Source organism: Pan troglodytes, chromosome 9 (genome assembly GCF_028858775.2).
Source record: "Pan troglodytes isolate AG18354 chromosome 9, NHGRI_mPanTro3-v2.0_pri, whole genome shotgun sequence".
NCBI classification, from domain to species: domain Eukaryota; kingdom Metazoa; phylum Chordata; class Mammalia; order Primates; family Hominidae; genus Pan; species Pan troglodytes.
Genome location: NC_072407.2, coordinates 116019352 through 116307709, shown reverse-complemented (window position 1 = coordinate 116307709; position 288358 = coordinate 116019352). Strand labels below are relative to the sequence as shown.

General features: G+C 46.2%; 2 protein-coding genes across 8 annotated transcripts; both read right to left on the bottom strand.

The window, feature by feature from the left end:
• Window positions 1–28062: 28062 nt before the first annotated feature.
• Window positions 28063–41136, bottom strand: NNMT (nicotinamide N-methyltransferase). Its single transcript, XM_001150091.5, has 3 exons — window positions 39973–41136; window positions 38529–38736; window positions 28063–28534 (listed from the first exon to the last, which is right to left on the bottom strand). The coding sequence occupies exons 1-3, from the start codon at window positions 40124–40126 to the stop codon at window positions 28102–28104; spliced, it is 795 nt and encodes a 264-aa protein (XP_001150091.1). The 5' UTR covers window positions 40127–41136; the 3' UTR covers window positions 28063–28101.
• Window positions 41137–81032: 39896 nt separating this feature from the next.
• On the bottom strand, window positions 81033–276676 carry ZBTB16 (zinc finger and BTB domain containing 16). 7 transcript variants are annotated; one of them, XM_016922016.4, is made up of 7 exons: window positions 276335–276676; window positions 271640–272997; window positions 180088–180185; window positions 149458–149544; window positions 94392–94562; window positions 89345–89512; window positions 81033–86694 (listed from the first exon to the last, which is right to left on the bottom strand). In XM_016922016.4, exons 2-7 carry the CDS (start codon window positions 272905–272907, stop codon window positions 86465–86467), a joined length of 2022 nt encoding a protein of 673 aa, XP_016777505.1. In that variant the 5' UTR covers window positions 272908–272997; window positions 276335–276676; the 3' UTR covers window positions 81033–86464. The 7 variants fall into 7 exon arrangements, 6 of the variants coding, with proteins under 6 accessions (XP_016777505.1, XP_016777507.1, XP_016777506.1 ...); XM_016922018.4 differs by having other exon boundaries at window positions 276075–276636; XM_016922017.4 differs by lacking the exon at window positions 276335–276676 and adding an exon at window positions 275923–275997.
• Between the last annotated feature and the right edge of the window lie 11682 nt (window positions 276677–288358).

The window sequence follows — 288358 nt, the reverse complement described above, 5'->3', positions numbered from 1 at the left end:
TGACTTAAGGCTATCGACACGGCCACCCCACCCCACGAGTGGCCAGGGATGGACATAGAACCTAATTAGTGTTACTCAAAGACAAAGGCACATTTCCTTGAGGATCCTGGAGAAAACGACTACATTCTTCCTTAGAAGCTACTTGAGGGACATTCTCGTCTCTTTGGATGTGAGCAAGGACATCGCAGCGCTGAAAGCTACTTGCAGCCATCTCGTGGCCACTTGGAGAAAATACATGTTGTGTAACGCAGAGAGGAGAAATGAAAAGCCTCCGGGGTCTTTGCTGCCCTTGAGTTGCTGAATCAAGTCTTGACTGAAGCCTGATATCTTTAGGCTTTTCAGGTTTGTAAATCAATAAATTTTCTTTAACGTTCAAGCCAGTTTGAGTGACATTTTTGGTAGTTGCAGATTTCCAATTAACATGCACTGTAACACATAAGCATATTAGTTTAGAGATGCCACAGTTTCCCCTAACCATGCTAGAGTTTTCTGATAATGGCCAGAGTACAAAGTCAGATTTTCCTGTGTCAGCCTCATGGAAGGGAAGAAAAAACCAAGTTTAAAAAAACTAAAAGGTCTTTGATGTCATTCCCCCAACACACACATATCCAAAGAAAAAAGTAAGGGGTCAAATATATAATATCATGTTCAAAATAAATTACTGTTATTATTGTTATTACTTTGTAAGTAGATTTTATTTTTTAGACAGTTTTAGGTTCACAGAAAAATTGAGTGGAAGTTTCTGAGACTTCCCATACACCCTCTGCTCCCCATATGCAAGGCATCCACCATTATCAACATCCCCCACCAGAGTGGTGCATTTGTTGTCATTGCTGGACCTACATTGACACTCACCATCAGTCATTATCACTCAGCGTCCAAAGCTTACCTTAGGGTTTATGCTTGGTATTGTACATTTTATGGGTTTAAACAAATGTATAATGACATGTATCCACCATTATAGAATCATACAGAGTATTTTTACTGCCCTAAAAATCATCTGTGCTCCACCTGTTCATTCCTTCTTCCTCCCAACCCCTAGCAAGCATGGATCTTTTTACTGTCTTACTGTCTTCCAAAGTGTCTATAGCATTTTGCATTTCCACCAGCAATAAAGGAGAGTTCCTGTCGCTTCACAGCCTCACCAGCATTTGGTGTTTTCAATGTTCTGAATTTTGGCCACTCTGATAGGTGTGTAGTGGTATCTCATTGTTGTTTTAATTTGCATCTCTCTGATGACATATGATGTGGGGCATCTTTTTATGTGTTTATTTGCCATTACATGTCTTCTTTGGGGAGGTATTTGTTAAGTTCTTTGGCCCATTTTTTAATTGGGTTCTTTGTCTTCTTATTGTTGAGTTTCAAGAGTTCTTTGCATATTTTGGGTACCAGTCCTTTGTCAGATGTGTTTTTAACAAATATCTTCTCTCTCTCTCAGTCTGCAGCTTGTCTTTTCATTTTCTTGACAGTGTCTTTGGCAGAGCAGAAATCTTTAATTTTAAAGAAGTCCAGCATATCAATTATTTTTTTCATGGATTGTGGTTTCGGTATTATATCTAAAAAGTCATTGACAAACCCAAGGGCATCTAGATTTTCTCCTATGTTATCTTCTAGTTTTACAGTTTGATATTTTGGTCTGTGGGGTATTTTGAATTAATTTTTGTGATGGGTGGAAAGTCTGTGTCGAGATTCACTTCTCTGCATGTGAATGTTCAGTTGTTCCAGCACCACTTATTATAAAGCCTATCTTTTCTCCATTGTATTGCCTTTGCCCCCTTTTCAAAGATTAGTTGATTGTGTTTATGTAGGTCTATTTCTGGGCTTTCTATTCTATCCTATTGATCCTCTGTCAATTTTTTCACCAATACCACACCGTCTTTATCACTGTGGCTTTAGGGTAGTTTTAGTAATATAATAAGTCTTGATGTCAGTCCTCCAATTTTGTTCTTTTCTTTCAATATTGTGGTGGTTATTGACTGTCTTTTGACTCTTCATATAAACATTGGAATCAGATTATTGATAGCCACAAAATATCTTACTAGGATTTTGATTTTGATTGCATTGAATCTATAGATCAAGTTGTGAAGAACTAATATCTTGACTAATACTGAGTTTTTCTATCTATGAACATGGAATATTTCTCTATTTATTTAGTTTTTCATTGTTTTCTTTCATCAGTTTTATGGCCTTCCTTATATAGACCGTGTACATGTTTTGTTAGATTTATACCCAAGTATTTTATTTTGAGGCACTGTTAATATAAATGACAATTTCTTTTTAATATCAAATTCCACTTGTTCATTGTTGCTATGCAGAAAAATGATTGACTTTTGTATATTAACCTTGCATCCTGAAACCTTGTTATAATTGTTTATTAGTTCCAGGAGCTTTTTTTCTTGATTTTTCAGATTTTCTTTCTTTTTTTATTTTGAGATGGAGTCTCACTCTGTTGTTCGGGCTGGAGTGCAGTGGTGTGATCTTGGCTCACTGCAACCTCCGCCTCCTGGGTTCAAGCGATCCTCCTGCCTCAGCCTCTTGAGTAGCTGGGATTACAGGCACGCACCACCACACCTGGCTAATTTTTGTATTTTTAGTAGAGATGGGGTTTCACCATGTTGGTAAGGCTGGTCTTGAACTCCTGACCTTGTGATCCACCCACCTCGGCCTCCCAAAGTGCTGGGATTACAGGCGTGAGCTACCGCACCCGGCCTGATTCTTTCAGATTTTCTATTAGACAATCATGTCTTTTGTGAACAAGAGAGTTTTATTTCTTCCTTCTCAGTCAGTATACATTTTCTTTACTTATCTCATTGCCTTAGCTAGGATTTCTAGCATAATGTTGAAAAGCTGTGGTGAGAGAGTATGTGTTTGCCTTGTTCCTGATCTTAATGAGAAAGCTTCTAATTTCTCACCATTAAATATGACGTTATCTGTATATTTTTTGTAGCTATTATTTATCAAGTTGAGGAAGTTCCCCTCTATTTCTCATTTACTGAGGAGTTTTTTTTTTTCTTTTTCTTTTTTTTTTATCATGAGCAAGTGTTAGATTTTGTCAAAGGCTTTTTCTACATCTATTGATGTAATCATCTGTATTTTGTTCTTTAGCCTGTTGATATGATGGATAGCCTTAATTAGTTGTCAAATGTTGAAACAGCCTTTCATTCCTGGGATAAATCCCCCTTGGTGTGGCACACAATTCTTTTTATACTTTGATGGATTCAATTTGTTAATATTTCGTTGAGAATTTTTGCATCTATGTTAATGAGAGATACTGAACTGTGGATTTTTTTTTTTTTTTTTGGAGACAGAGTCTCGCTCTGGAGTACAGTGACGTGATCTTGGCTCACTGCAATCTCTGCCTCCCGGGTTCAAGCGATTCTCCTTTCTCAGCCTCCCGAGTAGTAGCCGGGATCACAGGCATGCACCACCACACCGGGCTAATTTTTGTATTTTTAGTAGAGACAGGGTTTTGCCATATTGGCCAGGCTGGTCTCGAACTCCTGACCTCAGGTGATCCTCCCGCTTCGGCCTCCCAAAGTGCTGGGATTACAGGCATGAGCCACTGCACCCAGCCAAGATATATTGAACTGCGGATTTATTTTCTTCCAATGTGTTTGCCTGGTTTTGGTATGAAGGTGATGTTGACTTCATAGAATGAGTTAGGAAGTATTCCTTGTGCTTCTATCTTCTGAAAGAGGTTGTAGAAAATTGGTGTGCTTTTTTCCTTAAACGTTTGGTAGAATTCACCAGCGAACCCATTTTGACCTGATGCTTTCTGCTTTAGGAGGCTATTAATTATTGATTCATTTTCAGTTGAATAGATATACCCTTATTCAGTGTGTATTACTTCTTATGTGAGTTTTGGCAGATTGCGTCTTTCAAGAAATTGGTCTATTTTAGCTAGGTTATCAAATTTGTAAGCATAAAGTTGTTCATAGTATTCCTTTATTATCCTTTTAATGTACATGACTTTTGTAATGATGTCCCCTCTTTCATCTCTGATATTACTAATTTATGTTCTTTCTCTCTCTCTTTTTTCTAAGTTAGCCTGGCTATGGGCTTATCAATTTTATTGATCTTTTCAAAGAACCAGCTTTTGGTTTTATTGATTTTTCTCTGTTAATTTTCTGTTTCAATTTCATTGATTTCTGCTCTAATTTTTATTGTTTCTCTTCTTCTGTTCAGTATGGATTTAGATCACTCTTGTTTTTCTAGTTTCTGAAGATGAAAGCTTAGGTGATTTCTTTTAAATCTTTCCTATTTTCTAATATATGCACTCCATGCTATCAATTTCCCCCTTAGCACTACTTTTATTGCACTGCACAGTTTTTGATAACTTGTGTTTTTATTTTCATTTAGTTCAAAGTACTTTTTAATTTCTCCTGAGATTTCTGCTTTGACCCTTGTATTATTTAGACACATGTTGTGTTTGTATCTCCAAGTATTGGGGGATTTTTCAGCTATCCTTCTATTATAAATTTCTAGTTTAATTCCATTGTGGTCTGAGAGCAGACACTACGATTTCTACTTTTTTTTACATTTGTTAAGGTATATTAAGTGGTCTAGAATGTGGTCTATCTTGATGAATATTCCATGTGAGCTTGAGAAGAATGTACAGTGAATTCTGCTATTGCTGGATGAACTAGTTTATAGCTGTCCATTATTTACAGTTTATAGATGATGTTTTTGAATTTGATTATGTTCTTAATGATTTTCTGCCTGCTGAATCTGTCCATTTCTGATAGAGGGATGTTGAACTCTCCCACTATACTAGTGGACTCATCTATTTCTCCTCACAGTTCTATCAGTTTTTGCTTCATGTATTTTGATGCTGTGTTATTAGGTCCACACACATTAAGGATTGCTATGTCTTCTTAGAGAACTGACCCCTTTATCATTCGGCAATGCTCCTCTTTATCCCTAATAACTTTACTTGCTGTGAAGTGTTCTGTGTCTGAAATTGTTATAGTTTCTTCCACTTTCTTTTGATTAGTTTTAGCATAGTATACCTTTCTCCATCCATTTACTTTCAATTGATATGAGTCTTTATATTTAAAGGAGGTTTCTTATAGACAACCTGTAACTGAGTCTTGTTTCTTGATCCATTCTAACATTCTCTGTCTTTTAATTGTTGTGCTTAAGACCACTCATATTCAAAGTGATTATTGATATAATTGGGTTAATATCTATCATATTTGTTACTGTTTTTGTTACCCTTGTTCTTCGTTTCTATTTTTGTCTTTCACTCTTGTTCTGTCTTTAGTTATTTTAATTTAGCAACTTTATATGATTCGATTTTCTCTCCTTTCTTATCATATCAGTTATACTTTTTACTTTTTTTAGTGGTTGCCCTAGAGTGTGCAATATACATTTACAATTAATCCAAGTCCATTTTCGCCAAACATTATACTGCTTCTTGGTTAGTGCTTATTATAACAAAATGATCCTAATTCCCCCTCCCTTGTATCATTCTGTCATTCATTTTACTTATACATAAGCATGTGTAATAAAATACATTGTTGCTATTTTATTTTGAATAAACTCTTATTTGTTAGATAAATTAAGAATATGAAAAATAATTTTAAATTTTACTTTCATTTATTTCTTCTTCAGTATTTTTCTTTATTGACGTAGAGCTGAATTTCTGACCTATAATTTTTAGTCTCTCTAAATAATTTTTTTCAACATTTCTTGCAAGTCAAGTCACTGGTAACAAATTTTTCAATTTTTGTTTGTCTGAGAATGTCTTTATTTCTCCTTCACTTTTGAAAGATAAATTTGCTGTATACAGAATTGTAGGCTGGTGGGTCTTTTTCCTCTCAACGCTTTAAATATTTCACTTTATTGTCTTCTCGCTTGTATGGTTTCTGAGAAGTCAGGTGTAATTTTTATCTTTGCTCCCTTGTAGGCAAGGTATTTTTTCTCTTTCACTGCTTTCAAGATATTTTCTTTATCTTTGATTTTCTATAATTTGAATATGATACAGCTAGGTGTAGTTTTTTGACATTTATCCTGCTTGATGTTCTCTAAGCCTTCTGGATCTGTGGTTTGGTATCTGACATTCACTTTGGGAAATTCTCAGTCATTATTGCTTCAAATATTTCTTCCGGTATTTCTATGACCTGTATATTACACCTTTTATAGTTGTCCCAAAGTTCCTGGATATTATGTTTTGGGTTCTTTTCAGTCTTTTTTTTTCCCTTTGTTTTCAGTTTTTGCAGTTTCTACTGAAGTATCCTCAAGGTCAGAGATTCTTTCCTCAACCATGTCCAGTCTATTAGTGAGCTCATCTAAGGCATTCTTCATTTCTGTTACAGTGTTTTTTATCTCTAACCTTTCCTTTTGGTTCTTTCTTAGACTTGCCATCTTGCTGCTTACATTGTCCATCTGTTCTTGCATTCTGTCTGCTTCATCCAGCCCTATTACAGCCCTTAGCATCTTAATCATACTTATTTTAACATCCAGTCTGATTACTTCCAAGATCCCTGCCATATCTGAGTCTGATTCTGATGCTCACTGTGTCTCTTCAAACTGTGTCTTTTCTGCCTTTTAGTATGCCTTGTAATTTTTTCCTTGATAGCCAGACATAGTGTACTGGGTAAAAGAAACTGCTCTAAATAGGCCTTTAGTAATGTGTTGGTGAGGTATGAATGGAGCGGAAGCATTCTATAGCGTTATGATTAGGTCTCAGTCTTTTAGTGAACCTGTACCTCTGGACTACAAACATCACAAGTGTTTCTCAGTCTCCCACACCTGCCCCTTTAAGTGGAAGAAGTGGTGAGAGTGGGTTGGAGTTGGGTATTTTCTTTTCCCTGGTCAGTTAGGCTTTGATAAAACCCCAGCAGATTAGGCTCTGGTTGGTTAGTTTCTCCTTAAGACAGACTGTGTTAAGAAGAACAAAATGCTTTGGCATATTTCAAAATGATTGTTTTCCCTTCCAACATGAGGGGATTTTATCCAATATTCAATGCAAGAATCAAGTAGAGCTCCTGGGGGTAAAACTCAGAAGGTGTAGTCCCCTGCCCCCATAGTTGGGTCCCCCTGGAGCGTTTAACTCTCAGAGTTGTCCATACTGAGCCTCCAGCAATTTGTCAACTATGGTTCAGGTTTTCCCACTCAAGCACTGGTTTCTGCCGAGATTTCTGCTTGTGGGTTTCTGCACCATAAGTTATGATTCTCTGTATTTGCTCATTTTTCCCTTTGATTTTGGGGAGAAGTTTGCCCTCTGACCTCACTTTTCTTATGGATCTAAGATGAGTTGATTTTTTAGTTTGTTCAGTTTTTTTACTCGTTCAGATGGAGTGGTGATTTCTGAACTTCTTACATGCTGGACTAGTTATTATTATTTCTTTAACACCTCTCACAGACTGTTCCATTACCTGCTGTGATGGTTCCATATGTGTCTTTGCAAACTTCATTTTAACCTAGTTTTGCTGCTCAGGGGAATGGACAAACTTTCAACTACGCTCATAAATTAGAGCTCTACCACATCATAGCATCTGAAAAACTGCTCATTTTCTGAATCTTGAAAATGAAACCAATGTGAAAACTCCTATACAAGAAATCTTCAAATTCTAAAACTAGTGGGGATGACTCTTCAATTTCCTTTTAAACAGAAGTAGCCATCATAAGCTTGCCAGGTTTGAGGAGGAGGCAGTAGGAATAGATAAACATAGTAGTGACCCATTGCAAAGAAGGTCTGGGGGTCTCTCCTCTTGTAATCAGTGATTTTTCTTACCCTAATTAAACCCAGATGCTTCCGATAAAAAGAATGGCTGGCATTCAAGCCATTTGCAAATTCTGCCTAGAGGTAGAAAGAAAAAAAAAAAAGCTGTGCCCCACATCATTAATTTTAAATATCCTATTTTGTTTTATTTTCAGAATGAAATGGTATGGAACAGTGTAATGAGCAATAGAAATATGGAACCAAGAAGCAATTATATCTTCAAAGGAGCAAAATGAGAGCAAATAAAAGGCCTTGCACAAGTTAGCATACAAACAGGCAGATCAGAACATCATTTACAGGGTCCAAATACATGCCTGTTGGTTATGTCTGTAAATTATCTTTCACAAACATCATGTTATATCTCTGGAGACTCATTTCTGGGTTATAATAAAAATCAGATTTCTCAAGAGGCCCTAAAACATCTCAAATTCAGTTTTGACACTATTGAGTACCTCTAATCTGTAGTCATTGTGCCGGGCACTAGGGAAGCAAGATAAATTGGGCATAGTGTCTACCTTCTAATTGCTTACAGTCTAGTTAAGAAGACAGAGCTATGCGCAAATAACTATAATGTAATATGTGCTGGGTAACAGAAAATGGCACATTTAATTCTAATAAATTCACATTTATTTGAAATGATAGGAGAAAGTTTTACAAGGAGATAGAACCGAAGCCATGCAGTGCAAGAAAAACTGGGACCAGCTAGACTGTATGGAGGCTAAGTCTTCAAACATTCTCTGAGAAAAGTGCCCAAGAGCTCCTTCAGGGTAGATGGGAATCAGAATTCAGCTCCCTGCCTGAAACTTGGGACGGAGCCAAAGGTCTCCACAAGTGAACTGGGGCTAAGACAGCTCTAAGTTGTCAGAATCTTTCTACTTGGAGGAATAGAGAGCAATGATTCTTTTTTTTTTTTTTTTTTTTTTTTTTTTTTTTTTTTTTGAGATGGAGTCTAACTCTGTTGCCCAGGCTGGAGTGCAGTGGCATGATCTGGCTCACTGTAACCTCTGCCTCCCGGGTTCAAACAATTCTCCTGCCTCAGCCTCTTGAGTAGCTGGGATTACAGGTGCCTGCCACCACACCCAGCTAATTTCTTTCTTTCTTTTCTTTTCTTTTTTTTTTTTTTTGTAGTTTTAGTAGAGATGGGGTTTAATCATGTTGGCCAGGCTTGTCTTAAACTCCTGACCTCAGGTGACCCACCTGCCTCAGCCTCCCAAAGTGCTGGAATTACAGGTGTGAGCCCAGCATACCTGGCCAGAAAGCAATGATTCTCATATAAAAACAGGAATTGGACCTTTGCTGTGCATAAGTATTATATCCAAAAATGGTGCTATATAATAGAGTAAAATGCCTAAATCCTTATTTGAAGATCTGGTTCAAAACTGTACATCTCAGACAACCAGACTGAGGTAACAATGAAACCATGCAACAGGAAGGGGAAAACATGAAAAAAATTCCTATTCATGATCAGTTTTCATACAAAAATTACAAAGCACATAATGACATACATAATAATGAGAGCTGATTGGCAAATCCAATAAATAGAATAAATCACACCTAAGGAAATAGAAATAATGGAGAACGTACCAAGGTGTTTAACACAAGTTTGTTTACAATCCTCAAAGAGATAAAGAAATAGCATTCCTTTTTGGCATGAGGGGTCTGTCTCTCCATTTATTTCTAATAATGTTTAGTTCATATATCTGGGTAGAATTGCATTCTTACAATAAACTGACAATAAGTCATTAATGAAGGCATACATAAAAACTGAACTAAAAATTATTGAAATTACAAAATTGAGTAAAAAACTTAGTATATATAATTAAATAGGCAAGATAAGGTAAAAGAAAATCAGCATATTGGAAAAGAAAACTAAATAAATTTGATGGAAGCTGAGTAAATACCAATTCAATTTTCTCTTCTTGGGCACATAAGAAAATCATATTTTCTGGATGTCCTTGTAATGAGATTGGGGTCATGTGATTGGAATATGGATGAAAGTAATGCATATAGCTTTTAGTTCTGGCCACAAAACATCCTGGGTGATCATCTCCTTCTTTGGAGGTCATGAAGACCACAGGTTGATGATGGTAGCATCACAAGGTGAAAGGAAGTTAAATCTCTGAGCCATGAGAGGAAACGTTTCCAAAGAGCCCCCAGTCTGCGTCAAACTGTGGCATAGGCAAGAAATAAACTTTGAATGTTGTAAAACAAGATAACTACATAGAAAAATGAAAATGAAGTTATAGAAGATCAACTGAGAAGCTCCAACATATGTATAATTGTTGCTCCAGATAGAAAGGATAGTTAAAATGGGGAGAGAAAATACTACAAGGGATAAGAGACTGAGAAACTTCCAGAAATAAAAAAAGACATAAATCCCTAGATTTTTTTTAAAGTCATTCAGTAATCTGGTTTACTTGAAGTAGTAAAATTTCACCAAAATTATTCTAACAAACAAATTGACCAAAATTTAGAAATACATTGTAATTTTTTATAACCATTCATTCATTCATTCATACAAAATATATTTTTAAGAACTCACTATGCATCATGTGTCTTCTTAGAAACTTAGAGTTTATAATCTAGTGGGAAATCAGAAAGTCACTGGCAATTAGTATGGAGAGCATAATATAGAGAAAGGAGAGATTGAGGGCATTATGACATAAAATGACATAATACAGTCAAAAAGATATTAATAATCAATTAGGGTTAGAGTGAAGGAGTGAAGGAAACACGTGAGCAAGTAACTGGAGGTAATACTAGAATAGTAGGCAAGGGACAGATTCTGAACTGACAAATTTGAAAAATAGCTTGAAACCTTAGAAGCAACATGCTAACTGGATGATTTTAAGCATAGGATTTTTTTTTTTTTTTTGGTGAGGGGATGGAGTCTCGCTCTGTTGCCCAGACTGGAGTGCAATGGTGCAATCTCAGCTCACTGCAACCTCTGCCCCACAGGTACAAGCGATTCTCCTGCCTCAGCCTCCCAAGTGGCTAGAATTACAGGCATGTACCACTAGGCCCAGCTAATTTTTGTATTTTTAGTAGAGACAGGGTTTCACCATGTTGGCGAGGCTGGTTTTGAACTCCTGACCTCAAGTGATCCACCTGCCTTGGCCTCTCAAAGTGCTGGGATTACAGGCGTGAGTCACTGTGTCTGTCCACAGGAAAATATTTTTATTTTTGTTTTTGTTTCTAAATTTTTTATTTCCATAGTTTTTGGGGGGAACAAGTGGTATTTGGTTACATGAATAAGTTCTTTAGGGGTGATTTGTGAGAATTTGGTGCACGCATCACCCAAGCAGTATACACTGAACCCAGTTTCAGGTCTTTTATCCCTCACCCCCTTCCCACCCTTTTGCCCTGAGTCCCTTAAGTCCACTGTATCATTTTTATGTCTTTGCATCCTCATAGCTTAGCTCCCACTTATGAGTGAGAACATGTGATGTTTGGTTTTCCATTCCTGAGTTACTTGACTTAGAATAATAGCCTCCAATCCCATCCAGGTTGCTGCAAATGTCATTAATTCATTCCTGAAAAAGGTTTTTCTAAAAACAAATCTCTGTCCCACTCACCTATCAGAAATACCAGCACAACTCTAAGGAGCCCTGGATTTTGACTTGGACAAAGCATTTTGCATACCTCTCCTAAGTGCACACACAAGAGAAGAAGCATCTTAGCCAGGTAGCACCATTGCTGTGATTCATTTCTCTTATTCATGACATACTGCCTTCCTTACCAGCTCAGAACTTCTCTTGCTGTTGCTCTACGACCAGGCTTTTATTGAGACAAGTAGAAAAATGCATAAAATGCAAAACTGAAAAAGAAAAATGGAGAGAAATGGGCCAAAAAATGGGGCAGAGTATAGAGCTATGGTGGGAAGAATATCTAAGAGACAGGAAAAGGGGTTAGGTCTAGGGTGGCTGGGCCATGAGGAGTCAGAGACAGTCAGGTACTTGCGGAAGAAAAGTTTTAAAGAGAGAAAAAAAAATCTTCTGTTGTGAGGAATGGGACTGCAGAGAGATTTTAAAAGTGAATTTATTTTTAGAGATAAAGTCTTGGTATGTTGCTCCAGCTGGTCTTGAACTCCTGGGCTCAAGCAATCCTCCCACCCTGGCCTCCCAAAGTGCTGGAATTACAGGTGTGAGCCACTGCATCTGGCCTAAAAAGTGAATGCTTAGGAAATCTTTCTCTGAGTTGTACAACATGACACATTACTGCCACACGACACCTCAGAAAAAACCAGTGTTACCTTTCAATGCTTTTGGATTCAGATTTTTATTTCATTTGAAAGTAATATTGGCCACAAGAGAGCCTAGTTTTACTTGGGTTACATATTCATACACTGTTTCCTAATAGTGAAAGTCCCAGGCACACAATCTCCATGATTGGAAAAGAAGCCTATTGCTGCGTGAGGAAGGAGAATGAGCAGCCAGCAGCCGCTCACAAGCAGTCAGTACCTAAAGAAGGAAGAGCACTGGGTGGTGTGGGGTTAATGGAGACAAATTTCAGCCACTTCATCATTTTGACCAGATCCATTCTTGTTGTACAAATGGCCACAAGGCCTTGGAGAAATTAGATGACACCTGCATGATATAAATCGTGGCCAAGGGAGAATTTGTTAAATGGTGAAAATGTTACCAACCATGCTGGGCTGTACTAAGACTGTAATTCTCCTTAGCTGCATCCTTGGAACATGGAGGGAGTGGAGGAATGGCCCTTGGGGAGGGTAAGTTACTTTAGAAGTTCTGAGGGTGGGGAAGGAGGTTGGTTTTTCAGATGAAATAATCGGAGCAATGCCAGGCAGGTAGGCCAGGAGGGAAAAGTGTGCAGAGCTGGTTCTTTATTCATCTTGCATGGGGGGGTTGAGACAAATGGCAAGCATTCCCTCTGGCAGAAAGAGAATTTGTATATAGGCAGCAGTCGTACCTTCTCCAGAGATGTTGTCCTTTCTGTTTCTGGAAAGATCTGACAAGTTGCTCTGAAGTATGGAAATGGCTCTCACTGGAGACATTCCAGAGTCTCCTTCCAGCCACAGACATTCTAAGCTGGCTCCCCTAATCTCCTGTGACCATTTGAAGGACTCAGGTGAGGATTGTAAGCAGCTCAAGATGTGAATGGCGACAGTGTTTTTTGAGAACCAAGTGCAGTTTTATTCAGAATCAAAATATATAGGCCACAAAGAGGGCTTTGATTCTCAGTTCCCTAGGAGCGGGAAGGAGCTCTCTGGTTGGAGGAATTATGGATGTCCTTGTACCTAACGTGATATTTCTTTTTATGCTCATTCATTCCCTGAGCACACAGCCATTTCCACCAGGTTGAGCAGCCCGGCACACTGTCAGCAGGATAATGGTAGAAAACTCAATGGCTAGAGCTTTGGCCTTTTCCAAGTACCCAACATTGACCTCAAAGAATGTGAGGAATGATGATTGAGGTGTATTCCCCATAGAGAATTCTCTCATGCTACACAGGACCTTCTAGATCCTGGGTGGTTGAGGCACAATGGTACTCTTCCTGACATCACCAGATACCAGGCTGCTACCTGACAGGCCCTCACACTCCAAAGCCAAGTCTGGATCCTCCCTGGGTCCCAGCCTTGTCACTCTACTGCTGGGGAGCTTCTGCCAAGGCTCTGCAGTGCCTCTGCCATGCCCTGCACATAGGTCCAATTTGGACAACTCACTTGCCAAGCCCAAATGCCAACCTTCCTTGTTTCACCCACAAACAGAAAATCCCTCCTTCCTCACAATCGCTTTGACCATTCGCCTTTTCAAACTAATGAGGAAATTCAGTCCTCTAGGGGATATGCATAAGAGGTCTTGCCAGCAACTCTGCCTCCTCCTAGAAGCCACTCCTCCTTCCTCTCTCACCAGCTGGGCCAATTGTCACTCTCAGTGGTTGATTGGTCCATTATGCTGAGGTCTTGTGGTTTTTTTTTTTCTAGACATTTCTCCAAAAGGGCTTAAATCCACAGGCAGAATAACACAGCAATTAAGCATGTGGACTTCTAGGCTATGTGAAAATCTTGCTACCACTACTAGCTATGTTACTATAGGCAAGTTTTATGCTATCACTGCTAAGCCTTGGTTTCCCCATCCATAAAGCAGGAGTAATAATAACAGCACATAATTCAGAGAATTCTTGTGAGCACTGAATGAGAAAATTGCACGTGGAAAACTGCATGGTAAGATCTCCATGTTCATCTGCTGTTGGCATTATTTCTTGTTGTATGCCAACTCCTCAAGGACCCCACACTGTAGTCACCAGACTCTGGTGGAAGAAGACATAAATTACCAACTGTCATTCAGGGTAATAAATGCTATAATAGAAATACAGTCAATTTTCATTATTCATGGATTCTGGATTTGCTGATCTGCCTGCTTACTAAAATTTGTAACCTCCAAATCGACACTTGCATCACGTTTGTGATCACTTATGGGCATGTGGAGTGGTGAAACATCTGAGTTGCCCAGCACGCATATTCTCAGCTGAGGTCGAACAAGGCAATGCTCTGTCTTTCTGTTTCAGTTCTCATACTATAAACAAATGTCCCTTTCATGGTCTGTTTGGTGCCATGTTTTTTTGTTTGTTTGTTTTTAATTTTTGTGCTTTTGATTGGTTGTTTCACTGTTTAAAATGACCCCAAAGCATAGTGAAATGCCGTCTTCTGTTCCTAAGCACAAGATGGCTGTGATGTGCCTTAGAGGGAAAATATGCGTGTTAGACAAGCGTCATGCAGGGTAAGTCATAATGCTGTTGGCCAAGAGTTCAAAATCAATGAATAACAATATATAGTAAATAAGGTGTTTTTAAAACAGAAAACAAAGTTATGCATTGGTCAGTTGATGAAAATGTAACCAGAAGCTGGCAGGAAACTGACCCTGCAATTTTCCTAGGAGCAGCGGATCCATATTTACTAATTCAGTATTGTGATTATTTTATAGAATGTAATGACCACAATAACAAGAAACAATTATACATGGAAAGAACCCCCAGGAGGGTCTATCAGCTCTGCCAGAGGCAGGGACTTCTCAGCAGAGGGACTTCTGAATTGACTTGGCAAAGGACCCCAAGGCCAGGGCTGGGTCCCCTCTGGGTGCCAGCCTTGTCCCTCTGCTGCTGGGGAGCCTCCACCAAGGCCCTGCAGTGCCTCTGCCACTGCCTCAGGCAGTTAGGTCCAAGTAGAAAAATTCATTTGCCAAGGCTAAGTACACACCTTACTTGTTTCATCTGTAAACAGAAAATCCTTCCTCCCATACAATGGTTTTGACCATTTACCTTCCTGGTGGATCCAGGACAGGGGTGACATGTGCAAAGCCCGAAGGCCTGGGGGGCACATTTGTCAACCACTGAGATAGATGCCCAAAGACAGCCCATGGTTCTTTCATTTAACAAGTATTTACTGAACACATTCTAAGTGTCAGGCATGTATGAATGAGGGCTGAGAGTGAGGGGCAGAAGTAGGTGGGGCCATTGAGACAGGCCCTGTACGCCATGCTAAGGGTCTGAACTTGATCCCATGTGCCACGAAGAGTCACCAAAGGCTTACAGGCAGGAGTATGGAATGAGCAAATGTGGCCAGGGAACAAAAGGCTTGGGTAAAACTAAACATTTTCTTTTTTTCATTTCTTCTAAAAAAAAAAAAAAATGAGCATACATGTGCAGAACGTGGAGGTGTGTTACATAGGTATATATGCGTGTGCCATGGTGGTTTGCTGCACCTATTGACCCATCCTCTAAGTTCCCTCCCCTCACCCTCCCACCCCCCAACAGGCCCTGGTGTGTGTTGCTCCCCTTTCTGTGTCCATGTTAAACATTTTCTTTCAGGACACAAACAGACACTTTTCAAAAGAAGACAGACATGCGGCCAACAAGCATATGAAAAAAAAAAGCTCAATGTTATCGATCATTAAAGAAATGCAAGTCGAAACCACAATGAGATACCATCTCACACCAGTCAGAATAGCTATTACTATAAAGTCAAAAAATAACAGATGCTGGCGAGGTTGCAAAGAAAAGGGGACACTTATGCACTGTTGGTGGGAGTGTAAATTAGTTCAGCCATTGTAGAAGGCAGTGTTGCAATTCCTCAAAGAGCTAAAAACAGAAATACTGCTTGACCCAGAAATTCCATTACTAGGTATATACCCAAAGGAATATAAATCATTCTACCATAAAGACACATGCATGAGAATGTTCATTGCAGCAGTATTCACAATAGCAAAGACAGGGAACCAACCTAAATGCCCATCAATGACAAATTGGATAAAGAAAACGTGGTACATATACACCATGGAATACTATGCAGCCATAAAAAAGAATAAGATCATATCCCTTGCACGAACATGGAAGGAGCTGGAGAACATTATCCTTAGCAAGCTAACACAAGAACAGAAAACCAAATACCGCAAGTTCTCACTTATAAGTGGGAGTTAAATGATGAGAACACACGGACACAATGAGAGGAACAACACACACTGGGGCCTACTTGAAGGTGGAGGGTGGGAGGAGGGAGAGGATCAGAAAAAATAACTTTTTTTTTCTTTAGAGACCAAGTTTTGCTCTTGTAACCCAAGCTGAGTGCAATGGAGCGATTTCAGCTCACTGCAACCTCCGCCTCCCGGGTTCAAGCGATTCTCCTGCCTCAGCCTCCCAATTAGCTGGAATTACAGGCATGTGCCACCACACAGAACTAATTTTTGTATTTTTAGTAGAGACAGGGTTTCGCCATGTTGGTCAGGCTGGTCTCAAACTCTTGACCTCAAGTGACCCACCTGCCTCAGCCTCCCAAAGTGCTGGGATTACAGGCATAAGCCACCGTACCTGGCCAGAAAAAAATAACTATTTAGTACTAGGCTTAGTACCTGGGTAACAAAATAATCTGTACAACAAATCCTTGTGACATGAGTTTACCTAAATAATAAACCTGCACATCAGAAAAAATAACTATTGGGTACCAGGCTTATTACCTAGGTGATGAAATAATCTGTACAACAAATCCCTATGACATGGGTTTACCTAAATAACAAACCTGCACATATACCACTGAACCTAAAATAAAAGTTTAAAAAAATGTTTTTTAAAAAACATTTTCTTTCAGTTAACCGTTAGAATAAGCAACCCAAAGAAGCTATGTGTTCCCTCCCTGAAACTACTGAAGGACAATAGAGGTCTCTGTTTCTCAAGGCCAGAATTTGTTACATCTCTCCTTAACCACCTTCAAGGGCCTTTCATTGTGCTTGGAATTAAGTACAAACAGCTTCAGTCTTTCTGATTCAGCTTTTGTTTCTCTCTTTAGTCCACCTGTAGCCAGTCATCTCCTCACTAGCCTCTGTAGACCAGCCACATGGAACTTCCTTCGTGTCTTCAAATGAGCCATGCTCTCTCTTGTCCCCAAGTCTTTGTTGCATTTTGTCTGGAATATAGATCCCCCTCTCCCAACCCTTACCTGCAACATGCACCTTGCTAATTCTTCATCCTCTAGTTCTCAGCTTGAAACTCGCTTTCTCCAGGAAATCATACCTACATGTGTTTCTATATGACCCTTTTCATACTGAATTGTTTTGCTTGATTTTATTGTCCATCTTTGCTGTGGTAGTCAGTTCCAGCTGCTCTAATATAACACCATAGACTGTGTGGTTTAAACAACAGACTTATTTCTTAGAGTTCTGGAGCCTGGGAAGTCTGAGATCAAGGTCCCAGCAGATCTGGTGCCTCTTGAAGTTCCTCTTCCTGGTTTGCAGATGACCCTCTTCCCCATATGTCCTCACATGGCACAGAGCTGAGCACAAGAGCAAGCTCTTGTGTCTCCTTTTGTAAGAGCGCTAATCGCATTTATGTGGGCCCCACCTTCATAACCCAGTTACCTCCCAAAGTCCCCACCCCCTAACACCATCACATTGGGGACTAGAAGGGGGGACTTTGGGAGGTAATAGGGTTATGAATTTATGAATATATATGAATTTGGAGGGACACAAACACTCAGTCCCTAGCACTTGGCAATCGACCATAAACTTGGAAAGCGCAGGAACCACGTATGTCCAACTTACTGTTTCTCTCCCTAGTACTTAGTGCCTGACAGTAGGTGCCTCTGAGCCCAAACAGAGGGAAACAAACAAGTTCACCTCGAGAGAATTGGGCATTTAGCTCCCCTAGCCTAGGAATTAGTGGAGTTTTCCATTATGTTAAAGGTTAAATGTTCCATTCTCCACTATGGGGACTGTACTGTTCCCTGAGATCAGGGTTTCCTCGAGCCCCACTCTTCTAATGATTATAAAGTTGCTAAGGGTGCTGAGTTTGCCCTCCAGCCGGCAGGGTCTTTTTTGAACTGTGAAACAATCAATTCTTCTCAAATGCACAAAGTACACTTAAATGTCTACAATTATAGTTGCATTTTCTAAAAGGACACTAATTATCTTTAATTCATGGATTATACTTACTGCCTGGGAGCAAGGAACTAAAAAGCACCTTGCATTTGTGGGGAGGCGTTCTGCTTCTTTGCCTCCCAGTGGGTCTTACTGGAGTTATTTCTAGTCTCCCTTCAAGTTCCAGCTCCCATCCTGCCCCGCTATGGGAGGTCATTTACCCTGATCTCTAGGAAATTAAAGAGAGGGATGAAAACATTTGACTAGTGCAGGTTAAGTCTCAGAAAACGTCAGTGTCTTATTTCAGCGTCTGGTCTTGTAGGTTAAGAAACATGATTTTTTATTACATCTGTGGCTGGTCTGGTTACTCACTTATGCAAGTCAGACTCATAAGAGAGTGAATCAGCACCAGAGTGGACTATTTTTACTTGGTATGAGGAGTTTGCATTTCCAGAATTTGGAATTTTGGAAGTTGTGAATCAGGGCATTTCTGTCCTCATATCCCAGAAGGTCAAAGAACATTAGATTCTCTCTCTCTCTCTTTTTCTTAGAGATGGGGTCACACCCTGTTAACAGCCTGGGCTGGTTTCAAACTCTTGGGCTCAAGCGATCCTCCTGCCTCAGCCTCCCAAACTTCTGGGACTACAGGCATGTGGCACCGTGCCCAGTCGTCTCTTGAGGAACGTTTTATGCTAGCTGTACACTGATAAAGCAGAGAGAACATGGATTACTATTCCCTCTTTGTAAAGAGACTGAGGTTTTACCTGAATGTCATGATTTATTGGGCCTTGGAGTCCTTATTTACAATTTAGGAGGCTGGAGTAAGTCAGAGTTAACATTAATTTACTGTATTCCTAATAATCCAATTTAAATGGATGCATCACATAAGAATTTTCACTGAAAATGGTCGTAATTTAAGTTAGTAAAGCCTTAACCTGTTCATGGTTGGGGCTCAAATTTGGACCTAGTGCATAGGTCCAAACTTCAATCTCAACTTTTTTCCTTTGTCATTGTCTCAGCCAGGGTTCCAAGTGGAGTGTTGCTACTCACAGCTCACAGCTCACAGCTGCTCCAGAGTCCAAGATAGGGATTTGGGAACATGTAATTCATTGAGGGAGTGCTCTTTAGGGAGAACTGGTTAGAGAGGGAGAAGGAGCCAGTCAGGGATGTGGTCTCAGGAAAAATCCAATCTTGGCCCGATCCACAAGGGAAGAGGTGCAGAAACAGAAACTGCATTGATGAATGTCCCCCAGTGCAGGAGGGGGACAACGCTTTTGAATCCCCCTATCAGTCAGTCATGGCTATGGGTGAGGGAGGGGACGGTGCCTGTAACTTACTGTGTCTATCACTCTCACCTACCTGCCCCTGCTGTACTTGGCTTTGCTCAATTACTGACTATTACTTGATGTTTTTCAAGTTTAAATCCTTTAGAAGAGCACTGTGTAATCCTGTATGCAAAAAAAACATGTATTGAGTACATTTATTGAGGAGGTGGCTCTGATTAGCTAAGAGCAGTTCTCCTGAGAAGGAGCAGCTGTGAGCTGTGAGCTGTGAGCAGCAACACTCCACTTGGAGCAGCTGGGGGCTGGGTGTGCTGACCTGGAGAAGGGGGCCCAGGTGTAGCACCGCAGCATCTATGAGGGTCACCAATCCTGTGTACCATCCCTCTCACCGCTGGGCATTCCCATACATGCTCTTCTCTCTGTCTAGAACTTGCTTTCTTCCCTTTTTCTCAGATAAATCTTATTCATTTTAGACACCGCCTCCTCCAAGACACCTTTGCCAACCTTTCATGACTAGACTCGACTCTCCTGTGTTTTTGCATCTACTTGGCATTCCATATTAGAGCTTATCTGGGCCCATCTTAACTGTGAGCTCCAGGAAGTCAGGGACCACATCTGTCTTGGGTTCCTTTCTATATAACAGTCGGACTCATTTCTGGCACTCAATAAATGCTTTTTGCATACAGGATTTCATAATGCTCTTCTAAAGGATTCAGACTTGGGAAACATGAAGTTACAATCAGTAACTGAGCGAAGCCAGGTACAGCACAGTAGAGGCAGGTAGGAGAGAGTGATACACACACTATGCCCCTATCATCATGAACTGTGAGTGAGTTTTCAGGGGAAAGTCGTGCCTGCATTGAACAGCATTGTTTTGCACTGATGAACGCTGAAGCTTGTAACCGATACTTCTCCTCTTTGCCTTGGAGGCTAGCAAGCTCAGAGCCCGAGCCCTTGATTAGGTAAAGGGGGAGAACTTTCTAATTTTAAATACGGGCACTTAAGTTCCTTTCAAAGAAAACACCTTGAAGGCTTCAAGGAAGTGAAGCCCCAGGGGTGTGGTCTCGACTTGAAGAAGCAAGTGAAATGAAGAGATCAGTACAGGAATTCAGGAGGGGAGGCAAACAGCCCAAGAGGAGTGGGCTGGGGACCAGAGAAGGGAGGACAGATGCCAGAGCAACATGGCCAGGGTCAACTGAAGAAGTTGAGTCACTGAGAAATTCCCCATGAGATTAACAGCAAGGATGCCAAGTATTTTAAGTTGATAGGGTCCTAAGCATGAACCCCTTCTGTTGTCTTGAGGCTTTAGCAAAGGCTGCTACTTATATATTTGAGGGCCAGGGGAATTTTAGCAAATGAAGGGATCAGGATGGGTCTGGTTAGGGGTCATGTGCTGCAGAGAAGAATCAGCCCATGCTAGGAGTGAGTGATTCACACACTGGAACACAGACCGAGTGGAAGCTCCACTCCAGGGGTCACCAGGAGAAATACAAGTCACCGCCCCCGACAGTTCCCTGCAAGACGAGAGGAAATTATGGGCTGTATGAAGGACGGGGTTTGAGCCAATTTCACTTGAATCTTAAAGGATGGGATTAACCCAAGTGGTCCTTTAGTTAGAACTCTATTTTAACAAGCATTGTTCTCTAATTCATAAATCATAAAACACTGGACTTCACAGATATGTAATTCAACTTTTCAATTTACAGTAGACTAAGGCACAGAAAGGCAAAGCTCCTTGCCCCCTTAGAGTCTCCATATCTTCACCTCTAAAATAAAAGGATTTGATTGGTAATTTTGTAAATGTTAACTCACAAGCAAGATTATAAATTCTGCAAGGGCAAAGGTCATATTAAACAAATGAGGTTTCTTTTTTTTTTTTTTTTTTAATATTTTTGTAGAGACGGGGGTCTTGCTCTGTTGCCCAGGCTGGTCTCGAACTCCTGGATTCAAGTGATCCTCCTGCCATGGCTTCCCAAAGTGCTGAGCCACTGTGCCTGACCAACGACTGGGATTTCTATAGCATTTAACAAATATTAGACAGCAGTGAGAAGGGGCCAGAAATGGACCCTCGAGAGGTAAAGGAGCAATAAACTAACTGCTTACCCTCCCCTTTCTAGAAACCTCTTTCTCCTCCTCATGCAAATGAAGTGTTTACATACCTGCTCTTAAGAAAAATACCAGTCGCTTAGGTGGAAGGCTTCAAAGTGAGTTGTTATTACTGATGCTTTTTTTTTTTTTTTTCCTTTTGAGACAGAGTCTTGCTCTGTCTCCCAGGCTGGAGTACAGTGGTGTGATCTTGGCTCGCTGCAACCTCCATCTCCTGGGTTCAAGCAGTTTTCCTGCCTCAGCCTCCCAAGTAGCTGGGATTACAGGCATGCAACACCACACCCAGCTAATTTTTTTGTATTTTTAGTAGAGACGGGGTTTCACCATGTTGGTCAGGCTGGTCTCCAACACCTGACCTCAAATGATCCACCCACCACGGCCTCCCAAAGTGCTGGGATTACACGGGTGAGCCACTGCACCTGGTCGCTATTACAGATCTTTCTAAAGAGCAGCCTAACTGGTGTTTACAATTCTTTAACTCCTCTTCTGTTTAAACATTCAAAAGCTTTTCTCTGAAAGGAAGAGAGACAATAACCTACCAGGAAAGAAACTACTTCCTGGCTTTCAATACTGAAGTCCAAACAAAGGCAATAATAACTCACAATTATTTGTTGAGAGTTTGAAATTCAACCTCAACCCTTCCCCTAAATTCATCAGACACTATTAAAGTACAAATTAAAGTGATAAGCATAGAGGTTTGGCCGGCAACCACAGCCATAGAAAGACTTCTTCATTTTCTAAATATTAAAAAACTAGGGTTTGAAAAAGCACAAAAACCTTCTTTCTCTTCTTTGAATAAACAGCAAATAGAAGGTGATGGTGAGTTAACTGCATAATCTAATAGTTATCATTTCTCATGCTATTCTGGCCAAGATCCTCTCTACAGTTTATTAAAATTTGCATTTTGTGTGTAGACCTAAAAGGGAAATTTTTAAATGTGTGTATCCATAAAAATAATTATCCATATTTTTTGTTAAAGAAAAATATGCTGGATTCCTCTTTCTCTTTTCCTAGCAGCCTCATAAGTAGACTGTGAAAAAGGAGACACTGCAGAGAAGCATCTTGTTTGGGAAGGTTTAACTCAATTCAAATTCCTTCATGTGTAAATGGTCAAATTCAGGAATGAAGGGCTTCAACAAGAGCCACGTGCACCCTCTGCTGGTGATCAGAGGGCCAAGGAAAGCGTTTGAAAGGCCAAGGAAAGCATCTCCTTTCAGTGTGAAACTGGCCAGCAAGGGAGACGAGAGGGCTAGACTCAGAAAGTTTAAATCCCTGCTTTCATTGGAAGATATGAAACAGAAAGCTTCAGTGACTTTACTCACAATGGTGTTTTTCTTTGTGATAATATTCCTTAAACACATAATCCTAGCTCAACATTTTTTTTGAGTGAAGCTGATCTATACATGAGAAGGTACAGCTGTAAGAAGGGCCTGGTTTGTCTCATTTGGGTGGGCAAAAGGTCCTGCCTAGCTGACTTCAGTACCAAAAAAAAAAATCTAGCATTTCTGCTCAGGCTGTGTCAGAGTGCATTTCTTTCTGGTCTTCCTTGCAGGGAAATAAGTCCCACGAGGCCAGAGACTGCGTCATCTTCAGTGTAGGATCCTCATCTCAGGCCCAATGCCTAGCACACAACAGGGATGCAAGAAACATCTTCTGAATGAATGAGCAACTATGAAGAAGGCTCTGGATTCAAGGTGCCTATGGTGCTGACTTGCATAGAAAGTGTATGCAAGACAGGTTTTGAAGGCCATACTCAGTTCATTAAGAAAGTTTTTTCAGTGTTAAGATTTTTTTTTCTTTCAATTTTAATTTTAGATTCAGGGGATATGTGTGCAGGCTTTTTAAATGGATATATCGTGTGATGCTGAGGTTTGGGGTGTGATTGAACCCATCACCCGGGTAGTGAACACAGTACAATAGGTAGTTTTTCAACCTTTGCCCCTCTCCCTCGTCCCCCCTTTTGTAGTCCCCACTGTCTATTGTTCCCATCTTTGTGTCCATGTTGACCCCATGTTTAGCTTCCACTTATACATGAGAACATGCGGTATTTGGCTTTCTGTTTCTGGCTACTGCACTGAGGAGAATGACCTCCAGCTGCATCCATGTTGGTGCAAAGGACATGATTTCATTTTTTATGGCCATATAGTATTCCATGGTATAAATGTACCACATTTCCTTTATCCGATCCACCATTGATAGTAGGTAGATGGAATCCACCTACTGGATTCCATGTCTTGCTACTGTGAGTAGTGCTGTGATGAACATGTGGGTGCATATGTCTTTTTGGTAGAATGATTTATTTTCTTACTAAGGAACTGTTCATGAATGCAGCAACATGTGGCTTAATGGCTGTCCTAGAATGGGTTAATACTATCAGAGTTATCTAATATTTGTCACTTAACAGGTTACAAAATGCCTTCACAGGTACCTCACTTGATCTCAATGCAGTCCTGAGAAATGATGATTATCCCTGTTTTCCAGAAGGGTCCCAAGCCTGAGAAAGCTGGAATGATGCTCTTACAACAATCAAGTGATCAAGCTAAGATTCACACATGTTTTCTGTCCCTTAGTCCTGTGTTTGTTCCATGTTCTCTGAGCCTCCATAAGATTTATTGGTTGCCTCGTATTCTCTGAGTTGGCTGAGACTAAAATTAGAGGGGGCAGTTATAGCTTTTAAAGCTCAGCCCAGTAAGTTGTACCATGGACATCTTTTATTACTTTTGACAGCCAGATGATGGGAATCACGAAGACTGAGCTGCATGACACCAAATGGGTTAACGACCTTTTTAATAGCTTTCTTCTCTCCACTCTTTCCCCAGGATGTTACACAGAGACTTGCAGCTTCCTGCATCACAAAGGTTTGCTTAAAGTGAGACTGTTGAACATTTCCCCAGAAAGTAGGACCTTAAAAAACCGGAGCTGGGTCAGCGGTCAAAGAGATTTACAAGTTAGGACCAGAATAACCCTAGTCCTTGTTTGCTCATGACTTGGTCGGTCTGTTTGATTTCAAGGAAAGCAAATGAAAAACCAGAAGCCAAATATTTACTTAGGTCCCGGCTTCCGTCGGAGAATAGACCTGTGAGGAGGCTGCTACCAGGAGGAGGAGTCATTTCATGTCTTCGTACACGTTGTTCCCTAGACTGCCCTTTTCCTCTCGGTTGCCAAACACACCCCTATTCAGTCTGCAAGGCCCAGAGCAAATGCCACCTTTCTTCCCATCCTCCCCCTTAGCACCCTGTGCTTACGCATCTCAGAGCCCTTGTCTTGCTGTGTCTTAACTGTTTGCATGTCGATTTCTCCCCACGACTTGCAGTTCTTTAAGAACAGGGGCTATGTCTTTCATCTCCGTGGGAAAGAAAAATGTTGGTTATCAGAGCAGAGTCCCAGAGCCCAAAGAACAGCCCAGTGGCTTTCAAACGTTTTAAAAATCACAAACTAGAGTAACAAATGCATGTTATATCATGATCCAGTAACAAATATGCACATGTGTGCAGATAGACAGATGTCTGTAAAATGGAAACGAAATTTCCCAAAATAATATACCACATGCAGTGCTAATATCTGAGATTCTGTTTTCTAGTTTATTCTCTATTCATTTTTAAAATGTGGATTTGGTGCACCAAATTGATTTTATGATACATTGATGAATGGCAACTTGCAGTTTGAGAAATATTAGTGTAGGTAACACTTCATCTGCCATCCCCCACTACCCTTGTTTTCTGATTTTCTGTTTGTATTTATTGAATGCTTCAAACTAGGGGAGGAAGGAGGAGTTTCTTTTTTTTGTTTTTTGTTTTTTTTCAGATGGAGTCTCGCTTTGTCACCCAGGCCCAGGCTGGAGTGTTGTGGTGCGATCTCGGCTCACTACAAGTTCTGCCTCCCAGGTTCATGCCATTTGGAAGCAGGAGTTTTGATTGGGAGATTGAGCAAGAAAGAGAGTGCTACAGCAGGGATGGAGCACAGAAGAAACCATATTCTGCCTATTTTTTGTCCAGCCCCTTGGACTTGCCTTGAGCTCCTATAAGAAGAAACTGACCAGACTGTTCACAAGAAAATGTATACAGATGGTCCTCGGCAGATGATGAGGTAACAGCCCAATAACCCATCATAAGTTGAGAATATCATAAGTCCAAAATAAATTTAATGCACCTAATGTATCGAACATCATAGTTTAGCCTAGCCTACCTTAAATATGCTCAGAACTCTTTCATTAGCCAAAAACTGGGCAACATCATCAAACACAAAGCCAATTTTGTAACAATAAAAATAAAAGATCAAAATTCAAAATTTGAAGTACAATTTCTACTGAATGCATATAACATTTGCACCATCATAAAGCCCAAACATTGTAAGTCAAACATAAGTTGGGGTTCGGGCACGGTGGCTCACTCCTGTAATCCCAGCACTTTGGGAGGCTGAGGTAGGCAGATCACTTGAGGTCAGGAGGTTGAGGCCAGCCTTGCCAACATGGCTAACATACAAAATACAAAAATTAGCTGGGCATGGTGGCACACGCCTGTAATCCCAGCTACTCAGGAAGCTGAGGCGGGAGAATTACTTGAACCCGGAATGTGGAGGTTGCAGTAAGCCAAGATCTTGCCACTGTACTCCAACCTGGGCTCCAGAGAGAGACTCCATCTCAAAAAAATAAAATAAAAATAAGTTGGGGATCATCTGTAAACTTCAGGCACAAACAAGGCTACTTAAGGGTCTAGATCAGGGGTCTACAAACTACAACCCTTGGGCCTAATCTATCCATCCATCTGTTTTTATAAATAAAGTTTTATTGGAACACAAACACGCACATTTGTTATATACTGCTGTAGCTGCTTCTGCTACAACTGCAGAGTTGAGTAGCTGCAATTAAGACTGTATAACCCACAAAGCCAGAAATATTTACTATCTGGGCCTTGACAGGAAAAGTTTACCAATCCCTGGAATAAATGAAAAGTGTTTCTTACCACTCTGGGAGGAAACCAGGATGGCTCTGAGGCATCTAAAGCAGAGTGTTAGGCATGGGCAGTATCCTTCTCAAAAGAGGGCATATTGGTCCCTTTCCAGCATCCTCAGGCTGGGCTCAGGGGCCCCAGCATCACAGCCTGAGCAGGAGAGCCTCAACAGGGAGATTCTGGATAGGGACTGCTGGTGCAGGTACACTACTGCCCTTGGAAGGACCTGGGAGCACTTAGGGTGTTTCTGGGACTATGAAGATGAGGGCTGTTGAGTCAGCTGACACTGGGATTTCATTTTCATTCTTGTGCCTGGTGCGTGAAAGAAAGATGCTTGGAGAGTGCTAAATGTTTGCTAGAGATTTCTTAAATCAAAAAGGAATTGGCAGCATGTGGTATAGAAACTGAGTTGTATCACAGCCTCTCTCAAAGGCAATGCCAGTAAAGAGTCCAGTGCCTGTAGCCGAGAACAGGAATCCTCTCTCCTGATTGGAGAATAAGCCATCTTTTCTCAGCTGCTTTGGCAACTAATATTGACGATGATGCGTATAATAATAATGATTGTAACTAACATTTACTGAATGTTTATCAAGCACCATGCAATATTCTAGGTCCTTTACATGTAACAATTCACTTTATTTTATTTTATTTATTATTTATTTATTATTTTACTTTTTTCGAGACAGCATCGCACTCTGTCTGGAACACAGTGGTGCGATCTCAGTTCATTGCAACCTCCACCTCCCGGGCTCAAGCCATCCTCCCACTTCAGCCTCCTGAGTAGCTGGGACCACAGGCATATGCCGCCACACCTAGCTAATTTTTTTGTATTTTTAATACAGACAGGGTTTTTGCATGTTACCCAGGCCAGTCTCGAACTCCTGAGCTCAAGCAATCTGTCTGCCTCAGCCTCCCAAAGCGCTGGGATTACAGGCATGAGCCACAGTGCCTGGCCACAATTCACTTTAATTCTCTTAATAAAAAGACTATTTTAATCTCATTTTATAGATGAGGAAAGTGAGGCACTGCAAGGTTATATAACTTGCCTAATGAGAAACAGCTAATAAGTGGCAGAGTCTGAATTTGAAAATGGAGTGATCTTTGTAGCTTAAAAAAATTTTTTTTTGGATTGCTGGGATGAACAGAAATGCTGGACAGCTGTTCTCTGGCCCCTGAGGCCAGAGTGGAGTCTAGCAAACAACTATACCCACAGGGCAGCCTGAACAGCGGCAGAGGCCAGGGTTTGGTAGCCTCTCCAGGGAGAAGGCAAGAGTTAAAGAATAGGAGAAGCCCATTCCTGGGAGAGAAGGAGCCAGCAGTGCCCCCTTAGGAAACTAATAGTGAGTAACTACAGACACTTCTCTGTAGGCAGGTATGGGCTTGAGCCGCCATAACTAGATGTTTAGGGAAGTGAGGTCTTCTTTTGTAAGCACAGGCAATGAAGACTGGAATACTAATTGCTCATCTTTGGGTCCCATAGCACCAACATTTGTGTGCAGCACCAAGTAAGTGGTCAATGGATTGCTTGTAGACTGACCTCTCTAGTCCCATCCTAGATGAACCATTGGGCCCCAACCACTGAGCCTCTACTCAGCACATGACTTGGCAGTTAGAAACAAGGACTAAGTCAACTGGACAGGTCAAAGGAATTGCTTTAATTGAAGTCACAGGCATCACAGGGGTCTGCTCAGCTTCCTCCCCACCAGGGAGAAAAGTCCTTCGTTGTTGGCCATGGTGGAAGAATAACTTTGCGAGATCACCTCAAACCATTCGATTGTGTAGCCAGCCTCTTTCACAGCAGCCTCTACTGCCTCCCGGCCCAGGGGGAGGCTGGAGAACTTCTGCTCACCAATCATGTAGTAGCTGCTCTTCAGCGCATCCATAATCACCAGGAAGCCCCCTGGCTTCAGTAGGCTGCCGAGGTTCCTGAGCGCCCTGCAGTAGGTGGGGAGGTCTGGGCAGGCGGCATCCAGACACAGTGTGCTGAGCACGCAGTCAGCCGGGGGTAAGGGGACGGCCCCCAGTGGCTGGCTCTGAGTCACATCACACTTCAGCACCTGCTTGACCGCCTGTCTCAACTTCTCCTCCTTCTCTGGACCCTTGACTCTGAAAAACACAAACCCACAGACATTGTTTTCCACTCCAGTCATGGGGAACCCAGATCTCTTGGGTCAAGGCTAAAAATGGCCGTATTGTCCCAGATGTGTGTCCTTAGGGCCACCTCTATCGGGAAAGGAGAGAAAGAAGAACTGAGGGGTCATTTTGGCATTTGAATGAGACCATATTACCCTGAGCTATGTTAAATCTCTTCATAAAGTGAATAGTATGTGAAAATGATAATAATACCTAGCAGCCTGCTTCTACCGTGGACTTCCCTCCATGAAATTATTCTTCCTTCACTGCTTAGTATAGTACTCACTTATACTATACTGGCTCATTTATTAGTATTTATATGTTATTATTATTATACTTGATCCATCTGCCAAACTGTAAATTAGCGGCTACTTGACCCATACAGAATAAGTATTAATAATAAGGGGTTTCAAATGCTGAAACATTATCTTTGCAGTAGTTGCTGATCAATAAGAGTGATGAGGTCTTCCATAGATATTTTTAGGAACTATTGATCATTATCCCACAGCTGTGAACAGGGCACTCCTGGAGAGAAGAAAGCTACATTTCCCATTCTCAGATTCCAACAAATATTGCAGATAGTATGTTTTCTGACAGAGATCATGTTTTTGGTAGCCTTGCCAGGAACCCTGTCCTTTTCTGCCAAATCAATGGCATGTTTTGGGTTTTTTGTTTTGTTTTGTTTCTAGAGACAGGGTCCTGTTCTGTTGCACAGGATGGAGCTCAGTGGCGCCATCACAGCTCACTGCAGCCTCAAACTCCTGGGCTCAAGGGATCCTCCCACCTCAGCCTCCCAAAGCACTGGGATTACAGGCTTGCACCACCATACCAGGCTAATTTTTTTATGTTTTATAGAGACAGGGTCTCCCTATGTTGCCAGGCTGGTCTCGAACTTCTGGCCTCAAGTGATCCTCCTGCCTCAGCCTCTCAAACTGCTGGAATTGCAGGCATGAGCCACCACCACACCTGGCCCAGTGGTGATTTCTCAAGAGAAAAATCAGTTAATAAAAGAATGAAAGAAGAGAAGGCAAGGGCAGGAGATGGGACAGAGTGGCTTGTATCCTATTTGAATTTGTTAAAGGAGGAAGAAAGGAACAAACAAACAAATGATCAAAATTAAATAAACAGAGTGCACAAGAGAAACCAGAGAGCAGGGGCAGACAAAGGAGAAAGAAGTAGCAGAAGATCAGATAAGTGAGAAAAGGGGAAGAAACATTGAGTGTGTTAAGGGCCCAGGCCCCAGAGCACTAAGAGTAGGAGTGACCCCTGGGTATTGCACTCTTGGAAGGAGTTAACCAGCAAAGCATTGTGGAGCAGATCCAGTCTCACACTCAGGAAACACACACTCCACCATCTGATGCAGACTCCAGGAGAAAATGGCCACTTGGGCATCAAGGCTTGACAGACAGCAGAGATGGCCCCACATTCCAGCAAGTGAGGGAGACTTTCACTGGGACCATTTCTAGTTATGAGGAAAAGTCAATGGTTTAAATAAAACTTGATTTGAGAGAGTGGACACTAGTCATGGGCATCTTAAATATTCACTTAAAATCTTAATCCTAGCGAATATAATCACTTCGTTGCAAACATGCTTTATGCTTGCTATAATTTTCCATTTAAGGAGCTTAGCAATTAGCAGATGAAAAGATGCTCAACATTGTCAGTCATCAGAGAAATGCAAATCAAAAAAAACCATGAGATACCACTTCACATCACTATGACGGCTATAATAAAAAAGACAGATAATACCAAGTGTCGGCAAGGATATGCAGAAACTGGAACCTACATACGCTGCTGCTGACAATGTAAAATAGTCCAGTTACTTTGGAAAACAGTCTGGCAGTTCCTTAAAAGGTTAAATATAGAGTTACCACATGACCCAGGAAATCTGTCTAGGTATATACCCAAGAGAAATGAAAACATATATCCATACAAAAACTTGTAAAGAATGTTTATAAACAGCTAAAAGGTGCAAACAATGCAACCGTCAACTTCTGAATAGGTAAATAAAATGCGATATATACATACAATGGAATATTATTTGGCAACAAAAAGAAATGAAATTCTGACACATGCTACAACATGGATGGACCTTCTAGACATAGGTTAAATGAAAAAAGCCAGAACCAAAAGGCCACATATTGTATGATTCCATTTATATGAAATGTCCAGAAAAGGCAAAGCTACAGAGACTGAAAGCAGACCAGTGGTTGCCAGGAGCTGAGGGATTTGGAGAGAAATGGGAGTGGCTGCTAATGGGTACACGATTTCTTTTGAGAATTATGAAAATGTTGTAAAATTGATTGTGATGAAGGTTGCACAACTCTGAAAGTATACTAAAAACTACTGAATTTCGCAATTTAAATGGGTGCATTAATTGTGTGGTATGTGAGTTATATCTCAATAAGCTGTTATATTAAAAGAGAGAGAGAGAGAGAGATGAGCTTAGCAAGGTGTTGATTTGGGGGAATTCCTACCAACCACTAAACTGGTATCTACATAGAAAACAAAAAATATCCTTGGTTGGATCTACCTGCTCCTTTATCAAGGCTAGAAATGGTAGCAGGGTGACCACTTTGTCCTGATTTGTCTCAGACTTTTCTAGTTTTAGCACTGAAAAATCCCATATTCTAAGTCCTCCTTGCAGTCCTGGACAAAGCAGACAGTCATTCTAAGGTGGGAAACTATTTACAAAGCTACCACCCAGCCTTGATACAACATGGAAGTTTTCATAGAACACTTTAAGAATAACAACAACAACAAAAAAAACACTGTAGAAGTGTGTGAGAAACATGTATTTGAATAGACAAACTAATCTAGAGCAGAAAAACTTAAGTAACCTATCTGCAGATAGGAATAATAATAAAGTGTATACCAAAAGGTAGAGTAGTGACAACATAGTGTTCTGGGGGATGTGTTTCGGGATGATCCTGTGTAACGGGAATATTGTGTAAATGTGTGTTTGATTCCAACAGAAGCAGAACGAACCTCCGTGCCCTATTGCGTATTAAGCTATTTGAAACACTTGAGTTACCACAGAACTAGAACTTACCAGTCAGATGATGACGCAAATTGTTCCCAAACTGTGAGCCACACTGTGAAGTCTCCAAAGCTCACAGAGAATGTGCCAATTTGAGAGGGAAATTTGCTAGAAACACCCAGTGTCATAGATCCCTGCTTGTCCTTGGACACACAGCAAACATTGGGGAAGTCAGTTGCCAAGGTAGCTGTGTAAAGCCTGCATACACCTCGGGGCAACGCAGGGAAATGGACTCACCGGAGACCCAGCCAATTACTACTTTGCCTCACGTTTAGCTCATGGGGTAGGTAATAAACACACACCGGCAAAGTGCTATGCTGTTTTGCAGAAAGCTAACAGTGGTGTGGCCATTTCTTTAGTTCTAAAGGTCTGCCCTTTCAAATGAATCAATATGCAAAAAAAAGGTAGCCCTGTCCTCTGTAAATATGCATCTATAAAAGCCTGAGGGGTATGGGGAGGAAGGGAGGGAGGCAAGAAAGGATGAAGAGGAGGGCCCCAGGAAGAACCCTTTCTGAGAATGTCTTCCCACATTCCAGGTGAACTATCCTGAGATTTAGAGGTGGTTCCTCCTGCCCTGTCTCAGCAAGGCTGGCAGTGCATCAGAATCTCCCTGACAAGCTGTTTTTCACTGTCCTCACATCCCCAAAGCCCCATCCTCAGAAGTTCCTGCAGGCTCTCCTGAGAAAGAACCATCAAAACAGGTCAAGGAAATCAAGGCTAAGTAAGCTTGGAGGTCACTGTGAGAATTGTACGGGCAAGGAATAATCATTAGTGCATCTTTGATAGAGACCACACCCCACACCCGAATCAGGTGAATGATATTCTAGGAGGAAAAGTCTGAAAAGCAAAATGTGAGTATTCATGTATTTTCCAAATATGTTTTGAACCTCTATTATGTTCAGGAAATAGGCTGGGCACTGGGGACACAAGGATGAACAAATGAGAAACAGATTCTAACCTCATGGAGATTGTAGACGGGTGGGTGGCGGGAGAAAGCATTAACCCAGTGATCACTCATAGAAGTGGAAATTAAAACTGACAAATGCAAGGAAGGAAAGGAGCATGGCACTAATGGGGAGATGTTGGGAGCTCCCCTTGACCTAGAGGATCAGGAAAAGCTCCTCCAAAAAGGAGTCGGGCAAGCAGAGATATAGAGGATAAATATGTAGGAGTTAACCAGACTGAAGCAAGCAGGGAGGGCGGGAGGAAATTCCAGTAAGAGGAAACCGCAAGTGCAAAGGCCACGTGGTGGCAGGAAACACAGGAGGAGAGAGCCAACGTGGCTGGATTGTGGGGAAACAGGTTGGCAGGAGCCAGACTAGGCAGGGCTTTGTGGACCATGACAGGAATTTTGCTTTTCATTCCAAAAGCTCTGGAGAGTCACTAGGGAGCACTAAGGAGGAGAGTGACATGATCAGATTTACATTTTGAGAGGGTCACTTGGGCTGCAGAACAGCAAAGAATTGAGTGGAGGGGCAAGAGTGGAAGTGGGAGGCCAGTCAGGAGGGAGACAGGGGTAGCTGAGACCAGGTGATGGTAAACATGGGAAGAAATGGGTTACAGAGGAAGTCAGGAAGTAAAATGGACAGAGCTTGATGTTAAGTTAGATATGGAACATGACAGAGAGGGAAAGGACAAATTGACTTCCAGGTTCTGGCTTGTCCAATTTATTATATGATGGTGCCATTCAAGGAGCTAAGAATACCAGAAATAAAGCAGATCTGGAGCAGATAGTAGCTCTGTTTTGGACACACTGAGTTTGAAGTGCTCTGAGACCTGTGAGTAGAAATGTTTACAATTGAGGAAATAGCTAGTTGAAGGTTTCTTAACCTGCCCTGTGAATTTTCCTGGGGAGATAAGGTGGCAAGAGCACCTATTTAAGAGAGAGGCATCCTTGTAAAAGGCGGGAATGTTTCCTAGGTATCACTGAAACAATCATCATGATCATCAAGATCCTGGTTTTGAAAAAGCTTATCAATATCCTTTTGCAAGCTGTGAAAGTCCAGAGATGCTTTGGAATAGAAGTGGTTCACTAGTTTGTGGAACACATTTGGCACAACTGTGTCTATTTTTGGACAACATACAAACATCTTTTTAAATAGAAATGGAGGTCTTTGCACAGAGAGCATTTACCTCAGAGAACTGCCACCTCGACAGGGGCCTAAGCTTTCTTCTGTCAGGTATGCTGAGGTTAAGAGGAGCACACTACCTGACTTCAAACTGTACTACAAGGCTACAGTAACCAAAACAGCATGGTACTGGTACCAAAACAGAAATGTAGAACAATGGAACAGAACAGAGCCCTCAGAAATAATACCACACATCTACAACCATCTCATCTTTGACAAACCTGACAAAAACAAGAAATAGGGAAAGGATTCTCTATTTAATAAATGGTGCTGGGAAAACTGGCTAGCCATATGTAGAAAGTTGAAACTGGATCCCTTCCTTACACCTTATGCAAAAATTAATTCAAGATGGATTAAAGACTTAAATGTTAGATCTAAAACCATAAAAACCCTAGAAGAAAACCTAGGGAATACCATTCAGGCCATAGGCATGGGCAAGGACTTCATGACTAAAACAGCAAAAGCAATAGCAACAAAAGCCAAAATTGACAAATGAGATCTAATTAAATTAAAGAGCTTCTGCCAGCAAAAGAAACTAGCATCAGAGTGAACAGGCAACCTACAGAATGGGAGAGAAATTTTACAATCTACCCATCTGACAAAGGGCTAATATCCAGAATCTACAAAGAACTTAAACAAATTTACAAGAAAAAATCAAACAACCCCATCAAAAAGTGGGCAAAGGATATGAACAGACACTTCTCAGAAGAAGACATTTATGCAGCCAACAGACACATGAAAAAATGCTCACCATCACTGGTCATCAGAGAAATGTAAATTAAAACCACAATGAGACACCATCTCACACCACTTTGAATGGTGATCATTAAAAAGTCAGGAAACAACAGGTGCTGGAGAGGATGTGGAGAAATAGGAACACTTTTACATTGTTGGTAGGACTGTAAACTAGTTCAACCATTGTGGAAGTCAGTGTGGTGATTCCTCAGGGATCTAGAACTAGAAATACCATTTGACCCAGCCATCCCATTACTGGGTATATACCCAAAGGATTATAAATTGTGCTGCTATAAAGACACATGCACACATATGTTTATTGTGGCACTATTCACAATAGCAAAGACTTGGAACCAACCCAAATGTCCAACAATGATAGACTGGATTAAGAAAATGTGGCACATCTACACCATGGAATACTATGCAGCCATAAAAAATGATGAGTTCATGTCCTTTGTAGGGACATGGATGAAGCTGGAAACCATCATTCTGAGCAAACTATCGCAAGAAGAGAAAACCAAACACCACACGTTCTCACTCATAGGTGGGAATTGAACAATGAGAACACATGGACACAGGAAGGGGAACATCACACACCGGGGCCTGTCGTGGGGTGGGGGGAGGGGGCATGGATAGCATTGGGAGATATACCTAATGTAAATGATGAGTTAATGGGTGCAGCACACCAACATGGCACATGTATACATAAGTAACAAACCTGCACGTTGTGCACATGTACCCTAGAACTTAAAGTATAATAAAAAATTTAAAAAAAAAAAGGAGGAGCCACTCTCTACAGAAGCAACCAGGAGGTGCTCCATGCCCCACCTGCTGTCAAGAGGGCCAAGGAAAACAGCTTGGACAGCACGCCTGCAACTGATTCCCACCCACCTGTGTGTGTGCCCTGGCATACCTAGAGGGAAGCCCTGCTCCAGACACCAGTGCTTCTTCTACTGTAATGTGCATACCACCCTTAGCAGATCTTACAGTGAAGGTTCTGATTCTGTAGGTAGCTAGTGGGGCCTGACAGCCTGCATTTCTAAAAGCTCCCACGTGTTGTCAAAACTACTAGTCCAGGGACCACAAGCCTAAGCTATGCATTCCAAGTTCCAGGAACCATAGGTTAAGTAATGCAGCTTCTACAATTTCTTAAGGAAAGAGCTCATTTTCCTCTGTTCATTGTATAAGGTTGAGTAGTTGTATCTTAGTGTTTGACTTTCTTACGACTTTTTTGGATAGTTGTAAAAATGAGGGTTATTTATTTTTATTATTATTTTTTATTATTTTTGAGACAGAGTGTCACTCTGCCAGCCAGTCTGGAATGTGACCACAGCTCACTGCAGCCTCGATCTCCCAAGCTCAAGTGATCCTCTCTCCTCAGCCTCCCCAGTAGCTGGGAATACGGGTGTGCACCACTATGGCCAGCTAATTTAAAATGAGTGGTATTTAAATGCAGAGGTAGAAGAACAGGAGACAGTACATACGTCTTTGGCAGCCTTTAGCACAAGAAAAAACTTCAGATAAAGAAGAAATCATCTTGAAGGAAATAGGTTGTAGGTTGATAAAGCTACTTGAAGATGCAGGAAAGACATGAGTTGCATAGGATCATTATCATTCTTAAAATAATTAAAGCCACAGGATCTAGCACAAGGATAAGGATAAGAATGCAGAAATTTACTGCCAAAAATGCAATGTCCAACAGACTGATATTTATAGAAACTATATCTACAACTGAACAATACACACTCTTTTCAATGTAGAAAGCACATAGAACATTTACTGAGATAGACCATATGCAGAGCCACAAAATAAATCTCTGACTACAACAAAATTTAATTTGAAAGCAATAACAATAAGATAGCTAGAAAAATCCCAATACTTTGGAAATTAAGCAATATAATTCTAAATAATTCATGGTCAAAAAAGAAATTACAAAGGAAATGAGACAATATGCTGAATTTGAAAATAATAAAAATACCACATACAAGAATCATGGGACGCAGTTAAAACAGTGCTAAAGGAAATTTGCAGCATTAAATACCTACATTAGAAAAAGAGATATGTGAAATAAATGATATAAGTTTCCAACTTCAGAAGCTAAAAGAAGAATTAAAAACAAGACATTTTAGAAAGCTAGAAAAAAAAAACTAGAAAAGAATTAAAATTAAAATAACTAGAAGAAAGAAAGTGATCAAAAATAAGAGCAGAAAGCAATGAAATAGAAAATGGACAGACAATAGAGAAAAATCAACAAAGCCAAAAGTTGGTTTTTGGAAAAGATTAATAAAATGATCAATCTGTAGCAAGGTTGATCAAGACAACAGAAAGAAAACAAGACAAATTACCAATATCAAGAATGAAAGAGGAGAGATCACTACAGATCCTACAGACATAACAAGGTATTAAAAGGATATTGTAAAAAAAAAAAAAATGCCAATAAAGTTGACAACCAAGATAAAAAGGACAAACTTCTTGAAAAATACCACTTACCAAAACAGACAAAAGAACAAACGGAAAATCCAAGTAACCATTAAAGAAATACTGTTTTTAATAAAGTCTTCTCACGCACAAAAATTTCAGATTCACCTGGCTTCACTGGTAAATGCTATCAATCATTTAAGAAGGAAATTATACTAATAATACTCAAACTCTTTCAGAAAATGGAAGAGGGGATATCACTCCCAACTCATTTTATGACTCCAGCATCATGCTGATATCAAAATTTGTGAAGCACACTAGAAGAAAATTATAGCTCAATTATACTTCATGACCAAGTAGTTTATGCCACTTTGGTGTAACATTCAAAATTTTCCAATGTAATTCACATTTTCAGAATACAGGAGGAAAATCATAAGACCATCTTAATAAATGCAAACAAATTTTGAAAAAATTCAACATTTGATTAAAATTTCAAAAAAGCTAGGAATGCAGAACTTAGTCTGATAAATAATATCTATGAAAAACCAATAGTTAATATACTTAATGATAAATCATTGAACATTTTTTATCCTAGAATATGGAATAAGGCACAGAGGTCTGCTGTCATCATTTCTATTCAATATTGTATTGAAAGTTTTTGTCAACATAATAAGGACAGAAAAATAAATAAAAAGTGTAAAGTTGGAATAGAAGAACAAAACCTATTTTTATTTGCAGATACTATAATTGCATACATTCATCTTTTTATGCAGCTTGCAAAGAAGTCTGTGGGGTCTCAGCAATATGCATAGCAGCAGAGAAATGTTGCTCCAGGAGTGAATGGTCAGTTGGGGAATAGACTGGATATTGTCAGACAATCAGCAGAAGATGGAAGTGCATAAGGATATGAGAAAGACAGTGAATTGCAGGCGTGGCTACCTCTGGCTAATAGGCTATTGCCAATTTCTCGTGTTGGAAGAAATTAAAATTTACATGAACAAATGAGGTTCATTTGCATAAATTTACGTGTAGATGTGGTAGTGTAAGATCTTGACCATTAGTTGTGAGTATACAAAGTCTACTTTCATGGATGGTGATTAATAAATTCTTTTCAAGTAATTCCTTTATGTTTCTTACCTCAGTTTAAAAACCTAGTCAGATTTTGGTTGTATCTGGTGATGTCAGCATTAGCCACACTCACAGCCAAGTTCTATAGGCTTGGATGGCTACAGCAGCATGGCAGTGAGGCGAGGGACAAGCACTGACATCCAAAAGCTGCTGGTGAGAAGCTGGGTTAGCCTTTTACTTGCAGCTGTCCTAAACCTAGGTCCCAAGGTACTTGACTGCACACTGCTCTTGTCCCCACAGGCCTGGAAAATTTGGGGGTTTACTCCTCTTTGCTCAGTATCCATTTCTTCAACCCTCTCCCTGTGTCTTCCATTACTCTGGTGCACACATGCACGTGCACATACACAAATTTACAAACACGCACACACATGGGCCTATCTCATCTCTCTTGCTCTCGCTCTCTCGTTACCACTCATTCTCCATTTGGATTTCTCTTTGGTCCCTATCTGTCTGTTGCTTTTGCCAACCATCACTCAGGTACCTTCAAAAGCCAAGAAGTAGACACCAGTTTCTCTACCTGTTCCCTTCAAGATCACACACATAGGTCACCACTGGGGACCAGTCAAAGGCCTCTGGCTCTTTCTTCAGCCACTTCTCCAGCTCCTGCAGGTTCTGGTCTGAGTAGTCAGTGACGACGATCTCCTTAAAGGATTCACAAGCGGAGAGGAGCTGATAGATAGTGGGGCCAGAGCCGATGTCAATCAGCAGGTCTCCCTTCACACCGTCTGGGTTAGTGGGAGGAACAAAGAGGAGAGGTCAGGCATCTCATGGCAGTGGGCAGAGTCAAATTTACATTGTCTTCCCTGGGACTGTACTGGCGATCCTCAAAGACAGACCACTACTGTTCACAACTTTTCCCTCAAAATGTTTTTTTAAAACATCTTTTCTGGGCCAGGCACAGTGGCTCATGCCTACAGTCCCAATACTCTGGAAGGCCAAGGCAGGAGGATCACTTGAGGCCTGGAGGATGAGACCAGCCTGGACAACATAGTGAGACCTCATCTCTACAAAAAAATTTTAAAATTAGCTAGGCATGGTGGCGTGTGCCTGAAGACCTAGTTATTGGAGAGGCTGAGGCAGAAGGATCCCTTGAGTCCAGGAGTTCGAGACTATGATGAGCTGTGATCACATCCCTGCACTCCATCCAGCCTGGGCAACAGAGTGAGATCTATATCTCCAAAAAAAAAAAAAATCCCATATTTTCCCCAAATCCCTGTAATTTACATCATAGTGACAAAGAAAATATAAATATCAGAAAGACTAAAAATGTCTCACTTGAATTTTAAATAAAGCACATCAGTTTGAAAAACCTCAAACATTAATAAAATTTAAAGTCAAAAAAGAAAAAAAAACTTTTCATTTTTTATTCCCCAATCCAGGGTGGAGGCATGTTGCCAGGAATTTTAAGGTCTAGGAGAAGGTAAAAAAGATCTACATCTGGTGTACAGACTGAACACCAGATCCAGAAAGTCTGTTACATGGAGAATGTAAAAACTATTAAGCAATACTTTCAAGGAAAGTTAATTAAAAAAGAAATTGAGTATATAATGTCTTTCTCCAAAAATCACCCAGTTCTTCATATATTGGGAGGTCTTTATCTCATGCATATTCACAGCATTCCCTTGAGTTAGGATCAGAATAGGTACTGTTTTAGAATTTCCACTTAAGTGGCCCTTTGAGGCTAAAAGTCTCCCTCAAGTCGCCTAGCAAATCAAGGTAGACTCAGGACAGCACTCCGGTCCTCTGGTTTCCTTTTGCTTGATCAAGTGAGACAGTGGATAGAAAAGCACTTTGTAAACTGTGGAATCGCTATACCAATATTCGTTTTTATCCTAGTTAAATAAATGGGTGATGCCAAAAGGGCTGTGAAGCAACGACGAGAGACACAAAACCCAGTCGTGCCCTGAGACTCCATCTATATGACTCACATTAGTGGGGAGACATGCAGACAACAGACTTACCTAGGCAGAATATCTTGAAAAGATTTTTCAGAAGGTGCTTAAGAATCTGGCTTTCTGCAGAGTGCCTAGAACCAAACTTGTAATATTTTTCTAGGTAATCCCGAGGGTTAAAATGGCTTAGATAGGTGTCCTTGGAGGTGAAGCCTGATTCCATTATGTCTCACTTCTGTACCACTGGAGCACTGCCCTCCTTCTCTTTCCTCCAGAAGCCAGGGAGTGACCCTGCAGAAGTTGTCTTCCTGAATCTCAGGCTAACAGCATTCCTTCCATCAGTTCAGCCCTTCTTTTAGAACAGATGGTTGGTTAAACACTAACGAGAAATAGACCACAAATGTTCTGGCTGTTCTAGGAAGTGATGAAATTCCCGGAGAAGGGAGCTTAGGCGAACGGGGGTGGAGGGTATGGTAGAGGGAGGGCCATGAGCTGTATGCAATGCTTGCCCAAGGGATGAAGGCCAGCCGCCAGGGATTGTAGACCAGAGGGAGCACTTGAGCTCGTCAGGAAAATTATTTAATGCATAGGACCCCAAAGTTCAGAGAGACAGGACATCTCCTAACAAGCACCATCATTCTTCTCGTTCTTGCCATGAATCTCCCAAGAAAAGGGGTCACGAAGAATGGTTTAAATTTAAACATGTAAAAGAAAGGGAAAAAAAGAGGGGAAAGATGAGGATAGGAAATGTATTCAGGGCTAAGGAATGTTGGCTGAAAAAGGAGTCTCAGATGAAGTCTGGAAAGAGTAATTTTAAAAGCCTGGATAAGGCTTTCTGTAAAGTCTAGTCCAGCCAAACATCCCGAGACCCTCTCCTCATGCCCAGACTCTCTCTCCATCCTTGCCCTAGGCAACTGCAGCTTCACCGACCACTGCCATGACCCAGTGTCTGGCAAGCACCTCCTCCCTAAGCCTCCCCACTCCTTTCAGTCAATCCAAATCCTGATAGTTCTTTCAAAGTTAACTTTACTTCCTTTAAGAATTATTTAAGGCCGGGGGCGGAGGCTCATGCCTGTAATCCCAGCACTTTGGGAGGCTAAGGCGGGCAGATCACGAGGTCAGGAGATCGAGACCATCCTGGCTAACATGGTGAAACCCCGTCTCTACTAAAAAAAAAAATACAAAAAATTAGCTGGGCTTGGTGGTAGGCACCTGCAGTCCCAGCTACTTGGGAGGCTGAGGCAGGAGAATGGCGTGAACCCGGGGGGCGGAGCTTGCAGTGAGCCAAGATGGCGCCACTGCACTCCAGTCTGGGCGACAGAGCAAGACTCTGTCTCAAAAAAAAAAAAAAAAGAATTCTTTAAATCCCCTTTTCTGAACTCACTTTGAGACAGAGTAGGGATGGGGCTTGGCTTCAGCTCACTCCCTGCTAAAGCATTCTTTCATGCATTCCCACTGGTCACAAAACCCACACCACAAACTCACTGACGACATGTCCATTAGTCATCCTTTCACTTAATTCCAGGAACTGGCCTTAGGAGATAAACAATGTTGCGGGGTGTCCCACCTTGGGAAGGAATGCTGAATAATTGATTTACAGCCTTGTTGCCACTGGCCAGACCACCAGTTGGCCCATTCCTCAAGATAACCATTGCAACCAAGTAATGCTGACCTGCATACCCTACTTCTCATATGCTTTGCCCAGCAGCACATCCTGCCTCTGACGTCAATTCCTGTGCTTTGCCTAATAAAAAAATCCCTACCGGTTTTTTCCAAGGAGTCAGCAAGCCAGAGAATTCGCTCTCTCTTTTGTTGTGGCCCTTATGCCAGGGCGTAAGTTCCAGTAAAGCATGTTTGGGAAGACTATTGGCCTTGTGTCAATTTCTATACACTGAGAGCCAAAAAACCCATGGTCAGTAACATTGTGGCCTTAGAATTTATTCTACCCAGACAGGCACTTGATTTTTTTTTTCTTTTTTCTTTTCTCCCTCTCTTTTTTTTTTCGGTTGCTATTTATTTTTCTTTTTAAAAACTTTTTGTGGGTACAGAGTAGGTGTATATATTTATGGGTTACATGAGATATTCTGATAGAGGCCTGCAATACAAAATAATCACATCAGGGTAAATGGGGTATCCACCACTTCAAGCACTTATTTTTTTGTGTGTTACAAACAACCCAATTATACTTATCTAGTTATTTTTGAAGGTACAAATAAATTATTTTTTACTATATTCACCCTGTTGTGCTAGCAAATATTAGGTCTTATTCAATCTTTCTAACTTTTTTTTTTTTTTTTTTTTGAGGTGGAGTCTCACTCTGTCACCCAGGCTGGAGTGCAGTGACGCGATCTCAGCTGACTGCAACCTTCACCTCTTGGGTTCCAGCGATTCTCCTGCCTCAGCCTCCCAAGCAGCTGGGACTACAGGTGCACACCATCACGCCCAGCTAATTTTTGTATTTTTAGTAGAGACGGGGTTTCATCATATTGGCCAGGCTGGTCTTGAACTCCTCAGGTGTTCCACCCACCTCAGCCTCCCAAAGTGCTGGGATTACAGGCGTGAGCCACTGCGCCTGGCCTCTAACTATTTTTTATACCCATTAATGATCCCCACATCCCCCCTACCCACCTCACTACCCTTCCCATCCTCTCGTAACCATCCTTCTACTCTCTATCTCTGTGAGTTCAGTTATTTTAGTTTTTAGCTCCCATAAATAAGTGAGAACATGCAAAGTTTGTCTTTCTGTGCCTGGTTTATTTCACTCAACATTATGACCTCCAGTTCCATCCATGTTATTGCAAATGACAGGATCTAATTCTTCTTTATGACTGAATAGTACTCCATTATGTGTATGTACCACATTGTCTTTATCCATTCATCTGCTAATGGACACTTAGAGTACTTCCAAATCTTGGCTATTGTGAACAGTGCTACAATAAACATGGGCGTGCTGATAGCTCTTGGATATACTGATTTCCTTTCCTTTGGGTATATACCTGGCAATAGGATTGCTGTGTCATATGGTAGCTCTATTTTTAATTTTTTGAGGAACATCCAAACCGTTCTCCATAGTGGTTGTACTAATTTACATTCCAACCGTGTACAAGGGTCCTCTTTTCTCCATATCCTTGCCAGCATTTGTTATTGTCTGCCTTTTGGATAAAAGCCATTTTAACTGAGGTGAGATAATATCTCGTAGTTGAGAAATGCAAATCAAAACTACAAGATATGATCTCACCTCAGTTAAAATGGCTTTTATCCAAAAGACAGACAATAACAAATGCTGGCAAGGATATGGAGAAAAGGGGACCCTTGTACACTGTTGGTTGGAGTGCACACAGCTCTATTCTAGCAATTCCAAATGGTAACCTCTGCCCTTGAACTTAGATCAGTCATTGATCCTGCTCACCAAGTGTGTTGGGGTGGGGAAAGGGAGTAAAGGAAACCCGTGTGGTATTAAGATTGCCCATTGCAAGATGTTGCATGTGGCAGGCAAATTGTCTCAGATTATTGCAACTGTTGTATCTTCAAATGTCAATTCACAGACCTAGGAGATGTAGAATGGAAGCAGGGTGTCTTTGTGGACTGACCCCAGGCACTGCTGCTGGAGCACAGACACTCCCTGCTTCTGCTGACTGCCCTAGTAATGGAGCACAGCAGGAGGCATCCAGAAAGTCCAAAGACTTAAGTTGTTATCCTGGTTTGCTACTAGCAATTTGTAAAATGGACAGCTGGAAAAACTAACTTTTGAGACTCTTAAGCCTCAGTTTTGGTGAGTAAAATGGCCTTAACAATACGTATTTTACTATTCAATCTGAGGTATTGAGGAATTTCAATGATAGCTTTCCTTACATTGAATCCTTACCTTGGGAAATGTGCCTCATTCCCACTCATGGGTCAATTTACCAGGGAATTTTAGACATAGTGGTGATATAGCATATATGTGGCCTTGATATTGTACCCCTTTCCCCTCACTCCATCATTAATTTTTTTCTACCCTCTCCAGAAATTTCCAAGATTTACAGTCAGAATCAGATTTTTTATTATAGATAGGAATCTGTTTCCTTGTAATGACCCTCTACCCACCCTTAAATAAATGTTTGTTATAAGTAAATGAATGCACATAGAAGGGAAGAAACAAAGGGTGAGAAGGAAGGCAAGAAGAAAGAAAAACATGTTATTTCCATATTGTCTGGGTATTTGGTTCACTGGTGGCTGTTCTTCCCACATGGTCTGCTGGTAAAGAATTTGATTCATCGTCCCAGGCTATGACCTCATGAGAAAATAATGCTACAATACTTAATGCACAAAAAATCAATGTAGTGGGGCATTCTCCTAGAAAATACCTCACTCTAGACTCCAGAGGTGCTACATCAAATCCATTGCTAGAAAATACGATACAAACCAAAAGTGTAAACACCATCACTGCTTATGTTTGCTGGAAGAAAAGATTCCAAATATTGACATATCAGGTTCCAGTAATATGTCTGGCTAACTCTCAAGATACACCCTTTTCCTGAAAGCCTAAAATGCTAAAGAGCTAAACATGCTGATATATAGATATAAAATACCTTGTATATATTAGCAGTAGAGGAGTTTGACAGAATGTTATATGTAATTGAATAGATTTGTAAATAGGAAGATATGCTAAAAAAAAATTATCCAAAATGTAACAGAGGGCAAAAGAGAAATAGAAAAAGTGAAAGAGAAAGCTAAGAGACATCGAGCATAGAGGAGAAAGGTCTGCTCTATGTCAGACTGGAGTTTCTGAGAGATAAGAGAGATCAAATGGACTAGAATAATATTTAAACAGATAAAGACAGAGAATTTTCCAGAACTGATGATAAATACTGTATCAGAATCCAGTCAGGAGACAGAAACCCACCTTAAACTTGAGTCAGAAATTATTAATATAAAATTTAGTATAATTGACTAAGTAAAAAGTGGTTAATGGCTAAGAGAGTAAAGGTGGACTCTGGAGTGTAACAGAGGTGGCAAATGCAGAAACTCACTGGGTTGACAGAACAAGGAAACCAGGAGAAACTTAGAAACTTAGAGGACGAGTCCACAGAACCAAGCATCAAAAAGCTCTGATGAGAAAGCACAGCTGCTGCGGGAATGCTGGACACCTGAGGAACCCAAGGAATGCCACTGCAGAGATGAGCCATGCATTGAGCCAACAGCTGCATGCAGACAACCATCGCCAAGATTGCTCACAGGATCATAAGCCCACAACCAGACCTCAGAAACAAAACAAAACAAAAACCAAACAAACAAAAAAACAGGACATGGTAAGTCCCTTCCTCCTCCTCAAGCCTTGCATGTCCCTCCAGAATCTCTCACTGGTGGAACCAACATAGAGACACTGGCAAAGGAAAGTTGAGTGTGCAAAATCCAATTTGTAAATCTGTCCAATTTGCAATTGGAGGATAGGCTAAAAGAAATTATGCAAAATGTAGCAGAGGGAGAAAGGGAAATGGAAAAAATAAAAGAGAAAGCTAAGAGACATAGACTAGCTCTCATACCACAGAGTACAGAAGGGTGGGTTGGAGCTATGAAGGAATGTATTAAGAACTGACACAGACATCAATACACAGAATCCAAAATAGGTAGTATTTATTGAGCACTTATTTGTGCAAGTACTGTTCTATATGTGCTTTACACATATTAACTCATTTAATCATTGTAACAGTCTAGGAAGGACTATGTTTAGAAGTCCAGTGAATCACAAGCAAAATATTTGAAAAGCAATTCCCTCCTAGACATTTTACTGATAAAAAACTACAACACCAAAGACTACAAAAGATGTTAAAAACATCTAGAGAAAAAACACAAGTGATAGTTACACTAACAGCTGACTTTGCAGGACTAGGAAGCATGCTAGAAGACAAGAGAATGATATTGTAAATGTGCTAAAACAAAGCAATTGTCAACTTAGAATTCTACAACCAGAAAAAGTCTTTGAAGAATTGGGACAAAATAGAGAAAGTAGCAGGCAAAACTAAAAGCTTGCCACTAGTACGTCCTCTCTAAAGGAAGTTCTAAATGATGAATTTCAGACAGAAGGAATGTGAACCCCAGTGGAAGGTCTGAAATGCAAGAAGGAATGAAGAATTAACTGAGAAGGCCAACATGTGGGTGATTCTAATAGACATAAAAAATAATGCCATGTGTGGTTAAAAATAAGAAAGATGGAATTAAAGTGGCTGAGCCCTAGTTTTCCACATTAATCCCCCCTGCATCAGATTGCTTGCTTTCCCTGTCTCACTTCCCCATTCCCTCACTGGTGCTTAGTGGGATCCAAAATAAAATACTTACACTCCAATTTTAGACACCACAAAATAATATAATCAAAGTGTATTAACTTCCAAATTAGTAGAGCAGAAGAATTAGAATGACAAAATACTATCAATTCGAAAGAAGATAAGAATGGAGAGAAAAAGAAACAGCTCTTTAAGGACAAATACAAAGCATAAAATAAGAAGATATTTGGTTGAGGATTAAAAACAGACAAAAGCATCAGTTAAAATATGTATTACATGAACAGCAGGATTAACCAACTTGATTTAATGGACATATACAACATAATGCACCCAAACACCCACTGCTATGATTTGAATGTTTGTTCCCCATCAAATTCATATGTTAAAATCCTAATGCTCAACATAGCAGTATTAGGAGGTGGGGTCTTTTGGGAGGTGGTAGGTCATGAAGGTAGAGGCCTCATGAATGGGATCAGTGCCCTTATGAAATAGGCCCGAGAGAGCTCATTCACCCTTTCACCACATGAGGACACGGTGAGAAAGTGCTATCTACGAAGAAGGAAACAGGCCCTCACCAGACACTGAATCTGCTGGTGCCTCAATCTTGTACTTCCCAGCCTCCAGAACTATGAGAATCAAATCTCTGTTGTTTACAAGCCACCTCGTTTATGGCATTTTGTTAGAGCATCCCAAATGGTCTAAGACACACATTTGTTTCAAGAATACATAGGCCCTTAATAAATTCTTACATACTAGCCCACTAAGCAAGCCTCAACATATTTCAAAGGGCTGAAATGATATAGGGCTTGCTATTTGACCAATGCATTTAAGCTAAAGGTAAAAAATAAAAGATAACTAAAACACCCTTATTTGTTTGGAAATAAAGAAATGAACAACCTATGGGTCAAAGAAGAAATCATAATGGAAATTATAAAATATTTCTAACTGAGTAGTAATAAAAATACTACATATAAAAACTCATGAGTTGCAGCTAAGGCAGGATTTAAAGGGAACTCTAGTCCTCAAATATGCATACTAGTAAAGAAGAAAAACTGAAAGTTAATGAGCTGAGGAAGTTAAGAAAGGAGCAGCAAAATAGACAAAAGTAGAAAGAAGAGAATCCTGCAGAGCACAAAAGCTAAGAATTAATGGGAGAATCAACAGGTCCAAAAGTTGGTTCTCTGAAAAGATAAATACAATTAACAAATTTCTAGCTAGAATGATCAAGGCAAAAAAGAGAGAAGGCTCATATGCCCAGTGTCAGGAATAAAAAGGGGAACCTCATGGCAGATGCTGCAGACATTTAAAAGATAATAACAAGATATTACAAATAACTTTATGCCTATACATTGGAACATTAAATTTAGAGGTTTCCAAATAAATATATAACACATATAAAATCTGAATTGCCTTATAACCATTAAATAATTTAAATGGAAAATTAGTTTCATACAAAATCTTCAGAGCAGATGGCTTTACCAGTGAATTCTACCACATATTCAAGTAATCAATAATTCTAATCTTACACAAACTCAGAGAATAAAAAAAGAGAAAATACCCCTCAACTAACTTTATAAGTCTAGCTAAAGCCTAATATCAAGGTTACTTATGAGAAGAAAAAAATTACAAGCTAAAAATCACCCATGAGCATGAGTATAAAAATCCTAAACAAGTTATTGTCTGGTCAATAAAGTAGCAAATATGTATATGGTGCTTACTATTTTTCAGGAACTGGTTTAAGCATTTTGGACATATTACTAAAATTTACAGAAGTTTTGTGAGTTAAGGGCTATTATTATCCCCATTTCAGCATATGAGAAAATCAAGGCACAAAAATGTAAAGTAAATTGCCCAGGTCACGCTGCTAGACAGTGGTATAGCCAAGTTTTAGACCCAGGCAATCTAACTCAAGAGCCTAATTTTCTAGCAGCTATACAATGGCCAAGGTGAGTGTTTCCCAGGAATACAAAGTGATTTAACATTCAAAATTCAATTAATACAAATCATCACATGTACATGTTAAAGGAAAAATACCTTCTGATCCATTCAACAGACGCAGAAAAAAAAAAAAGAAAAAGCTTAAATTCTATATCCATTCACAACAAAAACAATTCTTGCCAAACTGGGAATAGAATAAGACTTCCTTAATCAGATAAAGATTACCTACAAAAACCTCAACAAACATCACTCTTCCCGATGACCCATTTACAAGCTTTCCTTTCAAGTTGAACAGAGACAAAAATGTTAACAAATACCAATTTCATTCAACATCCTGGACAGTACGGCAGGTTAAAAAAAGGTTAAAAATGTAAGTATTGAGGAGGAAAAAGAAAAAACTGTTATTATTAGCAGATAACATGATGATATAGAGAGAGAATGAAAAATAATCTACAAGTAAATTATTACAATATAAGGGTTTAGCAAAATATCTGGATATGAAATCAATATAAAAATTAAATTCATTTCTAATCAGCAACAGCTATACAATGAAATTTAAAACAGACATTGCCCACAATGGCACTGAAAAATATGAAGTACCTAAGAATAAATCCAGCAAACTATGCATAAGACATTAATGGAGAAAATAATAAAATTTTATTCAAAGACATTAAAGAAGACCTAAATAAATGGAGAAATATGCCACTTCATGGATGGGGGGACTCCACATGGTGAAGATGTCATTTGTCTCCAAATTGATTTATAGACTCAGTAAAATCCCAATTAAAATCCCAATAGTTTTTTGGTGAAACTTGACAAGCTGGCTCTAAAATTTATATGACAGTGCCAAGGGCCAAGAGTAGTTACTCTTAAAGAAGAAAAATAAGGTGGGAGGACTTGCTCTACCAGATATAAATACTTATTATAAAGCTGTAGTAATTAAGACAGAGTAGTATTGGTAGTAGGATTGACAAATAGACCAATAGAACAGAGTAGAGAGCCCATAAACAGACCTGTACTTTTATGAACAGTTGATATATGATTGAGGTGATAGCTTAGATCAGTGGGGAAAAAGATAGACCTTTCAATAAATAGTGCTAAGATAATTGGGTATCTGTAGGGAGGAATAAGGAATTAGAACCCCATCTCACATAATGCACAAAAAACAATTCAGGCAGATTAAAAAACTAAATATGAAGGGCAAAACTCTAAAGATTTAGAAGGTAATGTAGAAGAATATCTTTATGACCTTGGGTGCAGATAACGATTCCTTAAACCAGACACAAAAGCCATGAATCATGAATAAAAGATTTGTAAATGCTAGTATATTACAATTAAGAATGTCTGTTCGACCAAAGACACTTTAAGAGAGTGAAGAGACACTCTACAGAGTGGGAAAAGATACTACAACACATAAAACTGACAAGCAAGAATTTATGAATTCTGACAACAGAATTTACAAAGAACTTCTGTGAATCAATATGAAAATAAAGAAAACAAAAAACTTGAACAGACCCTTTCTGAGAAAGGAAATCCAAGTGACCAATAAACCTAGGAAAAGATCCTTAATCTCATCAGTGGAATGCAAATTAAACCACAATGAGATACAATTATGCAGCCATCAAACTGGCAAAAATCACATCTGACCAGCACCAAAGGCCTTGACCAATAGATGTCCTTGTGTATTTCTAGCAGGCATGTAACTTGGTGCAGCATTATGGAAAACAGTCTGGCATTGACTGGTAGAGTTGAGTTGCTGCGTACCCTATGCCCAGTAATTACAGTCCAGGTACACACCTAGAGAAAAATCTGGCACATAAACATGAATGTTCTTAACAGCATTGTTTGGAACAGCCCCCAACTAGAAACAACCTAAAAGTCCAACAATGGTAGAATAAATTGGAGCATACAGCAATGAAAATGAACCAATTAGAACTACAAGCATCAGCATGGATGATTCTCCAAATGATGTAGGGCGAAAGAAGAAAGTCCCAAGAAAGACTTCCTTTTTATTCAATCTATAAAGTCCAAAAGTCCAAAACAAACAAAAGTAAATTTTATTATTTAGTGATGCACAAGTGGGTGGGAAAACTAAAGAAAAACAATGAGATAATTACATTAGATGCCAGGATAGTGGTTGCCTGTGGGTGACTGGGGAGGATGAAGTTGTGCTCAGGTTACAGAACACAGGGGGAAGAGGGTGCTTCAAAGATCCTGCAATGCTAACCAGTGCTCATGCATTTTATATTAACCTTTATGCTCTATGTAAATGTTCTATGAACTTTTCTGTAGATGCATCTCACAATTTAAAAAACATCCTGCATATCCAGACGCAGAGTCCCTCGAAACATGCACAAATTTAGAGATCAAGTCTACTTGATAATATTGGTCTTCCCAAGTTTCCTCTCTGAGGCAGGACCCAGTGTTTCTTTTTCACTCAATTTTACCCAGTGGGGCTAAATGGTACTCAATGGTACTAAAGGATAAACAATGATCTCTGCAAAAATGGGGCAAGGATGGAGGAGAACATTACAGAAACTGCAGCTGAAGCTTTCCCTCCAAGCTTTTCTTTCCAATGCTGGAAGAAGTCCTTCTGTGCCTCAGATGACATCAAGGCCTACTGTAGATCAGAGGGCCCCAGGATGCTTCAGAGATGACACAGACTTCTGTAGGCAGTGATCTCTCATTTGACACTCCTTGCCTTCTGCTTATCTCCAAGAAAGAAATGTACCCCTGGGTATGCCACAGCAATTAGGAGCCTGCTCCCTTCACCTCTTCCTGCTGCAATTGTGGGTGGGGTATTCCCATATGTTGCAGAGAAGCAACTACTGAGCCTCTTCCTCTTTCGCTGCTCAAACCATACCTTGTGGCAGGCGTGAGTCCCCAGGAAAGAATTCTAAGGCAGAGCCAAATTAAGCAACTCCTGGAGTAAGAGGCATCAGTAATTTGGGAGCATTTCATGTGCTTGGTAATTAATAACAAATAAACAAAATTATCACCAAAACTATAACCCATCAAATTTGATGTGCTCCCGCAGGGCCTGCTCTAGATTTTAGTGGATACATATGGTGAGTCCAGGGCTGATTAATATGAGCCTTAATTGCAGGGAGGTAGGGAACCCTTTCTTGGAGTCCACAACCTGTCAGCTTCTCTCTTTTGTCACTCTTAAGTCATGGCTACCTTTGGGGTAAAAATGAGGCTGCAGACCATAAGGGCGTCACTGTATGTACGCAGAGGGCTGCCTTCTGCCTGGTTCTCACAGTGTGCCCTCTCGTAGAGCTTTGGGTTGAAAATCCATAGCCACAAAGACACTGATTCAGCCAGAAACTCTAGTTATCTAATTATCTGGTTACCAATACTCCAGCATCTCAAATATTTTCACTGGCTTCTAAATCCATTGTTCAGGTTACAGAAAGCTTTGAGAAGGATGCCAAGGAGGGAGGGAGAGGAAGGGTGTAAGGTGGCAAGCTTCTTGGCTAAAGGAAGAAGAAGCGTGATGGGAGAAAAGACATGTTGGGGCCAGGCACAGTCGCTCACACCTGTAATCCCAGCACTTTTGGAGGTTGAGGTGGGCAGATCAGGAGTTCAAGACCAGCCTGGCCAACATGATGAAACTGTCTCTACTGAAAATACAAAAATTAGCCAGGCATGGTGGTATGCACCTGTAATCCCAGCTACTTGGGAGGCTGAGGCAGGAGAATCACTTGAACCCAGAAGGTGGAGGTTGCAGTTAGCAGAGACTACACTACTGCACCCCAGCCTGGGTGACAAAGCAATACTCTGCTCAAAAAAAAAAAAAAAAAAAAAAAAAGATGGCCGGGCGCAGTGGCAAACGCCTGTAATCTCAGCACTTTGGGAGGCCAAGGTGGGCATATCACAAGGTCAGGAGATCAAGACCATCCTGGCTAACACGGTGAAACCCTGTCTCTACTAAAAATACAAAAATTAGTCGGGTGTGGTGGCACGTGCCTGTAGTCCCAGCTACTTGGGAGGCTGAGGCAGGAGAATTGCTTGAACCTGGGAGGCGGAGGTTGCAGTGAGCCAAGATAGCACCACTGCACTCCAGCCTGGGCAAGACTCCATCTCAAGAAAAACAACAGCAACAAAAAACAAAAACAAACAAACAAAAAAAACCATGTTGGGGTGAAGGTGGTTGAGGACTACTTGGAAAGGAAAGCAATTCCTGAGCCTCAGCCAGGACCAGTTTCCATAGTCCAGCCACAAGGTGTCCAGCCCTGACCCACCCCTCCTATACAGTTTGTAAATTGCAGGCAGATGGCATCCGGGGTGATAGGGCCTTTGGCAGAGCCAGGTACCAGCAGTGTTGCTGTGGCAGGTGGCCAGCTTGCTGGAGATCCACATCTGCCTAGCACAGGGAGGCTGGAAATCAGGGTGGAGCCTCCCTAATATCCTGCTGGCAAAAGCTGAAAACCTGAGTGGCTTCTGTGCTATTTGCACTATTTTGCTTTGTTTCCTTTCCTCCTCGGCTTGTTGCTCCTTTGTCACATGCTTACTTACAAAACTTACTGGGACCTGATTTAGGACTATCTGCTCTGTTCCATTGATTTTTCTTTGCTTCCTACTAATTACTGTAATGGTACGATACCTATTTAGGACATCTGTCCTATCACTACTAATGCTATACAAATATCAAGATAATGAAGTTCACTCTTCTCCCTCTGTTTATGACCTATGTAAAAAGCAAATCGTTTTATGTTCAGGGTAAAAGATGTTAGGACTAAGATTGGATCTTGTAATTCTCTTCTTCCTTTATTGTTCTGTTTAGTTTAGTTTTTGAAAAAGCATGAGGTCAGGTGGTTAAAAGAAAATGCTTATTAAATTGAAAAAAAAGCAACAAAGGCAGAATATAAGCTTTTTTTAAAATTGAGGATAGATGTAATAACCTCATGGAAATAAGATTCTGTAAAGAACACTAAGCCTCGGAAATAAAACAGCTGTGATTGTCAGTCTTCAATCTCTTGTCAAAACGCTTTCGGAATGAACTGAGAATCTGTACAGTGGAAGGAAATTCACTCATATGATTATATTTTCTTCCTCCCCTTTTATTTTCCACTCTCATTTCCCTTTCATAGACAACCATCCCAAGGTGTTTGATGTCTATTCTTTATGTGCATTTTGGTAAAATGTGTGCTGCTGTTGTGTATGCATATATTTGTATTTGCATCATTTTCACTATGCATTAAAGCCCTATCACATTACGTGTGTATGTGACCCACTGCTTCATGCCACTGCATCGTTCTTCATGATTTGCACCCCTCATTTATTTATCCATACCCCCAGGAACAGATACGCAGATTGTTTCCAACTCACCAACACAATGATTCCAGAGACATCCATGTCTCCTTCATATAGAGACCTGTGTGAGAATTCCTATGGGGTGCATTCCCAGGAGTAGAACCGGTGAATCCTAAGGTATCCACATATTTAATTTGAGTAAGAACCACCAGATTGCCCCCAGCAAGGCTATACCAGTCTACACCCCCATCAGCAGCGCATGAGGTTCCCTGTATCGCCACACCCACTCCCATCCCTACCATCAATTTTTAGAATGATCTGCTATACTAATTTTTGCTAGTCTAATGAGAATAAGTGAAGTTGTACACTTTCTCTGATGAGTTTGAGCACTTCTAAACATGCATATCAGTATCAGTGAGATAAGCTAAGTGATGTAACAGACCTCAAACCTCAGTGGCTTAACAAAATAAATGTTTGTTTTCACATCACAGACCATGGAGGGGGGCAAGGGAAGGGTACTTCCGCAGTGGTCCTTTGGGCACTCAGACTTCTTCCATTGTGTCGCTCTAGGGCCCCAGAGCCTTCCATTGGATTCTCTGCATCTAGCCCGCAGAGGAGGGGAGAGAGCTCTCGGAGGAGATTGGAACGCGAGGGTTTTGAGGACACAGCCTAAGTAGTGCCATACATTAATCTGTTAATATTCTTTGGGTCAGAATTCCATCACATGGCCTGAGGCAAGGGGGCTGTGAAATACAGCCTGGATGTGTGCTGAAAAAAGGACATGCAAATTGGGGAGGAGTTAGACAATCTCTGTCACAAAATGCTTGCTAGCTTTTGGAGTTTCCTCTTCTATACATTTCCTGGTCATATTCTTGCTCCTTTTTGTCTTTAGACTTTTTCCTATTGTTGATTTGCAGTAGTTCCTTGTATATTCTAGAAAATATCTGTCCCCTGTTGGTTTTATTCACTGTAAATATTTCTTCCAGTCTGTCCACCTGATCACTTTGGCAGGAATCTAATTATCAAGCAGGAATCTAATTTTTTTATTGTTTTTGTATTTGTTTACAATTTTGGGGGATTTGTTTGTTCGTTTGTTGAGACAGGGTCTCACTCTGTGGCCCAGGCTGGAGTGCAGTGGTGCAATCACAACTCCTCACAGCCTTGACCTCCCAGGCTCAAGCGATCCTCCCATCTCAGGCTCCTGAGTAGCTGGGACTTCAGGTGCATGCCACCATGCCTGGCGTTTTTAATTTCTAGTAGAGTGGAGATCTCACTACATTGCCCAGGCTGGGGTTTATGATCTTAACCTCTGGATTCATCTTGAGTGTACTTCGTATCAGGCACAGAAGTCTTTAGTCACTTTACCTTCCTTTGTCAATTTCCTCATCAGTCTCTAGTTCACAGAGGAGTCACTTGTTCAGGCACAGCGAAGAAGACATTCCCCCAGAGAAAAAGGCCTGCCAGAAAGCTAATTTCCCTGCCTCTAACTCTCTTTTTTGGCATCCAATTTCCCCTAATCCTGTAGTCCCTAGCCTAGAAAAACTCAGTTCTCCAAAGCCCCTGTGGAAATGTGCAAACCTGTTCAAGAAGCCCTTTCAACTGGCTGAAGAGGGAGACAAGAGCCAGCTCATGGAGCGTGTATCTATTAAAATGGTTGCAACAGTAAACAGTGCCAAACTGGAACTTTCTCAAACACACTGGAACTTCTAATCCCTCTCATGTTGTGTCTTGACTTTGATTTCTTGCTCACACTGTCTGACCCTTTGCCTGAAAAGCCCTCCCTCCCTTTGCTTGTCTAAATTCTTTTATCTTTAATAGTCAGCTTGGGCATGAATTCCAGGAAGACTTCATTGACCTCCCTCCACCATACCCCCAGGGCTAGGTTAATGGACCTCCTCTATACTCCCCAGTGCTCTGAACATCTCTCTCTCACTAAACTTGCCACATGATGCTGCAATGGCCATTTGTCCACTAGAAGGTAAGCTTTTTGGAAGAGCCTGAATCCCATTCATCTTTGTATTCCTCCCACTTGCATGGGCCCTAAAGCACGGATTGGCCTTAACAGCCATTGAACGGATCTAGTGAGCTAATTGTGCCCCATCTGCTGCAATTGGTCCTACTGCCCCAGCTTCATGGGCTTTAAGGAGGTTTTTACTACAGCAGAGAGAGGCTGGAAGAATTCTCCTCCAGAGGCCAGCTAGTGTGCCTCTCCCTTGGTCTGTCATCCAGGCAGCATATGGGCTAGCCTACGTCCCTAGTGGGACCCTGGGCCAGCAGGCCTGGTTGGCTTTCCTGGGCCTCAGCTTCTGTGGTGGAGGTGAGGCAACATGTAGAATACATGGCCGGGTGGAGGTCAGGGCACTCTGCGCTGACTGCGGCCTTCCTCTTCCTGGTTCCCGCATTCAGTGGTCAGGATCTGGGAGAACAGGAGTGCAGGCTGCAGGCAAATGAGCAGGCCGTGGACAAGCAAAGGAGGGAAGAGCCCTCCCACCCCACTGGCCCTGCAGCCCGCCAAACTCAAGACTTGGCTGCCCTCTTGTGCCCAGAGAGCGAAAGACAAGGGAAATAATCCAAAAACAGGTCTTGGTCAGGTGCCTGCAGCCATCCTGCTGTCCTTGTTCCTCCTTTTCCCAAAGGGCACATCGCAGAGACACACATTCAGCAGGATGACCTGCCTTGTCCCCAAGAATGGACCACCCATCCCAGTCACTGCCTGTACCTTCCCCTGAAGGTCTGAGTACCTAAGACCCTTCTCTGGAAGGGAAAAAGGAAGGGCTTGAAAATGAATAAGGGGATTCTCTGGGGCAGGGTGGGCAGACAGGGTGTGCAACAGGCAGGATCAGCTCCTGTCTGCCTGTAGATTCTACTTTCAGAGGTGTTCTCTGCTCCACCATTGGAGAGCTCTGGTCCAGTGAAAGGGTGACTACTGGGCTTAGCACTCTTGCCCCAGGGGCTCCCGGCTCACACACCACCATCTGGCTGTGTGAGCCCAGCCCAGGTCTGTCTATCCCAGGCACTTGTACTCAGCCCTCCCTCCAGCCCTCTGCCCCAGGTACTCTCCACAGTGCCATGCTTTCTACTTTTAGGGCTTCTCCCATTCTGAAAATCATGTCCTCATCTTTATTTGTTTATTTTTTCATTGTCTGCCTTCCCTTCCCTTCCCAACTAGAATGAGAGCAGGGCCCTCCCTGTCTGACTCATTCTCCATGGCCTCAGAATGCAGAATGGGGCTTGGCACATAGCAGACTCTCAGTACATGTTTCCTGATCGAGGTTTCCCAAACACGCTCAGCATCCTTCCGTGACCCCACCTTTGTCACGTGGCTTCTTCCACCTGAAACACCTTCGACGCCCTAGTCCACCACCACCTTCATCTCACCACCTGCCTGGCAACCTGCTAGTTCCTGTTAGTTCAAAGTCAGTGTGGACATGTTACCTCTTTGTAAAGACTCCATTATCTCCCCCAAATTAGGCATTTCTTTCTGTGCGCTCTCACCTCCTATAAACTGCTGCCACTGCTGTCTGCAAGCCCAGCGAGGGCAAAAATTGTTATCCTCACATTCTTAGTACCTGGCAAATGATATATGAATACTTATTGGTGAAGTCTGATTGCAGGGGCTCCTAGAGCCATGTCTGAGCTATCTTCCTAGCACTGTCTCCTGCTCTGGCATAGGGAGCCCACCCTTGAGCCAAATGAGCCAAATGAAACATCACATCATTCACCCAGCATCTTCCTAAACTCCCCTTGGATGGGGTTAACACTCAGCCTCTAGTCCCATCTGCTGCAAGCTTCTTCTGGTATCCAACTCCTGATCTGACCCCAGCACCATGCTTTTAGCAGTGTTGTTTCCTCTAGCAGGAATGCCTTTCCAACCATCACCCTCCTTTAAGATTCATCTTCGCTGCAGCTTCCTCCATGAAGTCTTCTCCAGTTCCCCAGCAGAAACTAATCCCTTCCTCTTCTGTGCTTCCCATCATCCCCTTGTATTAGAATTAGCAAATTCTGCCTTGTAGTAGAGTCCCATGCCTACTCAGTGGGGACTTAATAAAAGCACGCTGTGTGTTTTTTAATAAATTCAGTGAATTGTAAGCTCTTCACTGCCACTAGCCACGCCTTGTACATGTCAGTATCACCCTCTCTCCCGTGAGGCCAATAGCAATACCTACTCACACTGGGCCCACGTGTATATGGTGACTTGAGGATCAAAGGAGCCAATAGTCTCCCAATGTGAATGTTCACATAACTAACACCAGGTCCTTAGAAGAACCTATCGCAGGACACACACCCTCGTCCTGGGTGGCCCAGGCTGGTCCATCCTACTTTATGCAGCAAGGGGAGCACCAGGCAACCCAGTCTTGCGTAGGGCACCTGCCCTGGAAACCCTGCACATGTGCCTGGCTGCCTTGCTCTTTGCCTTATGCCTTCCCATCCCATAGCAGCTTTCTGGCTGCACACTCCTGTATACACTTGGAGCTCCCCTTAGAAGGAGTTAACACTCAGCCTCTGGTCCCATCTGCTGCAAGCTTCTCCTGGTATCCAACTTCTGATCTGACCCCAGCACCTGGGATACAACCTCATTCATCACCCATGTGGTGACACCACTGACAGATCTAGCCACTCTCCACTACCTGAATCACCACACATACATGTGCACACACTCACATATGCACACATAATACACACACACACACACACACACACACATGAGTATTAGGTCCACCTCCCACCCCTACCAACAGTCACCTCTGGTACTCTCTGCCTGCTTGGAGCACTGGCCTGTTCTATCACACCAGGTGCCCAGAACATTAGTAGTGCCTTCTAGGGACAGTGCCACAACCTTTGTACCTAAGTACAAAGAGAACATTCTTGATGTAGCTGATATAATTTGGATATTTGTCTCCTCCAAATCTCATGTTGAAATGTAATCCTTAATGTGGGAGGTGGGACCTGGTAGTAGGTGTTTGAGTCGTGGGAGCAAATCCCTCATGAATGGCTTAGTGCCATCCTCACAGTAACGACTGGGCTCTTTCACAAGAGAGCAGATCGTTTAAAGAAGCCTGGCACCTCCTCCTCTCTCTCTTGCTCCCTCTCTCGCCATGTGAAATGCCTGCTCCTCCCTTGCCTTCCGCCATGATTGTAAGCTTCCTGAGGCCTCAACAGAAACTGAGCAGATGTTAACGCCATGCTTGTACAGCCTGCAGAACCATGAGCCAAATAAAGCTCTTTTCTTTATAAATTTACCCAGTCTCAGGTATTCCTTTACGGCATTGCAAAATGGACTAACATAGCAGCCAACATATTTCTTCTTTTAGTAATGGGTAAAGGGTAAGGTAAAAACTACCGATGTCAGAACTAACGGAGAGAAAAAGAGGCAGAGTAGGTGCATGAGGCAGAATGTGGTCAAGGGCTTACGTGTTGCAACTATGTTTAGCATGAGGACCAACCCTGGGCAAAGGTTCTGATGCTGAGCTTAGCACTGAGCTTTACAGAGTACTCCACAAATATTTGTTGAATGAATCGATCACTTACCTGCCCACCACCCATGCCTATCAACAGTTACCTCTGGTCCTCTCTGCTGGCTTGGAGCACTGTCCTGTTCTACCACAGCCTTAGTAGTGCCCTCTAGGGATAGTGCCACAATTACATCTAAGGTTCTTTCACTTTTCTTGAAGTTCACCTAACATAGTATGTTATTTCTTCTCCAGGTCTCAGCATGTGGGAATTCCTGCTCTTCACCCCTCAACCCCATTCCTTCACGTGGCTTACCCTCAAATATCCTTTACATCTCACCAATGTGCTGCTACTTCCTTCAGAAAGTCTTTCCCCAAGTGCCTCCTCCCTGCCTCAGACTGGGTTAGATGGTTTGTGTTGGATCAAGAAAGAAGACAGCTTATCCAGCTCTCTTTAGAACCACTCATTTCATGTATATATATAAAGTCAGCCAAAACTCTTACATACCACATCACACACATAATTATTTACTAAGTGCATTCCTATTATATCTTTGGGGTCTTATGATAACCCTGGAGATAGGTATTATTATTTCCATTTCTTTCTTTCTTTTCTTTTTATTTTATTTATTTATTTACTTTTTGAGACAGAGTCTTGCTATGTCGCCCAGGCTGGAGTGCAGTGGCACGATCTCGGCTCACTGCAACCTCCACCTCCCGGGTTCAAGAGATTCTCCTGCTTCAGCCTCCCGAGTAGCTGGGATTACAGGCATGAGCCCCAACGCCAGCTAATTTTTGTGTATTTTGTAGAGATGGGGTTTCACCATGTTGACCAGGCTGGTCTTGAACTCTTGATCTCAGGTGATCCACCGGCCTCAGCCTCTCAAAGTGTTGGGATTACAGGCGTGAGCCACTGCACCTGGCAATTATTTCCATTTCAGAGATGAGGAAACTGAGGCTCTGAGATGTTAGTGACCCACCAAAGGTCACAGAGCAAGTAAGTCAGAGAGCCAAAGAGGAAAAGCCATGTCTCCTGATGCGGAAACCTGTGTTCTTCTCATTTCATGGGGTAGGGCTGCAGTATTCGCAGGGGTGAGGATGGAGGTGCTGAATAGGCTCAGAAGTTGTGTGGTGACAAATGGCCTAAACTAGGAGATCATGGGGGGCTCTCCCCTCTTCTCTCTATGCAACCCTGCAGAGCCCTTGAAACAAGAAGAAGCACAGCTTTATTTCTCTGGTCTAATTCTTTCTCTCCCTCCCTGGGTCATGAGTGGAGCATATTATAAACCTCTCTGTTTGAGATCAACATTCCTATTTACCTGGCAATCATGTATAATAAGAATCTAAAAGCATTTGCTGGTAAGGTTTCTAAATAAAACAGACTAAATGAAGAGGAAAGCAAATGAGGTAGCAGGATGGCAGCTGGAAATCCTGCCCCTGTGCACTCCCAGCTCCTACCAAGTCTGCTGCATCAGTCCCTTCGCCGGGCCACAGAGAACATCTCTGGGTCAACTGGGCAGTCGTGGAAGTGGCTCTCAGCTGCCTGCTGAGCCTTCTCCAACATCTCCAAATCCAAGCCTGTCTCCTGCAGGGGCTCCTGCAGAAATTCCACTCTAGGGGCAGTGTGGAGAACCTCTTGTCCGCCACCAATGTAGACACTGGTCTCAAAGCCTCTGCTTGCAGCATACGGTCCCTGGGTTGAAGCAGGGTCCCAAGTTGGCACAAGGTGTCTTGGCAGGTACCCAGGGTGGGTGGGGGGGGGCAGCCTGAAACCACAGGGAGAAAACGAGGCAGTCGGCCAGGGGCAGGACTGCAGGTTTCAGAGGCCATTCTTTCCAAATGTCACATGTAAGCACATTTGAGTTGTTTTCCTTAAACACTCCTCCTTTTCAGCCCACTTCTCTCTGGAAAGAAGGAAATGGAAAGAGTGGCCAGCTGGGTCAAGCTTACCTCATGGGACATATAGATCACTCCTGGTCATTTTCTGCATCTCATACACACACTTGCAGGATAACAGAATATTCTAACCCTAATCTTAATTGTAACCCTACCCCTAACATATACACAACTCACAGGATATCAGAATATTCAAATCCTAACCCTAACCATAACCATAACCCCTATACACTCACAAGATATCAGAACATTCTAACCCTAACCCTAACCCATACACACACTCGCAAGATATCAGAATATTCTAACACAAAACCTAACCATAACCCTAACCCCAAGCCATACACACACTCACAGAATCTCAGAATATCAGAATCAGGTCACTCCTTTTACAGATGAAGACACTGAGTCCTGGAGATGCAGTCATGACATCAGCTATTGGCACGGGCAAGCCTAGGGCCCGCCAACCCTGCAGTCAGTGCTCTTTCCACTTGCCGGCTATCTCTGCAATGTGCTTCTGACAATCAGCCCATTCTTTCTCTGCCTGGTCCATGACTTAAAACAAGTCAGGCAAGTGCAAAGGGAAATGGAAAATCTGCCTGGAACCAGCAGAGCAAAACTATTAATACAAAGTGAGCTTGGTAGATGTTGTTGAGGACATCCAGTACCTCCATCATCTTTCCCTTCCAGTGGCTCCTGGCTACACACTCCACTCAGTTGTCACATTCTCTTCTTAAATACCTAGTATAGGCTATGAGGCTCATTCATACTGAGGTATGAATAAGGACTAGCACTTAAAGGGTTACACTTTACAGCTCTTCAATAGTGTATTACAAATGTTATTGTCTTAAGCAAAATGAAGAAGGACCTAATGAACAACTTCAACCTTCTTACTTAACTAGGATGTGGGGTATTTTGGGAGTGAAGATGCTATGGAGAACTTTCCTGGTGCCTGAAATTACGCAAGGTAAGTAAATTCTATTCTGCCTCAAAGTTAGATTGGTCTTAATTCCATTCCCAACTCCAATCCCAGCGATGGCCTTCTCTGTGTTTCCCTGTTCCCAGCAGTGAGAGGTCACCTCAGGAGACCCACAGAAAGCTTCCACAGGTTTAGGGTCAAAAGTCTGGAGGTTGCAATTGGAACAACAGGAACACTGACCAGTCAGAACGGTTGCCTGCCATCAAAAGCCAGCTGACTGTCATCCTGCCTGTTATGCATATGCTTGGGCTCAGATCTTGGCATCTGGGACAGTTTCTTTCTGGCTCCAGGCTTGTCTCTAGCCATCTACTTTGGTTCCCTCCTTGGGGCTTTATAGAACTCACTCTTCCTTTCTTCTTCCTGCAGTTCCACTGACATCCTTCTTTCTTAGTCTCCATCTTTCTTGCCATTTCTACATGAGCCCCACAGAAAATTCTTAGTTCAGAGAGCCACGTGAAGCTCTGGCATCCTCAAGGTGCAAAAACAAACACCGAACTCCTTGCCTAATCCCTTCAAGCTCACATACATATTTTACCACTGGAGACCAGTCAAATGACTGCAGCCTCTGTCTCTGCTACCTGTTCAGCTCCAGGACATTCTTGTCCATGTAGTTGGAGGCAATGGTCTCCTAGAAAGACTCACAGGCAGAGAGGAGCTGATAATGGTGGCCTCAGGGCCAATGCCAATTAGTCACTTTCCTATCAGCCCACCTGTTTTAGAACAAGAATATTTCTAAATCGTCAGTATCGAAGCATGGCTCTGAGGTCCACCTTTCCCAAAAGGTTCTGCTTTCTCTAAACTTCTTAGAGAGACACGCTTGTTTGGGGTGTAGAGAGTCAACCACTTGGGAATGCAGACTCTAAGATTTGGAATTTTATCTGCACTAACAGCCTTAGACATGACTGAGCACAGTCCCCAGCACTGAGCAGGGGTAGGAGGGGAGCGTTAGGAGCAGGAAGGCACTGAGGGGTGTGGCAGCAACTAGTAGAGAACAAGTTTTGTCACTTCAACTGCCAATTGACCACTGTAAATTACCTGTTCAGAGATAACTGGTCACATTCATGAGGACACTGGCTTTCCTATTCCAATTGTTCTTCACTGAAGTGCTGTACGGCCCCACCGAGACCATCTGTAACATGGTCTCAAACTTTTTTTTTGAGATAAAGTCTCACTCTGTTGCCCAGGCTGGAGTGCAATGGAGCGATCTCAGCTCACTGCAACCTCCGACTCCTGAGCTCAAGTGATACTCCTGCTTCAGCCTCCCGAGTAGCTGGGATTACAGGCACGTGCCACCATACCCGGCTAATTTTAGTATTTTTAGTAGAGACGGGGTTTCACCATGTTGGCCAGGCTGGACTTGAACTCCTGACCTCAGGTGATCCACCCGCCCGAGCCTCCCAAAGTGTTGGGATTACAGGCGTGAGCCACCGCACCTGGCCTTAAACATTTATTAAGCATCAACTGTGTTCTAAGAATCTTGCTTGGCAGCATGGGGACTAAAATGAGACTATAGGATCTGCGCACAGAACTCTTGGTCTCTTATTCCTATCTTGACCTCTCTCCAGCTAGGGAGAGACTGGGTTGACACAAAATATCAATATCATTTGGACTCTGGCAAGGGGCTTCCAAAATGAACAAGGCAGTGAGGAGAGAAAACAAGCTGAATCTGTTATAATTCCTCCTCTGGCCCAGCCTCCAACCTCTTGTTCAGCAAGAAGCGCCTCTCGCCATCTGCCTAAGCTGGAAGCTTTCACCCTCTTATCCCTGAGCTGTAACTGGTCTTTAAATGTCTTCAGATGGCAGAGCACCTGGAAATCTTGGTCCTTTTTGTAGAACGACAGGAAATAGTCATCTCTTTAATTCTAATACACAAATTATGAACAATTTTGCCAGCAGGAAACATACCACACTACAGTAGTCAGGTCCATAGGCAATATAAAATCAGAGGCACATACGTGCAGATCCAGGAAAACACAGAAACACAGGCTATTGAACTTAGCATGCTCATTCACGCCTGGGTTCTGCTGCTACTCTTCATTTGCTCCCTGCTCATTTGTTTTATCTGTAGGGTACAGTGGCAGGTAGGTTGAGGCAGGCATCAGAGGTTTAAGAAAAGTTTATGGCAGAAAAATTGTAAGTGGGAAAAGTCTATCTAGTGGGTTATGTGATTTTTTCTCCTGTTAATCATGAAAAGATACCTGTTATTTGATTTCAATGGTCTAACCTGGCTAGTACCATTGTTTCCCTAGGAGCAAATCTGGAAGCCATCCACAGTGATGTTTTCATGAGCCACACTAGTGACGGGCAGAACAGTCAAGGCCACCCTGCAGGTGGAGAGAGGCTTCCTACTTTCTGATGCCTTCGCAGCTTCACTCAGGACCATCAAAGATACAACTCTTAGACTTTATGGGGGCAGGAAATCTCGACCTCAGAAACCTCAGAGACTTTGAGGGTCTCCCACCATGGACCATGTATCAAGTGGAACTAAAATTTTCCCTTAGGGCAGTTCCACACACTCTGAAGGTCCAACGTGTCTGTCAGTTACCTGGTGGGTCTCACCCACCTCCCTCTCTAACCCTGCCCCAGGGTTGAAGTAGAGCTGCACCTGATTTAAAGTTTTCACAGCTACCCTGAGCACCCACAGACCTCCTGCAAGGTTGAAGGAGATCAGCATCTGACTTAATCATGTCACTGTAGTCCTTCCACAGGAAATGGAGGAATCCATTTCCCAAAAGATTCCGGCTGGATTTGAAGTAGTCCAGGCAGGCTATGGGCTCACAATCCACCCAAAAGATGTCAGGTGCTGTGGGTTCCTGAAGAGTCATGGAGGGCAGGGAGTTTGTCCAGGAAGGAGCAAACCATTTGATCCCCCGGGCCCTTCTTGACGGAGTTCAGACTCAGTAACCATCCCCCCAAGCCCAGCTCCACCTCTAGACATTTAGGTGAGGAATTGAACAGCCAATGAAGGAAGTTTCCTGGACCTTCCTCTCCCAGGTATTCACCTCTGTCACAACCACCTCTCCCTCCTTCCAGTTCCTTCTCTGCACAGATGCCCCCCTCAACCAGCCCCCAGGCTTTTTAGCAGCTTAGGGTTTCCCGTCTCTTCTGCTCCACTGTACTGCACTCTCTTCTACGGTGGGTTTTTAAGTAGCATACCTAATTAATTTTTAAACAAAATCTCCTGTGAACCCCCAGGAGCTGTGAGATACTAGGATGAAGATGTCTTCATTGGGTTTTAGTCTTTAGTGTTTTCAGCTCCCGAACACAACACCCTAATTTCTGTCCCAGACCACTGAGTGGATGCTGGTAGTTCATAAAGTAGGGAACACAGGAAGAAGAACAGGTTTAGAGGAGGGTGAAGAGGATGACATGATGAGAAATGAGGAGTTGCATTTGGAGCATGCTTGGCTTGAGGCTAAAAAATTGAATGTAACCCAGATGCAGGTCAAAAACTCACAGAGAGACCTGAGCTGGAGCCACACATGTAGTGGGGATAAGTGTGCAAAAAGCACTGGCTCTATAACTGCACTGAATTTCTTCTTCAAGTCCTCATTCAAATGGGTAGTAGACATTAAATCTCAGTCATTTAGAGGCTCCCATCACTGGGGTTGGGGTGGGTGGTACTTAGTGCCAGACACGAGGGCTGACACTTTTCCCTACTGCTGGCACCTACTGAGATTATATTGTATAATTTGGTCGGAGATCACAGATTTTAAAAGGTTGCAACATCCCCTTTACACAGTCTCAATGTCTTTCTCTCTTTTAAAACAAATTTCCCTCTCCCTTCTATTCCCATTCTCTACTTTTATGGACTGAATTGTGCCTGCCTCCCTGCCCACTCCCAAAATTCATATGTTGACCCCCTTGGCCCCAATATGACTACTGCATTTGGAGACAGAGCCTTTACAAAGGTCATTCGGAGCTAAGCATGGTGGTTCATGCCTGTAATCCCAGAACTTTGGAAGGCTGAGGCAGGTGGATCACTTGAGGTTAGGAGTTAAAGACCAGCCTGGCCAACATGGTGAAACCCTGTCTCTACTAAAAAAATACAAAAATCAGCAGGGTGTGGTGGTGCATGCTTTTGATCCCAGCTACTCGGGAGGCTGAGACAGGAGAATTGCTTGAACCTGAGAGGCAAAGGTTGCAGTGAGCTGAGATCGTGCCACTGCACTCCAGCCTGGGCGACAAAGCGAGACGAAAAAAAAAAAAGAACTAAACAAAAAGGTAACTCGGGTTATATGAAGTCATAGAATAGGGCCCTAATCCAGTAGGATTGCTATCCTTCTCAGAAGAGGGAAACACACACAGAGAAAAGGCCATAGGAAGACACAGTGAGAAGGTGGCCATCTGCAAGCCAAGGAGAGAGACCTCACCAGAAACTAACCCTACTGGCACCTTGATCTTGGACTTCCAGCCTCCAGAACAGTGAGAAAATAAATTTCTGCTGTTGAAGCCGCCCAGTCTGTGGTCTTTTTTTATGGCAACACTAGCAAACTCATACACTCACATGGGAGTAAGGGAAATCACTCTCCCTCTGCTTACGATACTCTGGGCTGTGAAACAACCATCAAAGCATTGCTTCTGCTCCAGCACCATGTTGAGAATAGAGATGAGTCTGGAGTCTTGACATTTTCTAGGCTATGCCCAGGGAAAGGGCACAGGTTTCCTCTGTTCACACGTTCCTAAGTAAATGAGAATATAGAAGATATTAAAATGTAATTAATAATTCAAATCTAGTTAATTCACGTATCGAATGCTCAAATCTAAAAATAGAAAAGATACCTTCTTTTCAAGGTACCCATGGAATATTCACAAAAACTGACTATATAAAAAGCCTCAAAGAAATTGTTTAAATTCTCAAAAGGTAGAAATAATACAAAATATTCTCTGATCAAATTGCAACAAAATAAATATTCATTACAAAAACAAAAGACTCTACCACACAGAAATTTTAAATTTTTTTCTAAAACATTTTTGGACCAAAGAAGAAACCAAAAAAATTGAAAATTATCTAGAATTTTTTAAACTCTACACGTAAGAATCTATAGGACACTAAGGAGAGGAAAATCTATGACCTTAATTAATTATATTAATAACAGAAGATAATTAATACATGAATTAAGCATCTAAACCAAGAAGTTAAAAAAAGAATAACAAGTACATTTAAATAACATGCAATGACAAAATTAATAAAGATATAAGCCGACACTAGTAAACGAATAAAGTAATGAGTACAGAAGCCAGAATGCAGTGATGGAGTGAGCTGGAGGTGAGAGGGTGGTGAGGAAGTGCAGACAGAAAATGCAAACAACACCTCTGAAAGCTTGGCTGTGAAAGGGAAGAAAGACAGGGCAGTAGCTAAAAGTGGATGAGCCTCTGATAGAGAAACACTAAATATTTTGACAGTGGAGGAAAGGCAAGGACAGATGCCAAAACAAGTCAGATTTATAAGGGATGAGTAGAAAACTGAGCTGAAAATGATGTTTTTCCTGAAAATAATGAATAGGGAGGTGCAGGTGTTTGAGATTCGGACAAGAACTCTGTGGAAAACAGAAGGCAAAAACTAGGGAAATACAGAATTATTAGGGATTGTTGAGAGCCCAGATAACTTGACAGGAACTCAGTCTGCCCAGAAGTTGGATTTTCTGCAGTGTGCTGAGACGTCTTGGTGCAGAAGAGAACACAATGGATTAAGGTAAGGTTGAGACTTTTCTGGCAAGGAGAACAGAAGTTAAACGGGTAAGAAAGAAGAGAAAGCCTTCACTGCATTCATCCAAAATACATTAATTAAGCAGCTATTATGTAAGATAATAGGTTGATGTATAAGAGCACAGAGTCTGGAGCTAAACTGCCTAGATTCAAAATCTGGCTCTAGCACTTACAAAATGTGTCCATGGACAAGTTATTTAGTCTCGTTTTGCCCCAGCTTTTTTTTTAAATGTGTGAAAACACAAGGATAATAATCTACCTCTTAGAGTTGGTGAAAGGATTAAATGAACTAATTCAAATTTAAAAATCAGAACAGAAATTTTTCTTCTGGCCATGACAGAGTAACAATTACTGGAATTGCCTTTCACCATAAACAACTACAAAACTGGACAAAACCGGACAAAACCTATGACACAGCTGCTTTCAGACTCCCAGGCAGCATGCCCACAAATTCTGATTCAGGAGCTCTAAGGCAGGGAACCAGCTGTTTCAGTATTTTTTTTTTTTTTTTTTTTTTTTTTTGAGACGGAGTCTCGCTCTGTCGTCCAGGCTGGAGTGCAGTGGCGCGATCTCGGCTCACTGCAAGCTCCGCCTCCCAGGTTCACGCCATTCTCCTGCCTCAGCCTCCCGAGTAGCTGGGACTACAGGCGTGTGCCACCACGCCCGGCTAATTTTTTGTATTTTAGTAGAGGCAGGGTTTCACCAACGTTAGCCAGGATGGTCTCGATCTCCTGACCTCATGATCCGCCCACCTCGGCTTCCCAAAGTGCTGGGATTACAGGCGTGAGCCACCGTGCCTGGTCTGTTTCAGTATATTTTTAAGCAATCATAAGCTTGGTTGCACGGCTGGTTTGGGACCCATGGTAAGTCCCATGTATGAAGGCTGACCCTCTCCTAACAAGCTCCAGAGGATGCAAGATAAAGAGGGAACTTTGTGAACAAGTGGGAGGACTGTACAGATGTTCTGCCTAGCTGGGAGAGGCTGGAAAAGGGACTAAAACAAAAAGTACAATTAGCTCATCTGTGAGGTTCCCTTCAGTTGTCACACTAGGGACCCTGTAAGAGGAAACAAGGCCACTGTTGATCTTGTAGCTCCCAAGTGTCTCAGAAAGGTCAGTGATGTCGCCACTCCACTGGCCTAAAGCTGGGTTAACCAGATGACTCTGCTCCATAAGGTCTCTTCAGATCATTTCCTCCTTTTACTCCTACTACCCAGCCCCATTTCAGGCCCTCATCATCTCATAACTGAATAGATAATAATAATCACCCCTTTCTACAACAAGTTAACAGCATGGGGAAAATGAAACTTAAGAGAAATAACAAATCGATGCAGTATGTGGGTATGATTTGGCTCTTAATTCAAATAAATCAACTTTAAAAAGTTATTTTTGAAGCAATCAGGAAAATCTGAATACAGACTGAGTGAGGATATGGAGGAACCATTCCTAATTTTGGAAAGATATAAATGGCACTGAGGTTAAATGAGAAAAATTCATTTTGAAAAATGCATGAATTGGAGTATGTCGTGGTGAAACAACACGATGTCTGGGATTTTCTTTAAAATATTTCAGCAGAAACAAAAGACAGGAAAAAGAAATGAAAGACAGAAAAGGAACAAAAGACGGAAGAATAGGTGAAGCAAGTGTGGCAGAATCTGGATGATGTTGAATCTGGGTGACGGGCATTATGTGGGGTTCATCATATTATTCTATTTTTATGTATATTAGAAATACACATAATTCATTAAAAATATTAAAATATTTTTAACAACGAACTAATATGGTGGCTGGCATACAATGAGTATTATGTAGGTATTGGCATTTGTAGTCATAACAATTGTGTGGCAAGCACAGTTCATAACATCAAGGATATGGTGGCAGACAAGGCCCTGGCTCTCACAGGGTCCACATGCAGGAGACTAGGACATGAACCATGACAAGTAAACAAATAAAGAAGATCATATCAAACAGTGGTAAATGCTAGGAAAAACAAACTTGATTTTTATTTATTTGTTTATTTATTTATTTGAGATGGAGTCTCACTCTGTCACCCAGGCTGGACTGCAGTGACATGATCTTGGTGAACTGTAACCTCTACCACCTGGGTTCAAGCGATTCTCTTGCCTCAGCCTCCTGAGTAGCTGGGATTACAGGTGTGCACCACCACGCCCAGCTAATTTTTGTGTTTTTAGTAGAGATGGAGTTTCACCATGTTGGCCAGGCTGGTCTCGAACTCCTGACCTCAGGTGATTTGCCTACCTTGGCCTCCCAAAGTGCTGGGATTACAAGTGTGAGCCACCGTGCCCAGCTGAAAACAAACTATAGATGGGATGGTTTCTCAGTCTATTTTCTCTTGTTATAACTAAATATCATTTTTCAAAGAATAAAAGTTTATTCAGCTCATGGTTTTGGAGGCTAGGAAGTCCAAGGGCATGGCACCAGCCATCTGGTGTGGGCCTTTATGCCGTGTCATCACATGGTGAAAGAATTGCATGGCAAGACAGAGCAAGCAAGCCAGAGAGAGCTTGTTTTTCTAACAAAGCCACTATCAAGGTAAGAAACCTACTCCCATGATAATATTAATCCATTCATGAGGGCAGAGGAATTAAGTTTCCAACACATAAACTTCTGGGGGACACATTCAAACCATAGCAGATGGTCAGGTAAGACCCCACTGAGAGGCAATATTTGAGCTGAGACCCAAATTATATGTGAAGGAGGCAGCCAGGCAAAGATACGGGGTGGGACTGGGGGTGGGGGTGGGCAAGGAGCTCTTGGCAGTGGGAACAGCACATGCAAAGGCCTGTCCTGTTCTGGAAACAAATGAATCACAGTGAGGCTGGGTATAGAGGTGGGAAAAGAGTAGAAGAAGATGGTCAGAAAGGTAGACAGTGGCAGGTTTATTTAGAGCCTTTGCTGGCAGAAGAAGAGCAAGATAGCTAGTTAGAAAGAGCCCTGTGATAGGCATAAGTAAAACATTTAGGAAAACTCTTGAGTGCAACAACTTAAAAGGTAGACTAAGCCAAGTATATACTAAGCCTATAGCTCTAAGGGAAACAGCAAGGTGGGGTGGGGGACATAATATTAGTACGTGTTGATTGCTCCTCAGTGTTTGTAGCAAGATATTACTATGAAGAGATGTGTTCAGGTAATAACTGACAATTTCCCGAGAAGAAATGAATGTAAGTAGGAGGAATCCAAAAATTTGGGTTTTCTTGGATATAGGAAAGCTAACTGCTTCTGGACCCTAAATTACAGGAATGAAACTGGAAAAGTCTTCAAGCATTAAAGGCTCATTATTAAAAATTCTCTTACAAAGAGACTCAGTACTGTGACAAACATCAGATTAAAGGTGTTGCTTTTCCCACCCAAGCTGACTCTCAGATGACCCCAAGGTAACCACCAGGAAGTTGACAAGGAGACTTGGCGGTGCAAAATAATAATAATAATAATAATAACAGATTGGACAACTAAGTCGAGGAAAGAACTTTAATCGTGGTTAATGGGTTACTGGCGTAAGAAATCGATTGGAAGCAAATACAGCCAAAGGCTATTTTCGGAGAAATTGAATTGCCAAAAGTCCATGAACCTGGCCTGATAATGTCTTTGACTCTCAAAGCTTAAAACCACACTCAGTCTCCCAGATTTGCACAAGCAGGAATTGGGCTGGTCCCGAAAGCCACACTGTCCCAAGGCAGACTCAATCCCAGGACTCACTTCAAACGTGGCCAGGGGAACAGTTAAGGAATAATCTCCCAGAGGTACACCCTAAAAGCAACAGAAATAGATGAGACATCAGGGTGGGGGAGAATGTAGCTAGACAAAGTAAAAGCATCAAGGAACTTTTCAGAGACTGTCTAATAGCCAGAGCTCCAGCAGAAGAAGATGATGGGGTGAGCCAACGAGACTGAGAAGCAGCAGCCAGTGAGGGAAGGGAAACCAGAAGTGTTTCCAAAAGGAGCAAGTCAGTTATGTAGAAAGCTGTTGGGAGATCAAGGAAGATAAAGCCAGCTGTGATATTGTGAAATATATATTTGGTCTTCGTCCCTGTCTCTTGGCGCACAACTCCTAAAATCCTTGAAATCTTCAAAGTGATTTTATGTTAAAAAGTGCCTTTTCATATGAGAATGAGTTTACTGAGGGGTTGGCAGCCCATAGGCAGATTCAGGATGGGGGCTGGTTGCTGGAAAGACCAAGGCAGAATTAGAGGGTTGGGACTTTCAACCCTACCCTGCAACATCCAGGGAGGGGAGAGGGGCTGAAGGTTGAGTTGATTTCCAATGGCCAGTAACTTAATCAATCATGCCTATATAATGAAGCTTCCATAAAAACCCAAAAGGACAGGGTTCAGAGAGCTTCCAGACTGCCACATCCCTGGAAGTTCCTGGAGAGTGGCACACCCAGGGAGGGTATGGAAGTGCCAAGCCCCTTCCCATACTTCGCCCTATGCATCTCTTCAACTGTATCCTTTGTAATATCTTTTATAGTAAATAGGTAAATGTAGATGTTTCCCTGAGTTCAGTGAACCACTCTAGCAAATTAATCAAACCCAATGAGGAGGTTGTGGGAACCCTGATATATAGCTGGTCATCAGAAGCACGGGTCAAACAACCTGGAGCTTGTGATTGGCATTGGAAGTGGGAGGCGCTTTTGTGGGACTGAACCCTTAACCTGTGGGATCTGATGCTATCTCCAGGTAGGTAGTGTTGGAATGGAATTGAGTTAGAGGGCACCCAGCTGGTGTCAGCTACTGGAGGAGTGCTTGCTTGGTGTGTGGGGAGAAGCCCCCTACATTAGGTGTCAGAAGCTGCATGTGACTATGTTGTGAGAGGGTGGCAGGAAGAAACTGAGTTTGTTAATCCTATATTTTCAGATCAGCAAAGAAGCCATTGCATTTTGCATGGTGGAACCACTAGTGAACTTGAAAAGACAATTTTAAAGGAATAACAGAGATAAAACTCAAATTGGAAATTGTTGTAAGAAAAAGGAAGGAAGACAGTGTCTGCAGACAGCTCTCTAGAATTTTGCTCTTCCAAGGAAGAGAGAAATATGGGTGGAAGCTAAAGGGGGATGTGGGCTCAAGGAAAGGTTTGCTAAAATGGGAGGTGTTCTATGCTGATGTGAATAATTAGGAAGAGAGGGGGAAATGGATGTAGCAAAGAGAAGACAAGCACAGGAGCAAAGGGCTTGGAAAGACTGAGAGGATATGATCCAGAGCCCAAGAGGAGAAGCTGACTTTAATAAGAGGATGGACACATAGTCCATTAGAAACAGGAAGCCCACGTCACTCTGGGTCTCACTTTATCAGGCTTGTCAGTGGCAGGGATTAAAGACAGGCCCTGTCTCCTGAAGGCAGGCAGAGAACCAGGCAGGAAGGCATGATATGGGAGCCATGCTGCTGCCTGTGAACCAGATGATCTAATGTTATGCTGTTCTTGGTGTAACCAAAATGGAGGTTCAGTTGCTTGCCACTTGTAGAGTTCAACTAACAAGAGGTCTGGTATAAAGACACTGACTTTATTCCAAAGTTTAGCTTAGGGGAGGAAGTCCAGGCTTCTGCCTTTAAGGCTAGCACTTCACTTTTGGGGCAGAAATTCGGGACTTTTAAAAGGGGACTTGATTTGAACGGCATACAGGGGAGGGAGCGAGCAGCTGTGGGGTCTACGTGGTTTGTGCGTTATCTGCCAGGTGGTTGAGCTGGTGCCATCGTGGGCAGAGCTAGGTTATAAAGTGGCCATGATTTTGAGATACTCTTCAGGTGGGAAAGAGTTTTGTAATGGGCACCCTTCAGGTTGTAAATAATTGACTGCTGTCTCTCGACGCAAGCTCCTGGTAGGAGAGAGCTCGGCTCTGGAGCTGCTAAGTAAGCACACAGTCAGATAAGCTTCCCCAGAAGGGAGTGTCTGGTGAAGGGAAGGTAAAGGTTATAATCATTTCTAAAGAGCTAAGTAGGTAGCAGGGAATAGGAGAAAAGAGAAAAGAGAAAAAATTCATAACTGTAAAAATTAACTTTTTTTCTCTTAGAAACAGGGGGGGTACTCAGTTTCATTGGTGCTTGTTTTCTTTTGCCATCCTTGAGACTTCAGAGAAATCTAATTTAAATATCCCAGGCTGGTCTCAGCTGTGCCAGAGAATTCAGGAAAAGCATTCAGCTGGTGTCAGCTGTGGAGAATTCAGGAAAAGGTCAAGTACCCATGCTTGGGATGGGGGTGAAGGAGGAATGGTAATCGACAGATTTCTGAGAGTAAGGTGAGTATTCCTCAAGTTGAGCTGGTGAGGGCCAGTGTCCCCACCTCCCCTGCCATTTGTGACTCCCTCCTTCCCAAATGGAGAGTTATTAGGGAAGATCTTTCCCTTACCTTGTCCATTGGACGAGCCGTCATGATGCACTTCCTCTTTCCCTCCAGCTCGTGTCACTAGAAGCTCACTCTATGCTGAAGACCACACTGGTCGGCGTGGAGGGGAAAACAAAGTGAAATGCTGCTGCTTTAAAAAGTGCTGACAGGTGATAGGGAGCCAGGGGTATGTGTTTTTCTGAGGATCTTTAGAGTTGGCTCTATAGTAGAGTCCTAGACTCCTAGAATCCTAGAAGTTTCGTGTTGGAGGGGTTTTCCAAACCATTTAGTTGCATCCATTTGAGATGGCTGGAAGCGCACAGAGGCAAGGAGAGTGAAAAAGATGACCTGTCCTAAGATCACTTCCAGTCAAATCATCTGTAGGCCGAGTGCAGGGGTTGGCTGGTCAACTGGTTCTGAGAGCTGAAAGTGGGGTGTGGAGGGTTTAGGACAGGCACCAGTCTCACTCACTGCAATAAAAGGGCAGTTCGACAAAAAAACCAAACACCGCATGTTCTCACTTATAAGTGGGAGCTGAACAATGAGAACACATGGACACGTGGAGGGTAACAACACACACCGGGGCCTGTGTTGGGTTGAGGGGTGAAAGGGAGAGCATGAGGAAGGATAGCTAAGGAATGCTGGGCTTAGTAACTAGGTGATGGGATGATCTGTGCAGCAAACCACCACGGCGCATGTTTGCCTATGGAACAAACCTGCACATCCGGCACATGTACCCCTGAACTTAAAAGCTGAAGATAAAAAATAAAAATAAAATTTAAAAAGGGCAGTTGGATTTAAAGGCAGGAGCTGACTTCAGCGACCCTCCATTATGGGTTTTCTAGGCTTTCGGAAGGTTCAGGACCTCAGGAAGTAAGAGTTTGTCCCATTGCCCTGCAGCCTTTTACTGTCACGTCCCAGGGTCTCAGTGACCCAGCCCTAGGGGCACTCTGGGCTCCTTCTGCAAACCCTTCGAGGCCTGCCTGCTTCTTTCCCAGTCACAAAGCTTTCGAGAAGCTGAATTCCATCTGAGGCTGATCTTCCCTCAGTGCAAGATGAGGCCTCGCATATCCCTGGGGTTAGGGCTGACTGACAGCAGCTTCCCATTCAGCTTTTTAGGGATGGGAGGAGTTGGATTTGATATGGCCAGTTGGTGGATGGGAGAAGAAAAGTCAAGAAAGAACTATTGACTCAGGAAGACTTCTGGAAAGGCCCAGCGGAACACCGTCCCCCAACCCCGAGTAGTTTAAAGCGTTTCTTCTCTGGCACAAATCTGAACCACATTCCCTCCTTACTCAGCCCTACCCTGACCTGGGATAGCAGGGGACCCAAAGGAACCAAGGCAGCTGTTTGTTTGTTTGTTTGTTTTGAGATGGAGTTTCGCTCTTGTCGCCCAGGCTGGTAGTGCAATGGCGCCATCTCGGCTCACTGCAACCTCTATCTCCCGGGTTCAAGCGATTCTCCTGCCTCAGCCTCCCGAGTAGCTGGGATTACAGGCATGAACCACCACACCCGGCTAATTTATTTTTATTTTTAGTAGAGATGGGGTTTCTCCATGTTGGCCAGGCTGGTCTCAAACTCCCGACTTCAGGTGATCCACCCGCCTCGGCCTCCCAAAGTGCTGGGATTACAGGTGTGAGCCTCCGGGCCCGGCGGAACCAAAAGGCAGCTTTTTTTTTTTTTTTTTTTTTTTGAGACGGAGTCTCGCTGTGTCGCCCAGGCTGGAGTGCAGTGGCGCCATCTCGACTCACCGCAAGCTCCGCCTCCCGGGTTCACGCCATTCTCCTGCCTCAGCCTCCCCAGTAGCTGGGACTACAGGCGCCCGCCACCACACCCGGCTAATTTTTTGTATTTTTAGTAGAGACGGGCTTTCACCGTGTTAGCCAGGATGGTCTCCATCTCCTGACCTCGTGATCCACCCGCCTCGGCCTCCCAAAGTGTTGGGATTACAGGCGTGAGCCACCGCGCCCGGCCCCAAGGCAGCTTTTAAGGGGATGTGCAACCCCAGTTGCTTTCCAGGCGGCCTTAGCAGCAGAAGCACCTGCAGTCAGTGCCCACTAGGTGGAGACAGAGTCCCGGAGATGCCGGCAGCAGCTTCACTACTCCAGAATCCCAGGCTCCTGGGTCCCTGGCTCCGTGGGCTCCTGTTCTGGAAATAAATGTCTAGGACCCCAGCTCCCCTTCCAGACCAGCCAGAGCCTGTCCCCACTGATAACTCACGTTTATAGCATCGTGGTGTTTAGAAAGCTGATTCACGTCGTTACTCTAGTTGGCTTCACAATTGTCCTGAGGATGGGTGGGCTAGGTATTTGCTGACCCCAGTCTTAGGGTTGAGGAAGTGAGGCCTTCGGGAGCCTTTGAGATGCAGTGAAGGTCACGCGGTGCACAGCAGAGCTGGCCTCAAACCCAGGTCCCCTGGACTGAATCCTAGATTCTGCCAAATCTCAGCTGCCCCTCTTCCTCTGGGGTGCACCGCACGGCAGCCACCAAGCTATTTGGCATCAGAGTAGAGCCTGGGTGCTTGGTTCCGTGGGTCCGTATGCTGCACCCTGATGGGGCCCATCTGGTCTTCAGAGAGCTGCTGTGCCCCAAGGCCAGGGCCCAGCTCTGCCTCAGGGGATTTGAGGGCACTCAGAGATGCAGGCAAAGACAGTGTTTATGAGCACCTCTGTACCCCAGAATGGGAGAACCAGCGGGGCTTGACCACACGGGAGCCCGGAGCGGGCCTCCTCTCCCCAGACATCCCTGGATGTGTGAGTGCTGGAGGGAAGTGGGGATTGGCATCGAAGGTCTGACTTAGACCTGCTTGGTAAAGGCTGAGAATGAAGGAAAGGCTCTATTCCCAAAGTTGCCAGCAAATTCTGGACAAGCAGGTGAATGAGGCAGAAAAGCTGAGAGCAAAAAAGCAGTTTCAGTTCCACATAGGGAAGGGCTTCCTTTCTCGTGGCAAGGGGTAGAAGTTATGGGAACACACAACAGAAATTGTCAAAGCTGGCTGGGTGGGGACAAGTGGGGCGGCCATCTCCTCGATGGACAGCATGCCTGAGATACCACCTACCAGCTATGGAGCCACAGCCTCAGTTTACCCATCTGTAAAATGAGGCCAGCGCTCAGCATCTCATCCCACAAGTGAAGGCTGAAAGGCAGCATTCTGAGTGTGCTGTGAATAGCAGACCCCTCTGTTTGGTGAGCTGTTGTGTGTTGTATGTTCCCACTCTGTCATAGAGTCAGAATAAGAGGAGCCCCATCGGGTCCCAGAGTAGGTATGGATGAAGTCAATGATTTCTCATGTTGTCTGGCCCTGGAGATTCAGTCAGGGTGGTGGGTAAGGGGGCCTTGTGCCAGGCTGCATCTCTCCACCCTGCCTCCCTGGGAAGACATGAGGGAACGGGTGCAGCCAGCCGGTGTACAGTTGGGAGCGGCTGAACGCAGCGTGGCTTTGCTATTAATGTAGTCAGTAAATAAATAAAGGAGGGCTTAAGCTTAGTGTACAGCAATCAGTTTAGAACTACAGGGTAATTAGCGCTGCAGGGGGCTGCAGGGCGGCAGAGTCAGGTTTAAATGAGCGAGTTCACTTTCACTGAGGCACCCCCTGGGTGCAGAAAACGCAGCCTGGAGAGGAGCCTGCCCTCCTGCCAGCCCACGAGTGGAAGTGGGGATGGCGGCGGGGCTGGGCCTGAAACCACACAGAGAGCTGGGGGGTGGACCTGCCCCCATGGGCCAAGGACCAGGTGTCTACATATGCAACCCCCCAGCCCCTCTCCTGCCCCGCATCCTGCCCAGCAACACCCAGGCAGCTCCCAACTATGAAGCACCACTGCCCTGTTGCCTCCTGCTCCTTCCTCTGGCGTGCGGCAGACACGGGTCAGGTGGTCTATGAATCGACATGAGCACAGGTGTGGGGATGCAGGAGCCCCCCCACCCCCACACTGGGCCTCTGCGTGTGTGTACACGTGTCCTGGGGAGGTGCCCGAGTGGGCATGTGATGTTCCTCCTTCCCTGCTCTCACGTGCCCCTGACAACTGCAACATGAGCCCTGGAGTGCTAATTACCTCTCTGTTTCCCTCCTTCTCCCTCTCTTTCTTTCATCTATTTATACAACAAAGATTTACCGGGTGCCTATCATGTGCCAGGCAGCATGAAGCTCTGGGAACACAAAGATAGACAACACACAATTCCTGACCTCAAGGAACTGACAGTCTGGTAATGGTGACAGTTAAGGAAACAGGTGACTAAATGGTACTATAGAGACTCTATGCCTAATTCAGCTTCAGGGGTCCAGGGAAGGCTTCCCGAGAGAAGGTTTGAACTGAAAAGTGAAAAAGGAGAAGTTAAGAGAGCCAGACAGAAGGGGTGTGTGTGTTTGTGTAGCTCTCAGAAGAGGAAACAGCACACGCACAGGCCCACAGGGGAATGGAGCTCGGTGTGGCCCAGAACACCCGTGGTCCCATCGGCTGGAGCACAGTAGGGGTTGGCCGAGGGGCTCAAGAGTGATCTTAAGACGAAGTTGGGTGCTGAGCAGGGGCTCTGTCACTCAGGGTGTCTTGGAACTTTGTTAAGGAGTTTGAATTCCATCCTCAGAGTACTGAGGAGTCACCAGGGACTCTCATCTAGGGAGCGACATGATGCTATTTGCATTTTTGGAAAATCGCTCTGGGCAGCAAGCAAAGCAGAGGATGGAAGTGAGAGAGGGTCTGGGCTGAAGCAGGGCACTGAGGCCAGTCATCTTCAGATCCCCAATCCCCTCCCTTCCTGGTGCCAGGGGCGTGAGGGGCTCCCACATGGGAAGGCCTGGCCGTGCTGAGTGGAGGGAGGCGGCCTTGGCCTTGGCTTCCCTTATGCCTCTTCTCACGGGCTGCAACTTGCCTGAGTCTTCAGCAAACCTCTGCTGGCGCCGGGCCTCAGCTCTCCACTTTGGTCAGGAGAGGAGTTCCTCAGAGCCACTGGGAGGAGAGCTGCTAAGGCTGAAATGACCCAAACGCCTCCTTGAACCCAGCCAGGACTACAGGGCATGCGGGGAGCTCCTGCTTAAGGTCCCTGGAGAACACCCTGCAGCCCCACGGCGGCATCCTCCCAGCCCCTGCCTCGGTGCCTGTCCCCTCTTCTGACCCCAGCAATGTGCCCTCCTGGTGAGTGTGTTCTGGAGGAGGCTGCCCACAATTGCCAGGGTTGGGGCAGAGGGCAGTGGTAGCCGGGGCTGGCAGGGGGCGGCAGTGGGGCCGCCTGCCCCAGGCAGGGAGGAGAGGGGTTGAGTCAGGCCACGGAGGGAGCATTCTCAGGCTGGCCTGGCCAGGGCCCCTTTCTCTCCATGAGATCATATCTGGGTCAAAGAGCATGTAAAGCTGGCAGAGCTGGCGGTCACACAAAGCCCATTCAGCCCAGCCCCTATTCACTCACCTCCTCTCCCCCAGCGCCCGCGCCACCGCGACCCCAGCACAGCGCCTAAGCCCCAGCTTTGATGTCCAAGAACAGAAAACGGCGATTAAATGTTGTTTTAAAGAGGGAGTGCTCACTGCCCTCCCATCTGTCAAGAGAAAGCTGAGGCCTGAGGGAGGGGAGGGGAGCTGGGGGAGGGGCGAGGAGGCTGTGTGTGTGTGTGTGTGTGTGTGTGTGTGTGTGTGTGTGTGTGTCGGGGAGTTGGAGTAGAGTGTGGGGGTGAGGAAATAGGCAGGGTCCCAAGAAAAGCCAGGATCAGGACGGCTTGGGGGAATGGTGGCAACCGCTCAAAATCAAAACACAGAATTTTGGTTAAGGACTGGTTTCCCAGATGAGAAATATGTGGAGAGGGAAAATAAGGTGGGACAGAGAAACAAAAGCAAAAAGAAAGGAGAAAAGACCACAGATGAGGAAGAGAGGGGAGGAGTGGAAAGGAGAGAAAAAAGATTGGGAGAGAGGAAAAAGATGAGGGGCAGGAGGGTTGAAGAAAGCACAGCAGACGGCAAAGAGGGAGAGGAGAAAGCAAAGACAGAGAAGCAACTTCTAAGGGCTGGAGGCCCCCAGGCTGCACCTGTTCCTCCTCCTGGGAAGATTGTCCGGAGATAGGGGTAGCTCCAGGTGGTTTCTGCTCAGCAACCCCAGGGTCAGACAGACCCGGGCCTTGGCCCCAGGAGAACAGGGCTGAAAGGTAACCCTCCCAGTGCCACCCCTGGCAGGCCAGGCCTTGTTTGGCTCCCCAGGTGGGTGGCGGTGGCGCGTGGGGTGATGGCTCCCTGCGACTCCTGGTGATGCTGGAGGCCAGGCCTGATGCTTGGTGTGGGTTTACCATACCGGAGTGACCCAGCACGACAATCATGGCTGTGTCCCCTGGGTCTTGAGGAGGAGAGAGGTTATTTTGGTCAGAGACAGGCAGTGAGGACGGCCTCAGGCAGAGGTGCTGAAGCACCATGTCTAGGATTGAGTGGCTTTGGTTTTACAGCTAAAGATAGGGCGATGCTTCTATCCCCGATAAGAGGAAGGGGAAAAGGGCCAGGGAAGAGGGCTTGGCCCAGACACAGGGAGATGAGACAGGGAGGGAATCGTACCCATTGAGTGTTGTGGAAATCCTTTATTCCGTCCATGACAATGCAGAGCTTGCACGGCCGCCTCCCACCCATCCCCTCCCCTGCACAAGGCCACCTGCTCCAATCTCCTTTCTTAACAGCTCTTGGCTGCTACAGACGCAGGCAGGGACCTTTGATTGTGTGGAAGCTTCTTGTTGAGAAATTTCTGAAGCTTGCTTAGCCGCTAAGGAGTCAGTTGAAAATGTCTCTCTAAAGACTAAAGAAGATGTGAGACCCCTGCTTTGAGAACTCTGGAGTAAAGGAACCTGGCCTGGTGTCAGGAGGGGTGGATGGAGTTCTGACTGCTGCTCACCAGCCGTGCAATCCTGAGCAAGTTATCCTAACACAGCCACGGATTCCGACTCAGCGGCCCGCTGGCACGGTAGCCCCAGGGCGGCCAGGGTTTGTCTGTTTTGTCCTTTGCTGTAATTCCCAGCGCCGACAACAGTAACTGGTACATGGTGGTCTTGCTGAATAAGTGAACAAGTGCCTACCTAGCACAGTGTACCAAGGATCATACGATATTAACGTATTTAACATTTTTTAACTAAAAAGTATTAGAAAAATGTTATTCAGTGCATATGTGCCTTGTAAATGTGGCATAAAAGTGACACATAGATAAGTCTAAATACGTGTAATACAGAGCTTTCTTTTTCCCAGTCCCCACACAAAAATCTTAATTCCTCTACCATGTTCCCCACACAAGAAAAGGCAAAAACAAAAAACAAAAACAAAAAAACCAAGTACTTCAATAAAAAGGTGGGACGCTTCAAGCGAGAGACAACTGAATTAACTTTATTCTCTTCTAACTGCAGATTCAAGGTATACAACTGAACATTGCTATTTTTCTTATGAGACTTATAAATAAAAATACAAAAAATGTTCACTACAAAAAAATCTACTGTTAGTAGGATGTAAAAAATATTCTCTTTGCTATAGAAGGCACAAACTTCACTTAGTGACACATGGAGAGAGAAAAAAACCTGCAGCAGTAAATTCATTTTTTCTTTTTTTTTCCTTTTTTTTTTTTTTTTAAATCTTGTCAGAAACACTGAAATTACAAAGAAACGCGTCAATCTACACGAAACGAAGGCAGATGCGGAAAGCTGCAACCAGGACTGCACAACTTCGAGTGAAACTGCTTCGGAACTAGAACAGATAAGGAGCGGCAAGCACAACTCTGGGAAGTGGGCTGGGGAGGGGGCAGCAGGAGGCAGGAGAGAGGGAGAGAGGATGGAGCGGACAGAAATGAGACGGGGAGCCAGAGGGAGGAGGGGAGGGCGGGAGCGGGAGATGGAGAGGGCAAGGGTGAGAGGTGGGGAGGAGAGAAAGAGAGAAAGAGATTGATTTGTACAAAAAAGTAACCAGTAAAATTGAAGAAACAAAATTGGGCAACCTCCTAAAATTAGGCTAAGAGGAGGTGCTGAGGTAGACATTAACTAGAACATTGATGAATTAAAAACACTATTCTGTAATACAGAGCAATCCGACTGGCACTTGTGCTGTCACGACATAAGACAAGCCACAAAAACAAACAAATAACAAAACAAAACATAATACCCAAACCAAAAGGCTTAGTTTTGCTTGGTCCAGCAGGGCAGCAGGGCCCTCAGTGCTATAATTTACATACATATATATATATATTTATCTTTATATATACGGGTCGGATGTCATGGTGCACCACCACGGCTTCTTAACCTTACGAAGATCATGCATAACACTATGTGAACAAATCCTATGATACACACCAGGAGGCTGGTACCCTGTCTGCGAAGTTGGATGCCAAGGGCCCGGGGAGGCCGCAGCTGCTGGCTAACCGGCCTGCAGGGCCTGCACCCCTCTTTCTCCCCACCCTTTTCCCCTGACCCAACCTCTCTGGTTTGTCCTGCACCCCTCTCCTGGCCATCTCTGCCTTTTTCCTCTCCCCATCTGTCCCACCGCATAGGGTGAGTCTCGCCTTTCATCCTCCCACTGAAATATCCAGGTAAGTGCCACCATTACAGCCAAGCCGGCAGAGGCTCCAGGAAGGAGGAGGTATGATGGGAGGGGGAAAGATGACCACAGGATGGGCCTAGGAAAAGTCAATGAACAGAGTCTCATCTTCTGCTTTTCTGTCTCACATCCTGGTGCGCCCCCAGTTTTCACCCTAGCTCGGCTTGCCGGGAAACAGGCCCAAAAACTACCCTGACCCTGCCACCCGTCATGGACAGAGCCGAAAGGCTGCCCCACCTCTGCTCTCTCCCCTATAGGGAGGTAAGCTCAATGGCCCTCTTCCATCCACAGCAATTGTACCAATAGCATCCAGAAAGGTACCATACACTTGTGAAAAATTGCAGCAGTTTTTTTTTCTTTTTTTTCTCAACATGGAAAAACTGTTCAGGCACAAAGATTAAACAAGCCCGCGTTGCATCCCTTGGATTGTACTGAATCACTGGGTCCCCCAGCCTCCCTACCTACCCCTGCACCCCAGATCTGCCTTCCCCATATTCATGGCCTCCTCCTCCAAAGCAGCCCAAAGCAGCAATGATATTTACTATTTTATATCAATCTCTTGCTATATATATATATCTATATATCTATATATTTGTCTATCCTATATATACATAGGATTTTAATGCTTTGAATGAGTGAAGGAGTGAATAGGGAAAGAGCACATGAGTGAGGTGTAAATGTCACCAAATGCATTAAGGGACATATTTGTCGGAGCTGGACATGGGAAAGGGACTATTAACCAACATGGCCTTGCCAGGCTGGAGAAGTTTTTCACTGTGCTGGATAAGGCAGTAGCAAGCAGGGTTGTCAGCAGTACCACAGCTAAAGGCAGCCAGGGGGCCGAAGGAGTCAGGTGGCATGAAGAAGAGGGGAGGACAGATATTCAGATCCCACCCGGGGAGAGACCCCTGTGTACCCTCCTCCTCTCCCCTTAACTCCAGACACATATAAAGCCTCCAGACAGCCTCTTAGCTTGCCCCCTGGCCACTAGGCCGTGCAACATTAGAACTGTTCTGTTGTTGTAGGTAGGAAGTTGGAGAAGAGGCATGTTAGACTCTATTCAGGTGTCTTCATGGGGAGAGGAAGGTACAGTAAGTTCAGAGGTGTCCCCAGACAGTAGCCCTCAGAAACCACACTCCCCTGAGCTCTCCCCATACCTCCCTACTGGGGTCTGCAGGGCCCATGGGGTTGGGTGGGGCATCCAGGTGCTGATTTAGTACCATCCAATGCTGCAACACCAGATTACGACAATACTGCATGATTTAACACACAACCACACACACAAAGCACACGCGCACACGCACACACATGTACAAAGGGATATTTTGGTGGTGGTGGATTTTTTTTTGTCTTTTGTCTTCCTATTCACATTACAAAAGGAAAGGGCAAGGTTCTGCAGAACTGACGAAGGAACTAACAGATACTACAAAAATATTACAATTTGTAAAGATTAGCTCAACCCTCTCAGCTTTTATGAATGGAGCGGGGAGGGGCCCAGGCTGAGTGGGAAGGGCACGGGAGTGAGGGGGCCAGCTAGTTCTATGGAATAGTTTGATTTTTTTCTCTTCCTTCCCCACCAATGTTGAATGACATCTTGCTGTTAAAAATACTGTTTTCTGGGATTTACAGATCCCCTGAGGGCCAGCCAGTCCCCGCTTCTTCCCAGACCAGAGGAGGAAGCCATAGTGCATAATGATTTCTTACAGACGGCCCCTCCCCCAAATGATTTCACCCTTTTCACATTATAAACATGACAACTGTTCTAGTCACGTATTTCAAGTTTAACTTCTTTTCCTTTCCAAAACACTAAGTCGTTACTATAGTTGCAAAATAGCATCCTCCCTACTTTACCATCCCTAATCCACAGTCTAGTGACACTGTCCTCCCAATTCACATCCTCCCAACACACAATTTTAAGGCCTTCAGATTTGGTGGATGAGATTGAAGGGGAGGGCAGGAGGGCTGGGGCCGAGGGACGGGGGGGTCGTCGCAGCAGCACCCATCCCTCCGGCTTCCCAACATTCCTCGTGATCCTTCTCCCCAAAACCGCTTCCCTAAACCACTTTGTAAAACCTAAGATCAAAACGCAGCCACAACTTTCTCAGAGAGAGAAAGGAAAGAAAAAAGAATAATAAAAAACTCTTACACATAAAGCATGAGATGAAACGGAGGGTCCGTCCCAAAGCAAACACGAATATTGCAAATGTGCTTTCCAAAATTCAGGAGGGTCGGGGGAGGTTGGGGAAAAGAGGGAGGAAGAGCAGCAGAATGGGAAGCGGGAAAGGAACAAAAGAACAACTGGACAAACATAAGAGGTAGCTTTTAGAAAAACAACACCCCCACCCCAACACAACAAAACAAAGGCTGGATCCCGCCCCCCTCCCCAAAGACCAGCCGTGAAAATAGACCAATTCTGGCAATGAGAATGCATGCACAGAGGTGAGACCACACAGTTGCAAGGATCCAAACACAGGCCCTCAAACCTCAATGGCCCAGCAAATTGTAAGAAAGGTGGGATTCTCTCCAGAGTGTTTTAGGCGGAACGGATGGTGGCCACAGGTGACTTCATGCACCAGCGGAGCCAAAAGTGACTCCCTAGTGCCCTTTGGGGACCATGAGACCCCAATGCAACATCCCCTCCCCACCCACGCTCTTCGCCCTCCTCGGCCCTCACATTCAGATCCTGAGTATCAACTCCTCCTGCACAGTTCCTGCCAGCTGGGAGGCTGGTCTCCAGGGGCACGGGGAGGGTCTTGGCCAGCTGAAGTCTATAAAAACAACTATTAATTTACACAAGAAACAGAAAAGAACACCCTCCCCATTCCTCCAAGCCCCAACCGAAAAAGAGATACAGAGGTTAAAAAAGCTCATGAGGTCACAAAAAACTGAGGTAATTCAAGTACAATGTGCTAACAGGGGACACAGAAAAGAAGCAAAACATAACACAAGGCCAAAGCGCTTTCAACTCCTCCTCCTCCTGCAGCTCCTCCCCCTCCTTCTGCTCCTCCTCCTCCTCCTCTCCACTGTGGACCGAGGGGCGCTGTGAGTCAGGAATTCTGTGCGACTCTCTCTGGACCTGGCTTTTCTTGCTGAGCTCACTACATCTGGGGTCCCCAGTGTGACTCAACAACTTTCTCCCTTGCCCAGCTTCCCTCACCCCACGGGCTGGGTGTCCTCTTTTCCAGGTGTGGGACCCCTCTAGAGAAAGACGTCCACAACCTACCCTTGGAACCTCAGCCCATTCATGGATTCCTTCTCCTGGGACTGAAGTAGGGCTACGTAGGGACTGTGGTTTGTTTGGTAGGATATTAGGTATTTAGTTGTGATGCTTTTCCATTTTGGAAGCAGCGCAGCAGGAATCTTGCTCACGATGGTGCTGGACTAGGGTGGGGTATTGGATTTGTTTTGTGTTCTCAGAAGGCTGAGGGTAGGAGGGGCCCTGAAGTCAGAGGCAGCTATCCCACTAGGGAACCGGAGAAGGATGGAGACACCGCCAGGTCCCTGAGGGGCTGGGACTCCCCTGGGACTTGGAGGACAGGAGTCAAGGGGAGGCTGGGAACAAAGAGCTGGAGGAGGGGCAGGGGTCCTGAGGCTCTCAGAGACCACCAGGGGACACCCAGATGTGGCAAAGCAGAGGAAAGCAGCAGGTGGGCTGAGTGGTGGGAAGAGACACAGAGCCCTTCCCCTCCCCAGTCAGCCGCCAGCAAACTAGAGCTGCCATTTTGAGCAGCTAGTGACCCAGCCCAGACCCATCAGCAGGGGAGCGCCCTTCTGGCTCCCCTCCTCCCTCCCTTCATCTTCTGGGGGTCTTGGTGGAGGAAGGCCGGCACAGACCGTGTGGCTCTGACCAGAGGACCCCTCACCTGCTTTCTAGCCTCCATTTCTGGACACATAGAAGAAGGTCTGGGTGAAGGGAGGAGAAAAATGTGCCACCATTTGAGTGAACAAAATACCCCACCCCATCCCAGAAAATCAGGCAAACCTCCAGCCGGGAGAGGAGGGTGGAGGCCCCCAGAGGAGGGGCAGTGGCTTGGCATCCAGGTCATCTGGAGCCCAGAGAGAATCCAAGGCCAAAAAGCTACCAGGTTTCCTTTTCCTTCTCTTTTTTTTTTTTCTTTTCCTTTTTTATTTGTCATAGTCCTTCCTTCATCTCGCTCCAACTCTTCTTTCCTGGCTCCCCGCTCGGCTCCACCGCCGCGGGCCTCCCTTCACACATAGCACAGGTAGAGGTACGTCTTCTCTATCCTCCAGTCGGGCGGGATCTCCTCGGGCTTGTGGCCCTTCATGTGCTTCTGCATGGAGGAGAGGCTGGGGCAGTACTCTGTGCAGATGGTGCACTGGTAGGGCGAGGCGCCGTTGTGCGTTCTCAGGTGCTTGATCATGGCCGAGTAGTCCCGGGAGCGCTGGTGGCAGAGCTTACACTCAAAGGGCTTCTCACCTGAGGGCGGAGGGACAGGGCAGGAGAAAGTGAGGACAGACAGAAGGCGGTGAGGGCACCATGTCACCCTCAGGCGTGCCAGGGAAGCTGGGTTCCTCCAGCTGGGCTTGCTCCAACAGAACTTTCTGGGACAATGAAGGCACCACCCAAGACGGCAGCCACCAGTCACACATGGCTATGAATGAGGCTGGTGCGACTGCAGCTCTACAGTTTTCTAATTTTATTTCATTGTAACTAATTTAAATAGCTACATGTAGCTAGTTGACTACTGGATTGCCCAGCTCCTTGTCTTACTATTCTTAACTCTCCCAAGGCCACAGTCTTTTCCCTTTCTAATTAAGAAAATGGGTGTCTAGAAAGAGAAAGGCCCCAAAGTCCTCAGGAATGGCTCTTCAAGCCACAGTTCCGTCCAGAGAGCAGGTGAATTGAGACCTTTCAGGGCTACAGATGGTGGGGAGCAGGGGTGGGGGGAAATTGAGGGAACCCAGTCCTTCAAATATGCTGCACCTGGGGACACCTATCCTGCTAAAGCTCTTTTTTTTTTTTTTTTTTTTTGAGATGGAGTCTCACTCTGTTACCCAGGCTGGAATGCAGTGGTGCAATCTCAGCTCACTGCAACCTCTGCCTCCCGGGTTCAAGTGATTGTCCTGCCTCAGCCTCCCAAGTAGCTGGGATCACAGGTGCCGCCACCATGCCCGGCTAATTTTTGTATTTTTAGTACAGACAGGGTTTCACCATGTTGGCCGGGCTGGACTTGAACTCCTGACTTCAAGTGATCTGCCTGCCTCGGCCTCCCAAAGTCCTGGGATTATAGGCATGAGCTCCCCCACCCGGCCTATCCTGCTAAAACCGCTAAGACCTTGCCCTGGACCCTGCCTCCCTCCTGAGGCTGGAATTGGGGGTGGGGTAGGATGGGAGGGATAAAGAACCTGGGAGTACACAGCCACACCCTAGCGTTCTATACCCCAACTTTCCTTCCATAGAGTCCCCTAGAGCTGAGCAGAGGATGTAAGGGAACCTTGTTTCAATACAGTAATTAACTGGCCAGCCATCTCGCTATCAATACTCCCCCGCGCACAGGCCCCAGCAAATAATGAAGTAATGAACAGCCAAAGTGATCTAACTATCGACCAGCTATTTACAATAGTCACTGCCAATACAGTTAATGATCCACCTGCCAGGTCACATCCCTGACAAGGGGCTAAGGAAACCCCAGGGCTCTGGGAAATCCTCTGGGCCACTATAGTTGTCATCAACGGACACCCAACCCTCTCCTTGTGGGCTCAAACTGGGACACGAAAAACGAGCTCTGACAACACATAGCTCTGCTTACTGCTCCTTCTGTCCACCCTTCCCCTCCAAAGGCAACGTGCTCTCCTCTAAGCCAGCAGGACCTGCCTGAAGCCACCTCTCCCCCTTCCTCTGGACAGGACAGCTGTCTCCCCTGATCAGAGGGGGCGTCTTTGTTTTCCAGCTTCCACCACCTCTCACCCTTCTGTAAATCAACCTTCCCCACAACCAGCAGTGTGCTGGTGGTAAATGTTTCATGACTGGCTTTCCAAAAAGCCCTGGTTTGTAGCATCTGCTGATTGCTATGATGTGAATACTCCTACAGTGGCCAATTTTAAGCAACTAAGGTGGTGTCACTGAACTTGAAGTTGTGAAGAAATGTGAAAAATTAGCTTTCACAAGCAAGCTCCAGGACTTCACTGCCCCCAACTTGGGAAACTGTGGAAGACCCTTCACTTGTTTTGTCTTTTGACCTCAGGGAAAACAGTGGCCCACATTTCTTTTTCCAATACAAAAAATAATGTGGATGGGCACGGTGGCTCACGCCTGTAATCCCAGCACTTTGGAGGCCGAGGTGGGTGAATCACTTGAGGTCAGGAGTTCGAGACCAGCCTGACCAACATGGCAAAACCCTGTCTCTACTAAAAAAAATACAAAATTAGCTGGGCGTGGTGGCACATGCCTGTAATCCCAGGTAATTGGGAGGCTGAGGCAGGAGAATCGCTTGAACCCAGGAGGCAGAGATTGCAGTGAACTGAGATCGTGCCACTGCACTCCAGCCTGGCCAATAAGAGCGAAACTCCGTCTAAAAAAAAAAAAAAATGTGAAGGCACTCTGAAATGGTAAAACATCATGTGCATATAGGGATTATTAAATATATCTGCTCTTCTAATCTCAGAACCAAACACAATTTAACTTTACAACTTCCCAACCTTCATAACAACCTAATTCAACGTATCCTAATTCTTACTCTAACCCTTGAGTAACATGAAATTACCCTAACCTTCACTTTCAGCTAATTGGACCAACTTACCCCTAATTCAGGACTCATATACAGACATCATTTTGCATGTCACCTCTGAACTACTGGTATAGCTGCCTGGAGGGCTGATGGAGGCTCACTGGAAAGTGTGCTGGGATTGATTAGTAATGTCTGCCTTGGCCTTGACTGGTGGCCCTCAGGCCACCTTGACTGGGGTGTGGTGGCCCTCAGGCCACCATACCAGCTCTTAATAGAACCTCTTCTACTCTTTGATTCAGCCTGGGATCATCCTCACTTAGGCTTCTCTAGGAGACTATCTGCTTCCCACCTCCGCCCAGGTCCCAGAGCCAGCTCAGGCCCCTCCCTGGCCTTCGGTACCTGTGTGCACCCTATAGTGCGTCTCCAGCTGATGCTTGAGGCTGAACTTCTTGCCACAGCCATTGCACTCGTAGGGTTTCTCACCCGTGTGGATGCGTTTGTGGCTCTTGAGTGTGCTCTCATCCCGGAAGCAGCTGCCACAGAACTCACACTCGTAGGGGTGGTCGCCTGTGGAGACAAGGGGCTGGATCAGGCCTTTGCCTCTCCCTGCCCCCTCTTCAGGGGACAGTAGGGCACATTCAGTGCATGAGAAGGATGAGACGGCCTGTATTCACCACCTACAAAGACAACTTAAGGATCCATGGCCACACTTCCATTGAATAAACAAGCAATACCTGTCTTCACACATGACCATACTTTACTGTGGCCCCATGATCATCTGTGGGGCAAGGGCCACTCCTGGGAAAAGAGAACCCATTTGGTTCAGGGATGGACAGCAGTCCCCAGAAAGCAAGCCCCCTTGTGGATACATGAGACCTCACCATCTTGCTTCTCAGATGACCTCTTCTCCCCTTCCTTTAGGTTAAGGGTGAAAGTCACTCCAGCCTGACTCCCCAACCTTCAAAGAAATCTCTCCAATTTGGGGAACTTCACATTGTCCCCCAAACACCTTCTACAGTCCCCAATTTCCTTCCTCCACAGTCTTACATAGCTGTTTCCTCTGCTCGATTTCTTCTTTTCTCCCTGGTGAACTCCTAATCATCCTTCAAAGCCCAGCTCATATGATACCCCACGTGGACGCTTCCCTTTAGTTCCCCAGGCAGAATGAATCACACTTTCTTCTGTGTCCCCAAAGAAAAGAAATGCCCAGAATTTTGTTCTGTTATTAGTGTGGTATCATTTTTATGGCACTTTCTCATTAAAATGGGCTACATTTCCTGAGCACTCAGATGTGTGATGTGATCGCAACAGATGATCATGGCAACAAACTTAAAGATATTAGTCTCATTTTACAGTTGAGAAAAAAATGAGATGCTTCCACATCATCCCTAAGGTGAAACAGCAAGTAAGGAGCTGAGTTGGGATTCAGGTTTGGGTCTGGCTCTAGAGTCAGGGTACCATATACTTGTCAGCTTGCTGACACACTATGCTGTATCTACTGGCTTGCCCACCATACCTCCAGCATGGAAGCACCACCAGGATAAGAAGCAAGCCTCACCCATCCTTGTAGCCTCAGTGCATCACACAGGGAGGATCCAGAACAGACCCAGGAAATGGTGGGTCTATGAAACTTGGAGAGAACTGCCTTTTCTTTTTTGAGGATCCCACTCTTAAATCTCCAGAGCATGAGAGGTTGGGGTGTGGAGAATAACCATCTTGCCTTTCATATCCAAAGTGGGGGGCTTGGGAGATGAAAGGTGAGGACTCCAGCTACTTATTTATTACAGGAGTGAAGGCGCAGACAATAAAGATAGATTGATCACCCCAGACTTTGTTCATGAATATTTAAATATCGCTGATTCGTCTTGTCACTGTAATTACAATTTCTCTGGGCTGCATCTCCAACAACCACAGTTTATGGTAAAGAATGGCCCACTGTATTTCACTTGTCCCTCTGCAGATGTGCGGGGCTGCCAACCGTGTAATGTCCTCTGCATTTCATACATTTTCTTCAGCTGCTGAAGGTTTAAGTCATCCACAATGACCTACGTTTTTTCATTACCCCCATGTCAAACTGCGCTCGTGCCTGGGCATAAATTGTCCTTCTCGTTATAGACTCGCATGCCTGTGCCTTCACTTCCTTTTTAAAATGATATTTTACTCTCTCCTGTCTCTCCCCTCCTCGGGCCACTAACCAAAGCTCCCCCCTCCCAAAGTTAGGCCCCTGTACCCACATAAATTCTCATCTGTTCTGATGGCTCTGAGGGGTTTTTAGGGCTCTGAGGGGAGCGGATGCTGGGGTCTGATCAGTGACTTTCTCATGGGTGGAAGATTTGCAAGAAGCACCCATGCCATGAGAGGGGCACTTCCATCAGGGAATCAGATGAGAGAAGCTCAAAGAGTGGCATCGTGCCTTGACACCAGTTCACCCCAATCTATGGGGTGTTGCACTGGCTCAGAGACTCGGCCAGTGAGTCCCTCACCTGCAGATCTGGGGATGGGCCAAGGCCCAGGGTTCTCAGTTGGGGAAATTGCTACCTGCCCATCCTCACTGTCAGAGCCATGTGGACTGCCTGGCCCCCAGCCCCATCAAACTCAAGGGAGTGGAGGCCTGTGCAGACCCTGATACTAATTAGTTGTGTGTCTAACACAGTAAGGGCCAGTCTGTGTGTGCACCCGAACCCACTCTCTCCCTGTGTCTGCACTCACAGCCCTGTCTGGTCTGACATCCAACTCCCCCTCCTTACTGAATCGGCAACGATTACGACTTTAATCAAAGATTCAGTATCCTCATTAAGGTATAAATAAATAAATAAAGCCAAGGCCACGTGAGACTTCAGCCGGAGCCGGTAATTAAAACGTACATCGGCAGCCACCCAGCCGGGTGGGGGGGAAGGCGGCGGTGGGGGGGAAGGCGGCGGTGGGGGGGAAGGGGGCGGCTGCCTGTGCCTTTCCCCTCCAGAGGGGTCCCTAACAATTTAAAAAACAAAGGGTTAAGACAGAGGAGTTTGTTTGATCTGATTTTTAGGAATTTAATTATGAAGTGGAGCACATGTTAAATGAGTTTAAATAGGAAATTCTTGAGTCTGCCCAGGGAAAAGAATAAAAAGAACTTAGAAGGAAAAACAAACAACAACAAAAAAAAAAAAGAAAGAAAAAGTCACCAACACACACGTATCCCCATCCCGATTTGGAAGCACGGTGCGCACCTGGCGTGAAATCCTCACCCTGAGAGCTGATTGTGTCAGTGTGGCCATAATGTACACAAAACTGGCTGCAGAACTCAAAATCCAATTTGTGGTATGTTGATTAACTCTGTAGCCTCTTTAATGAGCTTGACATTAAGTGCAGGACAAACGAGACTAATTAGAGCCCCCTCCAGCCTGCCCGGTGCACCTGTGACCCCCCCACCCCCCCAATCTGTCCTTACTTGGTGCTTTCTCTGGCACTGGCCAAGCCCAGTGTCTGTCGTCCTCCCCACCCCAGCCCCATCCTGCTGGCTCCTCAGGCCCCTCCCTCCCAGCCCCTCCCTTCAGCACAGCTGAGAGATTATTATATGATGAGCCGTGTGAATCAGGGATCCATCAATGCCAAGAGCACGGCTGGACTAACCTACCAAACACAGCTGCTGATGCTAAACACCCGGCCCCAGCAGCAAATGGGCCAAGAACAACGGAATATTAATGAGGCATTGTGTGTGGGGTGTGCACAGCCTGTATATGGCTTGTGTGCACAGTGCCTCACTGGTGTGAAAATTGATGGGTGTTTCTCTGTGTGTGCATAAGCAGCACACATGCTCCGTGTTTCCTAGAATAAGCAAGGGCTTCTCCCTAACTCTGGAAACAGCCCCTCCCCGTGGATCTGAGCCATGACTGACACAAGAGCATGTGACATTTTCATATCTGAGCTCTGAGAAGGTGGCATGGTCAGAGCAGGGCATATCCTGGGTGGATTTAGCAGGACTGAGATCATTCAAGTCACATGAAGCCAACTGATTGGACCCAGTGGCATGCTCAGAAGTGGCTGAAAGGTTATCTAGCCATCTTTCATAAGACCGAATGAACCTGGGGACCTGTTGAGGGAGGCGTTCATAGGAAGGTGCATATAGCTGCAGGGGAAATGCTTATGCAATCGCTGTAGAGAAAGTCCTTGTCAACATCCCACTCTCCTGGGCCCTTCTTATTGAGCCCACCCCTCTGGGCCCTACCTCCGTCCTGTCCCAGAAACTTTAAGTAGTTCTGTGCAAATCTGGTGATGCTAAGACAATGTGTTCCCCTGAACAAAATGGCATCCAGAAGTGAGAGCCAGGAAGGCTCCTTAATGAGGATACCTGCTGCGGGCTGGCCAGGCCAGCTCAGTCCATGAGAAGTAAAGCTCTTCCCTTATTTAGCAGAGCCTGCCACCCATGCAAGACCTGGTCTGCATACTCAATCTCTGAGCTGTGACAAGACTCTCAAAATGAGGAGAGGGCCTACTGTTCCTTTACGTGGCATGCAGAGGTTTTTACAAGTATACGCTCTGTTATATACCCAGATAGAGACCTGACCCCAACCCTCCCTACAAACACAGCACACAAAGGCAGACTCAGAAATGGGCATTCCTTTAACCAGGTAGTTTCAGCAGAGCCCCAGTTTTGTCATAGAGAAAATAAGGAATTTAAGCCATCCACTCCCCTGTTAGGGAAGACTGGGAGCTGCTGCAGGAAAGCAAATGCCTCTTGGCCATCAGGGACCAAGTGTCCCCATCCCTGAAGCCCTAGAGGCTGGTGGCAGGGAATGGCCAGCCCCTCAGCACCTGGCCCAGCCTCCTTACCTCGTAACCCCTCCCTTGTCCCATCACCTGGAACTGGCTGAGCAGCGATATTTCATTGCTCATCGTTTAAGTGCCCTCCTTGTCTTCCCTAAACAGGATTAAGGTCCAAGTACAGGCCTTTGTTACTGTGGGGAAAGTAGGATCACTGCTTCAACTTGCCCTCAGAAGCCCGAAGCTGACTTCAGAAATGTGTATGGATAGAGCGGCGGGGCATGAAGGGTGGTGGGAGGCAGGGCTGACAATGTTAAGAGACCCAGCAGGTCAGTTTTTCTCAAAATTCATTTTGGGTCTGCCTACATGAGAATCCCCTGGGAATACGTATTAATAATGCTGAATCTGGGACCCCACCCTGGACCCATGGAATAAAAGGTTCTGAGAGTGGGACCCAAGAGCCTGCCTTTTTAATGAGCATCCTGTGTTGAACACGGAAAGACTTTGAACCGACGGTCCACAGGAGGGGACTGGGAGAACTGTCCACATTTACCTGCACGACAGGCAGCCTCTGCATGTCCAAGCCTTGAGCAGAAGGACTGAGGGCTGACTCAGCCCACCACCTCCACTTTACGTCCTTGGAGGTAAATATAGACGCTGGCTCCCAGAGACCCAGATCCACCCATCAGCTGGACTGACCTACCTGTATGTGAGCGCAGGTGGCGTTTGAGAGCCGTGTGGCTGGGGAAGGTGCGGTTGCACTCACTGCAGATGTAGCTGCGCACGCCCGCGTGGACCTCCATGTGCTGCTGCAGTGCGCTCTGCGCCTGGAAGCGCTTCCCACACAGCAGACAGAAGACGGCCATGTCAGTGCCTGTGGGAGACAGGAGAGGGGGTGCCTCAGAAAGGTGGGAATACAAGGTGCATTCTTTACCCATCTGGAGTGACAGCCAGTGTCGGGACTCACACCTCCAAATCCCCATGCTCAGGGGCAAATCCAGAGTGGGCCCAGGCTATGCAACACTGAGCACCCAGTATGTGGCCCCAGTGATGGGCAAAATCGACGTCGTTCCCGAGCTCTGGAAGCTAAAGCTAAAGGATAGACATTGATCAAATACATCGCAGCAGCAAGGGTAATGGGCAACTGTGTCGGGTGGTATGTAAAAGGCGGCAAGGTACTAAGACAGCATATACCAGATGGACTTCACAGAGTACAGGGCAAAAAGTGGGGGAGGCAAGGTAGACCCTGCGAGAAAAAACAATAACAAAGATACTATGGGCCAGCCATTGTTCTAACATAACTAATATAAATCCAAAACTCAAAAAGCTAGCCTCTGTTATCCTCATCCCTTAGACAAGGAGACTGAGGCACAGAGAGATTAAGTACTTTGGCCAAAATCCCACAGAGCAGTGGTCCCCAACATTTTTGGCACAAGGGACTGGTTTCATGGAAGGCAATTTTTCCACGTATGGTGGGGGGATGGTTTTGGGATGATTCAAGCACATTACATTTATCATTAGACTCTCATAAGGAGTGTGCAACCTGGATCCCTTGAATGCACAGTTCCCAATAGGGTTCATGCTCCTGTGACAATCTAATGTCGCCACTAATGTGACAGGAGGCGGAGCTCAGCTTCACTCGCTCGCCTCCTGCTGTGCAGCCCAGCTCCTCACAGACCATGGCCTGGGGGTTGGGGACTCCTGCCATAGAGTTCGTAAGTGGCAGGCTGGGGTTCACACTCACACACCCTAGATTTTAATGCTTCCCCAAGACTAGCCACAGATCCTGTTTTGTTTTGTTTTTTTAACTACTTCTCCACTCACTAAAGCATGAATCTTAGGTCCATTCACTCAACAAGTATTATTTGGTGCCTTCTACAAGTAAGGCTGTCTTTTTGGCACTGGGGATATAACCAAGGAAGAGCATGCAAAGTCCCTGCTCTCATGACCGACGTTACCCAGAACATCAGGTGAATGGCGGAATCCGGAAGATGGAATAGTGTCTGTGAACACTCTGGGCCAGGAGGAAACATGGCCGGTGGGAGGATCAGACAGAGGAATGGTGCAGTGCAGCTGGGGAAGAAGAGGAGGCTAAAGGGGAAAGGCAAGGGCCAGGCCATGCAGGGTCTTGCAAACCATGTCAAGAGATTTAGTTCCATCCTAAACCCGATGGGCAACTGTCAAAGGATTGAAAGCTAGCGAGTGATGTGAGATTTTCATTTAATTCTAACGGGCTGTTCATCCCCAAAGTACCCCACACATACAGGCTGCCCTTTTCTGTTTGTTACCAATCCCTTTCTGACACTGCTCTGGAGCCATGGCCGAAATTTCCAGCTGCAGCACCACAGGAGGAAGTATCTGACCTTGTATCTGAGTCCTAACTGGCAGCTCAGTGCCCACCCTTTTGGGCTCTGTTTTCCTGAGCACAGGAGCTCCCCGGCAGGCCCATCTGTGTGTCTCTGTGCTGGTGCCTGGGCAATATCACCTGCACTTGGCCCCACACCGCTGTCCCCTGTGTGGGAAGGCACAAGCAGGAAACGTAAGTAGGCCTAGCATCTGTCAGTCCAGTCCAGAGTGGGTGGGGGGAGGCGGTAAAGCTTTGGCTGCTGGAAGCCATGGGCTGCTCAGCATGGAATCGGGAAGTGTCTGGTGGAAGGTAGGGGGAAGAGAAGGGATGGCACGAAGAACCTCCCTGCCTTCCTGGCCATCAATGGAGATAGCAAGTGAGAGGTCTGGTCCTCACCACCTCCGTCCCACTCATGGCTGGGTTAGGATGGACTTGTAGGCAGGCAAGGCCCACCTCTCACTGTCCCCCACACTTCTGTGCCCCTCACACCCACCCTGATATCCCTTCCCTTTGCAGACACTGAAGTCTAAGCACCTGGAGCCATGCCCCATCTCATCAGCAGTCAGGAAGGCTGAGCAGGGAAGGAGAATAACAGCCAGCACTGGATTTTGCTCCTGGCCAACAAAAAGCAGGAAGGAAGGGGAGCGAATCTAGGCGTTATGCTAGGTGCCTTATCTATGTTGTCAGTTCATTTAAAACTTGCAATCCTACGAGGCAGGCATTCTTACCCCCCTTTTTACCAGTGTAAAAGAGAGAGTAAATAACTTGCCTAAGATCACACAGAAAGAGGCAGAGTTGGGATCTGAAAATATCTCGATTTGTCTTTCAGAAACCACGGGGCTGGGCTCAATGCTACCTCTGGAGCTGACTGCCCGCCTGTCTGGGCTTACCCTGGAAGAGGCCCAGTAAGGACAGTACAGAGGACTCCTGCCTCTAGTATAGCTCCAGCAATGGCTAGAGAACCCCTGGCCAGGAGTGGGCAGTAGCTGGGGCTGCGTCACAAGGCATAGCTCTCTGAGGCCTTCCAATCCCACTGGGAGCCACCAAGGTCTCTCAGAAATGCTGAGTAGTCTACTCAGCTCCACTTGTTGGAGGGAGACATAATGAGAGATGTATCTTTCCGGACAGAAGCAATGCCAAGAGTTGACAGTGAGTCTTCAATGTCCCTCCCTGCTTGGCCGACGTACACAGGAGGACAGTGCATCTGCAATGCGTTCTGTGCCCGGTGGCCCCCACTCCTTCAACTTGAGAGCCCCCAGCATCTACCCTCTCTCTGCCCTTAACCCCCACCCCACAGAGAGCCCAAATTAAGCCAGGTGTTCAAACAGCTACCTTAAATCAGTAGGGTTGAGTAGGTTTTGGAGGCCAGCCACGCCCTTTAAGAGCCAAGGCTTCTCCTTATGCATCCTCTGAGATCCCCCGCATGGAAGGAACCTGGGCAGAGGGAACATGAATGACATTCCCAATAGGACATCTCAGCCAGACCCACAGGTGCTCTGAGTGTCAACACCACCCAGCAAGGCAGACCGCAGCACTCTGCCCCCTTGGTCTTCCCAAGGCCCCTCGATGCTGCCCCACTATGCTGTCCCTACTTCTCAGGGTGGCCTGAACCCACTTCATGTCCATTCAGCCAACTCACTGAGCCACTACCAAGTGCAGGCACTGTGCTAGGTGACCAGGGGCAGGTTAAGGCTGAGCAGAGAAACTGGGTCCCAGACTAGTGGGAGATGCCGAGTTAACAACCACCCAGAGGGTAAGGCAGGGCGACTCCAAGAGCTCCTGAGATTTTGAGTTAGGCTTTTAAAAGTTGAGTATCTGAGAAGCAAAGGACAAGAAGTTGGGACACATGTGCCAGGCTAAGGAGAGAGACACCACTGGCAAATGTCAGAGCAGATGGGGCCAAGGTCAGGCCCTGGGGATGGAGACAAGCTGGGAGGGTGATGGGAGTCAGATCAGAGGGCTGCATATGCCAGGCAGGACAGGTTGGACTTTATTGTACAGGCAATGCAGTGCCATGAAAGGACCGAGGGTTGCTATGATCCTAATGTCTGGGTCCCCCTCTGATTCCTTTTTTGAAATCCTAACCCCTAAGGTGATGGTATTAGGAAGTGGGGCCTGGGAGAGATAATTAGGTAATTAAAATGGAATGAGTGTCCTTGTAAAAGAGGGCCCAGAGAGCTAGCTAGCCCCTTCCACCACGTGAGGACACCGAGAAATCAGCAGTCTGCAACCAGGAGGAGGACCCTCACCAGAACCTGAACATGCTGGCACCCCAATCACAGACTTCCCAGCCTCCAGAGCTGTGAGAAATGCATGTCTGCTGTGTATAAGCCACCCAGTCCGTGGCAGTTTGTTATAGCAGCCTGACTTGACTAAGACGAGTGGTGCTAGCACGATCTGACCTGTGTTTGAAGCCAGTGACTCTGGGCACACATGGGGACCAACAGCAGCAGCAAGCGGTTAGAAGCAGCGAGAGGGCTGATGGGCCACTGGAGGAGGGTAGGGACCAGACCAGGGCAGAGGCTGCCAGGGCAAAGGGAGAGAGAAAATCCTAGAAAGGTGGGACAGCAAGGGAGGAGTGGCATGCACAAAATCCCAGATGGCCAGTTCCACAACTGGCCAACAGGCTGGAAGTTATATGGTCACCAGCTGGAAAGGAAACGCTATGATGTCCCTACAGTGGTCTCTCTCCCCTTCCTGGGACATTCCACAAGGTGCAGGGGTGCTCCTTGGTCACGTATCCACCAACCAAGGCTCCCAGGGGAAGAAAGGGGAGCCTCTGAGACTCAGTATCCACTTTCCCCATTTTTCTGCTTAGAAACTAACAGCTATGATGATAGAAAAGAATTTTTTAAAAAATGGAAAAGGGGGGGAGATGTGGATGAGACACAAGAAAAGCTATTGGTGCATGCGAGTTAAAAATCTAGAGACTAGATGTGAGTTATTAAACAATTTGCTGGCGTTTCAGCCTAGCTGATTGTTTGCATGTATGATGAGTCAGGGCAGATTCTATTACACTGGGAGATTAAGCAAATAAATGCTAGCTTTTGGAAACACATTAAAATGTGGGACTATGGAAATAAAATTATCTAGAAAATTGTATTAGCAATTCATTAGCTGCAGTGAGATGTGCGGCGGGGCAGGGGGGCCCAGCAGCACTGGAACGCTCTGCTCCCTTCAACGCCTGGGTTCCGTCCTCTGCTATGGAGAGACGTCAGGCCTGGTACCACTGGGGAGAGGGGAGGTGCTCTGACTGAATAAACGAGACCCTCAGAAGTCAGATGGTCCACATGACACAGGGGAAGGAAAAGCAGCACAGGGGTCCCAGCTCTCCCACATACTTGCCTTGTGGCCCCGAGCAAGTCATTCTTTTCACCAGATCCATTTGCTCCTTATCTGCCACTGTGGTTATCAAGAACATCGAATGAGATATCCACACGAAAAAACTTTATAATGTGGTCACAGAGCCAATGATGGCCAAACAACACCTTCATCTGAATTAGAAAATCACGTCTCCTCCTCTGGCCAGCCCCACAGACCTGGCTGCATATTTATGGTGAGTACAGAGAGGGCAGGGTTTTGGGATCTTCCCTCCTCAGCTGGGCACCCTTGTGCAGTGAACGACCTGGATCATGAGTCATGGCAGCCCTGCACAATACACATGCCTAAGCTGTTTTGTTGTCTTTGGGCTGCTACTTTCTGGGAAGCTGACCCTAGAGAAGGCATCTTTGAGGAGTTACACCACTTAGGATTCAGTGCCAACAACACCATCTTCCTCTGAGCTCTGTTGTATCACGTAAAGCCCTGTATTGCATTTATTTTGGACTTTCAGCTCTGCCTAATAGATTATAAGCCTCCAAAGTAGGAACTATTGTATTCATCTTTATATTCCCCAACACACAGTACACAGCCTGATATAGAGTAGGCACTTAATAACTGCATGTTGAATTAGAAAATAAATAAGGGGTTGTGAGACAATCACAAAGGGTAGAGGAGGAGGTATGAGGAGAGTCATGGTACAGACAGAGGGCTAGGGATGAGGAAAGTTCAGACTACAGTCCACAAATGAAACCACTACTAAGAGCATCCAACAAGACTCTCCTTGGAAATCAGTAATGACAAGTGACCCACAGGCAGCGGATCTCACTGAGGCCCCCCGTGTCTGTCTGGTGGGCTGGACAGGACTCCTTCGTTGTCACTCCATGTCTGAGCTCTGTTGCTCAGAAGCAAAAACCCAGACCATAGAAGGATCAGTTTTGCCATATTATACAGTGAAACAGTCCAAAGATCCCAATTCTGGCCCAGAGGTACAGCCCTTCTTGGATTTGTGATCCTAGTCCAGGCAGCGGTTGTCCTTAACCTTGGTTTCTTCATCTAGGATAAGAGAATTCATAACTAACATGCCCTTTCCAACCCTATCTTCATAGCCCTGTTATGATGCAACTGACAAATGTTTTTGATTACGTAAATCCTAAAAATGTATTGTTTTCTATCAATCTGTACATTTCAATGTAAATCAGATATATAAGTCAGCTTTGACCCAAGAAAATAATTTTTCAGGTCAAGGAATTAGCACCTCTGCTGTTCTGAAGAATGAATGGGACTCAGTCTTAGCCTGGACTCCCAGGGTATCTGCTCAAAGGGAATCTGAAGTAGGAAAAGGGGATGCATGTAGAAAGGATGATGCTATCAAGACTCAAGGAACATGACTCTTAGTAATATGGGCAGGATCCATGCAAATATCTGGGACCACATTTGCATCAATTCTATCTCCAGAGAAGGTGACCCACACCAGACCCCCCAGTGGCAACACTGCCAGTTTTGACTACAGGGCATGTATGACTCAAAGTCTTCCAATTTAAAACAAGCTTAATTTTAGCAAAAAAAAAAAAAAAGGAGAAGGAAGGAAGGAAGGAAAGAAGGAAGGAAGGAAGGAAGGAAGGAAGGAAGGAAGGAAGGAAGGAAGGAAGGAAAGAAAAGAAAAGAAAAAGAAAGAAAGGAAGAAAGAAAAGAAAAAGAAAGAAAGGGAGGGAGGGAGGGAGGGAGGGAGGGAGGGAGGAAGGAAGGAAGGAAGGAAGGAAGGAAGGAAGGAAGGAAGGAAGGAAGGAAGAAAGAAAGAAAGAGAGAGAAAGGGAGAAAGCCAGGCCAGGGTGGAATAGTAGGCAGAAGGGGTGACACAGACCTAGGGTATTTCACCCAGGTGATGACGGGGTCTGAAATTATGAAACACAAAACCCCTCATGTTTACACCTGTGCCATTTCCATACCAATTATCTCTTTAATAGATGGGAAGGAAGAGGATCAGAGGGGTACACAGCTGGAGAAGATGTTCAGGTGCTACACCTTCTTGGAGCAAAGCTCTTATTATCTCCTGCTATAAGCAGTTTCTTAATCAAAGGAGCAGAGGGATCTAAATATACTCCAGCTTTTTTTGGTAAGCAGGCTGGGACTGCTGTGTGTGCATGTGCTGGGGTGGGTGCATGCCCGTGTGTGCTCGTGCATGCACATGTACCCCGGAGGGGCTTCTCACGTCCAATCCTACCCAACCTCACCCAACAAAGGAAGGACTGCCTCCCCTGCCACCCCGAAAGCTTCTTCTCCCCACAGAAAGAAAATATCAAATTTAGGAGGGTGTGAAAACCTTGATTTAAACTAGAAACTTCCCCCTCCCTCCACCCCCAGCCCCCAAATCCTTCAGATATGTCTTTCTGCTCCCTCTGACATCCTGGGGGATTACTCTTTCCTAAGACACCATCTCCAGCATGGGCAACCTTCGTGACCACACACTCAAACCATCATATAAACTGACGCCTTTTCCTTTCGCCCATCTTCTCCTCCCTTTGCCCCCAGGTTGCTGCTGAAAAAGGTAGCAGGGCTGTACCATCCACTCTGCAAGAGAGAAAGAGAGGCAGAGACAAGCAGCACCAGGCTGACTCCCACCCAAGGCAGGAAGGCTCTGTCTGCATCTTAAAAGGATGGAGAAGGCTGGGGTGGGGTGAGGAATAGACAGAAAGGAACAAAGTCCAGCCTTTGAATCTGAGTGGCTCCTCCATTTTGACTTCCCCTGTACTATCATTTAGGGCTCACCTCCTTTTCAAGGAATCTACTGGACAAATGGCCAAGAGCCCTCTCTTTAGTTCTCTGGTTTTCCTCTTGGGCATGAGTTTCAGGATCATTAGGGATGCACTACTGTACTTCTGGCGTTCCTCAGAAGGCTAGCTATGTGGGCAATGAAGGCCAAATCAGCCCACCGAACCCTGGAAACTCCAATCAGCTGCTGGTGAGTGGGAGACAAGTTCCCCAGTTCCTTTTACTGGGGTAGAATACACAAAGATACCATCTTCGAAGACTTGTCTCAAACTCAATTAGCTTTGAGCTCATGCATGGGTGTTTGTCTCCTGCATATAGAGTCACCCACTGCTGAGGCGTTCAGTTACATCTTCCCAAACCAAGCTAAGAGCCAAAAACCTTAGCATCACTTGTCAATTTCGTCCTTGTCAATTTTAGGTCTCTTTATCCAGTCCTCTATGCCCCTTTTTCCTTCCTTTCTTATCTGCGTAGAATCATGGAAGGCATCTATACATCTGTATGACATTCCATTTCCACAAGAGAAAAGGGGAATGTTATGGTTTCAATACCGTCAGTCAAGGGAGCAAAAGCATCTTCATTGCATAACAAAAAAGGGGGGGAGTTTGAGCAGCTGATTCAGATTTGTTTTAAAACTAAGCAATGGATGAGAGAGTGATTACATTTTTCAAAACATATGCACACATACAACTTTCAGTCTCTTGGGGAATGTGGCTGTGTCCTCAGGCAGCAGCAGCTAGCAGAGCTGGCTCCCGGAAAACCGTGTATTTGTTTAGCAGTGAGCTGCAGACACAAGTGCATTTCATTACTCGGCACCTCCAGCTACAGTAAACAAATTTGTCAGCTCACTAGCTCATTAAGGTGCGCCCTGGACATGGGGGATTTATTGAGACCTGCACAATAAAAGTAACATGAATGGATTTACTAATTTTGTCAATCACTCCAACAAACCAGCCCAAGAGGGGGAGAAAATGAGGGAGGGGGACAAGAAAAGGGGTGGATAAAAAAAGGGAAGGAGGTTTTAAAAAAAAAGGAGGAGAGAAGTTTGGTTTGCAAGGAGAGAGAGAATAAACGGGTTAAGAGGGGACAAGATCTGCATTTTCGTACTGGGCTACAAAACCACCTTCACATTCAATCTACCTCCTACGCTGCGTTGCCCTTTCTAGGGTGCAGGGGCCTCTGGCAGGAAGGGGGCATGCTAAGTTGCAAGATGCCAAATCAAGTCCTGGTTCCCTGGCAGTGCCACACTGACAGCAACATCCTCCTCCCTTCCTCCCAGCATCAGATATGGAACTAATGAATCCGAGGATTAAAAACCACATTCCGGGAAGTAGCTGCTTCCAAGCACATCAGCAGAGACTAATATCCTCGGCTGGTACCTCCCACCTGCCCCAGCAGCTCCTTCTTCTTGGTTTCCAGTCCAGTGGCTGGACCCTTCCAGACATTCCAGAATGAATTAAAACTTCTCCAAGAGCAAGCAGAGGAAGAAGGAAAGGGAGTGTGTGTGTGTGTGTGTGTGTGTGTGTGTGTGTGTGTACGCACGCGCACATGCGTGTGTGCAGTAGAGTGGGTGGGGGGGGATGAGTTGGGGTGGAAAGTAAATCCGGAGAGGTATGCAGCCCTCTGGTCTGTAACTTTCAAAATGACAGCAGGACTAGGGCAAAGGTCACGGGGTCCAAGGCCTTAAGCACCTCCGCCAGCTGTGGCAGAGAAGCCTGGAGCCCGCAGGACGCCTGCCCGTATAAATCAGCAGTAAGCAGCACCCGCTGGGGGCGAGGACAATGGGCCCACACGGGGGTGGGAGGCAGAACAATGGGGCCTGGCCAGTGCGCAGGCCCGGAACAAATGTGCCCTGGCACCACGGGGGCCCCCATTTGTGAAACTAATTGGCCCACGATTGAAAAATCGGACCAACTTCAACAACCCAGAGAGGAGAAGGGCAGTTTGCAGTAGCCTAACCTAGCCCAGCTCTGCAGAGCAAGCCTAGCCTAGCCCAGCTCTGCAGAGCAAGCCTAGCCTAGCCCAGCCCAGCCCAACCCAACCCAGCCCAACCCTGGGTGGGGCATCTGATGTGGAAGCCTCTCTCAGGGACTGCCCGTTCTGGCAGAGAGGTGCCTCTGAGATGGGATCAGGCTGGGAGAATGATGGACTGTGGGATGGAGCAAGTAGGCAGGGTGCCGACTTGAGGGCCCCGTGCTCAACAACTTCTCCCAAGATGCAGAGAACTGTTTTCCTCGGTTTCTCTACACTGCTTGTTCTGTAGAAATAAAGTTCGAAGGAGAGAGACAGGCACCTGTTTACTCTCAGGGTTCCTACAGCCAAAGGGCTCCCTACTTCCCGCATTTGGGGGTAGGTGGGTAGCAAATAAACCAAAAGCTACAATCAGTTTCTTCCTAAGTCCATTCCCTGGCATGTATTCTTCCTGTAACCCTCTGCAAGGTTGCATGAGCACTGCAAGAAATATGGGTCCCTTGGTCTCGAATTCAGCTGATCTTAGAGGCTTCCAGGAAAAGAAGCCCCAAAGCGGGTGGGGGAACATCGGGACGGAGCATGAAAGGGCAGGCCAGGATCTTCACATCCCAGCCATCCTCTTGCCCTCACGTGGCTTTTTACTGCAGACTCCCAACTGAACAGGAACAAGAGTAGAAAACCTGGCCTCAAGTCCTGGCTCAGTGACTAACTCGCTGTGCACTCCTGGGTGGGTTACTAGACCTTTCTGGGCCTCAGTTTCCTCAACAGTAAAATGAAGAGGGATATAAGTGATCCTTAAAGGGTTTTTCTCCACTCTAATATTCAACAATTCTATTGAAGAAGGTGCTGGCAGGTTGAATGGTCCTTTCTCCCACTGAGATGGACGTCAGCATTTTCTCTTTCCAAGTCAGACTTCACAGCCTTCTTTTAGCTAAAGAGAATCCCTTTAACTAAAAGGAACCACATTCTTAGGCTGACAGAGGGACAGTCACAGACAAGGCAAAGAAAGGATCCAACATTGACTGGGCACCTGCTGGGTGCCAATCGAGGTTCAGCCTCTCTCAAGCAGCACTGTGAGATGGGGATTTTTAGGAAGATGGGAAAATTTCACAGGACTTGAGAGAACCTCTAGGTCCCTTTTCTAGGGGACTACCAGTTAGCAGCTTAAGACCTCCTAGAACTGGCTGAACACTCACAGAGGCAATTATTGAGCAGCTGGGTCTGAGAGTACCTGAAGCCTCTCTGTGCCAGGTGAGGGCTGAGCAGTTGGGGTGGGGAGTATGGAGGGGGAGCTTTCTCTCCCAAGCCCCCAGCAGCAGAATGACAGAGAAGACCCCCAAGAAAGCCCATATAGAGAGCAAGTCAGAGAACCAGACCCTCTGAATCTAGCAGTTTCATTACAAGAGCACAGTGTCCAACACATAGTAGGCATTTACATTCTGGCTGTGTGTCCAGAGCTTCACGGGAGGCACGGAGTTTCCACGTGAAGGTAAGACCCAGTTTCCTTGTCTGAACAATAAGTTATCCCCAGGACTCTTTCATCTCCAGTATACTTCACGTGTAAAAGATGCTTTCTATAGATGGTCACTCTCTCTAGTTTCAGACGTTCCCAAAGTCATCCTGAGGCCCCTGCAGAGAAACTGCAGCCCAGGAGTAGGTTCTCTGGGGGAAAAAAACCCAAAAACCTCAGCTAGGCTCTCATGTAAAATTTCCAGTAAACCCCAATGTATTCCAGAGATAGGGAGGTGGAGGCAGAGGCAGGAGGCAGGAGGAGACCCAGACAGAAGAGAGAGAGACAGAGGCAAGACAAAGGCCCAGGGAGACAGAATGGAGTGGGGAGGGGAGCAGGGGTTGGGCGAGACAGAAATTCAAAATAAAACGAAATACTGATTGTTTCAGTGCCATTTAAATATCTCCCAAACACTGGGCAATGAAAAGAAAAACTACCCCATATAAATAAGCAAAACAAAGTAACAAAAAAGGAGAGGATGTATTCATTTTACTGACATTTTAATGGCTCCTCTCCTTCCCCCACCACAGAAGATGATTACAAATTAAGCAGCTTTTAAACGCTTTTTACTGTCAACAATTAAAAGGAGGGCTGTGGGCCTGAGAGTGTGGTGGCCATTCATTCCCACAGTAACCAGGCTATCAATATCAGAGACACCATGCGGCCTTCCCGTACTGTACGGCACACAATAGCCAAAAAGGGAAAAGTGCAGACAGATACTGTTAATTCTGCAGGACATTCAGAAGCAAATTAAAATATAAAAAAGCTCCCAGCGCATACATAGATACCAAGAACGAGGGCAGGGCAGGTCGAGCTCATGGAGTTGGTCTTAGCAACGGCAGAATGTATGCACAGCCTGATTACACCTGATTCAGGGCTCCTTGCGTTTGTTTCATGTACCTGCATGTGTGTGCATGTGTGTGTTGCACATGCACGTGCACATTACAGGAAGGACCAAGGACAGAGGTTGTTTTGCCTTCCTAGGGTCAGAGGAATAAATAAATCGAGCCCAGGAGCTCTACGTCAGAGCCAGAACCAGCCAGGGAGTAGAAAGAGGACACACCCACTGCCCCAACCTGGGCTTCAACCGAGAGGGCGGGACCACCAACGTTCACCCTTCCAACACCTGCCCCACGGCCTTCTCCGCTGGGCCACAGGTAGAAATCAGGTGATTCTGATTTCACTGCGTTCAGAGGAAAGGATTTCATCATTCCAGGTGAACCAAAGGAACACATTTGATTTTTCAGAAATTGACTCTTTTTTCACAATTCAAACTATCATTACCAATTCATGCCCAACCCCTGCCTGCCCCGGCCCAATACCACCCATCTTCACATCCTTCTAAAAGGCTAAAACCCAGTCTGTGTTAGGTCCTGGTAAATTCTGTTGCCAGAACTCTCTTTTAGCTAACTCAATATAGTTTCTAAGCATCCATGTCATCACAGGTATCTTTGAAAATAATGGAATAATGAAAAGCCAATTCCAGAATAAAGGGGAAGAAAAGAAAAGGGTTAAAAAGATAAAGGAGCAGAGAATGTAGCTACCAATTTCCTTTCCAGTCCTTCAGAGAAGGAGACGGAAATCACAGAAAGCGAGAGTGGGCTACCAGGTGGAGGGTGAGAGGCTGGATTTAGAAGCAGCCGGGTATACTTCTGTACCGTAAAGTTTAATATGCAGGAGGGATGACAGAGAAATAAAAGAGACACGTCCCCTTTAAAAGGAAATATAATTTACAGTGTGCAGCCAGGCGGCCCATAGTTTCAATCTCGTTTACTATAGAGAAAACTCTGCTAGCTGTTCTCTATCCCACAAATCCGATTTAATCAGACAAGCCAGCCAGCGTGGCTTGGAGTAAAAACGGATAATTAGTAAACAGAGAGCTACTCCAGTGCTTCATTGGCATTCGAGTTGGGCTACTGTGTCGCATTTAAAATGCAGTCTGATGAAGTTTACAAAATCAAACCATTTGTTACTCCTATTGAAGAGGCTTCAGGCCACTTGCAATTAAATTGGAATTAGTGCTCAGAATGAGACACAGCAAATTCATACTAAAAAGGGATCTGACTTTGAGACATTTGACTTCACTTCAACAGTTTTCTGTGTGAGTGTGTGTGTGGGTGTTACTGAAAGACTCCTTACTCACCCCGACTCTGCAGGGCTCCCCGACTCCCCACAACCTGCTACTCTCTGGGCTGGCTATGGGGGATGGGGCGCCAGGGAAGGGGAGGGACAGCTGACACCAGGGCGCCCGCCAGGCCTGCATTCACACCAGGAAGATACTGTACTAGGGAAAATGTGTCCACAAAGGACCATATGGCTCCCTTCTGCATTGAGCCCTTGGACAAGAGGGTGGAAGGGGGCGGGGAAAGCTGCCAGAAGGCACACTTCTAGGGGGCACCGGCCCCGCCCACCTCAGACAGCAGGCTGGCGGCCTGGGGAGAGTGGGGGCACCTTTTCCCCTTGGCTGGGCTCCTGTGATGCCCTGCAAAGGGACTGCTTCACTCACGACATCCTACGTATCAACACGCTCCCAGCCCCGTGCACTGTGCACTGCCCCTCTAGGCAGAAGAGGGGAGTGAGCTCAGGTCTAGGCACGGCTTCTTAACCTGGAGTCCACGGAACCCCTAAGCTGTCCAGGGACAGAATTCAGGAGATTGGTGAACTCAGAGAGGGGAAAAAAGTGACATCTTTATTTTCACCAACCTCCAACTGAAATTCAGTAGCTCCTTCCATTAGGAATATAAGCAACCAGCAAGTCATATGGGCAGTACTGGTAACTACTTGGTCACCGGTAGACATTACAGGTATTTTCACACTGCACTAGAAATGTTGCAGTCATCTCAAAATATCATCTATGCAAGCCACTCCCGCAAAAATATGGTAGTTATTCAATTACAGCCTGATGTTATTGGTTAATGGGATAACAAAGAATCACACATATTACTATATTACAAATGGTTTTTAAAAAATATTTTGATATTTGTATTTCAAGTTTCCATGACAATCCTATGTATTTTACTTTCTGCATGTAGAGACCTGATTCTGAGGAAGAGTTCAGGGGTTTCGCCAGACTGCCCAGGGAGCCAATGGCACAAAAAAGTTAAGAATCCCTGTCTAGGAGTCAGGGAAGGAATGGGGAGTTGGTGTTTAATGGGTACGGAGTTTCTGTTTTACGGGATGATAAGAGTTCTGGAGATAGAGTGTGTTGATGGTTGCATGACAATGCTAATGTATTTAATGCCACTGAATTGTCCTCTTAAAATGGTTCAAAACGCAAATTTTGCATTACATATAATTTACCAAAATTAAAAAATTAAAAACCAATCCTGGTCTGAAACTACCTGTACCCTTCTGCCACCCAGAAGTATCTAGTCCAAACTGGTATTTATTCCCTCAAACTTCTCCATCTGCAATGGAGAGCCAAACTAAATGCTTGGCCTCCCAGGAAGCAGGGAGTATGGGGCCTTGCAAAGGACACTACAGGAGGCCCAGCCTTAGTCTTCAGCTGTGACACCCACAAGACTTAGAGACTTGCTTTAAGTTCAAGGTTTACTGTCTTCCCCACCTGTCAGAATGAAAGCTGCATGAGAGCTGCGACCTCACTTCTCTTATACAGCACTCTATCTCTTGGTTCTGACAGGTGTTCAATGAATATTTATTGGATGGAGAGAAGGACGAATAGATGGATAAAGGATTGCACAAATGAATTTGATTTCTCTGGACTTCAACTCTTCTGTAACATGAGGGGGGATAGGCTTTGTGATCCTGTGAAGCTATTGTTCTAAGGGGCTCCGTCAGCACGACATCCTCCCCTGTCTGCTGACCACACCTTCCCCCAGCACATGGGGCCCAGGAGGTGGATGGTGGGGGTGTGCATGGTGCACACAGGTGGGGGATACCTGATGTGCAATACTGGGGGTGATGGGCCACTGTCCTCCTGGGCCCCAGGACTTTCCTGCAGACCTCAGGGACAGCGCTGCTCCGGCTGCTGCACAAAGCAGTATCCCCTTGCTGCAGTCCTGCTGGAGTCCACTGGGCTCACCAGGCCACCTTCCCTGCCACAACAGGCTGGTGGTGATGGTGGTGGACAGGGGACAGTAAATTTATAGGCTTACTGAATAGGCAAGCAATGAGAGGGAGTCCGTAGGCCTGAGGGAGAGGCTTTTAGGCAACGTCAGGCTGCCTGCAAGGGATTTTAAAGCCTGGAAGGAAGATACTGTCCTTCTTGCTATTTGGGGAGGGAGAGAGAGGAATATGATATGATAAAGAAAAATAGGAAAATAAAAGAGCACATTGCCCACTAGCATTTCCCATTACCCCCACATCTGGAACTACCCTCCTTTCAAGTAGGTTGCTCTCCTGATTCTATAAATCAGTTTCAGGGAAGGAAGACGAGTGTCTGGTAGGCATCTGGCTGGAGTTCAAGGTCATGTCAGGTGGTGTGCATGCTCCTCATGGGCAGCGTGGTCCCTCCCAACACTCTCACACGTTCAGACACGCCAACCCTGGGCACTCTGAAGGAGGGTCTGGAGAGAAACCCCAGCCTCAGATGCCGACACTAAAAGGAAACGTGAAGTAGAATGTCACTTCGTGGTTTGGGGTTCTCTCCTCCCATGTGGGTTTTGTTTCTTAGGTACCTCCCCTTTCAGCTCCTCCTCTGGAGTTTTTGGGCCACTGCCTGACAGCTCTGGAGCGTGGGGTTGATGCTGGGGCAGATGGAGGCCTTAGGGCTGACTCTCTCAGGCCAACCACAGGCTGTCCAGCACCCTGGTTAGAAACAGTAGTGAAGAGAGACACCTCTGTTCTAGCTACCCAACACCAGCATCACTTGATGGCCAAATCTTTCTGCTCTTCCTTTCTTCTGTCCAGTGCTCTTCATTTCTCTCTTTGGGTGATGGTGCTTTATTTCCCCTGGGGAACAGCATTAGAGATTTACTTTATGTACCCCTCACTCAGTTACTCACTTACTGACTCACTCATGCACCTCAAATTTCTTGAGTCCCAATTCTGTATAGGAATCAAACCCTGAGGCTACACAATGATAAGAAAATACTTCTTGGCCCCAAGAAGCTTACAGTCTGAGAAGTACAAAGCAAAGAGCCTCGGCGTTGAAGTCAGACCACACCTGGGTTCAAATTCTGACTCTTCCATTTATTTACTAACTACATAATCATATGCAAATCACTTAGTATCTCTGGGTCTTAGTTTCCTTTCTGTATTAGAGTTATAGTACCCACCATGCAAGGTTGCTGGGCAGATTAGAGATAATATATGAACAATGTCTATCACAGTGTCACATGATTAGGGGATGGAGAAACAGTAGCTGCTTAGAACACTGATCCAGTGGCTGGGTGAAGAAGGGTGTGGGGTACAGATATTTAAATCAGTTGGCTGTGGTGTTTTAACTTAGGTACTTCTATGGTTTAAATGTGTCCCCCAAAGTTCCTGTGTTGGAAACTTGATCTTAATGCAGCAGTGTTGGGAGGTGGGGCCTCTTGGGAGGTGTTTGGGTCATGGGGGCTGTGCCCTCACGCGTGGATTAATGTCGTTCTCGAGGGAGTGGGTTCCTTAGGAAAAAATGAATCTAGTCCCCTCTTGTGCTCTGCTCTCTCTTGCCCTCTCGCCTTCCACCAGGGAATGGTGCAGCAAGAAGGCCCTTGTAAGACGCTGGCACCCTGATCTTGGACTTAGCCTTCAAAACTGTGAACCAAATACATTTTTGTTCTGTATACATTACCCACTCTCAGGCATTCTGCTACAGCAGCACAAAACAGACTAAGACAGGTACCATGAGCTGCACTTAGGCCCCCTCTAGGAGGTGCTTATAGAGAACACTCTCTGTCTTTCATCACCAAGAAGAGCTCTATCTCTACAGTGTCATATTCAAACCTCATTCCCACCTTTTAAATTCTCCCATCCAGTTACTCCCACCAAACCCATTATTTGATCTTCAAAAATCTCCCTAGAATGCCTTTCCTTTCCTTACTTCTTTCATATTCGGTCCACACTTCAAGGCCCATTGTCCAACTCCCCACTGACTTCTGGCCAATTCCTGAACTCCCCTGCCTGGGATCCTTCAATTTCACCAGCCTGCTGTACCCTAAGCTTGGATCGGTCTAACTAACCACGTCCTCCACTCCTAGAGCTGCCTACCCACGTTGCCTCTACCTCCCAATTGCTCACTAACTCCTCAACCCACTGTAATCCCACTCCTGCTTCTATCATTCCACTGACACCAAAACTGTTTGCCTTTGATACCCAGCGACTCCCATGTCACTAACAGCAACAGACATTTTTTAGTCTGCCCCTTAGGGGACTTCTCAGCACCATCTAAAACTGACTGCTTTTTTCTTTTTGAAATCTCTTCCTTTAGCTTCCATGACACCACACTCTTCTGGTGTCCCTCCTATTTCTTCCAGCAACTCCTCAATCTCCATCGTGGATTGGGATTGTTCTGGAGGGGTGGAATATGTTGGGGTTCCTCTGGATTCTATTCCAAGCTCTCTTCTCTTTCTATACTCTCTTGTTATATAAACTCACCCAGTTCCAAGGGCTTCAATGATCATTTATATGTTGACGACAACTCCAAAATGGACATATCCAGTGGGTCTCTCTCTTCTGAATTCCAGATACGTCTGTATACCCACATGCCTCCTAGGCACACCCTACCTTTGGATGTCATGCACACCCTGCTACTGTATATGAAAACTGTTCAGTATCCTAACGATAACAATAAAAAAAGCTCTTTTTTCTTGTATTCTTCATTTCAGTAAAGAACTCCACTATCACTCAGTTGCCCAAGCAAGAAAAGCGGGCATTATCCTACATTCCTCTCTCACCTCTCGAAAGAGATCAATTACCAAATGTTTTCGGATTTCTAGTATCTTTTTGTGCATTTATTTATCCACCCCCTCATACAGCGACGCTGGTTCAGACTACCGTATTCTTTGCCTAAATGATGGCAATATTATCCCAATCTCCCTGCCTTCAGCTTAAACCCACCAGTTGAGTCAAAACCAAGTAGTCAAAGTAACTTTTCCATGACATCACCTGATGTCCCTCCCCTGATTAAGATCCTTTCATTACTTCCCTATTGTCCCCAGAAAAAGGCAAAAACTACTTAAAATGGTTTTCAAGGGCCTTTCACCATTTAATGCCCATTTACTTCTCCAAGTTCAGATCTTAGCCCTCCTCCCCACTCCCATTTTCAGTTCCATGAACTTGTCTTACTCTCTCCCTACTCTGGACATTTACCTACCTTGACTCTCAGCCTGGCATTCTTCCCTTTCTCCCCCATTCCTTCATTGTCTTAACTTCTTCTCATCCTTCAGATGACAGCTTAGATGACACCACCTCCAGGAAGCCTCCATCCAAGTTGGAGGTTGCTCACGTGTGCTCTAATAACATCCTTATACCTCCAATATAACAATATTTATCCTGTATATGACTTGCTTATTTTCTTATGTGTCTCCCTAGAAGGCATGAAACTCATGAAGACATGGGTTCTGATTTGATCACCACTGAATTCCCAGAGCCTAATATACTACTAAGTAAGAATGGGTGTTCAATAAATATTTACCGAATGAATTAATAAACAAATAAATACATTAAAAATAATCTATTAATACTTCTGTGGGCTTGAGCCAGAGCTCCAGGCAAGTCATAATTTTCAGAGCCTACACCATTAATATCTGACTCTGACCAACTTCAACTCAAGTAAACATGCTGGCTTACTCTCCTCTCTCAAGCCACCCACCCACTCACCATCCCCAATTCCCTATGAGTTGCAGGCTTCTGAGTCCGTATATTCCCATATCTTTTAATACGTGCGATTGTTAGGTGTACACTCATATCCACATGTGTTAGGAGCAGGGCATAGGCTTTTGTGGGTTTGGTTTCTCCTCTCAACCTGGAAGTATTCATTCATGTGGTACTCAGTGCAGTGCTACCCAGATGTCCCTTCCTGATGAGGAGTCATTCACAATTGAAGACACAGATCTCTAGAGAGGCCTGCAGAACGGCTATCACTCTGTGGCCAAAGCTGTGAGATTGCAGCCAACGAGCACCTACAGTTTGGGATCTGAAGTCAAACCTGACAACAACTTCTGGGCACTGATGGAACATGTAGATGTCTCCTGGTGCACACTTCCTATCTCTTTCTCCTCCAAGACCAGGGCAGGCTCTCAGCTATCCCTGCAGGGCCTGCTGTGAGCTGCCCTCAGGCACATAAGCTGACCTCAGAGTCTGAGCCCTCTACACTCAAGCAATGGGCCCCCACAAATCACACTCTTGGTGGGTTTTCGTCTCTCCTCAGATGGTGATATATATGATATACTGTTTTGAGATCAATTTTCACAGCATATGGGGATTCTCTAGAACAGGGATGCTAATGGAAATGCCAAAAGCCATGTCACTAGCATGCTCAGAAATCATGACCTCCAACACCCTCCTGCTAGGAAAATAAAAAGGGGCTTCTTTTAAGAGGTGAACAGGCTTTTGTCAGATGTGAGTTGCTCTCAGTCCTGGCCAAAGATCCTGGTTCTTGTGGATCTAGAGATGATCTGGCGGTGGTGGATACAATGCCAGGTGTCCTCGCAAGCAAATGTGACAATACAGGCAGCCCCCCAGGGATTTACCAGCTCCCGGACAAAGGATCCCTCGTCCTTGTCATATCCATTCAGGTTTCTGCCCAGAATCACTTTGCTCACTCCTACACTTCCTGATTCCCCCTCTCTCAAAGAGCCCCTAAAAATAAGAAAGACAAGCCGTAGTGTTTATTCCATCACCTTCAGGCTTCTTTCTTAACTTATATTTTGGGGGTTGGGGGAGCTGTGACTTTCAGGCTAGTCCAAGAGGCCACTGAGAATTAAACAGCATGGATGATACTTTCTGTTCATTCAGGTTAAAGTAATTGTGAGCTTGGAGTCTTTGGGCAAAAGTCATTGAGAGCAGTGAATTTGAAGAACTTTCTAAATGTCCCCATTTGAACCCAGATGGAAGTTCTGTGAAGTTTTCAGCGCCTCAAGGATCAGCATGAAAGACCCTGTGATTCAAAAGATGCTTCCACCAAGCACGATTCCACACCACCCCTCACCCAAGACTCACTTGTTTCATTAGTGTATTCTCTGCAGGCGACAGCAGAGCCAAGCTGGATGGTCACTGCATGATCATGGACACTCTGTAACATGGGTCTCCTCTTGCCACGTACCCATCCTTTATTCCTCCTTTGTTCTTCCAGACTCCAAAAGCTCCTGGGCCATACATTTCACTCATCCTATTCCCCTTTCCTTCCTCTTCCTGAGTCATTCAGTTGCAGTTGTTTTCTGAAATTGCCTTTTAAGAGAAGACTGTTGTTTCCTAGTAATACCAGCACAGTCAGAGAATGCTAAAGACTGCCTCCCTCTGACAGGCCTGGGAAATGAAACACTCAAGAAATGGCCCAGAGGACCATTCATGATCTCAGACATGAATGGGAGAGAAACAACCCCCAAGTCACCCAACTCAGCCACTCTGGCAGCCTGAGTCTTGGGTCTTCTGAAGCACCTTACAGTGAGTGGAAAGTCAGGATGGCATGACAGTGGGGTGGAGTGGAGAAGGGGAATGAATGTGTGTGGAGTCCCTGAAACATTCTCTAACTGAAATGCTTCCAGGCCTAAGGTGTCTTCAGTGGCCTCCACTGTCATTTGCTTAATATGCACTTAATTTTAAACTTTAAGACATGGCAACTTATTTAATCTCCCAACAGGCAAGATCTGGCTTGATTCTCCAAAGGAGCTTATTCCCCAAAGGATGAAAGACCCCAGTGATCTGATTTAGGCAGAGCTGGATCAGCAGTCACACACGGTTGGTACAGAAAGTCTGCCTCAGAACACCAGGACAAAGCGTTCATATTAATTAAGATCTTCATAGAAAGAAAACTCTCTCCAGGGAGTATCTGTTTGATTATTCCTATTTACTCAGTGATATTGCTGCTTGGCTCTTCCCTACCCTCCCTTTCCTAAGAAGCTGAATGGGTTCTGAAGGGAAAAGGAACTAGCACAGCCTTTGAATGGAGACTGTAGGGCATGAGGGGGGAGTGGGTAGGCTCTTCCACTGAAATGTTGGCCACCATGCCAGAAAAACCACCACAGATCACTGTGATGCTCACACGTATTCTACGACCTGCACATGCCTGCATGTCTTCAACCAGGGAAACTAGGGAAGCTGTCTACCTGGAAAACTTTTATGACAGAAAGTCCTGCTTCAAAGCCACATTATCTGTGGAGTGTCCCAAGTACAGAAATAAAGGACCTGCACCACCCAAAACTCTATGTAACTGCTGTGGTGTGCATCCCCACCCCAGCTCACTCTGTCCTCATGACCGTCCCTAGAGGGAAGTCATGGGAGGAGTAGCTGATACATTCATTTACTTATATACTACTTAATTAACGGGGGCTGTGACTGCAAGGCAATGGAGAAAAATAAGAATGTTGCTACAACTTTCCTCCATCTATGTCTATCAAGCATCCACCAGCACCTGGTCTGGGGAGACACTGTTGAATCAGACTGACACAGTCCCTGCCCTGGTAGAGCTTCCCATCTACTGAAGGAGACATTAATCAAATGACTCCAGTACTTATGCGGCTTTCAGGGTTGGAATTTAAAGTTGAGAAGGGCTCCAAGGTAAAAATCTCCCTGTACCAGCTCCTTACAACACAAACACTCATCCACTCTTCTGTAAGCATCGGAGGCTAGAACATGACATATTTACACACACTCACATGCATGCATTGCTCACACACTCACATGCATGCATTGCACACACACATCCCCCACTCCAACACCACAGTGGAGGCCTGAATGGCTGCTATTCAGGGCCAGGGGCCTGGGCTATGTCATTAGAGAATAGCAGGCAAGCAGTTGCTCCTACTTCCTTGTACTGGAAGTCTGCTTCTGCCTGAGCTGATTTATTCCAAGGACCATCTGGGCCCAGAGAACAATGTGCTCTCCTATCTGAATGACCAGCCTATTAGTCATACCCTCTTAACTCGACCCCTCCGTCCACTAATCTTCACACTTTCCTTCATTCCCTTTGACGGAGGCCAAGGACTGGCTCTCTTTTCTCACCTCTCTCTAGGCTGGAGAAGTCCGTCTGGGACAAAGAGCTCTGGCCTCATGCCTGTGGGTCCAGCAGTCAAACTGGGACAGGCTATGTGAAAAGGGACCCGCAGCATTCCCCCTCACTCTCCCAGTCCCGTGGCCTGGTTTAGACATGGGGGTGAGCTCACCCTGACAGTGTTCACCCCAGGCTTTCCAAGGCTTCCAGACCCCAAGCCCAACAGACTGGAGAATTAGTTCAAGGCAACTCAGGCCTAATAGCTCCCCTTGAACTCACCCCACACCACTCTGCACGCTTCCCAGAATGTCTGCAAACAGCTTATACAATGCCATCACATCCTTACTCACATTTGTCTTAAATTGTCCTCTGACTGTTTAAAAGACTTTTTTTTTTTTAAGCTTTTTTTAAAGTTCCTCCAGAGCAAGAAAAAAAAACAATCAACTTTTATCTCCCTCACAGCCCAGGACATAGCTAGGCCCAGAGACACAACTCAATTTTGCAGTAAGAATGAGTGACCTCAACACAGAAACCCTAAATCTTCTGATTGGAATAAGGAGCCTAAGATGCTTCCCATCCCACTCCCCAGCACCCCATCCAAAGGCTGGGCATCTCTGGAATGGGAAAGACCCAGCCACCCACTCAGACCCCTAATCCAGCATCACACACTTGCTCAGGGAATTCTTTTTTACATTTTAACTTGGATGCTACAGGTTGCTGTTTATGCTCATGTCTGTGACCTGGAGTGTTCTGTTTGTTGGTTGGTTGGTTGGGGCTTTTTGTTTTGTTTTTGTATTTAACTAGAAAGGGTGATGAAAAAAGGGAACTCTGACCCATGGGGATGTAATAATCTTCAACTCTTCCTTCCCTACCCTGGTTCCCACATGATGCCTCCCTACTGTTGTCTCCTCCATTCTAATGAGGTGGAAGTCAGTGAGTGCATCCGTCACTCTGCCCCAGCCCCACTATACATATACACGCACGTACATGCATACACATGCCAGCACATGGGCGTGCACACGCACATGCACACACACACACACGGCTCTCACTTTACGCCTTGTGCCAAGACAGAATTGATGGTGATGAGCAAAAGAGACAGGAAAAAACTCAAGCGGACGATTAGCTGGGTGAGGTTTATGGCAACAGGCAACAAACTCACTCATTTCATGTTTTGCAGAATATAAAAGCACCGAAACATTTTAATTTTAAATTCTTATCATTGAATTTACTGCTTTTCTCTCGCAATGATTTGTGTTGCTTTTTAATTTTTACAGTCTCTACAGAAGCCAGATGCTACTGCCTGAGGACAAAATAATAAAAACCTACTGCAGTCATGAGTTACAGAACAAAAAAGAAACAAGCAGTTGACAGAAGTTAATATCTCAATTTAACAGTGCTGCTTTGCTAATGATCCTTTGATATGTGTTTATTTAGAAAGGTCTGATCTTGACCTTGAAGGCAAGCTCAACCACAAAGTCTTTATGAGAAAAGAAAAAGACTTTATTTATAGATTGGCTTTATGTCAATCACTCCAGCAGCTGGTCCCGAAGTGCCAAGCCACTGGAGGAGGGTGTAGAGGGAGAGCGGCCACCCATCCCAAATGGAGTGCTCATTCCAGGATCAGTGTGGGACAGGGAAAGTGGAAGAGGGGTTTCAGAAAATGTAAAGCCCCAGTGGGGCAGGACCCAGGGCCCTGAGCTCCCCTTCTTTGGAAGGAATCAGGGTGCTTGTATTCCCTCCAGACAATGCGACAGAACCAAGCATGATGAACCTCAGAAAAGAGACACATGTGCAAAGGGATGGTATGTGCAGCAATGGAACCAGCAAGAAGGGTTCACCTGGGTTGGACTTCCAGGAAGGTCCGTGCAGCAGAGCAGGTCCTTCTCTGAGAAATTTCCAACAGCAGCCTGGAGGACTGCCCATCCAATCCCCCTGGAAGCAAGAGGGTGGATCTGCAATCCCCTAAGTCCCCACCAGTTCTGAGATTATTCTTCAGCCTGTCAGCCTCTTCTCTCCTACCCCAGGGCCAGGGCCCTGTTCACAAGAGATCCCTGGGATTTGAGAATGCCAGGAGCTGGGCCAGGAGAGCGCTCCTCACCCTGGAGAGACCCATCTATCTGCAGGGATCCCCACACCAGGCCATACCTTGAGAATCCGCCTCTGAGAAGCCCTCTGCACCTGAGGTCCCATGCTTCCTGCCTTCCTCACCTTCCAGGGAGCCTAAGGAGCTGGCTGCAGGAGGCCCTTCTCTGCTGAACAGTGCCCTTTGCCCCAACTCTCATCCCCACCATGGTGTTCTGCCCTTAACTCATGACGCTTCATGCCCCGCCATCTGTCCAGGTGAACTCTACTCTCACGGTCTCAGTGACCACCAGGAAGCCAGGAGGCCTCCAGCCTGGACTTCTCTTCTGGGCACAAAATCCATACACCTAGCTGCTCCCTAGATGTTCCGCAGACATCTTATATTCAACCTGAATATCCAAACCTGAAACCCACATCTTCGCCTCTCAAACTTGCTTGGCCTGGATCTCCATCTCAGCTGTCAGCACTAACATCCTCTTGGTCACTCGAGCTAGATGCCTGGACGTCACCCCGAAGGCCTCTAGGTCCTCTTGCCTGACATTGGGATTGAGATACCCCAATCCAGCTCATTTTCTATCATGTAAGCATCCCTCATCAGGATAGCCACAAAAGTCTCCTAAACACAGCTTACCTCCCTCTGATCTCACCTGCACAGCACCACCAGTGCGACCTATCCAAAATGTATCTGATCTCATAACTTCCTTTTTAAAGGCTTCCAAGAACTCCTTGTCATCTGTGGATAAAATCTAGGCTCCTAAACACAGCCTAACAAGTTTCTGTGGCCTGGGCTTGCCTATGCCTCCAACTGTATCCGCCACGCTCTATCTCAGCTGAGCTACTCAGGCCACAGCGTCACTGTTTCTAAACACATACAGTTCCATTTCTTCTGTCCTTCTCTCCCTTCATCCTGGCTACTTTCTACTTCTTGAAAACCTTGTGGTGTCTTCCTTTCTAGAAGCCTTATCTGTCCCCTGGGTATCTGCTGAGCACCCTTCCTCTGGGCTACCACAGTATCCTGTGTATAAATATCTCTATCGCTGCACTCAGCATTCTGCATTATAATTGCCTGTTTATGTGTCTGTCTTTCTCTCAACTCTGAATTCCTTGAATCGAGAGACTGGGTCTAGTCATCTTTCTATTCCCAGCATTTAAGCACATAGTAGATATGCAATAAATGTTGAATGAATGAGTGGCAAGCCGTCTTGGTTCTTCTGAAAATGATAGGGAATAGGGGATCTTTTAGTGTCATGCCAACTCAGTGAGAATAGGGGGTAAGGGGAGGTGACTTCTTATTTCCCTCCATCTCCAGTCTCCAGTAAGTCAAGAGAAATATGTATGTGCTGCAGGCTGCCTCCGGTGTGATGAGTTTAGGCTGATAGCACTGTCTTGCCAGAATGTTCCTCTGGGCCCCAAACCAGCTGGGTGTGCATTCCCCCACAAAAGGTTACCAGTGTCCAAAGGCTGGGCTTGTGCAGCAGCCCCTCCCCCTGTCCTTGTCACCCAGCCTCCTTCTGACCAAAGATAAGGGCTGGGTCAGAGCCCCGTTGACCGGAACAGCAATTTATCAGCCTAGTAAGGGTGGGACAAGGCAGAAGATGGCCCACCAGCCAGTCTGAGCACAAGGCCAGCAGAGGTAAGACTCAGCTCATGAACGACAAATGTGCCAGTCCACCCCCCAGCTCTGCTAGGAAGTAATCAGCACCCAGAACAGGGACGCTTCTGCATTTGTCCCCACCCATCCAATAGACCAAAGCTGCAGCCTTTACAGGTGCCTGTGTGTGCAAGGGAAAGGGTGCACTGGGAAGAGAGGATAGGAGAGCTCGTATATTTCCTCTTCACAGCTCAACAGCCCCATGGAAAGGTTCGCTCAGAGCTGTAGGGCCTGTTCTCACTCAAGATAAGCGGGAGAGGTGGTAACAAATGGAAACCACAGCCTTATCTTGGCCTTCCTTCATCAACGCTCCCACACCCCTACCCTGTCTGCTCTGTTCAAGAGCTTCCCTCCTCCAAAAGCCCTTCCATTTCTAGGCTGTCTCCCTGAGTGCTGTACTGGCCTGTGAGTCCAGGCTCCTGCCCCTGACTATTGCAGATGGGAACAGCCAACCTTTCTCAAATAGCCATCAGAGAATGCCTGAATTTTGTACCCAACATCTACCTGTAAGATCTGTAATCACAAAATAATTCAAATTAAACTTTCAAAACATAAAAAAAGACAAAAGCTATAAAAAGATAAGGGCATCTATATATGTGCCCACTCACAACTGAAGCAGCTCTAGAGATGGACAGTTATCAGTCTCTCTTAGGAACATCTTTGCAACTCAGGAAGTTCTCACCAATGTCTAACCTAATGCGGCTGCTGAGGCTGTACAGCTCTTTACCTCTCGTTGTAGGGTAAAGACAAAAGGAGTCTTTCTCTTAATTTCTCTTTTCTTCCTAGCACACCAGGCAACTTCTAGGTAGAAGCAATATGCTGTACCAGAGAGACATCTGAATGAGCTGCCATATCTTTCCCTTCCCCTTTTTGGAAAGAGCCAATGAGATGTGAGGTCTTGATCATCCTGGACTGGCAGGGAAGGTAACCCATCTCAATCCTCCAGAATGAAGAACCCGAGCCTGATCCTCAATGAGAAGAGGGAGCAGAGAAGGGAACAAGTGAATCCCTGGGCCACTCAAGAGAAGCAAGAAGGCCAACTTCTAAAACAAGTTATTTTACGGCAGGCAGCCAGTGTAGGTCCAGACTGAGTTATGTGTCCTTTGTGTTGAACAACTACTAGTTATCAGGTAAGTCATAAAGGAACATTCGTAAAATTAGATTCACCACTTGTTTTTATAGCACTCATTAAGGGACATAAAAAACAATTCTTTTCAGCGTTGTGGTGCTGAATTATAAATTCAATTAACTGGACACAGTTAACCTCATAGATCCAGAAATCTTTATATTAAAGAAGCAACTTCCACCTATAAGCAGGAAAAAAAAAAAAAAGATAAGCTCCTCTCTCTGGCTTCCAAATCCCTCCACCCCAATTGAGCAGACTTTCTGCCATCGTCGCTCACGTCTGCCTTTTCTCCTTCACTTGTGCCTTCTTCTCTGCTTTAGGAAAAAAAAAATTTCAAAATCAAGAAAAAACAAACAAACAAACAAACCACCACAGGCTGGCCAACATGGCGAAACTCCGTCTCTACTAAAAATATAAAAATTAGCCGGATGTGGTGGCGCATGCCTGTAGTCCCAGCTACTCACGAGGCTAAAGTATGAGAATCGCTTGAACCCGGGAGGCGGAGATTGCAGTGAGCCAAAATTGCGCCACTGCACTCCAGGATGGGCGACAGAGCAAGACCCTGTCTCAAAACAACAACAACAAAAAAAGCCAAAAAAAAGCCCCCAAATAACACCAACCACCCTGAGACTTTAAATCCTCCAGCAAGATATAGAATCTCTCTTCAGCCTAAGCTTACTCCAGGGATCGTAATAGCCATAGGGCTGCTGTGAGAGTTAATACAACTAAATAATAAACTTAGCTGAGTACCTGGCCAGTATGCCATAAAAGGTAATGCCATTAATATCATTTTCAAAAAACTTCACAAATAACTATCACAGTTATTAATATCATTTTCAAAAAACTTCACAAATAACTGTCACAGTTATTAATATCATTTTCAAAAAACTTCAAGTCCCATCTCCCCTACTAACTCTTTCCCAGTAATCTAATCAGTACTTATTGAACATCTAATGTGTACCAGGCCTTGAGTTAGGTCCCAGAGATGGAAAGATGAGTAAGGCACTGTCCCCTTACTATGGGGGTCCAGACATGAGACTAAATACTGTGTCCTCGTTAACATATTCCTTCTCTAAATTCCTCTCCACGCACCACCCAGGCTGGCATCTGATTACACAGTGACCTTTTGCTGGTCTCTGGCTGATTTATATATGTCTATATATAGTGTCTCCCCAGCAGATTTATGTCAGAATAGTAGGAAAAGACAAAACAAAACATGAGCGCCAGCATCAGGAAGCTCTACAACTTAAAGAGGTGGAGCAGCAAGTAGTTCAAGTGTGAACTCTGCAGTCATTCATGGTGGATCAAACCCCACTTCACCACTTACTACTGCTGTGTGACCTCAGGTAAGTTACTTAACTCCTCTGTGCCTGTTTCATCTAAAACCAGGATAACAACAATCCCTGTCTCACAGGGATTTTATGTGGATTCAAAGAGATGACCTGTTTAACATGTTTAATACTACTTAGCTTAAAGCAAATTATACCCCAGAGAAGGCTACCTATGTCTAGCCCTGATGTTCCTCATCTGGACACAGGAATGTTCATCGTGGAAAGTTAATATGAGGACCAAATAACACAGTCTGAGGTAAGCACTGGCACAGTTTGTGGCACCCAGTGACTTCAGTGAGAATCTAATTACTGCTGGGGTCTCCTCCCATGAGCAAGAAGCAGATCTTTCTTCACACCTTTTTCACAGTGGTGCCCTATCAGTCCAAATTAGCATTCGCTAATTTAATGTGAATGGGAATGGAGGGAATGGAAAGGAATGAGGATTTCTAAAGCTATTCTTTAGAAGACAATTCTTTGTATTGCATTTTTTAAATGAGGAGGTGGTGGGATGGAGAAGACAAACAACAGGATACAGCACACGTGAATTTATGCGAGTCCTACAAATACCTATCTCTTGGCAAATGATTTCTCTGCCCAGTGTCCACCTTGGTTCAATGAGTTGGAAGCGATGGGCAAAGCATTTCATCAAGGCCTCACGTCACCAAAAGCCTGGGTGAGAGTTAAGAGGGACAATGTTTCCCTACAGCAGCCAGGCCATGGTGGAGCAGCACAGTAGACTGAGGTGTCCTGGCCAGTCACAGCTCTGGATGGCCCCCTGTGGGCACACAGGGGGTCGGGGGGATGGGGGAACAGACAGACAAGCTTCCATGGGTGGGCCACTCCTGAGCCACAGAAGGAAGAAACAAAGTCAGCTGTTCAGAAGGATGTCCAGACCATCCAGTGATGAAGGTTGAGGGAGGGGTGCTGGCATTTTCTACCAAGCAGAAAACATAGAGACTTCCTCTGCAGATTTTTAGAAAAGGGACCCATAGCAATTCCTCCGGCACACGTGAGCACGGACTGCCTGCTCCGAGGCAGGCGATGGGGGATGGGGGGGATAAGCCAGGTGGTCCCTCAGGGATGCTTCCAGCCCAAGGAATTTAAGAGTGGTTCCCAAGTCTCAAACATCCAGGACTGAACAACGCAAAGGTATCATTACATTTATCTTCACTTGGCATCCAAAGCAGCTTCGGGAAGCAACCTGGCATGCTCAAAGGAGCACTAGGAAATACAGAGAATCAGAGCCCAGTGCCTGACTCCGCAACTGTGTAGCTGTGTGACTCTATAGCGAAGTCTTTTCACCTGTCAAGGCTCAGTTTCTTCATCTATAACAGGAGAAAATTGGAGCAGAGAATCCCCAAGTCCCTTTCTAAATTTGTGTGGCTATGTTAAAGGAGAAGAATGACCTCTTCCCTTCCTGCTTTCCCAAGCAGGGTCCACACCAGACAGGAGTGGACAAGAACTCCAGGAAACTTTGAAAATGCCTGGGGGAGGGGGAGAGGCACAACAAAGCCCCTTACTTTCTTTCTTTCTTTCTTTCAAAGTCACTCCCAGCTTCTTGGGACACAAAAGTATCTGTTAAGGTAAGTTAAACCTTCTCAAGATGAATTTTCCTGCTACTTTTAATTAAAAGTTCTTTAGAATTTAAAGAACACTATTCAGAAAAGGCTGAAAAAAAAATTTCATTGACACTCCCCCCTCCCCATCCCCCCTTTCCCAAGGAAAAGAAAAAGCTGTTTTGTGCACAGCTCGCCCGGTCCACACTGTACAAAAGGAGGTGGGCTGGCGGCAAGACACATGAGATGACCCTTTGACCCCAGACCGCTGACAAGTCCTCAATGGCATAAATACCAGATAATCAATCACATGCCAGGAGGGCGAGTCCCCCTGCCCTCGCCCCAGCGTTGGGGTTTATGAGAGACACACTGTAAATAGACACTGGCTTCTTAAAAGAGGCCCCCCTCAGCATTCCAGGGGCCGGCCATAATCCCGAACCAGGCCTGGCCAGATCCTTGACCATCTCGTTTTACAGCTTTCATCGCGAGCTTATAAAGCGCTTTGCCCTCCCAATCCCCCACTGCAAGCTGGCCTTCCTGGTATGAAATGAAGTCAAACTCCCCACTGCGAACGCAAACGGGGACTCTGAAAATCACTGCAAAGAAGGTGAGGGCAGAGGACAAGCAGGAAATGGGGCAGGTCGCCAATAACACCCCAATGCGGGGGAGGGGGAAGGGAGCCAACCAGGACCTGGGGAAGTGACGAAGAATCAATAAGGATGATACTGATGACAATGGTAACAACTGTGGTAACAGTAGTTAGTACTGGCTCAACACTTAGTAAGCACCAAACCCCACAGTAAGCACTTCATGTGTATCCTGTTATCTATCCTCAAAAATAACTCTAGGAGGCGGGCACTATTATTGCTATGCCCATTTTACAGATAAGGAAGGTAGGTGGGGGGCTCAGAGTTCAAATAATTTGTCCAAGGCCACAGTGACAGTTAATGACAGGGAAGATGAGATTTAAACCCACAGAAATGGCTCAGGTCTAGATATACCTCCACCCCACACCACCAAGTCTGCCTGGAAGGAGAAGAAGGTAGAAATCAATCTGCACTTTTAGGTCACTCACTTGGCTCATGCCTGTAATCCCAGCACTCTGGGAGGCCAAGGAGGGTGGATGAACTGAGGTCAGGAGTTTGAGACCAGCCTGGCCAAAATGGTGAAACCACTGTCTCTACTAAAAATAGAAAAATTAGCTAGGTGTGGTGGTGCACACCTGTAATAATCCCAGCTACTCGGGAGGCTGAGGCAGGAGAATCGCTTGAACCCAGGAGGCGGAGGTTGCAGTGAGCCAAGATCAAGACACTGCACTCCAGCCTGGCGACAGAGTGAGACTCCATCTTTAAAACAAAACAAAACAAAAATCAACATATCATCTGAATAGTTAAATCTCCAAGACAGCCAGAAACTAGGCTAGTTTCAGAGGAGAAAGAGTTTTTACATCCAACTCACAAATTTTGAACCCCACTGTGGTATAAGATTCTCATCGCTGTCCTTTAACCCACCTTAGATCCCAAGAGCCCTGGCAGTGAACACCAGGCCTGGGATGTCTCTAAGGTAACGATCGCCTTCCAAAATTTTGCTCTTGCTCTGAAGAACTTTACCAAGATTCTAAACTAGCCCCGGCAAACAGGGAAGTGGGGGTGAGGAGAAGAAGACAGACGCTCTTGGTAAATAATTTTGATAATGCTTTTGTTTCAGGGTCAAAGGTTAAATATGGCCACACTAATCCGCTTCTTCCAAAATTAAAGCACAAGGGAGATTTTTCTGTAGCTTAGCAAGAGGGCTTTTTCTCATTGCTGGGGAAATGGTACTGATCCCGCCCACTGAACGGGGATGCTCGGCTGCTGCAGACAGAGATTTGTGCTAATTTGGACAGAACATCCCAGCTCCTGGCTGCAGGGTTAGAGTTATTTATTATTAAGACCAAAGTGAAAGAAATGCAAGGTGATTCTTAAAAATTTTAATAGTCCCTCTGTCCCACCCCACCGGCTTTTGAATAATGCTTCCTGAAATGTCCTAGAAAGGAGAGAAGAGAGTAAATGCTTGGGAACCCGACACTCACAAACTGTGCGCGCGTGCGCGCGCGCGCACACACACACACACACACACACACACACACTAGCTTTGGCTGTAAGAGAAAACATTAATGATCAACCCGCACATTTGCAATGTTTCACAGAGTGCAAAGTACGCCTCCTTCATCTGCTTTTCTCAGCAGGCTCACCGGGCAAGTGGCTTTTTGACCCTCTTCTACCAATGAGGAAACCAAGCTTCTGAAAGGACAAGCAACTTGTCTGAAGTCTTGCTCCTAATAAGTAGCAGCATCAGGGCTAGAAATTTCTTTGTTCCTGTGGCTGCATTCCTGAGACTGTAGCAGACATACAGATATCCTTCATGAAGAAATATGGGGTCCCCTCAACAAACATGAGACCCACAGCAGGATGCCAGAAGGAACTCTGATCAGAAATGCCTCTCTCAAACCCATTTTCCTGAAGCTTATCCCTGGGCTATGGTGTACTCCTGAAGTGGCAAGTGAGAGAGGGGTGAACATGCCTGGGGGCCTGAAATTGAGGATTCTCTATCCTTGCCTCCTGCTCTGACCAACAGTTAATTTTTCTCTTCCTTAACCCTGGTTGGGGGAATAGTCACCACCCTAAGGCAGAGGAGAGCCCCCCAGGGAGGCAGTTGCCTTGCAAGAAATGATTGTCCAAGTGTCAACAACCTGCTGCTTCCCAGAGCCTCAGGGTCAGAGGCCAGGAGGGAGCACAATGGCTTTCTGGAGCTGAAGGGTCTGGGGAGAGGGGCCTCTGGGGATCTCCGGAATGTGAAGGCTCTGAATCCAGGCACCGGGGTCTCCTGTTTTTGCCCTTTTATATCCTTCCTCCCTCCACAAATCCCAGACACCACTAACCTGAAAAACAGTAGATCAAGAAAGGAACGGGATTAGTAACAGCCTACATACACATGCATACACAAAAAAGTTTATTTCACAAGAAATGGCCAGCAAATCCTTCTCCAGCACACAAAATAAGTGCACCCCAAAGCAGCTTTGAGTGTCTCCCCCTCCTGCTTCCAAACCTTCCCTGCCCACTCACCCCACCAGAGTTGGGTTATCCACCTTTTCTGCATCCATGATGCAAGCCACAAAGAGACCTCCTTTGTCTCTGCCCTCTTCTTATCTGCTGTCTCCTGGGGGCAAGTTATCTTCGGATGCGGGCACCTGCACAAGTGGTTGGTTCTCAAATCCCATTGGATGAACGAGATTTACAAGGGAATTACACAGTTTGGGGAATCTCTTCCTTCTGAAACTTTCTACTCTAGAGGTTATGGAACTGGAATGGTTTGCCTGTGGAATCTGTCTCATTGACCCATTCGGATGACGCCGAATCAAAAACCTTAAGATACCTCTCTTCCTAACTTCTGCCCACCACCTAACACTGAATACTTAATCACTGAATGGACCAGTCTGTTTCCCTCATTATTTTCTCTATCATTCAAAACAATAGTGGTTAACTTGCTCTTGCACAGCATTTGTGGTGGCGGTACGTGCAGGGAGAGAGCAAGGGAGGTGCAAGATAAAAGAAGCCAACGGAAGAAAAGGGCCCAGAAAAGCTGGGATGGGAGGCTGTGCAGAGGGCACAGACTGGGGTGCATTGGCATTGCAGGGCACCTTGAAGCCAGAGCCCACAGCAAGAGGAAACATCACAATGACATCACCTTACATCTGAATCATGCTTTACTGCTTGCAAAGACCCTACCCTGTTCTAAGACCATTTTGGTCCTCACATCCCTTTTTGAGGTATAAAGGGCAGGTATGGTGTCCTAATTTTTCAGACAAGGAATCTGAGACTTGCAAAGGTTGAGTGACTCTTTCAAGGTCCTTCACCTGGCAAGTGAAGAGCAAAAATCTGAAGCCAGACAAGAACAGATTCTTCATTCCTGCTTCTAATCAGGAAGCTCCCTTTTCTGTTTTTGATTAATCATGCAATAAACATTTATTGAATGATTATTTGAACTAACACAGTAGAAAGGCCCAAGTCCCCAAGGTGGTTCAATCTTCACCCTAACTCATGGAGTGGCAAGATAGCTAAGGGCAAGTGGTGTACATCTATGGTGCTGGAGACCAGAAGGAGGGTCAACTGTGAAAAGGGTGTCATAGAGAAGACAAATGAGCTGAGAAGACTCTATTAATACCAGGCAGGCAAGGCCAGGCGTGGTGGCTCACACTTCTAATCCCAGCACTTTGGGAGGCCAAGGCAGGAGGATCACTTGAGGTCAGGAGTTCGAGACCAGCCTGGTCAACATAGTGAAACCCTGTCTCTACTAAAAATACAAAAATTATCTGGGTGTGGTGTCACATGCCTGTAATCCCAGCTACTTAGGAGGCTGAGGCAGGAGAATCGCTTGAACCCAGGAGGTGGAGGTTGCAGTGAGCTGAGATCTTGCCACTGCACTCCAGCCTGGGTGACAAAGTGAAACTCTGCCTCAATGTGTGTGTGTGTGTGTGTGTGTGTGTGTGTGTGTGTGTGTGTGTGTGTATCAGGCAGACAAGACACATGAGAGTGTGGGGGTTAGTGGAAGATGCATGGAGAAGAAAAACAGCCAGGAGAGTCTGGGAAATTCTAAGTGGCTCAGTGTACATGCATCATAGGGGGTGACAAAAGATGAAGCCTGTGACTCTGATTGTGAGGAACCTTCTGGGCCATGCAGTAGAGTCTAATCTTATCCCATCTGGAAATTCTAAACCCTGGTTATACATAGGAATCTCCTGGGGAGCTTGAAAATACATCCATGTCTGAGCCCCATGCAGGAGGTTCTGATTCATCCGGGTTGAGGTGGGAGCCTTTGCTTGCTATTAATACATTTTTTTCATAAAGTTCCTCTAAATGATTTCACTGTATAGCTGGGGTAAGACAATGAGGATCCTTTGAAGGATAAGAGAGAGAGACGCAAGAGCAGGTATGGGTGTTAAGATGGCAGAGACATCCTTACCTAGGATGTAACACATGAGGCCAAGCACCAAAACTTGGGCTGCAGCCATCAACTCTGCATCCACCCTCCATTGCCACCTTTGTCTTACAGGAACGAGGCAGTTGTTCAAAAACAGAGCATGCCGCCATCCTGGGGTCTTATGTGATAAACCTCTCACTAGGGTCCTTTCCCAGTGTCACTTGCCTTCAGACCAACAAGCTGCAGCTGTCAAACCAAGGGCACCTGAGATCAGACAGAGAAGTAACATGGGGGAAATGCTGTATGCAGAAGCCATAGGTGTCTAGCCACAGCAGACTGGATTTTGGGCAGACAAAGGGATGGGGAACCTAAAAACATCACTCCTGAATTCTTAGTGCAGGTATATCACATCCAATTGCCTTGTTTTATTACTTATCTTTTTAGATATGTATGTTTTCCTCCCTAGCAATAGTTAGCTTTCTCAAAGCGGGCTGAGCCCTAATTTTTCTATTTTGTAAAAATGTACAGAATGCTTAGAACAGCACAGCTAGCAGGCAAAGTGAGGTTTGAGGAACTCCAGGCCAGCAGCATCAGGCTTGCTATGGGGGCTCCTCAGGCCCATACAGAGCCCTGGTGCAGACCCTGACTCACAGATGGCCAAGGAGGGCTGCCTGGGGGCAGAATCTCCTACTCTGGGGATTTCCAGGAAAGGGAAAGAGGAGCTTTTCTGGAGATGGCACAGGGTTGTGGGTAGAGGGACAGAAGCAGTGGTCTAAGACCAGGGATCCCTGGGTTCTAGCCCACAGTGTGTCTCTCCAGCCTGCTGTGTGATCCCAGACAAATCACAGAACCCCTCTGAAGCTCAGCATCATGCTCCCTAAGGCCCCTTGCAACAGTTCTGCAGTCTAGGAGTCTACAGATTTTAGAATTCTAGGACCCTAATTAGTGTCTCCCGATGTGAAAACACCCCAACACTGGGCTCAGTATATGTAAATGGCAATTCCAGACTCTACTTTTGAAAGGTTGGCGATATGGCACCATGACTCGGTACTAGATGAGACAAGTCCTCTTTCTGAGTAGCAGCCAGCCTCCCTCTTGACATCCAGGATCCTAGGATTTGGAGCCCAGTGGGTGTCCCAGAACAAGGAATCTAAGCTAGGGAGCCAGATGAGGTCAGTGGCCAAGACCTTGCCCTCTAGATCACTTGTCTGGAGACAGGGGATCCCGAGCCATTTCAAAATAGAAAAACCCTCGGTGCTCATTCACTTGTCAAAAGCCTCAAGTGTGTTCCCCAGAGGAGAGCAGTCAGAGTGACTCTAGGGCCCAAGGGGCAGCTTTCAGATGCAGAGTCTCCCCCTTGTCAATTCCTGTAACTAAAATGAATATGGAAAAGATAATTACCTTTAAAACATACTTAATACTTGAACACACTATCTCTACCTGCAGAAAAAGAATGTTATCTGATGGGATCTTCCCCATAAGCTTAATCAAATTGCTATCTTAAAACTCTCTGGAGTCCTGTGAAACAGTAATAGAAAATCCGAGGCAGAGGCTGGAAGCATTTTATATTTGTTTGGTTGAGGGGAACGTGCGTCCCATCTGACAATGCACACTTAAGAGACAAAGTCATTTCCAATCTGTAATGGATCTTCTCCTACTGAGGGCAGGGAACACTGCGTCTGACCCAAACCTACAATCCCTCTGTTAGCTAACTTCTCCTAAGGTTCAGAGAAGAATTTTTTTTTTTTTTTTTTTTTTTTTTTGAGATGGAGTCTCGCTCTGTCACCCAGGCTGGAGTGCAGTGGCGCGATCTTGGCTCACTGCAAGCTCCACCTCCCGGGTTCACGCCATTCTCCTGCCTCAGCCTCCTGAGTAGCTGGGACTACAGGCGCCCACCACTACGCCCGGCTAATTTTTTTGTATTTTTAGTAGAGACGGGGTTTCACCATGTTAGCCAGGATGGTCTCGATCTCCTGACCTCGTGATCCGCCCACCTCGGCCTCCCAAAGTGCTGGGATTACAGGCATGAGCCACCGTGCCCGGCCAAAATTTTTTTTTTAAATGCCTTTTTCCTAATGCCTGGTTGGGGCTCATCAGCTCCAGGAAATCTTCCCTAGTTGGGCCTGGGATACTTAATGTATGGAGATGCTTAACTTGTTACTTAACTCTGGCTTTTAACGTGGCAAATGAATTGATGCCTATATTTTCCTTAGTCTGCCCGACCTCAGGGCAGTGCCATTCGTTAAATTAGTAGCGGAAGTAAATTACCTGCCCAAATCCAACTCAGGGCGAGTGACCACTTGCAAGCCTAGAGAAAACCAAAAGGGAAACAGTTTCTAAGAAGACTGAATGTGGGGAATGGATATGTTCCCAGCATCTCAAGCTTGCCTGGGATGGTCGAGTAAACAGCTACTGCAAAACTGCTTGGTGGGCCCAGTTTATCTTGTTGACAGAAGCAGCAATAGGTGAGAGGTGGTAAAGAGCTGCATCTCTGTCAGCCACTCCTTCCTGGAGCCCCTGGAAGGTCCTCTGGATACAGGGTCTGGTCCCTGGTGCACAACTAAGGAACATCAGAGATCATGGGGAGAAAAAAACGAATGGGTATAGGGAGAACACTGGGAAACCATTAAAATGATCATCAAGACATAGGTCTGTTGGTAGGCAAATCACAGATTACAAAACAGCATGCACTGAATATCATAGCCCCATTTGTGAATAAAAGAAAAATGAGACCAGGTGTGGTGGCTCACACCTGTAATCCCAGCACTTTAAGAGGGTGAGGTGGGTGGATCACCTGAGGTCAGGAGTTTGAGGCCAGCCTGGCCAACATGGTGAAACCCCATCTCTACTAAAAAATACAAAAATTAGCTGGGCGTGGTGGTGCATGCCTGTGAAGGCTGAGGCAGGAGAATCGCTTGAACCCGGAAGGTAGAGGTGGCAGTGAGCCGAGATCGTGCCATGGCACTCCAGCCTAGGAGACAAAGCAAGACTGTCTCGGAAAAAAAAAAAAAAAAGATAATGGGACACAGAGAACATATTTCTTTTGTTTGTAAGTATTTTCTAATTTCCCCACACTGAAGCCGTATTACAGGTATGATTTTTCTTAAAATGGGGTGCCTGGGTCAATACCATCCATGTCTTGCTTTTGACAAGAGTGACTCCTCCCAGGCCAGATGATGGCTGGCTTTTCTTCTAGAAATCTACACAGACGCAACTACCCCGTCTCCTCCTGACTTTGCAGATGTCGGACTCACTACTTCACCAGATCCGAGTTCAGACCTGATCCTTCCTTCCTGTTTCTGAAAATGGAGGAATGGGGAGGGCAAGGAGGCATCCCAGAGCCACCCCTACTCCCTGCTGCCTTCTGTGAATAGAATGATTCTAAAGGTGCCACAGTCTCCCGCACTGTCTGAATGGTCACTATGATGCAAAGCGTTACCTGCAGTCCTGTGATGCCGCAGGTATAGGAGGTTGGGTTAAGTCTGTAAGAACCAACAACATACCTGAAAGTTGTTTTTTATTTTAATTGAAATATAATTCATATACCATAAAATTCCACCCTTTTAATGTTTTTGTTGTTGTTGTTTTTGCGGGGGTGGAGGGGGTTGTTTTTAACAGGCAGGGTCTTGCTCTGTTACCCAGCCTGGAGTACAGTGGTGCCATCAAAGCTCACTGCAGCCTCAAGCTCCTGGGCTCAAGTGATCCTTCTGCCTCAACCTCCCAAAGCATGAGCCACTGTGCCCGGCCCTTTTATTGGTTTTTAATGTATTCATAAAGCTGAATACCATCACCACCACTATCTAATTCCAGAATATCTTCATCACTCCAAAAAGGAACCACATACCCATTAGTAGTCACTTCTCATTTTCCCCAAGCCTGTGGCATCCACTAATCTACTAACTGTCTAGAGCTCTCTGTTCTGAACATTTTCACATAAATGGAATCATCTAATTCATGGCCTTTCATGTCTTGCTTGTTTCACTTAGCACGGGATTTCCAAAGTTCATCCATGCTGTAACATGCATCAATATTTTACTCTTTTTATGGCCAAATTATAGTCCATGGTATGGATATACCACATTTTGTATATCCGTGCATCAGCTGATAGGCAATTGGGTAGTTTCCACCTTTTGGCTATTGTGAACAACACTGCTATGAATGTTCATGAGTAAGTTTTTATGTGGACACATTTTCAATTCTCTTGGGTTGGAAGTTACTTTTTGAAAATAAATTCTTGTTATTAGGTTGTCATTTGTCTCTCTCCCACATTAAAAACAAAAAGAGCACAGGATAGTTAAAAAAAATCTGAAACTTCCAACTACTTGGGTTCCAAATAAGTGATACCTGCCTGTCCTTGCCACACTCCAATCTCACACACACACTTTTACTGCATTCCCCTCTGCCCCCTCACCCCGGGGCTCCGCAGGACTGCATCCTTAACTCACAGCCCTCACCAGCCCAAATTATGCCTCTAAGCAGGAATCTTCACTGCAGCATATGAAATATTTAAGCTGCTTTTCTAAATATATACATTATTTAGCCTACAGTCTATAAAATATTGATATTATTTGTTTCTCCCACGCCCAAATATCTGCATTATTTACGGTACAGTTGGGGAAACATTTTTCCTATTGCCTGTGTCACTGGGGCACACACAGATTGGAGAGAGGCAATAGTGACAGTTCTCTCGTCCAGGTCACACAGAAGGCCCTGGGAATGCAGGAGATAACAGTGTCCAAAGCCAGATGGACAGCACTGTAGTCACCTCTGCGACCTCGTGGTACCATGGGAACAGGGAGCAAACACCCCGTTATTTCTCGAGGGCAGTTTTGTATTCCAAGCTCAGTGCCCCACTACTGTTGGTATTTAATTGATCCCCAAGTCTCCCACATGGGGAGTCACTCCCACTTCCAGCTGAGCTCATTCTTATTTGTGGCCTCTGTCACCCCCTCCAGGTGTGACCTCAGTCCTTATGTCGGTGTAAGAAAAAGCTCTCTTCTTACTCACTTCCTCCGTCAGGCCCATAGTGAACAAGACAGCAGCCCTGACCTCTGAGTGCTGGCACAGGCCCATTCCCCTGTGCTGCATTCTCCATCTGGCATTTATCTGTCCTAACAGTGGGAAACTGAGGCACCTGCCAGTGTGGCTGAGATACTGATGTCCATGAGCGCTCCCAAAACTCATTTATTTGTACTTGCAGCCTTTTCTTTTTAGAAGTCCTCCTTCCATACACAGAATGAGACTTGAAGGTGATATTTTTCTTATTTATAAAGTGACTTTAATTTTTAAAATTATGTAAGTGATATGTGCTTGTAAATCATCATTATTATTACTCAAAAATAGATAAAGCAGAAAGTAGAACACCTTTGCCCTATAATCCCACTTCTAAAGATAATCATTGTTAACAGGTATAGAGCATTACAGAGTCTTATAGGGTGGCTTTAGTATTTTATATGAAATGGGACCACACTATATAACCTGATTTCTCTAACCAGCTTTTATCATGCAAAACATCATGGACATCTTTCCATACCATCATTGACAGATTCCTTACTTTTGGATATTTAGGTCATTCTCATTGCTTTGCAATTACAAATAATGTTGCAATCAGCATCCCTAAGGAAAGCTTAGAAACTTTGGTACATAAAGGCCAAAGTCGGGGATGAAACGCCAAGGGTTTCTGAGCATTGGCCACACTGTCTCAGGGGCCTGCTGATAACAGGCCCTACTGCCACGGCGGTCGGTGGTTGAGACACTGGTCCCCGGATTCCTCAGGGAGCAACCCTGGGCCCGGCTTGGTGGCACGTACCTCCTTAACTTAGATACCTCCAAAGAGATGCCAAGGTGTGCAATGAACTTTCTCCTCTCCTGGCTGTCTAACTCAGAAGACGTTGTCTCTTCCTCCTCCTCCTCCTCCCCCTCCTCCCACCTCCACTCCCTTTGGGTACCTCTACTTACCCTGCCTCTGTTTTGAATCTCTAAAATAATGTGACAAGTTAATGATGGTACAATTATCTAAATGTTTAACAGACATGTTATCTAAGTGAGTCGGATTGAGATTCCATCCCGCTGACAATAAACATCAATGGTGGAGCAGAAAGCGATAGGCAAATTATAGCAAACCCTGCAATTTCAATGCTATTAACTTTGGAGGAATAACAGCCTTGAGGCCTGTAAACTCTGAATAAAATAGGCCCTTGTGTTTGTCCAACTATTAAATCAAAATGCTACCAACATCCTAGAAAAAACAAGGCGATTTATGGCCTTTCAAGTTTCAGTTACACATTGGTTTTTATTAACTCCTTTCTGTCATCGGGCAGCCATGGCGTCACTAAGGAGAAGGGTGAGAAGTCAGAGAGGAAACACAGGAGTGGATAGTGGGAGAGAGAGGGATAAAGGAGAAGCTTGAGGGGCTGAGCATGGGCACGAGGGGAGACGAGTGGAAACCCGAGATCAAGAACTGAGGTTGATTATTCACGACTCGGATGTGGGGACAATTCTGAGAGTGAAGGGGCAACTCAGACCAGTGAGGACGGTGAGTCCCGCCAGACCACCCCAAGAAAACACCAACCTGGAATCCCAGTCCTGCCACTGGATGAGTCGTATTATTTAAGCCTCTCTGAGCCTGTGATTCCTCATCAGTGATGCAGACGGTGAAGCCCCCCTTAGTGGTGTCCTGATGACTATATTGGACCATACATAAAAAGCCACAGTGCTGGGCACAGACCACGTTCTGAATAATAGTCCTCAAAGATCAGACTCTATCCTTCCCCTCCAATTTCTAGAACAGTTTTTAAGAGGCAAAAGATCTTCATCTTTAATCCCTTCTTCAGACACAGTAGGTATTTAATACACTGTTACTGAATAAGCTACTAAATAAAGTGGAGGAATTCTTGTCAACTGGTGAGGGACAGAAACTGCAGGCCTCTAAAAATAACAGTAGCAAGCAGCTACCACTTATGCATACATCAGTCCTCCTTCCCAGGGCTCAGGGCTTCACATGTATGATTTTTTTTTTCTTTCTTTTTTTTTTTTTTTTTTTGAGACGGAGTCTTGCTCTGTCGCCCAGGCTGGAGTGCAGTGGCGCGATCTCGGCTCACTGCAAGCTCCGCCTCCCGGGTTCACACCATTCTCCTGCCTCAGCCTCCCAAGTAGCTGGGACTACAGGTGCCCGCCACCAAGCCCGGCTAATTTTTTGTATTTTTAGTAGAGACGGGGTTTCACTGTGTTAGCCAGGATGGTCTTGATCTCCTGACCTCATGATCCACCCACCTCGGCCTCCCAAAGTGCTGGGATTACAGGTGTGAGCCACCGTGCCCGGCCCCACATGTATGGTTTTATGTAGTTCTTACAGCAACCATTATGATTATTAATCATAGTTTACAAATGTGAAAAACTAAGGTTGAGAAAAATACAGACCATCAATGCAAGATCAGAATCTTAGGCTGTCCTTGGAACCACAGAACCCCCCAAACAGCACTTTTCTTGCCCAATTCCTACACCCTACCTTTGAGAGAAGCAAGGAAACGAAGCCATTTGTCCCATATGAAGCAAGTCCATAGCAGAGCCAGGATAAGAACCTAGTTCTCCTTATCCTAATTCATTATTGCTTCCAAACACCATGCTGCCTCCACATCCCCAATGGTAATTTGCAATCACATTTCCACTAGGGTGGGAGGCCGGGGAAGGGCAAGGTCTGTGTCCTGCCCACTGCCCAGCGGCATCCATGGCCGGCATCCCCATCCCGGGGCCCAGCATCCATGTCCAGCATCCCCGTCCCGGGGCCCAGCGGCATCCATGTCCAGCAGCCCCGTCCCAGGGCCCAGCGGCATCCATGTCCGGCATCCCCGTCCCGGGACCTGGCATCCATGTCCGGCATCCCCGTCCCGGGGCCCAGCATCCGTGTCTGGCATCCCGGTCCCAGGTCCCAGCATACATGTCCAAAATCCCTATCCCAGGACCGAGCATCCATGTCTGGCATCGAGAAACACTCAAGATGTCTGTGGAGGAAATGAGCTTCAGCCCTTTCTAATCCAAACCTGCCTTGCTTAAATTCTCCTTCTCCAATCCCAAAAGAGCCAAACACCACTGATCCCCTCAAATCACTGTCCAGGGCAGTGATGCTTCATATAAAATGTGCTGGGGTGATGAAAGGGCAGAGCACAAAGGACTTTCAGGGCAGTGAAGCGGCTATTCTGTATGATACAAAAATGGTGGATGCGTGTCCTTACACGTCTGTCCAAATCCACAGACTGTACACCACCAGGAGTGAACCCTCATGTGAACTGTGGGCCCTGGGTGACAATGATGTGCCAGCGTAGACTCACCAATTGTAACAAATGTACCACCCATGTGGTGTGGGATGTTGATGGTGGGGGAGGCTGTGCACTTGCGTGTGAGGACGGGGGTACAGTGGGAACTCTATACTTTCCATTCCATTTTGCTATAACCTAAAGCTGCTCTTAAAAAAATGAAATTTATTAATTTAAAAAAGAGTATCGGGGGCCCCTCCAGAAGGTGGCCAGAGGGGCCCTGGGAGCCACTAGGGTGAACAATGGAGAGAAAGAATAGCTGGTCTGGGCCAGCAGGAGACGGCTGGGTTGTTCCTCCCTACTCTACAGCAAGCAGCTCCAGCACAGCCGAGAGCCCTGTGCTTGGAAAATAAAACTCTATATTAGGCATCAAATATGCCTTTATAGTAACAGCATGAAATTAGGTCAAGAGTAAATCTATGCTGGGGCACTGACTGTACAAACAGCAGCACATGACCCTCCTCCCAAAGTGCCTATGACGTTCCGCGGCCGTTCTTGAGCCTGAGCTTTCTCATGTTAAATTCCTTGGCACAGAATGTGAAATGCTATACAAATCACCTCTGATATTTATAAAAGTCAAATGCTATTATGTTTTCAATGGGGAGGTCACAGCAAACCACATGGAGTCTGCCTGTCCCTCTGATGACTCACTGTCCTGTCCTCCCTGATACCCTCCACCTTGGACAGAGGTTTGAGGCTCGTTTGGATTTTTTTTTTTTTTTCATGTAAAGTTTAGGTAGATTAAGTTATTTGTCATCATCTGGCCCCCTCCCAGCTCCTCTGGGACCAGCCACTGGGAGGCTGTTCTTGAGAGCAGGAACTAGAACAGTTGCCAGTTTTCCTATCATTACAGGACTCCTTGGTGCCCAGCACTGTCCCTCGTGCCAAGCTCAGGGCAGGAGGGGGCAAGGCCAGCAGCTATCCTGAGGGAAGGAGCGTTGCTGCTCACCCTTTTAAATCCTCTGCCTTCTGCACTCCAGCCTGGGCGACAGAGCGAGACTCTGTCTCAAAAATAATAATTAAAATAAAATAAATCCTCTGTCTTGCCTGCTACTCCCACCCCACCCCCTGCCCCCACCATGATCACCCACTACAGAAAATTCTCCAAACAAGGACTTCATTTTCTACTCTGAAGTTCAGAGCCAGGGACTGTCCCTGAAGCTTCCTCCAAATATTATTAACATATCAGGAGAGAGGGGCCAGTGCAAGCAGGCAGCCAACACCAAGGTTGGAGAGACAGTTCTGCACCTCCAAAGGGGGAGGCCACACAGTGCAAAGAGAGAGAGAGAGACAAAGAGAGAGAAACAGAGAGTGGGGGGAAGACAGAGTATATGCCTCCTAGACTCCTTCACACTGAAATGAAGAGGACCCTTTGGGTGGGGTTCCCTCCAATGCCCACTCCCTGCTAGAAGGGAAGGGCAGAGTCCACAGCATGGACCCTCAGCCGCCAGAGGTATGCTGTTTCTGGACTGCAAGACTCTTGCAGCCGACAACACAGTGGATGAGAACCAGCATCTCAACATTTGCATCTGGTTGAGTGGCTTCCCCTGTGACGCAGTAATGTGGAAACTAAGCAACTTTTTCTAGGCCAGTAAAAGAAAGTACTTATTTTGTAGTCACAGTGGAGAGAACCTTGGGCTGAACTCGTGGGCCCTAATTCTAGTTTGGATTGTGTGTTCTTAACTGACCCCCTTTTTCAAATAGGGGCTTTGATCCATTGATCCGCACATGAGAGCTGATGCCCAGGCCCCCACAGGGAGGGAAGACAATGCTAAAATGTGGGCTCTGGGGTACAGAAGCCCAAGGCACACATTCAAGTCCTGCCCCAGATTGGTCTTCCTTAACCTTTCTGGGACTCAGTTTTCTCTGGCAAAGATTAGGGAAGAAAAAAGGTCTATATTTTTGGACTATAGTGAAGACTTAATAAAAATAATAACTCAAAAGTATCCAAAAGAGTACAGCTATTGAATTATCTGTACCTAAGGCAAGTTCAACCTACATGCTCATTTCCTTCACAACACCGTAACCTTCAGGAAGGCAGGGCCCAATTTCTGTTCACTATTATGTATTAAGTCCACAAAGCACCTAGCATACAGTAGGTACTTAAAAACTCAGAGAATGAGGAAATGAAGGAACTACAGGATAAGCCAGCTACACAGGCTAGTCTCACAGCAAACTTGAGTCACTCACCTGGCAGACCTTGCAGGGCAGGTTGAGGGCTGGAGGAGAGAGCTGAATTCCTCCAGGGTAAGTCTAGGGTCTAGTTCAACCTAGTACCCTGGGCCTGCAGAGGGTGCCCTTAAGCTTCCCAGCCTCAGAACTTCTAAACCTAGGAATGACCTTAGCTATCTTTGTCTGTTTCTTTGCCTCTTTTTTCTTACTGGCGAAAAGGTAGGATGAGGTGGAAGGTTCTATTTGAAGAAGTCAAGAGACAGGGAATACCCAGGTTCCTGGTGATAGCAGACATGGTTCAGGACCCTACCAGGAACCCAAAATTCCTGAGCCTTTGAGGGCACCAGTCACTGAAGCCTCCTCTTAAGATGTAGAAGGGCACAGGCCTGGTGCTCCTGGAGGCTGGTACACCTGCTTAGTCTCAATTCCAGTTTTGCGGCCTGTCTGGCCTGGGTTTACACATCACCTGTTTAGACACCAACAGGGAATGGTTCCTTAGGGAAGCTTTGGGTATTCCAGACCTCAGGGCCTTAAGATCTACCAAATCTGCTCCCTGAGATTGCTCAAAGTGTGGAGCTTCAATCTGCCCTCACTTCTTTCAACTGCACTGAGAGGGCCCCAGTGGCTGTTAACTCAGTGGGCACATTGCAAATGTCCTCTTGGCCGGAGGACATAGTCAGGGATCCTGGAAGACCTCACCATGGCCTTGCAAAGCAGGTGTATACTGTTCCTATTCCTCCAACACCATCCTCACTGACTTGGCCCCGTCAACCTATCCAGTGGGGGAAATTCATGTTCTCAGAAGCCTCTGAGGAAGACCAGGATGATGCGATGAGAGAAACTGGCACCTCCATTTCCTGAGCACTTACTCCATGCGAGGCCTATATTGAGATTATCCAATCTGTGATGGGGCTGGAATTGGAATCTAGATAGTCTGACACCAGATCCCAAGTTCTGGGTCACTGTGCACCAAATACCCTGCACTTGACACTCTGACTTTAGGCTTCATGGGGTTCCTCTTCCCTGCAATCTGCATGACAAGCCTGCACCACTCTGTTAGGGCTCAAACTTTCCTAGGAAGTAATGTCCTCTAGAGATCATCCCATCCACTTCCCTGCCTTCAGGCAGGTCTCTTGTCCCCAGGCAGTCATTTGCCCATCCCCCTTTCCTGCTCCCTGACTCCCTCAGTCTCTCTGGCCAGGCCCACACAGACCAGCCCTGGCCCCAACTCCCCCATGTTCACATTACCAATAGGTGTGCTCTGGGTCCCCTACAGATGGACTGAAAGAGTTGAAGGTTCCTACAGGTCACCCTCATGGCCTCTTCACTCAGACCTCCCATTTTCTCCCGAGGGCATGCTGAAGACTGCCCGGCCTCCTACCTTGGAGCTCAGCAGCCAAGTTATCTCGCTGCCCTCTAATTAACACCACCGGATCCTGTCTGTTGCCCCCAGGCCTGTTCAAGTCCCAAATGGGGATGTACAGTGGCTTGAACAACATTATGATTTGTAAAACCCACTCCTAATTAGTTTGACTTTGAATAAAGAGGGTAATTATTTTTAAATTTATTAACTGCTGCCTGGCCAGAGAAGTTTCCAGATCAAATGACATGGAGAAGCTATTTCTGCTCAGTGATGCAGCAATTTATATTACTGATCGGTCATTAAAACCTCTGGCACAAAACCACTTGTGTTTCCTGAGCCAAGATAGTGTCCGTGTGTCAAATTTCAAACCCAGAGAATAAATTAAGCCATTAATGGTATTTATCAGTTTATCTGGACTTAAAGAACTACTTACTAATTTAAGACATTCCTGACATAGAAGCCAGGTGGTGCACTGGGTGTGCATGGGGGTGTGCACGTGCACGTATGTGTGTTTTCTCACTTTTATTTTACTGAACAGTGTAAAAAAAATTCTGATGTGTAAATGAAGTACAAGCATCTCGGGAACTGCCTAGCTGTTAATTCCTCACTGCTCTGCAACCCAAACATTTTGGAAGCAGCAGTGTTTTGCAATATGTATTTGTCATAATATAAAAGGTGTAAAATGATCTCTGTTTATCTCCTCAAAGCCTTCGTTGTACCAAAACAGAAAACTGAATGTGACAACAAAGCCTGAGCCCAGCCCAACCATAAGCGTGGCCTCCTAGAACACCAGCTTGAGCCCGTCAAGATCTTGAGGGCAGGGGGCAAGGAGGGGTCACACACACCAGGACAGAAATCCAGGTCAAATAGGGTCAAAAGGGTGAGATGTGAACATGCCATTCTCTTGGATAGGCTGGAATTGGAAATAGTTTCCATTAAATTCATTTTCCAGTTTCAAGAATACCTGTACGACACCATAACCACCTGCCCTATGCAAAGCCACACGTGAGCTCCATGAACTCCCACATGGCAGCCTTGGATATGAAACTGATCTGATTCAGGCAAACTGTATCCTACTCCAGGAGGAGGATGTACACATCAGGGTGTTGGGGCTTCTTAGTGCAATGGGGCACAGGGTTCCAAAAGAGCTCTTCCCAGGCAGGGCCATGAACTCAATGACCTCTAAACAGGATCACCCTGAACCAATCAGCCTACAGACTCCTGGACAACACTCAGTCAGTGCGGAGGCAGCCAGGGAGTAGTAGAAAGAACACTTGAGTTGGAGTTGGGTCAAGTTCCAGTTCTCTACTTCCTAGTGGGTAGTGTCTAGGCCTCCATGGTCTCATCTGTTAAATGGGTGTAATCAAGGAAATTGTTTTATAAACTAAGGTAGCAAAAATATCAAGTGGCATTGGCAGTATTTTTACTGTCCCAGGGTCTCCATTCCTTCTCTTTTTCAGAGCTCTTCCCTACCTACTCTCCCGTTGGCTTCCCAACAGTACCTGGTCTCCCACCTGGCTTTTCCCACTCCAATAGCTTTAGTGACATTTTCAGCGCTCCCTGTCATCAGGCAACTCCCTTCCTCCTGGGACCCCTTTCCTGGAACAGAGAGGGCAAATAGATTTCAGACTGTATTCTCTCATTGATTATTAGGGGAACTAAAAATCCACCTGAGTTCAGCAGGAAGTAGCGCTATGAGTGATGAATGAGCTCTGCCACATGTCAGAAAGAGTCACCATGGTCACACAGGACCCCTCTTTGCCAGCCCTATCCTGAGGGTAAAACTGCTGTCGTATCTCCCCTCGGCACTGAGCACGACACCTGCCCCACACAAGGAAGTGGCTCTTCCCTGCTGGGGGAGCTCGCCCACAGCTCACACTAAGGCTGGCAGGGAGCCCTTCTCAAAGCATCCACCTTGGTGTCTCACCCCTAATTTGGATTCATTTTCTCCATTCCCCATCCTTTCAAGAGCTCAGTTTACTCAATCTTTATTGAGCACACCACATGTGGCCTATTGAGCAAGCCACATTTTACCTCAACATCAGCAGGGGGCACTTGGTAGCTGACCTCTCCCTCCTCCAGCTGAGGAGCCCCATCCACAAGATCTCTGGGGAAAAAACAAAAGGCCCAGACCACCACATTCAGACCTTCAGCTTCTTTCAAGAACAGGGCATGTGCCTGAGTTGGTCACCATCATATCCCCAGCAGGTGCCAGGCACACAGGGGGTGCTCCATACGTCTGGGGTCCGCCTAGGAACAGCCTCCACAGCTGCTCATCCCTCGGGGACTCAGCTTGCTCCCCTGCCCCTGGCTGAGAGGGCAGCTGGCTCCCTGCTGCTGCAAATTTAATCTGGATGGACAGAATTAAGCTGCTTGGCAAAGCTGGCTCACAGCTCATTCCCCCAGATTAGAACTCTCAGAGTGGGATTCTCAGTTACATGCGGTCTAGCAATAAGAAAATGGCTGGGACCCTGGGAGACCCGGTTCTCCCCTTGCTTTCATGACAACCACCTCTGGAACCCTGGGCAAAATAACCTAGCCAGATCACTTTCTCTATAACTGAGCTAGGGAGATGCTGACTGGAATGACAGCTCACCTGTAAAGCTCCCCTCCCATCATGACAGGGCAAGGCCCCTCCAGACCAAAGCTCAAGATGCCAGTCAGGAGGCATGTTTTCCACTCAGAAAAGGCAAGGACAAGAACGCTGAAATACTGACGACAATAATCTTAACAGCAGCTGACTGGTGTTCTTCCTTCTTCCACTTTAGTCCCCTGTAGTAGCTTGTTTCCAAAGATGACTGCCATCAATTCCTCCTTCCCTATAGGTTTCTGTCACTTCCCTACTGAGAAGGAGAGTCCAGCCTTCCACCGCCTTCAATCTGGGGCTGACCTATGACTATCTGATTGATGACATATGGTAGAAGTAATGCTGTGTACTTCCAGCCTAGCTTTTAAGAGGGCTGGCAGTTCCTGTGTCCTGACTCCTGGAAACCTGAGCTGTCACACAGCAAGTCCAGGTTACTCTGCTGAAGAGAGAAGCCACGCAAAGGAACACTGAGACTCAGATAATTGAGTGAAGGAGCCATCTTGGACATCCAGCCCAGTCGAGTCTTCAGATGACACCAGCTCCAGCCATTACCTGATGGAAACCACATGAGACCCCAAGTGAAAACCACCCAGCTGAGCCCAGTTATCCAAAGAACTGTCAGAGACAATAACACTTTATTGTTTTAAGCTACTATTGGAGTGGTTTGTTACATGACAACACTCTCTATGGTCAGTCCTCAACACAAGAGCCAGAATAATCTTTTAAACACATAAATCAAGTCATGTCATTCTCCCAGTCAAAACCCTCCAATGGACTACTTTTCCCCCTTCCCTATAAATGCACATCTGTGTGTGTATATGTATTATATCTCAGTAAAGCTACGTATGCGTGTGTGTGTGTATGTGCGTGCATGCATGTGTGTATAGTCAAATGTCACTTAGTGATAAGGATATGTTCTGAGAAATGTTTCATTAGACAATTTTGTCTTAAATAGGGCACAGTGAGCCAAAAGAGCCCTGCCCATGACAAGGCAGTGAGCTAAATGATCCTGAGCCTTTTAGCCCATGGACAACACTCAGTCAACGTGCAGGCAGCTGGGGAGTCGTGGAAAGAGCACGTGAGTTGGGTCAAGTTCCAGCTCTCCACTTCCTAGTGGGTAGCTTCTAGGCTACATCCTAGAGCACACTTACATAAGCCTAGATGGTACGGCCTTCTACACACCTAGGCTATATGGGACAGCCAATTGTTCCTAGACTTCAAACCTTTACAGCATGCTACTGTACTAAACACTGCAGGCAATTATAACACAGTGGTAAGTATTTACATATCTAAACACATCTAAATGTAGAAAAGGCACAGTAAAAATACAGTATTATAATCTTATGAGACCACTGTCATATATGCAATCCATTGTTGACCAAAATGTTATTATTATATGGTGTAATATAGTTTGGACATTTGTCCTGTCCAAATCTCATGTTGAACTGTAATCCCCATTGCTGGAGGTGGGGCCTGGTGGGAGGTGATTGGATCATGGGGGTGGATTTCTCCTGAATGGTTTAGCACCAACCTCTTGGTGCTATTCTCATGACAATGAGTGAGTTCTCTTAGATAACTGGTCATTTAAAAGTGTGCAGCTGCTTCTCCCTCACCCAACTCTCTCTCTCTAGCTCCTGCTCTGGCCACGTGACATGCCTGCACCCCCTTTGCCTTCCACCATGATTGTAAGCTTCCTGAGGCCTCCCCAGAGCCTGAGCAGATGCCAGCATCATGCTTCCTGGAAAGCCTGCAGAACTGTGAGCCAATTAAACCTCTTTGTAAATTACCCAGTCTCATGCATTTCTTTACAGCAATGCAAGAACGGCTTAATACATGGCACGTCACTCTGTTTGTGTGTGTATGTATACACATGTGTGTGTATATATGTGTGTGTGTGTGTGTGTATATATATGAGAGAGAGGTGGCATGAGTGATGCCAGTGACTCTTCCTGACACTGGCAGAGCTCATTTATATACATGTACACACCCATGCCGCTTTTCAGAGACCTAATACACATACCATTTAATATAAAATTCATGTCTTTTAAAGTGTACAGTTCAACTAATACACAGAATGGTCCCCGACTTAGGATTTTTCAAGTTTATAATTGTGGGAAACCATCACAGTTTTGAAGTAATGTACAGGATATAATAAATTCCATGAGATCTTCAACACTTTTATTATAAAATAGGTTTTATATTAGATGATTTTGCCCGACTGTTGGCTAATGTAAGTGTTCTGAGCACATTTAAGGTAGGCTAGGCTAAGCTATGATGTTCAGTAGGTTAGTTGGATTAAATGCATTTTCAGTTTATTATCTTTTCTACTTATGATGGGTTTATCAGGACACAGTCCCATTGTAAGTTGAGGAGCCTCAGTATTCGAAGCTGTGCAGTCATCACCACAATCAATTTTAGAACATTTTCATCACTCCATGAAGAAACTCCAGCTCCATCGGCAGTCGCTCTCAATTTCCTCGCAACTTCCCCAGCCCCTGGCACCTACTAATTTACTTTCTGTCTCTGTAGATTTGCCTATTCTAGATATTTTACATGAACAGAATCATTTTGCATCTGGCTTCTTTCATGGAGCATGTTCAAGTTCATCTGTGTTGTAGTATGTATCAGTACTTCATTCCTTTTTAAGGCCAAATAGTATACCATGGTATGAATATACCACACTTTGTTTATCCATTCACCAATTGATAGACATTGGGTTGTTTCCATTTTTTGGCTATTATGAATAATGCTGCTATAAACATTCACGTACAGGTTCTTGTGTGAACATATCTTCTCACTTCTCTTGGCTGTATACCTAAAAGAAGAACTGCTGCATCGTATGATAATTCTGTGTTTAACCTTTTTTTTTTTTTTTTTTTTTTTTTGAGACGGAGTCTCACTCTGACGCCAGGCTGGAGTGCAGTGGCTCAATCTCAGCTCACTGCAACTTCCGACTCCCTGGTTCAAGTGATTCTCCTGCCTCAGCCTCCCAAGTAGCTGAGATTACAAGCACATGCCACCACGCCCAGCTAATTTTTGTATTTTTTTAGTAGAGACGGGCTTTCACCATGTTGGCCAGGATGGTCTCGATCTCCTGACCTCGTGATCTGCCTGCCTCAGCTAACCTCTTGAGGAATTGCCAGAATGTTTTCCAAAGTGGCTACACCATTTTACACTCCCATGAGAGTTCTGGTTTTTCCACATCTTTGATAACACTTGTAACTATCTGTATTTTTTCTTGTAGCCACATTGTAGTGGGTGTGAAGCAGTATCTCACTGTGGTTTTGATTTGCATCTCTCTGATGGTGAATGCAGTTGAGCATCTTTTTCATGTGCTCATTGGCTATTTGTCTATCTTTGGAGACACGTCTGTTCAGAACCTTTGCCCATTATTTAATTTGATTATTTGTTTATGTTTTTTGAATTATAAGCCCTCTTTCTATTTCTAGCTATAAGTTCCTCATCAAATATATGATTTGCAAATATTTTGTCACCCTCCAAAGGACTCAGCACATGCAGAGTAAAACCCAAATCTTTTACCAGGGCTGAGAGACTTGACAGATCCTGTCCTCATCCCTCACCACTCTCTACACGTCACTCCCAGCTCTCTGGCCACCACTGCTCTGCGTGTGGGTCCTTAAACTTGTCAGGCTTGATCCAGCCTCAGGGCTTCTGCAAGTGCTCACTCCCTTTGCTTAGACATTCTTCCCAGAAATTTTTGAGTGGCTCACTCCTTCACTTTTTAAGACTCTGCCCAGATACCACCTTCTTGGAGAGGCCTTCCCTAACCATTTTATCCACAACATTTCTCCCTAAATATCCACAATATTTCTTTTCTCCCTATTATTCTCTACTCCTTATCCTTTTCTAGTAGCACTTAATATGTATAAGCAGACATGATATCGTATATTTATTTGCTGATTCTGTCTCCCAGCTAGAAGCTCAGTTCCATGAGAGGCAGCAATGTTGTCTGTCTCATGCATTACTACATCTTAAATGCCTAAACAGTGCCAGCACCTTGTCGAAACTCAATAAATATCTATTACATTAAATATACCTACTACTATTTATTGAGTGCTTACTATGAGCCGAACACTCCATGAAATACTTCAAATAAAATACCTTATTTCATCCCCACAACAACCCTAATGCTATGAGGTAGACACTAATATTACTCCACTTTTCTAACAGATGAGAAATCTAAATTAAGAGAGTTTAAATAATTTATCCATGGCCCCACAAATAGGAAGTAGCAGAGTCAGGATTAAACCCATGCAGTCTCAGCTCTGAACTATAAGACTCTACCACGCCTGTCCCCACTACCAACTCCAGCAAGTCACTTTCCCTCCTTTCAGCCTCAGTTTCCTCATCTATGACATAAGAGTAGCTTCCAACCTTACCTTACAGGGTTACTGAGAGATTGGCCAGATGGGATCACGTAAAGCAGTGGTCCCCAACCTTTTAGGCACCAGGGACCAGTTTTATGGAAGACAACCTTTTCACATACAGCGGGGTACAGGAGGGTGGTCCTGGGATGATTTAAGCACATTACATTTATTGTGTACTTTATTTCTATTATTACATTATAATATATAATGAACTAATTATACAACTCACATAATGTAGAATTAGTGAGAGCCCTGAGCTTGTTTTCCTGCAACTAGATGGTCCCATCTGGGGGTGACAAGAGACAGTGACAGATCATCAGGCATTAGATTCTCATAAGGAGCATGCAACCTTGATCCCTTGCATGCACAGTTCACAATAGGATTTGTGCTCCTATGAGAATCTAATGCTGCTGCTGCTGCTGCTGCTGCTGCTCTGACATGAGGAGGAGCTCAGGTGGTAATGCGAGCAATGAGGAACAGCAGTAAATACAGATGAAGTTTCACTTGCCTGCCCACTGCTCGCCTCTTGCCATGCAGCCTGGTTCCTAACAGACCACCACAGACACCAGTCCATGATCCCAGGGTTGGGGACCCCTGACATAAAGCACTGAGAACAGTGCCTGCCTCACTGTGAGTGTTAAGTGTGAGCTGCTGTGATGATGTGATGACGACGACTCTGATCACAATGATCAGATGACTTTGGTGCGGTGAAATCAATCCCTTTGAAATCAAATAAAGCTCTATCATCGTGAGTTAATGTTGTTCAAATGCATCCTGCGTACACGCTGATTTTAGACAATGTCTCAGCTCTCGCAGAGGGAGGACCAGCCAACTGTGGCCACACGAGGGTTTCAGTTTCATCAGATGGGTGTGAGAGATTTCCTGACCAAGGGAAGAAGATGTTTTGATAACAACACAGACTAAGGCCTCAACAAGAGCATACTAGATACCTCCAAGAACATGAGATCTCGGTGGCCGGTTAGAGACAGATCTTGGCCTAATCTAGGACAGCCATTCTCATGGGGCCATGTCATACTTGTAAACTTCTGCTGGGCCAGCCACACAGACAAGAGTAGCTGAACGTGGCAGAAGCCCATCCTACTCACAGCTCGCCCAGGAAATTACTGGATGTCACATTTGCTAAAAAGAGGTTGCCACCCAGACAGTTCATGTCCATGTGCTACCAACACTGTGGAAAACCTGGAGAACAGGAATCCAAGTCAACTCACCAGTATGGGTCTGCCTGTGTGTCTCCAGGGCATCCTCCTTCGAAAACTGTGCACCGCACTGATCACAGACAAAGGCTTTGGCACCCGCTGAAAGAAAGGAGAGGCAGTTACCACTAGAGCAATAGTCCACTGGTGAGCGGGGAGGTCCTGGGCCACAACTGTGCAGGTAGACACTAGGGGAGGGGACTGGACACCTGCAAAAATCCTGAGTGAGGGATCATCCATGGCTCAGACCCTCCTCCAAGAGGTGAGCATTCACCCAACTGAATTCTGAATGCCCTTGTCTAGGGCTCTTCTAGAGAGAAGGAGAAACAAAATCAGAACAACCAAGATAAACAGAAATGGGTTCCAAGTTAGATACCTCAAGAAGAAGGAGGATCTGAAGACCTAGCTCCAGGTGATGGGGGGACAGGAGAAAAATGATACCAACACAGGGAAATGTGCCCTGTTGCCTAAACTGTACTTTATGGGAATGTAAGAATTGCTGACATACCTCAACCTGGATGTCCATGGGGACCTCTGACTCAGTGTGTCCAAAACTAAACTCATCGTCTGTCCCCCAACTGCCACCTGCATCTGACCATTTAAAACCCCTGAATGGCTCCCCTGTGCCTGGAGAACAAGGTCCAAACTCCTTACTGTGACTCACAAAGCATTCCTGGGTGTGCTCCTCTTTCCTGCTTCGTCTCTCACACCTCACTCTTGCTCTCTTTTCTCCAGCTACACTGAACCACGCGGGCTGCCTGGAGGAACCGTGTTCTTCCTCATTGCTAGGCCTGTGCATATTCTTCTGCATGTCCTCTGCCTCTGACATTCTCCCATGCTTCTCTGGCTGCTATGGTGCAGTTGGAGCTCCTGTTCATCATTCATGCATCAACTTCAATACCCGGGCCCCCGACTGTAGGTGAGGCAATGCTCCTTTATGCTCCCATAGCACCTGATATGTTCCAGCTCTCGGCCCTTTATGTGCTCCATTTTAAATGCCTATGGCCCTGTCTTTCTCTCTCACCACACCGTAAGCTCCCTGGAGGAGGGACTGTGTCATCTTGTGCACAGCTGCATCTGCCTGACACACAGTGGAAACCTATTACTATACATATTTGTGGAATAAATAAAATTAATTCAGTGCAACTCAATTTAATAAACTTTCTCAGAACTGTTATTTAGAAGGCTTAAAGTGATAATGCCACCATGTCAAGATGAAACAGTACTTTTTATCACTGGCTAATAGTCTTCATGGCTCTACTATATTATCTGATCCAGGGGTCAGCTGTCACAAGTCTTGGCATTTTTCCTTCAAGATGTCTGGTAGATGCATTCTTCCACTGCGTTGGGTGCAGTGATTCCACTGCAGTCACCACCCCATTCAGGCCCTTGCTGCGTCACACTCAGAACACTGTAAGACGCAAGGTGGTTTCCACACCACCAGCCACCCGCAATCTACTCAACAGATGCAGGTTCCTCTACAGCCACCTGATTCCTCACACGTTCTTACTCAAGAAGATACAACGCCTCCCAATGTGTACTGATTCTAAATTCCTCTACTTGGCTTCAAGGCCTTCCATAACCTGTCCCGGTTAGCCACCCACCTCCATAGGTAAGCTGTCCTCACCGGCCCTCTCTGGGCACCACTTACCTTCCCAGAGTCTCTGTGCCTGAGCAATGTTCAGTCCCATTCTTCCATCTGTTCGAATCCCACTTCATTTTCATGGCCACAGTTTGTGGACATCAAGCACTCCAGTCCCTTACTCTTCTGTCCTTTCCAATCTGCCACTGCACTCTGTTCAACACGTCTTAGCACTTTGTTGTTGTTGTCATTGTTTTTGAGATAGGGTCTCTGTCTGTCACCAAGGCTGGAGTACAGTGGTACAATCATAGCTTATGGCAGCCTCAACCTCCTAGTTTCAAGCGATCCTCCCACCTCAGCCTCCTGAGTAGCTGGGACTACAGGTGCATGCCACCATGCCTGACTAATTCTGTTTTTTTGTTTATTTTATTTTATTTTATTTATTTATTTATTTTAAAGAGATGAGGTCTCACTGTGTTTCCCAGGTTGGTCTTGAGCTCCTGGGCTCAAGCGATCCTCCCACCTTGGTCTCCCAAAGTGCTGGGGGATTCCAGGTGTGAGCCACTGTGTCTGGTCATCTTAGCTCTTCTTTAAATATGCCTGTGTTTTAGTTTTGTATTGAAGCCTCGTACGAGCCAGAACTACTTGTTACACAAATTTGTAGCCCACAGTGCTGTTTCAAATCACCTCAGATTTCCTGAGGGTTGACTATATGCCAGGCATGACGCTAAATGCTTAGTATGTATGGTTTGTCCCAACAACCACCATTTATAGTACATGCTATCATTACCTCCATGTAGCAGATGAGTAAATTCAAGCTCAGAGAGGTTAAGCACTTTGCCCAATGCCACACAGTGGTTAACATAGTAAAGGTGAATTCAAACACAGGCAGCCTGATTTCAGAGCCTGATTTCAGAGTAAGCCCCGTACCCTTCGGCCTCCCTGGGGTTCCATCTGCAAAGATGTTTTGTGGATAAGACTCCATGGGTGGGGTGTGAGCTCCCATCTCTGAATGAAAATTCAATTTACCTATTTTACACATCAGGGCTTTGGGGTTGGAAAAATGACTCCACTACTTTTCTAGAAATTTGAAAACCTCTGCCTTGGAGAATCAGCACATACTGAAGGAATGTAACTCCAAATACAAGCTGTTCCAGCACAGACTTCAATACCAATGAATGCTTCTTGCAGTGAAGAACATGAGGACCCCAGAGGAGGTCTAGAATGTGGGGTCCTCTGGGGGTATCGACTTTCTCTATCTCACTGACACCTATCTTCTACTGATGAGCAGGATATACTCTAGTAGGTGCTCAATAAATGTGAGTCGACTGGCTGGATAAGTGGGTGATAAAGTACCCCAGGGAAGATATGAACTCACTTTTCCTGAAGAGCTTTAAAAATAAATATTGTCATTTGCCTTAGGTGGCTGGGGTTGAATTTCACCTGAAGGCAGGGAGAATCCCATGGTGACCTCTGGGTGTCCCTTCACGCCACAGGGCATCCTCAGGCCAAGCACCTGGTACACGGCTTAAGAGAGCTTTGAAGAAAGAGCCAAGAAAACTTCTAGCCCCCAGTGACAGCAAAGCAGTCACGATGTGTGTTCACAGGGGTAGCAGCCAAGACTACCTTTCATCCATTTACACTGGAAATGCAGAAAGCACCTCCAAGAGCAGAGTGGGCCTGGATGGGAAAGCTGGGGCTGGATGAAGTCACAGCTCCCTCACAATTAGAAACTGCCCGCAGTCCCAAATCATTAGCCATCAGTGATTTTCTGTGGATCTGTAAGGAATCTGATTTTAACTGTATTTCTTCCTTGGGTTCTATCCGCTCTCACAGCTCCCTAAAGGAGAAAGGGGAAGCAAAGGCCCGAGGAGGGAAGCACCAGCTGGGAAGGGGAGGGCACTCCAATCGGCGAGAAGCCCACCATGCCACAGGCTTCCAAGGGATGTGGTGCGGAGGGTTCTTAGAAAACAGCCATCACTGTGGGCTAGAGGAGCTTCTCGCTTTAATGACTGAGAAGCAGAGAGAAAGGAAGGAGGCCAGGTAGGAAATAAAGGGCCGGATGTGTACCATCAGACAAGTGCAGAGGAAGATGAAGACAGATAAGCACACATGATCTAGTAAAGGCGGCTGCCTCGGCCCAAGCCTGACCACATCTGCTTGCCTTCAAAGTCCCGCCACTCCACCCCCACCTCGCTGAAGTCACGACACTGAGCTGAGCATGTGAAAGCCCCTGTCCTCAGTGACTCTGGGCCAGGTCCCTCCCTACACGTGGATAACACAAACGTCAGCTCCCATTGCTAGCCCCAACTCACGAAGCCCCAGTACTCCCACGCCCACCCGGACAGGCTCTGACTTCCCCCTCAACTCTCCAGGGTGAGAGCAAAGATAGGCAGTTCCATGGACACGTGAGCGGAGCCGAGCGAGACAGACAAAATCCTCTCTCCTGAGGAGGCTTGTGCCTTTAAATTGTCTCTGTAATGGCTGGCTCAGAGGCAGAAATATTTGGCAGCCCTGAAATTAAAAGTGATAAATTTCCTCGCCAAGCTTTGATCGATAATAGAGGCCTCATCTGTTAATCAATAAGACAGTCTCTGCCTGTTTACTGTGCATATGTTGTTCACTGCTGCCTTCAGTATGATGTCAGGTTTGCATTCAAAGCAACTCAAGTGTGTATAAACCACATGGCTATTCCCAAAATGCATTACGGTGACATCATGCAGCCACTAATACATTTATAAAGCATCAATGGGAGGGGGCGAAGGGGGAGGGAAGAAGGTCACGCCAGCTGAACACAGCGGGTGCGCATGGACCTAGCAGCAGCATTTACACCCACAAAATTTCCTGGGGCTCAACCTGGAGTAGAGAGAACTCCAGGGACACAGCTCTGGGATGGCCATGACTTGCCATATCCTTCCTACACACGGGGGCTGGTTTTTGAATGTCTAGTAACTATATGCCGAGAGGTGGATTACAGGAAATAAACAAAAGAGATGAAATCCCTGCCCTCAGGGAGTTTATGTTCAAGAGGGGAGGGCAGATTTTTAAAGAGCGAGTAAATACAAAACAGGCCAGGTGGTGATAAGTGATAAAAAGAGAAATAAATTAAATGAAGAGGGCCGGACACAATGGCTCACGCCTGTAATCCCAGCACTTTGGGAGGCCGGGATGGGTAGATCACTTGAGCTCAGGAGTTCAAGACTAAGCTGGCCAACATGGTGAAACCCCATCTCTACTAAAAATACAAAAATTGGCCAGGCATGGTGGCTGATTTTAAATCCCAGCTACTCAGGAAGCTGAGGCAGGAGAATAGCTTGAGCCCGGAAGGCAGAGGTTGCAGTGAGCTGAGATCACACCATTGCACTCCAGCCTGGGAAACAGGAGTGAAACCCTGTCTCAAAACAACAACAATAACAACAACAAAGCATTGAGTAAAGATAAACAGAGAGTGCCAGGGGCTGTTCTTTTATACAGCGTAGTCAGGGAGGCCCTCGCTGATGCACTGACGTCTGCATAGAGCAAGGCCACCACGTGAGAACATCCACGCCAGGCAAGGCAAGAGGAGCAAGGAGGCCAGCTGCATGGGATGGAGTGACATGGAGGTGGGAGATGCGGGGCTGGGGGAAGTTAAGGGATAGATTGCGGGAAAGAAATTAAATAGCAGAGGGAGAATAGCAGAAGATAAAGTGCGCTAGACCCTTGCTAACCACAGCAATCACAGATCCAAGCAAACCGAGAACAATAGCAGGATCTAGAGGTGCAGGCACGAGATCCCACGCCTAACTTGGCCACTCACAGCTGTGGGCATCACACTAGTCATCACACCTTGATGAACTGATTTCCCAATCTGTAAAACGGGCATAAGCCTATCTGTCTGCCTCCCTGAGGCTGCTGTGAGGAGCAAACAGGATAATAGACATAAGTGAATACAAAACTCCTTGTCAATCACAAAACATTCTGTGGATAGCAGAGGTCCTTGGTGCGATTTATACCTCAGGAGGCAGTGCAGTGTGGTTAAGAACCCAACATTTGGGTCAGACAGATCAGAGGTCAAATCCCAGGCAAGCTAGTCGCCAGCTGTGACCCTCAGCAAGCTGCCAGTCTCAGGGAGCCTGTTGCCTCAGCTGTAAAATGGAAGCAGTAAGGGGAGGTCCCTTGGAGAGTTGCGACAAGGTGGGGAAAGTGCTCCACCCTACAGCTGGTGGGTAGATATACAGAACCAGTAAGTCGCAGCTACCATCTTCTCCAGTCACTTTTCCTTTAAAGAAAGAGCTCCCTTCATGCAATTAAAGTATGACTGATTTTACTGGAATTGGATGTACAGTTATTTGGGGGCCATCTATCTTGTGTAAAGTGAGTCTCACATTCATAAAGACATACAGTACCACACGTGCACATACATGAACGCACACACGCACACCCCACCTTGTTCCTCTAATTTAAAGATGAGTGATTGTTTTGTTGAGGGGAGCAGAAAAATCTGCCATCGAACCAATATGTAAGTATCAGCAGCTATTCACCAACCTGGCTCTGAAATCTTCTCTGGACAAGCCCTTGGAGCCCCATTCAACTGTCCTGTATTTGGAGCTCTCTTCCATCTTCCCAGTGGACTGTAAGCTCTGTGAGAGCAGGTTCCCACCTGTCTTGGGCTTTACCATATCCCCGATACCCTGCGCCATGCCTGGCATACAGTCTGTGCCCACTAAATGCTTGTTAAACAAAGAAAGACCCAGGCAGGTTCCTGGGTGCAGAACTCACCTGGGAAGGGTGCAATGGCCACTCAGGGCACTGCCAAGCTGTCTGTCCCCTAGGGGGTGGCAGAGTCCTTATTCTGCACACTCCGTTCTCTACTACCCCCTATTTAAAACTCAAGGACATGGTCTCTGGCTAGGTCTCAGGTAGTTGAGAGGAAAAGGGAGGAAAGGTTAGGAAGTGGGGCTGTCTGCTTCTTCTGGTGTGAGACCTCCCTCTCATCAGCATGTCTGCTGCCAACCCAGTCCAACGCTCACTGTGGCAGCCAACAAACAACCCTTCCCTCCGCTACAGTCAGTGAGCCTCCTGCCCCCAGGCAGTGATCTGCCGAGTGACTACTCCCTACCCCAGGCACTGAGTTTATCTGAGATTCCAGGTACCCAGTTGTGAAAGAGAAAGGCGGACATCCTTGCCCCTGCCAGTCTCCCACGTACCCTGCAGATGAGGGCTTTGGGATGTTCTAAGCACCACCCTGTAGGGAGCTCCCTGACCATTTTGGGTTCTCCAGACCCCTACTCTTCTCCCCTTTTTCCCTGACTTCCCGACACCTCCAGAAGGTTGGGGATAAAGGAAGGAGGAAGGTTCAAAGCCAGTTAAAGTTTGGTGGAAAGACAGGACGCACATGCCAGAGGCGGGACTGAGGCCTCCGTGTGTGGGAGCAGCTCTCCCTCTGTGCCAAGGATCACCCCAACTCACAGGAATCAAAGGAGGGAACAGCCAGCAGGGCACTTTCAAAAACATAAAGCTTTCTCTAAATGCCCAGGATCCCAATGACAATAAAGCTGAAATCCAGTGGAAGCCATGACAAGCTCCCTGCAGCTGCCCTCTCCCCCTTGTCAAAGAACCTCCCTCCCTACCTGCCCTAACCAGAAATGAGGCTGAGGGGGTCCCGGCATCCAGGAAGGAAGCAGAAGACACTGAATGCAATCAGATATGGGGTGGTGTCTCTCTGAAGGAAATAAGGCTGAAGCCAATGAGGGAAGAAAAAAAAAATCCAAATCCCTCCCTCTCCAAAGCCTCTCCCACCCCCATGCTAATAATAAGAAGGGAGGAAAAAAAGAACCACTGAAAAAACACCTAATGTTTGCCAGCATCTAATGTTGAGTGGTGTGTCCTTTTTTTCAAAATTCCTTGAGATTTTAAAATAAACATCTTGAATGTTCTGATGAGATCTGCACGCCTGCTTACATAAGGAAGTACAGAGTGTACCAAAACAGCAGACCCAAAAAAAGCATAAGCTGTCAGAACAATGAGTACAGACGCAGGGCATTTTACAACAGGCCATGGTGTACAGTTTTATTTACAGTACCTCTTATCAGACGGAGAACAGCACACTGGCTGCCAATTCCAAAGGCCGGCACTGTGTGTTCTTTCCCTCAAGGAGATGTGTACTCCCGGAGAGGAGCTTGAAGGCTCTCTCTCTCTCTCTCTCTCTAGCTCTCTCTCTTGCTCTTTCTCCTTTGTCAACAAAACAAAAAGCTGATCCAGAACCAGAGTTTCTGGAAGATACACAGATTCAGGGAAGAGGGAAAAGGGAAAGCAGGTGAGCAAATCCTGGCTGAAAGGAAAACAACCAGCCCCATTGATAGGTCCAGGATATGGTTCAAGGGTAGCTGTGGTTGACAAGGCTGTGGGGAAAGATCCTCAGAGTTCGGCCTCACTCACTACAAGATGGGAGGGTGAATGAACTAATGATACAGGACCCCACATAAATATAGGATGGAGAAAGACACCAGGAAATTCTCCTGGGCTGAGCAACAGAACAACGGGAGTCACCTGGGATTGAGGACAGGTGGTTTTTAGATCTCCAAAAGCCAGTGTCCCACCAGTGACCTGGCAAATGACTGACACCTCATGTGTGGCTAAATATCCACTCTGCAGAAGAGGAAACCCTGGACTGGGTCAGGAGGAAATGCTGAGACATCTCTATGGCTGAGGGAACATTTCTTATCCTACCTAATAAATGTGATGCTACTAGGAAGCTGCATGGTGCCCTTGTCTCTTACTGGGATCCTGCAGTCCCTCTCCCAAGTCCCACAGGGAGCACACAGGTCTACCTTGTCCCTTATCCCTGCAACTCAATTCTCAGCCAGAGTGGCTTGGAAAGCTCTTCTGTTACCCCTTTTAGCACCAGCGGGTAATCCAACAGGCTTAGAAACACTGTCCACAGCCAGAACACACACATGCACTCAATATTAAGCTTCACAGTAAGGTAGTGAAGAGCACGCTCTCTGGAATCAAACAAACTCTGGTTCAAGTCCCAGTTCTACCATGTCTAGCTACCACCCTGAAGAAGTGAATTATCTCTTCTGGGCCTGTTTCTTACCTAGAAAACTGGGCTCAGAGTGTTTATGCCACAGGGTTGGTTGAGGGATGATTAATTTAAATAATATATGTAAAGTGTTTAATACCCTGTCTGGCATACAATAATAGCCCAATAAATGCTAGTTGTCATTAAGACCAACATCATCATTGACATCAGGAGATAAAATAATAGCAAGGTATAAGACACACACAAACATCAAATGCATGCAAGAGATATATCATGCGATTTAAAATATTCTTACCTCTCCAGCCAAAACACACCAGTAAAGATGGGGTCAGATCATTCTTCCCCAGGAGGAGATCAAGGAAATGACACCCCTACCGTCTGCTCCCATCATCACTCATGGCCAATGTTTAATGGTATTATTACCCTCCTACTACCTACCCAGAAGGGAACCAGGGAATGCAAACCAGTTTGAGATGATTTATGTTTTTAAAAATACATGAGTGAATTATTTTAAATAAAATGCAAGTAGGATAGTAAATTTGTTGCAGATTTTTTAAAAATACAGGCCAGGTGCAATAGCTTGTGCCTGTAACCCCAGCCTGGGTGACGGAGTGATACTCTGTCTCCAAAAAAATTTACAAATATTCCTGAAGTCTAAGAGTAGTGACTCAGGGGTTCACCTTACCATTGCTTCTAATCTCTTTCTTCTCCTGGCAACTTCTATGACTGAGCAATCATGGTATTGTGGTAGTCAGCACAAGGGCACAAAATCTCTCTTACTACAGGAATGTCAGTCCCTGCTGTGATGAACCAGACTTCCTTCCAGACATGCTTTGCCAACTGAGAGATCTCTCGGAGGTTAACGGTCAGGCCCCCTCAAAATGAAGTCCCGGGCCGGGTGCGGTGGCTCATGCCTGTAATCCCAGCACTTTGGCAGGCCGAGGCGGGCGGATCACCTGAGGTCTGGAGTTGGAGACCAGCCTGACCAACATGAAGAAGCCCCATCTCTACTAAAAATACAAAATTAGCCGGGCATGGTGGCGCATGCCTGTAATCCCAGCTACTCGGGAGGCTGGGGCAGGAGAATCGCTAGAACCCCGGAGGCAGAGGTTGTGGTGAGCCGAGATCGCACCACTGCACTCCAGCCTGGCGACAGCAGCAGCTCAAATCCAGAGATGGCTTTAAGGTTCTACCGGTACGGTACCAGCATCAACTTCGCAGCCTCACTTCCCTCCTGAAAATGTAGCTATTCATCCTCATATGATAGCTTAAACAAGAAACTATATGAAGTACCTGGCACATAGCAGGTGCTGAAGTCACAGTCATTATCATGATTATAGAATAATTTCACTTCATCAAGCTGATGAGCTCCAGGACAGCTCCTGGCCACAGCCTACAGGGTATGCAGCCCATAGTATTTCCAGTCCCACAGCTCTGGGAGAAGCCCAATCGCAATGAGTAAATGGCCTGGGTAAATGAGACACTATGTTCTCTAAGGCTCTCGTATACATGATATTATGCTATCTGGAATGGGAGACAGGACCACCCTTAGGTAAGACAGGGTAGATAATTGGCTCAAGGAGGGTTCTGCTGGCCAGCGCACCCAAGATTTTCCAAAGTACCAAAAGAAACTGACTTGGGGTCCTGACTGTCACTGCCTGAGCTGTGTAACCCTTGGTGAATCCCTTTATCTCTCCATCTCGAAATGACAAGTTTTAAACTGGGACATCTCTAAGGGAGAAAGGATGAACAGGTGTTCACGAGAAGCTGGGCGCTCATGGCAAAGAAAGTTAAACGTGGCCGTACACGAGAGCTCAAATGCTTACAACCCTTGGTGTTTGGAAGGTGCTGTTGAGACCAAGCGAGGGCTGGGTTCCCCGGTTCAGCCAGCAGAATCCTTCTCAAGGTGAATATTCTGCTCTATCAGGCAGGTAGAATGGAACAGAGAGTCCAGACATTGGGAGAATCATTAGCCAGAGTCAGGCTGGGCCAGTGCGGCTGTGCCAAAGACTGACCCGAGTTCCAGGGAATACCTGGGCTTTCAAGTGTTCATAACTTTGTTTTGTTTAAGAGAGATAGATAGCTTTGCAACCTTGGCATTTGTGAGAGGCTGGATAATAAAGCCAGGGATATCAGAGTAAGGGTTTCTGCCATGATTTTATGGGACATCTCCGCAACTCCTAAACACCAACAATCACCCTCCTCCCAGGTCTCCCCTTGGGGATTCTCAGGAGAGAAGTTCAGAATGAAAAGAGAAGTTTCTGTTGGCCCCCAGCAGTCCCAAAGCTCAGCCTGTGATCTGAGACTTCGGTCTCCTCTCATCCTCATCTATTCTGCTCCTTTCTTCTGAAGCAACTTCAGAATGCTCCGTCACAGGCCCCCACCCTAAATATGGCATGGAGGATTTTACACACACACACACACGCACGCACACAAACACACACATCCCTCTCCCCTGAGTAGGATTCACAATACTGGTTGGGCAATGGAAAAAACAAAACTAAGACCCCTCCAAGGGTGGTGGCCGGGATCCAAGTGCCTACTCCACCCATTTCAAGCTGATACCTGGCCCTGCCCCGGTCCCCCAGCATCTCCTGACACTCCTGCCAAATGACATACCTCATTGGAGGTATTTTAAAGGGAATAGGAGGCAGCATTCCTCAGTCTTGTTGGCATTCTTGGCCTCCCTCACTTTCTCCAGGCTGGTCCCTGCCTCCCTCATTTCCCACTGACTGAAGAGAATGCCGAGTCCTCTCACAATGCTGAGATCTCTTTGGCATCTCAATATTGATAATTCCTTCATTGCTTGGGTCTCAGAATCCCCTGTCCTCTCCCAGCTACTCGGGAGGCTGAGGCAGGAGAATCATTTGAACCCGGGAGAGGAGGTTGCGTTGAGCTGAAATCGCGCCACCGCACTCCAGCCTGGGCAACAGAAAGAGACTCTGTCTCAAAAAAAAAAAGTTTGCACATGTATAAAATGGGGGGTAATCTTAGAGTTGTTGGGAGAATTAACTGGTATATTGCATGTAAAGTAGTTAGCACAATGCTTGCAACATAATGAATGGGCAACACATGTTATTAGTATTTTTATTGTGATGACTGTCAACACTATGGCAGCAGCAGCATTGTGACTCCTCATTGCAGGGCAGCCTCTGTAGGATCCCTGGAAGGGAAGGAGTGAAAGTACTGGTGTTGTGTGCCTGTTGAGCTCCACTTTCTGTGCTGGGCACCTTCATGTGCATCATCTTGTTTAAACCTTCAACAACCGTACAGTCCCATTTCTGAGTGAGTGGTGTCACTGCTGTTGTGCAACTTTGAAGTCCTGCTTTTAGGGTAGGAAGGATGTATCATCAACTCTTTAACAGGTGAAGAAACCAAGGCTCAGAGAGTTAAGCTGCTAACGATCCTGATTTAGCTAGTGGGTAGCTGAGCTAACATCTCAGTTCTGTCAACATCCAGCCCAGGTTCTCCACTAAACTGCCTGTGATGGGAGCACGGGCCCAGCTTAGACAGCCTTCTATGCCTACTGAACCCTGCCTCTTCCCTGCAGCTTGACCTGGATGTCTTTGGGGTGTATGGCACTGCTTCCTGGTGGAGTTTCCAGGAAAAGGGAAGCTCTCATCTGCAGGGCTTGTACAGCTTACAGCCAATTGTCAGCAGATAACTTGCATACAGAGCTCTGCCAATTGGTTTCTTGAAGAGTGCAACGATTATCACATCTGTGACAGCATCCGGAACCTTCTAAAAGGCTTTATTTCTTTCATTTGTTGAAATATTACCTAGAGATGTTTTATCTTAGAAACAAAATACACACATACACACTACAAAGACAGTTGCAAGTGGCATTGGAGAGAGATGCTAGGAGGCTCATGCCACCACGCCCGGCTAATTGTTGTATTTTTAGCAGAGATGGAGTTTCACCATGTTAGGCAGGCTGGTCTCGAACTTCTGATCTCAGGTGATCCGCCCACCTTGGCTTCCCAGAGTACTGGGATTACAGGCAGGAGACACCATGCCTGGCCTTAGATATGCAAACTGAAGTTTAAAAAGCTTAGTTCTCTTGCCCAAGGTCTCATAGCTAGTAAGCATAAAAGAAAAAAAAAAACCTCAGTCAGAATGGCAGCATGGGAAGCCCACCTAACTCTCTTCTCTGAGTCCTTTGCCTATTAAGAAAAACTCTCAGCTCCTGGTCCAGGCACGAAACAACACTGTCTATCCGACAGAGCCTGGGCTGGGAGCAGCACAGGGTCTAGACTTGTCTCTGCGTAGACCTCAGTGTATTCTAAGATCCTACTTTTCTTGGCCTGTTTCTCCATCTACAAAGTGGAAGTCACGTTCCTTGCCCCTCCCAGCACTTAAAGCTATTATAGAGAGGAATGAGTTCAAAGGTATGAAAACATGTAGGAAGGAAAAGGTACAAACGATCTTCTAGAGTGACTTATAATAAAACTCTAGGCATATACCTCCATGCTTAACTCCCTTCTTAGGCATTCTCCTTTTGACTTCTAAGCAAGCAAGATGGTCTATCATAAAAAGACAATCAGTTGCATTCACTGAAAGTAGAAAAATGGACTCTCACATTGATGAATGATAGCAAACGACAAAGGCCGATATAGACAAGGTTTCCTGGTTAACCTTCAGTTCACCAAAAAGTCCTTTGATTACATCTTCTCTGAGCATCCTAGTTAATCAAGGCTTGTCGAACAGATCCTCACTCTCGGCTGTAAAGGCCTCTGCTCTTCCCCATGTCCCTCTTCTTGTGCCCCTTATAGTCTGCCCTTTACTCACTGCCCAGATTGGACTCCTTCTCCCAGAACAGCAGGTAAATTCAATTATCTTGGGGCTGAGTACGTAAATTTTAGGCCTAGGCATCCCTCTTAGAGACTCCGGAGTTGTCAGTTACTTTAAAGTCATTAATACACATATACGGGTACCGATGTGCTTCCACTGTGATTCCACTCTTGGTGACAGCTGGGAAAGAGGCCCCACCACCTGACCCAGCCATCACAACACCCACCATCCCCATCTCAGACACGGAGCTCCAGAGACTGCCACCCTCCCTTCCCCTCCCCTGGGCCCCTCAGTGGCACCTCGATGCTGCCAGTCTCTCCAGGCCTGCTGTGGCTTTTAGAAAACAGAGCATGTCTATTTTTAGTCCTTCTCAGCCTAATAATACTCCCCAACACCCATTCAGCTTAATCACTTTATTGAGGACAAGAAGCGGGCTCTCTAGCCCGGGTGCTTCTGATGTTAGGAAGTAGTAAAATGTTCAAACTGGTTAAAAATGACACTCATTGGCTTGCCTTTGGTGTTTCTGAAACCTTAATTGTGGCTCAGGCTGTGGATCTAAAGAGCCTTGCAGGTTTCAGAGTCTGGCTTCCTTACCCCCTGCACCATAATTGAGGTGTTACATTACAACTACGGCACTGACATTTGCAGGCTCAAAATTCAGCAGCCTTAAGATGCCACATTTTTCAAAACAGAAATATTGCCTGCCACACTTAATGCCTATTCTAAGTACGAACCACCTCCCTGCCGGAAAAAAACAAACCAAAACAAAACAAAACTCGTCTTTAAAAACAAACCAAAACAAAACAAAACTCGTCTTTTCTGGCTCCTCCCATGCCAGAGGTCCAGGTGGGAAACTATTTGCCATATTAAGCCCATAGCTGCTTGAAAACAGAAAGGTTTGTTTGGTGTAATTAGAAGACCTGCGAGTTTGGTGTGTGCAGGAAATAGACTGTTGGCAGCTCTTCCGCGTGCACCTTTGAGACCGTGACTTCCAAAGCTTCAGGGTGAGCATCTGCAAACGTGCAATCTGTACCACGTGAGCTGTGGGCTGGGAGAAATGGGCAGCCTGGAAAGGGGATGGAAACAACTTTGCCTCAGAGGTTAAGACCAGGGGCTTCAGGGTCAGGCAGCCCTGGGGTCACAGCGCAGCTCTGTCTCTTACTTGCTAGGTGATCTTGGGCAAGTAAACTCAGTCTCCTCATCTGTAAAATGGACGTCCTAACAGTACCAACTTGAAATGGGTCTTGTGAGGCTCAAATGAGATGAAGAAGTAAAGCAATCTGGCACAGTACCTGGCACCTGTAGGCCTCCAGGAAATGTCAGCTGCCACTGTCATTATCTCTGGTTTCCTCCTTTCTACCATGGGCTCCTTCTAAGGCAAAGTGTTCAGTTTTTGTCTCTTCTGCCTTGCCCAGGACAAAAAGGAAATCTGGGCACTAGAATGGCTAACCATGGCCAGCTGTGTGCGGTCGCGGGACATTCTTGGACATGTAGTAGGGAACTCCTATGGACTCAGAGTGGGTAGATGGAGCTGGACCCACAGCAGGAGGATTGAGGGGATGATTTCTCAGGTTCCATTCAGCTAAGCGAGTGAAAGGCACGTCCAAGGCCTGGAAACTCACCTGGACCAGGCTCTTCTACACTCCTGGGCAGCTTCCCCTGCTGCTCCTGTCTCCCTTTCCTTCCTTCTCAGGCAGGGTGCTTTGAAGCACCTTCATAAACGTCCTGCTCTTCAGCAGGCAGAGGCGGAATGCCTCATTAACTTTCCTAGCTAATTTTACAATTTAACCAAACACCACATTCCTGCTTCGATTCAGCCAGCCTCTGACTGTGACAAACTTTTATAATGTTGAGATGGAGGAAGGAAGCAGATAGTCCGTGCCAGAGACTGAGATAAAGTTCTGAAAACTAAAGTGGGAGACGGAGAGTAGGAAAAAAAAATAGCTCTGTGAACTCTATGTATGCTCCCAAAGCAGAATTCTAGGCTGTGCAGGGCTGAGCAGTAGGGAAGAAAGCCACGCCGGCCTTGTGGTGTCAGAAAGATGGAGTACTCCCGTGACAATGACTCTTCCTGTCACCTTGGGGGGCCGGGGGCTATATCGGGAAGCACAGTTACATGCTGTCCTCTGAGGGGCATGATTCAATGCTGATGGGCAGCAGGCCAGAGGTGAGGCAGGCCACCCAGAGGACACATTCAGCTTGGCAAGTCCCCAGGGCCCCTTCCGAAGGGCACTGAAAGGCCCTTCCCAGCCCACTGAGCCGGCTCCTAGCTCCTGATAGAGATTCTGGATGGGGGTGGAGTTCAGTGGGAGGACTGTATGTCTAGGAATGTTTCCCTATCAAGAATCCTATGGGCTAGAAAAGATCCCCAGGGTTGTCATCACAGTCCTACATACGCTGGTCCACGCTTTGCTCGGCCAGGACAGACAGGACCTCATTAGAGACAGAGAGTATCATTCGGCCTCATTATCTATAATCAGACCCTGCTCTTGGTGCATAGATAAGTAATGAAGACAGTGCACTGTGATTCTCTTTGCTCCCGGGTCAGCTTCAAAGGCTGCACCTGTCCCTCTCAAGCCTATACTCCAGAGCTTCTGACTCCAGACCCCAAATCTCAATTAATGCAAAACTGGCCCCCCAGCAGTGCTCTCTCAGATGTGCTGGATTATGTCCATTAGGCCCCAATGAAGGCACTGGGAGATCCGGGATATTCAGGCAAGATAGTAGCCTCCCAAAATATCTGGTCTCTGGGCCTTTATCCCGGGCTCATATTAGCAAAGGCAACTGAGGAAGGAAGACTCCAGCAAATCCAAAGTTTCAGAGAGTTCTGTCTTTACCCGGAGTTACCTTGTTACTGAAAATGACTGTGGTCTTTCATAATTACTCCAACAAAAATGCAGCCGCCAATGAGCTCCCTGTGCTCAATTAGCTTATAATAGTCAGTAAGAGAGCTGCTGAGGTTTAATCCAACTACCCCAGAAGACTTTTTATCCCAACTACCTAATGAAAACTTTAGAATTTGCTTTTTTTTTTTCCCCCTTGTCCCAGGCAAGTGAAAGAATTCCAATCAAAACGGGACTGGTTTGGGGGAAGGAGGAGGGAGTGCGTTAACTACTGGGGAAAAGTCTGGAAGACATGTCTTTGTCAGGTTGAATCCTGGAGAGAGCCAACAAAAGGAGCCCCTGACTACAGAGGCATCCGCCCCTCTCTCCCACTGGCTTCCATCTATGCGGTGAACAAGCTCAGTCTTCACTAAAGGCATACACAGGGGCTTCACCCACGTGGTCCGAGGAGGTGGGCTGGGGCACGTCCTGAGACAGTCCTCGGATGCTTCCTCCATTGGCCCTCCAGGGTGGCCAACTCTGTCCTCAGCCTCACCCAGAGGCAGCCCTCTGACCTGTCTTCTCAACCTAGGCTCTGTGGGGTTCTAGGTACTCGTAACATATTTTTTAGTCCATCAAATCCTATATGAGAAATTTACAATCTTCTGGGTCTGCATCCAATTTTAAGCCTTGCTTTCACATGTGTTTGTTTTATGGACGCCTCAACTTGGAGGGGCCCCCTGAAGTGGCAGCTTTTCATCTTTAATGCAGTGTTTCTCAACCTCCAGGCCAAGGAGGCCCACAGCCATCACAGGGATTAGAGGACTCCCAAGTGCAAGAAACTGGGCTCTAAGTCTCTGCCAGGTGGCTATGGGCGGAGGAGGATGAGGAGGAAAGAGATGCCTGCCTGGATGGTTCTAGCTCACAGAAGTTCTTGCTTCCTCTTGTCCAGAAAGGTAGGCCACTCCCACCACAGCACTCCTTCTGGATACTCCAGCAGCAAAGACCTCATCAAAATCCCATGAACCTCCTTCCCGAAGCTTTCCTCATCCCCCTGGTTCTTAGGAGCTTCTCCCCACTCTAAATGCCTGCAGCACTCAGTCTTTCCTCTTGCGGTCACAATGAGCACACCCAGCCTTGCTCAACGCCTTCTCTTGCCAGGGGGCTCGTGTCACCCTCTCAGCCAGACCACCAGCTTCTTGCAGACAAGGACACTGGCTTCAACCCCTCTGTCCGCCCTGCCAAGCTTTGCACACCACTGGCCCTAGGTTCAGTTGCTAACTGATGAATGACTTCACAAACGATTTCCCGCAAAAGAGGGCCACACGTGTGACCCAGAGTAGTCATCGAGGTTTCTCTGCTGCTCAACCTTCACCATCTGGTTCCCATTTGGCTGATGTTTCGCTCCCCAGAGAAAGCTCCAGCATCCCCAGCGCGTGCCTGGGGAAGATGAGGCTGTCAGAGAATGGACACAACCAGCCTCATGTCAAGTGGTCCAGCTTCACTGGACATAATCTGAAAGGTCAGGGAGGCCCAACCTTCCTGATGCATCATACTCCAAGACGCTTGAAGTCTAAGGTGCTAGTAATAGCCCAAGTGGTCACAGCTCTCACATTTCTGGGCTGCAGCACAGGTCGGCTGCCCCTTTCACCCCACCCCAGCATCACAGGGTGCATCTACCAGAAGCAGAGCACCCAGTTGCGTCGCCATGCAGGAGGGACCACAGGCAGCTCTCTCCTCCTACCCCTCCTACTTGGCAGGATAGTGGAAAGGAGGAGTGGGGGGCATGACACAGTCAAGCTCTCCCTGGGTGGGAGGGCCACACACTAACCCACAGACCCTCCTGCAAGGCTCCCAGAACCCTCCTATCCCCAACCCTACAAGGCACTGAGCAGAAGTCATAGCCACAACTCACAACCACTGAACACATGCTCCTCTGGCAGAGCAGGAAGAGGCTAATAAGCCACACCTGCTCCTGGTGGCACAGGTGCAAGGCACTCAGGCAGCAGCCAATTACTATGCCACCCTCCCCACCCCCAGGACCCTTGGGCACAGGGCCTTCCTGGTCTCAGCTCCCCAGTTTGAGATTGGTTAGCTCTACAAACAGAGAAGCAGGCATTTAGGCACTCAAACAGCATGAGGCCAGGGCTAGGTATAGCAGCATGCTATACTATAATAGAAAAGCAAGACACAGGGTGGAAGGAGAGAGAAAGAGAGGGAGATTGAAGTCCAGCTCTGCTACTTTCTAGCTTTATGATCTTAGGTAAGTTAACTCTTTACTGTCCTCATCTGCAAAACGGAATCAGCATATCTGTCTTCCAAAGTTGAAGAAAGATTGAGTTCAGATATGCAGAACACATAGCACTGTGCCTGGAACACAGCAAGTTTCAATAAATGTCTTTCTCTCCTTCCTGCAGCCAAACCATGCATCCTGAGCCCTTCACTTCTTCAACAGATATTTCCTGAGAGCCTGCTATATGTCCGGCTGTGAGGATGCAACAGAGCACACTACTGACAAGGTCCCCGCCTTCCATCCTTGTCTTCTCATCCAGATTGCTGACTCCTGGGGCTGGAGGGAAGCAGGCAGCACCTCAGGTCTGTTCCTTACCATGTGCCCATCCGCATGCCTGCTCACTCACCCATTAGGTTATTTTTCAAATGACTGAGTTATAACCACCATTCAGGTTACTAAGCGAGGTAGTATAGGGGACACAAATAAATCACATGTTCTCAAGAAGCTTACAGTCTAGTAGGCAAAAAAGGCCAAGCAAATAAATAGCTATGTAACAAAGAAGGTGACAGGTGCCATAAGAGGGGATAGATAAATGGCTAAGAGCGATCAGATGGAGGGCGGCCTCTTGTCCTGCCCAGACAGACACATCCTAGGGCTGAGTCGGCTGACTTTTCAAAAGAGAAGAGAAAAAGGAACGCTCGCCGGTCGGGCACCAGTCCTAGCATGGGAAACAGGCAGGACCTATTTAAAACAACTAGAGCCAGGTTAGAGCCTTTTCTGGCAAGTCCCAAAACTCCTGGAGCTGATCAGATAACCAGATAGAACCAATACTGTCAAAATCCTATGGATTTTAAAAAATCATTTAGCTGTTGCCGGGATGATAAAAGAATCTTGCCATTCAAAGGGAAGGTGCAGGCTCAGAGGAAGGAGGGGTTGCTGGGAGAGCAGGAGGGGGCTGGGGAGAAAAGGGAACGCCCTACAAATATAGATCAGGGTTAGGGAGAAAAACCAGACGGCCAAGGACATTTATGCATTGTAGTTGCTTTACTACCTAATTAATTCAGTAATTTCAAAAACAATTTTATTTATGTTCCATTTACCACATCAAAGGTGAAAAAAATCCTACTGATGCTAAAATAATACCTCAAGGCATCTATTTTTAATCAGTTAAAAAAAAAAAAAAAAGCAAGGGGTAGAGGGAGAATTTAAAAAAAAAAAACAAAACAAACTCGCCCTGGTTTCTATACAATCTCTCCTGGGCAGACCACCAACCCTCAGAGAGAGAGAGAGAGAGAGAGAAAACACAGCCAAGCCCTCTCTGAGAGCCTTCCTGGCTGCTGAAAACCAAGCTTGTCAAAAAAAAACAAAAAAAAACAAAAAAAAAAAACCACAAATCCATAATGGCCCGAGGCTCCTCTCCAATCTATTTTCTGCTCAGCTGGTTTTAAATGAAGTTATTATGAGTCATTAAAACACCCGCAAGCCAGTGGAAGTCAGCCAATTACAATTTTAAATTTAGCCTGTTCTCTGCCCCATTCTCTTGTTTTCTTCCTTTGCCCACAGAATGCTGCTGCTGTTATTTTTTCCCTCCCTTCCTTTACCCAAAGTGAAAGAGACAGTTATGAAAATGCATAGTATTGCACGGAGCACAGAATCATTCATATGAAACTCAAATTATTAGACAAAAAAATGCAAACTTCTGCCCCCTCCAAAGTCAACCCAAGCCTTGCCTCAGCCCGCTGGATTCCTCGGAAACTCCAGTCTGAGCCCCAAAGGTCATGGGGCTATTTTTAAAATGAAAAGGTTCTTCAGTGGGGTCTTGTTGAGAAATGTTCACATCCATCACACAAAATCAACATTTTCATGGCTGAATCCAAAAGGTAGAAACACACCACCACCATCTGAGAATTAATAACAAACAATGAAGTTGAAATTCAAAGGTAAAGCAGGCTTTGCAATCAAGCATGAATGTCAGTAGAAGTCACTCGATATGATGAGCTCATTTAGTTTTTAAATCTTCAAGGTAATGGTCTGTGCGGGCCCATTACAGCAAAGGAACAAATTTGAGTATTTCATGTAAATGCTTCTTCTCAATCTCTTTTTTTTCCCATGCTTGGACACACAAACACACACATGCACACATGGTGTTCTGATTAGGACTGTGTCCCCGATTTCTAGGAGACACTGCAGCTTTTCCATACCCTCCAACAAGTGAGTCCCTCTACCCAAAGGACTGTCCAATCCTGCAATCTTCACCAACCTCACTTAATGGATGAGTCTGCAAGCTCCACAGAACAGATGCCCAGATGTCTGCAAACACCTTCCATCACCTCCAGGCCCCCTCTCCCTCATGGTTACACACACACACACACACACACACACACACACACACACACACACACACGTAGACCAGTCCTCTGCCCCACGATACTTGCAGTTCTATGCCCCAAGAACGCAGGAGAGCCACAGCCACAGACCTAGGCAGTTGAACACCTGGGAGAGGAGTGGATGCCACGCCATTTCACTGACAGTCACCGAGGGTTAGTGTGGAGGCCAGGATGCTACCAAGAGTGGCTGCCTACCTGGTTGCTCTGGGTGAGCTGGAACTCAGGTCCATCCCTACCAAGCAGCCTCACTGAGAAGAGCATGTGAAATACCATGATGTTTCCAGGCCCATTGCGACCTGCAGCCATTTACCAAAGGCAGTAGGATTTGGCTTGACCTCTATGGAACATAAACCTGAGGCCTGTGAGCACAGATGTCCCAGGTTCTGAAGGTCCCCAGAGCTGGGCAGATGACACCCTCCTATCCTCAGCCCTGAGCCACCCCACTAAGTAGTTCCAAGTGAGACCCCTCAACAGCAACCTCTCAAGTGGTTCACCCAGGCCTGTTCTCCCGGAAGCCAGTAAAGCTGAAGCTTCAGGCCTCTCCCTGGCACTGACCCCTTTCCTGGGAGAGGCTCTAACACCTGGTATTTATAATCCTTTCCTGAGAGACAGCACCCAAAACTGAGTACGCTTCAGGCCCCACCAAACCCAGATCTGCCCTAGTAGTACAAACACTTTTATAACAGGATATTCATTTATTTGACAAATACTATCAGTGCACAACACTCCTATGTACCAGGCACTTTGCTAGGGCATGAGTATGTGAGGGCAGCTGCTGAGTCCTGCACTCAGGTGCACAGTACTGGCCCAGGAGAGCACAGTACCAGCAAAGTCCAATAAGGGCCTTGCAAAGCCTAACCCTGCTAAACTACTTGCCCATTCTCAACACAACTGGGATTTGGGGGGAACATCCAGGGACCTAGGAAAAGCAGGGGCCAAGCCAGAGAAGCCCCACTCTGGCCCCTGAGAGGCAAGGGACAAGAGCACATGAGATTCTAGGTGCTGGGAGCATTCTAGGGACACTGGCTCAAGAATCCTCCCCTCTGGGGAGACCTCTGGGCCAGAGTGACATCTTGTTTTCCATTCCAACCACTGCCCAGCTTCCAAGCTAAAAAAAACTTTGAGGTGGTGGGTTAGGACAGGGAGACAGGGAGGCAGGGAGAGACAGAGACAGAGACAAAGACAGAGAAAGAGAGAGACAGAGAAAAGACCAACGAAGACAGATGGAGACAAAGACAGATGAAGACATAAGAAGGAAGACAGAAAATACACAGGAGTGTCAAGAAAAGGCCGAGGCTGACACAGACACAAAGGACAGGGACAAAGAGATGAAGTGAGATGAAAGCAGATTGGGGAGAAATAGAAGGAGAAGAGAAGAGCTGAAAAATAAATACCTGCCACCACAGAGACCTGGACGAGAGCACTGAAAGTAAGGGCCGCAGTAGCGTGATGGATGCCTAAAGCAGGGTGGGGCCCCTCAGGCACAGCCCTGGATACAGATACCCAGGCCCAGCCTGGTTAGAGGGCTAGGGAATGGGGCTGAGGGCAAGAGAAAGCACGGCCAGGCCTCCTAAGAACGCTTCCGGCAGGGTGTGTGTCTGCGAAGCCAAGGGAAGACGAAAAGGCCCTGGAAATCAGAAATGGCATTGCCATTATCAGGTTGATCCCATGTAAATATCCCTCCCCAATAACCCCATATCTATTCATCCTCAGACAATAACAAGGGCCAGCAAGGCAACCCAGAACGTAGGAAGGATGGCAGGAGCAAAGGAGAGGAAAGGGAGACTAGGAGAATAAATGGCAGACAGACAGATGTCCCAGCATCCATCCCTCTAGGGCACCATTCATTTCCTAATAAGACCGTCATCCTCTAGCTGTGCAAAATCATGTGGTGGCATGAGACAGGGTTTGTGTGGAAGAAACCACCCTATGCTGAGATAGAAAAATCATCGAGAGAGGGAGAAGGAAGAAGGTTATTACATAATTTCCACTTTCTTCCCTCCACCCTCAAAGTAATGTTCTATCTGACAGGCTCCTCTCTGAGGGGGGAAAAATGACAAATCCAATCCAAAATTCAACAGCCTGTGTTCTGTTCAGAGAGCACACAGTGTACTGTACAGCCCATAAAACTCCAAACAGCCTCCAGACACTGCCGCAATCGTCCTCCATCAAAACACTTTGTCTTGCATACAAAAATAAGATACAGCGCTGAACAGAATACAAAATCAGCCCATTACAGTACAGGGAGACTGCTACTTAGCAACGAGGGGGCTCTAAAGCCTCGATGCTCTACAGGAAGCAAAATCTGTCGAGCCTGTTGGGCAAATGATAAACATTAGCAGTATTAAAAAACACAAAAGCCATGTAAATGGATAGACATAATGTGGAAACGAATTTATAGAATAAATTGGGATGGGGGATTTGCGGGGTGGGAGGAGATGCTGGGATCCAGAGGGGTAGATGGAACGAGCGTCCCCAACCCCTGCTAAGGCACCATATGGAGACAGAGACATGTGTATTTGGGGGCAGGGACATGTGAACCCCCTCTTCACACAGGGGCTGTAGGTGAAGGGGTGGGAGAGAACTGGTGAAAACACTGTTTAAAACCATGACCTGCAATGAACTTTCCCAACTTTCTCGGTTCAGCTGGCCTGACTAGGACCGGGGGACCCAGGCACGCAAAACCGCAGCACTAAGGTGGCAGTTATGTGGGGGATTTATCTGCCCTGGGGCCAGCATCGCACCCAGCACCATCATGGAACCTGATACTTGCTGTAAACAAAATCCCTGGCCAAAAAACAAAAACCAAAAAAACAAAAACAACCCACACAACAAAACCAAAAACACCCCATCTGGGCTGGAAAATCAGTATATTTCATCAGGTAAAGGGGAAAAATACTCTGGCTGTGAATCAGCAGCAGGGTTTCGGATCCCAGCCAAAACAGGAGCTAAAAAGCAAAACCATATTCTTCTGGTCTCAGTTTAGGCTCTTGAGGCAGAAAGCGAGAAGGGGTGGGGGTGGGGTTGGGGGGGGACTGAGGACAGGTTCGGGGGAGAGTAAAAGGGGAGAGGAAAGAAATGTATTTTTCATCAGCCAGTGTATAATTTATAAACAGCATTAAACAGTTTTTGTTTTCCTTTTCCTCTCTCCCGTGTACGGGCTTGGACGGTAGTCAAGCCTGCATTAATTTCTGCTTTGGGTACAGTGTGTTCTTGGAGGCGCATCTGCAAGCGATCATAAACTCTCTGGAATGCTGGCAGAACATCCAGACCTGCCGGCAGGCCAGTGACGACACCACTCTGGGAAAAAGTTCGGGAAGCAAGCCAAATTCAGAGTAGGGAGAGAGAGAGAAAGAGAAGTGTGTTCAAGAGCGAGCTGGGGGAAAGTGGCTCCCTTCACCCTTTCCACTCTCTGCATCCGCATCACCCATGCGGATCGAAGGGAGGGCAGCCTGGCCTCTGAGCCACCCCCATCTGATCTTCTCCACTTCCTTGACCCAAAAACCAAAGGCGCCCCCACATAAGGAATGTGGAGGGAGTCAAGGAACATGAACGAAGTTTCTTCCTGGTCATCTCCCGGGTTTGCCCTGATGGTAGGAAGCTAACCAGAAGGGAAAGCTGGTATTGACTGGAGAGTGGGCAGAGGGTGCATGGATTGGCCATGGGCTCTCACAAGCCTGGGCAGCCCCAAGTCTCTTGCTCTGAGCAGATACCTAATCTGGGAGGAGAGAGGTGAATGGGAGGAGAGACAAGGTGAGGGGAAGCCATCTTTGGACTCAAAGGCACCTCTCCCATCATCAGCGTGGGGACCACCTCGCACTGTCTCCTCCCAGTCACAGGGAATTTTCCAGCTACCTCTCTTCCCCCATCTTCTCTGTCTTTGAGGAGAAGAAACTGAAACCCACAGCTCAGTGCTCCAAAAAAGAATAAATAAATAAAACAGAACAAGGACAAGCCACAGATCTTTGCCATCTTGTAATGCTTTTCTTCTTCTGTCCAACCGCGCAGAGGAAAGCCTAAGAGATCCAATCTGAAGGACTCCTCCAGCCCTTTTCCCTGCCAGGAGGATGACCCAGGTCCCAGGTGATAAGCCCCAGCCACTCCATGCTGCTGCTGAAATCAGAAAATCTATCTACGAAAGCCTTCATTCTTTCCCCATGGCTCTAACTCTGGGGAAGAGCCTCATCTCAGGGATGCTTCTCAACAACCAGGGCCTACAGTGCCTGACAAGGGCAAGAGAGGAGTGGAAGGATGGGGCCTCCCACCTGGCAGAATGGGGCCACAGGGCCCTAACCAGCACAGAAGGCACAGGCCTCTCAACACTCCAGCCACACCCCAACACAGACGGCCAGTCTTCATGTTCTCCAACAGGCTTTATTCACATTATATTCTAGCCTAGTCTACATAAAAAAAAGCCCAACAGTCCCTTCTATTCCAGACACAAAAATATGTCACCCTCTTACTCAATCCTTCAGTGGCTCTCCAGTGCTTCAGGGAGAATGCAGATCATTTTGCTATTCCTTCCACAGATGTATCTCATCCATCTCTTCTAAACCCTGCACTCTGCTCTCTCCCTGCAGGCCCAGCCTACACTCGCAGGTTACACCACCCACTTCCATAGGTGGCTTGGGCTTCCCCTCACCGAGTCCTTTCAAAATGCTGTTCTGTTACCCTCTGGCACAAAACACTCTCCTACTCCGAATTTCTCCTAGATTTCTTAGCACTTTGAACACATTACCATCTTGTATGATGATTGTATAGTCATACTCATCTCCCACTCTAGACTTAAGCTCCTTGAGGGCAGGGATGTTGTAGCAGTCTTCACTGTTAAGTGCACAGAGCCTGACACACAATTCATGCTTATTAAACATCCTCTGGCTCCAAAAATGAATGACACTCCCAGAATAGGAGCAGGCCACATGAATACTCAAACCCTAATCGTATGCAGCCGAGTCAAAAATAGGGACAAGCAGTTCTAGGCATGCTCACTTATAAGCCACCAGGACGTTAAGCCAAGCTGTGGGAAATCTACCTAATGGGAAACCTTACACTGGCCCATCTCAGAACCAATTTGAGTCACTGCATGTGTCTGTGGTCTCTGCATGGACACCTCAGAGCTAGGAATCACTTCTCGTGTTACGACAAGGAGTGGCGAAGAGACAGTGGATCAACAGATGCTTCAATGCCAGATCCCCAAAAGGGGTAAGGTAGCAGAGGGTGAGGAGGGAGGTTTCAGAGTCTTCCTGGGACACAGGAAGGGGAAGGGCCACAGTCCTACACCCAAGCTTCACCCTCCATCAGGGCTAGCTTTGCAAAGCCTTGGAGGTCATCTCTCTTCCCACCCCAAGCCTCTTTCCCCAACACGCAAACCCTTCTGACCCCCAAAACCACCTCTGAGAATGCAGGGCCTGGCCAGATCATCTCATTAGTTAATGAGTTTGGTTATTGATAGTTAGTTTAAACTTATTGTGATCATCAGGTATAGCCCATAAACACTTGATTAATTCACACATTCGAATTGAAATTAAAACTTCAATTAAACTGAAATTCACTACTACCATTTAGGCTCTTTTAAAAACCCTTAAAACGGAAAGTAAGGGAGAGAGAAAAAGGGAAGGCACTGTCTCTCAGAAGGGCCTCCTACAGGGCAAACTTCTAATTAAACAAATTGTCAATTTCAACACAATGAAAACTGATTTAGCAGTGTAAATTTAGTATTCTAGTCACTGAAAATAAGACCTGCATTGTCGATCTCCTGCAGGCTGATTTCGCGTGATAGGGAAATGAAGAGGAGAGGAGGAGGACAGGGAGAGAAAGGAGGAAAAACTGCGAAGGAAGAACAAGCCGGAGCTCCGTCTCCCTTTCAGAAATGACATCTCTGCGGAATTCAATGCGGCCTATTCTCAAGCATCGGAGAAACTCTTTTCTTGCCTCCTCCTTCACCCCACCCCAACCAGATTAGAAAAAAAAAAAAATTAATCGTGTATGATGACAAACTTGGCTCAGCACTCACTGTACATACTGTACCCACAAGTCTGGCTCGCAGCCAGGCCTGGCCTGGAGCCAGGACTACAATAACAAACACAGGCAATGCTCGCCAAGAGGGGGTGGGGCAGCACACAGAGCTAGCCAGGAAGTGGGAGCCGTTCGGCTCCGCTGAGCAGAAGAAAACAGCAGGAATGTGCCAGTGCAAGGGCGGCAACATTTAGGGGGGCAACCACAACCCCTACCCAGATCCTGGACTCACTTCTCCACAGCCTGCCCCTTTTGAAAAAAAATGCTCGCCCCCCCCCCCCCCCCGCCTCCCCCGCCCAGGGTTCTGGAGCAACTACTGTTCTTCCAGGCTGTGGGCTGCTTGAACCCTTGGTCATCTGTAAAATGGGTCTACTCTACAGACCTGGTGCACCCATTCTCACTGTCAGCTTTCTTCATGGAACCTTCAAAATAGAGCAGCAGGAAAACCTCACATCATCTAATTCAATGTCTCTTCTAAAACATCACCTAGTTCTGTTTTCAGGCATCAGAACATGTAAACCACTACTGGAATCTGTAAGAAGACCCAGCACCACCAGCCCAGCCCTCTGACCCCAACTCCCCAACAAGTCCAGGTCACTCCAGAGGCCCCCAGGGCCTGTTTAACAGTGGCCAAACAATTCAGGAAATGGTCTAGCCTCACTAAGCCCTTTGTGCTATTTTATTTTCAAGACCTCTCAGCACGGAGGTGAGGAGTATGCCGGACAACAGAAAGAAAAAAAAGAATAGAAATATCAGAATATAGGCCGTGAGCTATCTGCAAGGGTGGATTAAAACACTACTATGACTCATCGCACCTGCCTAATCATCAAATCATCCTTTCCAAGGGCATTGGCAAGTGACTAGCAGAGGGACAAATCATTTGACACAATCAGCCTTCAGTGCCCAGTAAGACAGGCATGGAAAGGAAAAACTAGGAAAAGAGGACCCAACTCCCAAAGCCTCTGGAGCAGCCATATGAGATCAGGGGACCTGGAAGCAGCATCTCAGGTGGAACCAAAGTCAGCTTCCCCAGGGAACCGCCAGCTCCGCAGGGCAGTTGCACAGTCACACTCTTGTCTGAACTGGGGACACCGGGCCCACCTGACATGAGAATGCAAGCAACCCTTTCTTTTCTGCAGCCGCTTCCACCAGCCCCACCAATGCTGCTGATGTGTGATTCACAGCAGAGACACTGGCTAACTCACACTGGGTCACACTGCCTGGAAGAGGGATACAATACGAGCCAGGGGCTCCTGGCTGCCCCCTCCAGTGAGTCCTTAGGACATAAACAGTTCCTACCACAGGAGGGACTTGTCCGGAGAGAGGAGTGTCCCTGTTCATCGGCATCCCAGGCTGCATCATTCACTCAACAAATACTTCTTGGCACCAATAATGTGCCAGGCAGTGTGCTGGACATAACGTGGACAGGATCTAACCCCATTACATGTTAGGTATGGTGGTATGTATTCAAGGTGAGCCTCACAGCTTCTCTAAGATAGCGTTAAATATTTTCATTTTACAGATGAGGATACTGAGGCTGTAAGAGCTTATGGTTCTTGCCCCAGATCACATCAGCAGTATGTAGGTGTCCAAATTCCTTCCACCATGTAACCCCGCCTCCCAAGTAAGAGAGATAAGTCCATAAATAACTGTAACACAGAAGAAAAACTGCACCCAAAGATAGCTTCAAATAAAGAAACATGGGCACAGAAAAGGCACGACTGCTTCTGGCTGGAGGTGGGGAACAGCTGGGGATGGCATCATGGAAGGGACCTTGGAAGATCTGGGAAGATGGGAGATGGGTTATTCCAAGTAGACAGAACAGGGCAAACAAAGCCACAGAGCCCAGAAAGCAACAAGCCCATAAAGCAAACCAAGAAAATGAGTCTGGCTACAGCACTGGACTCAAGGAAAGAGCAATAAGAAAGGATGCTTACTGGGGCTGAGAGGGCAAAGACGCTTTACCAACAGGCTAGAAGTGCACTGCCCCAGAAGTGCCCAGCGCCACACAGGGGTCTAGGGCAGGACGCACCACACTCTGCAGTAAGGCAGTGGTGGGCTAAAGCAGAAAAAATCAAGACCAAGAAAGCAAGGGAAGGGTAGCCAACCTGGTAGGCAGATAGTTCATGAAACCCGCCACACTCTGAACCTTAAGTAGCGTACAAAGCTGAAGGGAAGCATGAAGATACAAGGTGTAAGTCACTAAAACAGAAGAAAAAGTGTACGTGAGTGTCTCAAGCAGATCCGGACGCAGAAATGCCTGGAAGTTAGGGCTCTGGGCTGAGGTGAGACACATGGGCAGGAGGAGGATGATTCAGTGGAGCCAGGGGCAGGGTGAGGAGGGCCCACAGGAAGGAAGAACAGAATGCACGAAGACATGGGGACAGTAGACGCGCTGAGAGAGACAGATGCCAGCTGCCTGCTGTGGACAAATCCGTGTGCCTGGAAGAGGGAAGAATGGGAAGTAAGAAGGAGTTAGGACACTTTAGGAAGGGCCATGAGGGCCAGGGGTAGAGACCACATCCAACACAATGCGGAACCACACGGGCCCTGCAGCAAGGCAGTGGGGAGCTGAAGCAGAAAAAGCAAACGAAGAGCACTTCCACAACTGTACCCATGATGGGCTCGGGGGAAAGAGAGTACTAAACGGCCAGGCAGGCAGGGAACGAGCGGATGGGGACATGCCCCCCGGGGCAACAGGCTCAGAAACAAGGATGAGGGAGGAAGGTGCAAGCAGAAACCATTAACATTTATTAAATGCCAACTGTATGCCAGGGGCTTACTACAGATGCCTTCAACATATATTCTGTCACTTAATCCTCCAAAAAATTATGTAAGTTAACAACACCAGCACTTGACAGATGCAGAAACTGAGGTTCCCAAGATGAATGTAGCTAAGGTCACACAGCACATATTACAAACAGGATTTGAACCTTTGTCTGCCTGACCCCAAAGCCCATTTCCCAAATGCCAAAGTGCCTGGAGGGCCAGTTTCTGGAGCCAATATGGGGAAAGGAGAGGCAGGCCTTGGCCTACATGAGGAGAAGACAAGACCAAATGAAACAACAGCCCTCTCCTCTCCCCTAAAAAATGACTCCAAGGTTGGAAGGCAAGGGAATTAAAGGGAAGAGACTATGCACCTGGCAAAGAAGAGTTGAGGCCTCCACAACTAAAGTCAGGTGACCTAAGCCTCAAAGCCACCGCATCAGACCTGCTAGATCCTTCCCTCCACCAAGAACACTCGGGCCTGCCAAATGTCAGGTGCTTCTCCCCATTCCACGCCTCGTGGGGCAGAGCAGCTTTGCCCAAACATGAGCAAAATTACCAGCAGCCACACAGTCGACCTCAATACAATTGTATAAAATTAACTTGCAAAAGACAGCACGCTATAACTAGCTTTGTGTTCCAACCTTTCTATATCTATTTAATTAAAGGCTCCTGTATAATGTGAACCCAATAGTCAGATTCATTAGACAGCGAGAACCTAATTCCACAACTGTTCCACTAATGAAACTGCAGTCTACTTTGGAAGGTAGATCACACGGGGCACTGGTTGCCACTGATGCCTGGGAAACCCAGGAGAGCTTGAAGGTGGGTTCATCCAAGTGGCCCCGCCATCAGGATGGATCTTCTGTGTCATAAGCCTGGAGGGAGGGTCCAGGGAACAAGATGGACCAGGGCCCAAGCTGGCAGTGGGGACATGCAGGCCACAGCAGGCTCTGAGTAGGCGTAAAGGCAAGCAGGAGATGGTTGCCTTTATCTGAACGGGCCACTAAGGCGAACTTGCCTACCTGAATGAGCCAGTAAGTGCATTCTCAGCCGCAAACTATCCAGGAACCGCTTCCCGCAGAGCTCGCACCCGTATGTCTTCATCCCACTGTGCAGCTTCCTGTAAGGGAAAGGAAAAGAGAGGTTGCTGCTGCTCTGGCTGGACAAGAGGCAGGGCCATCCCCTACCTGGGGGCTTGGCAGCCATCCCTCTGGCAGGTGACAGGCGGAAGGGAACAGGAGGGCACCGATGGAAACACATCCCTGGATCCTCAGACAGCGTAAATCACGCCCTCTGCCCAGGGACTGCAGCCAGTGAAGCACCCATTCCTGGTCTTGTCCACGGGCTTTACCACTGACACATGGACCAAGAAAAAAAATCAGATCCAATTCCAGAGGGAGGAAGGATGAAACACCCAGGACAGTCAGACAGACATAATGCTCACTGTCAAACTAGCACAGACCTCACAGGAGGCCCACAGCCTCTGCTCACCTCTGTGTAGCACTGCCTTTCCCGGGTGGTGACTGTGAACAAGCCCATTGGACCCAGGAGGGCTACACCTGTATCTTTTCTCTCTCCTACCTCCAACTTCCACTACAGTCACTGACACAAAGGAGGCTCTGAATAAGCCTATGAATAAATTGATGCCCTTATAGACACAAGATACTTCTCTGGCATCCAGATGTTCTTAGGACTGCAATGACCCACCCCAACATGCACACCTTTCCCCTAAGGCCCAGCTTTAGAAGTGTCTTCCCTCTGTCTTGCCCCAACAGAAAGCAGGGTTTCAAGAAACTGGATAACATCATTCTATAAATGTAGGGTGGTCATAGTCATCTGCAGCTCTTCATACCCATGCTCTCATTTTGCCATTACTGTGATTCTGTGAGGTGGGCTGGGCCCATGTTATCACCCCTGGGAAGACCAAGGTCCCAGCAACAACCGGTCACAGGCCCAACCTACAGCAGTGCTCCCATCCCAACTCCCAACCCGGGGCCTCTCCCACCAGACCCCTGGCTCAGTCACGAGCCAGCACGGGAGCTGGTAAGATGCAGGGAACCGGGTGCGCTAGCAGGGAGCCGAGCACTGGGGAGAGGCTCCAAGCTGCCGCCCACCCACACTCCTGTTGTCAGGCCCATACATGCTATTGCCGGATCCAGGATCCGGCCTCCACCTCCGCCCCAGTCTCTGCGCCATCCCTGCAACTTCCCCAGGGGCCTTGGCCCTCAGGACAGGGCAGGCGTGGCAGCCAGAAGCCGGATCTGTGGGCGGTGGGGCAGGCAGAAGGGAAAACAAGGCCCTCTATCTCCATCAAAATGTTGATGTGTTAAGACCATAGTAAAAGGCTGGAGAGCTGGTACTGACAACAGATAAAACTGCAGGTGGGGAGAGGGAGTATTACACACTCAAGCTGGCAGTATCTAGATGGTAGCAAAACCGAGCCACCCACCCTTCCAAGTCCCAGAATGAGAACCCAGCAGTGTGTCAAGACCATGTGGTGGATCCAGGTGAGCCTCCCTAGTGCCACAGTCAATGGGCTCCCACAGCATGAGGACCAGCATACGGTATCCACTGTGTACGGCCTTCTGATAGGGATCACACAAAGTTCTCTCAGCAGAGCTCTTTCTCAATCACATTGTTTTGTTTGCATGCTTTCCCTTTCCCCACTTGCCAAAGACAAATGATTTCTCAATCACAAACATACACACACACACACACCCTTATCTATGACACTGTAGGGGTACCACCCCCCCATGTTCTCTTGCTCCTTGCCATGCTGATCCACCCAAATTGAGAAATATTAACAGTACAGAACATTTTAACTGAACATTCCTAACTCTAAATAGATTTCACAATGTTGGGCACTGGGACATGTCCTAATAGCATTTTGGACAAAGTATCTTTTAAACTACGTACCTAGGTATGTGAGTGCATGCAAACACACACGATGGTGGAGTATTCCTGTCACTTGCCCGGGCATGATAGATACTTGTGTTCTAAGAGATGTTCTATAGAGTGGCAAAGGCTCTATTCATAAGGGGTTTGGCAGGTGAACTCGCACACAGTCATGGCAAAATCTGGTGGATGGCAACATAAGGGTTTCAGTTTATTTTCATCCTTTTCTTCACCAGGGGTTTGTTAGCTCCTGGAGTGCCCACTTCTGAAGGATGGCTGTCAAGAGGAATAGGAGGACGAACACCCATTTGGATTTATTTTCCAAAGGGACACTAGAGTGACCGGTCTTCAGATTTGGGAGCCACCACCAGGCTAAAGTCCCCTCTGGGGCTCCCATCTCTTCTCCATGAGGGTTCCAAATCAAATCCCTCACCATGATAAACACTCTTGGTTTGGGTAACACCACTGCCTTTTCTCTAGGTATGAATGGATTTGCTTGGCAGTTGGTGGAAGTGGCTTATCTTGGCCAACTGGATTGGCTTGGTGTGAAAGATGACAGGCACTTGCCCTTTTACTACAGAGGTGGCAGGGTACAAAGAAGAATGCCCAGCCAGCAGCCAGAAGACCTGCATCCTCCCACCTGACTCGGCCATTAACCTTGGACAAGTCATGCTATCACAATCTCTCTGCGTTTGATCACCTATAAAGTGATGAAGATCACATCAAATATTTTGAATAGAGACAAAATTTTAGCATTCAAAAGTCTTACCCATATCCTTTTACCTAGCCTACCAGGTGGTCCTCTAAGGGGCACTATTATTCTCCCTGAGCCACGTCCCACTTCTTACGGTGCATTGTGATGTCCTCTGACACTGAGGCAGCCAGGCTAGGATTGCCCAAGCAAACCTCTAGACCCAATCCCAGCAATCTAGTCATTTAAAATCTAATCCAAGTGGCCTGAGTTTCCTCCTTTACTCACTTGCTATTTATCTTTCAGTGAAAGAAACTTCCAGAAGTTACCACCAGCCTGTCCTCGGAATGACTCTGTTGTCATGCATTTCGCTGCCTTCAGAGACCCGGATGTCCTATCCTGTCTAATCCTCAGGGTAAGGTCACTGCCCTGCAACTGACCCACTAACTCAGTGCCCCATACAGGTTACCAGAGATTAATATGGTGTCCATGTGATTTCACATGAAGTACAAGGGCAAAGGTCTTTCCTCACTGGCAGAGAGACCTGGGCAAAGCACATAAAGTTCATTAGAGAAAAAGGGAACAACCTCACAGGGCTGGGAGTTCAACAGAGCCCAGCACTGGTTTTCTCGTATCTTTAATTCTTGTTCATCTACCAAAGGAAGAATGTGGAAAAGTGAAGGCTTCTCCTAATTCAAAGAAAATAATGGTGGAGAATTTCAGTGCATTTGAGGTACCTGGCTACCAGTAGACTCTCCATGGCACAGTCTGCAGAACAGCCAATGTGGAAATAGAATTCCAACCAATTCCTGGAGCAAAAGTGCAAATTTGTGTGAACTCACAGTCTATTCCCTCTTTAGACCACAACCTCCCACCACTACCATCACCACATTATGCAACTGCAAAGCATTTAGATCAAAATGGAAATTCTATCCACCTCCTTCTTCCTTACCACACACTCACATCTTCCCAATCTAGTCCTGTCTTTTCATAAGGTTTAATTGCACGTGGCCATCTGAGATTATCAGCCTCCACTGTGACAGGAAAGGAAGGAAGACATCTGGGGACATTTTTGCACCTTTCTGCACACTGCCTTAGTTGGTGGTAGAGTTTTCACACACTCTTCTCTGAGAAGAAGCTACCTTGCTGAACACCATTTTGAAAGTAACCCAATTCTAGTACAGCCCACGCATCTCCATCCTATACTCAGTGGAGATTCCATTGCCCCATATGCTTCAGGTCCTCACTCTCCATTCCTGGGGAACAGACTCAAGTTCTCCCCAACTCTTAGTGGCTCATTAGGTAAACTCACCTTGCTTGTAACAGATTTTCACTTATGTCCAAAAAGACAAAGAACACATTAACCTCTAACAAGTTTCTATTGTCTCAAGAAAGCTGAATCATTATGAGAAATTCAAGCTAAACAAATCTGAACCTTTTGACAAGAAACTGAAGAGAAGAATTCATTCCTTCTCACTGGTTTTCAACCAAACAACTCTCACTAGTAAAACAAAGCTAGCAAGATACAAGCTCATCATTTGAACCATTTCTGTGCTATTGTGAGTCTGCAAACTCATAAAGATTTCATCTGGTTTAGAGAGCAAACTCCATAATGGCAGAGACTGTGCCTGTATTTCCTTTCCTCATGAGGCCTCGTTCAAAAGGGATTGATCAAGGATGCTGGAGAAATCCCCCTCTGTAAAGTGGCATCTATGGCATTCCTTTGCTCATCCTAACAATATTCTAAGTACAACAGCTTCATAGACGGCCTCCAATTCAAAACTGGACCCTGTCCTGTGGCTCCTAAAGTCCATACAAAGAAGGCTAATGGCTACTGCATAGAAGCATGAAGCCATTAGACCAACCTGTCATCTTCAGGGTAAGCCTTTATCAACCTAGCCTACCTAGAACAGCAACAGCAGCATAAAGGGCAGCAAGGAGAGACCCAAGCCATACTCCATCCTCCCTACCTTCAGCTTCCAGAGAGAGCTGACCACAACAGATGAGCCCCAAGGGGGCATCCACCATGTCTACTCTCTGCAGGGTAAGCTCGGCCCACTTCCATCCTATGCAGCCAGGGACCAAGGGGGGAAGGCTATGAGAAGAACTCACTGCACTAGCAGATGTCAAAGGGAAAAGCCCAGGAGCACTACCTAGCTGAGAGAGAGGGGTTCATGTCCCAGCACTGCCAGTGTCACATGTCTTCCCAGGTTCCTGAGCCCAGGGGCAAATGCTCAAGTTGGAGCAGACCAACAGGCAGGGAAGGTTTAGAGAAAGAAATCTCAGTTCCAATAATCCAAGGGTTGAAATTGTCTGACCTGTGAGTTTTGCTGGAAAGACCAGCATGGGGAACTAGGACCTGTAGTTGGGAAAAGTGAATGGGAGGGCTCCACAGCTGGACTACCCACTGCTCTCTCCCGCCTTTGAATGAGGAAAAATAAAGTGGGAAATCCATCCTGTAAGGGCATTTATAAGACGATGTTGTCCTTGTTTTCAGCCTAACTGAGCCATCCTCTGAACCAACACTCAGACCACATCAATGCAGTAAAGAATCCTTCCAAACTCACCCTATTGTAGGTATGAGGCCACTCCACATGCAAAAGTCACCCCAATGCTTTGGGTTTTTGCTTTCTGATTCTATGACCATCAATTTGACCTCATCAGTGCAAAAGTCACCCCGATGCTTTGGGCTTTTTGATCCTATGACCACCCCTTTCTGATCCTATGACCATCAATTTGACCTTCTCAGTGCTTCAGAGGGGTACTCAGAATAGATAGGAAGCAGACGGGAGATTCTGTAAGATCCCAGCCATGACCTAAATGATCCTCTCTTCTCCAAAAAGTCTGCCGCCCCCATGAGAACCAACACTCTCCAAGATCATCTACTTACCCAGCCACCATGCAAACTTCCTGGTCCTGTCGAGCAGGACCTGGGCAGTTGGTGCTGACATGCAGCCTTGGGCCCCATGTGGGGACAGCATAAGGTAGGTCCCTTTATGGAGCTCTGCCACTGCTCTCAGCCTCAAAAGCAAGCGACTCTTAAGCTCGGTGATAAGAGAACCTTGCCCTAGCCTCATTCACCTTTCCAAGTAGACACAGAATTGAGTAAAGGGAAAGCTTATGTACTTTAGCAATGGGCTCACTCTTCCTCCTTAGACCTTTAAGTCAAAAACACACTTTCAACGTCCATTTACCTTTAATTCAAATGACAAAGGAAAGGTGAAATAGTCAATGGCATTCTGTGCTCTAATTTTAAGAGGAAGGGATGAATGCAAAGTTATGAGGCTATCAGTATTTCCTCCCCAAAGCAACTTCCAGGGAGACTGCAGAGTGTTTCCATATTCAGTCCATTCTCCTGTACTTTCTTTTTTAAATAATTGTTTTTAATAGAGACGAGGTCTTGCTATGTCGTCTGGGCTGGTCTTGAACTCCTAGTCTCAAGTGATCTTCCCATCTTGGCCTCCCAAAGTGCTGAAATTACAGGCATGAGCCACCACGCCCAGACTAGTTCTCCTGTACTTTCTATGTGTCTTTTTGTGTAAAAGGAATACTCTAAACAGAGCCTGTTCTACTAGCGGCCTCTACCCTAAGCCAGACCATGTTATTCATAGGGCATCAGGGATACTCTGGGGAATGTTCCCTTCCTTCTAAGGGTGACATCATGTCTTCCCAAGGAATGTCTCTTCATGCCACCAAAAGTACCATATTCCAGGCTAAGTAGGCCATTAGTCACACCCAGTGTCATTCTCCTTATGTATTTTGTAGGAATATTAAGTTCAAGATTCAAGACTAAGCCATTTATAAGTTCCTTAAGACTATACACTCTGTTGGGGCAAGAACTATGTCTTTATCTCTGTCTTTTATGGCCTCAGCACAGATCCAGGCAGCCAGAACAGACATATGAGAAGCTATTGCTAATAAGGCAATTTCCAACCACCCTAAGACAAAGGGATACCTAACCACTAAAATCTAGCCATGGGACTGCCTGGAACCACAAAGGAGGCCTGGTATCCCAGGGGAGAAAAAGAAGCAATCATTCTAATGTTGGCTGGGGAATGGGTCACTTTCATTTTCTCAAGGCATAAGGGAAATTACCCTTTTGCCCACTTTTTTTTAATGTTGAGATTAGACAGTCATTTGACAAGCTGTGAATGCTTAGCGGGTATTACCACAAATTATCCTTCTAGCAATAGAGTTCGTTGCTCCCTGACTAGTCAATATTAATAAACATTACCGAATGCTTTTACAACACAATTTATTTTTTAATACAGCTCTTTATGTATGCCATAAAGTAAATATACCAATAAAAGCCAAGGATTTCAAACAACAGATTAAGAAAAACAACCAAGAACTAACTGAGTGCTAGTTAACACCTTCCATGCTGCAGGTTTTGGGAGCACACAGCAGGTGCCTCTCTGCTGGGGATCCAGACCAGGAGAGTTAGGGAAGACAGTGGCCATTTGGTTGTTTTGGAACCGTTTAAAGGGAGAGAGAGAAAATACCAAACCAGCTGTGTTTTCTTAAGAATCACCTTTAAAACAGTGGTATATTGACCATGTGTATATGTGTACATATATATACATCAGGCTGAGTGCAGGGGACCTGGCTCTGCAGATATCCATTAAATAACCTTGGCCAAACTACTTAGTTTCTCTAGATTTCACTTGACACCTCTGCAACAATGCAAAGGTTGAGCTGGATGATTTCTTAGGTTCTTTCCAACCAGGTTTACAAAACTGAAAGTCTGTGGGGCTGACATGGTTCTGTGCTGGCTGGATTATATCTCCTGCATAAGGGTCCATACCAGATTCATCCTCTCTGTCTTCATCACTGACCTCAGAACATGGCAGGGGCTCATTTTTGTTGACTGAATGAGCAAACAAACAAGAAAGAGAATCGGAAGAGAAAAATGTAGAGGTGGAAAAAAACTCACCTTGTCTACACACATATGCAGATACACACACACACACACACACACACACACACCAGTAAAAAACAGTTGCCCCTACTGTCCAAAAGAGAAGCTCTCTATGGGGTTCTTAGAAAGAAAGCCATGCAGGCGGGCGTGGTGGCTCACGCCTGTAATCCCAGCACTTTGGGAGGCTGTGACCGGCAGATAACGAGGTCAGGAGATCGAGACCATCCTGGCTAACATGGTAAAACCCTGTCTCTACTAAAACTACAAAAAATTAGCCAGGCATGGTGGCAGGTGCCTGTAGTCCCAGCTACTCAGGAGGCTGAGGCAGGAGAATCGCTTGAACCCAGGAGGCAGAGGTTGCAGTAAGTCGAGATCGTACCACTGCACTCCAGCCTAGGTGACAGAACGAGACTCCATCTAAGAAAGGAAGAAAGAAGAAAGAAAGAAAGAAAGAAAGAAAGAAAGAAAGAAAGAAAGAAAGAAAGAAAGAAAGAAAGAAAGAGAGAGAGAGAGAGACAGACAGACAGAGAGAGGGAGGGAGGGAGGGAAGGAGGAAAGAAGGAAGGAAGGAAGGAAGGAAGGAAGGAAGGAAGGAAGGAAGGAAGCCAGCCAGCCATGCATCCTATGCATCCTGCCTTGGCCTAGATGAAGGCCAATCTGGAGCTGACTGAAGAGTGGAGGGAACTGTCCTGAGCCTTGAAAATATGAGGAAGGACAATGGCATTCCCTGGGGCCATGACCACACCGAATACAGCACTTGCAGATAAGGCTGCCTGCGAGTGCTAAAACACAATGTCAGAAATGACAAAGGGGCACACTAATCTCCCTGCAGCAACTGCTCAAGGAGGGATCTTCGTGGCTGTGGAGAATCAAGAGGCCTGGGCTTCTGGCTGCTACGTAACCGGTCCTTTGTTTTAAAATACTAAGTTCTCCTAAGTCATTTATTTGAAATATCTCTATCAACAAATTTCACCAAGAACAAAAGTTTTTCATTTGTGCACTGGGCTATAGGATGATCTTATCACACACAATCTCATACAGTCTCTTTCAACAAGGTCTTAGCGTGCTTATCTGTGAAGTTCCTGGTAGCCAAATATGATTGAAATGTTCTATTTATGCTCACTGGATTAAGGAGATGTTGCAAAACTGCACAAAAACCTGGCAGATGTAAGCAAGGTATTACAGCCAGGGCAGTTAAGATCCGAGGGGAAGAGATCAATACATACTTTTGTAGTTTTTTTTCTTTTTCTTTTTCTTTTAAGAGACCAGAAAAGTTGTGCTTTTAGAAAAGGAAAAGGAAAAAATAGTAAAATGCTTTAAGATTTATAGCTTCTCTGAGCTTTTTCCAAACCCAAAACAGGGCACCATGATGCATGCTTGATGATGTCAGCCCAAGGGAAACAAAAATAAATCCAAAATATTCTCTCCAGATCCTAAAAGGCCCTATAAGGGAATTAAACTATGGTTATGGATGAACAGGGTTTTTGTTCTCCCTCTCCCGTACAAGGCTTTTAAGCAGCACAAATAACCGATTTCTGGGAAAACAGTTTTCAAAAAGCTACAGACTTTTCCTTTATCTCCTGTTCTGCCTGGATACATGCGAAGGAAATGTTGTCTCCTGGTTATCCAGGATCATTTTTATATGTTTCCACTCTAGCCAGGGAGACACAATGCTACCTTCAGATCCCATGGACCAGCCATGGAAACTCAGAGATTGTTGAGAATAACTGAGGTTTATTAAAGGCCTAAGAAGAAAGTTCCTCTGGAATTAAACCATTCTGAAAACCTTTTTAATGTATATTGCCTCATTCTTTCTGCTTTGGTAAACTGAAAATTAAATTACTTTTCTATGAGGATTCTGAGCTGGAGAGCTATCACTCTAAACATCAATTATGAACACAAGATAAGAGATTGAACGGATTACCTGTACAGGTACCAAATCACATTGTAAACATTATTGTCATTTTAATGAAGAAAAAAAGCAAAAGCCAAACAGATATTAGCTTCTTTACTGGTTCTTTCTTCCTTTCTTCTAGAAAAATGCAAAAAAGAACATCTAGTCAACCCAGGTTTTGGTTTTTTTTTTTTTTTTGAGACAGAATCTCACTCTATCGCCCAGGCTGGAGTGCAGTGGCGTGATCTCGACTCACTGCAACCTCTGCCTCCCAGGTTCAGGCGATTCTCGTGCCTCAGCCTCCAGAGTAGCTGAGACTACAGGCATGAGCCACCATGCCCAGCTGATTTTTTTTTAATTTTTAGTAGAGCGGGGGTTTCACCGCATTGGCCAGGCTGTCTCCAACTCCTGACCTCAAGCGATCCACCCGCCTCGGCCTCCCAAAGTGCTGGAATTACAAGTATGAGCCACCGTGCCTAGCCCCAACTGAGGTTTTAATGATAAAGAAGGTAATGCATTTATAGATCGTGTCTGACTTTGAAAGGGCTTCCTGAGGATCATCTCAACCACCCTGTGGCTGACATGGACAGTATAGAGCCCATTTTGTGGATGGAGAAAGTGAGGCCACATGACTTACTTGCCCCTATAAACAGGCAGACTTCGCCAGACTTCTCACCTCAGGGTCTGCCTTCATATTCCTACCTAAGCCAGAGTCTTTCCCTGAAAGGGGCAGGAAAACCAGCAGCTAAAAAGGAGTCACCGAGAGCATTCCTGGGATTTTCTCCATCTAATTGAATAGAAGCAAGAACAGAGAGGCCTCTAAGAAAAAAAGTAAATTGAATGATGGTACCCAGAGTCTACTGACAGGCTGTGGGTCTCGCAGGGACTTCATAACCTTCTACAGGGAAGGCAAGCCGACTCATGCCCCACTGCTACTCACCCTATATCTGTTAAGCGCCTACTGTATCCTGGACTCCAGTAAAGTCAGGCTGCTCCTGACCCACAGCCCATCTAGGTAGGTTGTCCATCAACGCAATTTTCCATCATTGCATTTTGTTGATTTCCTTTATAACATTTAACACAATTTTCAGTTATATATTAGCTTTTTATTAGTATTCTTTATCTCTACTAGACTATAAGTTACATTAAGGCAGAAACCATCCACTATAACCTCAGAGTATGCCAGGGTGTGCTGTACAGAGTAAGTATTCAGTACACTTTTCTAAACAGCTTTACTGAGGTATTTTCCACGTACCACAAAATTTATCCTTGACAAGTATACCATTCACTGGTTTGTAGCATATTCATAGAACTGTGCAACCATCATCACTATCAAATTCCAGAATATTTTCATCACCCTGAAAAGAAACCTCGTACTCATTAGCAGTCACTCTCCATTCCTCCCCTCAACCCCCAGCCTTTGGCAACCACAAATGTACTATCTTCCTCTACAGATTTGCCTATTTTGAACATTTCATATAAATGGTATCATACAATATGCACCCTTTGGGGTCTGGCTTCTCTCACACAGCATGTTTTCAAGCTTCATTCCTATCATAACTTGTATCAGTACTTTGTTCCTCTGTAGGGATATACCATACTTTGTTTATCCATTCATCAGCTGATGGACATTTGGTTGTTTTGACCTTTTGGCTATTACGAATAATGCTGCTATGAACATTTGTGTACAAGTTTTATGTGTGGACATATGTTTTCACTTCTCTTGGGTATATACCTAGGAGTGGAATTGCCAGCTCATATGGTAACTCTATGTTTAACCTTTTAAGGAACTGCCAGACTGTTTTCCAAAGCAGCTATACCATTTTACATTCCCATCAGCAATGTATGAGGTTTCCAATTTCTCAATACATTTTTGGACTAAGTGAATAAATGAATAAAGATTTCCTCTGCTGTAAAAGCCCCCCAAAAAGGGGACACAGTTCTGAGGCTTCTTTGGTAAACTAGCATCTTCATCTGCAGACATGACATGCTACACTCATGTTTAACAGAAACCCCAAAGAATGCTATTTATATGTAGTCCCTTTTAGAGAATCAAGTGAAAAATGAAGAAAAGGAAAGAAAAACACCAGACAGCTCAAAGTGGGCACTACTTTCACATATGTGATTTCAACCCCTACCCTCCAGCCCACGTCTAAACTCAATAATTTAATAATGCACATTCCTTGAACAGATTTAGTTGAAAATATAAGAGGGATCCCAGCTCAACTGAAGCCAGCTTTGATTTGGTCAACAGTGAGGGAAACATGATTTGACAGCCCTGCTGTCTCTGGTAGAAAGCTTGAAAATATACTTAATAATAATTAAAACATAAACGCATGAACAAAAATATCTCAGGCAAGCTCCAGGAGTGGGACCCACGGTGCTGGAACCTGCTGAGAAGACAGCCAAGGGCGAGAGCCTCTCTTCCTGGCCTTGTTAGAGTGGGCATGGTGTCCCACAGCAGGCTGCGGCAAGAAGCTCTGTTAAGGGCTCCCCAAACTTCTTTTTCTACCCCCTTTTCTTTTTTGTAAAAGAAGTCAGCCGTATTCCTTTCTGCACAGACTCCTTGCAAAGAACAAACAAACAAAGGCTGGGACAGAGCAAGGCCCTTTGCAAGCTGCAGGTAATTAAAACGGCCTGTAAATGCCCCAGCAGAAAGCACTTCAAAGAGACAGTAATTCCAGCAATGGCCAGTCAAGGCTGTGTGGTGTAAAAATTATGAGTTTTCCCAACAGGGAGCTTTGTGTGAAAAGGACAGGGGTTGGTGGCAAAAGGAGGGTGAGCCACACAGACGAGGTTTACAATTGGTGTCCATGCCCAGTGTGCGTGGGAGTGTGTGTGTGTGTGTGTGTGTCTGGCAAACACACAGGCCAGAGAAAGGGGATTGTGTGCATGTTTGTGAGAGCACACATTTATCAATGCTGAGACGGTCCAAGCGTGTGGGCATGGAGATAAAAGGAAAAATAAAATAAAAGCAACAAATACGAATCCTCTTCCCTGCTGGGCCTCATTTTCATGGGGAAAAGTACCAGGCAGCTTGCGTGCTCCTCTTGCTCCTTACACGCAAGGCTCCCGAGCACACAGGAAATGCATAATACCAGTGACTCGAGGCCCAACGAGCACAGAGGCCAAGCAGCGGCTCTCTGGAAACATCCACACTTTCAGTCTCACGGTGCAACACAATACCCAACAACATACTGCATGCTATGTAATCTTGAAACAGAATGAAGAGATCGATTCTTAACCTTGACTCTGACTGCATTTGCTAAGCCACCTGTGCTACCTGCCTGGGTGCCCTGTGCTTAGATGATGCAGCGACGGTCCATGGCATGGAGGAGAAGAGAGGCTGGAGCCTCAATGCACAAGGACGTTGGCCCCACTCTTACAATACACTGACACACATCAGTGATCACCTGACCACAACATCACACATCTGGGATGGAGGGAGGACCTGTCACTAGCGTATTTTTTCTACATTTTTGTGTAATCTCCCTGCAGGAACCTGATACTTCCAAAAGGACATTTCACTAGGCAAGAGGGTCAGTACCATCCCTAGAAGCCTTCCCCAGTAGCTCCCCTCTGTCCCCTCTCAAAGCTGACCCCCCTTCCCCACCAGCCTCTGTCTTTTAAGTGTGTTTCTGTTGGAGCAGATGTACTCACTAGGGTGCATCTGCTTGTTTCTCTGTCTCTCCAGCTGGATGGGCAGCTACATGAAGACAGGGCTTTGCCTCATTCATCTTGTATTCTCAAGCCTTGCAAAGGGCACGGCATTAGTGGATGGATGAGGGGTGGATGCATCTTGGCTGTACAGTGGGTAATAAATCAATCGGGATTTGGATGGAGTAGAACATATTGCTTAGAGCCGGGTACCCACCGCTCCTCACCCTCATCAGCCAGCACACATTCACCGTGTGCACAGGAGCCTCAGAACCTGGGAGAGTAGGTGGGAGCAAGCCCACGCTCACCAAGGCGGCAGAGAAACCAACGCTGGCCAGGGGCTTTATTTCCCCATAAACAAAATCCTGTTCTGCCTCCCTCACAGCCCCACTCACTAACTCCTCCCTGACATTGCTGGTTTTAAGCCCACACATAAAAATGTCCTTTACTATTTTTATTTAATGAGCTTTCATTTTTCCTCCCCGTTTTTGTAAATGAGAAAGGAAAGCCCACCTCCTAATGGGGATGGGGGAGGAAGCAGAGTGGAATCTTTTTTTAAACGGGCCATAACTTCATGAAAAGCTTTCTCCTCCACAATCCCCCCAGCGCCCCCTCCCCAAGGCCCCATGCTCCTCCATCCTCCCTACATCCTCCCTTCCCACCATTCAAAACAAGATGCATGGATTTTGGACATTTGATTACTTTTAAGTGTATATTTTTCCCTCAAATAGACTGAATACGATGGTTAGGAAATGTGACAGAAAACTATTCTGAGCCATTTATTGCCTTAATACCCACCTTTGTCCAACAGGCAGTTTTGACAACAGCGATAAATTCCAAATTTATGTCAACAGAGCATATGTTGAACACCTCATTTCTGAGCTAAAGCGGCATGCTGCCCTATAAATCACCGTTCTGTTTGAAATGAAAGTAGATTACAGGCCTGTGTTATTGAGCAGTTAGAGCTATAGTCATATAAATCAGAACTTTTAACTCTAGGCAATCCGTTGTGCAATTAACTAAAGGGTACTTTGTCATTTCAAGGCTTGTGCACAGACTTGGCAGGGCATAGAGCTACCGGGGAAAGGGGTGGGAAGGAAAAAAAGTTTTTAGGCAACAGGAAGGTTGTCGGCTGCAGCCTCCACCATACTCCACACAATGCCTTAATCCCTAACCACCGCTGCCACAAGAACCTGCCAAGCCTGAATATAGGCAAAGACAACCTCGTAATGAGCATCTGCCACAAAGACAACATCACACTGAGCATTTGTCACCAAGTCACCTCCAGAAGCCCAAGTGCCTTTTCAGTCATTCATTAAGCATTTCCTGAGCACAAGCCAAGAGCATAACATCATCTCAGGTGCTAAAATGATGTCAGAGACACGAAAAGTGATAACTGTAATACCAACAACGTTTAGATGATATTGGTGATGAAGAAGAATTAGAAGCAAATCTGTACAAGACATATGTGAGCACTTACTATGTGCCAGGCACTATTCTGCGCATTTTCATGCCTTATCTCATTCGATCCTCAGGACAACTCTATGAAGCGGGTATTTTTATTTCTATTTCTTTCTGAGGCACAAGGAAATAAACAACTCACCCAGGGTCGTTAAGCTTATAAGTGGCAGAGCGTGATACCACTAGTTAGTAGAACGGGAAGTTTAAGAACTTAGGCTGACACAAGCCCTGTCTGCCAATTCCAGATCTACAACTTGCTAGGCTCTAAGACTTTGGGATCCTCCAAGTCTCAGTTTTCTCATCTGTCAAGTAGACTAACAATACTGTTACCTCTGAAGGTACATAAATGAGACTGTGCATGTAAAACAACTTAGCACAACACTGAGAACATAATGTCTTTATGATAAGTGTGTAGCTAGTGTAAGACTAAAGAAGAGAAAGGCCCCTGTCCCTGGCCAGTCCATAACCTAGTGGACAACGAGACAGAGCTGGAGAAAGAGACAGAGGAGGATGTGGTGATGTGCCAATATGTCAACAAATGACTATGGGTGTGCAGAAGAGGAGCAGATCAACAGTAGCTGCTGTCACTGCAGACGGTCTGAGGACATGGTGAGATTCAGTTGGTCCTTTCGGGGGCTCTCTGGAAGCTCCGAAGGGTTCTAGCTACCCATGTTTGGAAATGTTAAGAATGGAAAAGCCTTGGATGAGACGGGGAGCACCGTGTGATGGAGGCATCACATGAGCCAAGACTTGGTGTTAGAAATGAGCATACCCTGCCGGGCAAGCCTTCAGGAGGCTGGCCTGGCCTATCCACAGTGGGCAGGTGGTGAAGACAGCAGCGAGGAGCCTGCGGAGGCGGTAGAGTGGGCTGATGATGCGGAGTCCTGAGACTGATGCTGAGGACTTTGGTCCCAGTGCTGCAGTCATCGAGCAGCCCCAAAGCCCTTCTTGAAACAATGGAGCTGGCTGGGCGTGGGAGGCTCAGCGTGGGCAGGGACCATGGAAGGAGACAGACAGAGAAAAGGGCCCAAATTCTAAATTGAGAAGGAGAATGTTTCCAAAGACAGTAGTTAGGTCAGCCTTCCAGAACAAAATGCCAACATGGTATCACTGTAACACATCTACAGGACATTGCTATTCCCTAGGAAGGTACAAGAAAAGAGAGACTGGAACAAACCTCCTATCTCTATCTACTCCCGAGCACAGGTGCCTGAGTGACTCCATGGAGTACGAGTTACCACGGCAGGGAACTCAAAAGAGCTGTTGCTTCTGTTCGTTACCTCCAACCAACTAAACATGCCATCCTCTACTCATCAGAATGCAGATGGCAGCAAGAAAGGGCAGCCGAGGAGCTACACTTCTTTCCTTCAGCACCCTGCACTGGCTACCAACTCAACATGGCTAGGAGACAGGTCTCCTCTGTTCTGGGCCTAGGCAAGTTGAGAATCCATTGACTGATTGATTGATAGGTATTTATTTGGCATAGTGAAGGATACAACCAAAGCATAAGACACCAACCTACCCTCCTAAAGCTTTAGTTGAAGAGGGAAGACAATACACACTATAAGAGAAACCAGTATTTACATGTGCACGTCAGGTCCTGAGGACAATCTCAACACCCAGCCTGAGTGGGAATCAAAAGCTCAGGCCTCCCCAAGGAGGGGGGCTCATGCCTGGGCTTAGAAGATACCAAGGAGGCAGCAGATATAGAAGAGGAGGTGGTTGTTTCAGATGAGAGGGAAACAGGCACCAAAACAGCATCATTCCAGAAAAAGGGGCAGCCAGCCTGGGGCCAGGCAAAGGAGAGGCAAGGTGAATGTTGTGGAGGGGTCTCAATAATGAGTTTAGACCAGAAAGCTAATGGAGAAAAGAGGTGGGGTTGAAAAGCAGACAAAGAGGGAAGCATTGTTCATTCTTGACCGAGGACGGAAGGGGGCATGAGGATTACAGAGTTCAAGAGCTGAGGTCTGACACGCTCTAGGAGCCCTCGGTGCCGTCCTTCCTATCCTGACATATGGTACTACAGAACATCTGGCCTTGGAGGCTGGCCAGCCACTTGCTCCCCCGGCCTCCTCCACAGCCGCCCATTCATGGAGAAACAGATTCTTTGCGTGAATATCAGGGTGACGGGCCTTCCGGACACTCACTCTGTTTGGTCACTTGCCAGGAGGCTCTGTCTTGCTCCATAGTTGGATGCCAAAAAGGCAAGAAGATGCTGCAGAAACTGGCACCTTCCATAAGAATCCCCTACTACACACACACACACACACACACACACACACACACACACACACATACACGTGGACCGCGGGCACATACCCACACACGCCATCTCTCGCCATCTGTTTGAGCAAACTGCTGGTCTTTGGGGGGGAGAAGGAAACCTCTTAGAGATATTTGTTTAATATCTGAGCAGTGGGGGAGCAGACGAAGTATGCAAGTTTCATTTAGAAAATTGTCAAGAAACTATTATAGTAAAATGAGGCTTCCAGTTTCCAAATAAAGCTGAAATGATCACACGGAACAAACTGGCGAAGCCGGAGAGTGAAGAAGCAGGAAGGAAGTACAATAAAAATAATAACTGGAGGAAAACAGGAAGTCATGAGATGCCAGGGAATTAGCGGCAGCCCCCATCCCCTTCAGGTCTGGGGATCAGTGTGAGCAATTGGCAATGGGAAAACCGCAAATCAAAAGCGACAGCCTGGAGAAGGGTCTCCTTCCATCTTCAGAAGTGTGGTCTCCATGCTCCCGCAATTCCTCTGTTCCTAGATGTCCATTTGCGTCTCAAGACTTGCATTGTATAAATCCTCACAAAATCACTTTGGAGGAGAAAGAGACTGGCATCCATCTCTTACCTCTTTTTTTAGAAAACTGGGCTGAGAGAGCAGGTGAGGCGCAGGAAATGAGTAAGGAGCCTTGTAAGAGGAAGGGAGTAGGCCAGGCACAGTGGCTCACGCCTGTAATCCCAGCGCTTTGGGAGGCAGAAGCGGGTGGATCACTTGAGGTCAGGAGTTCGAGACCAGCCTGGCCAACATGATGAAACCCCGTCTCTACTAAAAATACAAAAATTAGCTGGGCATGGTGGTGCATGCCTGTAATCCCAGCTACTCAGGAGGCTGAGGCAGGAAAATCTCTCGAACTCGGGAGACAGAGGTTGCAGTGATCCGAGATCGCACCACTGCACTCCAGCCTGGGCAACCGAGCAAGACTCTGTGTCAAATAAAAAATAAAAAATAATTTAAAAAATAAAAATAAATTTTTAAAAAGAGGAAGGGAGAAAAGAGTGGTAGTTGACTCAAAACTCAACACAAACTTATTGCCTACTAAATGCAGGGTATAGCATTAGCCACCACAGAGAGATTCAAAGAAATATAATACACAGGCAATGCCTTCAAGGAGCTTACAATTAAGTAGGGAATGCAAGACATATGTATGTAAAAGACTTTAAAACAGTGCACACTAATAATGTATGACAGGAATAAGGGAGATGCAAAACTTAGTGCTAGATGAAGAGGACTAAAAGTTTGGAATGTAGGCTCCAGGCAACCTAAGTAGAAAATAACCTCTTCTCTCCGTGAAGTTGATTGCCATCGGGGAACACCACAACCACCTCCAAACACCTGTGCCTCTGTCCTGCAGCTCTCACATCCTCTCCTGGCCTCCACTGCAAAATTCTACATCTACCAAGCTCGACATATGAATAATATGAATGCTACCTGCTCCTCAGTCACATGACCTGTTTTACTCTAAAATGGCAACCCCCTAACTGTCATTTTGCATCAAACCCATGACTGGTCCTCCTGCCCTCCCTCACCACTTGCCTCTCTCTCCAGCTTGGGAACAGAGCCTGGCCGCTGGGGCTGCCAACAGGTCCTGTGCACCCTTTCATCCCACTCCATGACAGGCTCTGCCCCAAGGGCCCCACAGCCCACGCCTTGCTCCTTGCCTTCCTAAGAAGCTGCCAGCACAACACCACCTGCCTGAGCGGTCCTCTCACCGATGCACAGCATGGGGCTGGCCACACTCATCACCAACATGCAGATGTGCACAGAGCAGTCAGGCAGCACCTTTCCCACCTCTGTCCTATTCCCTAGGGGAGGAAGGAGACTCCATCCGGGTCCCAGAAAGCCCCTTACTCCAGTGTGGACATTTCTCCATTGCCTTGCTACACTGTTTTCTCCAGAGAATCCATCCTATTCCCTCTGCCCAAAGAAAAGGGCATGGTCAACCTTAATGAAATAAACTGTAATAGAGTAGGCAGGGAACTTCATCTCCCTTCCAGAAGACACAATCTAATTCACACTCTAATTGTCTCGCTGGAAGCCTCCGGGCCTCTCTCCACAAGCGGGCTGGAAGGATTTGGAAGTGTCATGTCCTGGAACTCCTCGAGTCTAGTCATATAAATACTTAATTGCCACTGGAACATCCACATTGTGTCACTTTGGTATACCCAACCAGTGTGTGGCCAAGTTCCTTCTCTGGTGAGGCTGAGACACGGGAAGTGCCATTGGTGGCCTTTTCATCTTTCTCTTTCCACTTCCATTTCTTTCCCAAGACACTTCCATCTTGGAGAGCTCTTCCTCCTGAGAGCTAGGGAGAGGGCAGCGGTATGAGTGGGAAGACCAACGGCTTCTTTAACTGCTGTTGGCTGTGACCTTAATCATGACAATGAAGTTTAGTTTCTCTTTTGGTAGAGAGATGAGAATAGCAGACTTCAAATGGTAGAAAAGGGTCGGTCTCCTGAACAATGTACTCCAAAGGTCACTGCTGCATGCAGGAAACAAGAGAAGACACAGATGCAATGTCGGTTTCCATAATAGTTTAACCCTCTAAGAATCAGAGGGCTCAGAGAGCCTGGGAGGTCCCTGGGCCCTCTATGCATACAGGAATAAATGAATATACTCAAGCATTCCAGACAGATCTCCAGGAATATTTTTAAAGACCTCCAGAAAAGAAATGCTATATAGAACCTGGGATCATTGTGGTGATCTTGGTGGGGCAGGAAAATGGGATAGGAAGTGTGAGTATAGGACATGTGACTAAGGAATGAGAGCTCAGTCATAAACCCCAGAGACAGCACGAGGTGACCTACAAGGAAGCTAATGCCCTGCAGTTAAAACTACACTTGAATCTTAAAAATAAAGTGGAAGCCCCAAAGACAAAGTCATCCTCAGTAGAAATATTCTCACGTTCTGTTACGAAGAGTAAAACCTCCCCCCAAAAAAACCCACCCCTTTTAGTAGGCAGTGATCTGCCCGATGATTACTTTCATTCATCTCTTGGTGGGGGCACACTGGAAAGCTCATCTCTGTAGCTACCACAACTCATCTACAGCCCTCAAACTGATAACAGAAGGTAAGAACCTCGGAACATTCCAAATGTTGCAATAGTAGGGGGAACAGCTCTCAGACTCTCACAAACTCTCTGTAAGATCTTGCATGGACCACTTATGCTCTCTAGGCCTCAGTTTCCCCATCTGTAAAATAAGATGCTCTTTCCTACTGACAGCCTGTGGACAGATCTGTGATCTACGAGCTCAAGAGTCCCTCCCTTATATGCACAACACCTGGAGAGACTGAAGCCAGACTCTGTTTCCACAGTTGCTTTTGGGTGGCCCCCCATAGAGCACCCTCAGCCCCCAAACAATGGGGGCTTTAACCTTTGCAAAATGCCGAGATAGTACTTGAAGACTCATGCTATCTTTAACACTTCTAGGAGAATTCGCTTATTTTAAAAACTACACCCAAGTTGTTCACAAAAGGAAGACAAGTTACAAGAAGGACTCCAGCAAAGGAAGGTTGAGAAGGACATCAGCACCCCAGGCAACATTCCTGCTAGAGTCCAAGCCTAATGAATTCAATGGCATTCCATGCAACCCTCATCCTTTACTCAGAGCCCCTGCCACGAGATTCCACACCGCAAAGGGAACTCACCGCAGAAAAGGAATCTCTCCCACAAGAAGGAAGTGAGGGGTACAGAGAAGATGTGGGAAAAAGGCAGATGTTCTTTCCTTTGAGCTGAATAGAAGCTAGGCTGAATAAGAGTCCATCCTCCCTGGCATTTCAGATAAAAAAGGACTTCTGCAAGTCACTTCTTGTTCACTGTCGAGAACAGTAAAAGGATCAGCACTGGCTCCCATTTGCCCAAGGATGAGCCACTCAGATTTCTTCTGCCTCACTATATTAGTTCCCTTTTGTTGCTATAACAAATTACCATAAACTGAGTGGCTTAAAATGGCACAAATGTATCTTATAGTTCTGTAGGGAAGGAGTTCAAAATGGGTCTCGCTAGGCTAAAATCAAGGTGCTGGCAGGGCTTTGTGGCTTCTGGAGGGTCAAGGAGAGACTGTCCCCCTACCTTGTTCAGTGTCTAGAGGCTGCTCTCATTCCTGGGCCCATGGCTCACTCCTCCTCTGACTCTGACACTGACACTGACTCTTCTGCCTCCCTCTTCCACATTTAAAGACCGTTGAGGTTATGTTGGTTACAGTGGACCCAGGTGGATAACCCAGCATAATTTCTCTATCTTAAACTCAGCTGGTAAATAGCCTTAAGTCATTCCTTTGCCATGTAATCTAACATACTCATGGGTTACAGAGACTAGGATGACATCTTTAGGGAGTCACTATTTTGTCTACCACACTCACAAATTGTACATCTTCAGGAGTGGGTGTTTCATTTCATCATGGCAGCCACAAGCTGCCATAAGGAGGTGGAGTGTCCCACGGAGGGACTCACAAGTCACCTTCCTAATACCCCAGGCACAGTTTGCCAGGAATTTCTGGAGCACTGGAATGTATAGTTCCCCCCCGGGCATGATCCACTAGCTGTATCTGTCTCTGTGTGTGCACACATGGGTATACAGCTGTGTGATCTCAACCCCCAAGAGAAGGAACTACAGCCTATATGCATTCTTGCATCTTCCATGGGATCTGGCGCAACTCTGGAGTCTGAATGACTCAGTGAATACTGGTGGCTTATCTGATCCTAGGGCCAAATAATCCCAGAACCAGGGAATTGCTAAATCTTAGCTTTGGAATTAATCTGAAAGGTATTTATTTAAAAGAACACAGCAGTGTCTATCATACAATAGGCACTTAATTAAAGTTTTTCTCTCTTGCTTCTCTCTCTGGTTCCATTTCTTTTATCCATTTTCATTGTTTAAAAAAAATGACTTCACAGATGAGGAGGGTGAGTTAAAATATGAATAAGGACCAATAATGAAGCTTTTAGCACATTTGAGGATTTTCAGTTCTTCGAGCCTTACCTATCTCCCACCCATCAACTTCATGGTCATAGGAACCCTAAATTTTAACTGTGCTAATTACTTCAACTGTGCTAATTAATTTCAACTGTGTGGTCAGTCCTAAGTATAAAGGGCTATATCTAGTTTCTCCAGTAAGCCATTGGCTGACCCCATTCCCATTTATCAAAAATAATAACTAACCCTTTCCTTACCCTCACATCTTAAGAGACAAATGAGCCTCTAAGCCTATGATACCAAAAGCTCTCTATTCCCCACCTTGCCTTCTGCTACCACCAAGTTTGGATACCAAAAAGTAGAAAAGAAAAAAAAAAGAAAGAAATAAAAGGCCCAGTACGAAGCTGTCATGTGAAAATACAGCTCTGTTTGGCAGTAATGCAACCAGAGTTGGGAGATCAAACCAAAGCTGCCAGAGGTTTGCAAATCATTTTTTCCCTTTACCTACTTTGGCGCCAAGACAAACACCAGGGGCAGAGCAGAAGGCAAATGCAATGATGCTGGTGAGCTCGCAGAGTCCTACTAAATTAAGTGTGGAGCCCACATTCAGATTATGTTAAGCATTTTTCACAGCCCTGCCCATGCTAAGAAAAACTGTCATGATCCAGTGTTGAGACACAACCAGCCGTGCTCCCGTGAGTCTCAGGAGCCACACTTCACACCTGCCAAGCTCTCCACTCTGGGCTTTTTGGGTACTGGTAAAAAGACGAGGCCACTGAGCCCACCTCCATGGGAGATGTCAACATTTCACTAGCCTGTTGGGGCCTCTAAGGAGATCCATGAGGGATAGCTGCCTGAGAAAGGTGTTCTTTGACACTGTAATCTGGCCATCAGCCTAGTCTGCGGTCCTGCTATAGTCGTAATAGGTTTCTGAGGACCATGGGGCCAACCCAGTGGAACACCTGTGCCACGATGCCCTTGGGCCACCAGGGGAGCAATTTCTATGGATGCTGACCTGCCAGGAGACCCATTTCCTCTACTTAAAGTCCCTGATCTAGTAAACCAGGGCCAAGACCACTGAGGCCCCATTTTCCTGCCTTATGCGTGGTGTCACTAAAGGGACCACAGGAAGAGGACCTGAGAGGGAAATCTTACCAGCCCGATGACTGCTCTGTGCCAGGGCTTCAGCCGAAGCTCAAGCCTTAAAATTTAAAAGCCCCTCAGGGGCTTGTTGGACCTCAAACTCACCTGTTGCTTTTTGAATTCCAAGATCAGAGTGAACTTTGGAGAGGTTGGGCCACCTCCACTCAGCGGCTAGTGGGCACGCAGGAAAGGGGCATGGCAGAAAAGGCAGATAGAGACCTTCAATGGAAGATCCAGTGGGCACTCTGCCAGCAGGCCCTGCTGGGGCTGACCAGCACCACAAGGTGCCAGGGGGTGGGGCAGGGCTGGGGAGGAGCCAACGCCTCTGGTTTAGGGCATTCACTAGGATTGAAAACTGCACCCCCCACATTTTGTAAATGGACCCGTCCACCAAGAGAATCTGGACACCTCAGTGAGGCAGGACACCAGTCAATTTTGTGAAGAAGGGAGTAGAGAGATGGACAGGCAGCAATTTTGATTTTGGCGAGATTTGGAAGGTTACCAGCCCTGTGAGTAGCTGCACTATAAAAAGAGTCAGACACTAAGTATTTCCTTTCCCATAAAATATTCATTGCCGCATGGAAGAGCCAAGAAGCCGAAACCTCAAGCATTTCTAACTTTGTACTGCAGTAATAACAGAGTTTTATAGGAACCTTCTGATTGTACTTACACCAGGCTATAAATACACTTCTATCTCAGAGAAAGGAGGGGAGACACATCTAGACCCCCTCAGAGTCTATACTGTAACAAGAAAGACCCCAGGTACACCCATAACTCCATTTAGCATTTCGGCTAGCAAGCAACAGATGGAGTAATCCGTGATAACAGTTCTTAAAGGAGTGCCTGCCGGGAGGCTCCGGCCCCTGTCACGAATAATGCTCGAGATGGACTCAAAACCTGGTTTATAAATGGTATTGCCGTTGCTTAACAATGGAACAATATCCAGAGCACTTTATATTTACTCAGCACTTGGCAATTTACAGAGGGCTTTCCCATCCCTTTATCCTGAAAACAAGCTTGCAAGGGGGCAGGATGGAGGCTCAGGGAGGGTAAGCAACTTCTCCAAGGTCACACAGCTAGAGGGCAGCGGAACTTCATCCCTCTGACTCTACCCCCAGGCCTCTGGTGCTGCCATTGTCCCTACTGACAGACCTTGTAAGGCAAAAGGCTAAAATAAAACTTGAGAGATGAAGTGTGTTTGGGCTGCACGGCTGCCCTTTGTGAGTGATTTAGAAAATCAATCAGTCTTGCAGGCATAGTTTTTTCCTTTTTAGTTTATATGAAATAATGAGCCCCTGCCAGAGGTTACCATGATAGGTAACCTGCACAAATAAATCAAGTATTGAATGGTGTATCTCTGACTACTCATATGCATTCACCAGACACACACAGACTTCATTTAACCCGTCTTGTACAGCATTCTAGACCTAGACCTATACCTAATAGGTATAGGTTAACAAAATGATGTGTGACAGTTCCAGAACATTTGACATTAAAGTTTCATTTGAAATTAAGTTTAAAAGATTTTTTTTTACTGTCATAAAGGAGGTCCTTCAGTCTTCCTAACTTCCCCCGCTCCCCCTTTCACACACACCCAGTTAGATTCTGCATAAGGCTTTTTTGGTATGTGAACTCATTGACTCCCAAGCATTTTCTCAAAGAAAGTCAAAGATACAGAGCGTGCAAAATCTCCCCATTTTCCCCAAGATACATATATCATACCAAAACCAGACAGGTTCTGCCGAAGACTCACTTAGAGCCATTCAAACCAATGAACATGTTTATATATTCTGAAAGCAGTTCTAAGTCTGTCATCGTCAGATTGTCTCTGACCCGCAGTAAGCAGAATAAACCCTGCATCATTAGAAAGTGCTACCGGAAGTCTCTGAGCATTTTAGTTTGAACTGCAATGAAAAAAAGGGGGGGAGCTATGTCCCCCCTCTCGGATTGTTTATTCTGCCTAGCTCAACTTAAAGCTAGTGTGGCCCTCATGGTTTTTAATGGCCCTAAATAACTGAATGAATTTGGGCATTCACTGGAGGGCCATCTGGGGACAGGCCTGCCTATCTGCAAACTGGCAGGCTTCCCTATTTGTTCTGTGGAACAATAAACATCAATGAATTCGAAGTTTCAATTATTCAGAACGTTTCCAGCACCTGACCCTTAAAAAGAAAAAAACAGAGAAAACAAAAGATTTTATGTGCAAGAATTTAGTAAAAATTTTGGGACAAAAATTTTGAAAGGGTTTCTCAGCCTCAGCACTACTGGCATTTTGGACCAAATAATTCTTTGTAGTGGGGTGGGGGAGCAGGAGAAGGAGACTGTCCTGTTCACGATAGGAAATTCAGAAACAGCCCCAGCCTCTACCCACTACACATCGGTAAACAACCTCTTAGGTTGTGACAAGCAAACATGTCTCAGGCACTGCCAAATGTGCCCTGGAGGATGAAATTGTCCCCCATTGAGAACCACCATCAAAGGGTAAACATGAATCCAAGCTAGTTCTCCATCTCCTGTATGCCACTGTGCAATCACAAATGATAACCAAAATACCGGCCCTCGTGTGCTGCAAGATCATGAAACATCAAAGGATGCAATTACCTCACTACCTTCTACTTACAAAAGCAGGAAAATATCCTAGTCTGTTTTGCAAAGCATTTCAGCAGCGCTTGAACTAAAAGGATTTTCCAGTTAAGCCTCAGTTAGCCAGAAAATGTAATGAATTATCATCACTCTATCCTGAATATTCCAGTTAACTGTTTCATTTTCTTTACACGCGCATACACACACATGCACGGTATCACCTTAAGCCACGCTTACTTAGCCTCATAAAGAAATTCAACTCTCAGCTGAAAGCATCTATTTTATTTAGGAGCAGTTGGGAGAGTGAATTGGGAAAGCAACTGCAGAGAAGATGAAATGAAGTTTTGATCACCTCACTGGATGCTGTCTTTTTGGTTGTCCAGAGCTCGCTAATAAAAGCCACTGCAAGCCTAGGGATTGCTGCCTACCCACATTCATAGCCAACCCATATACAAAGTCCATACATATTTGTAGATGCGTGTGCTCGCAAGCACACATGCCCATACACAGCCAGCCATCGATGCTGACACTTATGAATTATACACAGTCATGCCCTTGGGGCACAGCATCAGTCCTAGATTCACAAGTGCCGTGTCTCAACCAACCTGAAATATGAAAGTGGAAGTGGCAGGGAGAAGGCCACTCTCCAACCAAGACCCTCCACCCTGCAGGGTGCACAAGGGCCTCCAACATGCCTTGAGAGTTTTTCAGCTCTCTCCAAAGACAATGCAGCTGGCGGAGTCCAGAGGGTTACATTCCCTAACGCTCTAGGCGGTCACCTGGATGATGCAGTCTTCTCAGGGATCAGGACACACCCTTGGGACATTTGCTGTTTACCCCCAGAAAGAGAGTGTGCCTTCAAAGCAAACAGGCCTCCCTCCCAAGCTAACAAGCAGAAACTTTTCGTAAGTGAAAGAAAAACAAAGCCTGCTCCTCCCTAGGCATCCTGTCTCTCTCTAGGACTATCATTAAGAGACACTTGATTTCCACATACACCTTGCTCGTCCAAGGAAATCAATATGAAAATCAATTCATCCACTGATATATTTTATCAAGATACATGTGGCAATGCCACATTTCATTTACAGTGTAGCACTCAGAGAAGCCAAGGTCACTGGATAGAAAGCAGGCCGCAGGAGAGAAGGAGGGGGGAGAAGCCCATATTCTGTGCTGGCTGCAAATAGAAAAATGAATGAAATAGGAACAGAGATAGAAAAGGGAGCCTAGGGATGCAACAATTACTGTATGTAGGAGGCGCAGCGTCATTGCGGCTTGCCAGCTTGTTTAAATGTGAAATAGTTGGTAGATTTAAAATGCTAACTATTTTTCTTCTGACCATGGCAAATGGAAAATGGTTTCACAAGCATGCCAGTCAGTAGAATATAAAATATTTCTGAGCAGGAAATGAAGAGGGAGGAAGAAGAAAAAGGGGTGGAGGGCAAGAGAGACCAGACAGAATCCGGCCAAGACAAAGAATGAAAGGGAACAGGCAGGTGGGCCAAGGGGCGCGTGCTGGGAGCCTGCGTAAGGCAGGAAGCAAATGGGCATTTCAACAAGCCTTGGGGAGGAAAATTATGATATCTGCATGGCTGCAAAGGGGCATATTTTTAGTAAATTTGAAAGTGATTTGCCACATACGACACCATCCTACTCCAAGGGTTCTCTGCCGGCTCCGGTGGCTGCGCCACGGATCAAATGTACTCAGTAATTGCAGAGTCACTGCTACCCTCTCACCTCTAAACAGAGCAGATTAAAATAGCATGAACAGCTATAATAACAGGTTTGGGATTCAGCTTTTTACAGCCAGAAAAATGCTTATGGAAATAAGGATTTTGCTGACTATTTTCAAAGTGAAGCAAAGGAGAGAAAAGTAGCCACTGGAGCTGAAGACAAAATTGTACCTGGTGCCAAGTGGGTTCTGGGCTACCACACGCCCCCACCCATGCAGACCCAGATGAAAGTGGCCAAACAGATTCTGGGCACCTGAATGCACATGGGGAGCTGTGCTCTGCTCCCTCCCAACCCGCCACTGACACTGGGGCCTGTCTCTGTCCCTTTCCTTCTTGCTCCAGAGCTCAAGAGGTCCTGCAAACTCTATTTGGGGTCTTGGAGACTCTATTTCTCCCTGGTGTTTGCAGTAGCCTCCTCTGGGTTGCTTCAGTGTCCCAGGGCTTGGCAGGATAAATAGCACATCAGGGGCAGGTGAGAGACGTGTGCCCACCTCTAGGGAAGGCACTAACTTAAAACCCTTCTAAACCACCCAGGCCTTCAATGGCCAGAACCCACAGCCAGACACCACTTGTCTCTGAGGACCTGAACTTCACTTTACAAGATTACAAGTCTCCTCCAAACACACCCAGGAACAACAAGCACAGCTAACCCTCATGAAGTGCTTACTGTGTGCCAGGTGCTAATAAGGGTTTTATTGGCTTCACCTCACTGCATCCCATAACACACCCTAGGAGCTAGTTGCAGTTTTTACCCGCCATTTCGCAGGTGAAAAAACTAAAGGTCAGATGTTTAAGCAATTTGCCTAAGATCCTACAGCTAGAAGTGTTGGAGCTCGGATTCAAACCCCAGACTGTCTGACTCCAGAGTCTGAGATCTTCACTTCACCCCATTGTGCCCATGTGGCCACGGCCATGCAGAAGTAGTGGGTGGCTGTCATATCCAGGAGGTGCTCCCGGGTGTTCAGGCTGGCAGAGGGCAGGTGCCTGGGTAAATGGATCCTGGTCATGCAGGGTCATTGCCCTTCCAAACCACCAACACCTTGGGATCCCCCCCAGGCTCTCCTAAGGAAGAGACATAGCTCTAGTGGCTTCTCGCCCATGGCTGCAATGGTGGACACACTGTACTAAAGCCAGGGACCAGACGGGACTGAGTTCCCAGAGAGACAGAGATTTTCCAAAGTCTATCAAAACTGAGCAAGAAAGGCTTAGATCCAGACAACTCCCAGCCCTATACCCTTCCCACTGAATCTTTCTTAACTTGCCGTGAGTCGCTAGCAATGGAGTCAGGAGGCTGGGGATGGAGGAAGGACTTCCTTACTCTCAGTGCCAAGACTCTAGCCTTCCAAGGAGGAGACGGCACCAAGATTCTGCAGCTCCATCCCAAGACATGTGCTGAGCTTAGCTGTGCTGTCCAGGGCAAAAGGCTAATCACATAACCCAAAGCTCCTCTCCCGGAGTGTGGAGGAAGCACATATGGCATCAGATGGGAATCAGAGTCTGCATAGCCATGCGCTAACAGTGGATGGAAGATTCAGGCTTCACCAGCAATGCAGTAGGCCCCTTTCTGAGTTCTTCTGACTCCCCAGCCCCTAAATAACCCCATTCTGAGGTCCCCTTTCTGATCCTTCCCTCCTCTAACTATTGACGCAATTCCTAGTCAAGAGCTCAAAATCAGGCACTGCCTCCTACCCATCCACAAGCACCTGAAAAGCAAAGTATTCTTAGCAACAGCAGAAGCAGCCATTTAACAGAGTGTGTATGTGTGTATGCATGCATGTGTGTGTGTGTACTGGGGTGGGGAGTGTGAGGGACATCAGACCATTACAGTGGTTCTCTAACTTTAGTGTACATTGGAATTATCTGAGGGGGCTTATTTAATACAGAGTTCTGCTCCCACTCCAGGAATTCTGATTCTGGCCCATCCGTGTGGGCTGAGGAATTTTCACATGCACACCATGGGAGTCCAATGCACGTGGCTCAGCAGGTCACTTTGAGAACCCTTGATCTGCAGTGGAAGAGAAGAGACGTCTAGGCTGGGGATTCTCATGAGAGAAGTTGCACCAGGAGGGCACATCACACAGGAAAGGCTTTGAAAATGCATAGTGGTGGGACCCCCTCCCACCATCACGCTGAGATGAAGGGGCTACACTGCTGTCACCAAGCTCTGTGATCCAGGGGAATAGTGGAGTTGGGGGGCAAGGGGGAACTGCAAGAGCCAGGGAGTGCTAACCCTGGGGTCCAAGGCTGGGTCCAGAAGCCAGCATTCCCTAACCTCTGCTCCAATGAAAGAAGAAAGGACAAGGTCCTGGCCTTCAAGATGCTTACAACCTGCTGCGGAGAAGAGACTATTACACCCAAAACAATCAAGGAACATGACAAGCTGATTTCAAAATAACCACAATTTCGTCAGGCAGAGACTCCATTCTAGAGTTGACTGGGAAGTGGAGAAATCAGGATGGCCCCTCGTAGGTCAAGGAGCTCACTGGGTCCTCAGGCCATGAGTGGCTTCTCTCCCAAGGTCATGTGACCTGGGCCTCTAGTTTCAGCCAAGGACACACAGGGTCTCCCTCCAGTTTGTGAAAGTCTCCAAGGAATAGACTTGCAGAACCTCGCTCAAGAGACAGTAATGTCTGACCATCCCTTCAACCTCTCACCTCACCAGTGTCACTGCAGCCGGATCCCTAACCCCATTCTTGATGAAGACAATGCCAGGGCCACTCTCAACAACAATACTCAGCTTCCTTAAAATGGATGTGAAGGGCCTCACTACCTTCTCTGTTTTAGACTACATCCACCCAGCTCTACCCAGGACCAACCCCAGAAGACCCAGTTGAACAGGCTGGCCCAGATCTATAGTCACCCACAGCCAGTACCACCTCAATAACTTGACATGTCCCAGAAGTGGGAATGAGGCCGGAATGGACAGCTGCCAGGAAAACTGCATGGATAATGAAACAGAGAGAAAGAGTTATTAAGGTTCCTATTTTATGGCTCCTTCTAGATCACATATTTCAATACAGAGCAGCAGATTCACCTCGTTTTAAGACCAGATGGGGCAGAGCTGGCATCCACGCCTGGGCAAAAGAAATGGATTCCAATGAGAGATCACAGAAGCAAAAGTCTCAGTGCCAGAAAGATCCTAAAAATGGCAGAACCTATGGGGCACAGCTTGTTCCAACCTTTCCATCTAGGAGGACACATTTAACAGGAGCAGGAGGCTGTGGATATGACTGATGACTTGCTTCCCAATGTACTCCAGAACTCTCCTTTTACAAATAAGGACACATCACTCCAAGAGTTGGAGTGTGCAAACCCAGATCTGGCTCCAAAAGGCAGTGATATTTTCACCTCTTCAGGAGAAGGCTGCTTTGCTCCTTTTGTTCCCTCTGTTGCCTCTTCATGTGAAAACAGACGCGTATTGTGGAGTGAATTTCCTTTATGGGGGTCAAGTAGGACCGTAAAAGACCTCCTCTAGCTGTCTGAAATGAAAAAGGTCTAAAGCAAGATGGCGCTCCTGCAACAAACAGCACCTGGACCCCCTCCAGCCAGCACCGCTTCTGCCCTAGAGGGAAAACCAAAGGAGGCCAGGAGGTCCGACTGATCTGGGGGAGGAGACTTGGAGGACACCTTTCACCTCCTACTTTCCTGCAACCATCTCCTCCTTGTGAAGGCAAGACAGGCCCCTTCTGCAGGCTCGATGAAAAAAAAAAAAAAGTCCTACAAGGAAAGACAAAAATGAAAACAAGAATGACATCATGGGGAATTTGTGTGGGAAACCTGTTATCGGATAGTTAGATAACCTTGGGCACACTCCTCAACTCCATGGGCCACAGCTTTCTCACCTCTAACACACAAAAAGATAATACCACCTGTCTCCTACCTCGAAAGGCTGCTCTATGGTTACACAGATCAGGAAGGAAACCAGTGGGGCAAACTATTAAAAATCAGTAAACTCCAAATGGGTAAGGTGATATGGGTGCTCTCTGTATTATTCTTGAAACTTTTCGGTAAGCTTGAAATTATTTCATAAAAATAACGCACATTCATTTCCCTAGAGGACAGCTGAAATGGAGAGCAAATAAGGAATACTGTTAATTCTTTATAGATATCTTTGTACTGCCTCTCTTGTTAAAATGAGTGTGTGTTACTGACACTGCTGTCATTTTTTTTTTAACTCCAATAGAACTATAAAAGAAAACAGGCAGATGAGGAAGGTAAAGGATCTGGGATCTGTGGCTGACCCCGAGAAGAGGGTCAGGCCCAGTAAGTGTCTGCCTCCCTCCCACCCTTTAGCCCACTCCCTTTGTGCTGGGAGAGCAAGAGAGTGAGCATGACCATGCCTCCCCAAATACAGTGCAAGCTTCCTGAGGTCAAGAGACTACTTCTCTCTTCTTGCTCATGAACTCTCCTCCTCCACAGCACCCTCGTGCTGCACTCCACACTCAGCGGTCATTCAATACCTGCGTCCAACTGACAATGAGAGCAAGTGAGAGGCTGGAACAGGTGTACCCTGCACAGTCATTAGAACGGAGAGATTTTCATCAGCCTGACTTGGCTTAACTGTCTCCTTCTGGTACATGAAGCTCAGGTTTCGGGGATATGGCCAAGAGATGCTGATTTGCCAGTGGCCGAAATGGTGAGGTCTTCTCAGTGCTATGGACCCAAAGGGTTAATGTTCGGTTGGTTTTTTTTGTTTTGTTTTTGTTTTTTGTTTTTGCCTCTTCCCCCATCCCCTTTCCAAATGACTGGCCTTAATCCCAGAGCTTAGCAAGGCTGGAATTCCAGAACACCTCAATTCCGGACCTTGTTTGGTAGGGGGTTGGGGAAAGAGGTTCAGGGAGAGATGCTAAGAGAGAATAGAGGGTGGGAGAAGCATTTGGGGGTAAATCTGAGGACTCTGTTGCATGCTGTGGCCTTCTCAGTCATCATAGCCATGAACACATGGCCACCCAGAGCCCCTCTTCTTCTAATAACCCCTGGCATAAGCGCAGGTGACAGTGATGTATTAAAAAATAAAGAACGCTGTTTGCTTCCATGAGTTACCCTGACCCCGCAATGAGGGCCTCGCATCACACTTACGGTGACTGCTAAATTGAGCAAACATGACACAGATGTCCTAAGAGTCACAAAGAGAATCAGCTGGACTTCACTCCCCATTACCCCCGACCATCTCCGCAAAGCAGAGTGACCTTAAAAGCAGAATACATCTGCTGAAACCCTGTTGAAATTATTCATATGTTTTGATTCCTAATTCAGAAATAATAAGTGGTTCATGGGTTCCAAGTTTAAAAATATATTCATCATCTGGTCTCTGTTGCGGCACGTATCCCACTGGCACTGGAGGTGACGCCACAAAAGGCTCCCGTAGCAGCCTGGCGCCCGTATATCCATTTAGCCACAGGTGACAGGGGTGGGTGGCTCCACTGCTCCTCTTTCATTTTATTAAAACCCTATTTTAAGGCCATTGTCAAGAAGAGTGACTTAATTCCTTTGGAACATAGAGCTAAGAGACTGGCAAACTGTAAATCTGGCTCTTTCTTGACTGTTCCTCAGAAAGTACAAGAAATGGGAATTTAGACTCAATTTCAAATACCATGTGTAAACTGACACACAGGGCAGCTCATTAGGAGTGTGTTCACAGCCAACAGGAACCCAAGGCCACCCTCAAACATTCCTTTTCCAGAAAGTCCTCTCTAATTACATACACACACACACATAGACATGTGCATACATACATATGTGTATATATATGCCTGTACATATGTGTATATATGCACACATCTCATATATGGATACACACACGCACAGCAGGACTATTCACCCCAAGTGCAATGTGTTTGAGTTCGACAATGAGGTTTAGATTCTAATCTGGCACAGGACATTGTCTTGGCAGGGTATTCAGCCTTTTCATCTGCACTGGTCTCCTTCTGGGGGAGCCAATGAGACCCATTCTATTCCCAAGGCCCAAGAGTGGATCCCAGCAGCCATGTTATCCTACATGACTACTATGGACTGAATTGTGCCCCTCTACAATTAATATGTTGAAGCGCTAATCTCGAATGTGACTGTTATTTGGAGACAGAACCCGTAAGGAAGTAATTAAGGTTAAATGCGGTCCCAAGGGTGGGTCTCTGATCTGACAGAATAGTGTCCTTGTAAGAAGAGACACCAGCTCACTGTCTCTTTCTCCACCCTGGGAGGACTCGGCGAGAAGGAGGCCATCAACAAGCCAGAAAAAGAGCCCTCCCCAGACACCAAATCTGCTACCACTTTAATCTTGGATTTTCCAGCCTCCAGAACTGTGAGAAATAAATTTCTGTTGTTTGAGCCACCCAGTCTGTAGTATCTTGTTATGATAGCCTGAGCAGACTTAGATAAATAACACTCACCACAAAGCCTTCGGTGAGTGATTGGCCAAGAGTGGATAACTATCCAAGCTGCATCAGACAGACTGTGTCTCTTTCTAGAATTTGGGATACACACAGGGAAAGCTGAATCAAGCCTGGTCATATGTAAGCCTGGGAGTCCTGGGGTGGTCATTTTTCGACTCTGTGGTCTGCAGAGAGGTGAAAATGGAAATACGTGCAAAGACTAAACAAGCATGAGAAAGAGAGAGAGAATTCCACCTAAGTTTCTAACAGTTCATTCTTAGTTCCACTCACTTGCCTTTCAAAGATGGGGCCATGCTCCTGTCCCTGGGCTCCATAAAACCCTCCTTTATTATGATATTAAATCCTCTTGTTTAACTTAGGCTGACATAAATTGGTTATTTTACTTTCCACCAAAAAAAGCCCTATGTAATACACATTTACATAGACGTCGTGATCTTTAAGAGCCAAGCCAGTGTCTTCTCTCTGTTTATTAGCCACCTACCCCCACAGTAAATGTGCATATTCTGCAGAGACCAAATGACAAACATCCATTGAATTGAAACCAACAGGTACATCTGCCAAAGAACACGCCACAAACCAAACACAGCCCAACTCAAGCTCCAGATAAAAAGCAGTCTGAAGCAACACGTATTTCTTTCCTGAGCCATAGATCTATTACAGATTCTAAGGATGCCATGTTTTTCCTCCTATATGCCTCACATACAGGGCGTGCATTCAGGAAGTGAAGAATAAAAGGCCGTTTCCATTTTTGGTCCCACCCTCTCTGCCAACCATACCAGGCACACATCTGCTAGAATAAATGGTTGCTATAGAAATCACCATTTTTGGAACAGGCAAACTCAGTGTCTATGAAGAATGCAGCCATTTCAGTCCTCAGTAAAATCTGTGGACTTGGGACTCAGGAAGTGTCTTAGAGGACAGACAGTACCTTGCAGCCAAACTTACCAAACACAGGGTCATGACATCTCACATCTCAGGAAATGCATCTTGACAGTCCAAAATGAAGTGCTGCCAACAGGAACAAAGGTTATGCCAGAAGACCCTGCATTGAGAGTAGACTCAGAATTTGGAGATGTCTGTGAAAAGCTACAAAACTGCGAGTATAATATACTGGGCAAGGATTTGGGATCTGGGATCAGACAGTCATGATTTCAAATTCCAGTTCTACCACTCAAAGGCTGTAGAACCCTGTGCAAATTACTGACCCACTCTGTGCCTCAGTTTCCTCACCTGCAAAATGGAGATAATACCAGTCCCTATGTCATGGGATTACTGTCATGACTAAAGGAGATAATGGATGTAAGCATTCAACCAACGGCAGCAGTATGAGTGGGATCCTGAAATAGCCATGGTGCTAGCCACAATCAAGAACCAGGCATGAGAATAAGAAAGACGACACAGCCAGGGTTTTGTGTTTTGATTTGGTGAGAAAATGACCTCCCCACCTTACTGGCAGCCCCACCAAGGATTCAACTTCCACTCCAGAGCCTAGCAACTAGGACTCCTAGCGCTTCCACACTTGCGTTCAGAAGCCACGGTGCCCTGGAGCTGGCTTGCACCACTGTGTACATCTTTTCTCAACTCCGCCTTCAGTGACCACACCAGCAGCTTGGAATTAGCCATGGTGGGAGTATCTACACCACAGAAATCGCAAACACTACCAGTCTGGTGTTTCTCACCTGGATTAAACATTTCCTAGCACATCAACAGAAGAATATTCTCACCAGGAAAGTGGGATCTGAAAAACCCAGTTTGATACCTAAGGTTCTGTACAATTCTATGGTGTCTCTAAACGTGGGTCAGGCAGGATTCACACGAACTGCAAGTGAGCATCCCTGATTGGCTCTCCAGTCTTTTTTCCAACCATTTAACTATGCAGACTGACTCCAGAGTAGGTGCTGCCCAAGGAGGCACCCTCTTGAAGAGGCCAAGGCTGTATGGCTTCCCAGGAGAGGGAACGCAGAGTCCAAAAGGCTGAAGAGGAGACAGGTCCAGCATCCACGCTGCCCTGCTCTCCTTCCCCTTTCTTCTACAGTTCCCATTGCTTCACCCCGACTCCAGGCCAGTCACCATCCCCACAACCTGCAGACTCTGACAAAGGCCCTCTGCTCCCTCGATGGGCCCTAATGTGACACTGCCACCCTTTAGACCCTGTATTCAGCTTAAGTAAATACAGCATCCGAAGACATGCAGAGAAAGTGTGCGGGAGGGTCTCAGACTCAGTGGTTGCCAGTGGTGAATGTGGAGCAGGGACAGAGGGGAAGAAGGGTTGAAGAAAATGGGACAAATTAGAAGAGCAACTTTCATCTCACAGGACAGTGATCTAAGGAGTCAGGATTTCCTCTTTCCTCTTCAGGAAAGAGGATTCGGCTTTAAAGGATGAGATCCAGGGTGGGCTGAAGGAAAGGGATGAAACAGCAGAAGAGGTGAAGGGAGTTCAAGATGAACAAAGCCAGGGGGAGCCAGGGGAAGTCTGGTGGAAGGGAAAACTCGCTAAGGTGGTCTTTAACCTCACTTGCTTCCAGGCTGCTGCCCTGCCCCATGTCCCCATTCATCCCATAACATCAGGATGTGTTGTTGGCTCTGCCTGGAGTGGTTCTGAGAGAACCTCAGAAACAAAGGCCTGAGGAGTTTGGGGTGGCTCCTGGGAAGGTATGGAAAGATACTCTCTGGCCTCAGCCAACCGCCTTCCAAGTGATCGAAGGTAGAGTCCCATCTCCTCTCCCTTACAGATTTCCCTCCTGAAAAAGCTCCAAGAGGCCACCTGGCTCATTCCACTGCCTCCAGACAAGACCCTCCAACTGTGTCCACCAGGACTCTGTCCTTCTTGTAATCATTAGAGAAGACTCTGCAATCTTTCTCCAAGAAATCCCTTCTCTAAGAAAGGTGCTCAGTCTAGAGTGAACAACTCCCAGTGGTGAGAGCTTTCCTCACTGAATGCTAGAAGGAGGCAGCGTGCCATGGAAGTGGGAAAAGCTGCAGTATTAGTCAAGATCCTCGCTCCACCGCTTGCTAGCTGTGTGACACCAGGCAAAGCGCTTAACCACTCTGAGCTTCCATTTATCATCTGTACTCTGATTTAACAATACCACAAAATTGTGAGGATTAACAAAACTCTGTCTTTTAAAGAACCTAACTCAGAGACTGACACGATACAGGTGCTCATGAGATGAGAGCTGCTACTCTGGTTGTTAAAATCCACATTGCTCCATCACTGCAGAGACCCAAACAGAAGTTTTCTCTCCATCCTTGAGTGTCCCACCAACTCTAAACTTCTCTGATCCTACAACCCCCATACAAAAAACACAGCACCTGTCGTACTTTCTCTTTCCAGTTTCACCAGGACAGTGCTGGGCCTCATTGAGAATAGCAGTCAACATTGCATTAGAGAGCTCCTGGTGGGAAATCCAGCAGGCCAGTCCAGGTCAGCAAAGGGGAAAGCAGTGGTAGAGAGTGAACCTGTACACACATGTGCACACACACACAGACACAAACACACACACACACGCACGCACACACACACACAAACTCGTATACAATACCCCCTAACAACGCCCCCTAAATTCTTTTTTTTTTTTTTTTTTTTTTTTGAGACAGAGTTTCACTCTCTCACCCGGGCTGGAGCGGAGTGGTGTGGTTTCGGCTCACTGCAACCTCTGCCTCTCAGGTTCAAGCGATTCTCCTGCCTCAGCCTCTCAGGTATCTGGGACTAAGGCACCCACCACCACATCCAGCTAATTTTTTGTATTTTTAGTAGAGACATGGTTTCACCATGTTGACCAGGCTGGTCTCAAACTCCTGACCTCAGGTGATCCGCCTGCCTCAGCCTCCCAAAGTGCTGGGATTACAGGTGTGAGCCACCGCACCTGGCCCCCTCTAAATTCTTTGTAACAAAAGTCAACCTGAAACGTCAACCTGAACTCCAAGTCACTGTCTGAGCCATCTGTGCATCCTCCATTCCTCACTGTTGTAATCTAGAGCTTGTTACTTTCAGACAGGGAAAACCATGAAAGCCAGAACACTCTGTCTCATCACAGAGACGCAACCCTCCTTTTATTAAAAACATTTGTCTCTTCATAACCCCTCACTCAACACAAATTATCTTTTACCTGTTCTCCTAGGGGTGAGAGTAGAAATGCAATATGAAGCAGAAAGCCCTGGTTCCAGTCACTTCATCTCCCCAGGCCTAAGTGTCCTCAGGAAAGATAACAAATTGTGTGATCCCCAAGTGCTAAGATTCCATACTAGATATTTGAGAATTACTCATGATGACTGATAGATAGGTAAATAAATTAAATAAATCCTTTCCAAGACTGCCCAACAAATAAATAGATAAACAGATAAATAAATAAACAAATCCTTCCCAAAACTCTAGCCTGGGCCAGGCACGGTGGCTCACACCTGTAATCCCAGAACTTTGGGAGGTGAGGCGAGCAGATCACTTGAGGCCAGGAGTTTGAGACCAGTCTGGCCAACATGGTAAAACCCTGTCTCTACTAAAAATACAAAAATTTGCTGGGTGTGGTGTCAGGTGCCTATAGTCCCAGCTACTTGGGAGGCTGAGGCAGGAGAATAACTTGAACCCAGGAGGTGGAGGTTGCGGTGAGCCAGGATCGCACCACTGCACTCCAGCCTGGGCAACAGAGCGAGCCTCTGTCTCAACAACAGCAACAAAAATCAAAAACATCTCTAATCTGTTTTCTCTAGACCCTGTGGATTTTAGAAAGTAATCAAATATGCAGTTAGATTCAAAACACTCATTTCAGACACACACACCTGGGGTCCTGTGATTAAGTCAGTTGTGCCTCTACACCCAAGGATTAAAATTTCACAGAGTCATGATTTCGTCAGTCAGTAACTACAAAGGATTAATTAGGAGCAAGGGAAGAGTTTATAGCTCACGAACCCAGACCTAAGGAAAATATCTATCTCTGCTCTCCAGATGTCAGCACACACATGAATGAAGGTCTTTGATGAAAACACTTTACATTATTCAAGGGACTCCAAAAATACTGTTTTCTGCCAGGAAATTAAGATACTTCTCATTCTTGTTCATGCTAAAATATCATCAGAACTCAATGAATGCAAATGAATTAGTATACTGACAACTTCTGCTTATCAAAATATCTTTCCTTCAAGACCCACTGCAAATATTGCAGACTACCTCTATATAGTTTTCCCAAGACCTCCTCAAACCCCATGTCCAAAAGAGAGACTTTGGTTTTCCACCCAGAACTCCTTCTCTATTCCCACCATCCACCAGTTATCCAAGCCAAAACCTCAGGAGTCTCAACCAACCCCTTCCTCAAACTTCACCCCCAATCAACATGACCTGTTCATTTCCCCCTACAATGTGCCCTTCCCTCTCCACCTCCTTTGCTACTTCCCTACCTCTGCTTGTTCTCTCTCACCTAGACCACTTGACGGGCTCCTAGGTGGTTCCTCTGACTCCCACATATCCATCCCCAATGCTGTGCTCGGGGTGCTCCAAGTCATAATTCCTATTATTTCACTCCCGGGATTAAAACCTTTCAACACCTTCTCCCAAATTACAGAATAAAACGTCAGCTTCTCTCTCTGCTACACAAGCAAGACTTCATGATAGGCTCACAACCATACCTCCAGCTACTATCTCTACCAACCTCTTTATATATCTCAAGCTCTGGTGAAACCAAATGGCCTGCAGCTCTCTCTCCCTCCTTCCCCCGGCCTTTGCGTGTGCTGTTACCTCTACCTGGAATGCCTTTCCCTCTGGTCTAACCAGTGATCTTCCTCTCATCTTTTAAGATCTTGCTTACAAGTCACCTTCTCAGCAAAGTCTTATCTATAGCCCCTCCCAAAACCTAGTCAATTGCTGCTTCACCTCCATTTCCTCTACACTTTGTTCTACATTTTATTACCACTTGTATTCTACTATAAAGTGCTGCTATGTCTCAGTGTCTGCCTCCCCTACTAGCTTATTAGATTCTTGGGGACGAGGGTCAAGTTTTTGGACTTCTGTATCTCCATTGTCTGGTATACAGTAGGACTCAATAAACACTCACTGAATAAATAAGTCAGATGTGATCATTCCCCGCTTGGAGCTTTCACTGCATTTACCAATTGTCTTAGGGAACATGTTTTATTCTATCTTTCATTACAGCCATGTGTGTACTAGTTCTAACCCCAAATTAAGAGCTAGGAACGCATTACGCCTCACCATTACTTCTCCAACAGAGCCAAACACATCTAGTAGGTATTCAGTAAATATTTGATAAGTTGAATAAAGTGAGTTCAAAGCTGCTCCCCAGTGGACAGGACCTAGCTTTAAAAAAAGACGACGACGATGCAATGACGCAATGCTCAATCACCTACTTAGGAGGCCCTGAGAGGTTTCCAAATGCCCAAATATCCATCTTCTGAGCTGAGGGTTGCAGAAGGTCAGATTCCAACCTAAGCATGAGGAGAAGTTCAGCAAAGCCTAAACTTTAGAAAGTAATCAAATATGCAGTTAGATTCAAAACACTCATTTCATACACACACACCTGGGGTCCAGTAATAAAGTCAGTTGTGCCTCTATACCCAAGGATTAAAATTTCATAGAGTCATGATTTCATCAGTCAGTAACTACAGGAAGACTGTACCATTTCAGGTCAGTGGCTCCCCAGCTATTAATGTCCCCATCACCCCTCACTTCGCCGAGGCTGTCCATTAAGCACACTTAAACACATGTACCCATATTCTTATTTCTTCTAGAGCTTTCTGCCCCCAATTTCAGCAAACCTTGAAGCTGGGAGTGAAAACCTTGAAGCTTGAAATGAAAATTTTCTTGCAAATAAAAGACAACCTAAACCTATCTATCTGCAGTAATTGCTTCCAGTGGTTTTGATTCCCTGCTTCATGGACAGGGTGGGGAGGGGGTATAACCAGCTGCCCATGGCTCTGCACGAAAATGTGAAGCCCCGGGCACAGTCCCCTAAAGTTAGCACGTGAGCGCATGCTCGCTGGGAGCCAGTATGGAGATCCCTACTGCAGGGCAGGGGCAGCGCCTGCCTCTCTGTCCTTCTCCCCTCCCCTCCTCTGGGAAAGATAAATTAGCGGGCTGTCAGCGGAGGACAGCCACAGCAGTTGTGTTTCTGTAAAGGGGCAGTGGAAGTGTCTTTGATTAATGAAACCTTAATACGTGGCTGTTAGACAACCTCTCTTCAGCTGCTCTGAAGGAAGACAGATCCCTTCAGACAGGCTTCAGAAAGACGGGAAGGAAAGCTGGTGTACACCCAGTACCCCACTGGGAGACGTCCTCAGCAAGCGGCCAGAGAAGAGGCACAGCGCGGGAAGTTCTGCTCTAGGGGTAGGAATGTGGTGGGACCCATCCCTCTCCCTGGAAGAATGTGGGACTCTCGCCTGCTCACTAAAACCAACACCTGCCGATGTGCTAAGAGTCCTCTTGAAGTCCCAACAATAGACATCAAAGCTGATGTTTGGAAGTTCAGATAACAAGGAAAGGGAGTTTAAAAAAAAAAAAAAAAAAAGGAGGAAGGAGGGAGGGAAACAACACCAACAAAAAGTCTGTCTCACCTTTGACCTCTGGAGAGGCAACAGACCAAACACTTTAAACTATGCTGGAGGACATACACCGTCCCTGCTCACCTATAAAAGCAAAGATTCTTTTCTCTAGAAGGTCTTTCCCAAAGATGGTAGTAAAAGGCTCCAGTGTCTCAGGCGAGGGTAGAGAAATTAAAGAAGTATACAGGTTTGCAGCAATATTCCATCCTTACACAACCCTCTCCTACCTCCCTCTTAACAAAAGAAGAAAGGAAGAAAGAAAATAATGAGTGCCCTGAGATCTTTATTTCTGTGTCCCTGTAGCCCATCAGCATGGAACGACCTGGGCCGGGCACAGTGGCTCACACCTGTAATCCCAGCACTTTGGGAGGCCGAGGCGGGAGGATCACTTGAACTCAGGAGTTTGAGACAAGCCTGGGCAACATGGCGAAACCCTGTCTCTACAAAAAATATACAAAAATTAGCTGGGCATGGTAGTGCACACCTTGCAGTCCCAGCTACTCGGGAGGCTGACATAGGAGGATCGCTTGAGCCTGGCAAGCAGAGGTTGCAGTGAGCCAAGATTGTACCACTGCACTCTAGCCTGGGTGACAGAGTGAGACCCTGCCTCAAAAAAAAAAAAAAAAAAAAAAAGAAAAGAAAAAACACATAGCATAGAATGATCTGTAGGACCTCTATGCAAATCAACTCAGAGCTAGAACATTCTAGAGAACATATTTACTTCCATCCTGATTTCCATCCCATATAATGAAAAGTATGTTCTGTTCCTGGAAAGAACTTTTTGATAAGAACTGAAACAAACTCTTTTTACAAACACTATGCCTTCAGTCATCTCCCTGTTCCCTCTATTGAGCTAAGCCTGGAACTCAGCAGCAAAGATAAAGATCAACCAAGTAGGAGAATAACAAGAAACTGTTTAAATATTTCAGATGCTCAAAAGGTCTAACAAATGATAGCAAACTGCTCATATACACTGAAGCCCGGTGGTCCCTCCCCAGTCAGGTTTCCCTCCCATCCCCGTCATCCCAAAGTAACATCTCTTGTAAATTTCCTACCTTTGGACTTCATCCATTATTCTGTCTTTCAACAGACATTCACTGCTCCTCAACATTGTGGCCGACATGGGCGAAGTCTCAGGGACATGTTCTCCAGAAATCATTGCCAACTAGAATATCAAGTTATTCTGGACCCCAGTATCTCTACTTATTTCCCGAAAATAAATCATGGACATAGAAACAGCACTATTTCTACTGAATCACCTGGAGGTTCTAAGACAGCCATGGGATGAGTTTTTATCCCTACCACCCATTACTGCCACTAAGAAATCAGCTTTCTAATAGAAAAGAAGTGGGAGTTTCGCCTTACCATGGATTTAAACTTGGCTAATTTAGCTAATATTGATTGTGCAACTTTGTGTTGACTAATTGAATAAATGAATATAAAAATAAAAGAATGAATTCCAGGTTTCAGTTCAGGACTAACTGGATGATTAGATGACTAACTTATATCTGCCCCAATAACCTCCATAGAATTCATTTTGAAAAAGCCTCCACCAGCTTCATTTAGGAAGAGGAATAGACAGCAGTAGTCAAAGTAGAATAAGGGATTTCAAAGAAGGGTCATTTACAGAATGTCTCTATTTTTTAAGCCCTCTTCCTGAACAAATTTTCTAAATCCCAAACTGGAGAACAGCTTCAGAAGGGCAAAGATCTTTACTTACTCCTACTTGCCCTACAGTGCCTCACTCAAAGCAAAACACTTGTCAGGTACTCAATAAATATCTGTTGAATAAGCTGCCATGAACTCACCTTTGGGAATAGGTCATGATTACAGGGTTTTTAGATTGAGAATACTCTGAAATCAACGCTACCAGCTCTGGAATTCCTTCTTCCTTGGTGCTCTCCCCTTCATTCTTCCCAAAATTCCAACCAGTTTCCTCAACCTAATTTATGCCAAATACCCGAAGTGTTGGACTTCAAGGCCCCAAATATCTCTTTTGAAGAATGTCTCAGAAGAACGTATAGGAGGAAAGAATGGATAAGAATTGACCTGTCTGGTAAATCACTTATGTACTTACAAAATGGTTGTTAATACACCGCTAAAGACAGTATAGAATTCAAAGACGAGTGAGACAGAAGACAGCATCTCTGCTATCACATGACACTCTAAGAAAGATTAGACATGCAGAGATGTATCTTCCATAAGCCAGAAAGCAGCAGGTACCTTGAGAATAAAAATGAAGTGTGTGGGCTGGGTGCAGAGGCTCATGCATGTAATCCCGGCATTTTAGAAGGCCTAAGCGGGAGAATGGCTTGAGCGCCCAGGTGGTCATGATCAGCCTGGGCAACACAGTGAGATCCCATCTCTAAGAAAAAATTTAAAAAAATTTAAAAACCTAGGTATGGTAGTGCATTCCCTGTAGTCATAGCTACTTGGGAAACTGAGGAGGGAGGATCACTTGTGCCTGGAAGGTCGAGGCTACAGTGAGCTATATAATCAGGCCACTGCACTCCAGCCTGGGTGATAGTGCGAGACCCTGTCTTAAAAAAAAAAAAAAAAAAAAGAAAATGAACTGTGTGAAAATAGAAATGGCTTTATGGAGCCTACATTTCAACTAGGTCTTAAAGATTGGGTAGAGCTATGAGAGAGAACAGTAGGACTGCCTTCTGGACAGGTAACTCTTAGGAAAGGTCTCCTCAAGTAGAGAAATCTTTATGGTTCAAGTACATGCCAAAAGGACAATATTTCCCTTAGACAGAAGGGGGGTTTTGACGACAGCCAACTTTTTTACAGGAAGAAAAATCAATCTTTTAACATCATTCATTCTCACCAGTCTTTCTCCTCTTCCTCATCCCTCCCTTCCTCATCTTCGTGCCCTCTCTATCCCTCCCTTGCTCTCCCTCTACCTTCTCCATCTCTCATTATCCAAATACTTTTCCAAAATTTAGATTATAAAATACGACCATCAGATGCTTTATAAAATCTACGCTACAGACATCATTGTGACATTTTTTAGTTAAATAAATAATAGAAATGTTCTGTGATGAAAGGAACCATAATCAAAACTGTAGGACAAATGATAGACTGGGAAGAATCTTTGCCATGCATTTGACAGATAAAAGATTCATTTTTCTGATTTATATCGAAAGAGAACCAACAAATGTGCAAGGAAAAGGCAAAAATCCAAAAGCAAATCGTGCAAAAAGTTTTAAATTTTTGATGTAGTCAAATTTACACATCTTTTCCTCTATAACCTTTGGGTTTTATTTACAACCTTTTACATATCTATTATATTATTTAAAATATACATCCCCCACAAAAAAAATTGACAAATGGACACCAGAGAGAAATTCTTTCTTTATTGAAGTGCGTCTGGAAGCCTCAAAAAAAAAAATGTTTAAAACAGACTTGGGGTAAAAGGGGAAGAGGAAGAATGTGTCTCAACAGTAGCCAACAAAAACATTCAAGATAAATAAATTCAGCATTCTGGCATCTGTGGACCCAGAAAAACTAGGTTGCAGATTAACTTAATTAGGAAAACCACCCACAACAAACCAGTAGCACCAGGAGAGGGAGACAGAAAGAAGAGACTGAAAGAATGAAGCTTTGTCAAAACAGAGGTGTCAGAATCACAAGTAAAATAACTCCCAAAGGAACTCTCAGCCCTTCATAGGACATGGTGGTCTCTGCATCTCATTCATAATGTTTGCCTTGGCTGAGGTTCTAAACCACAAAAACATCTGTACAGAAGGAAGCAACCAATTTCAGTGAAATCATACTGGAAACTTTTATCATTATTTAGAGTCATTTCATGAGAGGACAATGCAGTTAATGTTCCCCACTGGAAGGACCGTCTTGTGGTTCGCAGCGCTAGGCAGTTTCTCTCTTTCTCTCTATTGGTTTAAAAGTGAAAGAGAAAGAAAAGGGGGATTTCAGAAATGGAGGGAAGAAAGAGATAAACCATCTAAGGAGCACAGCCAATTATATAGGTTGGCTTTAATTTTCAAACTAGTGCTTAAATACCAATGGTATTATTGCCTTTAGCTCTCTGGAAACTACAGTGTAATTAGGTTCACTCAACTTAACTTAAAACATGCCCAGTCATTAAAATTTTTCTTGATCCAGCCAAGTTATCTCGCGCGTGCACACACACACACACACACACGCAGCACAGATCTCTAAGCCAAAAGTACATCACGTCCCCAAGAAACGGCAAAAACATGTCACTGCTTTTTGGAAATCATGCTCATGTTTTGTGACCTTCCTTAAAGATAATGTTCTCACGATTAATTAATTTATGAATAGTTTTCCCCCCAACATGCACAACAGGTTCCATGCAAATTCTTGAGCTTTTAAATTATACTGTTAATGAAAGCAAATAAAGGCAGTTAAAAGGCAATTTGCTCAATTGGTGTTAATATTTAAGCACAGCATGTGTAAAAACAAGATCACAGAATTCAGTTTTTACCAAGAAAACTTCAACCCAACTTCATTTCCAAAAGATTAAACATGTTGCCAAGAATATTTTTTCCCTCTACCCTTCAGCATCAGGTAATGAAGCTTTTTATTACGTAAATATTTCACATTAACCTCATCAGTTTCTATCACTTATAAATTCCAATCTATAAAATTAAATCAGCTTAATCATGTTTAGATTAGATCCTGCATCCTGAAGGCAAACTAAATTATTTACATCCTCACTCTCCTTGGCACATTCAAGCACCAAGACTTGAAGACATCAGAATAGAAAGGTTTCCTCTGCCTTCCTATTCTCGAGGTCTCACTGGCCCTCCTTTAAATCTGCATCAGTGAAACCAACATAGCAGCCTTGGCATCAGCAAATTCTTCTAAACCAACCTCACGCAAAAGCCCTAAAAGTTTACTGGCTGGGCAAAGGCTTGGCCGTGGCTTTCCCTGGAGTATTTCTAGATTCCCCTATGAAAAAGAAAACTTCCCAGGTCAGATTAGTAACAGTAACTTCCCTGGTGACCCCAGATTGCTGCCTTGGGGGCCTGTGCACAGGTTGCCACAGAAGACTGCTCTGTGACTGATCTTTGGCCGTAGGGTCTGGCTGAAATGCTCCACATCTCCAAGAAAGTCTGAGCCCTTCATAGGGCTAGGAAAAGGGGGTGGGGACACAGTGGAAAGGGTTCGCTTCTCCATGACATGAGGGGCTCCACCAAGAGCCCTAAATACCACCCCCCAGCACACACATTTGCACCTAAGTCCCCCACATTCTTCACGCCCCTTCTCTGAGAGTCTAGTCCCCTCAAAATAGAATTTCAAAATGTTACAACGTTAAATAGATGTTGAAGGCCCTCAAAGGAGATGAATTGTGGGCTCCTTCCAGAAGTCCTCCTGTGGCCCCCGTCTGCTCTATCCTCCGGTCCTGCTCTTCTAACATACTTCAGTTTCCCTTGCTGCTCTGCCCAGCTGTTCAGCCAAACCATGATTTCCTTCCTTTCCCTCAACATACCACACTGTCTGAGAGAACCAAGTTCCCTAAGAGAATCATTCCAGTTTGCACCGCACCAACTCCAGGAAGCCAGTTTTCTGTCAGGACTGCTGGAAGGATGGCCCCCAGACAGCTCTCTCTGAGTTCAATCCCTAAATCTCTCCCCTCCCCCAACTCTTCCTTTCCTATCTCCCCCACCCCCAAGTTGCTCATCCCTCAAACCATTTCTATTTGATTAAGAGGATGGCCTCCGCAAGGATGTTTACATTAGGCTCACTTCCAGGCCATAACCCATCCTGCGGGAACACATTCCTGATCGGGGCAATGGAAGGAACTATGCAAAACATCTCGGCCTCACTGTGTTCCCCAACTCCAGCCTTGGAGAACTCCACCAACCTCCAGGTCTCTCCAACAGCAAGGAGCAACAGGGCATGGCGGACAGAGCCTGGCTGCAAGAATCTGAGATGTGAGGAAAAGGCGCAGACATTTGTAGTCAAGCCAAAGACCTGACTAAGCCAAAGAAGATGTCACACCTCAAGGCACGATGACCCAACCTCACTCACCACAGACCAGCTATTATTTCTGGGGAACCAGCATTTTCTATAAGAGCAATAAAGTCAGATAATGCTAGGACAAAATTCCTGAGACAACTGCCACATTCAGATGGAGAGCTACTGAAAGGCCAAAGTGAAGTCCACTAGAAGAACAGACATCTGGAGGATGGGGCATGCCCCATGCTCCTCTCCTTCTTCCACCTGACGGCCCCCAAAGCCTCCGCTCCTGCAGTGCCAGGTCTCAGCTCCATTAGGCCTGTTATGGATTAGGACACAGATCAGCCCCGTCCCCACTCCAAAAGTGGGACAGCCCCACTAGGGAAGCACACGCAGGAGGTAGGCAGAGCGGCAACTTAGTGAAGCTAGGACTGGCTGGGTACCCTTACCTGCCCATCAACACTGAGGCCAGCCTGTCCCAATAGCCACAAAGAAATCCAAGATGGCATTAAGAGCTCAGGCCAAGCAATCGGGAAAACCTGCATTTGATTTCCAGCTACCGACCTTAAAAGTATGAGCTGAACATCTAACCTCTTTGAACTTCTCTGCAAAGCTGAAGTTTCTCATCTGTAATGCCAGGATGCCAGAGGCCTGTTGCAGGGACTGAATGGGGCTGTGTGTACCATCGCCGCATTCAGAGGCGGGCAGACGGTAGGTGTTCAACCCAGGCAGCCACCCCCATCTAGCCTCATCAGCCCAGACTGGAAATTTCTTAATAGCTGCAGGTCTTTTAGAGAGTTGAGCAGGGAAGGGGAATGTGGAGGGGGAAGAAGGGAGATGAGCTCAAAGTTTTCACCAGTGTTAACAGAACTCCTTCCAGAACAAGAAGACAGAGAGCAATTACTAAGGAGACCTGCAAATAAGCCCGTGGCCATCAATTTCACTCTAAAAATCAGATACTGTGACTACTGCTGCAGTAATAGAGGCTGGCTCACAGATTCACACTGAGCTTTTTAGAAAAGGAAAAAGACCTGAAAAGGGATTCTCTAGATGCTGGAGATGATAGGTGTTCTAGCTCCTGAGCTGAAAGACTCGGGAGCAGCTTTCTAACGGCTGGAAACATTCTGCATACTCAGCTGCTCTGTGCACCCTCTTTTGTCCGGGCCTGGGGTCTCAGAGCTAATGCAGGCACCAAAAGACCATCTGGGGCTGCTGTCTTACACACAGAAGTTTAAATAGCTCAATGAATGAACCCAGGAATTAATGAATGATAAAGCCGTATGGTCTCCTCATCCTTTCCTCTCACAAGCAGCATTCAAACCCTCCCAGCGTCTTTTACAATGCTTCCTGAGTACAAACTAATAATAATAATGATAATAATAATCATAATAAAGGTGGGAGGAGAGGAGGTGAAAATGGGATCCCACTATAAGGAACACAGGCTTTAAAAAAAAAAAAAAAAGTCCCAAATTTCCACTGTATTTTCTGTTCACTCCAAATTAATTTGAAAATCTCTCTCCTCAAATAAAACAGAAAACAAAAAATGTAGACTGCACATCATCTCCAATCCAAGCTCCACTCTTCTCAGCCCAGCTTTGTTCCTCTTTGAAAATTATTCATCACCAAGGTCATTTTTACCAACATATTATAGAATCAGACACATATTATGCATCTCCTCCCAAGATGCATATATCTCCACATCACACATTGAGAAAAAGTCAATGTTTCGCACCCACCCTGGGAAAAGAAAATAATCTTTTAGTCGCTTCTCACAGCTACACAATAGTTCTTCTAGGGTGGAAATTTTTGCGCAGTAATCACTTTGGTAGGCTCAGAAATCATGCTCTTTGGAGGAGAGACACCAAGGGAGAAAAGATCCCTTTGAAAAGTGACCTGCACAGAGAACCCCTTGGCAGGGTTGTTGGATTTGTTCACTCTAGACAACCAAGCATTTCATCACTGGGGAGGACGGAACACAAGAACACAGGCTTAATCTGAGACTTGAGGGAGTGAAGTTAGATCTAAATGCGAAGTGTTTTATAATGCACATTACAAGGTCTAAAAAGTTCTTCTCTGGATATCATCAGAAACAAAACACAAGCAGGCTTCAAGGCAGGTGAGGCTTATACCTCCCATGCACCTGGGAAGTGGATCTCATTCTGGCTATGACCCTCGTTGACAGCGTGACCTTGGGCAAGTCACTGATCCCTCTGTGATTCCATTCCCTTATCTCACCTAGAAAATCAGAGCGATCACCAGGGCCCTGGCGCCTCGTGGCTGGGATCACTCCAGCAGGTTCCAGAGCTGTCTTTCTCAGGGGCATCTATATGTATGTGCATTTATCTCCATCTGCATCCTGCCCCTTCCCAAGTCTAACTGTTGAAAATAAAACTCGTCGAAACTACTGTGCTTTCAAAAATAAAAAGCCCATCTAGCAGGGACTGGGCTATGAGAGCTGGTATAAAGGGAAAATTCTGGAATCAGGGGAACTTCCATTACAAAATAAGAAAGACCAATGCCATAGGGAAGTCACAACATTTTGGAAGCAGGATAAAAAGGAATGAGAAAGAGCTAGATTTCTTTTCCATCAGAAAAGAGAAGATGGGACAGGCACAGTGGCTCATGCCTGCAACCCCGGCACTTTGGGCGGCTGAGGTGGGAGGATCACTTGAGGTCAGGAGTTTAAGATCAGCCTGGCCAACATGGTGAATCCCCAACTCTACTAAAAAAATTTTAAAAATTAGCCAGGCATGGTGGCGCAGGCCTATAGTCCCAGCTGCTTGGGAGGCTGAGGCAGGAGAATCGCTTGAACCCAGGAGGTGGAGACTGCAGTGAGCTGAGATCGTGCCACTGCATTCAAGCCTGGGTGCCAGAGCAAGACTCTGTCTCAAAAAAAAAAAAAAAAAAAAAGAAGATCATGAAATCATAGACCAATGTATACAAGTTTCTTCTAATGAAATTATTCAAAAGAAACCAGAGCTAAATGTTGGGGTTTTATTTTCTTTTTAATTTTCCCATGTAATCCATCATAATGATGCTTCTTAAAAGGCAGCAATGGGAGTAGGAGCCACAGTGACCCCCAAAAGAGGGTAAATATAGGCATGAAACCGGCCAAGGGGGAAGGGATGAGTAGTCTCCTTCTTACAGAAGCTACGGAACACTTCAGAAAGGCCTGCGGCTGTCGTGCTGCTGTACTTGGTTGGTGGGAAGGGGAGGCAGAGAGGCACCATCCAGAACAGCGTTTTCCTCCTAACAACCCTCCGCTATGAAAGGTTAATACAGTCTGGAGGGGTGGGGGTGAACGCGGGGAGAGGAAGGGGATAGAAAAGCATTATGCAATATTAGAATGCTACTTTTATTTTAAAAGCCGTCATGTGTAAAGCATTAGTGTTTTTGAAATTGCATTCTTGAGTTAATTAAATGGACAATCTTTTATACATAAAAGTGAAAGAAAGCAATTAAAAGCTAAATGAAGAAAAACCACTTTCCCCTGGTGATCTGGGCTACCCCAATCCCTCTGTATTAACATGAAGCAAAGACAAGGATCTCCCCAAAACTACTGTCCAAATGTCTCTTTTATGGTACCCTCGGTGACAATTTGATAAGTATTTGTCTTCCTTCTAAGTTTACCTATGAGACTGTTAGGATAAGAGGAGGAGAAGAGAACAGCAGGGTGATGGAGGAACAGGGGGAAAAGTTCATTTAAGCAGTTTACAAACAAACGAGGGAACTCAGGGAGGGGACAGATCGCTGTCTCAAATGAAACTAAAATCAATACCTCAACTCTTTTTTTGTTACCTCCACCAAAAAGCAGCCCCACTCAGCATGTCACTCAAGAGAACTGGGTCAGGCGCGGTGGCTCATTCCTGCAGTCCCAGCATTTTGGGATGCCAAGGCTGGTGGATCACCTGAGATCAGGAGTTTGAGACCAGCCTGGCCAACACGGCAAAACCCCATCTCTATTAAAAATACAAAAATTAGCTGGGCGTAGTGGCAATGCCTGTAGTCCCAGCTACTTGGGAGGCTGAGGCAGGAGAATTGCTTGGACCCAGGAGGTGGAGGTTGCAGTGAGCCGAGATCGTGCCAGCGCATTCCAGCCTGGGTGACAGAGCGAGACTCCACGTCTCAAAAAAAAAAAAAAAGAGAGAGAGAGAGACAGAATTAATTCAGCGTTTTGGGCTGTCGAGCCAGGCTCCACTCACAGGCTTTTTCAAAAAATCAGAGAAGTATATTCGGATTACAGCAAGAAAAACTAGGTTAGTTAACAGGAGGAACTTCCTCAATGTACCACTATGTCTACCTAACAAGTGCCAAATTACCAACTGGTCTATTGTTTTGCAAATGTGCCTTCCACAGGTGAGTGGGTGGCGAGGGGTTAAGTAGCTGGCCTGCTCTGCAAAATGGGTCAGGAAAAGGCAAGTACCGCGGCCTGTGTGGTAACAACAGCAATGACACACTCCCCTTCCGATGCCCCAGTGGACTCAATCTTTACTCAAAATGGTTGCAATGACTCTGGTGCCCCTACAAGAACATCTAGATGACAAGAGACACCACCGTTCTCTTTGGTACCAGAAAGAAGAAAAGCAAGAATTGGTCTATGTCCATTTAACAGATGGTTTTCCAATGGAACATGGAAAACATGATGCAGAAGCTACAGTGATGTTTCCTATTTCGCAGGCTGAGTCCTGTGGTGAGTTGTTCCCAGGGCCCAGGCCTCTGGGTTCCCAGGCCACAGGATCTCCTATCTCTCAGCTTCCTGCAGGTCCATCCCTTCACTGAATCTGATAGTCATCCAAGAGAGATTCTGGAAAACGCACAGCAAACCACAGCAAAACAACACCAATCCACTCTTCCCTAGAGGCCCCAGTGCTGACTGCTGGCTGCTTGGGGGTACTTTCCTTTCCCTTCCTGCCATGAAAGAAGGAGGTAGGTGAAAGAAAAGGCAAAGCAGAGATAGCCTGATCCAGGAAGAGTAAGAAATGTTTACATCTTGGGTGCTGGGAGTGAAGACTGATGTATTTCCCCAGCTAACTCCGTCTTTCCCCAGTAGCAGGCAATGTCTACAGGCTCGCACATGCTTGGTATTTACTTGCAGTTATGGTAAACCACTCCCTATGCTACTTTTATCCTTTCTGCCTTCAAAGTAGCAATGACCATAAGACTGAAGAGAAGAACATGGTTAGGTCCCAGTTTTCTACACACGTTCACCCTGGGATAAAACAGAAAATCTAAAACTCTGCATAATCCAAATGCACCATTGTAGAAAAGAGCCTTGTGTTGCCAGACAGGTGCCTAATTTGGTTTCTACTCCCTTCCCTACTCACCTTTGGCAAATGAGCTCAAACTGGGCACCCTGGCCAAAATGCTGGTCTGCGAGGAAGGAGGGAGGATGAGAAGAGAGAAGAAACTGATGTGGATAACCCACACATTCATTCAGCCCACACGTGAAAAAGAATAGTTTGTTAGATTTCTCTTTGATTCCCCAGGCTCCAAACCCACACGCTAGGGTCAGGGAGGGTTGTTCAGTGCACCACTGATGCCACCACAAGCCCCCACACCTCTGTTTGAAATAGAAGGCCCAACATTGTTTGCTCCAGCCAAGCCTCCCTCTGCTCTGTGGCTGAGTTCATGAAAGGAATCCAGGATGGGTTAAACGTTACCTCTATCTCCACCCCGCATCTTCTAAAGCATCTGATAAGCGCTAGAGAAAACATCCTGTGTGCAGAGGTTTAGATGCTGACACAGGGTGGGGGAGCACCAACGACCCAGGGGCCACGAGGAGTTAATCCCCCGAGAGATAGGGGCCTACTCTTTGGAAAGTTCAGAGAAAGCAAAGAGAAAAAAGATTCCACCGGCTGTTACATGTGGTTACCAAAACACAAAACACAAATGTAGGTAGAGACTCTGTAGCCCAAAATTAAGAAAACAACGACCAAAACTTCTTTAGTCCAAGCGGACGGTACTCACAAAAAAAGGAAAAGAAAAAGTTTTTAAGCAGGGTGTTCAGCCAACTGCTAATTCTGGGGCAGTCCCTTCCCTCTGCACATGACCCATGACAGAGTTAAACTGTGCTTTGGTCTCAGGCTGGGGGGTGGTGGGGGTCCACCTTCTGAATTCCAGGTCACCATCTATCTTAATTCCCTCCCTGCACACTCCACACCTGTCTCTCACTTACAACATAGGCCTGGCCTAAAGGCAGGAGAATGCTTTCAATGGCCTCAAGGCTCCCTCAGCCCTTACAGTTGAACCTCAATAATCACAGTGTTGTGGTTCAAAGCAGAAACAATTATCAATGCAATGAAGTGCCATTGACAGACCTCCAGTTTCAGCATCACTGATACAGTAATGTTTGCCTTCAAATAAGGTTCTTTTAATGTTCCCAGCAGCCGAGAGGAACAAGACATAATGGTTTGGAAGGGTACCCACATTTGACTAGATGGGTTAATATGGGCACACACAAAGAAAGAGCTTTAGCTGGCTCTATTGTCCCTTCCCAATGTGTGGGTGGCATTGGGGGCTACTATGAATGTTGGCGAGCATCAAAAACTTCAAGCCCAAGAAGGAAGCCACACAAAAAGCTCTAGGATTGGCCTTTTTTCTGGAATAGCTCTAGGCTCTCCTGCCTATAAAATTCTCCAGGCACCCAATAAATAATTAAATGACTGTTCAGCTCTTATTAAACCACACCTCAGGATTACAGGACCAACGTCTGGGCTATCAGCAAAAAGCACCCCTCTTACTACATATGCTAAAATCATCCCAGAAACACAGGCCCATGCATTTCCCAATAGATTCACTTCCCAGAAAATGCGGAAGGGCAGGGGCAGCCGGTGGGTGGGGGGGACTCACCTGGAAGAAAAAAAAACTTGAACAACTGATTCTACCTTCTCCCTCTAACCACTGTTACCACTGCTGTGATGAATGAGAAGAGTGATGATGAATGACAAACCTTTCTCCTAAAAACCCCAGAGTAAAAAAATACTCACCAAGGATCCAGAAGACGGTCTATGCATAAAAACACAAGAGCATGTTAGGAATAGCAGTTCAGCAGCCTCAACCCCCAGCGAGATTTAAACCCAAACTTGGCTGCCAACAACCCACCAGCACCTTAGAGCCACGATAAGAAAGCCTTCCTAAAGCATTTGGTTAAGGATTTTTTTTTTCTTCTAAAGGGAAATAGCTACTGAGAACAAGTCTGCAGGGCAAAGCAGCTGAGACCCATGTTTCAGAGGTCTGGGAATTAGTATGTCCCAGAGGTCTGGGAATGAGGACGTCCCAACCACCATCGATGTGTTCACTGCCATCCCTGGCATGCTCAGACAAGACCCACACCAACAGAAAGAGGTCCTCATTGCAGGAGCCAAAAGGCAAGGGAAAACATGACCATCCCAGAGACATCTATTCCCTAGAGCCACATCCAATTTCATAAAGAAATTAACAGCCACTGATAAAACCTTACCTGCCCCTCCGCATCTGGGATACCATCAGTTTCTTTATCACCACTGTAACACATACAAAAATGAGCAACAAATATATGAATGTATCTCCCTATGGGCAATGACATGAAAAATGCAAGGAAATAAAATCAGGTCTTCAGCTCTCAAAAAGAAAATGGAGGATAAGGCAACTAGCATTTACTGGCACTCCAATAATAGCCAGGAGATCTACGTGTATTTTTTCATTTGATCTTTGCAAGAATCTTACAAGTTAGGCAATATCGTCCCCAATTCACAGGAGAGAAAACTGAGTCTCAAAATGTTCATGGGGCTAAGGACACAAAATTTTAAAAGTGGCCAAGCTGTCCATCTAGGCCAGTCTTGACTCCAAAATTACAGATCTTTCTACCAAATCACACCATGTTCCTCTCTTCAGTCACTCAGTTTATATCAAACCCTTCACAAAAAACATGGTTAAATACATGAAGCAATCAGTCTTGGAAAAACATACTTCTATGGCCCCAAAGAACCTCAACGCTAGAAAATGCAGGAAAGGCTGGATCGTAAATGAGTGGGTATTCTAAATTACTTTATAGGTAATGATCCATAAAACAAACAAACAAACAAACAAAAACACCAAACAAGGCCTCGCGCTGTGGCTCACACCTGTAATCCCAGCACTTTAAGAGGACAAGGAGGGAAGATTGTTTGAGCCCAGGAGTTCAAGATCAGCCTAGGCAATGCAGTGAAACCTCATCTCTACAAAAAACTTAAAAATTAGCAGGCTGTGGTGGCATACACCTGTAATCCCAGCTACTTGGGAGGCTAATGTGGGAGAATTGCTTGAGCCAGGGAGAGCAAGCAAGGTTGCAGTGAGCCGAGATTATGCCACTGCACTCCAGCCTGAGCAACAGAGTAAGACCCTGTCTCAAAACAAACAAACAAACAAACCAGCTTGCAACGCTCCTGGCCATGAACGCCCCGGGGACCCCCGAGATGCTGGCTCCCGTGAGTATCTCCTCATTAAAAACCACTCTAGGGTCACTCGCCATACTAGGGGCTGTCTAGATTCCCAAGTCAGCCTTAAGTTTTGCGAAAGCTGTAGATCGCCGATCTTTAGAAGAGAGGATTCTGACAGTCACTGTCTGGTCCTGCTGTAAGTTTGTAAGTATCCCAGTCTTATAAAAGGTTAATAATTCCATAAAGCGAAATGTGCCTCATCTCACAAAAGGGTCCTCATTGAGTTTCATCTTTTTCCATCAGTACCTGAGTAAACGCAAGAGGAAAGGGGCCAGACTTGCCAGCACCTCCAAATCCCCACGCCGTTCTATGCCCATATTCTCCCGAGAGGGAGGATAAAATACTTGCTCAAATCGGTCTTAGTTTAAACACTTTTGTCATCCAGCCAGGCCAAGGCTACAAAAATTAGATGAAATATTAAATACATACTAGTCCCCTCAAAATAAGTCCACCCCCATGCCTACTATATTACTGGGGAGTAGGGGGCATAGAGGGTGGTAAGGAAAGAATATTTTTACTTGAATCCCTGGATCACAACACAGCCTTTCAACCAGCTGTGCAGACACAGCTTCAGTTTCCCTGGGTTTGACCCGGTGCCGCCAAAATCACCAAGTCTTCCTACCCCAAGCTACCTCCATCCAATTTTAAATGTCACCCCGGGCTGACCATGAGCAGAGAGAGATGACTGGATAAGCCATTTAGCATTACGTGGAGAAAGGAAAGAGACATTTTGCCACTACTGATTAAGGAGAACCTGCCAACCTGGGTTAAAAAACACACAAACAAAAAATCAGATCTCAGAATATATTAGTGTCATTAAGAGATCATGTTCCCAGTCCATGGGAATCCCAGTGCAGGGCACCAACTCAAGAATGCAGCTGCTTCGGGGTGCTCTAAAAGGGAGCTCATGTTTCTTTTTAAACCTCTTAAGGAGGGTTGACTGTGTATGTAGCAATCCACCAGACGTCAGAGGACACACACTGGGGTTAAGAAAGACAGACACCTCTTAGGAAGGCACAGGAGCACTGAAGAGTGTGTGTCATGGGCACCCACAAGTGCACCAACACAATCCATGCTTTACACTTTGAAGTTCAATGACTGTAGTGCAATGTGCTTGGAACTGTATTTTTTTCTACTGAATCCCTTGGGCAAGAAGAGAAGTTGTATCATCGCTTCTGTTTTCCAAAATGGAAGGCCACGTGAAGAAGACCCAGCCTGTCTCCCTTCTCCCTCCAAGGCTGACTACCTCCTCGTACCCCCTCACCCTCCAATGCACACACACCACACACTGCTTCACTCACTTGAGCTGACACCACACAGCTTTAAGAACCATTGACTCACCAGCAGGCTAAGCCGTGAGACTACAGTATCATCCACTGGTTAAACTAAAACCACACTGGAGACTTAGATTAAAATGCATGTTTCCCAGCAGCTGCTATGTTTCTTGTTACTACTTTTTTTTTTTTAAGCCAGGTGCCAAGAGAGGAGATAAATCTAAATAATACCTACACTTCCTTATTATAAACTACACTCCTTTTTTAACTGACCACATCATAAACATTATAAAATAGATTTATTTTATATATGTGTGTATGTGTATATATATATATTCAGAGTATCTACATCTCCTCCTCATGGGGAAAAAATCACAGGCTGTAAGACCACTGTTTAGAAGTGTAATTCCATACTTAGAAAAACTAAAATCAATATCTGTTGTAGCACCTCTCTCTCCCCCAGTAAGATCATGGTTGTTTTAGGAGGATACAAGCTTCTGAAATGCAGCTTTAACAAACAGAACATTGCTCAACTGTTCTAGAGGCAGGTGTCATAAACAAGCAGCCACATGGCAAACATATTGATTTCCCAGCCCTTATCTCACAGCAACCAGTGCTCAGTTACCAGGCTACTTTAATATGTAATTTACTGAAGGGAAAGGAGAACAGGGCTGAGGATGTCTGAAATATTTACTGTAGAATTCGGCAGTGCCATAGAAGCTTGCAAGCAAATATGAAGAATTCTGGGCTGAAAACCACAAATAATCATTAGCATTTCCAAACTGTTGAGTGAAAAGACCCCTCCCCCATTTCCTTTTCCCCTCACCAAGAACCCATTATTTGATATTATTGATCTTCAGCAACTATGCTTATGCTATGAAAATCCAACCCACCACTACCTTTATCTAAATACAGATGCTTAATTTCTGCCAAAACAGTCCAAGGAAATTACCTCCATCCATTAAGTATGTTATATTGGACTCTTCCCTTGCTTCTTGGCCCACCTGACTCAAGATAAAAATAAAGAGGACGAGGAGGTTAGAATTTCTAAGGCTCCCGTGCTGGTTTTTGCAAGACTCGTGAGAATGTCAGGAGTTAGCTTTTTTTTTTTTTTTTAATTTAAGTCAGACTTTTTATATATCCCAAGCTGCAAAACACCAAAAAAGATCCAACACTAATTAAAAGCAATCAATGTATAGTTACATTAAGTGGGAAAGAAGCTCTGTGTCTGGCGTTAAAGGTTGTAAGTTTAAAATAAACCTAGAAATGCCAAACTTAAGCTTTTTCAGATCCGTGCCAGTGCGCCCACACGCCTGGTACTATATATATGGTGCGCCCCTACCTTCACATGCAGGCCATTAAACCTTCAAAAGCACAGAACGAGGCTGCTGGCTATGATACCACCATGGGGGCAGAGGAAACTTCCATTTCCAGAACTTATATTTTCATCTTGAGATCCTGACTTATTTGGGCATAGATTTTCACTTTGAATTTCCTTATGGGTCTTTAAATTTTCATGTGAATAAAAACCAAACAAAGAGGAAGGGAAGAAGAGCAGGAAAAAGATGCTGTTGAGAAGCTCACAAAATCTCTGGCTACATCTGCCACCAGTTGCAGGAGGAGACAAGGCCCGTCACAGATGGTGAATAGAAAACCTCTGAAAACCTGACCACATACGTACCAAGTCTAAAAGCAGAAACATCTCTCCCATAATTTTCAGACATTTTGCAAATGCAGTTGAATTTTCTTCCTCACTGAAACCTCCCTGTGTTGTAAGGCCACAGATATTATTTAATTATTTAAGTGCAGAAAGAAAAAAAAATCAGAGCGGAAGATTTTCCTTAACTTCTCTCTGGGAAGAGGTCAACTAGAGAATGTCTCAGAGCCAAAAAGGGGGAGATTTTTCTAGAATCACATGACAAATACCAACACAAGACCTCAACAAGTAATCATACCACTTGAGAGATAGCACTTAATAAAAATCACTTTAACAATTACAATAATGATAGTTAAAGGGCAATGCTAGACTGATCGCTGATACTCAGGAGTACAGGCGATGTGTGTTTTTTAAAAAAAAAATTTAGCAGAGGGTTTTTATCAGTATGATATTCTCAGTATTTTCTAAGAATTTTTTCTCAAATGCCAAGTATTGCAATTAACATAAAATACATTTTTATTGTAGTAAAACTATGTAACTAAAATTTACCATCTTAAAGATTCTAAGTGTACAGATCAGTGTCATTTAGTACACTCCTGATGTTGTGTAACCATTACTACCATCCAGCCACAGAACTTTTTCATCTGCCCCAACTGAAACTCTGTACCCACTCAACCTTAACTCCCCATTCCCCTCTCTCCCCAGCTCCTGGCAACATCTATTCTAGTTCGTGTTTCTACAAATTTGCTTTATATAAGCACAGATGCCTCATATAGATGGCACCATACACTATCTGTCCTTTGCTATCTAGCTTATTTCACCTAGTATAATGTCCTCAAAGTTAATCTGTGTTGTACCATGTGTCAGAATTTCCTTCCTTGTTAAGGCTGAATAATATTCCACTATATGTATATACCACATTTTGTCAATTTATCCATGGGTCAATGAACATTTGAATTATTTCCACCTTTTGGCTATTTTGGCTAATGCTGCTATGAACATGGGTGTGCAAATGTCTGTTCCAGTTCCTGCTTTCAATTATTTAGGGTGTGTGTGTGTGTGTGTACACATAACACTCCCAGAAGTAAAACTGCTCACAAAATATGTTTTTGTTCTTTCAAAAGGAATCCATCGTTTGTGCTTTGGTATCCAACACTCTCATCAAAACCAAAAAAGAAAAAAAGACAGAATTAGATTAGAAAACTGAAGTCAACAACGTCGCTGAAGCGGGAAGCCACGCAAGGGTACACAGTCGCAAAAGTGCCCGTAAAATGCTGGGCTGCAAACCCCTCAAGTTTCCTCATTTGATGGGGGTGAGCAGTTTTAGTTCAACCCCAGAAATGCACCTTAATAAAGGGTTCCTCGGCTGCAGGAAATGCAGCTGACCAGTCTATGAACAGTCTCAATATGCCATTACTGCCCAGCACACTTATGAGACAACGATGTTAAAAAAAACATAGGCATATGTTTTGACACAACCTTATTTAAATCTGCTGGGGACTTACTGTACGAGGCAGCACATGAAAACCAGCATGCTGACATTTTAGGACGAAGAAGCACACAGGAGACCACAGAGGTCTATTCTCCCATCTCTCAACGGCTTAAAAACTTAACATGCTAAGATAAAATTTGTGTGTATCTCTTTAAGATAGCATATTTTAGAGGCTTATGTCTTACCACAAATCAGAAATAATAGATAAGTCAAAACCTCCGAATTTTAATGAAAGCCGAAACCACACCAGCTCTCCAATATCCAAAGCCTGGCAACATATTTCAGAAGCTCAACTGGAGATAAAAACGAGCGACAAGGGAAAAGGCAATTTTAGGTGCCTCCAAGGGAAGTCAGGAGATTTGATATTAAAATACCCCTGGTTGCTCAGACCATGAGGAATTTACTTTTTCATAGAATAAACTTTTCTTTTCTACTCCTTTTTTAATACAGTGTCTTAAGTAGATCTTTTGGAATTTACAAGATAAATACTGGTAATTTGATTCTTATCTTCTCTAAATCCAATTCTAAGCCAATTTTGTGTAAAGGACACTAATTATAGCCTACAGGGAGAGAAAAGGTAACCTATCAGAGAGAATACACTTGAAACATTTAAAAAGCTAGGGGACCCTGAAAAGTTAAATAGATTTCAAATCTATTGGAGTAAGAATAATAATTAATTCCATGGAAATTATTCTCAGAGCCTGGTCTGCTTCCCATGGGCACTTCAGAGACCTTGTCAACACGGCACCCAAGCATGCTAGGGTGAAAGGGATTTAGGGTTTACTCTCCTAACCCCCTAGGCCTGAGCCTCGCAGTTGTTTAAAAAGACCCTGCCTTGGTGACTAAAAGTATGAGAAAGTGGGCGAGTGAAGAAGGTCTTCTTGCAAAGGCCCCAATTCTGCCTTGTTTGCATGTCTCTTTCTCCCCGCTCCATAACCTATGTATAAGAAATTGGTGGCCGGGTGCAGTGGCTCACGCCTGTAATCCCAGCACTGTGGGAGGCCAAGGCGGGCGGACCACGAGGTCAGGAGATTGTGACCATCCTGGCTAACACGGTGAAACCCCGTCTCTACTAAATATACAAAAAATTAGCTGGGCATGGTGGCGGGCGCCTGTAGTCCCAGCTACTCAGGAGGCTAAGGCAGGATAGTCGCTTGAACCTGGGAGACGGAGGTTGCAGTGAGCCGAGATCGAGCCACTGCACTCCAGCCTGGGTGACAGAGCAAGACACGAGACTCCATCACAAAAAAAAAAAAAAAAAAGAAAAGAAAAGAAATTGGTTACATAAGACACGACACTGTCGTTTTCCAAACTAAACCCTAAAGAGCGCATTGACTGAGACTGCAGGGCGCGTGCACGTGCATCTTCATTCCTCACCACTCCTACATCTTTGTGCTATTTTTCTTGGCCTTGGTCACAAGAGACAGTCATGCTAAAAGGGTGCCATAAACCCCCTCTCACGTTTGCAGGCAGCTTTATGGATGCCAGAACACACAGACAGGCCCCCAGCTTCTATGGTGTGGGGCCACAGTGACCTGCAGCCCAGTGCGAAGCACCCTGGAGGGGTATCTGGGCTAACAGGGCACATAAGCTGGTTGAAGGATCAGTGAAACTGATCCCAGAGGCCTTGGCCTTTGGAAACTTGGAACTGATAGCTCAAAACATCTCACCAGAACAGCTTTCGGCTGACGACCACTCCAACCATGGAAGCCCCTTGGGCCAGGGACCTCCTGCCTCCGTGAGGGGCAAACAGGTTTGAGATCCAGCTCCAACCAGCTCACTGTGGGATAGACCCTAGTTAAGAGCCACATCCATCCACAACAAGGGTGCTTTTTCTAATTCACACGAAAGCACTGTGTGGACCACTAGCAACCATGCTTGAGCCCAGAAAGAAACTTCTTGAGCCCCAGCAATGGCTCTCTCTGGAAGCTACCTCCTCCTTCCTACTGCCTGCACACCCAAGTTTGCCACCATCCCCTAGAAGCTGGATGCCACCCAAACAGCCACAGCATTGCAATCCATGGGGTGGCCCATGCCCTTCATCAATTAGAGAAACCTTCCAAAGTGGCCTATTCCAATATCCCAATGTTGAGATGAACCAACATCTTAGACTTTACACGGACTCGTTTGGTTTTTGTTTTACACAAAAAGTCAATTTTTTAATTTTTTTTATTCTTTATTTTTTTGAGATGGAGTCTTGCTCTGTCTCCCAGGCTGGAGTGCAGTGGCACAACCTCGGCTCACTGCAAACTCTGCCTCCCGGGTTCACGCCATTCTCCAGCCTCAGCCTCTCGAGTAGCTGGGACTACAGGCGCCCGCCACCACACCTGGCTAATTTTTTGTATTTTTAGTAGAGACGGGCTTTCACCGTGTTAGCCAGGATGGTCTCGATCTCCTGACCTCGTGATCCACCTGCCTCGGCCTCCCAAAGTGCTGGGATTACAGGCGTGAGCCACCGCGCCTGGCCCTGAAAAGTCAAAAATATTTTTAAGGGCTTATACCGAAGAGCCTAACCAGAAGGGGGCTCAAAGTCTGAACCAATGACGTTGTCACTATTCCAAACACATGAATACAGAAAGAAAAAATGTCCGTTGACAATTCAGTTTCATTCCACCCAAAACCAACAGTTGCATATGACATGTTGTCTCAAAGAGCTGGTGTGATGCCTTTTTTAGAAACTATCTAGAAAATGGACATAGGTTAAAGGGCAGAAATAAAGTTCTCGACTGTTCTTACAGATTAGGCCTCCTGAGAAACCAGGCAGCAGATAAATCAGTGCTGGCTGAATGGGAACATTTCCTGTACTATGTCTTTCCCATCTTTCTTCTACAAGCTCCAGCTGCTGGACACAGAAGTGGCCCAAGAGGCAAGAATATGGTAAACAGAGCCTCGGAGGCTATAGTCTTGGTTCTACCTTTCAGGACAATGCTCCACCATCCTTGGGCCACACACTCATCTCCTTCTAGGGGTCCCGTTGCTTCTTCTTGCCTTGGTGTTTATTCACCGCCTCTCTCAAAGATGGGCAAGAACAAGAGAGGGAGTTGTCCCTTGGAAGCAGCAGCAGGGCTGAGTGTAGTGGAGGAAGAGAGGGGAATCGGGGAACAAAAGGCTGAAAAGGAAGCCTGGCCTTTCTGTAGCAGGGAAACAGCAACATCCCCCCCCCCTCCACACCCCCAGCAATATGGTGTTCACCTCTCCACAATACAGACCACCCAGAACTTCACAGACAACCCAAGCCTCTCTGGGATAGGCCTAAATTGAACCATTCTGTGCCACTGCCAAACTGTGGCTGTGATTTCTGGTTCTGAAAATATGGTCCTGAAGATACAATTAAAGGGCACAGGCAAAAACACGTGGGGCCTTAACACCCCATGTAGACTCGGCCACTGAAGTCAGGCAGGTCAGTAAAGTCAACATTATGAGGCTTGCCAGAGTTTACCAATGTAGGGCAGGCACTGGTGGTTTTTTAATCTTCTTTAAAAGGGTGATTTTGGGGTGTGGTGTGGTGTGTGTGTGTTTTCACATATTCTACAACCTCAAACTTTAATCCTTCAAATATTCTTCTGGAAAATTTCTCTTCCCTATATAATAATGGAGACCAGAGGGGAACATGCCCAAAGAACTCTCAAGAGCCAGGGAAAGGTGGGAGGAAGACTGGGGATACTAGAAAGTGAGGTCTTCATTTTGGCTCTTCAGACTCATAAAAGGACCATGGCCTGACCAGTCTGAAAGGAGAGAGCCCTGTGCAAGCCAATCCCATGAGTTATGGGACCTAAGCCTTACGACGGCCCTATATATTAGGTATGCGCTAGCACCTCCCAGCCCATTTTAGAGATGCACAAACTAAGGCCTAGCAAGATAATACAGGGAGAAGAAGAATTGAAAAATGAAAGCTACAAGGAACAAAGGCCCCACAGAAGTCTATTGCTGTCCCTGAAACTTCTCTTTGGAGAGAAAAGGAGGGGGAGCAGAGGACAGCGGGGTCTTCTCTGCACTGTATCCTCAACCACAACGGATGTGAGGACAACGGAACCATCTGGAGAACACAAGAAGAGAGGAATCACTTTGCTCCACACAACAAGAGGATCGAGGCAGTGTGCCCCCGCCCCAACCCCAGACCACAAAATAGGTTTTAAGGAGCAGCGTGGAGCTGTCTAAACAGGCACTTGCTCACAATCCTAGAGGCGGCTCCCACACTGGCTCTCCCTCGCTTCTCCCCTAAGCCAAACTGCCAATGACAAAAAGCCCCTTCAGTGCTCCGGGTGCCCCCACCTTTGTAGCCAGCCCTGGAAGGCCTGAATGCACAAACACAGTGCCCTTTCACCGGAGCCTCTCGGGTCTCCTGTTTCAGTGAGGCCGTGAAAGAGAGCACTGTAAATAAAAGAGGCCTGTTTGACCTGCCCCTCTGGCCGGGACCTCCTTCCACTCTACTGTAACAGAGCTGCCGGCCAGCACAGCCTCGGCCCCTCTGCTCAGTCCTACTGCCCACGCCCACTGGGCACCGAGGGGCAGCAAGACAAAAGGGTGAGGCCCAGCCTGGTCTAAGGGTGTCAGTGAGAAGGGGTGCACAGGCCTGGTCGTTCCAATGACTCGTAAGCATCAAAGCACTTGTTTAAATGGTTGCAGGGAAAATCATCCCAGAATACCACTGCTTGACCGGTTTAGGAGAGGGGGAGGGGAGGCCATTTGGTTTTGTTCTCTTTGTCCAGCCAAGTGGACAAAAACAAGGGGAAGGGGAGTGGGCTGGGGCACTGGAACCCACCCTCAGTCGCCGCATACAGAGGAGACTGTCCCAGCAAGTCTGAGGAATAAATAGGAACTGTGTCATGCTAGGTGCAGCCATATACTTTAAACAGGAAAGCAGAAGGAAGGAAGGGAGGAAGGGAGGGAGGGAGGGAGGAACAAAAGATTGGGGAAAGGAAAGAAAAAGAAAGCACAAGGAAGGCCAGAAGTGGCAACCACCCTCACAAGTATAGAGAAAACACAAGCCAAAGCCCCAGGGGCTGCTCGGACGTCTACGGTGACCACCGAGCACCAGCATTTATAGAAACGGACATCCACAGGCTAAGAGTTGAGAGTTCATGCCAGGGGGTGGAGGAGAGGAAGGGAAAGACAGGAAAACATGCTTTTTGTTGTTGTTGTTTTGTTTTGTTTTGTTTTGAGACGGGGTCCCACTCTGTCACCTAGCTGAAGTGCAGTGGTGCAATCTCGCCTCACTGCAGTCTCCATCTCTCAGGTTCTAGCACTTCTCGCGCCCCAGCCTCCCAAGTAGCTGGGACTATAGGTGCATGCCACAACGTCCCGTTAATTTTTATATTTTTTTAGAGAGGTGGTTTCACCATGCTGCCCAAGCTGGTCTCCAACTCCAGGGCTCAAGTAATCCTTCCACCTCGGCCTCCCGAAGTGCCTCCCACCGCACCCAGCTGAAAGGGTCTTTACTAAAGAAGGTTCATTGCCTTAGTCTGCGTCACCAGGTGTGAAGATGTATGGCTCTTTAACCATCCCACTACACACACACTGCGATTTGCACTAGCCCCACCTTAGGGCAGGGGGAAGGGGTGGAGAAGGATGAAATCTGAAACTCAGAGGGGAAAATAAATAAGTGGAAACCAAAAAGCCATACATATGTTTCTTAAAATTTCCCACAAAGACAAAATGCTACAGAAAAAAAGCAGAAACCAACCGAGAGTTTGGGAGGGATATTAGTGTCTTCCAGGAATAGGGCAGCAGGGAACCCATGGGTACACACTCCCAGCCTGTCCAGGAAACTGAAGTGGGTTTCAGGCCTCTCTACAACAGCCCAGGGCCTGCCCACATAGCATCCAATAGAATGAAGTCCTTTTTTAAGTTTTAAAACGAGTCTCCCAGGATTGAGGGATGAAAAGGCTGAGAATCAAAGCCACACATTTGGAAGCTCTTGCCTGCCTAGACCTCAGCCCAGCCCTCCAAAACCATCTTCTCACCACCAGAAAGTCCACACGTGTTTATGATGGGGGTGGAAAGAGGGGCAGCAGAGGGGAGAGAGGGAACTCCCCTGGCTAGGCCAGGCATCCCTACCCTGCTTGCCATGCCAGCAGCCTCCCGGAGTTGGCCAGACAAGGCCTCAACTCAGAAAGATCCAAAAGTTCCAGAGGCCATTCTGTCTTCCTCCATCCTTCCCCCACGTTACAGCCCTGGGAATAGAACCAGGACATTCCCCAACACCATCAGGCCTCAGACACCTAAGTGACAAGAATGGCCTCACCCCACAGAAAATGCACCTCATTAGCTGAGGCAAGACCCCTCCCCTAACCATCCACAGAATATCCTGGCAGGGAACAGAATAGCAGGGAGCCACATTTAATGGCTGGAATAGCCACTCTGCCTCTGCAGGCCTCGGTCACTTATCCATAAAGTGGGCATGAGAGCAATAATGCTACTTTTCTTGCCTGAGAGCCATGAGATGACCTAGATGACCTCCGTATGTCCCTTATGGAGCTAAGATCTTAATTGTAGGAACAATCACAGCAGCAGCAAGCAAGAGCAGCCAAGTGACCCAGAATCAGCAGCTTCCTGCCCTGAGCCTGGCTGGCTGCCCCAGGGAGGCTGCAAGCAGGGGTAGAGACCCACATGTGCTATCTGGATGCCTATAAAACCTCTGAACCTTTACGTGGCACACACCTTGGGATTTACCTGCAAAGTCTAGAGGGGGAGCAGCCAGACCTCCTGGCCTCTCTCACCTCATACCTATACCAGGTTCACAAATTCTGCAGAGAATGCACAGCACATTGACTAACTCAGATGCAAAAAGATGATTCCCCAGTGGGCACATGAGGACCGTAGCTAGGTCATCATCTTCTTTGCCTCCTCGCCAGCTACTTCAGCAGCCTCTGTCTCCCACTGGCCAGGCCCAGGCTGGAGAGAGGAGGATTCCCAGGCAGTCTGGAGAGGACTGATATTCTGCCCCCATCTTTGGAATCAGAGGCCCCCTCTACAATTCAACCTATTAAACATAGTGGATCATTGCGCTGTGCTACCTGCCAGGTTGGGTACTGGGGTAGAAAAAAAGAAAAGGTCACAGTCCCTATCCTCAATGATCTTCCAATCTTCCTAAAGAAAATGGCATGAAAAATCAATATCGTGGTATAACAACTGGGTTAACCAAATCAGCAAGAGGTACTGAAGGCTATGATGTACAAATGAGACATTATGAAGCCTAAGCCAGCAAGAGGTACTGAATACCTATAACGTACAAATGAGACATCCCTGCCTGCCAAAGATCAGACACCTGTCTGTCCCTCCAGGATCTACCCTTCACAGGACATCATCCATAGGAAAGCCCCAGCTTGAACCAGCAACGCTCCCCACAGATCCCTGCCCGCCACTCCCAGCGAAGGTCTTCATGAAGGCTCTTCCACAAGGACTGCTTGTTACTGGGATGTGGCCCAATCAGGTGGGTACTGGGTGGGGGTGAGGAAGGAGAAAAGAGGACCCAGCTGCAGGCCTCGTAGTCCTCGTCCCCAGGCCTTGCTCGTGGTCACCCTGCGGGTGCACACAGGCTGCAATGTGTTCATACCTATGCCTGCACAATCAGGCATTGTGTGGGGGGCCCCCAGGCCACCTCCCTTCACAGACTTCACACTCCCCCAGCCCTGCCTGGCCTATTCCTGCCACAATAAAGATGCCAATTAGGACAAGGTTTCCCCCAATTAAAAAAGAAAAGAAAAGATAAAAGAAAAAACTTCAGAGCAAAGATGACTCTGCTTTAACAATACCTGAGTCTGGGCCTGCTTCTGGGGCCCTTCCCCACCAGTACTGCCTGGGTAGTTAACCCTTAACACAATGCAGATATTCAAAAAGCTCAGCCACCCCTGCTTCAGAGGAACACCCTGGCCATCAGGCATCCTCCTGTTCCTAAGCCAGCAAGAGGTACTGAATACCTATGATGTCCAGGGCACTAGACTCTGAAGGGGAGCAGTGGATGAAGCGGGGCTATGTAACTGAATAGGATTCCAGGTCCTACCCACAAAAACGTGGGGTTTCTTAGGGAAGAAATGAACAGAAATACAAACAATAAAAGATCCAGGCCAGGCACAGTGACTCACACCTGTAATCCTAGCACTCTGCGAGGCTAAGGCAGGAAGATCACTTGAGGCGAGGAGTTGGGGACCAGCCTGGCCAGCATGGTGAAACCACATCTCTACTAAAAATACAAAAATTAGCCAGGCATGGTAGCGCATGTCTGTAATCTCAGCTACTCGGGAGGCTGAGACACAAGAATCACTTGAACCCAAGAGGCAGAGGCTGGAGTGAGCCAAGTTCATGCCACTACACTCCAGCCTGGGCAACAGAGTGAGACTCTGTATCAAAAAAAAAAAAAAAGTATCTGGCTTTATCTATACCTCTTCTGGTGTGGGAGCTCAATGGAGGGACATATTATTTCCAACTGGATGCAAGGAGGAAGAATGCCCCAGGAAAGGATGCTGCAAGGAGAGGGCATTTACACTGAAGCATGAGAGATTTGGCCCTGTTGCGATGACCAGAGAAGGATATGGCATGGGAAGGGAAGCATAAGAGTTTACTCAACAGCAGCATCTGCTGAGTTGCCATATGCTAGAGAGTGGACTAAAAGGTTGTAACACAGATGTGAAAAAGATGGTCCCTGCCTTCAGGGGTGTACATTCTAAGAAATATGCAGAGAAAGGGATGAAGAGTGAAAATGTAGCTGGAATCTAGGATCCCGGATGGCTTTGAATGCCACGCTAAGAATTCTCTCGTTTCTTCTCTAGAATAGGCCATAGTGAGCCACTGCAGGGTTCAGAGCAGGACAGCAACCCCATCAGAGCCCTACTCTGCTCAGGGAAGTGGGGTGATGAGCCTTGCAGGGGTGCACTGCAGGAAGGCTGGTGAGGAAATCAGGACAGCCATCTGGTTAAGTAGGCTGGAGAGGCAAATGGTGGATATGGAAGGCAAAGGGAAGACAGGAGCCACAGATGATGCCAAAGTCTGCAGTTGGGTGCCTGGGAAGAGGGCAGAGACCACAAAACATGAGGACACAGGAGACGATTCGAGAGGAAGGTGTTGAACTAGCTCAAACACATCACATTCTAGATCCTTGCAGGACTGGTGTGCCCGTGAGGCAACTGGAAAAGAATGTGTGAAACACAAGAAAAGACAAAAAATGAAAAACAACTAGAGGTAGAGATCTGGGAAATCACCCACAGAGGGTTGCTTGTGGAAACCACAAGATTGTCAAGAAAGACACTGGAGAGACAGGAGAACTGGTAAGGTCATCTTCTTCTACATTCAGCAGAGAGGGTCACGGTTTCAACAGACATCGATGAACAACCACCATCTTTCCCGTGAGAAGAGAAACTACCAGCATTTTGCAGATGATGAAACAGACTCAGGAAGAGGGGGAGGTGGCCAAAGTGTTTGCCACTTAGAAAGTGGCAATGTCAGGATTCAAACACAGATCCCAGGGAGTTCCAGGCACCACATGGCACTGACCCTAGGGAGGGAGTTCCAGGAAATACCAGAGGAGGAGGGGGAGAAGTTGGCAGGAACAGGAGGGGTCAATGGAGCCAATACTGGAGTCTGGGAAAGTATTAGTTGGCGCAAAAGTAATTGCAGTTTTTGCCATTGAAAGTAATGTCTAAAATAGCAATTACTTTTGCACCAACCTAATACAGTGCTCTTGAGAACTAAGAGGTCACAAGCAACCTTTGAAAGAACAGCATCAACAGAGATGAGGAGCTCTCAGGGCAAATGAAACGAGAAGTCCAAAGCTGGAGAGAATAACTCTGAAAGCACCCAAGTATTCCTTTTAATAGGATTCACCTCACAGGTGGTTGTGAGGATGGGCTGTGTTAATGCAAGTAAAGTGCCTTGTCCATAGTAAATGCTCAATTAGCTATTATTTACTGAGTACCTACTATGTATTCAGCATGGTGTCAGCAGACAGCTGAGGGAGAGAAGATAAACCACAATCACTATCCTCATGGAACTTAGGTTGTGGCTGGGGGGATAAAACTTAAACTCAAACGAGGCAGCAGAGCTTATACTCAAATGGTGCAAACTGGAGATGGCACAGGAGACAGAAGAGGAAGCCAGCAAGCACCAAGACAGACAGACAGCGCTTCCCAGAGAAGCCTGACTTGAGGAGGTCTTGAAGGCTGGACAGGATGAGAGACACCAAGGAGAAAAAGAAGGACAATCCAAGTGCCAGTGGGGGTGGGGGAGTAGTGAATGCCAAAAACAAAAGCACTTCCGTTCCAAATCCCACTCTCCTGGCCACGCCTGGCTCCTCTGAGGCCCAGGGCTGAGTTTGCACTGCTGCGTAATGTTTGCAAAGGGTACAGCATGAATGTGAAAAAGGACAGGTGTGTGACTAGCCTAATGCCCCATTCAGCAGGCTCCACAGAGCAGGGCAGGAGTTAGTGGGCGTAAGAACTTCAAGCAAGCACCCAAGCCAGGCTGTCTGCAAGGCTCTTTACCACCACCACCCCCATCACTAGATACGTAGAAGGCTGAGGACATCAGAGGGGCTCTGCATTCTGAGCAGCCACATGGTCTCACACCCTCCCCAGTTTTGTCTTCCAATAATATCGCAACGATCCAACCCCTATCAAGTGTGCCTTACAAATGTCCAGAAAGCTAGCTTGGTATTCAAATCATTCTAGGACCTGGCCCCAATCCACTTTCCCTGCTTGATCTCCCATCCTACCCCATGCCCATCGCCCCATTCCAGCACACTACCTTGTATACAGGCACCTGCCCCCACCCATACACTGCCACACCTTAGCTCATCTCCTACCTCCAAATGGCAGTTCCTGTCTCCACTTGTCCAAAGCCTAGCCATTCTCTAAAACCTGGCCAAATGCTACCTCCTCCATGAAGCCCTCCTGAATCTTCAATCAAAATTCAAAATTCAATTCCTCTCCTCTGCTCCCCCATACCTCACTTATATAATATTTGAACATACAGTCTGATATATATATATATACACACACACACACACAAAGTCATACACGTATGGCTGTCATTTCTGTTTTACAGTGAACTCTTACAGGGATTTATTAATTTCTCTGCATTACCCCCATAGCATTTAGCAACCACCTAGTACACAGTGATGCTCAGTAAATGCTTTTTGAATTGAATACCTATGGCTAAGGCCTCACTGTTTGGGGGACCTCCTTGAACCATGGGTGGCAATCCATTAGTGGGTCTTCATTAACGTCCTTAAATGAAATAAGGTAGAATGGAAGAGAAGATACCAGAGCATATAGTAAAGATAAATAGAGTTTCATTGAACCTTTGGTTTGAGGTACGTTTGTCCATGCACTGGGCTGAGATGGAAAATGTACTACTTGCTGTGGGCCACAGCCTCCACTCTAGGATAAACCAGCAAATTAAAAACCCAACTTATCAGAGGTATCGTCAAAATCCTAACTTCTGAAGAATTCCTGAGGGTCACTACTCCACTCAATCACCACCTACCACAGCTTCAGAACAGCATCATCACAGTAGGTTTTTGGAATCTGGACAAGAGTCCTCAATCACTGAACATGCCACAGGTCCCCTAGACTCTGCCCACTAAGGCAGGAAAGCACAGGGCTCCAAGGTGGGCAGATCTGAGCTGGCTTGATGACTAAAAACGGGATGCAGGATTTAACCCTTTGCTAACCAGACCATGTGCCTGAACAGCAGCTCATCTAAACATTGACTGTATTTTAAACCCAGAAAGCAACATTCCCAGATTATCCTGAGCAATAAGGCCTCCTCCCAGGATTTCTAACTTGAGGCCCCACGTGGAGAAGGGTGTCTGATCTGGGCTTGGAGGAACAGGGCTCTGGGATGATGCACGGAGTGGGGGCTCCCTCCCCTGCCTGACCCTGGCACCTGCTCCTTCTCACCCCTCTCATCAACCCCCACCCCCTCACCTGCTACCTGAGAATCACACAGCTGGCCACAGATCTCTACATTAGTTCAAAAAACCCTCCTCCTCCGGAGCTCTTATCCCTCTAAATAATGAATTTCTCAGCCCTAATTAATGCAAGAAAAGGGATGATATACATTTCTCTGTTGCTTTAAGTTACAGCTAGTTGGACACTTTGAGGGAAGAGCAGCCTCTAGCTAAAGGGTTAGATAAGCTAAAATCAATGTAAGCCACCGCCTCCAAATCTTTTAAATCACCACCTTCTCTCCCCCGACCATCTCTAAGCCAGACCCCTACAGTGGGCATGGAGCAATGTGTAAGCCTGGAAATGACCACCCATTCAAGCTAAAGGCAAGAGAGAGATCAATCCCCTACTCCCACCAAAAAATGAAATAAATAAAATAAAATAACTGCAGCCTCTGGGAGCAATCAGACAGCCAGGAACAAAGGAAATAACCTGAGAGCATGCAATGGAAACAATAGGATGGAGACACTCAGTGGACAGATTAGTAGAAACATAACATCTTAAGCAATGGAGGTGAGAGCCTGGTTCTTCCACCAACGGATTAAAGCCACCTGGTTATGTCACGAAATATAATCACCCTGATGTGATCAGATGAAACAGTGATAGAAGATTTATCATCCTGGAAGTATCTGAGAGAGGGTTATAAGAATCATGAGAGGAACTAAAATCACAGAAGAGAAACTGCTGCCTAAATAACGAAGCCATATAGTTACCTTATAAGTATCACCCACAGAGCAGAATTCTTGGCGGTGGGGCGGGGGGGCAGCATCAAGAATACTTAGAAAATGAAATGTCCTGCTCAAAGAACAGTTACTTCCCTCTCCTGGCTGCGGGGGTGGAGGGATCCAAGGGGAAGCTGGGTGGTACAGAACACGGGAGAGCCTCCCAAGTCCCTTCCAGCCCATCTCCCATCACAGTAGAACAGGGCAACCCCAGATGTCAGGGTAGTGGATTCTATCACCCTAAGAGGGCAGAGGGGAGAGGGCACAGTGCTAGGGCTCAGCTCATCTGAAAGGGCTGTGGGTGGCTGAGGAAGCTTGGAGGGGAAAGGCAGCTGAAGTACAATATATGTTCTACCACGGCCCCCTGGAGCCAGCGACTGGGACGTGAGACAAGTGGGCATGGCTCCTTTTCAAGCCAGAGTCTCCAAAACCAATTTCTTAAAGCTAGCCTCCAGTGGCCAGTGGGTTTTGGGCAGGGAAGGAGGATGTCTGTACTGCAGGTTGAAGTTTAATTTATATTTAGGAACTGTTTGTTTTATTTGGTTTTGGGTTAAAGGTGGTAGGTGCCAAGCAAGACTATCCCCCTTTCAACTTCTTTTTTTAAAAAAAGACAAAGAAAAGAGAAAAACAAAACAACCAAACACCCGTAGCCCAAGGCCATGCTGCGCTGTGGGCGGCCTACATGAGCTTCCTTTATCCAACCACAAAAAGGCATCCGTGGAACCAGCGAGGGGCCCTGGAACGGCGTTTCCAAGGCCGGCCCGCTCCTCCGTTGAGGTTAGCAGTTACCCAGGGGCCAGGAGCCACTCGGGCAAACAGCCCATGCCCCTCGTTACACAACGTCGGGGCCCTTATCTCCCCGTGCCACTGTCGGTTTGCAGACATTGCGTAGTGCTACGACCACAGCCGAGACTGGCCCGAGGGAGATAGCGTCGCTGTTCACTATCAGGGAGGCAAGAGGGGAGACTGGGTTTCTATTAAAAGAGAGTTAGAGAGACGGGTAACAGTTCGGCAGACCAGCTTCAGAGTGTCACTTCCTTTGATCCTGACAGCTGAAGACCCCCTCTCCCCAGGCCCCTCTCCCAGCTTCCCCGCCCACCGAGAGGTGGCAAGGGTCCATTTCATGTCCTTTCATCAAATCTTGGTAGAGTGCCAGGTACAAGATACAGGGGAGAGGTCTCCTTAGGAGCTGATGATCACGCACTAAACTCCTTTTCAGACGGGCTCGTGAAGGCAGGGAAGGAGCAGGGGGCAGTCAGACACATGCCTAGTGGATGTCACATCAGTATGGAGCACTCCAGTCACGTCACTCTCCTTTTCAAATGCCTTCCAAGGCTCCAACTCTCCCAGGATAAAGTCCAAAAAGAAACAGCAGTTATATTTATTGAGCAACTACACTGTTACAGGCACTGTGCAGGGTGTGTTAAGTACACTACCCCAAATCCTCAGGCTATCCCACACAATAACTGCACTGTAGGAATGAAGAAGCTACAGTTCATGGTGTGTGTTGTTGTTGTTGTTGTTGTTGTTGTTGTTTTGAAATAGAGATAGGGTCTCACTTTGTTGCCCAGGCTGGAGTGCAGTGGCGTGATCATAGCTCACCATAGCCTTGAACTTATAAGTTCAAGCCATCCTCCCTCTTCAGTCACCCGAGAAGCTGGGATTATGGGCGTGCACAGCTGCATTTTTAATTTTTTTTTTTTTTGTAAAGATCGTCTCGCTATATTGCCCAAGCCAGTCTCAAACTTCTGGCCTCACGCAATCCTCCTGCCTTGGCCTCCCAAAGCACTGGGATGACAGGTGTGAGCCACTGCACCCAGCCAGTTCACAGTCCTTGATGGCCAACATCACACAGTTTGCAAGTGGCAGCATGAAAATCTGAACCTGGGTCTGCTCAACTTCAAACTCATTTTCTCTCCATTCTTCATGCTGCCTTCTCTAATCTCTCTCCCCGCATTTATAGCACCACAGTCTGACCCCAGCCTACCATTCCAGCATGAATCACCCTCATTCCTGCCAAAGAAAGTTACTCCTTGTTTTCTCCCCTGGCCCTGACCACAATTTTCCTTCTTTCTGTCCCCGTCTTCAAAACCTACTTATCCTTTAATATCCTACTCATGTGCTACTTCATCCAGGCTCCCAACATGTATCAAAATCACCCTTACACAGTTACGGACAGGACTGCTAGCTAAGTAAGGATTTTTCTTTCCCATTAGGAAAGCCCCAGGAGGGTAGACGGCTTGTCTATCTTGCTCATCACAGTATTCCCAGGGCCTACCCAGGTGCCCAGCAGACAGTAAGTGCTCAACAAGGTTTTAAAATTTAAAATGAATCACTCCAGACAGAAGTCATTTCAACTCTGAATATATATATCATAGTCTTTCCATTTCCTATTCTCTGTCATAGATATCAACATACATATTTTAACTCAAAGTATAAGCTCTTCAAGGAAAAGTCCCATGTCTTAGCAATCTTTGGGTCTCAAAACCCCCAACATAGGGCATTGCCTGTAAATCCTAAGGAGTTGATGTACATTAGTCTGCTCAGGCTCAGCAGCAGAGAGGTTAATGAGTGTCCCAGGAGGCAAGTCACCATGCCAGAAATCCCTCACAGACAAAGATCTGAAACTGCTCTCAAGTCAGATTCTAGTCTTGCCTACCCCTTGGTAGAAGCAGAGAACAGACCTGGGCAGTCACAGGCAGGCTTGTGAAGGAAGAATTAAAGTGGGCTGGGAGTGAGGGTCCTGGTTTTGCCTCTAGCTTGCTGTGTGACCTAGGGAAAATCACAGAACCTCTCTGGACCTCCACTTAGTCCTCCCAAATGAGCATGCTGCAATAAATGATTCCAAGGGCCCTTCAGCTCTGACTGTGATTCTTGGACACATTGAGAGCCCACGCCTGCAAAGCAGGTGGAGAGTGCCTTCCTCAACAGGTGGCAAGAGGAGGAATGGAGACAGGGACACTTAGACAACCTCTCTGTGCTATTCCTCAACCTTCCGAAAATAAACAAACCTTAGCTAGTGAATAAGCCAGTCCCTCTCGTTAGCCAGAACAACAAGCATGATATGAATATGGATCTGAAGTAAATAGAAGGGAGAAAGCAGATACTGAAATGGATTTTCAATAAATAACTTCCCTCTAGTTAAACCTGAATTTTTTCCCACATATGTATGCTTTCACAGATCCAGTTTGGGAGCATTCAAATTAGCACAACCTGGCCTTAAATACTGCACAAAACACATAGTAAGCATTTTGCTTTTATTTATGTCATCAATGGTTTCAATGGGAATGACTCATCCTTCCTCTTTAACACTCTGTTCTAATATGGTTTACTATAAATAATGCAGAGAGAGAGAGAGAGAGAGAGAGAGAGAGAGGGAGCACCAGCGAGAGCGAGCATGTGCAGCTCAGCACAAGGCCCCTGCACTGTTAGGTCACGAAAGAGCCGAGTCCAACAGACAATCCTAAGGTGAATCTTGGGCTCAGTGGATGGGCGAGTGATGGTTCAATGGAGAGGAAAAGCAAACATTCCTCTCTCCACTATTCAAGTGTTCGGGGCAAGGAACATTGTCAGGAAAGGGGAAAAAATACATGCTGAGTATATGCCAGGTACCAGGCTAAGATTTGAACACACAAGCTCCTTTAACCTTCCAGAGCCTTCCAAAGAGGCAGAGTCAGAATTCAAACTCAGGCCACTGTGCCTCCCAGGCCTCCCTACTCCCCGGGGTGTAGGGGGTCAAAACTCAATCCATTCTTTCTAGCCTCAACCAACATCTAACAGTGACAGTCCTGGTTTTTTGTTTTGTTTTGTTTTCTTTTCTTTTAACAACAGAAGTACCGCCCCGGAGCCCAAACTCACAGAAGGCCAAACCACAAATGCAGAAACATTACAGCAGTTAAAAGGAGTCTTCCCAGTCCCAGGCAATCCATGGCAGCGACTCCTTCCTCACTGGGAGTCCAGCCACAGTAGCTGGAAATCAAAAGCCCCTTGGCCTTGTCCACTTCCCACCTAAGAAGTGAGGCCAACACTCACCCCAGTGCTGAGCCAACAAGCCTTCCCCACACTCCCCTTCCAGAATCTGCCTTCCGAGTCAGACACAGCAGCCGACAGTGCTTATCACTCACTGTAGTCACCAGATTGGTTACCGCATTATTTTGACCATTTCCAATAGTCACATCTACCCTCCCAAAAGGCAAAGCAAAAGAATGCGGCACACACTTCAGAAAGAATTCCCAAACATTCCCAAACTCTGTGGGGCTGTGGCAGCATCACAGGATTAAGCAATCATTTATTAGAAATGTGGCTTCTTTAGAACAGCAGTAGCACTTCGCAAATGGAAACTTTTATATTCACAATGTACTAACATTATTCACCTGTTATTTCACCGGCTGGCTGCTAGCACAGGGTTAGTACTATCATCAATTTAGCAGTGCCCAAAACAAAAGATTTCACTCGTTCCTTTCATAGTTTCTCCCCGGGCCATAACAGGGCTACAGCGCAATCATACGTGTCTACCCAGTACACCTGCACTCTGCTATGCACTTTACACGTTTTTTATCCTCATCACCATGGACAAGGTGGTCATTTTCAAAAGAAAAGTAAACAGGGGCTCAGAGAAGCTAAGCCACTTGCCCAAGACATACAGATAGTAAATTCTGGAGCCTGAGTCTTCATCCAGGGTGCCTCCTTCTTCTTCTTCTTCTTTTTTTTTTTTTTTTAATGAGACAAAGTCTTGGGCTGGAGTGCAATGGCAGGATCTGGGCTCACTGCAACCTCCGCCTCCTTCAAGCAATTTTCCTGCCTCAGCCTCTCCCGACTAGCTGGGATTACAGGCACCTGTAGTCCCAAGCGATTTTCCTGCCTCAGCCTCCCCCGACTAGCTGGGATTACAGGCACCTGCCACCCAGCTAATTTTTGTATTTTTAGTAGAGACTGGGTTTCACCATGTTGGCCAGGCTGGTCTCAAACTCCTGACCTCAGGTGACCCACCTGTCTCAGCCTCCCACAGGGTGCCTCCTTCTAAAGCCAACCTTCTTCCCTTCATTCCATACTGTCCCTAGAAAATACCACTCCTGCCCCCTCCTAGAAAGTCTCCTTCTTGAGTGAGGAACCCCCTCCCCCTCAATTCCTGGGCTGTATTTCACTATCTTTAGCATCTCTTGGACTTTGAGCTAGCTGTTTCAACTTCCTAGTGAGTCTGTCCCAGTAGATGCCCCCTGCTCTAAATAGCACCCTCTGCGATCCGCAAACATTACAAGGACATCAAAACAAAGCTATCAGCTGGGTTCCTAGCTTTAGCAGCCAGTCTAAACTCTTTTGTTTCTCAGACAGCTTATTGACTAGGTGATGAGGTCAGAAGTTTTCTTTTCTCCTTGGCTCTTCAAGAAGCACCTGCAAAGTCAGGGCAGGTAGAAAAAGTCCACTCATTTAAGATTTCAGATGAACATCATTTTTCTGAGCATCAATTGCTTACCAGCCAACAACTTGTAGGGGTGGGAGAGGACCAAGGGAGAAAAAGATGGGAACTTAAAAAGCAAAGATAACCTCCGCCCTTTCCCATCTTGTATTAATGTGGGCATAGGCAACCCACTTGATGAAATGTTCTCAGAGACTCTGCATGTCCACATGAAGGAGGAGAAAAGTAGGTGAGGGCAGGAAGCTGATCAACCGTATGATAAATGCAGCTGTTGTATGTGACAAGCTACCTGTTTTCTTTCATCAGGCTCTTTCACACTTCTCCACCCCATCTAAAAGAGGGTCCTGGCTCCCCACCTGTCCCCTCCTTCATAACACACCACCCCTCACCCTGACCCCAACAGTTTATCTTTGCCTATTGGAAAAACTGGCATTTATCAAGTAATCTACTCCTCATAGGTTGTTAAACAGACCACAGGGGTTATCAGTGGGGCTGATATAGGAAGATAAACAGCAACCTCTTATGCAAATAGCACTAAGAATGTGGGACTGGCCACAGGACAAAAGCAGAATTTAGGAGAACATGAATCTTAACACTTTTCTTCAGTTGCCACCCTAGAAACCCACAGGAACCTGGAGAAGGTTCTCTTGGGTGGGATTTCCCCTCCCTTTCTTGCAGGGAGGGGCAGATGTGTCAGGAGGTGCAGCCTGCTTTGCAAGGCAAGGTGGCGGCTTCACGTCTGATGAGGCAACTCCTTTCTGTGGCCACAACCTTCTCCTCTGCGCAACAGCTGTTTCATTTTTTCTGAGATTTCGGACCCACTGGAACGTGCTTAGTTCAGGCTGAGGAGGTGTCGGACTAATTGAGAGAAAGAGAAGGTGTTCTCCCAGGTGAGAGTCGGGGGTCAGAGGGCAGTAGGAAAAAAAATGCATAGAAAACCAGGAGTTCTGGGTTCCAAGATGCAACCCCCATGACCAGGAGATGCTCTTCAGATCTGCCTTTGCTGGGAAAGAGGCAGGAGGTGGCCTGGGGTCCAGGTGGCATCTTTTCAAACCCTTCTCATTATTTTAAGGGCAAACTCACATCAAGAACCAAGAGGAGAGTGGCTCCAAGTGACAAAAGAATTACACTTAGAGGAACAGAGCAAGCGGCTTCTCACACCAGGCTGCAGGCTGGGGAGGGGGAAAATGGGAGCAGAATGACAGAATCCAGAGCTGGCCAGAATGAAAGACTGAATGGAATAGGCTAATTTACACAGGAAGTAAGCACTTACCAGACCCTTCATCTCAACACACAAAACCCTCGGCCATATCTGGAAGCAATTACATCCAGTTAACATGATCTGCTTGCCACTAAAATTAACTGCAAACAGAAATATTTTTCACTTTTGCAACAGGGGATGCCAAGGTTTGGCCTATTCTCCCCCCCCCCCCCCCCCCACCAGCCGTTGAATCTGGCTGCTGGGGAATATTTAGCAGCTACTCAGCTCAAAAAAACAAAAACTACTCTTGTAGCTGTCAGGACACAGAAAGTAAAATAGTGGATAATTATGAAGGGGGGAAAGGCGCGGGAGAGGTGGCAATGAAAACCATTGTGCTAGAAAGTGAGGAAAGGGGCCAGGCACATGGGCCCTATATAGGTCTGCATCCCTGACAAGTCCAGTCTGGTTTTCCACACTGAACTTCAAGGAAAGAAAAATGTTTTTAGAGTCACTCGATTTAGCAGCCGCTTCACATTGTTTTTAGGTACCATCTTTATCCCTTCTGCCAAGGGGGCGGGGGTGGGGGTGGGGGGGATGCAGGGAGGTAGACTCACAAATGTTAGCGGATCCTTAATTTAGCAGATCATTTAGGGGACAACTGTCACGATTTAACTTTTGCATTGAACATTTCCAATCCCTACTCTACAAACGCCTTCGAAGCAGCTTTCACCGGCTCTAAGCGGGGCAAGAGCTGCTTTTAATTTGAGACGTACACAGTTTTTCCACGTAAAGTGAAGAGAAGCCCACAAGGAGGTGAGAACTTGCCTCCGTGAGCGTGCGTGCCCAGAAATGAGCCAGTGGCCCTTTCTCCAAAACTCCAGATCCAGCCGCCCGACTCGCTGGCCACTCTAGTCCTTTGGCTTTGCAATCAGCCCCGCAATCAGATAAGAACTTATTTTTATTTTTCCTTGAACTGCTGTCAACGATGCCATAAATGCCAGAGACAGATGGACAGATTTCTTTTAAAGTTCCTGAGGAGGCGTCATCTCCAAACCCTTCCCCCAGCGGCCCCTCTTTTCTGGGCCAGATTCCGGCATGCTTTCCCCGAAAGTGCAGTTCACTCCTTTGTCACCAGGGGCCTTTAAAACGGCAGCGGCAGCAACAGCAGCAAAAGTAATGCATCCATTTGCCAGACAACTCACAAACATTTTTTCTCAAGAAGAGGCAGGCAGAAAAGTTCCCCTCAAGAATGAGGTCAGACACTGCTGTTCTCTGCAAAAATCACACTTAGAAACATTACTCATGGGAGAAACAAAAGAAAACGAACAACTTAAGTAGCCTTTCTTTAGGACTTTGGGCTATGATGGGGGGAAAACTTTTGGTCTTGATCTGTTAAAGAGCAAAAAAGCACTATGCCATTCTTTTTAATTTTTAAAAACTTAGGCCAGGCGCAGTGGCTCACGCCTATAATCCCAGCACTTTAGGAGGCTGAGACAGGCAGATCACCTGAGGTCAGGAGTTCAAGACCAGCCTGGCCAACATGGCGAAACCCCATCTCTACTATATATATATATATATATATATATATATATATATACAAAAATTAGCCAGGTGTGGTGGTGCACCCCTGTGGTCCCAGGTACTTGGGAGGCTGAGGCACGAGAATCACTTGGACCCAGGAGGCGGAAGTTGCAGTGAGCTGAGATCGCGCCACTGCACTCAAGCCTGGGCAACAAAGTAGGACTCTGTCTCAAGAAAAAAAGAAAAAAAAAACCCTTAATTTTACAATGGAAAAAATACTGAAGTATACACATCCTTTCAAGTATACAACCTGAGGCCACACCACTGGCCGGACGCTGGGCCATGTATTCTCTATACGTCACCTACTTAACAACACTGCTCTACCACCAGTATGAATCAGAAGTTATTAACTTCATCTCACAGATGAGGAAGTGAGTGGTGAGGAATCTTGCCACGGTCACACAGCCTCTAAGAGACAGAAGATTAATTCGAACCCAGGTTCAATTCCAGACACAATGCTCTCCAGCTTCTTACCACTTTGCAGCCAACAATCGCAGGAAATTTAGATGCTGCAAGAATGCAAGAAAAAGAAAAAAGAAAAGGAATCCTCCCATGAAATCCACCCGCTCCCAGCAACAGCCCCTGCTAGCACGTGGGGGTCTCTCCTTCCCCTTGACCACCCCACACACACACGTACCTAGGCACATACGCTCACAACACGGCTCTGTCACTGCACAGCCGTCCAGGCATGGAAACGGTTAAGTCGCCCTCACTGCATAAATCAAAAGTTCAAGGCTGCAACATACCACAATGATTCCCTCCTTACATATGACAAGAACCAGAGAGGGGCTGAAATCCCAAGCATCCTGCACAGGGTCTCCCCGGCCCGCACAGGTTATGCCGCCAGGGTCAGGGCCGCGGACCTTTAGCGGCAACATTCATTTCCTGAACAGGACAAGTTCTCCTGACCATAAAGCTAATAGGAACTTCCTCGCACGGCGAGCTCCGGCTGACAGGGCTACTTGTCACTGGCCACGCAGGAGGAGAGCACTGGTTCCCATTAGTGGGTTATGATGCCAGGTGCTACTAATAAGGTACATCGGCAAGAAACAAGAGCCTGCTAAGTTGTCTCTCCAACTCTGGAAGTAATCAGGCCTGGGCTTCGGTGTTGGGGAGGGACGTTCCTTAAAGAGATGGGTTGGGGGAGCTGAGGGTTTTGCCATAGTAGACCCCAGCAGCACCTAACCTGCTGAACAGCTTAAATAAATTTCCAACAATCCCTCCACATTTCCCCCAGCTACCATAAAAAGCTCCCCCAAATTAACACTAATAATGGTTGCCCCAGCACTGTGGGCCCGATGGATCACCCTAAGGGCCATTATGGTCAGCCACATCTGCTTCTCACTATGGCAAGGAGAGCCGTGCCAACAGGCCTAATGGCATTAAGATCACAACGCTGAGCTAATCCACTTAGAGCACAACGCCGGGTGAGGGTGGCAGGGGTCTCAGCGGCTCCCTTGTCAGGCTGGGGTCATGAGAGAAGCGGGAAGTAGGGAGGTGGCCTCACACTCTGTGTGCTTTAGGTTACAAGTGATCTCATTAACATACTTTAAAAACCACATTGAGAGGTAGGGGCTAACCTCGCTTCACAGAAGAGGATACTGCTGCTTCACAGAGGTGAAGTCATTTGCCCAAATTCACCATGGAGCACTAGTATTCAAACCCAAGTCCACCATCAGACGTCAGTCTTTCTGCCCCTGCAGTGCCACCCCATCTCCCACTAAGACGATGGTTTGATGGCACATTTGACTTGTTCTCAGCAAGCCTGGTGGTGGTGGTTTATGTGCGTGTATATGTCTTTTCTTCTTATTTCTGGGGGAACCGAATGGCCCTAAAGAGGAAAGAACTCTAAAAACCACTTCAAATGGCCCAGAATGTCCCCCCTTCATCAAAATGTCTGTGACAGTCTTCTAACAACTTTCTCAGTAACACCCCAGTGTCTCAGGAAGTCCTTTCTCTTACCTAACTTGGACCCTTTCTACTGCAATGCTGAACACAATCTGTTCACACCGAAGAAAATCAGGTCCCGAGGACACAGTTGAAAGTGAGCTAGGAATTTAGAATGAAGGTTTTTCTAAGTATTTAGCCGAAGTTTCCATGCTGACAATAAAGTCCCGGATCCCCTCCTTGCAGCTGCAGAGATAAGCCTCACGTAGGCAAAACCCAACCATCGTTTTTCCAGACTGCACCAGCATAATAAGGACACCGGGGCTTTTAAGGGGAAACAGTAGAAAGGGGAATTTCTGATTATGCTGGCATGAAATTAACAGCATGGGATTTTTATTTTTGTAAATGGGTTTCTTTTTTCTCTCTTTTTCTGTTTTTCAAGTCAGCATAAAAGGCCTCTATCACTAGAAGCTGATCTCTCTGTGTTGGTAAGAGATGACGTAGTAGTCCTTGGATCCATGCGGCCTGGGCCCCCAAAGAGCTGAACCCTCTGCAGTAACCTTCCTCCTCGCAAGAAGCCACCAGAGGAACTGAGGAGGCCAGAGCTGGTGAAGCCATGAGCCCCCTAGTCACCCAGCTGCAGAGAGCATGGAGCCAGAAGACCTGAACACAAATCCTGGTACAACTCTTTTTTTTTTTTTTTTTTTTTGAGACAGTCTCACTCCTTTGCCCAGGCTGGAGTGTAGTGGCATGATCTCGGCTCACTGCAAGCTCTGCCTCCCGGGTTCACGCCATTCTCCTGCCTCAGCCTCCCGAGTAGCTGGGACTACAGGCACCCCCCCCACCACGCCCGGCTAATTTTTTGTATTTTTAGTAGAGACGGGGTTTCACTGTGTTAGCCAGGATGGTCTCGATCTCCTGACCTCGTGATCCGCCCGCCTCGGCCTCCCAAAGTGCTGGGATTACAGGCGTGAGCCACTGCGCCCGGCCTGTACAACTCTTTACTAGAGAAAAGTCCACTGACCTCTTGGGCTTCTCTCGGCCCATCTGAGAATGTGAAACTGATACCCACCTTACAGGACAGCTAGAGGGCTTACAGAGATGCTGGCTGTGAGTGCACTTTGCACAGAATCTGACATGTAGCAAGCACTCAAAACAATGTCTGCTGAGTCCACATTTTAGAAGCATCCTGCGCTGACAGGCAGGAAAGGGAAGGAGCTCTGGAACCCCCAACACCCACAAGCCCAGCCCCAGGACCCCCATCAGTAAGGTGGTATCTGTGCTCTTCATCTCTCTCATAAGCACAGTGATGTGCACGCCTGGCCACGTGCACAGGCAACAGGACACCGCATCAGTGAGCCTCCCCGGCATTTGGACCCGATGGCAGTGGAGCGCTGCCCGGCTAAATTTAAACGAGAACTGGAATGACTCACCGGGCCTCAGGTCAATGGGACAAAGAGTACCCTGGCCACCACAGTACAAGAGATCAGCTTCTGGGGAAGACGCAGAAGCAATGTCTCAGCCCCAAACATGAGGTGCCCGAGGCAGCAGTTTTACAGCACTATACGGATCGACGCCTATGCGGAAGAACGGTCTCAGGGAGAAAGCAGGATCTGGACCAACATGAACACATTTTTCACCCTGCATGGCTAGCATGACCTACTTCACACAATGACAAGAAAAATACCCTAGCAAACACTTATGGAGCACTTACTTTGTGCCACCGTTCCTCACACAGGATAAATATTTTCTGATGAATCCTTATAACAACCCAATGAAGTAGGTACTACTATTATTTCTGTTTCACAAATGAGCAAACAGGCACAGAGAAGTTAAGTAACACAACCACTGTCACAGTTAGTAAGTAGCAAAATCAGAAGTCTGACCTGGACAGTCAAAGTGCTCATTTCCTATCTGTAAAACGTGGGGGTGGGGAAGAGTTGTAGCAAATTTCTTACTACTTAAATAACTGCCAGAGAGTAAGAGCTTTCACCCCACACACCCAGCCAAAACAGAATAGAAAATCTTTAGTTATGGAAAATTCAGAAACCCTCCAATGGACAAACTGAGGCACACCTGTATTCATTTAGTAAGACTCTAAGTCATATATACTTGGGCTTTCAGCAGGGCTTGCTTTAAATTAATAAAAAAAAATTAAAGTGATTGGAAAAGTTTCTCTCCTGAATTAGCAAGAAATCAAAGAGCTGTGAATAGAATTTGATTTTAACAGTTTAGGATAATCACTATTTTAAAGATTCATAATAGTTTTCCTAGAACGAGCAGGAGGAAAACGTGTTGCTAAACTATAGCTTTCTCCCTCCCAGCAATTAGCGGCTCCATCCAATAGTGACGGCAAATTAAAATGGGACTTCTCACTGAGATGAAAGAGTGGGCAACTTTCCTCCATTGAAAATAAAATAAAGGAAATCATCTTCAAAAGTTCCAAGAGTTCAGTCTAGATCCCAGATGGCTCAGTAACCCTAAGCAGGTTAAAGTATTTAAAAAAAAAAAAGTCACAACACACAGAATCAAATCAAACTGACCCCCTACTTAGCTGGCTGAACTGCCAATCCAGATTCCAAAACAGCAAAATTCAATTAACCAAAAGGACTTCATGAAGATATAAGTGGGTACACAAAGAATAAAAGAATTTTTTAAAGAGTGCAACAATCCAGAAAGAGCTCACTGAAGTGCCTAGTTTTAAAAATGAAGAAGTTAAGGCTCACGATGAAAAAAACGATGTCAATGGTGACAGAGCTGAAAAACGCAGAGCTGGGTCTAGACCTGGCCTCACCACTACAAAGCCTTCTGCCATCTTCCTATCTTCACAACCAACAACCTCTCTCCAAAAGACCAGATTTCCAGGAGGCCAGGAGATTATAAACTTGTCATTCATCACCCCTAAAAAGGATACTTCCTGGAAATGGAAATGGATTCAAAAAGGATTTTGGCAAATCTGTGAATGACAAGGCAGCCATAAATAGCTACTAAGAGAAGCTGGTATACACCTGACCTTTAGGATTGACGTCAAGGAAGATGGCTGTAGCCTCCAATGGTGGTATCTTAGGCATGGCGATGGCAACCAAAGACTAGGTCAGATGGATTTGACCCAGAAGAGCAATGCTCATGTTCTTATATGGCCTGGTGCAGAGCGCCCAGGACTGTGAATTAGAAGGCAAGCTGAGTGCCTGGTTCTACCCATTTATAGCTGTGTGACCATGGGAAGTCACTTACTTGCTCCAAATCTCATTTCCTCATTTGTCAATAGAGAATGATAATCGTTCATAATCCCTTATCCAAAACCTTCAGGTGCTTCAACGACCAAAACTGTTCAGACTTTAGAAAGGTACTCTGACACCAATCGTGTTTAACAGCCCCAGCAGAGTCTAGGGCAGCACTCTGTAATCAAACACATTAATATTTTTGCAGCAAAACATATGAATATTCAAACTAAGCAGGATAAATATAGCCTCACATCAGTTCAGATCAGGTTTTGCCACTCAATGAGTTTACTGCAAACTTTTTAGTTTTCAGAGCTTTTCAGACTTCATTACCACAGATATGGGATTATGGACCTGTACCCCCTCAAGGAAGGCTGTGAGGGCAAGAGAGATAAAGTCATTAGAGGTGCTTTGCAAAGAAGAAAATGCTGCAACCGATAAAAGGTATTATTAATATTATTGCTGTTGCTATCATTATTCTACAGCATACCCTTTTCCAAACAGAATTTAGTTTGACATCAGAGGTTCTGGACGGGATGATGAAAGAAAACCAAGAGTCTCAGGAAACCTCAAAAATCCCAAAAGTAGCCTAAACCAAGGTCAACACCTGTTGGCCTTCTACATGATCAACCACTAAAAACAGAGCAGCTGACCATCTGAGAGAGACCAAGGCCAAGGGCCAGGCAGAACTCTGATATCTTAGCCACAAAGCTCATGCACCGTACAGCTGGCTCCACAAAGCCTCTGGGAAGGGCTGTACACACGGATCCAGAAAGCTGGCTCAGACATTCCCTGTGGTTCCTGAGAATCCCTTCAAGAACCAGGCAAGAGGCCGGGCGTGGTGGCTCACGCCTGTAATCCCAGCACTTTGGGAGGCCGAGGCAGGTGGATCACGAGTTCAGGAGATCGAGACCATACTGGCTAACACGGTGAAACCCCGTCTCTACTAAAAATACAAAAAATTAGCCGGGCGTGGTGGCGGGTGCCTGTAGTCCCAGCTACTCGGGAGGCTGAGGCAGGAGAATGGCGTGAACCTGGGAGGCAGAGCTTGCAGTGAGCTGAGATTGCGCCACTGCACTCCAGCCTGGGAGACAGAGTGAGACTCCATCTCCAAAAAAAAAAAAGGAGCCAGGCAAGAGTTGCGACGGTGTCTGTGCAGGACATCCACTGCAGGTGACCTAAGTGCTTGTCTGTATAAGATCCAGAAACCAGACCCCATTGTGCCTCTGCAGCACTAAATTCAGAAACACATAAAGACCAAGCTGTATGAGCCATGGGAGACTAGGGACTATAAATGAGGACTGTGTTCACACTTAAGTCAACTATACTGTTCCCTGCAATCTTATCGCATATGTACGTAACTCTGAGAATGATCAGGTGCACCTGGCCTGGATGAGCTGGTTCCTAGACCATTTCCAGAGAAGCCTACATGCAGAACTGCTCCAGCGTTTTGGAATAAGAAAGGGAGGGCCCAGTGTTCCAGAATCCTGAGATGATCTTCCCCTCCCTCAGGCATTATCCTCTGTAATGTGGATGCACTGGTGAAGATTTGGGGGCCCAAAGCTTGCTCCTTCATCTGCCTGCAGAATACTGCTTATCTATCAGATCTTCCCACTGTTCTGACTTCCTTCTGGTTCGTTTAGGTAAGTCAGTCCCATTGGATTTACCTGTGTGGTGCCTTTGTCTGGTCTTCCCACCCATCCATGACTACACTTGACACTGCATCCCTTTTGCAGCATGTCATTCCTGCAGTGGACGGCTTGTACATCTTGCTGTCCGCTGCAGGAAATGGGATCTACAACTCCACAAAGTTTGATTCTCACTATCTGTTGAGCCAACAGCTTACCCTTCACTCCACACCAGCTTGGGATCAAATCATGGGGAAACTTACCGATGACATTCCATAATAAACTCCCTGCCTTCCTGCCTCACTTACCAGCAATCCGCCTTCATTTCCTCTCCATTCCCTTCTGCCCCCCACCCCAAGAAGAAATGCAAGAAGGATTGCTGGGTATCTAGTCTTTACCAACACTCAGGCCTATTGACTTAAAAATAAAATAAAATAAACCCTGTAGCCTGTTATTTTATCACTGATATATTTCCAGTGAATGCCACGGCTTCCTGGCCTCAAAATCTCCCCTTCTGATTTTTTTTTTTTTTTTTTTTTGTCTTGGCTTTTTGTTTGTACTGGTTACAGGGCTGTTGTTTTTTTTTTTTTTCCATCATAGCATTTCTCAGACCGCTGATGGGTTGGGGGGAGACAGAGAACAGTAGAAAAAAGGGAATGGCACATTAATCCTGGAGTTTTGAGGGTGAAGGGGAGAAAAAAAGCCTTCTACAAAGTACATCTATAGCTGGGACCCGAGGGGCTGTTGATCTGAGTGAGGGCTGAGCACACGCAGGATTATTTTCTCCCCTTTCTGATTTCTTTAGACCCCCAAGCTTCCCATCAAAGGCACTGCCCCTGGCTCTAACTTCTTGGGCTGCAGCTGCTGACTTTCCACCCTCAGTCAAAAGCACATTCTCGGCCCAGCAGGGTGGCACACACCTGTAATCCCAGCACTATGGGAGGCCGAGGCAGGTGGATCACTTAAGGCCAGGAGTTCCAGGCCAGCCTGACCAACATGGTGAAACCCCATCTCTACTAAAAATACAAAAATTAGTCGGGCATGGTGGTACACATCTGTAGTCCCAGCTGCTCAGGAGGCTGAGGCAGGAGAATCACTTGAACCCGGGAAGTAGAGGTTGCAGTGAGCCAAGATCATGCCACTGCACTCCAGCCTGGGCGACAGAGTAAGACTCTGCCTCAACAACAACAACAACAACAAAAGCACATTCTTCCTGTCAGCAGCCCACATGTGACACGGAGGATTCCAGGGCCAGTGTCTTGCTGTCATATGCTCACAAGGACAGGGACATTCTCTGCACCACCTCACAGTCAACACAACCCCCATGGAGGGTAGCACTGTGGACACTACACACTAGAACTCAGAGCCAATGAGGACCATGCAGAGATGAGGCCTAAACAACACAAGGGACAGATGGTCAGTTCTTCACCGCTGCGGTGACTATGTGCCCATCACAGCTCTAGTGATTTCTGGATCTTACTTCATTAATTCAGCACCAACCCTGTTGACCATCTCCATTTTAAGAAGTGAGTGAAGGCCGGGCGGGGTGGCTCACAGCTGTAATCCCAGCACTTTGGGAGGCCGAGGTGGGTGGATCGCAAGGTCAAGAGATCGAGACCATTCTGGCCAACATGGTGAAACCCTGTCTCTACTAAAAATACAAAAAATTAGCTGGGCGGGGTGACAGGCGCCTGTAGTCCCAGCTACTCAGGAGGCTGAGGCAGGAGAATCGCTTGAAGCCGGGAGGTGGAGACTGCAGTGAGCTGAGATCACGCCATTGCACTCCAGCCCGGTGACAGAGCGAGACTCCATCTCAAAAAAAAAAAAAAAAAAAAAAAAAAAAGTTGTGAGTGAAAGAAGGCCCAGAAAGGTTAAATAAGTATCACAGGCTCTCACCACTAAATATGGCCAATTCCAATACCCAGGCTCTTTCGAATATAACATGGCCAACTCTCCCTCTCTCCCCAGAGGAATGAGGGTCTTGCTGAAGGGGAACTTGGAACTCTCAAGAGAGTGGTATCTTTTGTGGCCCTCTCGGGTAAAGAAAAGCAACCAGGAACCAGGACCTGATGAGAGTCAGAAAAACAATTACTTCCCACCATACCCAGTTCTCATAGCACACAGCCGAAATAATTCACATCCGGAAAGATGATACATCTATCTGGTCAACTTTGGGGAGCGGGTTTCCTCTTTAGGAAAGTTTGAGCAAAAACAAACACAACCTCAGTCTATTTCTGAGCAGTACAAGCATCAAGAAGACACACCTTAGTGGCGGTTATTTTTCGCACCCACTGGAAAAAGTCGGCTACGTTTAGCTCTGCCGCACTTTCCACGAGGTAAGCCTCTGAGCTGTCGAGGAGGCAGGGTCAGAGCAGATTCCGGCTAGGGGTGATGAGATCAACTTCCAGATATCCCCACCCCAACCCCTCTCACTCACATCCCCCGTACCTGAACGAGCAACAGGGGAATGGGGGTGAAGGGGGAGGAAGTGGAGAATCCACCCAAGATCAGCAAAACAGCAGACCACAGGGTGTGCAGCAAAATGCTGTCGTCAATGACAACAGAAAGCTGGATTTCTTGACTCCATTCATCTGACCCAGAAACTAGAGGGTAAAATGATGGGCACATGGTTTATGACAGAAGCAAGGAAAAAAAAACAAACTTGCTACTGATCCCCTCCTGTTATTTACTCCACTTCCAATAAAATCTTCAAAACCCTCTGTTCCATAGACATGATCCTCTTCAAATCTAAGTGACTCCAAGAGGCAGCAAAGTACCAGGGGGTAAGGACCTAAATTTGAATCCAGCTCTGCCTCTTACTATCTATGTGACCCTGGAAAAGAGACTTGACATCTGAGCCTTAGTATTGTTCCATGTAAAAGAAGGACATTACCAGCTGGACACGGTGGCTCATACCTGTAATCCAGCACTTTGGGAGGCCGAAGCAGGCCGATCACCTGAGGTCGGGAGTTCGAGACCAGCCTGACCAACACGGTGAAACCCCATCTCTACTAAAAATTCAAAATTAGCCAGGTATGCTGGTGCATGCCTGTAATCTGAGCTACTCGGGAGGCTGAGGCAGGAGAATCACTTTAACCCGGGATGCAGAGGTTGCGGTGAGCAGAGATCACACCATTGCACTCCAGCCTGGGCAAGGAGAGCAAAACTTCCATCCAAAAAAAAAAAAAGAAGGACATTACCTATCTCAAAGGGCTGCTGTAATGAAAATGCAACTCATGGAAAGTGCTTAGTACTGAACCAAACATGTCATAAGAGCTCAATGAATGGTTATTTCATAGAGAAGGAAACGGAAGCCGGAGGGAAGCCAATGCTAGCCTGAAGCGGCATTTAGTTCAGTGTGAGCAGAGATGGGATAAGAATGAGACTTCACAGGCTGCAAGACCAAGACTCTTATACCCATCCTTTCCCCTTGCATTTAAATCAATTCCCCCTAAATGCATGTGCAGGATCAGAGAATGAGAAGGGAGACAGAGCAAGGAGATTAACTTTCACCAGGAATAAGGTTTGGAACCTGCAGCTGCTCTTGTGGCTTAAGCAGCCTCCAGCCCCTCCCATTCTCCCAAGCTGCAGAAAGGGACAGCCTGTCTTCACAGGGACCACTGCATGGGAACCCGAGGACCTGAAACCTAGTAACATGGTCAGATGCAGGGCACAAGAGACCCTCATCCCACTCCTTTTCTCCTTCTCTCCATTTTATCAGTCACTCCAAGCAAAGGAGAACAGACCAAACAGCAGAAAAAACAAACAGGGGCCCAAAAGCAAAAAACAAAGGGAAGGGCCTATTAAGAAGCTGCGCCCATGAGTGTCCCCTGGTGCTTTTTGGAAAGATCCTAGGCCCCCTCACTACACTCTAAAAAATCTGCTCCCCTCCCCCCCAGAACTTTAGAAGAAGTGTTCTGGTTTTTTCACAAATTGCCAAGACAGGGGAGCCAGGCCCCTAACCTGGGAGCAGCCAGGGTGTGAAGGAGGGGTGTGAGGGACTCAAGTCCTACATCAGGTGCGGGGCTGGAGCGGGGCCTACCTGTGCTGCTCCACAGCCTCGTTATCAGGAAGCTCGACCCCACACACGCTGCACTGCTCCCCGATGGTCCGGCTCTCTGACTTCATGCCCACAGCCAGCTCCCCCAGCTTGCTGAACAGCTCCCTCTGGATGAAGCCCTGGGGCAGCAGCCCCCCATAGGTGCTGAAGTCCATGGAGACAGCCAGGGCAGGCTGCACGTGGAGGCCAGAGGTCACGGAAGACGGCATGCTCAATACAGCGTCAGCCTTGTGGTTGGGCAACACGGAGTAGATGCCCAGATGCTTCTCAGGCGGGGGTGCTGGGTGCTCAGGTCGGCCAGTGGCGGCCTGGCCAGCCTCAGCTGGGGGTGGCAGCTGCTCGGCACTCTCCTCTCGCCCATAGTGTAGCTCCCTAGCACTGGTGATGACACTGCTTCGAGTCGGGGTCCCAGGCCCCTCCTTGCCTCTTTCCTCAACCTTGTCCCCCATCCCTCCTGAGATGCTGGACTCGGCTGCCCCAGGGCTGTCCTGGCTGGGCACCTCATCCACCTGCATCATCTCCGTCTTCACCTCAGCCACCCCAGGGTGCCGCCCACCCCCAGCCAGAGTTGGCTCCTCGGGCCCTGCAGGTGGCTGAAGAGTTCCCTGCAGGAGAGACTGTCCTATGGTCATCAAACTGTCCACTGCAGCCTTGGTGGGACTCATGGCTGAAAGACCAAATGAAGTGGAGACTGAAGGGCTCTGGTCCACCATGGGCCCAGGGAGGCTCTGTCCAGCCACACTGGCATACCCACTCTCCTCGCTGGAATGCTTCGAGATGAAGATGTTCTTGAGGTACCGAGCCTTGCGGTCCTCTTCTTCCTCGGCCCCGCCATCGGCCATGGTGGCCTCCGTGTCATTGTCGTCTGAGGCCTGGATGGTCTCCAGGATCTTCAGGCACTGCTCCTCCAGGTACTCGATCTCCAGGATCTCGGCCGCATACAGCAGGTCATCCAGGTCCTCCGCCTTGGCTTGCAGCGTGGCTGTATATGCATACTCCAGAATCTGCTGGAAGGTCTTTGGCGAGAGGAAGTCCAAAGTATAGTGTTGACTATTGCGGTGGAAGAGGATCTCAAACATCTTGCTGGTGCAGGCCAGCACCGTCCGGTGGGCGTGGAACTCCTGGCTGTCCACCATGATGACCACATCGCACAAAGTCCCGGCCAGCCGCATCTGGTTGGCCTTGCACAGTAGCCCCGTGGGGTGGCTAGGGTTCTGCAGCTGGATCATGCCCATTTTTGTCAGATCCATGGTGCTCCCCTCGGCTCAGGCATGAGGCTTTCTTTCCTTCTGGGCTCTGCGTGGCGGGGCTGGGTGGGCTTCCTGGGCCAATAGAGGAGGCTAGGAGAAAGAAGAGGGGAAGAAGCAAAAGAGATGAGAGAACAAAAGACAAATTCATCAGTGTCCCTAAAAGTAAGAATTCAACCACTACAACATGCCCCCTTCTCCCTGTTGCCAAGCCCTTAGCAAGAGGATCTTAGAGATTTTAATTGAAGTAGCTTCCTAGAAATCTACAAATCTGCCTTTCAAGCCCAGGGATGCTGAGAGTAAAAAGAAGTTTCTGCCACAGCAGATGCCTAATTCACTACTCTATGACATCTGTTAGATGAAGTGAAATGAAAATTGTAGTGAAGTCCTATAAGTCCTCAGCTTTCTCTGTGTCTGAGAGTAGGGGCTCCCTAGGCAAGGCCAACATTCATTATGACGAAGTGCACTTACTTAAAATTAGCAAGACTTTAGCCCCTTCCTTGTCAGCTTCACGACAGCCCCCTGGATGTCAAACCTTATCTTTAAAACAGTTTTTTCAAACTCTGCCTCACTACAGGAGCCCCAGAAGCAGAGTCAAACTCATTGGAGGCCAGGAGCCTGTAGCCATGGCCACAGAAATCTATGGACACTGGGCTCTCCTCCGCAAAGGCTATCCTCTCACCATCAGCCTTGGCCTCTGGCCTTCTACTGTTCTCAGGGCTGCAAAGCACTGGCAGACCCAAGCCCTGTCCCCATCCCTAGGTACTAACAGGAACACACACACAACCCACACACTAACTTGGGTCATTTCTACCCACGGAAGCCTCAAAGTTATTGTATGTATAATATAAAATCTGAACTGTGTGTATGTACACCAGCCAGAGACAGACAGAAAGAGTGTGTGGGGCTGGGCGCGGTGGCTCACGCCTCTAATCCCAGCACTTTGGGAGGCCCAGGCAGGCGGATCACCTGAGGTCGGGAGTTCGAGACCAGCCTGACCAACATGGAGAAGCCCCGTCTCTACAAAAAATACAAAATTAGCCAGGCGCGGTGGCACCCGCCTGTAATCCCAGCTATTCAGGAGGCTGAGGCAGGAGAATCACTTGAAACCGGGAGGCGGAGGTTGCCGTGAGCCGAGATTGCGCCACTGCACTCCAGCCTGAGCAACAGGAGCAAAACTCCGTCTCAGAAAAAAAAAAAAAAAAGTGTGTGTGTGTTTACAAACACACACTTACACTTACATAAGGTGTCGTACCTACCCTCCTGCCCACAACTGCCCGGTGGACAGGAGGATCTAAAAAACGAAGAAGGATGGGTCATTAAGGTATGGAGAGAGACCATAGTTAAATATGGTCCCCTACAGCCAGGAGTGCTCATGCTGGGCTGGGTGTGTGAACTCCACGTGTGTCCCACAGGCTCCAAGGAGTCTGCAAGTCCTGTGACCAGGGGCAGCAAGGGATGCTGGACATGGCTCAGAGGCGCTGGAGGTGATATTGGCACCAGCATCTGTGGTGTGAGTTACAACCAGTACGAAGGGAAGACAGGGCTGGGAAACAAAGGCCTCTCCCAGAGCCTGTTCGGGATCAATAAGAGGGCTCCTAGACTCCAAACCTCGCTTAAAGGAATGTTAGAAAGACCGCGCAGGCCCAGGACCCTCCCCGTGTCTGTCTTACAGCGACCAATATTGCAGTGAATGCACTGAGAGCAAGGAACAGCAAGGTCTCTCCCTCACTCTTCGAACACTGCTTGCTTGCCTCCACCCCCAGAAGGAGCTCTATCAGTTCAGGAGCCACCAAGCTCACGCAGAAAGGATTCACAGGACGGCTGGTCAAGACACTTTTGCTGCCTGCCCCGGGGTGGGGACGGAGGCCGTCAAGGGTGGGATGACCATTCAGCCGAGCCGAGCCACCGCGTGCTTTCCCGCAGACATCGGGGTTTCTGAGAACTAGGAGGGAACAGCCAAAAGAATGGAAGCTTGGCGCCCTGAAACAAGCCTTTTGGGTCCTGAGGGAAACCTGGGCGCCCACGGGCAGCCGTCTCCCCCACCCGCCGCTCGGCGCCCGCGATCCGGCTGGCGCTGGCTGCAGCGTCCAGCCGGGCGGCGCGGGGAAGAGCCGGCGATAACCCGCCCGAGCTCCGGGGATCGACCGCGCTCTCACACTCCCCCCAGTTCCCAGCGACCCCCACCGAGACTTGGAGACGACTTCAGCAAACTTGGGGAAGCAACTTTTCCCGAGGAGCTAGACTCCTGAAAGAAGGAGAGCTGAGCTAGGGACGAGGGAAAGCGAAAGAGACGGGGAGGAACGGCGACAGTCCGGGCGGGCTGGACTCCGCGGCGAGAGCGGCAGGGGAGGCGGACCCGCCCCGCGGCGAAGGGGAAGCACAAAAGCCCCGCAGCGAGTTGTGGGAGGAAAGGCGAGAAGGGGTCTGCCCGCCCTCCCTCTCCGACCCAGGGCCGTGACCCCCCGGGAGCGACCGGCTGGGTCCCAGGCCTCTGGCCAGCGGCGCCAGCGGCCGGCGCGCCCGGCCCAAGCACGGTGCGAGCGTCTCGGGGAGGCGGCGAGCGAGTCGGTGCGGAGCGCTCCGTGCGTCCGGGTGGGTCCGCGGGCCGGCGGGACCGTGCGCATTTCAAGCGCGTGCGGGAGTGTTCGAGGCGCTGTGCGAGCTAGCGGCGGGCGCGCCAGGGTGGGAAAGGCATCCCGAACGCATCAGGTGCAGAGACCGGCACCCACCGAGAGCGGCCGGGAGCGCACGGCGAGCTCCGGTGTCACCGCCGGTCCCGCCGAGAGCCGAGGAGGGCCCGCAGAGCTGGAGACCCTCTGGAGCTTCCCTCCCTCCCCTGCAAAAGGGGGGGATCAAGTCCAATCAAGAAAAAGCCCACCACGTTTTTTCAAAGAGAAACAAAACGTAAGCAGTCCCAGTCCTGCTCCCCTCCGCCCCCAGATCTACTCTTCAGCTCCTCCGATTCTAGCTTCCCAGCCGGCCGGCGAATAAACACACAAATAAATAAACCACAACCTTATCTCGCGCCCGCGCACCGGTCCGCATACATAAGAGCACCCACGGGCTCTGTTCCTCCGCCAGCCCCTGGCGGTACAAAGCCTCCGGATCCCCGACCCCTCTGCTTACGCCCTCAGCCCCCGCACACCGCTACGCCCCCCACCTCTCACCCCGACCGTGCCCTGGAGAGGAAGGGCTGGGGAGGCAGCTGCGCCCAGGCTGACAGCCGGGGCTCCCCCTTCTAGCCGACCCCCAACCGGTGGCGGCGACGGCTGCAGCGGCAGGAAGGGAACACGCCAAATAAAAAAGGCACAAGCCCAGCGGCCGAGTGGCCGAAGCGAGCGCGCGCCCCCCAGACCTCTCCAGCCCCGGGGAGCCCCGGCGCGCGGCGCTCGCTGGGCGGTGCGCCTCTTCCCGGCCCCTCACTCACCGCAGCCGAGCCGGGCACTGTGGGGTGGGTGTGCGTGCCTGTCGGGGGGTGTGTGCCTGTGTCGGGGAGGGGTGTTGCTGGGGAACTGTTGCTCTCCGTATCACGGCGGCAGCGACAGCATCGCCCGGCAGTTCGCAGTACCCGCTCTCATCGCCCTCAACTCCTCTCTGCTGCGAGGTTAGCAAATCACCACCGGCTGCTGCGCCTCCGCCGCGTCCCACGTCAACGCCGAGCCCCCTCCCCTGCAAGGCCCCGGCGCCTCTCCATCTTTAGTGCTGGCGGCCGAGCCCGGCTCCCTGCCCACAGCTGCCCCCCTTCCCTCCCCCCTCCCGCGCCGTCCCCGGGCTCAGCCCGCCCACCACCCCGCACTGGCCGAGCCCGCGCGCGCTCCCCGCCCCACCCCTCCTTTCCCCTCCCCTCCCTTCCCCTCCCTTCCCCGCGCTCCGCGCTCCGGGCTTCGCCTGACATCTAGCTGCTGCTGGGGCGCCGGCGGCCGCCTCTCACCGGCCGAGCGGAGAGAAAGGAAGGAGCCAGAGGACAGGAGTGCATGGGGACTCAGAATCCTTAATAGGGGAACTGAGGGTGAAGGGCGCCCAGCAGCCCCCACCTACTCCCAAGATTTTAATTTCCACTGGATACGGGTTTTGTCCCCCGCTCCCCGCACCCCGGTGCTCAAGCATGCAGTTTTGTCTCCTCTTCCAATGTTTGCCCCAATTCAGTGCGTGTCATCTCGCCTTTAACTTTTTTCTCATGGCTCGGGGCTGCATTCCCCCTGACATCTGTTTTAAAAGGCCGCTTTCCTAGCCCAAACCCGGGCCTCTCATCCTCCTGGCTACTGCGCGCCTCCCGGCTTGAGCATCCGTATTTCAATAAGTCTCCCGAGGCAGAGTTCGCGGGCCCTAGCGAACCAGGTGCCAGAAGGTCCGCGGGGATCTATTGTCGAAGCGAGACACCCCTTTTTAGCTGTCGCGATTGCTGGAGGCCAAGGTCGAGTCCTGGGAGAAACTTTTCTCTCTCCCAAACTTGGACAGCCTCTCGGCTCTGCCCGCATCCCACCCCCCCCCCCGCCCCCCAGCAATCTGGGTGGAAACAGTTCCCGAGAACTGCGCCCAGCTCAGTGCACAGTCTTCAGGGGGCAGGGGGAAGCTTGGACAAGCTCTGGGCCCCTCAAAAGTGTGTCCTCCTTCAGCTGGCCGCCCTACTTCAGAGGGTAGAGCAGCCAAAGAAAATGTACTCTTCCTCTGACTGCAGAAAGCTGCCCTCTCCCCTTTTCCCTGGAGCTGAGCGAAGGTAGGGTGCCAGAGGCGGGAAGCGCTCTTCGGGCACGGGCTGTGGATTCTGACCGAAGCCCAGGAGGTTGGGGTGGGAGGTGGGGGTGGCCGAGAGCGCCATCCAGGGGTCTCAGGCCAGTCAGCCCTCGAGGTCACGCGGTTTTAGCAATGCGGAGCTTATGTCACCAAGGCCTGAGTCTGCATGTTCTGTCCGTGACTCGCGGGTGGGCCAAAGCTTTTCCGCAGGACTCACCTAGAATCACACCTCCATGCGTGCCTCTGGCACTGCCCCAGACCCAGTCCCATGAACTGTAGGGTCATGGAAGGTGGCAGAAATCTGTATCTGTTCACTGAAGGCCAGGCGGTAGAGTTTACACATCGGAACTGATCCGGGTTCACAAGAGCCGCTCATGAGGCAGCCCCAAAGACGGGTCATTCCATCCCAGCAAGAGCCACTCCTGACTCTTAAGAGCAGGGAAAGCTCAGCCCAGCAGGAGTCTGCGGAGAGAGCTGGGCAGGGGAACACACTTGAGTGAAGGAAGGGCTCCTCTGATAGCGCGGGATACAACCACATCAAACCCAGGGCAAGCAGAGGGGAAGCCCAGTCCCTGGGTATTCATTTCATTAACAATAAAGAGCAATCCCATTTAGAAACTACCTATTTTCCTAACTAAGGTCTATACACCCTGTTAGAGGAAAGGGATTTAAAGAAAGTTAGGAAAGAACTGGTCTGCAAGGAGAGTAAGAGTGGAGGGATGTAAGGAGAGGAGAAAAGACCCTCCTGGTGCCTCACCAGGGAAACAGAAGAAAGAATCATTACACTTGTTGAGCTTCTGCCTAGATAGTGCCTGCTGGAGGTTTCCGCTTTGCTGTCCACATCCACCTACCAGCCTCTCCTCAGTGCAGTAGCAGGAGAAGCACACAATTAACCCCTGATCCTAATCTCCTATTAATCCTCAAATCAGAGAAAGAGAGAATCTCTGGAAACAATGGGAGAGAAAGCACAATCCTCTATGGCCCTGGCCTCCCCACCCCCGTGCCATATTCACTCTATGTGAAAATCTCCCTTGCTTCATAAACTCTGCCCATTAAAAAGCCCAGCCCTTGTTAGTAAGTGTTAAAGAGAGATTAATGCCTGAATTTAAGAGGTGGAGAAGGTAACAAAAAGGAAGAAGGCAGGCGAGGCTGTGGGCTGAATGCCAGCATTGGGCTCCAAGCATTTCCACTTAGCGCTGAAGGCTGGCTGCACAGCAGTTTGATAAGGTTTATTGGGCCCAGATAAAGCAGCAGCAGCTCCCCCACCAAAACTGGCACCATTTATAGCCAGAGCTATGTCCTTGGGTCCTGGGAAGGCTGATGAGAATCCTCAGTTCAGAGATTTCATATGGCAGCACCTAAAAACAAGCAGGATGGAAAATTACAAGAGAATACTCAATCTCTCTCGCGCGCGCATGCCTGCTCTCTTTCTGTCTCTCTCATGTTCGTGTATTTAGAGTGATTTTTCTTTTACATTTTTTCTTGAAGGGTCTTTTAAGGGAAACCTGGGTATCAGTTCTAAAAATACAGCAGATCTCAATCTTAGGGGGAGATCATGCTAGAGACAGAGGAATAGATGAGCTGGCCTTTGCATGGAATTCCATTGCTAAATCTTACTCCCTCATCTCCCTCTTTACCCATGTACCTCCCACCACTGGCAGCCTTTCAGAGCTCAGTTAGTGGAACAGGAGGGTATAGCAGTTCTAAGAGATCATACAGGAAGGAGACAGCGAAAATAATAACTCATTCTGAGCACTGACTACGAAACTTAACACATTACCTATGTTGTTTTATTTAATCCACATAACAATCCTATTAATGCAGGTGCTATTATTTTCCCAATTTCTGTGGACGTGAAAACTGAGGTTCAGAGAGATTAAGTGCCTTACTGCAGACTGTAGATCTATTAAACATCAGAGCTGAAACTTTAAATCAGACCATTCTGACTGCAAAGCTCATGCTCTTAACTTCTAGATTATGTAGCCTCTAGTGAAATAGATGAAGGAAGCAAGGGCTTTTAATTTTCCTTCTTCTCTTACTCTACTGAGGCAAAGATCTGTGCAGCAGCCAGCCAAGCTGAGGACCAAATGGTTCTCAGCTTGGTCACCAGGTAAACAGACTTAGATCCCCCAGGATCTTACACTTTTCCTCCTCCCTCAGAATCTCAGGCAGAAATTGGGGAGGGGGTTTTGAATTATAAAAAAAAACTTCAACTAAAGAGATAGGAAGAAGAATATAGTGGTGTTTTGAGTATCTGAGTATGAATGGAATGTTGCAACTCTTTAAGTTCCAACTCTTAATTTGGAACATATATTTAATTTTTTTATTTCAAAGTAAATTTTTCTATCGTGATTAAAAAAATCAAAGATCCCTACCTTTTGGGGAGAAGATGCCACTTTGCATTTCCCCAAAAACTTGTGATGAGTGGAAAATGAAGCATGTTCAGGGAGGGATGCAGGTAGTGACGCCCCTGAGTAGAGGAAAAGTATTCTCTGCAGTTGAGAACTCCAGATTGCCACTGGGGAACGTAGCAGGGCATCAGACCTTTACCCTGCCAGGGACTGTTAGGGGAAGACACCGCAAGCCTATTGTGTCCATTTCTGGAGTCAAAAAATCTTACAGTCTTACAGTCCTTCAGATCATCATTCCAGACATCTACTATAGAGCTGTAGGTGATGTCAACAATTGGGCAGAGTAGGCTGGGCGCAGTGGCTCATGCCTGTACTCCCAGCACTTTAGGAGGCCGAGGCAGGCGGATCACTTGAGGTCAGGAGTTTGAGACCAGCCTGGCCAACATGGTGAAACCCTATCTCTACTAAAAATACAAAAATTAGCCAGGCGTGGTGGCACGTGCCGGTAATACCAGCTACTTAGGGGGCTGAGGCGGGAGAATCGCTTGAACCTGGGAGGTGGTGGCTGCAGTGAGCTGAGATTGCACCACTGCCCTCCAGCCTGGGTGACAGAACAAGATCTCATCTCAAAAAAAAAAAAAAAATTAGGCAGAGTAGAATTTACTCCTGTATATGTTGACATTTTGTTTTTGTTTTTAAATTTTAATTCTTTCACATTACGTCCTTAGATGCCCCCTCCAAAAAGCAGAGGGGGAAAGAATCAGGTGATGTATGCGTTCCGGTTAGTTGAGGCTCAGCAAACCAAATAAGACAGCTTCTTTGATTACTGATTGCCATCATCCCTCATCCCCTACCCCACCACTACCACCACCATCACCGCCCCAACCAACAGAGACCTGGTTAGTGGTGTTTACAAACTTGAGTTTCTCTTCCAGGTGCCAAGTATGCCCTTCCCTCATCTGTAGAGCGGAGAGTGACTTTTCAAAAGGGTAGGAGGAGGGATTTTTTTTTTTTTAGCTCCTGAGGCCTTGGGTCACTGTGACCCCAAGATCTTCGTGATTGAGGAAGAAAAAGCTTTTTCTTCTCTCTCTGTCTCTTTCCCCAGCATATTGCAAATGGTGTTGGGACCTAATGTTGTCAACTCAGATAGCAAATCTGAGTTGTTATTAGTGCAAAGATGCCCTAAGGGGGTAGGCACTGAGGATGAGATCTGCAACGAATGTTATGGGGAAGTGTGTTTATAATTATAATGGGATTTAATGTACACTGGGACCAGATGATGGCAGCCATTTAAAAAAGAGATGCTTAATAAGAGAGGTCCCTTAATGACAGGCAGCAGGGCTCAGGATATTATGGAAGAAGCACGGTGTTTCACTGGGTGTCACAAACCATGTGCCAGGTTTTATGGGCTTCCTAACAAAGCTTTGGGATGAAGCATAGCAACCATTGATCGCTGTCAGCTATCGGGCATAATGTTTGAATATTGTCTTTGAGAGGGGCATATGCACTTAGAGGAAGGCATTTTCTCCCTTTCAGATACACATACTCACCTAAGCATGGACACACAGGCTCTAGGCCAACATTGAATAGTTTTTGGTGTTTCTGGGAATCTGCTTTGTTCTGCAAAAGCTAGCCTCAATTTCAAAACTAAAATTTCATCACTAGGGAAGGGTGCATTTTCCATATCGTGTGCATGAAATGAAGCAGCATGAGTCCTATTATGGGTAATAGGAGTCCCACAGATGAATCCCCAGACACCATGCTGAAAATTAACCCCAAGTCCTCATGGGGAGACATGGGCTTTTTTAACAGTTTGCTGTTTCTTTGTTGGGGGACCAGGAAGAGGGGATAGGTAACAGTTTCTTATGCTGTTTAATAGCGGACTGCTTAACTTTTGAGTTAACATTATGGATTTCAATCCACGGCAGCTGTTTTATAACAGGAGCGTTATAGTAATGGACAAAGCCATGCAAAAGGAAAACCATGCTCCTTAGAGGTGCCACCATAGCCCAGAAATACAACTCCACGTCCTCTACCAAGTTTATTATTTTTTCTCTCTCTCTCTCTCCTGATGTGAAAGAAGCGTATGAAAACCTCATTCATCGAATACAGGCCTCAACCATAGTTACTGTGTTGGCTGTTCACAAAACATGATATGGCCAGACTTAGGGTCCTTAAAGCAGAATATTCCATTTATCCTGACAGGGAGAAAACGCAAGGGGTAAGCAAACACTCACCTTCCAGTCACGTACTCTCAGACACTGAGTTTCTGGAGAAGCCTCTTTTCAAATAGCAGTGGTATGTCAGGGGTACACAAGCCATAAGATGAAACTATTTTACTTGATAACAGGTAATTTATGCCAATCATATTAAAATTATAGCAAGACAAATGCTCGTATCTTGTGGAGTGGAATTGCAAATTTGTGTGGCTTTGTAAGATGAAATGAAAGACGTCTTTGGAGTTCTGCCTTGAGAAAAGCTCAGTGCCTTTCCCTGAAAGGACTGAGTGAGTGGAAGACCGGGAGATGCCTGTGAGCCAAGGCTGTGGTGGGCTTTGAGCCAGACACTTTGACTCTGCCTCCCTTGCCAGGCGAGGTTCATTTGTCTCTTCTGGAAGTCATTGCTGGATCTTGGATGTAATCTTCTCCACCCACCCTTGAGTCAGAATTAATTTCTCCCATTCTCCATAAGCCCCGTAGCACTATCTGAACATTTATCATAGTATTTACCACCATCTGCCTTATATCTGACTGAGTCATGTGCATTCTGACCACCCACTCCTTTGTGAGTTTCTGGAAGGCAAGGCCTCAGTCTTGTTCAATTTAGTATTTCCACTCCCAAGCCCCAGAGCCTAGCACACTGTCAAACAGAGAAGATGTAAATGTTTGTCGATGAACTAACTGAAAGCATGCATGCATGAATGAATGAATGAACATAGAGACCAAATATTTTAGGAATTAGGGAGAGAGGGGACCATTCTGTACTCAAACATTTAGGGCAGAATTCTTTGTGCTATGAGGTTTTCACCAACCTTGGAAAGATGAATGGGATATGCATAAGGGTTGAGGATATCTGTTGAATTTAATTGTATACAGCTAATTGAGAGTATAACTGGGCTGTTTCAGTTGATGTCTTCCCCAGGGGCCTAGAACCAAGCTTTTCTCAATATCCTAGAAGTTTTAATAAATATTTATTAAATTGTCTGGGCATGGTGGCTTACGCCTGTAATCCCAGCATTTTGGGAGGCTGAGGCGGGAGAATCACGTGAGCCCAGGACTTGGACAGCAGCCTGGGTAACATAGTGAGACCTCCTGTCTACAAAAAAATAAAAAATAAATGAGCTGAACATGGTGGCATGCACCTGTAGTCCCAGCTACTTGGGAAGCTGAGGAGGGAGAATTGCTTGAGCCCAGGAGGCTGCAGTGAGCCGTAATGGCGCCACTGCTCTCCAGGGTTGGCAACAGCATGACAGCCCGTCTCAAAAAAAAAAAACCTGCATTGAATTGAAGTGAAATGAATTTGTTTGAATCACATTGCTTATCACTCTCACAATGGCCTTGTCATCCCAGTCCGAAGTAGCTAACCAGTTCAGGGCAAAGAGGAGAGCATCTGACCCCTCCTAGGGACCCCAGTGGATGTAGGACTGCTGACTGAAGCCAGCACTAGCATATGAGACACGCATTAGGCACGAGTACTGACAGATTCACTCTGCTGTTACCAGGTGTGGCAGAGACTGGCTAGCTGTTCCCCAAACTTCTTCCTGGGCACACCTACATTTTTCTGGCTTAACTTGCAGTTAGGTGCAGGCCATGTGATTGAGTTCTGGCCAATAGATTGTAAGCAGAAATCCTCTGTGCCACTTCCAGGACTGGCCCATAAAAACTCCCAAGTGGAACTCCACATTCCCTTTTCTTTCCTGTGACTTGACCCCATGAGCATAGAGCTATCTTAGAAGCTGAGCAATGAAAGACGGCAGGGCCAGGATGGACAGAACCCAGAGCCCTGAATTACGCTTAAGAGAAGAGCTGCCTGCCTACTAAAAAACATCTATTTTGGACTTTATATAAATAGGAAATAAACTTTTGATGTCTTCCATAGGGCTGCCAAATAAAATAAATTAATGAAAATGTTAAATTTGAATATCAGATAAACAATGAATAACTTTTTAGTATGTCTCAAATATTGCATGGGACATAATTATACTAAAAAAATTGTTTATCTGAAATTCAAATTTCAATTGTTTTTTGTTTGTTTTTATTTTCCTAAATCTGGCAACCCTAGCTTTTAACTATTACATATTTTTCAGCTTATTGTAGTAGCTAGCATTACCTTAATTAATACACCTTGGTTTCATTTGTCAGAAGCAGCAAGGATATAACACCTGAGCTGGGATTTCACCTGGGACAAGGAGAGGCCTCCAGATCCACTTGACCACGAGGAAGTGATGCATGGGGCACCCTGTGTGGACAGGACCAAAGGGCCAATGAGGAAAGATCCTGACAGTTTCCAGTTTACCCGTTCTCCTACGAGCCTCTTTTTCCTTAGCAGCCTCTTCTACCTGACTGGGTTTCTATGGGTGCAAGGATGGGGGCAGAAAGGAAGGCATCATAATGTGGACCTATTCAAGACCTTGGTCAAGCCAGTGATCTTCCCATCTTCCGCTTCCTCCTTTGTACCATAAATACTTTATGCTCCTTTGTAGCATAAAGGCTGAGAGCTTGGGCTTTGATTTAATCAGGTGGGTCTATATTCAATACGTCCACCACATTGGTCCTGGGTGGTCTCAGGAAAATTACTTAAGCTCTCTGATTTGCAGTGTGCTCGCCTGTAAACTGAGGACAATTAGAGTATCCACCTCACTAAAGTTTCTGTGAGAATGCTCAAGGAGTGCCTGGCCCACAGTAAAAGATCTGAAAACGTCAGGTAATATTAGTGTTGTCAGGTAATCTCTTTCTTTCTACCCTCCTCCTCCAAAATAACATTATAAATAGTTGGAGTAAGGCATTGTAATTAATTTTATTTTTGTTTTGCTTTGGTTTTTGAGATGGAGTGTCGCTCTGTTGCCCAGGCTGGAGTACAGTGGTGTGATCTCAGCTTACTGCAACCTCCGCCTCCCAGGTTCAAGCGATTCTCCTGCCTCAGCCTCCCGAGTAGCTGAGATTACAGGCACCCACCACTATGCCCAGCTAATTTTTGTATTTTTAGTAGAGATGGGTTTTTGCCATTTTAAAGAGGCTGGTCTTGAACTCCTGACCTCAGGGGATCCGTCCACCTTGGCCTCCCAAAGTGCTGGGACTACAGGCGTGAGCCACCGTGCCCGGCCAATTTTAAATCTCTTTAAAAGAATGAAGCATGACCTGTGTTTCTTGGCTTCTAATTGCAGCTGAGCGCAGCTGTTTGTGGTCCTGTTCTCCCAGGCTCGTCTCGTTCATTCTGTTGGGAGTGAGGTGAGCAGGCAAATGGAGAGCGAGGCAGGGTGTGCAGGGGATGGTGTTAATTTTCGCCTCGTAGCATGACATGTTTATTAGTGTGTACGTATGTTAAGCGCAGCAGCCTGGTTTCCTTGAGTTAAATAGCAGTCATGCCCAACTGGCTCTCCATGTACCATTACTCCAAGTGATTGAGCCAATTTCTCCCTCTGCCATGAGTTTAAGTTGTAAACCTCTCAGCCAGACAGGGAGGCAATGATGGGCTGCCTGTTGCGATTATTATTAACCTTTAGCATTACACTTACAAGACCAGGGGGGTCTGTAGAGACGCCCAGGGTGACGCAGGCACAGACTACAGGCTCCCATCTACCCACCTCGGTTCAGCCTGCATCTCTTCTCAACAAGAAAGGCAAGCATGTGAATGTTCACTTTGGCCATGCTGGGAGGCTCCAGCCTACCAATCTGGGGTGAGAGATGGCTTGTGCTGGGTGAATAGAGAAATGTTGGGTGTGCTCTGTTCCATTTGGGCAGAGGAAAAGAAAACACATGGCAGGAAGGCTGGAAAAGAGATTTCTTTCTTTCTTCTTTTTTTTTTTTTGCCCAGGCTGGAGTGCAATGGCACGATCTCAGCTCACTGCAACCTCCACCTCCCAGGTTCAAGCGATTCTCCTGCCTCAGCCTCCGGAGTAGCTGGGATTACAGGCATCCACCACCACGCCTAGCTAAGTTTTTGTATTTTTAGTAGAGACAGGGTTTCACTATGTTGGCCAGGCTGATCTCAAACTGCTGACCTCACGCAATCCACCCGCCTCGGCCTCCCAAAATGCTGGGATTACAGGCCTGAGCCACCGCGCCCGGCTGGAAAAGAGATTTTCTAGGGGTGCCTGCATATTCAGAAATCATTTGCCAGCCAGAATTTTTTCTCTTTGCCATATATTTGTCAGCCAGCTGCTAAGTTATCCAGGCAAAATTTGCAGGGACAGCAGCTACCCCCTAGCTGTTAGCTGGTTGACCAAGACCACATATATTTAGCATAATTATACCAGGAACTTGGAGTCACAGAGGGCTACACGGAAAGAGAAAGTGTTAAGGAAGCTGTCTATCCCAGATCCACCACTCTCCGTGACTTTCCCCCTTCCAGTCCATATTTCTTTTATTTTCCTTCAAGGAACCAACCTTCTTCCTTGTTGATTAATCACAAATTGGCAGAGATGGCAGTTCCCTGAATGTGGGCAGCTTGTTTTGCTTTTCTGAACAGTTTGGTCTCTGAAAATCTCTGAGAAGAAAAAAAGTCCACCACCCAGCCCTAGGGTGCTTGTGTTGCTGCTTTGTTAAAAATCCGAGGGTGGTACCTTTGGGCTGGCACTGGGGGAAATCTGCAGTCAAAAAATAATTCTGCCCTCAGGAAGGTTACTGTTTAATAAGCAAGGCTGGAATCAGGAAGGGCAGGTGGTGGGAGGCCTTGTGTTACTGTTGTTTCCCAAAATGAAAGAGGATGGGGGAGGGGGAGGTGTTTGGGAGGACAAGCACCACACAGAGCCTGCCTGGGTCAAAGGTAACAGAGTAACCATTGTCTGGCTGAGCAATTTGCTACAGTCTCTTGGAGGGGCCCCTGCCAGCAGCTTGATAAACTCCGTTGTTTATGTAGAATGAATATTGATTTGATAGGAATAAACAAATTTAAACCATACCTTCCATTTATCTTGGCCATGACATTTATTGAATACTGCTTATGAGGGAATAACCTATGGCTAACACAGGTTGAGGACTCACTCGGCGTCAGGCTCTGGCTCTTGACATGTGTCATCTCCTTTACTCATCCAAATAATCCCATGAGTTGTGGACTGTTGTCAAACCCATTTTACAGCTGAAGAAAATGAGACAGAGAGATAAAGCAGCCTTCCTGAGGCCACACAACTAAAGAGCAGCCAGCTCCCACAGACTCCATGCCTGGACTGCTTGTCCTTATACTTCCCCTTTGGATTAATTTCCATTCCTGATGGCAGAGGCATTTGGTCCTGCATCAAGAGAAGGGAAGGAGATGGGGCCGGGCTCATGGCTCACGCCTGTAATCTCAACACTTCAGGAGGCCGAGGTAGGCAGATCACTTGAGCTCCAGAGTTTGAGACTAGCCTGGGCAACATGGCAAAACCCTGTCTCTACAAAAATATATATATATGTAAATTAGCCAGGCATAGTAGCGCGCCTGTAGTCCCAGCTACTTGGGAGGCTAAGGTGGGAGAATCAGTTGAGCCCAGGAGTTTGAGGTTGCAGTGAGCTACGATCACACCACTGTACTTCAGCCCTCTGTGACTCCAGGTTCCTGGTATAATTAAGCTAAACATACATGGTCCTGGTCAACTAGCTAACAACTAGAGGCTGGCCATTGCCCTGCAAATTTCTGCTGGATAACTTAGCGTCGGGCTGATAAATATATGGCAAAGAGAAAAAAAACTCTGGCTGATGAATTATTTCTGAATATGGAGATACTCCTAGGTCTCTTTTCTGGCTTTCCTGCCATGCCCCTTCCTTTCCCCTGCCAAATATAACAGAGGACACCCAACATTTCTCTCTTTGATTTTTTTTTTTTTTTGACAGAGTCTCACTCTGTTGCCCAGACTGGAGTGCAGTGGCGTGATCTCGGCTCACTGCAGCCTCCACCTCCCAGGTTCAAGTGATTCTTCTTCCTCAGCCGCCCGAGTAGCTGGGACTACAGGCATGCACCACCATCCCTGGCTAATTTTTGTATTTTTAGTGGAGACGGGGTTTCACCGTATTGGCCAGACTGATCTCAAACTCCTGACCTCAGGGGATCTGCCTGCCTCAGCCTCCCAAAGAGCTGGGATTACAGGCGTGAACCACCCCGCCCAGCCTCTTTTTCTGTCCTCTAGGTTGAGGAGAGGAAATGGGGCGGTGGGTTAATATGAAAAATAGATA

Bases quoted from the DNA above. Each gene is read 5' to 3' on its own strand.
- ZBTB16 (XM_016922016.4), bottom strand. From the start codon at position 272,907: ATGGATCTGACAAAAATGGGCATGATCCAGCTGCAGAACCCTAGCCAC. The intron at 94,563-149,457 runs GTGAGTTGACTT...TGTCTCCCACAG, and splicing joins ACACAGGCAGACCCATACTG to GCACTGACATGGCCGTCTTC. The intron at 86,695-89,344 runs GTACCGAAGGCC...CTCCGCCCTCAG, and splicing joins GCACTATAGGGTGCACACAG to GTGAGAAGCCCTTTGAGTGT.
- NNMT (XM_001150091.5), bottom strand. From the start codon at position 40,126: ATGGAATCAGGCTTCACCTCCAAGGACACCTATCTAAGCCATTTTAAC. The intron at 38,737-39,972 runs GTAAGTCTGTTG...CCACTAACCCAG, and splicing joins TTTCAAGATATTCTGCCTAG to ACGGTGTGAAGGGAGACCTG. The intron at 28,535-38,528 runs GTAGAGAAACTG...TGTGTTTTTCAG, and splicing joins TGTGATCTTGAAGGGAACAG to AGTCAAGGGTCCAGAGAAGG.